The 286,394-nt window shown below is 41.9% G+C and overlaps 1 protein-coding gene across 1 annotated transcript; it reads left to right on the top strand.

Annotated features, from left to right (window-relative positions):
- The first annotated feature begins 44,900 nt into the window (after positions 1-44,900).
- Positions 44,901-208,005, top strand: KCNH5 (potassium voltage-gated channel subfamily H member 5). Its single transcript, XM_050336758.1, has 11 exons — positions 44,901-45,035; positions 57,999-58,122; positions 64,878-64,984; positions 69,398-69,526; positions 84,110-84,225; positions 87,808-88,200; positions 103,256-103,685; positions 144,068-144,267; positions 155,634-155,886; positions 166,843-167,039; positions 194,158-208,005. Exons 1-11 carry the CDS (start codon positions 44,963-44,965, stop codon positions 195,103-195,105), a joined length of 2,970 nt encoding a protein of 989 aa, XP_050192715.1. The 5' UTR covers positions 44,901-44,962; the 3' UTR covers positions 195,106-208,005.
- Positions 208,006-286,394: the final 78,389 nt, after the last annotated feature.

Genomic DNA, 286,394 nt, shown 5'->3' with positions numbered 1-286,394 from the left:
TACACTTTTTTTTCCCCCAAGGGACTGAGACAACCCCTCTGCTATCCTGGTGTTGTATCTTGTACTTATCCAGTTGGCACTAACTTTTCTAAGTGAATTAACAAGCAAGTTTGTTTTCTAACAGTCTAGCAAAGTTTGAGGCAATCATTTTACAGAAGACCTGTTAACTTGCAAATAGCACATGGCAATTCTATAGGTTAAGCTGACCCTTCTGCACTACTGGGCGAGTTTCAGCTTCCTTAAGACCACTTCTGCACAACGGAGCTGCCTACAAGCCCCAAAGGGGAAGTCACAGGGGTATTGGTAATGGTTAGCAAAGGTCAGGAGGTCTAGTGATTTAGTCTGGATCCATGGCTTATTTTGCTCTTTCACTCATTAGGTTAGAATTGGTCAGATTTTCTCTCAAGTTCTGTCATTACCATCTCACAAATCCAATAAGAGCAGGCTGGTTATGAGCCACAGTTTGTGAAGACATGGCTGAAGTAAAAAAAAAGTGAAACCAACAGGTCTAAATGCTTGGTGAGAGCTTGTTTAAATGTGTGTGGTTCTTTGGCATCCAAGCCAGTTTTTTCCCCACTTGTTTTACAAGCTTCTAGCCAAGAGCACCATGGTACAAATAGATATGGGCAGGTGCTTAGCAGTCTGGAATGAAGATGTAACCTCAGGCACTTTCTAGCACAGTTTCTCACGAAAAGAGCTCTGCTCTGGAGGAAGTGCCTCTGACCTTTTGTTAATTAACAAATTAACTGGCAGCAGATCTATTCTAAAACTGCAGAGTGTCTCCAACTCCCACAAGCTGAGTGGATGCATCAGCTTCATCTTCATCTTCATCAGCCCAGGTCAGACAAGGTGGTGCCTGGAACTGTTTCCTTGGGGATTAGCAAGTTCAAGGCTGGTGCAAGAAATTTTGGTGAGAAGATTTGTAGGAGATGAAGGACTCACAAATTTAATTAGCTCAGCGCTTAGCAATATCTTGGCCAATTAATTCTATTCTATATTTCTCTGCAGGCTTGCAGGAGAAAAAAAGGGTCATGATGCTTTACTGTGCTCTCCCTGCTGTCTTTCCCTGACCAACCTGCCACTCCCATGTTTCTCCAGTGCCTCCTACAACACAATGGTCTTCCTTGTGCAGTCTTATGAATTTAAAACTTGACAGTCAGAGGAATTTTCTCCCTTGACTGGTTTCCTCACCAGACCTGACTGATTTTTAGGGGGTCTTAGTCTTCCTGAGGTCTTGTCCTCCTAAATCCTCTCCTGCATCCCCTCCTGGCCTAAAACAAGCATATCTGTCTCTGCATTCTCATCCATAAGTAGCAGCTCCACAAGGTGGTGGATTTTGAAGGTGACAACACTACTGTGAAGCTTTTCTCTCCATGTCTTGCTGTTAGAAATAGACACATTCCACTCTCCTTCCACCTACCAGTGTTGATGAGGGAATGAGGTTTCTGGCACTACTACTGAACTGTAAATTGATTTCAGGCAAGTCTTCTCACATTTTCCTTATCCTTTGTCTAATCTGTTTAGATTTTGAGGTTTTTAGGGCAGGGATTGAACTGGTATTGGACTGAACATAGCAGGACCATACTAAGCTTAACTATCACTGTGCTGTTTAAAACCAGGTTTCCCTGCCACCAGATTCAGGACTATGCTGTGGTAAGAACCAGACTTTTGCAGTTAAAAAAAAATTTGGGACTGTCACCAAGTCACCATATTCTCAGGGGAGAATCCCTAGTGCTAGATAGATCTGACTTAGCATGGGTCCTCCTTGCTCTAGGATTGCCTATATGGCCCTCCACATTGTGCTAAGAATAATTGAAATGAGGGCATTTTATCCTTATTGCCTCCACCCTCTCTTCCCCTTCCTTGCTGGCAGCCCCATTCATCAGCCTCCCACCCCAGTGAAGGTCTCGTTGGTTCCTCAAGTGAGTTTGATATATTGAAAAGCAGAAGTAGCAAATTAAGGAGAAAAAAATATTAATTTATCTGTGACAGCAGGAGGGGTGGAAGTGCTCTGTGTGAAGCCTTTTTAGAGGCAGCTTGCTGAAGGGCAGGTGCTGAGGGTCAGCTTTGAGGCTCACTGAGTGAGAGCAAGCCTCTCTACAGCCATCACACACCATCAGTCAGCTGCCACCATCACCACCACCATGGTGGTCCATGTCAGCAGGGGGGTTCCCTGCTTCAAGCTTCTGCCATGGATAAAATTAGTATCTTTATGTTTCCCTTTGGAAAGAAGAGCTAATAAAATAAATGACTTTTGGGAGAGGAGATCAAGCAAAGGATGTTTCATGTCCTGTCCATCAGAGTACCCTCTTGATTTCCAAAGGGAGCCACTATAAAATGAAATACTGCACATGGTCTATTTGTGTGTTTGTGAACAGGGAGGACTGTTTTCAACTAGGGGAGACGGTGCTCACTTGTCACCTTAGAGTTAATTCTGCATCACTGACTGAAGATAGTCCTGTGTGTGTTACCCATCCTCACAGCCGGTGGTACTTGCCCAGAGTCTGCATTTCCAGGTGTTTCTGTTCACAGGTATTCATATTTGGACTTTGAGGATGAGTTTTCCTTGGAGGTGCAAAAGTTCCCTCTCTCTTTCTCTTTTTCTCTTTCTCTTTCTTTCTCTTCTCTTTCTCTCCCTAGACTAGAGCTGATGTATGACAAAAGTTGTTTACCTCTCTCTATCACAGTGGGAAGAAGTGGACTTAGGTAAGTGTTCAGCCTGGGATTAGCATAGCAGAAAAAAACATCACTTCAGGCAGTTTCTTTCTCCCTAGCTACGATGTTTTCCATAGAGACCTTTTTTAAAATTACATTTATTTTAGGTTGAGCAGTACAGCAGGAGGCTAAACAAAGGGAAACCTCATCTATGCCTCTTCTGCATCTTGAAATGGCATTTGTCCCTGCAGATTGTGGACTGCTGGGAATGTAAAAGGTCTGCAATCAGGAAATCACGGGGTACCAACACTGTGACCAATTAGCAGCGTGTGTGCATGCACTCAGTGAAGTCACTAAAGGGACAAATCTATTTTCTTCACCTCTGAGCAATGCTTGGGACATAATATGCAATTTCTTTAAAAGCAGAGAAACTTCCCCAAGTTAGATGGGTCCAAATGTTTCCAATGGGGGAAAAGGTTCGTGTCTAAAAACATGCCAGCTGGAATCTTCAGGTTTTCAGCTTCCCCCTTTCCAGGCCAGATTGCCAAGCTGGCTTTATCGTTGAAATGAACACGTCTGATTCATAAAACATTCATGCAGAGTTCTTACTCTCTTGGAAAGAAGGGACCAGGCTGCTTCCAAGAAGGGAATGTGCTTTTTTGCTTCATGTGATCTTTCTGCCTCCACTAAGAAAGAAGCAGAAGGCTGGTGCTGCCTCCACATTCCAGGAGCAGGCAGATGGGAGGGGGACCAAGGTGGCAAGCGAAGGAATGTCACAGTTTTTCTGCTGTGTCTCTTTGCTCAGCCGATTCCCAGCAAAGCCTTGTGGCAAAGCGCTGCCACTGAGGCCCGGGAGCACCGTTTCCAAACCTGCTGCTCAGATTGGCACAAGCAGAGTGGATCATTGAAGTAAACCCCTTATCTCATGTGTAAAAACAGGAATGAGGAATGCTTCCTTTTCTTCTGTCTATTTATGCTGCTGATGTGCGGGGCAGGGACCAGCTTTGGGTGTGGGTCTGTGACGCAGCTGAAACAACTCACTTGCTGACTGTCAGCAAGAAAGTGCTTGGTCTAACCTCACAGCAAGCTTGTTAAAGGAGAAAATGCATAGGAAATTCTTCTGCTGTTTTTTTAACCCCTTCATGTTTTTGTGCTGGCTGACCTCCCCCAGCTCTCTGTAGGGACAGCTTGGCTTCCCACAAGTGACAAGAGCAAGGTTACTTTGCCCCTTTCGTAGAAATTGGAGGTTTCATTTGCATTGCGAAATCACCCTCTTGATTTAAAGGTGTCTGGGTGTGGTGGCAAAACACGTGAGGAATGTGAGCACCCTACCTAGGCTGCTGAAATGTTTGCCCAAAGTTGCATGAGGCTTAAGGTTAGAGCCTCAGGTCAATGCCTTGGGACCTACAAGTACTTGAGCATACAATGGAAGGGGGAGAGAGGTGGAAAATAGTCAGAATCTTAAAGTTTGGTGTCTGCTGTCTACTTGCAGGTAAGTTTTGCAGCCACAGACAATGAAAGGGACTTGCTGGCAGCTCACCAGTGGGAGAAAGGAGTCAGAGCAGGTGTCTAGATGGGCTGATAATCCAGCTCTGTGGCTGAAAATCTTTCTGCTCTAATGAACTGTATGGCAAGATTTTCCTGTGGTAAAAAGCCATCAGACACATACAGAGTACCCTGGGCTGTCAGGAGTGGATGAGAGCTCCATGGAGTGCCTGCAGTGATTCTCTGAAGCAAAGGGGACAAGCAGGTGACAAAACCTTCAGCAGATCCCTATGGCTCAGTCCCTGCCTCCTCTGTGGATGCTCATGTTACCAATCTAGCCACACTAGCATGGCCCTGAGCTACGTGTCAAGGGTTTACAGGTTGCACCTGCCTCCAGGGCCACAGCCTGTGCTCGCCAAGCTTGTGCTCTGCAAATGTGTTCCTGTGCTCTCTGCAGCCCACACCCCAATGCTTTCCATGAGATCTACACAGGCCTTGTGGTGCTGAGCAGAGCTTTTGCTGCAGGTAATGCAGCTGTTGATGTACCTGTGCTAATGCATCTGGTTTGTGTAAGGCATGAGCTGCAGTCACAGCCTTGCAGACACACCATGATAGGCGTTCATGGTGCACTCAGGCTGATTTGGAAACTCTTCACCCATCTGTGCCTCCTCTCTCTCATTACTGCCTGGCTCATTCCTTCTCTGAGAGGACACTGACATCTCTCAGGAGGAAGCTCTGCTTATTTAGCAGTGGCCTTTTGTGAAATTTAGGTATAATGTGTCATGGGGGATCTATTGCTGCTAAAGGCTGTGGTGTGGTGCTGTGCTCTGCACTGTGCTGCTATGGACTGATGCAGCCCCATGAAGCTTTTAAGGGTCAGGGCTCCCTTTAGCTGCTCCCCAGTCTCCCACAGTGGCACATTTACGTAAAATTAGTCATTTGCCACCATCTCCGAGCTGTCTGGGTTTGCTTCCAGTGTCTGCCATTAAAAGGTAGGAATCCCTGTGGGTTATTTTCCTTAGTTCAGAAGCACTTGAGACCATGCTGTCTTCATGACAGTGTATTTTGCACTGGTGACACCTCAAGAGATTTAGCGGGCAAAACTGACTCCCAAGATTTTCCAGTTTTGCTCAACAAAACAAATATGATGTAGATAACAATTATAGTGAATACTATGGGGATCCATTCTCAGAGAACTATTATTCGCTGAGCTTAACTCCAACATAATTTTTTTTCTCTCTTCAGGACATTTATGGTAATAGTCAGATACAGGTTGCTGTTGTTACAGGAAGTGTCTAGGAAGTGGTCAGGGTGATCCAATCTCTCTGATTTGCACTCTGCAGGCATCAGACCTCATTATTTGGGTTGCACTGGGATGGCCTCTCTGTTTTCTGATATGCAGAGAGCACATCACTTCTCCTCCTCGTCTGTGGTTGTGGATTTTGGGTAAAGACGTGTGTCCTCTCTCCAGAGGGGATCAGTAGAGTGTGGAGATGAACAGATATCTCAAAAAAAAGTGGGTTTGTTTCACAAAACATTAGAGGAACTAGCTTGAAGACAACAAGCAGCTGATGAGCTTCTGTACTTTACATTTCACACTTCTTTGATGGGCTTTGCTCATCTGTGATAGGAGCAGAACAGCTCCCAGTTTACCTGCAGGTGATCTGGAAACATGGACTGATCTCAGTAGGCATCATCCAGTAGAGCATTATCTTGGAAAAGCTTTTCCCAAAGCCCTGGGCCCACTATGCTCATCTGAGCCCTGTGACCATATGTTGTCCTGGCTTTTGCCATGGGTGCCAGCTGTGAAGCTTTCCTTGTGTCAAAGACTGTCGTCTTCTTTTTCCACCTGAGCATCCAAGCAGCCTGAGAGCTGCAGGAATCGCCCTGTAATCATACCCTCCAGAGCAATTCCTCTCCTTCTTGTCCTTCCATTTCAGTCCCTCCTGTCCTTTCTGCAGGTCTGTCAGCCATATTTCAGCCCCATCTGAGAAGAAAAAGTGCTGGAGTCCTGGAAGATGCTGTGTCTTTCCCTCTCTCATGGGTGACAGCCCTCTCCTTTGCTTGCAAATGAACATCAGGAATAAGATGTTTCATTTCAGCCTGTCACTGTTACATAGTTTGAAATCCTCCAGTGATTTTAGTCCTTCCTGTAGCTCATCTTCAAGCTTCATGCACTTTCAAAATGGTCATTGAGACCACTTTTGCTACGTTAGTTACTGGATAAATAATACAAATGAATAATAATCTCCAGTTAAAGCCATTCACTAAACATCTGAAGAGTGGCATGGTGCTTACTTATATTTATTCTCTTTCTTAGGTGTCTTAAGAACTGTTAATTTTTTTTACCATGTTGGAAGTAGAGCTCAGAGTGCCACCATTTCAATACCTCTTTCTATTTCACCCAGACCACCATGAGTCACATTTTGATTATTGGTGGGGAAAAGAAAAAAAAAGAAAGAAAAAAAAGAGAAATAAAAATAAACTTACTTTATAGATTTTCCCAGAGAAGGAGCTGCCAAACTCTTCAGAAATCTGTCCTCATGAGATTTCCCAACTTTTTTTGACCAGGTCCTGTTAACAGTCCTTTTCCAAATTTGTGCTGAGGTAAGGAGGACAGGAAAACAGTCCACTGGGAAATCATACGAGAGTGGGTTCATGTGACAGATCGTTCTGCGACTTGTCATGCTGTGAATAGCAGAGCAACAGCCTTTCAGCACTCAACCATGTCACTGCCTGCCTTGCTTTTGATGGAACTGGGGTGAGTGCGTGCTTGTGGAAACAAGGAAAAAGTTAACTAGCTCTTTTTATCTCCGCAAAAGGTCTGGTCTGCCTTCTTATTCAGTGTTTGCATAATATCCTGGTTTAATTGCCATCCTGTTACTGTGGCCCCTGCTCCAATTGCTCTGTGCTGGCAGGGAGGATTTGTACCCAGCACTGCTTTGAAGACAGCAGTGGAAACAGTCCTGTTACACTCAGCATTGTGCAGAGGTCCAGGGAAACTCCACAACTCCAGCGTCCTGCAGTCTAAAGGTGCAAGTGACAGTGGGGGAAGCAGGAGGGAAAGGACTGTCCAGCTGCTGTGTGAGGTACTAGTGTTGCCAGAAATAGAAGCCCATGCCCCTGACTCATAACCACTCGTTATCTCCTCCTAAGATAAATGCCTTCCAGTCACGTGCTGTTCCTAAAGCAGCTTGCTCCCAAAGCAAGACCAAGGCCAGACTATCTGGTTATAGGATTTTTCTGTCATAGGACCTGCCACTCTGCAGTATTTGGGAAGGTCTCAGTGTAAGGTGCTAAAACTGGAAGACACAGACCTGTTGGAGTGAGTTCAGAGGAGTCCACGAAGATGATTAAAGGGATGGAGCACCTCTGCTACAAGGAAAGGCTGAGAGAGCTGGGGCTGTTCAATCTGGAAGAGAAGGCTCTGCAGTGACCACAGTGCTGCCTTTGAGTATTGAAAGGGGATACCAGAAAGCTGGAGAAGGACTTTTTATACTGGCAGATAGTGATAGGACAAGGGGTAACTGGTTTAAACTGAAAGAGTGCAGGTTTAGATTAGACATTAGGAAGAAATTCTTGACTGTGAGGGGTGGTGAGGCCCTGGCCAAGGTTGTTCAGAGACGTTGTAGCTTCCCCATCCCTGAAAATGTTCAAGGCCAGATTGGATGGGGCTTTAAACAATTTGGTCTAGCAGAAGGTGCAACCCCATGGCAGGGGGTTGGAACTAGATGATCTTAAAGGTCCCTCCTAACCCAAACCATTCTGTGATTCTAATGTCACTATAGAAACTGTCTTCAGGTAACACTTGAGCAGGGCTGACAACCTGCAGGGCTCAGGCTGCGACTCCTCTGCATCTCTCTGTTAGAACATTTTTGCCTGGAAATGTTCTTTGGACAAGTACATTCCCTCTCCTTATCTATCTGTATCAAAGGCTGTAAAGCCACAAGCAGTGAAAACCTGATGGCACAAGGGCCTTTCCTTAGTTCACCTCTTTCATCCTCCTTCAGTTGCCTTTCCCTGTTGAGACCATCCCTGTTGACTGGGCTTGAATTTGTGTTTGAATTTTTTGCATCCCACGGCTTGCACCAGCTGCTGCCATTCTGCCCCGAGAGGTAAAATCCAAGTGTGGACACTTCCTGTTGCTAAAATTCTTTGGCTGGCAAGTCCCTTGATTCCCAGCCAAAGCAAATCAGTTTGGCAACCAAATGCTGGCAAATTTCAGGGTTTGAGAAGACTGGACTCAACATGGGCTTGAAACAGAAGAGGATATGACAATATAGCTGTGAGATCTTCTCAGGTGCACAACTTCATCCCACCTTTTCTTCCTTCCAGAGTGTAGAAGCCACATTTACATCTGAGCAGGGCAGGTCTGATGGGGCAAGCAGTTTCCCATAACCACGGGGTTACTTCTCACAACAGGCAGCTGCTCGCAGCTGCTGTTTCTTGCTGTGGATACACACAGCCTTTGCTGTTAGGGTGCAGGGGGAAAACTTGAGCTTTCAAACCCTAACAAGCTATTTGCTTCGCCTTCTCTGTCTCTTCACACTGCTGACCTCCGTGTCCAGCCGTGAAGGCATTTTCTGGTTTAAGACTAGTGTTGAGCAGAGTGCCAGCAGGTGAAATCTCAGCCTCTCCTGCCGCTCTGTAATTAGCAGCCCCAAATATGGAGCAGTGTCTGACCCTTTGACATTTTTTCCTAAGGCTTTTATTAATTTGACACTAGTTTTCTTAGCAACTCACCAGGGAGCTGTAACAAACACTCAGCTGTACCTGACAGAAAATGGGGGGTTTATCTGCTCAAAAGGTTATCCCGAACGTCAGAGGCCAACTGCGGTTTGAATCCTGGGGAACGCTCCAGCTGTTTGATGGAAAAAACATGGAGAATTAAAGTGGGAACAGTACAATTTAAAAGCAGGGTTCGTGTCACCTTGAGCTACTGAGCTCTGTTATCGTGCTCTATCAAAACTCCTAGTCTCTGTGGAGCAGGCAGGTAGGGGACTTTTAACACCCCAGTGTCACTGTTCCTGAGGGCACTCTGCCTTGTCACCTCTCAAGTAACTAAAAATAAAGGGTTGTCGGAAAAGTTTTTCATCTTCTGAAGTGGGGTTTTCAGTTATGTCTACTAAAAACCGATTCTCAGTGCTCTTGTGATCCCTCTGCTCCTGCTCTGTCCTTTTCTGGTGGGAGCCCACTGTTGCATATTAATTCTTGGACACCTCAGATTGTCTCCTGTTTTGGGCCAGACACTTTGATAATGGTCACAATATGTGCAAATTTTGGGTATTGAGTTTTTTGGGTGGACTTAAACTTTTGGTTTCATGTGTTGTTTTGTCTCAAGGTCCTTGACCCCGATGCAAGTTGGTGGCAGATTCGCTGAAAATCTCAGCAAAGCTTCCATAAAATGACCTGTGGTTGAGACAATTCTTTCCTCCCTTACTCCCCATGGCAACAGAATATATGATGATTTGTGCCTGTTAACTGCAGGTGGGCTTACAAGGGTCTTCCTGATGCTCATTCTGGTGAGCAGGTAAATAGGCCCATGCTGCTGTCCTTCCCCAGTTGCTTCTTTTTGCAGTGAGGTGAAACTTGATGGACTGCACCTTGCTTTCATTTGCAAAGCAAAATCATTCCTAGATGTAGGCAATTTTGGGATGAAGGCAAGGACAAAGAACTTCCAGACATCATAAAGCAGCAATCTGTGTCCAAATCATACCCTGATGCAGTTTCACAGCTGCCAGCAGAGAGGGGTAGCCAGCCATGTAGACAACAGCTGCATTGCCAAGGAACAAAATTACAGAACCAGATGTTCCTCTTGGAAGTACATTACACTGAACTTGGTAGATGAGTGCAGTAGCTGCCAAGTGCTTCTCTTATTTGGTCATAGGTAATGATCCCTCTATCAGGGAACGTGGAGGAAAAAGACCACACAGAATATCCTCATCAAAATGTTGCACTTGAAACATTAACTTCTCTTGGACCAGGAGGATTTGAGAGCTCCATGGCAACCTTCACATCTCTTTTGAAAGATAATGTTGTTTACTACCAGGCATGAAGTGAGAAACTTACAGTTACTGAAGCCAAATGCTTTCAAGGTATTTGCTACTGAAAGGTGACTAAGATATAATTTTTATAGCAACCACAGTTGTTTGTGGGCGCTGTTGTAGTTCTCAGCTCAGACTGCAAGTGAGAAGGAGAACTTCTGGTTCTGTCTCTAAAGCAAATACCAGGAGGTCGGGTTTCTGAGGACGTATTTGTGCTGCAGCCATGCTTGGAATGCAGACCCAATCTAGCTTTAAAGTAGCCAGCTGGGTGTGAGTAGAGACTGGCCACGGCAGTGCTGAGCACCTTCAGCCACTATATCTATCTTCACTGGAAAATTTTGAAGCCTGATGTTGCCTGTATTTCTGTCTGGAGCTAACACTGTGAGTGTCCTTGGTGATCTGCAATGGCAGCGTGTAGGCATATAGGCTCAAATTCATGACAGCTAGTCAGATGCAGCTCATAAAAGTGGCTGACTTGGGGAATCTGGTTGCCAATGGAGAAGGATTAATAACTCTTTAGGGAGATCCACCCCTCTACATACCCCAGACACCTCTGTAAGTATTAATCTAGTGAGAGCTTAGATGACTGAATTTTTGGAAATAGGTAATATTGGCATCTCTGAGATAACTGGAGAGATAATTGATGTCTTGTATCTCTTCATTCTTCTTTCTTAAACTCTCTGAATTTGATCCTTTTCTCCTGAGACTCACAAGCAAACCCAGTTCTTTGTTTAAGTACCTTCTATTTAATAACCAAAGAAACTCAAAATAACCCAAATCCCTCTGCCAAATAAATCTGTCAGTAAGGAACTTACCCATAGAAATTACTTTGGCCCAACATTTCCTGTATATAATACTAAACTTCTGCACCATCAACAAATTTAAGTGCCAACATCTCTGGGATTGCAACAGAGCCCAGAAAAGCTACAGACCATAAATGAAACCTGCAAGGTCATACTGAGGGATTTCTTTGCCTCCAATCACATCTAGTTTATGGCCCCTCCACTCATCTGCAGCTCAGGGAGGGAAATGGTCAGGTTAAACACTGAGGGTTTGGAGTAACAGCACATCATGCTGCTTTACATATTTTCCAGAGATTTAGGGACAATAAGTTTCTCTCCCCACCTAGTGGTCATTAAGAGACTTTTAACAGAGCAGCAGCCTAAACAAGGGTGCTCAGCAGCCCTCTGCCAGCGATGCTTTTTCCAATTTTCCTATGCCAGCAAGGGAGGAGGTGGTTGCTCCTTTTGCTGTAGGTTCTCTAGCTCAGATGAAAGCTGAGAGGAGGATTCCTGGAGGATTACCTTTGTTTCCAGTACTCGCTTACACAAAACATTACAAGGATAAGAAACTGAACTGATGGTAAGAAATGACTGAACCAATGACTTGGCAGAGGCCACTAGTTTATCCTTCCTCTGTTATCCTCCTTCCGTGGGCTTTGTGGTAAGTGAGAGCAAGTGTGAAATATGACAGGCAACAGAAACATCTTCACTGCTAGATAGCATGTTTGGCCTAGCTGTGGTTATGTCTTTCTGCAAACAGCGTGGCATTGGGTGAGGGAAGAGGAAGGTGAACTTAAAAGGAATGTGGATGCTAAGCAAAGCTGATACCAACTTACCTAAATTTGAATAAGGGAGCCAGGAGAGTAAGTAGTGAAAGAAAACAAAGTTGTTCGAATTCTTCCCATTCCAGTAACCTAAGGTGTTATCAGTAACATGGAAAAATATATATGAAAAAATAATCTGGTCATAATATTAACATAAGACAGTCCACTACCTTCCCAGAGACTTCTCATCACACAGTCTATAGGACTGCTAATAGGGGAGTGGTCCTTTTGGGAAAAGCAGTGCTTTTTTTCTGCAACCCTCTTTTAAAGCAGGTCATGAAACACAGCACAGAGAGCAGCCCCAGTGGTACCTTGTGCTGACTCTGGGTTACCCAGGGATATCTCCCTGCCTCAGAGCTAAATGAACCCTTGCCATGTTTTTCAGCGCTTCATTGTAGTTTTGTTAATCTGCAACTCTGAAATGAGGGTAGTGATATTTTTCTTGCTGTGAATAAAACTTTGAAAATGAAAATTGAAAAGCGTAATTAAAGACCTCAACTATATAAAAAGTGCTGGCAGTGGCTTATTTTTTGCAGAACAGCTCAAGTGTCCTTCCCTCCAGCCAGACACGAGCCAGGGAGACCCAGTGGCTGTACTCCTGTCCCTCATGCAGAGGCAGGGGTGAGGGAGGGGTCCCAGCTCATGCTGCTATTGTTTCCCCCAAACAGATAAAGTTCCCAAAGGATTTTTGTAGAAAATCCCTGGAACTTAGGGCTGCACTGAGTTCTTTGCCCCTTATCTCTGAATGCAGACCGAGGTGCTGCTCCACCATCTCACCCTGACATACCTACTTCAGACCTCGCTGCTGAGCCTTCCCCTCCTGCAAACTAGTAAAGACTTTTGATTGAGATTTGAACTTCTCTAAGCTCTGTCAGACTGGGACAAGCTTCCCTGGAGACGAGGCAGACGTTTCCCCTTAGACTTCCCGCAAATTGCCTCAGCTATCAGACTGACTTTAATAAATACCTAAAATAGGAGGAGAATCTGAAAGCTCATGGGCACCGTGGGAAGGGATCAAATTGTCCTGTGGCTCAGGTGAGAAGGAGAAAAAAAAAGTCTGGCAGAGGTTTTCTACATGTGACACCATCTTTCTGGAAGATATGGTGGGATCAGTTGGGATGGAAGAAGTGCAAGTTAAATTTCTTGTAATCTCAAACCTAGTTATTATTTTCTCCACTTGGCTCTACAGAGACCTTTCATGCTGTGCCTTACAGGGGTGTAATAAGGCAGATGGAGAGAAATGTGCATCTTCCCTCTAGCTCTCTTATCAATACCTCTGTTCAAGAGTAAATAACAAGGAAATGGAGCTCGCTTGTCAATGTTCCCAGCTGCCGTGGCTTTCTTTGTATACACAGTCAGGTATTTATTGCTAACTGTTTTGAAATATATAACAGCATGGGACGGGGCTGTGGACACATAGTCCACAGGTATTACTGACAGACAGTGTTAGATATTTTGGCTTTTTATTTAAATTTTTTTTTTTATTTTCAGTAGATGTTTTGTTTTTAGAGGGTGCCAGAGGAGCTCTCAAAGCAGTCAAAGGCCGACAAAGTCACTAATTAATCTCAAATTAGGTCGAGTTGGCAGCTAACCCTAATTTACACCTTGAACACATCTAAAAGGTTTGTTTCTAGGGATATGTAGCTGCTGATGCCTCACTGGCCTGGCACAGCTCTATGAGTGTGGAAGGGGAGTGCATCCCCTTCCCACCAGCATCATGTCTCCCAGCCCCTGCCTGGTCACACCTGGTTTTGGTTTGTCTGTGGGCATGTCCTGCCCTCCTCGGTGTGTATGACCCTCTTAACTGAGGCCACCTGCATGTTCCTGGAGTTTTACATTGCCTCATTAACAGGATGAATGGAAATATTGAATACAACTGAGCAGGACTGACCACTGCAGGAGCCCAGTGGCAAGATGTGTGTCAGTCTGAGGACAACTGGTTGTGACAAGTTTTTGCAGGCTCCTGGAAAACACACTATCCTTGTTTCTCATCACTGAAATCAAGACATCCAAAGTCTACCACCTCCCACCTTCCCAGTCATCCTGTCAAAGAGGGAAATGAGTTTAGGATGGGTACAGTGTGTTCTTGACGCATCCACTCCAGCTTTTTTTAATCGGTTTATTGTTCTCCTGGTGTTTATAAACAGACTGTTTAATAATTTGCGCTATTCTCTTTCCAGACTGACGGTTTTATGGTTCCCCAGATCCTCATTTTCCACTTTTACAAGTGAGAGGTACTCTGTTTACCCTCCTGGTATGCAGCACAAGTAATTTCATGCGAAGAAGCAGAAAACTGATATTGTAACAACTATTCTGAGTCACCCTGAGGATTGATCAGGAACAAGGGCAGGGATAGGACCTGAACGTTCAGGGTGATAACAAGGTGGCAGGGAGGGGTCTGTGCCAACAGTGGGGTCCCACCTTTGCAGAGGGTGGGTGGCAGAAGCAGTGGCTCAGTCAGAAGAGAAAAGCATCTGTCAGACAAGAATTCCACATGCCGGAGTATCCCTGTAATCCCAACGTTTGGGTATTTGGCTCCTGGAGTTTTGATATTTTGAAAGTGGAGTGTTGACTTGGTGAATCTTGCTGACTGCTGTCCATCTCCTTGTGTGGAAAAGCCAAACTTGCCTTCTCCAGAATGCACTTGTGGCCTGAAAGAACTGAAAGGCCAAAGTAAGACATGTAGCTTCTGTCATAGCCACATTAATCCCTGGTGTTCCAAAAAAAATGAAAGAACCTTGTAGTTTAATAAAAAGTGAATTAACTTCCCAAACAGTTTATTTTTAAAAAAGTTTATTTTTCTCTGGTACTGCATGATTGACCTATTTGAGTGGATTAGGTACTGGGACATGATGCTTATATAAACTTTCTTAATAAGCTATTCTAGGCACAAACATCCCCTTATGGAAACTATTGTGTACTTGCTGCTGATTAACTATGTCCTTTTTGTTGTTCAGAACATAACACAAAGCAAAAGAACAGAGCATCCAGAAGACACCTGTATCAGTAATTACTTTATAATTTTCCCTTTGCTTGTCTTTGCATATAAGAAAAAAAAATGTTTCAGCATGACTGTACCACTGGATTTGTGTTTATAGTTTCTGTTTCTCACAGCTTAGAAAATGAAAGTTTAGGGAAATCACATTGTTCTGGCGGTAATGAACTTTAGTTTCTAACACCTTTGATGTGTAAAATAACATGAAATATACTTTTACTTAACATTAAGCTGGAGTTGTGATGATATTGAAGTGGTTCCTGATGTTCTCTCTTTACTGTGTAGGATTGTGGCTCAAACTTAGCCCCTTGCTATGAAATGTGAGTTCTGTGCACGGCCATACAGCTTGATACACTAAAGGAAACAAAGGGATGACTGAATTCTGGAAGATGAGGGCGTATTTTAGCATTTGCAGGATCAATTCCTTAATGTGACATTATCCTTTTAGGGTAAAAACATCAGGATTGTAAACTACAGTACACATTGCAGAGTGTTGGGCTACTGCCTCCACAGTGTAGAAAGCCATTGAAAAGGTGTTGCTATTTCTAGTTACCAGTTTTAACTGTGCAGAGGAAGCAACCACAGATGAGATCTTCTTCCATCTCGTAGTAGAACCTGGATTGCCTTTTTTCTCACTGCAGCAAAGAGAAAGGAGCTGCCTGCTTTTGTACCTATTCTATGAAGAATATAACGTTATTACGTGCTGTCCCATGCTGCGGCACATTTTTGCATGACAGGCACACTACTTTTTTGGCAGAGCCCCTGGAGAGGCTGTGCGTGGTGTGTGTCTTGTCATGTCCTTAGTGCTGCTTGCAAATCTCCTGTCCTGTGTCATGCATGGAAGAGTATTTGCATCCCCACCTGGTTTAAAGTGGTCTAAGAGAGTTGAGGTTGCACTGAAGTTTCTCTCTTTTCCTAATTTTTCCTAATATTGAACCTGAACCTCCCATGGCACAACTTGAGGCCGTTTCCTTTTGTCCAGTTGCTTGTTACTTGGTAGAAGGGACTGACTCCCACCTGGCTACAACCTCCTTTCAGGGAGTTGCAGAGAGTGATAAGGTCCTCCCGAGCCTCTTTTTCTCCAGGATAAACACCCCCAGCTCCTCAGCTGCTCCTTACAGGGTTTGTGTTCCAGAGCCTTTCCCCAGCTCTGTCGCCCTTCTCTGGACATGCTTCAGCACCTCAATGTCTCACTTGTGGTGGGGGGTCCAAAACTGAACTCAGGATTTGAGGTGTGGCCTCACCAGTGCCCAGCACAGGGGGCAGTCACTGCCCTGGTCCTGCTGGCCACACTATTGCTGATACAGGCCAGAATGCCAGTGCCCTTCTTGGCCACCTGTGCACAAACTGGCTCATGATAAAGATTGCCAAATCAAGTCCCTCTACCATTTTCTTTCCTTCACACCACAAGTTTTAAGTAAACTTTGCTGATGGTTTCTTGTCCCAGTGCCTTTCTGCAGTGCTTTGACACGTGACAGACAAAAGCATTTTAAAGTGATTATTTTTTTCTTAATACTAAAGCAGCTGCATTATGTTCCCAAGTCAAATATCCTCATTATTTAAAACAGATCTCTTCTTCATTCCTTCAGTATTTTGTCAGAAGAAATTAAGTCAGCAGAAAAAGTGGTCACAAAGCCCAATTGCCAAATATTTCCATTACAGAGAGCTCTCAGTCAAGTGTCTGCAGACATAATGAACAGGAACTGCAGCCAAGTTCACAGTGTATTGGAGACAATTTAATGGGAAGCTCACAGGAGAGACTGCAGCTTACTTATGTAGGCATAACCCTTTTCTCCCTAAAGAAGTGCTTAAAAAGTGGAAGGTTTGATGGTAGGGCCACTAGAAACATTGAGAAAGGAAAGCCCTTTGGAAAAACCTGTCAGTATGCTGATGTGCAATAAATGGTTGGGGTCAGCTGCAATATATACACTCACCATGGTTTTTGGGGAAATGAGAGAAGGGTTGCTCAGGAAAATTAATCCTGTGCTTTCAGTGGAAGCAGGATTACTGGCTTCAGTACCCTTATATCCTGTTGTTCCCTGGTAGTGGAGAAGCTGCGTAGGTCCCTGTGGTTGGGAAGGACTGTGATCATGGCTGATCATCTTTAGCTTTTAAAAAAACACAGCTGTGAAGACACCTCACAAGACATACACAATCACTTTTTTCTTCCTTTTGTGGCTGATAAAATGGCCCTGACTAAGGAAACAATGTCTTGCATCCTAAGAATATATCTAAATAGAAATGAGGTAAAAGTGGGCAGTAACAGCAGTGCTGCCACTGGCATCACTGAGTTTTCAGGAATACCTTGGAGGTGTTGAACAGCCTTTGGTGCAGAGACTCCTCTGTTTTGGTGATAACCTCACTAACTTAATGGTGCAACACCTCTAAAACAACTCAGGAAAGCATCTGTCCCTAATAATATGAAACATCAAATAAATAAATAGCAGAAATCAGCCATGGAGTGTTACTTGAAGATGATGAATTGACACTCACCACTCAGAAAGAGCAGAGACTGAGTAAATTACTCTTCATGAAAAAAACTCTTCATGGTCGGTTTGGCCTTTCCCATGGAGTTATCTTCCTAAATAAAACCTAGTTAAGGTTAAGGTTGGTGTTCGAGCAGTCAGGCTGGCAGGTTGCTGGCCCTCTGAAGATGACTCTGAAGGTACATCTGGTACAGAATTGACAATCTGAGGAAACAGAGGAACATTCCTCTTTGGATGTGGAAATGCACAGCTCCACAATAACCCACAAAGGGCATGAAAGCTGAAGCCTTCTCTTTGCCAGGAGATGGAAATCCCTTAGATACCTCCTGAAGGCAGGCAGCAAGCTGTTTGCTAGGATTAGGGTTTTGCTTAATTTCTGCTCCCTTGGAAAGAGTTGGTGTCACTGCAAAGACCAAGAGGGAGTGCTGGATAGGAAAAAAAAAAAATAAAGGGAAATTCTGGGATATATTAAAAAGTTAAAGGGTGGTGTTTGAAACAGAATGTATTTAAAAAGGGGAAACAGGAAATGTTTCTAAGGAAATAAATGAGTATTGACTGAAGATTGGAGGGGGAGGACTAAACTGACCCAGGGTGTCATTTCATTGGCTTCTTTTTATGTTGCTTCTGGGATGAGTTTGGCTCAAATTCTGTAAATGTCAGAAACAGGTCAAAACGTAATTGTTGATGTTATTTGCACTTAGCCTTGCTCGTGGTGGTTGCTGTTCACTGCTAAGGCTCCTGAGAGGATTAGTAATACAACTAATGAAGACTAATAATGCAGGTAAATTAGTTTGCATCTGATGTAGTGGACTATTTTTAAAACTGTAATGATGTAACTGGGAAATCTGCACTCATTTTAAAGTTCCAGATGGTTTTTGAGTGAAGTCTGATTTTCTGAAAAAAATGCCTCAGATGCATCATCTTCAAAACATCTGTATTTAAATCATGTCTGTCTTGTCCTGTATGATGAGCAAGGTATGTAGTTTCCTCTACTCTTCCAGGAAATGTGATTTATGGTTTTATACTGTGCAGCAGGACTAGCAAAATGGAAACTGAATTAAGTCAAGAAGAAGCAAGTTTGGGTGCTGTGCAGGCATGGGGTCCAGATTTGGTTAATTACTTCACCCAGAAGGAATGACCACTTTAGCTGTGAAATCACTGTCCTGCATGTGATTTGGCAAGCCTTCTAACAACCAGTTCATACCCATAAACTGAACTCTTGACACTGCCTGTCCACCCATGACAGTACAGTGGGATATTTTTTTACCTCTCAGTCCCTGTTTTCCACATGCACATTTTGTTCTTGGCTGGTGTTTGGGATCTTGGTAAGATTCAGGCTGAACTTCCTTTCAGATTACTGAGTTTGGATAGATAGTTCCCCTGGGAACTGGGGGGCAGCCGAGCAGAAAAGATGAGGCTGCAGAGCAACACCCCCTCGTCTTCCTTTCTTCATACCCAGTCAGGGATTTGATCTGGGGATAGGTAATACTCCCACAATGCTTTTTAAGAATAAGGTTTTTTTCCCAGCACTTCTCATATACAGATTTGCATATGATTTTCTGTAAAAGTGCATTTAAACGCTCTGATGTTAGTCTTATCCTCTTTCCGCCATTTGTGACCCCTTAAAAATTAATCTGCAGGCCTTGGGCAGCAAACTGAAATCCTCCAGCTGGAGTGTATCCCATACCACATTGCTTGGAGCAGCCAACATAGTGTCTGCAAGTTTGGCACGTCCTTCCCTTCTCTGAGCACCTTGCAGCAGTACAGCAAATAAACCAGCTCTCCTGTCTCCTTAGAACATGCTCTTGGCCTCCCCTCGAGTAGGAGAATTGTGGGCAGAGAAGTGTTTTGTTTAGGTTGGAGTTTTTTTGAGCATATGCATGTGAGGTCTTCATGGAAAACTCCTCTCCAACAGCCAACAGCATGTGTGTGTGATACACAACCAGGAAAGGACTTGGAACAGATTTCCTGCAGCTCTTGTTCATGGACCCCAAACACCCTAGTACTGAAAGAAGGTTTTGGTGGGAACTCTGCTTTGCAAAATTCCTGGTTGCCTTTTTGCCTTCCTGACTTTAATTTACAGGAAAGCTCATTAGAATCATAGAATCATAGAATTAACTGGGTTGGAAGAGACCTCTGAGATCATCAAGTCCAACCCTTGATCCAACCCCACTGTGATTACTAGATCATGGCACTCAGTGCCACATCCAGCCTCATCTTAAAAACCTCCAGGGACGGTGAATCCACCACCTCCCTGGGCAGGCCATTCCAATGCCTGATCACTCTCTCTGTAAAGAACTTTCTAATATCCAACCTAAACCTCCCCTGACAGAGCTTAAGCTGTGCCCTCTTGTCCTGCTGCTGATTGCCTGGGAGAAGAGACCGACACCCACCTGGATACAACCTCCTCTCAGGTAGTTGTAGAGAGTTATGAAGTCACCCCTGAGCCTCCTCTTCTCCAGACTAAACAACCCCATCTCCCTCAGCCTTTCCTCATAGGACTTATGCTCAAGTCCCTTCACCAGCCTGGTTGCTCTTCTCTGGACCTGCTCCAGCACCTCAATGTCTTTCCTGAACTGAGGGGCCCAGAGCTGAACACAATACTCAAGGTGTGGCCTCACCAGCGCTGAGTACAGGGGAAGGATCACTTCCCTGCTCCTGCTGGCCACACTGTTCCTGATGCAGGCCAGGATGCCATTGGCCTTCTTGGCCACCTGGGCACACTGCTGGCTCATGTTCAGCTTCCTGTCAATCCAAACTCCCAGTTCCCTTTCCACCTGGCTGCTCTCCAGCCACTCTCTGCCCAGCCTGTAGCGCTGCAGGGGTTGTTGTGACCAAAGTGCAGGACCCGGCACTTGGCCTTGTTGAACTTCATCCCGTTGGAATCAGCCCAACTCTCCAGCCTATCCAGGTCCCTCTGCAGAGCCCTCCTGCCTTCCAGCAGGTCGACACTCCCTCCCAACGTGGTGTCATCTGCAAATTTGCTGATGATGGACTCAATCCCTTCATCTAAATCATTGATAAAGATGTTAAACAGGACTGGGCCCAGCACTGATCCCTGGGGGACACCACTGGTGACCGGCCACCACCTGGATGCAGCCCCGTTCACCAGCACTCTCTGGGCCTGGCTCTCCAGCCAGCTCTTAACTCAGCACAGAGTACCCCTGTCCAAGCTGTGGCTTGTCAGGTTGTGCCCCTTTGTAGCACTAGCAAGTTGTGTTGATTAATATGAGTTAACCTGTGTGTTAGTTTTAATTTAATTTCCATCCCCGCACTGAAAATTAGAACAAATTGTTACAAGGAAACTACTAAACTCCTATGGTGCCACAGAACTGCAGCCAGCAGGTCACACAGCTTTTAAAGCCAAAGTTGTGATGGTCAGAAGGTAAAACTTCAGGTGGAATAACAGGAAAAAATTCCCAGTGGTGTCTTGTACCAGGCCTTTGATTAATCCATGTAAGGAGTGTCTAAAGTCCAGTAAAAGGGGTAATTTGATGAGCGAGAGGAACCTTGGCAAGCAGGCACCAGGGACCAGCTGGGTACGTGGAGGTGTAACGTGGCTTCTGCCCCCTTCTAATGTGTCTGATTTTGTTCATGAACAATAACTACTGAACATCTTAATCTATGCTTAATTCTGGTTATTGTTAAATGTTTTCTTCTCTGTTGTTTCTCCAGGGAAATGTTAAATTATTCTTTCTTTCCTTTTTTTTTTTTTTTTTTCCTCCCATCTGTCTACTGGTGTTTATCTCTTCCTGGAAGAAATCCAAGTCTAGTAATTAAGACTCTAGGAACAGTCAGAGGTTTGATCAGTAGATAAAACGTAATTATAACAGATCTATGAATCTCTCTGCAGTAAATATTTTAGCACCTTAGGCCAAATCCCCATTAACATAAACAGAGTTATTGGAGATCACACTGTCTTACACCTACTGGGGATCTGTGTAAAACTACACTGACAGCTCCATTGTGGTTGTGTGGGAAAACTTAAAAAAAAAAAAAAAAAAATTACCTAAGAAAGATGATGAGGTGTGATACTCTGCCCAGCAGGCAGTTTGGATGAAATGTGTGGTTTTTCTCTCACATCCTGTGATACATACTTGCTTATCTTTTTTCCCTTGGTGTTTTCAAATATTCCAAAATAGAATTATGTCTGTACGGGTAAAATTTCTTTGGTCGCAGTGGTAAGTAGTTGTATTACATATATTAATTAGACAAGTGGTGTAATTTATTCCCTAATTTGAGTGCTTAGGTGAGGGTGTGTGACAAAAACATTTCACAGACAAAAAAAACACAAAAAACACAAGAAGACCATTCTGGAGAACAGTACCAAATTGCCTGAAAATTCCCCAAATCCCACCATTTCAGGGCTTGCACAGAGCCAAGGCCTTCTCTACCTTTCATATGGCCACTCTGAGGAGGAGACTGGGAGTGCTTGGGAAGCTGGGAGGAAACACAGATGACCCAAATTGACCAAAGGGATATTCCAAATCATATGACATCATACTCAGTATATAAAGTGGGAGGAAGAAGGAGAAAGCAGAGGGATATTTGGAGTGATGGTGTTTGTCTTACCAAATGAGTGGTATGTGTGATGGAGCCCTGCTCTCCTGCAGATGCTGAGCACCTGCCTCCCCTTGGGAAGCAGTGAATTAATTCCTTGTTTTACTTTGCTTGTGTGCTCAGCTTTTGCTTTCCCTGTTAAGCTGCCTTTATCTTAACCCACAAGTTTTCCAGCTTTTACCCTTCTGATTTTCTCCCTGATCCTGACGGTGGGGCAGTGAGCGAGTGGCTGTGTGGGGCTTGGTTGCTGTCTGGGGTGAAACTAGGACAGCATGAAAAGGGAAGGACCTTTGGGTGGAACAACAATCCTAGAAAATTTTCAAAGGAAACTGTATGGATGAACCACAACACAGTTTGAGAAGCCTTCCCCACCCCAGGCTATGTTGAGAGTCATTTTAGCTAGTCAAGACTTAATTCCTAAGGGATTTAAAGATTTTAGTGCAAAAGAAATAGTGGGGTCTGGTGTGGAAGTTAAGCCTTGTTACCACCCCCACAAATTAAGGGTGGTGACCCCTTTATGCTGTGTGGTAACCACTGCTGTCAGGTAGAGGGGCTGAAGTGTTTTCACCTGTGAGATCTTCACTGAAGGCAGGGAGCTGAGCAATCAGCTTTCTGCCTGGTCACAGATGGCCTATGTAGGGCTCAGGATCATGCTCAGAATTAGTAATGGAATCTTATATAAAAATGAACATTTAACCCATTGGGGAACATACTTGCTTCATTCCTTATTGAAGCAGTTGTTTGCAGAAATGGCCTGATGAATATTTTGGAGGGTACTTGTCATCTGATTGCATCTCACTATGCAGTGGTGTTTCAGAAACTAAAGGGCATCAAAAGACAGACAAAAGAGAGGAAAGATGAAAATCAAAAAGAAAGTGAATTTTAAGGCCATGGAAGCCTGATGGCAATTCCTACTCACCAAAATCAAGGGGCACAGGTCCTGTAGGAGAGGTTGGGCAGCAAGGGCAACAGCAGTTAGATGGGAACAGACAGCTTATTGCATAATAAAAGAAAGTAATCCTTCACTGTGTCTTCCTTCAGAAGACACAAATAACATTTGTGTCTTATTATAGAACAAATAACTTGGCTCACTAACACAACAGAGAGTTTAAAGAAAGCATTGTAAAAGAGCGTAACATTATTATAATATGAAGAAAAATAGTCTCATTAAAATGTTAGTTACTTACTCAATCCTTTAAAAAACAGAGGTTTCAGGGAGATGAGAATAATAGTTAGAGTCTATAACTCTTCTTGTATTAAGATATAACATTATGTAACCTAAAGTATAATGTAATATAGTAGTATAATAATATAATAAAATTAAAAAGGCTTCTGTTCTTCAAAACCAGGGTCCAAGGCTCATCTGGCCTTTCTGGGTGGCCTCTTTCCTTATGTGGAGTTGATATGAAAACTCTTACCTCAAGCTTATGTCTGCACTGAGTGTGTGATCAAAGAGCAAACCGCAGCGATCTTTAAAGCCATCACAAAGCCGCGTGTCTGCAGAAGACGTATTTCATTATGGTTCGAAGATGCCAAAAGCATCTTTTCCCTTCAAGGTTTGCCAATTCATTTGAAACAAGACGTAAAGGATGCATCTGTGCAAAAGGCTTGGAGTTACACAGCTGCAAGGGGGGGAGGGAAGAGTTGTTTATCTCTTCAGAAGATACTTGCTCGCACAAGTAAACACTGCACAGACTGGAGAGGATGTGCCCCACACCACCCAGCGATGTCTGTCTATGTCTGGCTGTGAGTGCTCAGAGAGGAGAAACTGTGGTTGGCTCTGACCAAAAGCAATAATGAGAAAAGCTCGTGGCACCACCAGCACATCTATAAAATGGAGTGATGTTCCCGTAGAAATATGCTACTGTGGTTAAATACAGACCAAGAGAAAATACACCCCATGCAGATATCTTGATCATACGGTTTCTGGCAGGGGAAAACAATTAGAAGGAGGGGTACTCAGGCACAAATTTACTTTCTTTGGGCCAAGTAGCATTTGTGAAGTAAGAAATGTAGATCCCAGCCATGCCGGATGCTCAGCTGCCCTTAGCAATTTCATTGCATTTCAGTGTCAGAGGGCTGCCCCAGGGGCAGTCAGTAGTTTTGGGTTACCTGGGTTCCAGGGAACCACACCAAAGTAGTTTATTTTGGGAAAATGTGTTTTGCAAACAGTGAAGAAAGATCAAAACCCATGAAGTGACATTATATCTCTGACAACTTTAATTTCTATGGGATATTTTCATCCTCTGAAGCAGAACTTGGTAGTGATGATTGAAATGGGAAGATTTTTTTGTTGTCGTTGAAACTAAAAAAAGAACAAACTGTCTGCAAATAGAATTTTCAGTTGGGGTGGTATTTTTTTGATGGTTTTCTTTTTTCCCCCCCATTAAGTTTAAGGATGCTTATTGGAAACTATCAGTAGGAGCTATAGAAAGTGGTCTTGTAATTTACAACTTGTTATTTATATTGTAAAAATTAGTTCTTTGAGCAATGCTTATTGTGTAGCAGAGTTCATTTAGGTATTGTTTTCCTGAAATCCAGGTTCATAGAATGATTTTGGATAAGAAGGCACCTTAAAGATCATCTCGCTTCAAACCCCCTGCTGCATTGAGGGACATCTACTAGACCAGGTTGCTCAAAGCCCCATCAACTTGGCCTTGGACACTTCATGGGATGTGGCAGCCACAGCTGCTCTGGGCACCCTGTTCCAGTGAATCACCACCCTCACAATCAAGAATTTCTTTCTCGTATCTAATCTAAGCCTGCCCTCAGATTGCCCCAACCCATGTGCAGGACCTGGCACTTGTTGAACTTTGTGGCACTTGTTGAACTTTGTGGCACTTGTTGAACTTTGTGAGGTTTGTTATACTTTTTATGTGAGATTTTTTTTTTCCCTTGGAATCAGTCACGATAACAACTGCTGCCCTCAGATTTGCTATTACAACAAACAAAACTTTTGGTTCAGATATTTGTCTCAGGGCTCAAAGAACAACTAGACAAGCTCATGGAGGAAGAACCTGCTTGTTCATATTAAATGCAAAGGAAACACCTCTGGCTTAGAAACTCCTGAGGTGCAAAATATCACAGTCTGTGAGAGTAACCTCTGACTGTACCTTCATATGATTGCCAGGTTCTTGTATTCCTTCCCCTAGACCTGTTATCAGTCAGGGTTGGAAACAGGACAATGGGTCTTTCATCTGCAGTAGTATCTCAGGTTTTTGTCCTCATGTTTTTATTCCGTGTCATAAAAACGCAAAATCTTTGCTACTTCTAACATGTTTCTCAGCAGTAACTCACCTGATTTTTGGAGCTACTTTGGCTCCACATCATGGCAGGAAATAAACCAGCTTGTTGACAGGGTAATCTATGTGGCAAAGTTTACATGTGAAACACAAAAGAAATAGGGTGTATTGAAAAAGAAAGGGGATGCAGTTGGGTACAGCCCCCAGGTAACTCTGGAAACTGTCATGTTTTAGGAGTAACCACTAAAAATTAAAAAGACATGTGATTAAGCCTCATGAAAATCCCTTAAAAAGTTTAATACCAGTTCCCAAATTTCATTAAATAACAAGCAGAGAAGTAAACTATTTGTGGTTGCTTCTGGTCATATGAGCTCATTTGTGGCTTGACTTTCTCTTGATGAAATTCTTTGTGAGAGCTGCTCTCAGAGGCAGAAAAAACAATGAGTTAGTTTCATATATCTGATTTAATAAGATGGACCAAATTACTATTTTTCACTGCTTCCAGAGAATCAGAAACATCCCTGTATCTTTTCTCTTCAGTTTCTGGTGACTGGCATCCACAGTGTTTGGACCAGGTGAGTGTGAAAGAAGCACACGGTAGCAGCAGCCCAGTGGAAAGTTTAAATAAGTGTTTCAGACTGCTACAGCACTTGCAGAGGGTCATCTGGCTATAGAAATCTTGGAGAACTTTATATTAGAAATAATGAGTAGACCCCCAAGAGGTTGTGACCAGCTGAGGAGACATGAATAGTTCTTTGGCTGCTTGGTACAGTCACTGACAGGACAAACTGATAGTAGCTCCACTGGCAGTGCTTTGATGCGGTTCAGTTTGGCTAAAGAAGCACCCAGCTGTGTGTTAGGGAAGAAGAGGCCTCTCTGCAGATGACTAAATAATCTGGTTTAGCTGTATTAAGAGGCTCTTGCCCTTACCTGGTGCTATTTGCATTAGCTCTGGTCACACCAATGAACCTGGAGTGCTGTATTTCCACAGTCTTGTGTTAGCCTGCCTGGAAAGTATCCCAGGTGTCAAAAATAAACCTTTCCATCATTCTCTTTTGGGTTTTCTTTTTTTTCCCCGAAATTTTATAGTCAAGACTTCAAGTTTGATAAGTGCAAAATCAAAACACCTTTCAAAAAAGGAAACTACAAATTAAAAAGACATGTTGCCTTAACAAATGTCTTCAGTTAATTTGAACAGGACAGCTGCTTGAGGAATCCCAGAAGGACGTAACATAAGGCTATGCCTATTTTTCACCAGCAGTCTCCAATCAAGTTTACCAATTATTTTATTATTTGTTAAGGTCTTCTGTGTTTTTTTATAGAGATCTGCTCAGCAGGAAGCAGTGCTCAGCCTCTGCCTCCAATGGCCTGGGCAGAACTGAGTGCTGTCTTTGACACGCTGGTCCCTCAGAGCCTGGGAAAACATTAAGAAATATGAGATGTCCTGCAGGAATGTGGAAGACATCATGAGTCTTGGAGCTTGGTGGATTTCCAGCAAAATTTACTTACGCTCCAGATTCATATTAGTTCCTTAAAATCTGCCATTTGAGATGCTCTTAGTGAAGAAAACCGGAGGAAATTGAAAATCAGCATAGACCAGAGTCACCCTTGCACACAGTGTCTGAGTTACTTGGGGCCTCCTACCTGGAGAGAACAGCCTTTGATATCCCTGTGAACCTGGCAAAAATGTCTCCACAATGCGAAGCAGCTTGAAGAGCTCAGAACAGTAAGGAAGATGTGTTAACAAGGGAATAAGGAGTAATAGAGAAAGTCGAGGGGTCTGATGCGTAATCAGAGCTGGGCAGCAGTTTAAGAAACCTCACAAAGTAAAAACCAGAGCTGCTCAAATGACTTCTACCAAGAGCTGCTGGATAGATATAAAGACTGAAAGTGGTTGGGTCATTTCACTTCCAAAGGGATATCAGGTTTTATGCGAGTGCTGTGGAGAGAGAGAGTGGGATTTGCAGCACCAGAGGAAAACAAGGAGTAATGCTCTGGTCCTGTGTATGACATGGATGCAGGACAGGGAAGGGGATGGAGAGGAATTAGATCACATGGGGAGATGGACATGGGGGAAAGGCTATAAGATGAAAGAAGGTAGGGGTTATTGCCATGGACTGGCTTCAGAACATAAGGGTGACCCAGAGCTGCAGGATTCGAGAAATAAATTTGTGGGTGAAGTAAGAGAAAACATGGAAGATTTGAATAAAAAGAATTTGAGCTAATACTTTCTACACTGATTCTCTGTTTGGACTGAAAAATGTGGGATTAGTAGATCTTATTCATTAAAAGCAGAATTGTGTTATTTAGTTTTCAATTAGTAGGTGGATTTCAGCCTCCTAAGCAAAAGCAGTGGAGTAACTGGAGACAGACCTGCTCATGCTGCACTTTAAGTTGCTTTAATCTCTTTTAAGGGTGTTCCTTACTGACACAGCTCCTTGCTCCTCTGTCTGATTATGCCAGCTCACAAATCAACACAGCGTATTCGCATCTCTGAAATACATAATGCTTTGCCTAAAATCTTCTTATAACTGCTGATGGGTAAAGATCATCTTCAGATCCTGATCACTGTTAGTCATTATACACAACATGAAAGAGGGGAATGTGCTTTTTTTCCCTTGGAAAAACATAATATTGTTGAATAAGTTTGGTGGTTCATGCAATTGCAGTGCTGTTTCCTGATTCCGTTGTGTTTATCTGTTCTGAATCTGTTCCACCATTGGAAGAGACAAGTGGGGGAGTTAAGTCCAAGCAGAAGTATTTAAGAGGCAAGAGATGGGCAGTCTAGGTCATGAAAAGGAGGAAAACAGGAGAGTGAGATGAGTAGGAGCATGAGGTGGAGGGAGAGAGAAAAAGCTTCAAGAGGAGGGAAAGGCAAACGTACTTGGTGTGAGCTGGGAGGATGTGGGGGCCACTGGAGCTTGGCAGAGAGAGCACTGGTCTCAGGTGGGGCAGGACCCATCGCTGAGCCTGAAACTCAGGGCTCAGGGAGACCACAGAGCCTGTGATGTGAAACATCATGTGCATTCACTGTTCTCTGCTCAGCTCATGGGGCTGGAGTTGGGTGTCACCTAGAAGGCAGCTGAAATCATGGAAACACTTCAGTGTCAGGAACTGATGTAACCAGGACAGAAAAATGGTTTGGGAGAGGCAGATAGTTCTGCTTTACAGCATAGATCACTCTGATTATATTATGTTTTCTGGTTTTGTTGGCAAAAATCTGTCAGCATGAGACAACAAATGGCTTTTAACTTATTGTTTTCTCTAAGGAAAGCATTATTTTTTAAAGATCTCCCCATTAAATCTGCATATTCTTGGAGCCTGAAGAAAACAATCTGAAGGAGCAGGGCGGAATAGAACAGCTGAAGATCTATTTGCTAAGTCCTGCAATGGAGAATATATATTTTAATGTGAAACAGTGATGACAAGGGAAGCTTTAGACAGCTTCAAAGCAAAAGCATCCAGGCAGGCAGTCCTGCAGGACTTCAAAACCTTGCGTGGAGACAAAGCTTTTTGTACATCAGAGCTTGAAATTCAAATCAAGCAGAGAGCCAGCCAAGCCAACTTCGAGCATTTTGCATTTCACTCGATATTCTTAAAGGCTGCAAGAGTTTCATCATCATCTGCTTGCATCACATGCCATTTGCAGTGCTCTTTTGCAGCTTCTCCCTTGCGTTTTTCCTTCCAGTTTCACTGAGCAGTTACACAGATTCGTGGTGTTCCGCATCTGTTTTTTAAGGCTTTTGTTCAATTGGATTCTCCTTCCCTCCCTCTGGCCTCAAAGGCAGATTTACAGGAATCTTTTAGAGATATGACATTGCATTATTTTAAAAGCTTTGCTCTGCTTATCTTCATGGCCTTAGAGGTCACAAAGGACTACATATGAGGATAAGCATCAGGTTCCCCAGCATGGAATAAAGTCAGACTGGATTACACAAAACACTTTAACAGATAAATCCAGATACTCTTCTCAGTGTCTCCCCTCTCTCCTATTACTGCTGAGATTTCTTGAATTTATTTTTAAAAAGACAGGAGGGGAGAGTGCCAGAAAGAGCAAAAATACATCCAAACCTCTATTGAAGAACCTGAAATAACATTTTAATTCCATCCAAATAATGCTGGTTCAAGAGTGGGTCAGTAGAGACATTTTTATGTCAAAAGATGCAAAGAAATTTTGTTGACTAATTAATGATAGGGTTTATATTTCATTAATGAATATCCAAAAAGTAATCTAATATAAGATGCTTTCAAGTTAAGAGCAGAGAGGAAACGATGTTTGTTTTAGTTGAAGAAACAACTGGATATTGAAAAATTGTTTAAGTAATGAGGCTGTGATTGATTTGATTCAAAGAAATGCTCAAAGCTTGATTCTCCACTGCCCATGTCTTACAGCATAAGTTCAGCTATTCCATTTTTCTCCATGTGCTGTTGCAATTAAGGAATGTTTTTTACAGTTCTGGCTCAGCTGTGCCAGAGATGGGGAACTGGGAGATTTTGGGTATGAAACTTGGCTTTGGCCAAACCCAGCAGAGAACTAAGGTGACTGGAGGGGTGGAACTCCAAGGCTTTACTCCCAGGCGTTGGCCCACAGGCTGCAATATCAAAACCTGCATCAGCTGCCTCTCCAGTCTTGGTAGGATGAGACCCAGGTGATTGAATTAGCAACCACCCCACCCTCCTCCTGGGACAAATAACAAAAGTTGTATAAATGGGGCTTGGTTTTACCAGTGACACTTGCTACTCTGCAGGGCACTGAAGGGCTGGGTGGCACTTGGGGGGTTCATTGTCTCCCAGCCAGGGTGCCCAAGGGTCTCAGCACCTCAGGGATCTGCAGTGGGTGGGTGCCACTTACAGCCTGGCAGGGGGTGAACTGAGTGGCTCGAGAAAAGCTGTGCCTAGCGTGGGTGTGAGGAGTAGCTCTGCCAGCCAGGTGCAGAGGGTTAAGGCAAGCAGCAAGAAATAGCTCTGCTGCCCTTTAAAGCAGCACAGCCTAAAGGTACAAGATTTGGTTTTGCACAGCGTGGCTGAGGGAGAGGAGGTTAATTTGGCCACCAGTTACAAACTGGCTCTTTATGTTCCCCTATGTTTCTGTGTTGTGTCTTTTATTAAATAGTTCAGTGTGTCCCTCTCAGTCTCAACCCTGATGTTCCTGGCATGTTTTTAACCTGAGACAATCCCCCAAGAAGAGGCAACTACTCTGGGAGCTAAGGTAAGGGAAGGAAACAAAATTGAGTGGTAACGTCTTCAAACTGAAAGAAGGCAGATTTAGACTAGATATCAGGAAGAAATTCTTGACTGTGAGGGTAGTGAGGCCCTGGCACAGGTTGCCCAGAGAAGCTGTGGATGCCTCATCCCTTAAAATGTTCAAGGCCGGGCTGGACGGGACTTTAAACAACCTGGTCTAGGGGAAGGTGGCCCTGACCAGGGCAGGGGGTTGGAACTAAATGGTTTTTAATGGCCCTTTCAACCCAAATCGTTCAGCGATTCTATAACACTGACAGTCACTTAGGCTCTGGGCAATTTCTCCACCTGTAGGGTGGAGACCAGATGTGTCTCCAGGAGAAGGCTGGCATTTGTGGATACCCAATTCCGGGCTCATTTTCTCTGATGAACCCAGAGTCTGTAGTATCACAGACTCAAAGAAGAGGGGATTGCACAGGAATCCTCACAAATGTAACAACTTTAATGGTGGCATTTGCAGTAAAATGTGAGAGGACGGTAATTCCTGCTGTGTGTCTCCGATTCTGATGCTATTCTCAGGTCAAGACAAGAGAATGGTCTCTGCATTTTGCTCTGCTGAAGAGGTCTGAGCTATTTGTTACTGCCATGATCTTAAAAGTCTTTTCCAGCCCAAATGGCTCAGTGATTCCATACTGAGTGGTGTCTTTCTGAGGGACAAGATGCTCATCTAGCCATGGAGGGCCCAGCACCCTCCTCTGGGGATGTGTCTGCCAGCTGGGAGGGACAGGTGTTGTTCAGCTGTGGGTGGCTGGCAGTGATCCTTGCTGAAAGGCAAAGGTACAGAGGTGGGTACAAGCACCAACAGCCTCCTGACACTCACAGAAGTGATTCTCACCTCTGAAGCTACTGACTGTTACTACCACTAAGACCACAGGTAGCACGAGTCTCTCAGCATCTTCTGCTGTGCAGAGCCGGGTGAATCACTGTGCGCAACCTTCACTCAACAGAAAAAAATGCCATCGGTCAAAGAAATTTTGGTTAAACCCCCTTCATTTTAGGTATTTTTGTTTATGTGTTCTTGGGGCTTTTTTTAAATAAAGGGCAATTCAAACTGACTACAGAAAACACACCCAGCTGAAGATGCTGTTACTTTTCAGTTTGGAGGCCTCCTCAGAAATTACTGAAATGTGTTACGGAAAAGCTAAACAACCCAAGTGGTTGTTTTTAACACCTGACCCACATTTAGCACTTTGCTTATTCTAACAGGTAACACAGAGGCCCTAGGTTATATGACTGCTGGTTGTTTAGTTTGGAGAATAGGAGATGGGGGGTGAACCTCATTGTTCTCTACAACTGCCTGAGGTTGTGGTGAGATGGGGGTTGGTCTCTTCCCCCGGGTAACAAGTGATAGGATGAGAGGTAATGGCCTCAAGCTGTGCTGGGGAGATTTAGATTGGATAATAGCAAAAATTTCTTCTCTGAAGGTGTGTAAGCACTGGAACAGGCTGCCCAGGGAAGTGATGGAGTTACCAGTCCTAGAGGTTTTTAAAAGACTTGTAGGTGTAGCACGTAGGTACATGGTTTAGTGATGGGGTGGACATTGCTGGGTTAATACCTGGACTCAATAATCTTAGAGGTCTTTTTCAGCCTTAATAATTCTGTGATTGCCATGTGCAGTGACTGAGCCTGCAGGACTGGATATTGCAGATCTCTCTTGTTCTATGGGCTGGCTTTGTAGGCGCAGAAGCATCAGTTCTTCCAGAATGTGGCTGTGTGTCTGTAAGGGAGGTGAGAAATTAATTCAGGTGAATCTGGAGCATTATCTCTGTGCCTGTATAAAATCTTAAACATTCCGTGGGATGCTTTAGTCAGCAGTAGGAGATGAGGAATCCCTGTGTGCACAGGCGAGGGTTTAAGCTGTATATAACCAACAGGGGGCATTAGGTTTATGCTTATTAAATGTGTATTTCTATTCCTAGCAGAGAAAAATCTCTGAATAGTTTGATTGAAAACAGCAGGATGTGAATCTTGTACCCTAAAAAAGATGCAGAATTCTGTTTTTATTTTTTTTTCCTGAGAAGATTTAATAACTGTGTGAGTCTGCCTGGTTTTCTTTCGTTCTAGCTCACATCTATTTTGAAATGAAGATAAGTGAGATTGATGTAATTAACTATCAGATGATTTTTTTGCATGATCTGTAGCTCAGAAAACACTTGAAAAATATAAGTGTTTCTGGTGCAAATTGGTTTGTATTGATAATTTCCACTTTTCTAACCAGAAATTAATGTAAGGCTGCAGTTACATCTTTCTGATGGAAATGAGATTCAGCAGTACAGTCAACTGTTGCCCTTCATTATGGAAGAATCCTTGCCCTGAGTTATTTGATTACTGAATGCAAAGGACTTCGGTGAGGAGCTACAGTGCAAGCACAAATTGTGATCTTTGAAAATGAAAGTAATATTTATTATAGAGATAATTATTATGGCTACAACCACTCATATTCCTGTCTGTGGAACTATTCATACACACATTCTTTTCATATTCATATTTTGTATTCATGGCATTGACTGTAGAAACAACTTCTTTCTCTTAACGCAGGAAGTTGGAAAACCATAACCTGCTCTGCACTCCTGTCACATCCAAGCAGCTGGAGAACTGTTTGAGGTGATCTCTACAATCTATAGCTAACTGGAGCTCCATATGGAAATAAATTAAGGGAGTAGATGTTAAATAATTAGGCAATAGAGCTGAGGAGAACTGCTTTCATAAAGCAATGTCAAAACAAATTGTTGGCTAAAATGTACAGATGCTCTAATTTTCAAGTTGATTTAATTACCTGCCTTATGTTAAAATGGGTTTTACATAACCTAATAACTTTAATTTCTTCCAAAGTAAAGCCACAGTCATGATGTTGAAATAAACTAAACAAATGAGCAAGCTCTAGCAGTTGCAGGGGTTTTGCCTGGGATGCTGTGAGCAATTCTTGGCCCCTCACAGTCAGAGAAGAGAAATTCTGATGGGTCAGTAGCACATAGTATCTCCCTTCCCCTGAGCCCTCTTCATATCCCAGTCATTAAAAAAAAAAAAAAGGCAAGAGGAGCTTGGTTCACTTTTACCCAGCCAGAATGAAGGTGAAGGAGTAACAACTGCAAACAGACAGTCCTGTGGCAGGGTGCTGCAGAGAGGAGAGTTTACAAAGTAAAGCACAAAGTTTGCCTGAGAAAAATGGATATCACTTTGCAAACCAGCAGGTGACAAGGGAAGGCGTAGTTTTTGTCAGGTCTCTTTAGATGGTCCCTGAGGGAAGGTGGGTTGGTGCTTCCCAAGCATTTATTTAGATGGTAAGCGCCTTCAACCAGTGTCTTCCCCAGGGTGCCTAACCCCAAACAACTCTTTTGGAAGCGGGAAATGCCTGGTGGTGGCATTTCCCAAATGCCTGGGTTGCTCTGTTGTATAACTGACCATCAGAGCAGTGGTTGCACTGCTCTCCCAGCACTCTGTGCTGTGGCAGGACATGGCTCCATTTGGGTTCCCTGCCTGTGAGTGCGGGGCGTTTCACAGCCTCGTTGGCTGGAGGAAATCATGAGGATGCTGCAAATGCTTGTGTGTCCCATTTGCTGCTGCCTGGTGTTCCTGATCTCTGCCTGGGCCCAGGTGGTGTGTTGGATGTTAAGAGACACCTCTGCATTATTAAACAGGCTGTGGGAGCCATCCCAGAGCAGGGGCTCACAGAATGTTGCAGTAAGTGCCATATCCATATGAGATGGACAGCCCAGACTGCCTTCAATGCACACTAAGAAGAAGCTTAGCTTTAATTGCTTCTATCAGTGTAGGTTTGCCTGCATGAGTAAATGGAACCCTTAAAGACATCAGAGTTTAAGTTACTAAAAGGTAATTGCTGCAATAGCTTCCTCTTAAAATCTTCTCCTATTTCTGCATATGTATGACTATCTTCTTAATGCTAACAGTAATTTTTCCCCACTACAGTCTAAATGCTCAGAGGTGAACCTCCCACCCAAGTCTTAAACACAGAAGCAGCTTCTAATTTGAAAAATAGAGTCATTATTTGGAGAGAGAATTGGATCCAATTAACCAATAGAGAGAACACTCACATATCCATCTCTTTCCTCATCTTTCTTCCCCCTCCCTGATATCTGGTTGTGGTTTTTTTTGTGTGTGTGTGGTTTTTTTGTTTGTTTGTTTTTTTGGGGTTTTTGTTTGGTTTTGTTTGTTTTGTTGTTTTGTTTTGGTTTTTTTTGTTGTGTGTTTTTTTTTTCTTTTCTTTTTTTTTTTGGGTTTTTTTTTTTTATGTATGTACTGGGCAACTTACCAGCTGTGGAATAACTTTTCTTTTTGCCCTTTCAGGATACCTTTCCTGTAGATTGCACTGCACCTCTCCTGCAGACTGGTACTTGCATCAATGAGTGGATGGTGCTAGACTGCAACTTGTCTGTAAAATTTCAAAGCCTGAAAGCTTGTTGTGCGTGTACTCTAAGGCCTTTTAAAGGTGTTGGTCAGGTTTTCCAAAGCATGGATCATGGAGAGCTCATATGTGGGTCTGACTTGAGCCCAGGGGACACATAACAAAATTAAATCCCACTCTGATGCTTCCTCATGCAAAGATGGCCTTGGGCTGCTCTGGCCCAAGCTTAGGAGTAGTTTCCTGTTCTATGTGTATGTGTTGGTCTTGATGCCTCATTTTGTGCCAGCCCCAGAAGCAGTTGTGATATCTGTGGTGCAGGTCTTTTGTTGCTCTTGTGCACTTTTCTAGAGCAGTAAGAAGGTCTTGAGGAATGGTTAGAGCATGACGGTGTTTGCAGCTGCAGTTTCAGCCCCTGAGTGGTGACAGCTCTGGTCTCCTGAGTCTTGGGAAGTGTGTCCTGGTCCAGGAGGTGATGTGGGTTTATGTGGCTGAGTTTTGATAGTGGGGGTGGCTATAGGGTGGCTTCTGTTAGAAGCTGCTAGAAGCTTCCACTGTCCCATGAAGCCAATGATAGCCAGCTCCAGGAGGGACTTCCTGCTGCTGGCCAAGGCTGAGCCAACGAGGTGCACCTCTGTGTTAACGTAATTAAGAACAGAAGGTGTTGCGCAGAAGAAATTCCAGCCTGGGAAGAGAGGAGTGAGAACATGGGATAACAACGCAGACTCCAAGGTCAGTGCAGCAGGAGGGGCCCAAGGCCCCCCCTTTTCTCCCCCTCCAACAGGGGAAGGACTGAGAGCCGAGGCCCCTGCTGCCTGTGAAAGACCCTTGGGGTGCAGAGACCCCCCCTGCAGCCCATGAAGGAGCCCACGCTGGAGCAGGTGGATGCATGAGGAGGCTGTGTCCCTGTGGGAGGCCCAAGATGGAATGAGGTCCTGCAGGAGATCTGTGGCCCGTGGAGAGAGAAACCCACGCTGGAGCAAGTTTTTCCTGATTAGGACTCGCGGCCCTGTGGGGACCCACGTTGGTGCAGCTTATCCGTGAAGGACTGCACCCCATGGAGGAGAGACCCACGGGACAGCAGATTGGGAAGAGCTGTTGCCCGAGGGATGGACTCAAACAACATCTGACTGCAACCCCCCTTCCCTGTCCCCCTGCACTGCTGGGGAGGAAGGACGGAGAGATGAGAAGGAAGGAGGGATGGGGGGGAAGGTGTTTTTAAGACTGTTTTATTTCTCACTCTTTAAGTTTTATCCTGTTAGCAATAAATTTAAGTTCTATCCCCACGTTTAGTCTGTTTTGACCATCAGTGAGTGACTTCTCCTGGCCCTTATCTCTACTCATGAATTCCTCAGCTGTTTTTTCCTCTCCTCTGTGGAGTTGCGGAGGGAGGGTGGTGTGGTGGCTTTTAGTGGGTGTTTGAAATCTGGCCAGGGTCAACCCGCTACAAGGAGGGACCCTGTAGTTCCTTCAGCTTCATTGACTTGACTCTGAGGGATAACACATCTTAAGACTTCTTCCATAGTCCAGAAGTGCTGCAGGCAGTACAAGGTCTTTAGGCTTCAGACTGGTCACCCACTATAAGCAGGCAGTGTGTTTCTTACGTTTTTTTACCTGGCATGTTTAAGTGAAGGAACCAGATCACCTAGAAAAATAGTTTTGAAAGTTGCTTGGTCAATGCCCTGCCACATCCTTCCTTCTCATGAAGCAGAATTTAATGTCCTTCAATGCTTAACTCGGTCTGAACTGCATTTTAAATAGGATCTCATCTGTTGAACCACCCTGTGTTAGTGAAAAGTTGTGTTACTCTGTAGATCCAATAGAACAGCAAATTAGGGACACCTTTTCCATGCTAATCAATTAGTCATGTAAGATGTTACTGCTTTCCAAAGAAGTGCTGGAGTAGCATCTGTGTTACTTGTTATGAAAGGTCTGTGTGTCAGCAGATTCTGCCTCCATGTTATGTTTTCTGCAGAGCCAGCAGCAAATCCTAATAAAACTTAATGCAAGAAAACATTGCCAGTGAGGTGATAGGTTGAGATTAACTGCACTAAAAAAAGACAATTCCATGCTAAGTTTTTTTGACTTCTCTGAAGATTTGATATCATAAACATACCAATTTAAGGACTTCTTTTGGCTCCTGTGAAAATCAATATGAAAACTCACACAGAATTAATCAAAAGAAGAAAAAGTGTCCAGCCAGCCACCACTCACCCTAAACCTGGACAGCTAAACTGGGCATAGGCCATCTTCCCAGTGGGCTCAGTGGAAAACTGCACTGGGGAAAAATATTTAGCTGAATTAGATGTTTACTGGGGAATCTATGTTGTTATCCTGTACAACTTTTGCCTTTGTAGTTAGGAAAAAGAACTCATAACTAATTTTTTTTTTCCCCTTTTGCAGCTAGACATAACTTGAAGGATAATAAATATGGAAGGGGCAATGTTCTGCTGCCTTACAGAATGGCATGAATAATCAGTTCCTCTGCCATGTGATGCACCCATAGGTAATTGGTTTTGCTGTACCATACACTGAAATTAAGGTTTCCATGTCAAACTGATCTCTGTGAAGTGAAAGAATAGGAGAGCAAGGGTTGGTGTAGATGTGCATGTGGTATTGTCCTTCTCTCTACCTGAAAAAGAGTTTGGGGCAGGTGCAGGAAGAATCAGACTGGCAATAAGAGGATCTAAGTCTGATTGTAGACTCTACCCTGATTTTTTTGCCAGCCCAAATGATCTGTCTCAGTTTGCTGTCCTCAGCACAATACTTTTTTTGCCTTTTCAGCTCAAGCTGAGCAATGCAGGTACATGTACATATAGGTATGGTATCTTTGTTGCTGAAACTTTCTGGCTTTCCAGTAATACAAGTTCTAATGATGTGTTTAAACTCAAAATTTAGCCCCCTGCTGAGTTCTAATGACAATTTCTTTAAAAAAACAAATTGCAGTTGAGCTAAGCTGTGATGCAAGTAATTTCCTTCTCAAAGATGATTTTTATAAACAAGTGTATATAAATAGGTTTGAAATTGAAAGAAAATCCACCAAAACCCCACAATAACTTGTTTTAAACTGCATCACTGTTATTATAGCATTTTACCCAAGACATATGAAGACACTTAACTTAGACTGCCTACATTAGAAGCAAATGTTGTGTTTAATGCCTTTTTTCTGTTGTTTGGGTTTTGAAGTACATAATTTCCAGGACAATTTAATGTCATCCACTTATGTAGAGTCCTCAACTGCCAAAAAGTCTTGAGATTTTCTAATGTACTTGAGGCAAAATCCTCAGGCTCTCACAGATACTCCTGTAACACAAAATGTGGAGAACACAGTGGACTTCTAGTTCCGGAGAAAGTTTTTCCTCTAGCTCCTGCTGATTTCAGAAGAATCTCCAGAATCAGCATGATGCTTACATGGAGAAGGGTCCAGAAGAGATGTCAGATGTGGGAATAAGCTGTAACACCTTGGGTAAGGAAAATGAAGTGTGTCACTGTCCTATCTGGCACAGCCTTTGCTACAGACATTGCTGATGAATGGATGGTCTGCCCTCCCCTCCTATCTGCTTCCCACTCGTGTCTGCTATCACATGTGGAAGGAAAAAATATTCAGCCAAAAAAAGAGCCAAGATCAGAACTAGAGCTCCTTGGGTCATAGGGTTAGAGATTCTCAGCTTTCACATTTTTAACAAAGAAAAGTTTCTCCACTTGGGAGTCCCCAAAAAAAGCCTGGCAACATGGTCAGATCACAGCCTACAGAGCAATTCATGTCTTTGAGTCTGCAGGAAGCCTGAAAAATGGCTCTGATGCAGAAAATGGCTCCATTCTCCAGCAGGATGCTTGCTTTCCTCCCATCCCCCTCATGTGGCCATGGCTTGAAAAGATGACTGGGGATTATTTGCCGCTATTCATTTCACACCAGCCCAGCTCCTCACTGCTGGGATTGGGACCTGTCAGGATGTGAAGGGGGATACCATGCTATCTGGGGCCTGTTACAGATTTTCTCAGAGCACATGTGCAAGGATGGTATTGGAGTAAAAATCTAGAATTAGTCAAAAAGGCCAAGAGAAATAGGTGTTTTTAGCTGGACACTAAATACAAAATGCTTCTTTTAAGATAGACCAGTCGGTTGTTTCCTGTTCTGAATCTTTTCTGTGATGATTCAGCTATTGGCAAAAATTAGCCAAAGAGTACAATGTTGAAGCATGGGAATACTCAGTAATCCCATTTGATTGATATTTCAGACATTTCTGGATAGAAATATTTTCCCCCTTTAAAAATGGAAAAAGGGAAGAAGAGAAGGACATGAGTCTGTTTTTGTTGTTTTTCTGTAATTAATCCAGTGATTTATTTCTTCAAAGTCTGCCAATAAATTATTGGTTTCTATCAACTTATTTCCCAGGAAGAAACCCTGGAAGAGGAAGTTGCCATGGACTTAGTAGAACCCCCAGTGATTACCCTGATTAACCTCAGTGCTGCTATTTGCTGTCCTTATGATGGAAAGATGTTTATTCCCCTTTTCCACATACCCTTTTGACCTAGTAGACACTAACCATTTACATTTACACCACATTTACATCCCTGTATGTGACTGTGCCCTATCTACCCTTGTCGTAAACTGTGCTTCTTTGGCACTTGTAGGCTGCCATCCTGTGATATTGATCATACAGGTTAAATCAGAGGACTCTCCTCCTCTCCTTTCCAAGTGGGAGTTTGAGATTCCCACTTCTTCTCTCTCAGAAGTCTCTCAAAAACCACGAAAACTCTCACTCCTATCCCTATGTGTTTATCTACCCATAAATGTGCTGCAGCATGTGTCATGTTTTCCTTTCAGGGTTAGAATTATGAACTCTGTGCCCTTGAAAAGAAGGAATTTCCCTTCTTCCAGGGAGAAAGTCCACAGGATTCTTGGTTTGGACCTTGCAGCACCTGTCTGGTGCTGTGATAATGGACTTTGAAAGTTTTGATGCTGTCAAATTCAAGGTGTTATCTTAGGTCATTTCAGAAGCTTTAATGGCTTCTTGTGACTGCACAGCTGGACTCACGATAAGTGAAGCACAGTCTTTGCAGGTGAAGGAATATGAAAAACAACATTAATAAAATGATAGTGTTTTAACAGCCTTTTTTCCCAAGTGTCTGATTCTGGCTTGAGAAAAGTCTGTGGAAAATAAAATTGGGTTTTTAAGCACTCCAAAGGGAGGCAATGCCTATGTGATGGTTGAGTTGCTCCTGCCCTTATGTCTACACATTGCAGCACAGTCTTTAGTTACATTCCCCACACTATTTCATATATGTGTATATATAACCCCCCACACTGTCTTCCAATTTCTGTGCAACTTTGGCCTGTAATATCTTTGGAGTGCTCGCTTGAGAAAATGAAAGGCATGGACCAATAAGGCAAGGACTATAAAAAGTGTCATGGTAAAAGCAAGCAAGAGCTGGAATTGTTAAATCTCCAGTTAAACAGGGCTCTTCCATGAAGCTGTGCAAGTCATTCAAACCTAGTGCCTACCACCTCCCCATTCTTATATTTTTTTATAAGCTTGTGGGGAATGCACAGATTGTGATCTGGAGACATGCTTTGCCCTCACAGCTATAACTGAAGTCACCAGATACTGAAAATATAATCTTCTACTGTACTGGGACTCCTCCATTAAAGGATCCTGGATGTCTCAAGTTGGACACTATGATTTACCAGACAATTTTGACCTTAATCTCCCTGTGCCCCAGTTTCCTGTCTGATCCCGGTATGACGAGGTAAAATGTAGAAGATGCTCAATGGTGCCTACAAAGCACCAGCAGATTAGGGATGAGCGCCACGAAAAAAATTAATTGTGCCATAGTTGAGCAGAGGTTGGCTGGTGTCCCGGGAATGTGGCACAGGGCCATGCTGAATGAGAAGTATAAAAAGGAAAGGCTTAGCTGAGCCATCCTGAGTGCATCCTAGGTGCATGATACACAGGGAGCCTTAATTCTTCCTGATTCCTGTGTGCTTGACTCAGCGATCCAACCCTCTCCGAATGCTGTTGCCTCCCATAGGTTCTGCATCCCTTTGCTTTGGACTGCCAGAGATTAATGGACAGGAGATCCATAACCTCCAGGTCTAGTTGTCCAGGCTTAACCTGCCCAACACAACAGAGAATAAAGAATTCTCATTGGTGCCAAATCAGAATCCAGCAAGTACTTTGGCTCTGAGGTTTCATCAATACTTTCCATCAATTTTTATACCAAAAGCAACAACTTTTGTCAAGTTTTTATTGATTTCCTGTCTGCCAAAGTGCTTTTTCAAATTTGTAATGGGGTAAGAAACAAACTGCCCAAAATAGGAAAGAAACTGTAATTTATTCCCTCCCCCCACCTTTTTTCTTTTCCTCCTAAGTATGTTTTTTTCAGACATTATCAGGTGCTGCTATGGGCAGAGGTATTTCCTTCTTTCTGAAGGCTACTGTCTGAACGAAATGCAGCAATGCTGTCACATATATAAGCAGATCTGATGCCATCCCCTGAGCAACTCTGAAACTCAGATTCCACTTTTATGGTGAGCAGGATGGTGGGCTCAGAGATGCTAGCTTGCTTCCTGAAGGTTCCTGATGGTTCTTGGGCAGCGTTTTTGGAGCCAGTAAAAGAATTGACCTTACAGTCCTCCCTGCTGAAGAGAAGAAAGTTGCAGTACGACCTCTCCTGTTTTTGTGCTCCAGCACACAACAAGTGTACTTTACTCATGGAGACAGATTTATTAAGGTTCTCATGCCTCACAGTTACCAGAAAATCTCTTGTGTCACATTCTTCAGTGCAGATTCTCTGGACTTTAGGGAGCAAAGTGTACCTGCTTTTCCCACAGTTAACTTGCTTCAAACATCTCTCTCTGGCATCTGTTTCCCACTTGAGCCCTTGTTTCAGCAATATACAGTGTAAGTCATGAGACATGACACATTGGAAATCAAACACTGCTAATTTGGAGTTCAAATACCAATTTCTACAAATCCTTTGTTTACAACCAAAGCTTGTGGTCATCTTGATTATGATTTTTAGAATGGGAGGTCTTCTGTGTGCACCTGGGTTAGAAAACAGCTCTGAGCCTTGCCAGGAGTATCCCATCCCTCAGTTATGCTTGCAGTAATTTTAAACCTATGTGGGTGAGTCTCACTGGGAGCCCAGGGTGGTCCCAAGGAACCTGACTCATCTTATTACACACAACACTGAAAGCAAATGAAATGTGAGTCTGTTCAGCAGCTCCAATGTTCTAATGACTCAGGCCATTGGGGTGGATCAGTGCCTGACCTGTTTATGCTGGTCTATGCTTCCCTTCTCTTCTAGAAGTCCCCTGAGTGATGATTCTTCAATTAATACATTCATGGAAGATACACTTAAAGCTCTGTGCCATGCATAAGAACCAGTTCTGAAATGTTTAATAGTCCCTGAAGTAAAATAACCCTCTCCTGTAGGTTTAGATTCAGAGGGTCAGCTCTTCAGCATATGTAGCTGCACTTTATAGTGTGCACTGTCTCCACTTGCTGTGGGAGTCGATCCTTGCCTAGTGCTGCCTGGGTATTGAGCACTGTGCCTTTTGTAGAAATACCAGCAAGGAGGTAAATCACCCTGAGCAGGTGTTTCAAATTTCAGAAGAAAAGAAATAGTGAAGCAGACGAGGAAGGACTCGTGATTACTTTTACTCCACTACAGCAATGTGTTCTTTCCCTTTCTGCCTTTTTCCTTTTAGGAAAGGAATGCTAGTTTCTTCCCTTCAGGAAATAAAGCCTGCAAGCCAGGAAGAAAGAAGAACTAGGAGTCTTCTGATCTTCCCATCAGGAATTGTTACATTTAGCTTAGACTCTTTTTCTAAAAATGTTTTAACGACTAATTAATTCCTTAAAATTGAAAATGTGTTGACTTACCTATTCTGGGATAACAAGTAAAAAAAGCTTTTTGTATCACAGTGGATTTTCTGTCACATTTAAGAACAGCTGGTTGAGACTGTGGTATTTTTAATGTGAAATGAAACTGCTTAGATGCCTTTTCCCTACTTAACACTGACCTCAAACCTTTCTGACATTTCCTGCATGGTGACTTGATATTTTTCCAAGCACAGTTTGAAGACTCCCAAAAGAAGACAAGTTCCCAGTTTGCTTTCTTTGTCAGACTCTTCTTTTCAAGGTTATCTTTAGCCTCATCCAGCATTCCAGGAAAAGAAAGACATGTCCTCTGGAGTTTTTTTGCAACCTTGATATAGAGGCAAGAATTCCACCCCATGTCCTGCCCTTTCTATATGACGTCTGTGATATTTAAAGATATGATTTTGGAGCTTGTCCCTCTTCATAACCTATTGTTTAATTAGTGGCATTGGAAATACAGCAACAGAACTTACTAGTGAGATATTAAGCTGATGAGATGAAGCAGGGAGGATGAAGTGACTCTTAGGCATGACTGCCACATCAGAACAGAGATGTTTAGTGGGAAAAGGTAAACAGAAAGGGGTTTGATGAGTTAGTGAAAAGGGGGCAGGGGATAAGTAAACAAATTTATGTTTCAAAACAACGTTGGGAAATGAGTAGAAAAACTCAAACTGTTTTCAGATTGGGTGGGATTGAGGGAATTGGGGAGCAGAAGTCCTGGCAACACTGTCCGGACTGATTTGTCTGTGCACAGATGTTTTAGATGGCTACTGCTCACTTGCAAAAATGAAGGTGTTACCCTCCATCCTTCAATTACCAGGAGCAAAATTTCCCTGTACCTGGGGCAGTGCTCAGCAGGAGCTTCTTTTAAACCACATCACTCCAAGGAGAGCCCTGAAGATTTCAGACCTGGGGGAAAACCAATAAATGTTTGACAAATTGGGTCTCTTTCGCCTCTCGTCCTAGTTTTCTATCACCATTCCCAAGCTGATTGTAATGGAGCTGCTCCTGATTTGCATTTGTTTAAATGAAATCAGAACCAGACCTTTTCCAGGGACAGCAGTACTGGCAGCTGGGAAAGAGCTGGTCCTGAAAATGTTCCCAGTGTGGTAGAGATTTTAAACTTTAAGCAGAGGAGTTCAGGTGACCTCAGTGTGACATGTTGAACCATGACTCAAGCACGGGAAGGAGCAGGTGCTGAAAACAGGATGAAAAAATAAATAAATTGATTTTTCCACAGTGGAATGATGTCCTCTGGGAGAAACACGGCTGCTTGTGCCAACCAGGGCAGGAATGCGCAGCACACCGGGGTGTGCTTTGCAGAGCACTGTCCTACTCTGGACAGACACTGATTTTTCCATCTCTTGGTTCCTTCTTACGATCCTTTCCTGTCTGCAGCAGCATGCAAAATTAGCAGAGGCAGAAGCAATAGGTGGAGAAATTAATTCCAGGATTTTACTGTCCATAGCTTTAAAAAATACTGTCCGAGTCATGAAAAGGCTGGAGGGAGGAAGGCGGCTGGGTCAGGAGCAGGGCAGAGCTTACACGGAAACTCGAGTGCGGTGTCTCAAGGCATCGACTCACCTGATTCTCTGGGGCTCCGGCACAGCCGAGCCGGGTCCCTGAATAAAACGACAGAAAGGACGTCTCCAGCCCCAAATCTGCCTCCTGTTGCCCCTAACGTAGAGAGGGAGGAATCCTAAAAAAAAAAAAAAAAAAAAAAGAAAAGAAAGGTTGAAAGGCTGATGTCTTCAGGCAAGGCTGATGGAATGGGTGGCATTTTACACGTTACCTCGCACTTCGCGGTTATCATTTGAGGGCAAAGCGCAGCCGCCCTTCCTCTGTGCAACACAGGCATGTTCCCAAGAGTTTTCCCCAAAGACGGGAACGCTGGTTTAAAAAAAAAAAAAAAAAATCAAACCTATGGGTGCAAAAACAGGGGTCTTGGTGTTTCGCTTAGTTTCGCTCAGGGGGCACAGGGCAGAACTTCGCAGGGGGATCCCCGGAGAAGGGATGGGGAGGGGCGGGGGATGCTCGGCGGGGCGCGGTGCCTCCGCCGACTCCCCGCGGGCTCCGCGGGTCCCCGCGCCCCTCCGCGCCGCTCCACCCCCTCCTCCCATCCCTTCCCATCCCTTCCCCGATCCCTCCTGTCCCCTCGTCCCCGGCCGGCGCAGGCGCAGGGCGGGCGGCAGCGGCGGCAGGAGCGCGGAGCGCGGCGCGGCCCCACAGTCCGCGCTGCAGCCGCCGCGGGGGCGCCACTACCATGAGCGGCCGCGGCCGCCCCTGCGCGACTCCTCACGGGCACCGGGCGCTCCCGCCGCCGCCGGCCCCCGCCGCCGCCGCCGCCGCCGCTGCCGCCGCTGCCGCCGCGCACCCCCGGCCCCCGAGCCCGGCGCTGCAGGATGCCGGGGGGCAAGAGAGGGCTGGTGGCACCGCAGAACACCTTCCTGGAGAACATCGTCCGGCGCTCCAGCGGTGAGAGACCCCACTCCACCCGTCCGTGCGGGCGTGCATGCATCCATCCGTCCGTCCGACCGTTCGTCCGTCCGTCCGTCCGTCTCTCCGTCCATCCAACCCTTCGTCCCTCCCTGCCGCGCCTAGGAGTCCGTGCCAAAGCGGTGCCTTCAAGGAACGGGCTCCGCCGTGCCCCGCCGGGCTCCGCCGGAGCATCCCCCGGCGGTCCTTCCCTCGGCGGTCCATCCCCCGGCGGTCCTTCCCCTGTCCCCTCCCGCACTTAGATCGCTGTCGCTACTATCAATTTAAATCCTTCTTTTCCCCCTTCCTTCTTTTTGTGAGACGCCTCTGACAATCAGTTGTCTTAATTTACGTTTCTAATATCTTCTTTTCTAATATTCTTCTTTTTTGTTTAATTACCCCTCCTTCTTGTTCTTTAGTTTTGTAATGATCAGACTCGCAACCGTTTCCATTCAGGGGTTCAAAGTTTTTGCGATTCTGTGACACTTTAAAGTCTGTGGCAAAGGTACTGGGAAAGCCGTGAGGGAGTGACTGTGATTTGGGTGATGCTAATCCTGTGGCTGAGAAAATATGGAAAGAACAGTCTGCAGTTGCTTATCTGTGGTCCCTCTGTTAGGTGACTGTTTAGAGGGCTAGTTCAGGACTGCGTGGCGTCGAGTTATCCTTGGTGCCGGAGTTAATTTCACCCTTTCTTGCAGTGCGAAGCAATGAGTGAGAAGACTGCACAGCTCCAGCAAAGTTACAATGTGTTTGCAGCTCACCGTCTCTTTGGGTGTGCTGATGTAGATGCTGCTTTAGGCAAACCCTGCGCTAGCTACGTTCATTTTTTTATCTGTAATTTTTGCATTGGCACGTAACCACGTAAATATAGGAGTATTTGCAGAAATGTAAGAGACCTTGACTTTGCATTTGCTAAAACATAACTACTTGGTCAGCCCAAATTTAGAGCGACCCTGCCATGGGGAAGCACAGCTGTGCCAGCCTGCATCTGGGGACAGGAGTGGGAAAGGTGACCAGAGCAGAGCACTGAGAAGGGTTGCCACATTTAGTATTAATCAAGACACTAATGGGATGTGAAATCATGATGAAAAGTGTTCCCTTCCACCTTGCTATTGCATGGTTCCTGGTGTGCCTCACATTCATACTGACGTGGTCTGGTGTGCGGCTTGGAGTTGATTTTGGTGGCAGGTAGTGAATTAGTGATTCATGGACTTCCACAGCAGCAGGATGAGGACTTAGAATTTGTTACAAAATGTTGTATGTTAGAATGTATTAAGCCATAAGCTGTTTTTTGGGGGGCTTCTTCCCTCTCATGTTGCCTGTGTCAGTTCTGTGGTCGGCAGCTGACTCCCTCTGAAGCTCTGTGGCTGCACAATCACTAAGAGCTGCCCTCCTGCAATAGTGTATTTATTTCCCAGAATATTAAATGCAAGCTTAATTAATAGGGGTTTATATAGCACTTTCCCTCTGACAATTTCAAAGCGCTGGGTGGAATTTAATTACACTTCACAGCTCCTTGTGGAAGAGGACACACAGAGGCATTCCCAACCTGTTCTTCAAATTGTGGCGTAAATGGGGGCTCAGGGCATCACAGCTGATTTCCCAAGGTCATGTGGCAAGGCAGTGGCAGAGCTGGGAACATGGTTTGGGAATGCCATGCTTTTGTATCGTGCTCTAATTAAATCACATGTCCTCCCTGGTGAAAGCTCAGTAAAGCTTTGAGATGTCAAAAATTGGAAAAGCTCGCAAGGGTTTTGAACATTATACTTTAAAAGCATGTATTCTCCTCCAGTTTTTAACCTGGTATAATTTCAGAGCATGTATCATGCTGATCTGGTCATTCATGCTGCTTTTTCTCTGGCACTGGTGATGCCTAAGCATGATGCTACAGCGGCAAATCTGCCCCGTTGGACAGCAAAGAGGAAAGTAGATTGGGAATGTGTTTTTAACTCATCTAAGTTGTCAGTGTTGTGACCTGAAGCATGATTTAGCTCTTATTTTTGTCATCCAGGACATAGCCTTATTTATCCTTTATAGAAATAGTAATTTTCATTGGATTTGGCTCTGTTTAATCCAAACTTGATAGTATACAGTAGGGCAAATCTGGTTCAAGTGTCTTCTGCCAGTGCTCAGTAGAAGACAAGGATTTGGTCTGCTGAATATCTTCTGGGTTTGTTTTTATACTTCGATTTACCAGTTTCCAAGAGATTTTTCACTGGCAGTTTGAGGAATGGGATGAAGGAAAGACTCATGATTGTTTTTTAAAATACATCTTCAGCAGCCTAAAGAAAAGCCCTTCCGTCAACTTTCCTGGTTAAAGAACGTTATCCTTTGAGATTTTGTCACATTTATGCAATCCCATTGCACTTCTTGATCATAAATCTTTTCCTATCAACCAGGAGAAGGTCTGTAAATAGAAGTAATAACTTCTCTTAGGCTACAGGTACTGCTGGAAAAATCAGGCAGGTGTTTCAGGAGATAGGCTCTTCTTCAGGTGAAATGGAAGCAATGGCTTCAAAATGAAATGTAGGTGGAGACAAATTACTCAGAGTTGCCAGAGATGGATCCGAATAACAAAATTTATAGAAAATATTGTAATAATTTTAATATGTGGAAAGTCAGAACTGGGAACGGGCATAGTGGGAACACGGTGTGCAGGCTTACTGTGGTGGCCAGCCTGGTGTTAAAAGCAGTAATATATTGAATTTTCAGCATTATTTAGGCATTTTCTGTTCAGGAATGCTGTGAACCTTTCCTTTCAACCCCAGCTTTGGCTACAAATGATGTTAAAACTGTGGATAAGTGCTCACAAGAAGTGTGTAGTCAGGAGGAAAACACCAAAGAGCTGAGTAGAAAGGAGCAGGGTGGCCGTGAAATGGGGTGGCTGTGGAATGGGGTGGCCATGGAATGGGGTGGCCATAGCTCTTTGCCCTCTGTACTGGAGAGTGGGACATCTGGGCTGCTCTGCCAGGTGTTCCTCTCCCAGCCAGTGTGTTTGGGAAGGATGGAGCAGCTGTCAAAAGTGATGGAGAGGTCCCATGGTGTCCTTTTGCCCGGGGAACCTCTCTTTTGGAGATGAATTTACACCTTGGAGCTTCTGAGGTGTTTCAGGTCAGCATTATACTTTGGTGTTTGGACAGCAGCAGGTTACAGGTGCTTCCCAAAGCCTTTGGTGGTGGATGGCAGCCTCTGAACTGCTTTGCAGGTTTTTTTCCTGTACCACAGCCGAGTTCCACTTGAGGAGAGATGAAGTCTGTGGAGAGCAGTGGGGTCTGTCATTAGAGCGGCTACTGCGGTTGGTAAAAGGGACAAGCCCTCAGAAAACACAGACCTGTCTTCAGGGTGATCTCAGTGCACTCTCCGCAATCATCTTTTTTTTTTTTTTCTTTTAAAGCACAGTGAAAATCGAGGCTTATCTGAGGCTCACAAAGATTGATACGATCTCGCTACAGCCTTGGCTGCGCCCTGGATCTTAAGAGCACCAGGTGTTTTGCTGAGCTGAAAGAAGAAGTGTTTTGTGAGAGCACTGGGTTAAATCACATTAAGGTGGCTGCCTTTTACTGCCATTAGTATTTGGGACTTTTAATAAGGACCATCCTTCGGGCAATGTTCTCTCCTTAGATGTTCTCGGCAGTCTGTGCCTGTTATTACTGATATTATTGTTTGCTTCTTCAGTGCATTCAGAGCTCCTGCTCGTACTGACCTCGGCTCAGTATCGCAGAAGCGCAGCAGGTACAGAATTGGGCGAGTCTCTAGATCAGGGCTGGGCTTTGTGGACCTGTCCCATGGGCAGAATCATCTGGTGAGTTGAGCCACACACACAGGGGCAGAGAAACCTGTCTTGCCTGTCCATCTTCACCCTTCACATAATCTAGCAGCAGAAAGATTAAGCGTGTGTTAATATCATAATTCGCTTTTAGGGTAGAGGATGAGTTTGTGAGAAAAGGAACTCCGGGACTTTGTAGCAATCTGCAGTAAAGGCTGTTAACAGTTTGGAAGAGGGGCTGAATTTAGTGGAAGAGTTTATATAATCTTATCTATTTGACAAGAGTCCTCATTACTGGATATTGGTTCTGTTACAATAACTCTTGGAAACTTCCTCAGGAAAGTGGGTCTTTTGCAAGTGTGTTTCGACACAGCTGAAATCTTATCTCTGCAAGGCTTACGTGGGAATTTCAGCAGGAGCTTTAATGAAACTAGCATGTAATTCCTGGTTTTTTTCAGCTTTATGCCATGTTCCTACAAAGCAGTTCCTTTACACAGACCTTTATGCCATGCTGGGTCCCTGTGACTCAGGTGAGCATTCCCAGGTGACTCTGTTGTCAAGGCAGGTTACCCAGGAAGGGGCAGGGAAACAAGAGTCACATCTGTAGTGCTAAGACACCTTTTAATTTTTATTACACTGGTACTATGAATAAAATAAGTGTCTATTTTCTCTTCTGTCCTTCTTACTAGCTTATGTAGTGTACCTGTCTTACAGGCAGGGTGATGAAATGTTGTTGCCATGGGAGGCAATACATGTGGGCTTCTCTCCCCTAAATTAAAACGAACTACATTTCTATCTGACACTAATTAAATTAAACATGCTACAGAGAGAAAGTACTTGAAAGCAAGTTACTTCAGGTTTACTGGATGTCTGTCATTTGGGATCCTCCAAAAAAACCACAGAGCTCAGTGGTTCCCTAAATCCCTACATAAAAGTCATGATACACTGTGGGGTGAAAGTTTCCATCCTCCAGTTCAGCTCAGAAGTAACTGAAGGGATGACCAAGGAGCTTATGTCATGAGGGCTTCCTTTGGCATTGGAAGGCACAGGGCTTGTTTTGCAATTCCCGTGACTGCAGGGTGCCTGCTGATACGTAAATCAATGCAAAGTGGATTTTTACATTGAGAAGCATTACTAGATGACATTTGTGAGGAGTTTTCAACTGCAAGTGCCCTGCTTTCCTTACTTTTCAAGTGGGCTTGCTGAGCGCAGAAAGATCAAGCGTATCTGACTGCTGCTGAAATCGGGGGGGCTTTGCATGGTCTAAATTTTTTATTTTTTATATAAAAAAAGATGGTTGTGGCAGCTCTGTGCCACTGTATTAATTTAGAAACCCAAAGAATGCTCTGTCCCTGCTTAAAGGAAAAGATGGATTTCCTTGGGATCTGATCAGCTGCATTGTGGTCTAATTTCTAATTGTGGGTCTAGTCTCTTTATTTAATTTCTTTAACTTCTTTTCTTTCTTGTATTTCTTATATTTCTTCTCTTTCCTATAGTTCGTTCTGTGCCTGTGACTGGTGGGATGGGGCGGTGGGAGAGGTGTCCTTTTCTTTTGGGGAAAGCTTGAGCGCTGCTGAGCGTTGCCACAAGAGGTCACTGCAAGAGTTGCTGCCTTCGCAGGTTAATGTTTCAACCTGAGAGAGAAGGAAAAAAATAAAATTATTGATTTTTTTTTTTTTGGAGTAAACAGGGTTTTTTATTGCTGTTGGAGGGAGTATACAGTCAAAAAATAATGTCAGGAAGTGAAGCGAACTGTGGAAATACATTTAATTAGCCTGTTGTAAAACAGTGCTGTTTGGTGGTTAACTGGGATTTTAAGTTATTCTCTTGGAAAGCTAAAGGAAATAGGATTTTCTGATCTGATAAAATTAAATGAAAGGATGATACTTGTTTAAGCAGCACACTCAGTGACAGGCTATTTGTAAATGCCAAGCCCTGGGTATCCCAAATGGCCAGGGCCTGATTCCACACCTGGCAGGGGTTCTGGCTGGGAGCAGCCCCTGAGGAGACTCGCCTGAAGCATCACCTCAGTGCTGGACAGGGATCTGTCCTGTTGATAGCTTTGCTTCAGCCACTGGCACAGAGGGGAGAGCAGGGGAGAGGCAGATGAATCTCTGCTGAAGCAGTTTTTTTTTGAGATGCAGCCAGGCTCTGTGGAACTGCAGCCAGGACTGGCTGTGGGCTGAGTGTTTGCAAGAGGAGCCCCTGTGTCTGAACAGCTCCCGTTACCACAATTTTCTCCTCTGGGAGCGTGGAGCCAGCACTCTTGTTTGTATAATGCTAGAAATCTGGCTTTTGGTTGCTCCCTGAGGGTGCCTGTGTGCCTTGAGTGAGAGCTACAGCGTGCTCCAGTTTAAATTTAGTCTCGGTACATCTATGTTGTGTTCTGCATAATTTTAATAGAGAACAGATTCAGCAGTGGCATTTAGATGATAACCGGGATAGGTGAGGATTAGTTTAATTCTAGGATAAATGGATGTGTGTGGGAGAAACTGGGATCAGAATTAGATGAAATGAAAATTTTCAGGCAACTTATGGGGATGCTGTCTCATCCTTATTGCCTCAGAGCTTTTCCTGGGGTCAGTGATGTTGTGCCACAGTACAGGCAGGGGCTGTTTGGGGGGCTTTCTCATTCAGAATGATTACAGTTAATTTTTTAAGTTTTTCAGGAGGTAAATTTCAGGCAGCCCCTAATCTTTCTTCTCAAGCTCGCTTGCTGAATTGCTGAAAGCTGCTGTGTTCTCAGCTAAGTGACTTACACATGGATTTAATATTTCAACCAATGCTGGACTATTTGTCTTCTGTTTCACTTGAGGAACACTTATTTGGGGCAGGAAATAGATCATTTCAACATAGTCAGTATGGTGGCACCTTGCTCTGGGTTTAGCCCTCTTTGCATTTTCATAATATGAGTGTTAAATAAAGACAACACTAGCACAGAAAGGTGACGTAAAGAGTTAGTCCTCTGAGAGATTTTTTTTTTCAGGCAAGCAACGCTTAATGTGCTGGATAAATTGGATGACACTGATGTTTTGCATGCTTTAAAGACACTGGGGAAATAATAGCTTTGTTAGAAAACAGCACTGTGGTTTCAGAGTAAGGAGTACAAAGTGCTGGTGGAGGTTGCTGCTTCAAGAACAGAGGTTGGTCTGCAGCCGACCCCAGAGCTGGAGGGATGTTGGCGCCCATTGAGGCAAATCTCAGAGGGCTGCACCCTCCAAAAGGGATTAGGATTTTTGCTCTTTTCCTTTGGGATGCAGTACATCTGGAGCATGTGGCTGGAGCCACCACAAACAGCACCAGCAGAAACACGCGTTGTCAGGGCCAAGATTAGCTCAGGAAAGCCAAAAGAAAATTAAAAAGGAGAACTTTTTTAGGACACTCCTCCCTAGCACACACACGTAGGGGATCACCACTAGTTTTCCAGGTTGCTCTAAACAAGTCTGCTGCAATATGCTGACCTTGTGTAGTTATAAGGAGAATCAGCTGACAGCAGTTTAAGTAGTTGCGGGCTTTTATAAGACAACATTAGCAAAAAAAGGCAAATTCCAGATGTTTCACAGACCCTGTCAGATCTAGTCTGCATTTGCTCTGCAGTGGAAGGGTGATAGTTCTGAAGGACAGCTCTGTGTAAATTTGCTGGAGTTAGGAGTTTGTTCCTAGATGGAAATACTGCTTCTTTTTGTTATTATAATCATTATTATTATTTTTGTTCTTCTACTACTTCATTTTTTAGAACATCTTTTCAGTTGTGATTTTTCTGAAAAGATCAGTTGCCTATTTGCTCGAGACGAGATGGAATTCTGAAATGGTGATTTAAACAATTTTGGTTACAAGTGGTACCCAAGCATTCTTGAGAAAAGATGATTAGAGACAGCATTTCTCACTTGGCTAAGCATATCTCCTGGAATGATTTAGCTGTTCTTGCTTGCCTGTCATTACATAACATGAATTTTACACTGCTTTGGGCATTTTGTTAGTTAAAAAATTTGCTTGCACACTGTGGTCTTTTTATTTTGTTTTAATAACAAAACAAGGCTCAGTGCTGTGTTGGGTGTTAGCTACTGCAAGATAGAGTAAGATTAAAGGCTTGCTGCTCTACAGCATTGGCTGCCTGCATGCAAAAGAGCCTTTATACAAAATAGAAGTGTGGCAACAGCAAATGCAGTGCCTTTAAAAATTGTTTTCCTCAATTGTGTTTAACAACCTGAAATTTTGCTAACTGTATGCCTCTAATACCCTGATTCTTTGCCATCAGTATTAAACCTTGTCAATAGGAGAATTATAATAGCTAATAAAAAGCCTGCTGCCTTCCTAAGAGGAATCTAGCAACTCTGAGACAGATGAGTCTGCTGGCAGAGCCCTGCTTCCCTGCTCTTACAGGCAGACACTGGTGTTTAGAGATGTCTAGTCAAAGAGCTTATACAACCTACAGATTTGTGATTTGGGCTCTCTGCAGTATATCAGAAAGGGGGATGGGTGAATAAAATGATTGATGGAGGCAAGGACATCAAGACAAGCTTAGAAATAATAGAAATTGACTTTTTATCTCTAAGGAAATGAGAAGTGGAAATGCATTATCAGTGCATTGGAGAAATCCAAGCAAGGATGAATACATTACCAGAGATTTCAGATTAATCATCATGCAAGTTTTGAAGTTGGCTGCATGTTAATGTTTTCAGAGTATGTGATACTACCCCATGGTCAGCTGAATCCCAGTTATGTAGAGTTTTCTGTGCTGGATCTGACCATTGCCTGTGAGATTTACAGTCCTGCTTTCAGCAGTGGCCAATGTCCAGCTGACCAGTGGGGAAGTTCCCAGTCTCTGTAGTAAAATACTGGTGAGATTGGGAGCCACTGTACATGGAAAAAGAAGATTTTCCTTTCTGGGCCGTAGCACAGATACTGCGCTAGTTACTAGTGCCTTATGGCAGAATGCAAGCTGTATTTATGCATTACCATCTGTAACTCTGGCTATCCTTGGCAGTCCCTCCTATGATACTGTTCTTTCAGTGAAGTTGTGGTTTACTTAAATTCATTTGTTCCACTATATAGGGTGTAATGGATGAATTTGGTGTTGCCCAGTTATTAGTAGCTCAACTCTGTTAAGCAATACTTGTTATTGGGAATACCTCCTATATAACATATTCTTTCAGAAAACTTGCTTGCAGAAGCTCTTGTGTATTGAATCCAACAGGAATAATGCTGTGGAGATGCCAGTGCTGGTGTCCTTGCTATGCTTATCACTCTGCCATTTGCAGACCTTTTTCTGGTTCCTTTTCTTCTGAAGGAGGCACAAAACACCAGTTTTATCTGTTGAAGACTTGAGCAGGCAAGGAGAGCTTGACTCTACCTCTGATTTTGGCTGCCGTGTGGCAACTGGAGGTGGAGAGGAAATTAGGCTTTTCCTTCCCTTGTCTCTTACACCCTGTTCAAGCAGCCAGCTGGAAATGGAACACAGTGGAATTTGTCAAAAAAGATTAATGGAAATTGTAACCAAAGACACAAATGTGATGGACCTTACTTAGCAAGGAAACCATGTTTGTCTGAGTTGTAGAGAAACAAGTCAGGCATGCAAGTTGATTTAGTCCAGGACTGGCTGTGGATCCATCTCAGGGGAGGTAACTGCAGGACTGGAATTTCAATGAGTAGTTAGTGGTGGTGATGTGATTTTAAGAAATTATGACCAAAAAAGGTTCTCTCAAAGTGTCTTGTAATCCAGTACACAGTTTGGATATTTGCAGCTGGGTATGGACTGGAAAATGTAGAGTTAAATCTGTCTGGAGTTTTGGTCTGGAGAAACTGTGGAAATAGGAAAGAATTAATTGTGTCTTGGTTGGAGAAAATAACATGACTCCTGATAAAATATAGGGTAGATTAAATATAGGGAGTCCTGTGGATGCTGAGACTTGGGTACAAAATAAAACACAAGGGTCATATGCTGACCCTTCTTTGAATTTTATCAAGCTGCTCAGTGAGCAGCAACATTAATGGAACGTGGATTCCTGTGGCTTTGTGCCCACAGTTAAATTTACTGGTCTTTAACAAGAGGTAAACATTGATTCAAGATTTTCCTTCAGTTGGAATAGGACACACATACATATTGATAGTGGATCTGGCAGTGCTGGGCTTGCAGTTGGACTTCATCATCTTACAGGTCTTTTCCAGCCTAAATAATTCCATGATTCATATTCACATGTGGAGCATGGATGAATAAGCCTTACTTGCTTAGGAAAAAAGGATAAAAAGAAGTCAGTTAAGTAAAGGAAAATCTGTTGGGACAAAAGAAAACATAGTCTAATATCTGGTCAGTTTTATAGTATATATATCAGATACTATGTATCTGATCTAACATTACAAATACTACCAATGTCAACAAAGATAACTTCTAGTGTCTTTTTTTTTCTTCTAATTTTGATGTGATTTAAAAAACCCCACTCATCTGTCAATAGTTTGGCCTAATGTTTTGTTCCCTCCCGAGTTTCTTTTGGATTTATCAGTTTGGTGAATGCCCTATCAAATATTTTGAGACCCTCGGATGCGAAGAAGTGTAAAATCTATAAAAGACAACCATTAAATGCTGTTTATCAGCTGCTGGCTGCAACACGAATCTTCTGCTGTGTGCTCTGTGTCCTGAAACAGTTACGTGGTGGGAGTACACAATGGAGTTTATGTCTGGGGATGGGGAGGCTTTGGAATAGGGTTATCTGCTTTTGGACTGTGGTCCTCTGGGGAGCTCAGAGATGCGTGGAGGCAGAGCATCCGTGAGTGCATCTGGCATTGCAGCCTCTCCTCACCAGGTTGTGCCCTTTGTGTCGAGATATGTGAGCAGAATTTTGGCAAAAGACAATTCTATGAAGACAGTCTTTCCAAATTTAACCAGAGGGCTTCCTGATGGGATGGGAAATTAAGAATTGCTTATGCTCCCATCCTCTCCAGCTGCTGGGATGTGATGGTGGTGGGGTGGCAGCCACGGGGAGAGCCTGTTAAGTTTAGAGGGCTGGTGGTGTCTCCACTCTTCCAAACTGGAGAAGAGGCAGGGTGTTGGGGAAACATGAATACAGTGGGATGAGCTACAGTGAACCCTTTGGTTCCCAGGGGTTTAGGATGTCCCCTGTGTTACTGTCTGTGCCATGGTGAGGAAAGCTGAGCTGAGTCCCCAGGCAGAGGGGCTGTGGGAAGCCAGGGTGAGTTTATGGAATGCTCAGGCTTTTCTCTGTGTCTCCTGCTGCTTATAGCGAGGGCACCTCCCTTTGGGTAGGAAAACAAATTTTAAAAGTTGACATTTAGGCTCAAGAATATTTGTGATGGATTCAAATAAGTGCTTTGGGCTTAAAAGTGTTAGATTTCACAAAATCTATACTGCTATTTCTCCCATTGGTTGGCTTTTAAATATTTTTAAATCTGCTTTTCTATACATAATCCAATAATCTCCAGATTATTTTTTTCTAAGTTCATGCTTATAAAGGAAAAAGAAAAACTTTTTTTTTTTAGTGCATGTTCCTAATTCAATAGAATAATGTTTGCATAATGTACATTCTGGTAGTGTGTAGCTCATGCAAACCCAGTGTTATTTTATGTGAAAATGAATCTGTGGACCTTAGTATTATGTCTGCAGTTGTCATAACCATTCATGGCTATTATGAGGAAAATTTGTAAAAATATCCTGAATTTTTTTCCCCCCACAAGAGCTGCTGAAAGGAACATTTCCTATAATTTCTATGCAGCAATGATTGTTAATAGTCATATTTTAATAGCTTTTTAGCACCATTGTTAGTTAGTCAACTTTTTAGCACCAGTTAGTTCCACAACTACAGTCAAAATAAAACTGGAAACTAACAGTAAAAAGAAAGAAAACACTGAAAATTACTGCAGAAAAAAATTTTAGAACCTCTATGAAGGGAGAATATTGTTTCTGAAACAAAATTAGGAATGTTTGCGGTGTCAATGAACATAAAATCCCACAACATTGTGTTTAAGTAAAATGGGTATTTCCTTCTCTGGAAATGCCTTACTAAAATGAGGGAGGGAAGAATAAAACTATTTTAGGGCTAGCTCATAATGTGTTGGTGCCAGTCCATGCATATAAACTGTAGGCACTGACTGAAAGAACAGATGACTGAAGCGATGTTTAAACCTTAGTTCAGCCTCCTAGAAATACTCCCTGCCCATATTTTGTATTTGCAGCAATGGATGCCTGTTACTAGGATGTGCCAAACCCACATATTTGCATTTTTAGTAGACTGAAATTCATAGAATTATAGAACCGTTTGGGTTAGAAGGGACCTTAAAGGCCATCTCGTTCTAACCTCCTCTGCCACTGGCAGGAACACCTTCCACTAGACCAGGTTGCTCAAAGTCCCATCCATCCTGGCTTAGAACACTTTCAGGGATGGGGCATCCACAGCTTCCCTGGGCAATATCCCTAGATATTCTTCTCAATATCTAATCTAAATCTGCCCTTCTGTCATTTTGAACCCATTACCCCTTGTTCTATTGCTACACACCCTCATAAAAATTCCCTCTCCATCTCTCTTGTAGGCCCTTTGATAGACCTGTTTGATATTATTTGAATGTGTAAGTTCCTTTGACACTCAACAGTTCCCATATCATGCTAAATTTCCATACGAGTTCGTTAATATCCACACTCCCAGCCGTGATGTGGCACGTGGTGTACTATGAGATGTGACGGGTGCAACTTGCCCTTTCCCAGCGGCTCCTGACACTCTCTGTCCCTCATCCCAGTAATGCTGCCTGTGCTCTGCAAAACCAGCTTGGACCTGTCAGGAGGAAAAAGTTACTTATCTCAAGCAAGAAAGTTGCCATCAACTTTAGGCTCACACACAGTTTAGCATTTAAAATTCAGTTTGCAAGTTAATTTAGGGTTGATTCCAAGATACATATGAAATAAAAATTGAACATGGTAGCTTGCCCAGGTGTTTTGAATAAATGAATCCTTTCTAAATTGTTAAAACATTGGTGCTTACGTCAGTATTTTGGGGAGTAAGAAGCTGCTTAAATTGCTAGGAGTTATCCTATTCCATCACGATTTCTTTTCTGATGCCTGCTTTGATTTCAGTTACCTCTGAAACGTCATGATAGAAGTAACCACCATGAGCGACTGCTGTCTAACACATGGAGGATTTAATTGTACTTTGCCACTGACAACAGCCCTGTCTCTCTTTTTCTCTTTTCAGAATCCAGTTTTTTGTTGGGAAACGCCCAGATTGTGGACTGGCCCGTAGTTTATAGTAATGACGGTTTTTGTAAACTCTCTGGATACCATCGAGCTGACGTCATGCAGAAGAGTAGCACTTGCAGGTATGCCCACTGTCTGTCTGTTGGCACTTGATGCACCTGTAATTTTATAATCTGCTGGGAAGAACAGGGAGGTGTTGGAAAAAGGATTGATGGAAGAAAGGCGTTGTCCTGCGGAAACTGAAGTATTAGAACAGGCCTCAAAGAATGAAACCAGCAACTTACCCAGAACATGGCAAAGCACTTCGAAGTTTATCCTGGCTAGTATTGGTAAAAATATGCTCTAACTAATGATGCAATAAAGAGTGGGTTTTTAGGTTAACTAATATACTTCAAAGACCTTTCTTTGCTAGGTTGTTCTGAATTCTGCTGTTACCATGCCACGAGGCAGTGGACTGTTCTGTAGCCCTTGTTGGCCCTTGTTATTAAGCACACACAGAGCGCAGTAATGCACAAAGTGCATCTTTGTTCCCAAGAGGGTGATTAAGCTGCCGATATATTTACTCTAAGCATTGCAGCTTTATGTGTTTTTCCTTTTGTTGGTGGTCTTTCAGGAGCGAGCAGCTGTGATTTGTGGTTAGACATGCATCTGCGCCTGGTCTGCTGCATCCTTTAAAAGGAGATGCTTTGGGGAAGGACTGAATCCCTGATGCGTGTGTGTGTGTGTGCACGTGTGCGTGAGCAAGGCAAATGAGGAATGGCTGAGATTCAAGTTTGTGTAGGTTTTCCCTTTCTGCCTTCAGGGACTGACCAACTCCAGGCACTGGGAGGAGGGGACTGTATGTCTGGAAGTGTTCAAGGCCAGGTTGGACGGGATCTTGAGCAACCTGGTCTAGTGGAAGGTGTCCCTGCCCATGGCAGAGGGCCGGAACTAGGTCATCTGTAAGGTTCCCTCCAACCCAAACCATTCTGTGATTCTGTGATTCTATGATCTACAGTCCTAATTTCTGGGAGATGGGTGCTGCCATACACTGATGATTGGCTGGTGCTGGTGGGAGTGGGGTGAGCAGTGAGCCTGTCCCCGGATGGCAGTCATTGCTTACTCCAGAAAGCAACACATGCTGATGTGTAGTCAGTGCTCTCATGTGCAGGGAAGAGGAGGAAGCCTTGGGGATGTAGGGTTGCTCTGTGCAGCCAAGTGTCCTCTGATGGGAAATAGACAGGAGATGGGCATGTGCTGCTGAAATGAAATATTCATTCACACAGTAGCAACTGAGTCGATATACTCAGTGGGGCTGAAGGAACAGCCTTATCACAGCTGTTGGATATTCATACATGCTTTCCCCTTTGCTCTCTGCCATCCTGTATATTGAAATAAATTTGCTGGGAGCCAGCACTTTCATAGCTGGAGCCCATTAAAATAATTACAAATATAGAATGTAATTTTAGGAAAATGTTGAGTAAGTGAAGGTTTAGCAATACCTCTCTGGTAATGATTCCCCTGTGCCTGTGGGTGCTTATCGTGACTGTGATAGTCTCCTATTGTCATTTGTAAGGATCCTGTTCTGACCTAATTCAAATAGGTCATACAGGTGAATTTTGCAGATGCAAATCAAGGAGGAGTTATTGTGGAAAATGGAATTGGTAGCAAAGACTTTTTTCCTTAATTTTCATTCTGTACATCTACCTCTGGATTTTGGGGAGCCCTCTCTACACTTCAAAGCATGACCAATACTGTTGTGTCTGTCTCTTGGAGAGGTTGGATGGGGCTTGGAGCAACCTGGTCTAGGTGAAGACCCCATGGCAGTGGGTTGTAACTGGATGATTTGTAAGGTCCCTTCCAACACAAACCATTCTGTGATTCTACAAGTAACATATGCAGATTTTTCCTGCTTCTTAGGAGACATCCTACTCTTCAGATTAACAGAGAGCTGGACAGATTTTCAGCGTGGTCTGACACACAACATGTAGCCTTCCAGAGCAGTGTCTTTGGAGCTGCTCTCTAATGAGAGATACTGAAAGCAAAATGGTCTTGAAAGCCAATGGTGTCTGGTTAGGCTTACTCAGTAGAATGTTTTTGGAGGGTTTTTCATATCTGGAGCTATTATTTGTAGTATTTTCTGAGTCAGCCTCACAGTCCATTTTTGCTGTGTTATGCCCAGATTATACATTTAACATAAAAATTGCTTTATGTGTAATGTTTGCTTTACTGCCCTAAAGGCAAGTGCTCCGGGATAAGGGTGCTGTGGTGCCACACCTTTATTGCAGGTTTTGGAAGGGTCTGCTTTTACAGCTTTTTAGTGTCAAAAATCCAACTAAATTAAAAACATGGATAAAATTTATGTATATCTACCCCCAATTCCAGTCACTGTTATTAGTGATCATAAGTGTGATAAAGGACAATTTGTAATTTTTGCAATGTTTGGTGAGTTTGCCCCTGCCTGTAAGTGCTTCCAAATCATCTTTTACCTGTGCTTTTCTCATGGCAGTCCAGCAAGTATTTGCTGTATCCTCCTTCTCACCCCATACCCCACACTGGGACTGTTCATATGTCATGTAGATGTGGCATTTATGGACATAGTTTCGTGGTGGACTTGGCAGTGTTGGGTTAACAGTTGGATTCAATGATCTTAAAGGTCTTAAAGGTCTTTCCCAACCTAAATAATTCTGTGATTCTGTGATCATTGTATTCAGTCTCAGGTAGTCTTGGCTGCTACAGATCACAGGGAGGGGGTGAAAAACTGAAGGCACTGGAGGTGTGAGTGATTTTTGTTCCAGTTCAGCCATGAGTTAGTCGTATGACAGGCTGGTAATCCCTTCGATTTTGCACTTCTCTCATCTTTGTAATCAGCAACAATGGGCCCATTGGCAGGAAAATCATTTAGAAACCCCTCAGTACAAATACCAGTCTCACTAGTTTCACAGGCACTGTAAAAAAAGGCACAGTGTACACAGAAGTCAGGCTACGTGATATTGGGTGATGGGAGTTGATAAGTGTTCTTTCTGAGTGCACATGGCACCTAAAATTGCATGGGTAGCTTGGCTGATATATAGAAAAATTGGTGTGAGTGAGTGCTAAAATGCATAGAATTTTTAGGTGGAACAACTCGTGTGCTTGTGAATCATTGCTGTGCCAAATGAAAATGAGCTGACAGTCCAGGAGGAACAGGGCATCTGTGACATTTAACCTCTATTTAACAAAAAAAAAAACCTGCCTGGAGGTGCATCAGTAAGTCAGCCAGCATCCAGGAAAACTATTGGTTTCATGCCCAGTTGTCCCCAGACATGACCATGTATGTCTTCATGAATACATTGAAAGAATAAACAGTTATAAACCACTAAAATCCAGTTTAATGTTGCAAGTAATATCAATGTTTTCTAAATATTGTTGCTTATCAGTTAAGCTGTGTGTTCTCATCCAGCCTTTGGAAGAGCAGGCATTTGACACTTGACATTCACTCTAGGCTTTGCTTTGCTTACCCTTCCTTGCACCCAAGATTTTTATAGGTACTGTTTCCACTGAAACACTTGGTCAGCATCTCTGCTCTCCCTTGTTTTGATTTACTGCCATCACAAGTGGGATTAAAAAGAGTCTGCAAGGGAAATCCTGGCTCCAGTGGAACTAGTGGCAAAATTCCCACTGTGTTCAAAGAAATGGGATTTTGCATGGTGGGTAGAGTGTGCTGGACTTGAAAAAATCTAGATTTGATACTGGGATGATACCACTGTGACCTGATTTTTGTGTGTGTGAGAAGGCCTCCTTACAATGCCAAAGGTGTTGCAAAGATACCCCACTGAGTGTGCAGTGGGACCCAGGGAGCTGCACTGTTTCCTCTCAGAAATGATGTGTGCTCTTCACCTTGCAAGAGTTTTGAAACTGTTGAGGGGTATTTTCTGTTCCTCCTGGGTAGATGTTTGTCTGTTCAAACTGATGACTTGAATGCTGTAAATTGGGTAGGGATGCCTTCTGTGCTTCACCTGTCCTGGATAATTCCTCTCAAACAACTGTTGCTGCCCTGGTAGCAACACTGCAAACCTGCAGACCCGGACCTGCTCTGATGCCCGTGCTCTGGGTCCTGACAAAGGACAGAGGAGCACAATGTGAAGCTTCAGATGAGGCTTCTCCGTTCAAGGGATGCTTTCAGAGGGAGGTGGGAGCCCAAGCATCTTAAATGACAACTGTTCTGTTTTAAAGATGTGGAAAATATCTAAGACTGTGCCTTTCTCTGAGTATTTCAGTAAGTCTTGCTTCTCTTTGATAAGCCTGTTTTCTACGTAGTAAGATTCCCAGTAGCAGAGTGGGTTTGATATTTATGTCTTGTACAGTTTGCACTCAAGGCACTTGACAAGCACTAAATAACAGAAAAAAACATGAGGCAGAAAAAGACAGAGTGATTGACTGGAGAAGTAGGAGTCCCTCCATGTGTACAAAATAGGACAGACTAAATTAAATTAAACCTGTGATAAGCAGAGATCTTATATAACTCAAACAGTGAAAAGCTCTGAGATTCCTTTGGTGCTGTTAAAAATTGCCTTCTGAAAAATGTTTTTATTGTTCCACAAGCCTTTAAAATGTCTCTTTATATGTGAGTATAATATATGATTTGGGTATTACAGGTTTACTGCAACCATAAGCTGCCTTTAATGTAAAACATAAAGTTGATTGATCATGTTCAGCAGCAGTAACTGGTATCGTCCACCTCTCAACATCAAGTAGGATTTGTCATTTTAACACTAATTAATGATGACTTTCTGTATTATAAGTCATGTAAAATCAAGCACTTCAACAAATTCTTGCTATTTTTTCCTCCAGGACTATGAGAAACATTGTTTTTAAGCCTCAAGAACACAAAAAAAAGATGCATCAGTGCATTAAAAAAGGCATAGATTAAAAAAGAAATATCAAACTCTTTTCGTTGTCATCCCATGTATAGATGTATAAAAGATTATTGACTAAAATTGGGAAATAAAGGCAGGTCATTTGAAAAAGAGCAGTAAGCTGTGTTTTGCATCTCCTTGAGACAGCTGAGCATGTTAATGATAATCAGTACATTAATGAAGTCTTGTCACTGGGTTAAACCATTTCCTGAAGTCAGGCACTGTAGTGGCATCTCCACTGCAGTGCTGTCCCAAAGGTAATAGTTATGCCACACCATTTATAGAATTATAGAGCCATTTAGGTGGGAAAAAACCTCTAAGGTCATCGACTCAACTGTTAGCCCAACACCGTCATCTTCACCACTAAACCATGCTCCCAAGTGCCACATACACCTGTCTTTTGAACACTTCCAGGGATGGTTATTCCATCACATCCCTGGGCAGCCTGTTCCAATGCCTGACCACCCTTTCAGTGAGGAAATCTTTCCTAATAACCAATCTAATCAATAGCTGTCCCCGTGTTTCCAGTGAAAAGGCACCTGTAGTAAAATCCAGATGTTGTAGTCACACCCATGCCCTGTGTCTGCCTCCATCACCCCTGTCAGGCAGCACCTTGTCCTGGGAGCTGCCTCACTGTCTCCCTCGGTTTGCTGTGCAAAGAAAAGACTCGTGGTCTGGCCTGTCATTCAGTACTTTAATGCTTGCTGAACCAGTAACCACTATGCTGTTTTATTGTTTCTTTCAGAGCAGTGGACATAAAATAAATGTTTATTGAACCTTTGGAGGTCTGTTGATCAATAGGAGAAGCTGCATTGAAACCACAGAGGCACTGATAGCTTTTCTCTTTCATATTCTCAGGATTGTCTCTTGTAGGCTTCAGCTGAAGCTCAAACTGTTTGTGAACAAAGGGAATGGGGAAAAATAAAAAAAGGCTGATCAATTAAAAGTATATTCATCCAAGTGTCTGAAAGCTTTTATCCCATGTTCCATTTTACTTCAGTTCTGTAATTGGGAATTTGCACAGAGCCGCCTTCTCTTATTTTTTAATCCAGGAAAGAATGACAATAAAAGCCTGGCTGTTTCCTTACAAAGGCTTTCAAAAGTTAGGTCAAGGGGTTGGGTTTGCTTACACCAGCTGGAAGTCTGACCTGGAAAAGAATGTGAAGATGAGATGGTCAAGTGGCAAGAAATAGCAGAGTTAAAATTACATTTTTGTATTATCAGCCTGGAGAGGGATGAGTCTCTGAAAGCTTTTTAATATTTTCCACTGAACTGTTGAAGAAATGCAGTATGCAGTAAGGGAAATGAGGATAAATTTAGTTGTTTGGTAGTAGTGCAGGCATAGCTACACATATACAGTTGTATGAGACAACTCATACACTTGCTACCTGGGCTGAATTTTCGAACATTACAGTCATTGCTCCTCATTGTTTAAATCCTACCTCTATTTATAATTGATGTTTAGTAAAAGAATTCTGATTATCTTATTGTCCCAGATGCATCTTGAGAAGATTAGATGTGTAGCCATCAGTTCAGCCAACAGCCTTTACCTGTAATAGCTTACATTCCTCCTCCAGAAGATTTTTCAAGAGGATTGAACAAAATTTGGGAGGTTTTAGAGGTTTTGTTCCATTTTCTCTGTTTTGACAGCAATCCTGCTGTGGCCTGCAGCTGTGGAGATAATGGTTTCATAAGCTGTCAGCTATTTTTCTGTAAGGATATATAACCATATATCCTTAAAGATACACTCAGAAAAAGCACTTAATGAAGCATTAAGGTGGATTTATTTGCAGTCATTTACAGTAAGAAGGTGGTCATGGTTACTCATTATTGTAGGTGTCCTTGTGACACTCTAAATATTTAAATGAAGTGTAAATCATAATTAAACCTCGGTAAATGACAATTCACAGCATCTCCAGTGCTTAGGCTGTTTAAGGTGACTGTAACAAAGTTGTTTCTTGTCTAGAAAAAAAAAAAGAGAAACCTTATTTCTTTTTCAGTTTTATGTATGGTGAACTAACGGACAAGAAGACCATTGAAAAAGTCAGACAGACTTTCGACAACTATGAGTCAAACTGCTTTGAAATTCTCCTCTACAAGAAAAACAGTATGTATATATTTGTGTATGGTGTTGGGAGTGACAATGCATATTTAAAGTATATAATAGACTAGAATAAATTTTCATTTTGACATATGGGTAAGTTTGGGGCATGATTTAGAGAAGAAACAGGTATTTTGGTTGCCACATCTCAAGGGGAGAGCTCTCTTTTCAGGAAAAGCATTCAGATTGCCAGGAATAGTAGTTGTTCAGTGCTGTCTCAAGCCTGACTCCTTCTTTCCAAAATATATTTAGTTTTGAAGATTGTTTCCCTGAAGGGAAACTCACTGGGTTGAGTGAAAAGAAATCCTGAATGAGATTCCCCCACATCCCTCAGAAAACTCCCCCATGTCTCCACAAGTGAGAACCCAGACCCTGTTTGCTGCGAATGGATGCTCCCAGCAGTGTCAGGATGCCTCTGTGGTGTGTGAACCAACACATAGGAGCTCTGGTGAGAGTACTAAATTTGGCACATAGCCCAGGGATTAGTTAGAAAACCAGGGAATTCTGTAATTTAATTAGATGTAGAAGCTAGGTCCCTTCCTCTTGGTGGCATTGGGTTTGCAGGAAGTTGCCAGAACCAGAGAGGACTTTCTTCATTTTGTCTTATCCATGAGCCACTCCAGTCACATTTTCTGTCCTGCCACACGTGTGGGCTGTACTGCTTCTGGCTTATCAACTTCATAGCACATACTGAGCAAAACCCACGCTGTTGTGTGGTCTCACGCTGGACTTGTGCAGCGTGGACATCTTTCCTGAGCTGATGGTTGCAATTCCTGCTGTTGTCAATAAAAATGAACAGCCTCCTCCACTAGCACAGGCCACCTTCCCAAGATAGAAGGCTAGATCTCTCAGATGAAACATGCCCCAGAAAAGCAGGTTCCTCTACCCTGAGCAGAAAGAGTCTAGTTGGTTGGGTTGGTGGCTGTGTCAAGAACAAGCCAGGAGCAATCCAAGAACAATCCTGATGGAGATGTTTTCTTCAGTTTGGCTTTCATTGCCCTGTACAGGGTGCAGTTACTTTGGGGCTGGGGAGCTTCCTCCCTGGTTCACCTGCCTGGAGCCCAATACCTGAGGCTGTGCCCCCCACCCCCCAGGTGGGCTTTGGTGCTGTCAGGGAGCACCTTGCCCAGCTCACACTGAAGCATTTTATTGCATGCTGCGTGTGAGGATAGGGAATGGTGTGCCTCAGGAAAGAGCTAACTGTGCCTGACTGCCCCATTTCACTGCAGACTCACATAAGCCTTTCATGACATTGAGCAGAGCATCCTGGATACCTCCTCTTATGCTTTACCTCTGTTTTCCCTTTTTAGAGTAAGTCTTCCTCTATGTGTACTTAAGCAGCAGGAAATGTTGTTAGAATTCTCCAATTCTGCCTGCTGCAAGGCATTTTAGCCAACACCTTAATTAAAAAGAGAAGCAAGAGCAGCTCTGAAGTCCAGCTGTTCCTGCAGGTGTCCAGAAGAGCCCTCCAAATGACCTCTTTTTGGTTCCTAAGCATCTGGGTGTGTCTGTTCTACAGATTTTCTGCTTCTCTGCCCGTTTCCTGTGCAGCTCACCTGGATGCCCCCTCACAACAGGGGAATTTCCTGGGACAGACTCGTGTTGGGTATCTTTGCTTGTGGTGCTGCCCAGCACTGCCATGCCTTGTGTTTGTGTGATTTCCAAAGGAGATCCCAGAGATCCTGTGCTCTCCCCAACTCTGGCTTCTCTCATTAAGAGAGTCCTGCTCTAGAATGGGCCATTCCTAAAGTAAATTCCTTTCTATTTTATTTAAATATAAAAAGAGAAAAGCCTTCTCTTGGTTACTGTCCTGTAACAAGCCAGAGGCTTTTTGCTTTGGGTTGTGAATTGTCTGCTGGAGCTTGATGATGCTTCAGAGATTTATTGACCTGCAGTTGCCATAATAAAGTCTTCACCTTTGCCCAGATCTCCAACCCTACACTTTCCATAAGTTATGCAGGATTACAGAAGGACTTTGTGGAAAAGTACTCAATATTTCTTTTCAGGCTTGAGTCAGTTCCCATCCATAACATCTGTTGTCAGCTTTCTTCTCCATCACCCGAAGCCCAGAACTTCAACCTCTCACTAATGCTAATAGACTTACCTTTTGGCTCTGGTTCAGCAGCTGGTGTGCTCAGGGTTTGCTTCCATTTGTCATAATAGGAGCCTTGCAGAAGAAGGTTCTTCAAGAAACCGCCTGCTTATCCTCCAGGATGAATATTGGAGCAGATAAAAAAGAATAGTTATCTGTTGGTATGAATGTACTTCTGCAGAGTGTAGACAGGTACTCTGTGTACGGGCTTGTGTTTATCACCCACATGGAGCTTGCAGTGCTTTCAGAGCACCCTCCCACCCACACTTTCAAACCATAGGTCCAGAGGGGCTGTGTATTTTTGATAATGTGGCACAACCTTTTTTTTTTTTTCCTTATCTGTTCCTTTATGCTTTTGGCAGAGGGAGATTTTGAGGTTTTCAGGATGCTTTCCCATCCTGCTCTCCTTTGTCGCAGTGATGATCTTTAAGAGCTGATGTTCTTTGGCAGCATCCGTACGACTGCTGACTTCACACACTCCCTTGGTGTTTTAACCCAGCCTGCAGGTTTCAGGTTCAGACCTGAAAGCTTGCTACAACTTTCTTCTGCTTTGCTGCATTCCCTCTTGTATAGGGAATATACCCTATATATCTCTACCCACACAACTACTCAGCAACCATGTTAAGCATGCTTATATATATGTATATGTATATGTATATGCACATCTCTCTCTCTCTCTAATCTGATATTCACATCTCTCTCTCTAATGTGTATGTGTATATATATATATATATATGTAATACTCAGGAAAACTCTTTGCCTGCTTTTTCTCATTTTGCTGCTTCTGCAGCAGTAGCCACCTCGCCTCTGTCTCTGATTTATGTCAACACTGTTGACAAGGTATTTTGCCTACTTGCTTTCAGAGCTTTTCAAAAGATGCCTATGGGTTTCCAGGTATGAGTGCAAGTACAGTATTTCTCCAGAGAGCTACAGCACTCTGTTTTAGTAGTTATAAAAAGCCTTTTATCTCAGGTTAGCAACTGGGAATTAGGGTAATCAAGTAATCAGCATAATGGCTTTGGAATTATAACAAAAAGCAGTCTCACATCTCTCCCACTTCTCCAGTTTACTGGTAGTGAGTTACTGGTTTAATCCCAGTTGAATTTCAATGAACCCTTGTGGATTTTAACCTTACCCACAGTAGTCCTAGCCCAAATGGTTTTCATTGCCCTCTGGGATCTATCCTGCAGTTCCTGGCACAGCTCCCGGACACTGGTGCATTAGAAGGGATTTGGGGGGGCCAGCAGTGCCTATGTGGGATAACAGTGGGCAAGCAGCTTGTCTCAATGTGTCAGTACTTAGGCAGCTCAGGAGAAAAGCCATTCTGTCAACTGGCTGAAAGCACATCAAATCCCAAAGATAATTAGCTGGCTGTGAAGGCATTTACAGTGCAGTGTGTGTAGGTGCGCGTTTGGGAGGGAGGGGACATGGAGCTTTGCTGGATGGCGAGCACCTGACATTTACATCCCTGCAGGTGAACAGGGTGTTTCTGAGAAAATTGCTCAAAGTGTTCTAGGATTTTACCCCTTATGGAGCAGACCTGAATGTACATAGGGGACTGCCATGTGCGTTTCAGCCTGGAAGACCAGTTTCAGCTCCTGAGCACCTGCAGGAGCCTTGTACAGACCGTGAGGATTTACCAAAAGCCATGCTAACCACTCCAACCCCGAGGGCTTTTTTTTTGGCTGTTTATTTGATGAGTGTTAGGATTTGAAAAATATTTGCGTTTCTTTCGAAAATTAAGTAGAGATAACTGTGTTGGAAGAGTGCTGCACTGGGCAGGGCAATGAGGAGGTGGAGGTACGACCTGAAATGCAAAAAAGAAATCAAGTCTTCTGATTTGTCTTGGTAGGACATTTAGAGTCCAACTCAGCTCCTCTTAAATATTGTAGTAACATAAAATTTGGAGCTCTTCACAGCGTAGTCCATCTGTTTTGTATGTGATAGCTCCATAATATGTGAAGAAGAAATCAAAGATACCATTCACCTGTTTTTTCTTGCCTTTTTACCTTGCAGACACTAAGTTGGTGAGGCATGCTGTAAAAAAGCAAGAGCAGAATAACATATTTTATTTTAGAATGGAGATTTATAAAGCCTGATATCTCTGTTTATCTTCTAGTTAGAATAATGCAACTGTTAAAATGGGAATATGTTGTTTTCCTTTGAGGAAGTAAAATTAAAAGCTCTGGAAGATGCAGAAATATTGAGATACGGTCCTTAACTACACGTGTATTGCAATAACATATAACTAATGAAGTGTTCTCTGTATGGGCTGGGGGAAGTTTGTGCTACACCACATTCCAATGTCACTTTTTTCTTTGCTTCAGGAACCCCAGTTTGGTTCTACATGCAAATTGCACCTATAAGAAATGAGCATGAAAAAGTGGTTTTGTTCTTGTGCACTTTTAAGGATATCACTTTATTCAAACAACCAATTGAAGATGATTCAACAAAAGGTAAATATGAAATACATTATTATTTTGTAAATTATAAAAGTGTATGCTTGATCTTTGACCTGTCACAGGGAGATGCCATATCTGTGATCTGTGTCTTGAACTGAGGAAATATTTTGTGACCTGTCAGAGTTTCAATGCCACTTTCCTAAATTATTGTTTAAAATGAAAAAGATAAATCACCATAAGTGGAAATTCCCTGCCAATGTTTTTCGGAGTCACAAACCTTCCTTTCTCTTTGTGATTTCATTACTTCATCACTGCAGCTGGCACTTACTAAAAATTGCATAGTTTTGAGTCATTTGAATGCTGTGTTGTTTTGGGAGATCTTTCTGTTACAGGACTGATGTCTTCTTTTCAGGAAAAAAATAATTTCAGCTCCTTTTGATGAGATATTTCCTCCCTTTCTTGCTCTTGAAGGTGAAATGCAAAGGAAACAGCTGGTTTGAGTCCTCTATTACTGTTCAGGAATGACAACTGCATGGCAGTGGGCATTGTGCTTGTTACTTGTCAGCTGCTGGGGATGACAAGCTGTTTGTTGAAATGCTCTCATCACCCAACAGCCCATGGCCACACCTGCAGCCTCACAGAAGGAGGGAACTAGTGGGAAAGGTGTGGAGGATCTGGCAGCATCCTCTGCTTTAGTTACAAGACATAAGTCCTGTGTCAGGTTTACATGTGTATTGCTTTGGGTAAAATAATGCACGCCTGCATAAAGAAGGACATTATGCACATCCTATCTTCTCTTGGAAGTTGCCTCCTGATGATTAATTCCTGCCTGTGTTTTTCTCTTCACGCTTGAAGAAGACTTGATATCTCACTCTGAGCTGTGTGTGCTCTAAGACGTCTTCTTGAGAATAAAGTTGGTGTCATTTGAATGCAAACAGCATTTAAACTAATTTCTTATTATCTAGATAGCACTTATTATATGTGTTTGGATAACTGAAAAGTCAATTTATAAAGGCAGACGTAAAACGAAAGGCCCCTCTTTGAGCTAACACCAAATATGACAATTTTTTTTTGTCTAGAGAGAGTATTATCCATTAAGTTGTAAGATCCTGATGAAGGAATACATTCTCAACTATTGTAAGCTTTATTGCCCCTACAATTTAGTTATCAATCTGCAAATGTTCTTTATTTTATTTTCAGCTCCATAACGTGGAATTTTTCTGCCTGGAAATAGTTTGAATTTTTTAAGATAAATGCCAGTTAATTGAAAGAACTTTAATAGTAGAGGTCTGAAGGCATGGGAGTGGCTCCTTGCTGCAGTATATATAATACATAGTGTGAGCTCATCAAGGAAAAAGCTAGTCTTTGCAACAGTCCTCTTGTAGGGTTTCCTATTTAATGCTTTCTGGGGAAAACAAGATGTTTCTCACTGAAACCAGCCCCCAAATCCCCGCTTTCCCTGGCTCTGCCCCACTTCCCCCAGTATGTAATTGCACTGAGGAGTGCTTCACTGCAGCAGGACAGAGAAAACATATTGAAGGTGGCTCTCAAATGCAGAAATGATGAATGTTGCCTCCTTTGGATTCTCAGCCCTGGGAGATTCATACTCTGCTGCCTTCCCTGGGGAGGCAGGGATGTGCTCCAGGGGCTGACCTCTTCCCCTCCCCATCTTGTGGCTGAGGAGGAGCAGAATCCCTGGGGCATCCAGTGTAGGAACTATGTATGTTCCTATGGGAAAGAGCAAAAGCAGTGGAATGCATGACTTGTGTACTGCTGTTCTACAGTGAAGGGCACAAGTGGTTAAAGTGCCAGGTATCAATGGTGAACATCACAAAATATTGTCTTCAGCAGCCAGAGAGGTCTGGCTGTATGCTTGAAGAGCCCATACTTTTGTCAAAGTCATACTCTAAAAAAATGAAAAGCCAAACAGAACATCACAGAGGCAGAACAGCCACTTCTCCTAAGTGCCTTTAGGGCATATGGCGGGAGCCTTAAGAATCTGCTCAGGGTGCATTGGTTAACATTGATTAGCTTGATCAGTACATCCAACAAACATCATAATTAAAAGCCACTGACCCGATTTTTCTTCTGCCTTTGCATAAATTAAAGCTTGTATTTTCTTGATATAAGAAAATCATATTCAAATATTTGCACCATTTTACTACGAGGGTGGGAAAACAGCACTATTGCATTACCCTTTGTGTCATCAACTGCGTGGATCTGCCGGATCCCACGGCACTGGGATCACAGTGTATTTGTGTCAGACATGTTGCTATGAGAGATACATAATTCATTGTCCCTGCAGATAACATTACAGTGTGCTTAGAAGCTGCCAGGCCACTTTCTTTTTGAGTTATGAGATTGGTAAACATATACGTTACAATTTAGTGGAGAATTTCTAAAGTTTTGTAAAAAAGCATTTCAGTAAAATACTGCTGCTGAGTGCTGGGATTTGTCATTGAAGGGGCTTTTTTTTTTTTTTTTCCTTTTCAAAAGAAGGATATTTCTTCAGAAATTCTTCCAGGACCATGCAATACATAATACATAAGTAACTATGGTGCAGATGAGTTACTGTGTATTACTTATGGGAGCAGTAAATTTGAGATAAAAAATTCAACAGAAATAAAATATTGATGCCATTATGCAATAATCTCTCTGTACCAATACATTCTGCACTGTTCAAAGGTGTGCTGCTTTGTTGTGAAGCTTCAGTATATCACACTCCTATGAGGTATTTAAATCATACCAGTGGATGTATCTACACTGCAGAGTGTCTGTGTGTCCTGACTCCTGGAAATATATATGGTTGGGTCTGCCAAATCTGCTTGCAGTGGTTGCAGTGTGGTTGCCATCTCATGTAGACCTTGCAAGGGAACAGCAGTTCGGGGGACAGGGAGTGATGCTGAGGATGCAAATTTCTCAGAAGTGTTGAGAAGCTTGTCAGATTTGTGAAAACAGGACAGACAAATGAAGCAGTTGTCTTACTACAAAGCAAACTGCAAGGCTGAAATGGGATTTTTTTCTTTTTTTTTTTTTTTGATATGGGCTTATAAACATTTTTGTTTAGAGGGTCTACAAAAAATGCAGTTGACATCACGGAGACAAGCCACGTGCGAGCAGAGGGAGTTAGAGAGGTCTGGGGCACTGAGACAGATGGTGTGTGTCTCTGCTTACCTGTGTGCTCACCATTTGCTGTGTTAATGCTGAAAGAAGGAGGAGGAGGAGGAGGAGGAGGAAGGGGCTTTGCTTGCCGGAGGGAGTAAAAGTAATGAAAAATTTTCCCAGGTCACCCAGGAGACTGCGAATTTGCCGCAGACCAGAAAGCTGTTGAAACTTACTGGACTGTAAGCAAGGCTGGAGAAAAGGGATATTTAAAACTACCTTCCTCTCATAAAACACAGTGACAGAGATCAAAACCCTTGTTTTCTGAGAGGGTACAAGCAGTTGACACTAAAGATTGGACTGACTTGTTTTCTTGTTACTCATGCTCCTGTCTGTTATTGCTGGGTGATGTGTGGGAGACCTGTGATGTATGGCCATGGAACAGTGACCAAAAAGTACTGTTTTATCCTTGTAAATGGAAAATTACTTTAAAAAGTGTCTAGCCAGTCAAAAGTGTCAAAAGCCCCCAGCAACACAGGAAGAAGCATCAAAGATGATAAAGGAAGGACAGATCAGCCAGCTGGCTGATGTGTTCACTCCTGGGTGAAGGTGCCACCGGCAGTTGTGCAGGACTGGAGGGCGGAGAGAACTCCCTCCATTGGCTTGGTTTATGGTTTATATGGTTCCAGCTTCTGAGTCAGTGGCTGGATGAGCTGTGGATGGTGCCAGGGTGGAAAGGAGGCGTAAGAATTAGTGATAGGGCAGATGACCACTCTCGGTGGTCACTGGAACAGTGGCTTATTTCCTGGTGAAGGAGCTGTGCTGTGTTTTTCTGGTCTCTCTTTCTTTCCTTCTCCTCTTTGGTACCATGAATACTTGTCTGATCTGGATTCAATACCAAGCAGGAGGTCCTACCTGTGGTGGCAGAGGGCCAGATCCCCAGGAGTCCTGGCTCAGTGCCTTACACAGAAGAGGTGGAAGGCCATTACAAGCATATGAAAGATCGTATTATGTATTTTCTTCAAGAGAATAAAGCCCAAAGAATTTTTTTTTATTAATGTTTTTACTGTTGTCAGGTCACAGTTGGATGCTTTTATCAGCTTGCTGAGATTTTATTCTGTCTTTACCCAATGGCCTTTTAAAAACATCTGAAGACTTTCAATTCTTCCAAAGATGCACAGTGGTTATAGTCTTATGTTTATTTGTCGGAAAAAAATGAAGCCATTTTTCTGGGCCCTAACTATTAGAAGGGTGGATGGGGCCACTTAAAATGTTAACACTGTTTGAAGCCAGGAGTGCTGTAGATTATATTGTACAGAAAGTTTAGGGATAGAAAAAAAACTTCTAGCTTTTTTTGGGCTATTAGTGGAGTTTCACCTAGTTGTGCATTGGTTTTATTCCCTTTGTTACCATCAGTGAAGAAAAAATGTGGCCTCTAGGCAAACTTGGATTTTTTTTTTTTGGTCTAGGATTCTCACTGGTTATTGTGAGTCTCTTTTGAGGGAAATACCAGGCTTGTCACCTCTGGAGTGATTGGGAAGTTCTGGAGAATACTGATGGGATGTTGAATTAGGATGCGAAGTTGTGTCATTGAGGCCCCTACAACTCAGGACCGTGTGCTGTTAACAGATGGGATCAGGAGATGTCACAGCAGGACCCTGAAGTTGCCTTTTTTCTTTTCATTTTTTTTATCTTTCTCACTCGATAGAGCCAGACTTTGATAATCAAGACTGTCTGGGACAATGCTATAATGCTTCCAGTGATATAACTCTTTATGGTTATATAACTCTATATAATGATACAACTCTATCTCGGAGTGTGACAGGGCTATAAAAAGTGTAGTAGTTGCAGAAATACGGACTTATGCTTGCTAATCCTTGCTAAGCCTATAATTCTGATCCTTTTTTAACTTTAATAAGTGCAAATTATTAAGCATATATAACTAGTTGCACATGGGAACTTTTTTCCTTGAGGGGGTATCAATCCTGATGATAATAGAAGAAGTAGGTGGAGGGATAAGAGCATGAAAATGAGGTTTCTACCTTTAGCTAAAGCACAGTGTACCCTGTTGAGTACATCACCTTGACAGTAATCCATCACAGTAATTTAGTAGGTCACAATTTGGATATCCTTAATGTGTTTTTATTGCACTTTTCCATGGCTGTAATGACAAGGCTCTCAGAGTACTATAGAGACCCACTTGTTCTCATGCTCTTTCCTTTTGCTCAGATCAGCAGTTTCACTCCCCAGTGTCTTCAGGGAGATCACCTGCATCTCTCCTTTCTCTCCTGGGTCTAGATTAGCATCCAGGGACGCCTGACCTATGAGAAAGGACTTTGAGGGGGCTGACAAGAGAAGTGGTCATTTCCCAGGTGGGGTTTCAGTGTCAAGGATAGACAACTCAGAGGAAAGATGCTGAGATATACTCTCTTGGTATTTGAAACCATTCATTTTGGATAGGCACAGGTTTCCAGTAACCAGGAAAACCTTCCAAGGTTGCTTTTTTCCTATTTCTGCAGGACAAGCATGCCTGTTATTGTCTTCAGTGACATGCTGGTGGCACTTTCTGCAGACAGTGCACAAATAGTCATGAAGAGATAGTTGTTTCCTCATTAGGAGGAAATTTTTAGGAGGGATGCTCCAAGGCATATTTTCTCCCCCCTGCCCCCCATCCTTTCTTACTTTGCTGCTGTTGGAGACCCACTGTGATGAAGAAGAGGGAGTTTCCATATCCAGGGCTGTTTAGTTTCCTTCACAGAAATCAAATACTTTTCTGAATCTGATATTGCCTTTGAAGCCCGTCATGTGCTCCATCAGTAACCCAAAATGCACATTAACTGTCTGAAAATTTCTTTAAGTTTAATGTGCAATGAAAAAGAAATCCCATTGAAATAAAACCTAACCCTGTGAGAGGCTGAGTTAAACTGGAAACTGATCTTTAAAGCAGTAGCTGTTTGTAGAGGGATACACTTCCTATGTAGAAAACTGAATACTCCTCAGCAATATGTAAAATAATGAGTATAAATGCAGTAGAGTTTAAAAGTCTAATCTGTATATCACACGGCATTACACTTCACTAAGTTGCTCTTCTGCTGAACCCGTGTACTTGTGTGTAACTAAACCATCCCCTCCAGACAAGCATCCAGTATTGATTTAGAATTCTAAAGAGGCTGAGGATCCATGACATTACTTAATATTTTTCTTGCTTTTCCGTTACACTTTAGGCTTTAAAGAATCACCATATTTAAATTAACCTGAATTTAGCTTCTTGCAGTGGCATCTTCTTATGCATTTTTTCCACTGTATTAAGAAAGTCCCATTAAGGCATTTACATGTATAATCAAGTCATCACTCCGCCTTCTTTTGATAAAGTAAATGAGTTCAGCTCCTTAAACCTCTGTCTAGACTGAATTTGGAGGTCTGGTGGTGGCAGATACATATGGATATTTTAGCTGCCCTTTAACCCAGCAGTGGGGATGAAGCTGTGCTGGCCTGGATTTCAGTCTCCCAGGTCCCCAGTCACTTTCTGCAGCCAGTACTGTGGCTGGGTGGGCTCCCAGCTAATTCCTCAGTATTGCCCATTGCTCAGCATCACCAAGCCTGATTCCTGCTGTTATATATACAAGGAAGAGGTAACCTTTTGCCAAAGGAAAGCACATGCTGAATTGCTCATCTACCAAGATCTTTGGATCCTTTTCAGAACTTTTCTTTGCTAGGGACCTTCCCCCCACCCACCCCCTGTGCTGGAGATGCAGTTTGCATTGATATTGCCTCACTATCTATTTTTAATTTAAAACATATTTTAGTGGGACATGCCCAGTTATCAAGCACATCGTCCTTTGTGATTGCCCTCACTGCTGTTTAGCATTCCTCTGATCTTCCTGTCCTCTGGCATTTTATCAGTCATTTTATAAGGACTTTCAGATCATAGAGAAAAGCACTGAATAGAAGCATACTTGGCCACTGGGGTCCAGAAGGCTCTCAGTAATAATTTTTTACTATTTTCCACTGCTCCATGTTTGATACTTGCCAAGTAGAGAGTTCTTCATCCATTTAACCTGTAATTTACTGACCAGTGTAGCCTCAGCGTCTTGTTGAGAGTGTCACACAGTGTCAATTCAGAGCAGATTACCCCAAACAAGAGGTTTTGGCCAGTCTGTCTCTCGGGTGATTCAAATGCAGCACCAGGAGGAGGTGATGTGATAGGATGAGCACTGTGATTGTGCTGATTTGGGAGCTGGTGGGTCCTTGGCTGCAGGTGGGAGCAAACCAAGAGCAGCCACTGAGATTGTCATCAGGTCAGTGGTCCACGTTGCTGCCCAGCCCAACCCCAGCAAGGCAGCTCTGGTGCAGGGAGCTGCCCAGGCTCGTGCCTCTCCAGTGCACATCATCTGCATTTGGCTTGCAGCTTGTTCTGTCAAGGTGTTTGGCTGTCTTCCTGAACCAAATTTATACTCTTATAAAATAATGAAATTAGCACTGGTGGGGCATTTTACATCTTTCCTTACTGACAGATCTTCACTACGTTCCTTTCCTTTTCTGTTTTATTAAACATATTGAAACTCAGATTGGTTTTTCTGTCGTTTTGCCTGGCACTGAGATCAAGCTGCATCACCTCTAATTACTTGGGTCATCCTGTTTGCCCTTTCTGCATATGGGTGCAGAAGCTTTCTGATTGTACTCTGTAAATTCTTTAAAAACTTCATTATTACTTTAATAAATCTAGCTGGTGAAAATTTTTCCCCATATTTCTTTAGCTTTTCCATGTCCATTCCCATAAACCATAATTTCTGATTCACCAATTTACTTGTTCCCTCTTTTTTCCATCCCTGTGTCTTCATTGTATGCTGCTTTTTCATTTCTAGACTACTGCCTTCCTTTTGATCCCTAGACTTTGGCTGGTGTATTCCTTTTTTTTGACCATTGAATGGCACCATTTTGCTATCTGACCAACTCCTCAAAGCTAGTTGACTGACATTTCTTTTTTTTTCCCTTCTTCCCAAAATTTGCACTTAAGGGAAGTAAGTCCTTAGTGGCCCTGTGTGTATAAAGCTTAGCTTTAATTGCAGAAAAGTGAAATCTAAGAAGTTGGGCACCATAAATTTGCAGCTGTGTGAGAATTAAATTTAAAAATATATTGTGAGAATTAAACTTAAAAATATATTGTATTCTACTATAATGTAGTCTAGAGGCATATAAATCTTAGTACTTCGTATCAGTAGATCTCAAAATGGCTTGCAAAGTAGGTCATTAGCATTATCTTCACTTTAAGGAGAAGAAAACTGAAGCTCAGGGAGGTAAAGTGATATGCCCAAGATTACCCATTAGTTCTTCATCCACGTTGAACTCCCCAACAGTTTCAGGATGGTAACTGGGAAGACAACATTGAGCAATAAAGGAGGTTGGATGTAAAAATTATCCCAAGAGTGCAGTTCGTTATCGGGCAGTGGAACGCACAGAATTTCTATCCAGGAAATTTATCCCAATATTTCGAATTACATTTGAATAGAATCTCAGTCCAGAAATACTTTTACTGCATCGTGGGAGTGATTGAGCTTTGTTTGACTGTTATGCTGTATATTCAAGAGTCCCATTTATCCCTCTCTCTCTCTGACAAACCAAACCCCGGATGATTAAGTTTTACAAAGAGACAATGAACTCTTTCAGCCATACTTTACCTGCAGTAAAGAGCAAACAGCCAGGTACTGTAATGATTTTACTGTCTGAGTGTCTACAAATAGTTGGGATTTGTACATGCTAACTATTTATGCCAAAGGATGATCCATGTTACCAAGGAATTCCCTACTATCTAACTCTGAGCAGTGTTAGCTTTTGTGAGTATGTCATAAATTGTATATTATTTAAGCATTCTGCATATTAACTGTTTCGTGCTTCACACTGAGAGGAGAACAACCTTTCCATGGGCTGGAGGTGTTTCCCACACCCCTGCAGGCAGGAATCAAGATGAGCACTGCTGTAATTGCACTCTGCAATTATTTTTCACACAGAATATAATTCTTAACCCGAGTGTTTTCACTGCAGTCTAAGGTATGGGATAGTTTCCTGTTATACTGATTTAAAAGTCATCATTATTTCTGATCCTTTTAGGACCAGACAAACCTTGACAAAAAGGTTAATTGCAATCCAGTAGAGCTACACTAATGCTTTATTAAGGGGAACTAGCCATGCCTGGGTTTTTCAGAGCAAGTGCACTATAAAGAACATTAACATCTCACCTTGAGATTTTAAACTCTTCATAAACTCTGTTGTAAGAATTTAGCTTTAAAATAACATAATATATTTTATGAACTAAATCTTTGGTTTCCAGTGTGGCTGTTAGCTGGGTAGTTAGATTTGTATTTGCAACTGTACACAAATCCTGTTAGAGAGACTGTGATTTTTCAATTCCTAATTAAATTATGGTGAGACTTTGAAGGGTTTTCTGACTAGCACACAGTTATATTTGAAAATATTTGCTGTTATCTGTGAAGGCAATGGGTGGGCCTATTGACTGCTGAGGTTTGCTCAGGGAAAGTGGCTTAAGCACTAGTGGACCAAAAGAGCCAAAGTCCTTTTTTGCTCATCAGCCCGTGCCTGGGCAGAAACTTTCCCAGTAGAAGGAACTGCCCAGATCTGACCCATCCTCTGGGCAGGAGTGTTCCTATGTGATGGGCACCAGGACCTGCTCCTTGATGCATGTGGGAGCACTTTCAGAAAACTCAGTTTTGGGTGAAGTCTAACCAATTCTCTGTTTTGTGACCTTGGGAGGAAACAGAGGGATTTAAAGGTTTGGTCTGTAGATAGCCTTTAGGAAAGAGTCTTAGAGGTATTTTCCAACCTAAATGATTCTGTGATTCTGCCCCACCCCTTCCACCATCTCTTCTGCTTGCAGAAGCCCGCCTTGCTGCAGTTTCTTTGGACAGCTTTTTTATGTTTGTATATTCACTGGTTCTTTTTATGCCCTGCCACACACTGCAAGGACTCGCTGATGGTGGAGGGACAATAGGATGAAGTTCTAACCTGGAAATACCGTTCTAACCTGCCCCTCAGGCACCATGTAATTTCTGTAGTGGTGTCTATATCTAGGGAGCGGCTGAATGAGTACCTAAGGCCCATGTGGGAAAGCTTTTCCTCCCCTAAGGAGGTGTTTGGGTGCTCTGTCTGCTTCACTTGACTATTACCTACCTCCCTTCTGTGCTCCTGCACTCCCCCAGGCATCCTGTCACAACATTAACAGCTTCAACTCATGTCACAGCATCCAAGATTTGAAAGAAATATCTATTTATTTTTTAAAATTGATTTAGTACTCCTGTTTTTTCTTCTGTTCAGAGAAACCTTTGGCTCAGCCATTGTATAAAGTATGCCACCAAGTCACCTCCAGCTCAGTTAGCCCCACAGTCAGAGTATTGTCAAATTGGCAGTCCTAATTAGAGCAAGAGACTTGGGAAATATCTTGTGGATGTAAAATAGTTAATTGTGTCTAAATTGCATGGAGGAAGAAGAAAGTTGCATGCTTGGCAGGGCAACCTAACAGCTGAGCCAAGGCAGAGAATAGCTTAGTCCATGGATATCAGCATGGCTGCCTTCTTCATGTCCTATTCTGTTAACTCTGTGGGCTTGTTAAATCTTCATCTTCAATTTATTAGGAATGCAGGAGTTTTGTTTTGAGTAATGGACAAGAACAGGGAAATATTTTGCTAGGCTCCTGTTTAAGAGACCATTGTGTTAGAGCAAAAGAATAAATGCAGATCATGAGGTTTTTTTTAAAGCAGGGGTACAGGTGCTTCTTGCTTTGTCCACAAAAGGGAAAGTAATTAAGGAGAACTAGAGGAAACAATCATTGTATGTGTATGCTATTCCAGAATTTTCCATTTGAGGTAGTTAACATCTTTGTCTGAAATACTGAGTTTCACTTCTTGTCAGGAGGAGCAGCTGCTGGCCTGATCTGGTGTGTGATCTGATGATGATGCTTTTTTTCCCAAGAATCTGAGCGCAATGGTGCAAGTTCAAGGTGTTATTTTTCAAGTGGGGCTGTGGAAGAAAGACGCAATTCCAGCCGAGCTGAGGAGAGCATCAGAAATGCTGCTTTTTCTCACGAGTAGGTTCCCCTCCCCCCCCTTCCTTACACCTGCTATTTGTGCAACTTCTTTACTCCTTCCAGACTGAAAATATCTGTGAGGACAGGCGGTCACTAATACAGGAGATAAAATTATCATTCTTTTCAAGTCTCTCTCTATAGAGGAAAAGAAAGGAGAGAATCGTTTGAAGAAACATCGGCAGCAGTAGGCAGCTATGCAAATTTTCCCTGGTCTGTTTAAATGTACACATTGGTTTTAAATATAATTCTGAACTTATCCAGTCTACAAGGTCAAGAAACAGAGAAATGTACCCTGTACAGATTATTTCAGACACGAGGCAGCCTGTATACATTTTCACCTTCCCACTCGTACCGCAGCATCTTGCTGCTGCTATGTTTTTTATTCTCTTGGATTGTAAATAGGAAACAAAAGAACTGGGCATTTATTTTTTTTCCACACTATTGCAGATGGATAGATATAGATTGGAGCAGGTAAAATAATGCTGGACTTTGTGCTGAATTAGAAAAAACGTCATGTCAGTGTATTCTGTGCTTCTAACGTACAGAATCGTGGACTTCACAGGGCTGAAAGAAGAGTGAGAATGTGAAGTCTCTAAATGAGACTGGAAGGGCTTTTGCAAAAGGTCTGCTCTGGCACAAAGCAAAGCTTTGGTCTTGATGGAGAAAGGACACGATGAAATGGTTTGTCCTATGAAAAGAAGAGGTCAGACCAGATGAGCAGAGTGGTAACCTTGAATGCTAAAATGTGTGGCTTCTTTCTTTCACCTGACATTGATGATCTCACCAAAGTGGTAAGGGAGGATTTGGAAAAGTCATAGTTTTTCCTTTCTTTTATTTTTACAGCAAAATGATTGCTGTTGTTTGGTTTGCATCTTACTGCTCCAGCTCTGCCTTCCCTATCTTCCCCACGCATTCTGTATTTGTGGTTAATGCAGGACAGATGCTAAAACGGTGACGAGGGATTTCTTACTGGTTTTGCTTTTATAAGAAGAGAGGCATTTTAAACCCCTTATTTTTGTGAGTGGTATCTCTCAGCCTGCAAAGCACCACGGGAAAGGATTTCTAGAGAGTACATGAAACCATCTCCTATCATTGCCAGCCCCTGACTCTTCTCTAAATCTGCATCAAGGATCACCTTCCTTGACCTGCTGGCAGTATTTTGTCTAATTCAGCCAAGGATACCTCTCCCTTTCTTTCCAGCACAAACATGTTCAATCTGGTTCCCCAGGACCTACAAGTCCTTTTCTATCAAACCAGTTTCCATGTGGGTGTCCCCCAGCATATATTGGTGCGTGAGTTTGTACCTCCTAAGGTACAAGGCTTTGCACTTTTCCTTGCTGAACATGATGAGGTTCCTGTCAAGAGCTGGAGTAGCTGACAACACTGAGATGTGACAGATCGGGACTGCATCCAGCCCTTTGTCTGTGGTGTTTTTGGCTTTGCTGAGCATTTTTCCATCACTCTCATATCCACTCTGTGAAGCAGGATGACAGACTGAGGCTTGGAGACTGGCCCAAATTTGTCCTCACAGACCACAGGGAAGTGTCTTTCCAGGGGAAGAGGACAGTGAGTGTGTGCATGTGTGTTTAAGTACCTACCCAGGGAAGTGGGTGAACACCTTCCCAGAGGAGAACTGCTCTTTTTCCCTGGTTTTTGCTGTGTGATTGCAGAGTGCCAAAAGAAATCACCTGGGTGCACCGTGGCCTCCAGCAATTACTAGAAATTGGGCAGAGTTCGGGCAGAGCTGTCACAATGCTGTTACCATGCTCACTTGCTCTTTGAAATTGCTGGTTAAGAAAGATAAAGAACAGTTATGACTTCTGTCTTAAAGCTTGTAGCAGTTTTAGAGACAATTAGCAAAAAGAGAAGCACAGGGATTTCTTCTAGAAATTAGTAGTTCATACTGAGATCACTGTAGTCTCCCTTGACCTTGTTTAATACAGACAGTGCATACTCCTAATTGAATATCCTTGTAAGCTGCAGAAGCGTGAGGCATATTTGAAGCTCACATTTAAAGTTTACATTTCAAAAGTTAATAAAATGCTTCTATTTTTTACCTTTTCCCAGTGAATTTTTTATGTGCATTTTTGAGGTCATGTATAAATAGCCAGACACAAATGTTTGTGCTGTGCTGGTGGCGTACCATGGTATTTTGGACTGTTCTGATTCCTAAATGATGAACAATGGATTTACATTTGCGTGAATGTGGTATCTGTGTGGTAAATGACAAAGTCAAATCTTACATTATTTTTCTTCCTGAGGTTTTATTGTCTTCTCTGTTCCTTGCTCTGCATTTTATCTTCCCCAGGCTTCCCCTAACTTTCTAAGTCTCTGACTCCTATCAGACAGCAGGCATTTAAAACTAAACCTAGCTAAGACAGAAATGTTGTGTTTCCTTTCTCAGATATTAATATTTCCCCAATTTTCAGCTACTCAGCATTCATGCTAAATAAAAGTAAAATCTTCTCCTGAAGCCATTTCCTGTCTATAACTTGTTTGGTATTTTATCCACACTTCTCTATTAAAAAAAATGACATTACACCTTGCTAAACTGAATGTTGATCGTCTCCTTCAGTGTCCTTGGGGAGATGTTTCCTTCCTGCACATACCTGGATTTTCAGTTTTCCTGCTTAACACTGAGGTGCTACACTGCTTAAACCCCAGGCATTTTCTTTGCTACCACCCATCTACTCCATCCATTGGCACGTTCACGCCAGTTGTCACGTTGGGGTGTTTTTCCAGCAGGACTGATGTGATGAAACATTCCTGGGTTGGTGTTGCTGTCAGTAACAAACTCTGCTCACTGCTGAATGCTGCAGAAAAAGGTTCCCCTGGGACAGCCCAGTGTGTGGGTCTCAACCTGCAATTAAAGCAGCTGTTTATCATCAGTGTAATAGCTAGATGTATTTCTTAATGCCATTTAAAATCAAGTTCCTAATATGCCTTTAAAGGCTTAATGATTCCTTTTGTTTTAGTCTGAAGCAGAAACAGTGAAGACTTAAGGGTCACACTTTTGGGGGCTGCTCCAGTGGTCCTGAGTCAGTAGGAGCCTTTCCATAGCTGGAGAGGATTTTCCTCCAGCAGGATTTGCAGACCTGGGAGGCATTTGCTTTAAGTTCAGTGGCTGAGTTAGATTTCAGCAGCAGAGTTAAGTCCCCAGAAGACTGAAAGCACGATGTGATCCCTCTAATATAATGTCTCTAGCAGGCAGAGTAAAGCATGCAGTGATTTCGCTCACATTCACCCGTGTTTGCCTGGAAGGAGCAGTATTTCTACCTCTTTGTCAAGGTCTCTAAGCCCAGAGCCTGGAGCTGCTCCGTGCAGCAATGTAGAGAAACTGTTCAAGTCTGAGACTTCGTATCAGCGGACGCGAAGGAGATTTACTAGCGCTGAGTGAGTTCCGAGTACTTGTGACGTGGTTTCCTTCTCTCCCGCAGGCTGGACCAAGTTTGCTCGGCTGACACGGGCCCTGACGAACAGCCGGAGTGTGCTGCAGCAGCTGACCCCCATGAACAAGGCTGAGGTGGTGCACAAGCACTCCCGCTTAGCTGAAGTAAGTGGGATGGACACCAGCCTGCTCCCTTCCTAAAGCAGGAAGAGACTGGGGGGGAAAAAAACCCATCCTGATTCCCATTGATAAATACCGTTTTCAGAGGAAAATATTTCCCGACTCTGATTTTTTCAGCCTCTCCTCTGCTCATCCTAAAGCACCACTACGTGCCAAGGCCAAGTTTCTGGGACAGGTCACAGAAACATTCTCCATAGGTCGCTATTACTTACATGATCCTGTTTCTGTGCATGCAATCCTCCATTTTCTGGTTGTTCCTCAACTTTGAGTGCACAGTGTGCTGTTCCTCCATGTGGAACCAGGCTTGATGTCCTTGAGTCCTGTGGATGGTTGCTTAGTCTCCCAGGGAAATGGGATTGTTAGAGAAACCTCTCTGGAAGCATCCCTGTCTGGGTCCCTGGGGTTGTACAGGCACATGGACTGTGTACCTACCCCAGTCTCGACTTTCTTGCGAAGTCATTCCTGCAGTATTTTGCTCATCGTTTTTGTCATCAGAACTGATGAATGAACCTCTTTGGCAGGTTGCAAACATCTCCTTAACAGTGCAGATGGTGCAACAAGTGAATACCTTCAGGTTAACTGATGAAACAGAGGTACTGCCTTCATCTTCATGTCCATTGGTAATGAAAAATAAATGGGTCAAAAATATATGGTCAAAATATATGGGCTACTGAAAATGACAGCCCTAGTCAACTTGTGCCAGACAGTTTGTCCTTTGTTCGATGCTTAGAACTGGTTGCTGCTTTAAATATTTTTGTGGGTTTTTTTTTCATTGCCTTTCTAGTTTTATTGAACTTTGATAATACCAACTCAAATGTGAAGAGGAGCATTATCTCTGTAGCTCACCCCTTGCAGAGCACACTGCTCCCCTTTATCAGGCTTAACAGTTATCAGCCATTTACATTAGCTATACACAGGAATAATTCAGAGAGTCTGTGGTGAATGCAGCTGACTAACAAGATATTGTGTATTCTTTAGTGATTTAAAATTAAAAATTCATGCAGCATGAAAGAAATAATCATTATAGTTCAGTGGTCTCCACAGCCACTTGCCACCCACTCACCGTGTCAAACTCAGCATGATATTATGTTAAGAATAATAATTATGCTTTTACAGTATCATGGGAACTCCTAAGCACTCCACCATCAGAGGCACAGGGAACTATCAAGCATATGTTAATCGCATTCGGCTTGAGCCCTAAGTAGCTTATTATTCCAGCTATAGTGAGGATGTTTCCATCTCCTGCCCCAGTGAACAAGGCAGGGAACAAATAGATCTGGAGAAACCAAGGAGAGAAGTCCCAGGTCTGATTTATCATCAAAGTGTTGAACACTGATGGGTCCAAAGAGATAACTGAAGATAACGAAAAGATTATGAGGCAAAGCCAAAATGGCGTGTTTTGTGTAGGGGAAAATTTTGGCTTTGAAAGAACTTTCGTGGATTTTCACGAAGGCTGCTTTGAAAAAAAATGGCTGTATTGATCATTGCTTTATTTCCAGGGGAAAACCCACGGATCCACCAGTGAGTTCAGTGTGCCACAGTGGCCAGCTTTGCCTGTTGGGGTGGTTATAGGAGTGTAGAAGTGCTGTCAGTGAGTCTGTCCCAGTCCCTGGGGAGGGGACACCCAGAGGCTGATATTTTTATGGGTCTCACCAGGGGTTTGGCATCTGTGAGGATCTCTGACAAGTGCCAATGGGACTACACTGTTTGCTGTGTGTTGCCCTTCAGCTGGAGGTCAACACACGGCTTTGTGCTACAGTGGGGCTGGTGTTGGCAGTGGGAGCAGCCATGGGCTCCTGGGGGTCTCTTCTGCACTCCCACTGCTGCCTGAGTAGAGGTTCTTGTGCTTTTCTGGCCATGAGGTAAATTTATGCAATTGAACTGACTCTGCAGAAAACAAATGGCTAACTAATGTACCAAGTTAGTTTTTCGTTGTATCAACTTAACTGGCTTTCCTCGCAGATCGTGATTGCTAAATATGACCTTAGGGAGGGTGGGAATAGGTAGGCAGAAGCACGTTTGCATCTCTTCAGGGTACAGCCTGACTTGGCCCAGATGAGACAAGTTGGGAGGCCACATCCCCTGGCAAAGAATGAGAGAGGCTGCTGTTGTTGCCCCTTGGTGATTTCTGAAGAACAGATTTTCAGCAGAGCCAGACTTTTACTGTCTGTTTTCAGTAACAGCTTTCTCTTAAAAAACATCTAAAAAACAAGACTGCAAAGAATTAATGGAGAATCTGCATCTGTGGTACTTGAGTTCATATTCTTAGCAGTTGTACAGTTTATTCAGAGCCATTTACTCCTCTTCATCAAGGAAGCATCCAGCCTTTTATCAGTTTCACACGTATAAGACTGCTGTTTGCAATCCAGCTCTCCCTGGAAATACAGTACATCAGCTTGAATGTGGGACAGGTGTAGGGCTAAAAGGGGTTTTAAAGTTGCCATAATTATTTATTTTATCCTATAGAGACTTGAGATCCCCAAATGTAAAAGGTGTTATTAGTTCCAAAATACACGTGGATCTTTCAGTTGTCAGAGCAATATATATTGCCACGTGTGCATTCCTTTGTGCTTTTGTTTCTTGTGTTGGACTGAGATAAGAGGTAATTAGATCAACTGGGAGGAATGTCTTAAGTGAATTTGGCTTGGTTCCTTTGCAGTGTTTCCAGTTCCACATTTTCCAACAGTGAGCATACAGGAGATTATAGTCCTGTGCAAAAAATAAGAATTAATTACAGGAAATAAAAGAGAACCCTCTAGTGATATTGAGCTTGTAAGAGCAGCAACTTTTTGAAGAAAATAAGAAGGAAGCATAATATTGCCACCAGGGTGTTAGGGCAGGAGCTGTGCACACAAAATGCTTCATTTTAGGAGGTCAGCCAGCAAGGCTGGAATCTGGTTCACCTTTGATAGGGTGTTGCTCTGGCTCAACAGTGGTTTAAAAAAGAGGTCAGGCACAAAGAATTAGTCTTGTAATGCTTCCAGATATGAATGCTCATGTTTAGATTAAATGTTAGGAAGAAATCTTTTACTCTGAGGGTGGTGGGGCAGTCAAACTGGTTGCCCAGAGAAGTTGTAGATGCCCCACACCTGGAAGTGTTCAAGGCCAGGTTGAATGGGCCTTGGAGCAACTTGGTCTGGTCGTAGATTCCCTGTCCATTGCAGGAGGGTTGGAGATAGATGATCTTTAAGGTCCCTTCCAGCCTGAACTGTTCTATGATTCTATCTTCATAACGTGCAGAGCACAGCTGGTATGGCAGTACCCATAACCTGTCTGTGGAACCTCTCCTCCCTTGCTGTTGGCATGGTTTCCCCTCAGTCCACCTGCAGAGACCTCCACCTCCCTTTTTGCAGGAGTATCCTTAGATGCCGTGCTGCTGCTATTCATTGAGTGATAGCTGCCTCCACACATTCTAAATAAATCAGACAATTTAAAAACTGTGGGTTGACTCGCAGTGTCCAACGAACACAGTCCCGTCTTTGTTCTGCTCCTCACAGAAATCCGTAAGACCCCTTATTGGATCATATTTGTTGAGAACAGTAGCATTTGCTTCTCTGTCTTTTACAGGTTCTCCAGCTGGGATCTGATATTCTTCCTCAGTACAAGCAAGAAGCTCCAAAGACTCCACCACACATTATACTACACTATTGTGCTTTTAAGACCACTTGGGACTGGGTCATCTTAATTCTAACCTTCTACACAGCAATTATGGTTCCATATAACGTGTCCTTCAAGACAAAACAGAACAACATTGCCTGGCTCGTGCTGGACAGTGTCGTGGATGTTATTTTTCTGGTTGACATTGTTTTGAACTTTCACACGACCTTTGTTGGCCCCGGTGGAGAGGTTATATCTGATCCCAAACTCATACGGATGAACTACCTGAAAACGTGGTTTGTGATTGATCTTCTGTCCTGTTTACCATATGACATCATCAATGCCTTTGAGAATGTGGATGAGGTAAGTAATTTTAGTCTGTCTCAAAAGGATTGTTTTAATTAGGGATTAATTTAGAAGCATGTTCCCAGGCAGCTGGCAGCAAAAAGAGGCAACTCATGCTCTGTGCAAATAAGCAGGGATGGCCTTAAGCTGCTGGGCTTTACCTACAAGACATTCCTGTGTTGGAGAAGAGGTGTCTTATGATTTCAGTACCATGTGTGGGTGTTTATTTCAATGCTATGGGGTTTAGAATTGCTTGCTTCTCATCCAAAAGCATTGGTACAAGTCCATGTCAAAATGGGCTGGACCAGTCGGGATTGTGCCCTGTCAGAGCCTTCCTTTTCAGCTCGTACCCAGCAGTCCTACTCCATTGCAGGGCTTGATGTAAACAATTACAATTCTGTATCTGCTCTGGCTGAAGCTGGTGGCAAATTTGCCATTGACTTATACAAAACCAGAATGGCTCTGAATGAGCATTTTTTAAATTCTGCCCTTGAACAAGGCTGTAATTATTTTTTTAAAATCTGATTTCACTTTAAATGTCTGATTTGGAGGGAGATGCATTTCTGGTTTGGTTTTTATTGTTTTTTCTTTTTTTAAACGGTTCTTCAGCTACTGCTGGAATTTTAGAAACTGTTTGAGGAGAGAAAACATAAATATCTTAAATGGATGCTGAATTAAAGCTTTTTAACTGCTAAATGTGTTAACATTTATGAAATCGAGCTTGCAGCCTGAGCTAATAGAGAATACAATAACTACGACAAATAATGCATGCACGACTCAGTGTAGAGAAATTCATTATTAAAATGCAACTATAATGGCATTAGGACTTGTTTTAATTTTTCTCTAGAGCCTTTTATCTTTAGGGCCACAAACAGATGAAAAAGCCACTGATATTTTTTAACATCGTAACAGTTTTTTCTCAGAACAACGTTTAGTGTTTTGTTTGTTTGTTTGTTTTTGTAATTCTCAAATTCAGCAGTTATATATCCTCACTATATGAAATCTACATTCTTATTTTTTAATGCAGAATTTGCTGTAAATTTTGTAGAGCTCCTTTAAAATTCCATTCCTGTCTCTGTGCTGAGTACCATCTTTTGACATTGTTCCATTTTATTTATAGCAAATATGACAGAAGTGATAATACTTGCAGCTTAAATTCAACATCATATGAGGGCTGCCCATCTGAAAGCAGGTTGTACAGTCAGGCTGGGTAAGAAGGTGGTATTATAAAGGTTGTAAAGATAATACAGATTTATTAGATAACCAATTTGAGACTCAGAGGAACTTTATTTTTATAAAAACACAGTGTTATCTCCAGTTTTTTGTTCTTTAATTTGTAAAACAAACAGAAAATTTCTATGCCCAAGCAATACAGATTTAAATGGTGAGCTTAACCTCTTCCTCTAACATATAGGTGGGAAAGAAACCATCTGCAGTATTTGTGACAGGGAAGAGAATCACTGGCATAGTGCATTATAACTGAGATACACTTGAAGTGGCAAACTTTAACCAAAACGTAATAACAATAGCAAGATATCATGGTCTCCAGTGATCCTAGAGCTGCTGTTATCTGCCTTCAAACAAATGAGATATTAACTACTTTTTGATAAGAGAACCAAGAGTAACATTTGTGTGTCATGAAACAGTGTGTTACGGCTTTGCAGCCTCCAGCAGACACTGGCTTTTAACTGCTTATGTCCTTGATTTCAAACCCCACCAACTCCAGTTTTCCCTAGTGCCTGAAAAGAATTGATTTTGAAACAGGTACGTAAACAGCCAGTCTTTCATCCTTGGGTCAAAATTTCCCCTTTTCCCTGTCTTCCAAAGGAGTTTTTTTATTTTTATTTTTTGGTGATAGGTTTTAATTTGTGACATTTAAGACTTTTGAGCTGGTTGGTGTGCTCTGGGTGTTTGTAGTTATTAATGCTCTATATCTTAATTTGGTTTTTAACATTTATTTTAACTGGTACTTATTGTCTGGGATTTAAATTTCTGGCCTCCCCAGCAGCAGTGTGTTCATACACTGTTCATAGGTCAAGAATAAGGAAATTGATAATCTTAATTTGGAAGAGATGCTCTGATTAAAAAGGAGAGTTTCTCATTAGAAGCTGGGCATACCCTTCTTAAAGCAAGCAGAAGAAAGAGTTCTTTTAGCTCTTGGTTTTGGTAGGTTTTAGCTCTCTATCTTGGCCCTGGGTGTTAGGTAAGGACATCTATAGCATTCAAATCGGTGATTGTGGCATTTCAGATAAAGTTACAGAAAATCAGAGTTTAGCAGTAAAGAACTTGGGGTCAGGTCCTGGCGCTCTGAGTTTTTGTTGTGGTGTTGAGGGATGGACCCAAATCAGAGACAATAGCCCTAAAAGCCAGCTGAGTGGAAGGAGACTTTCCAAATTTCCCTAATTTATCCCATCTCCATCCTTCATTTTTCCATATAAAGCATCAAATGTTGGGTTTTTTTGAGTTGTTAAGGGACTAGATGAAAAGGGGGGAATACCATTACAGGGGATTTCTTTTCCTCCCTATGGGCAGACCTCTTGTAAGGAAGGATACAGCCAAGGAAGTTTGGGTTTGTATCTCTCCGTTGTAGATGCAGACTGCTCTGTGTCATACAGGTGCTTGAAGTGGATTAAGATGCCTTGAGCACCAGAGTGCTATTCATAATGCCAAAATTAAGGAGAAAAAACCCAAAGATTAAAAAAACCCTGGAATTTGAAAAAAGGAAATGTATGCTTTTTTACTGAGGGTTGTAATTCTTCGAATGCAGCCAGTCTGGGCCAGAATAAGAACAATGTCATTTCCATCATGGTGTTGTTTCCATCAAGGACAACGTTAGGCCAAGGCTGGATTCTTGTGAAATTCCCACCTGAGGCAAACATGACTGCAAATCAAACTTATTTTGTTGTTCAGTGGATGTCAGAGCCTTGGCAGGAGGATTTGATGGAAAGGATTGTGGCACACAAATTGAGAAGTGGCAGGTATTAAGATGATTTGAGGCAGAATTAGAGGTGTAGGTTTCCAGGCCTGGAGTTACAAAGCTGGGCTATTGGAGTGTGCTCAGTGGGTTTGGGATGTGTGACAAGGAGGGGGAAAGGCAAGATAATGAGATATACCTTGCACAGCAGAGAGTGATATCTAAGTTGATGTGATGGACGAGGAATTAAGTGGCTAAGTGGTATTGAAAGGGTAGGAGAACAAGGTAAAATAGACTGGAGAAAAATGAGCTACGAGAGTGAAAATGGAATCCTTAGTGGGATACTTACTTTATTTAGGAGAATTGGTGGGATGATAGTCCTAGAAATCAGAAAAATGCATGACATCTCTTCTAATTGAGAAGCATTACCTGTACTGAAATACATTCTGGCTAAAACAAAGCCATACAGAAAACCTTTCATATATAGAAGTGTGAGAGGGGACACTATAATACATAGTGAGGAGTCCAGCCAATTTTCAAGGTATGAACCAGAATGGAGACTGTGTGCTCAAAATCTCTGAAACTAGGTTGGTTTTTATTTATTTTTAAGTAAAAGAGTTCTCTGAAACTTCATATTTAATCCAGAAGTGACTGTCTGTCTGTTTTTTACTTAAAAAAAAAAAAAAAAAAGGAAAAAAGACACAAGATTTTGGAGTAATGGGTTTTGGTAATGGTGTTTGGATCCAAAGATTTCAGTCCCATGTCAGTCTGGGCTGCCAAAAGCCATTTTTTTCATATAAGTCCCAATTACCAGAATCACATTTTGCTGAAATTGCCAGAAAATGAGTTTACAGTGTGCCTGTGGACGCTGATCAGATATGGTCAAATCATGCTACAACTCCCTTTGGGACCAAATACATCAGTTTGCATCAGGAAAACAGGATGTTGTGCAGGTGTTTGGCTCTTGTCCTCACATGGAGCCATGCAATTGGGAGAGTTCCTGGAGCTGGAAGGACCTCAGGTACCCACACTCAGGTACAGACACGCTGGTACAGTGCTGCTGAGCACTGCTTTTGAGCTTCTGTACATAAATATATTAAGTAAATATTCTCCACCATAGGTGGATGGACAAGCTTTTGGCCAAATGGAAAATGCTTTCACAAATGAAGTATTAAATTCAGCTGAAAAAGCCTCTTTTACTACTTGGAAACACATAATTTTGTTTTGTGTTTTTGTTTTTGTCTGGTTTTTTTTCCCCCTGAATTTTTACTGAGATTTATGAATTTCTGAGTTTGTCATGAAACAAAACCTAAAAGCTTGTTCTCATCTCTACCAGAAATGTGGTCATAAAATAGCATGTCACATGCTGTGAAGAATGGATGTCAGGGTGGTACATACAGATAACCAAATAGATGGTTTTCAAATGAGTTGTATAAAATATCATCCTTTCTGCAAAAATTACTTTTTGTGAGCCAACGGCTGGAAGTGGAAGTTAGAGAAATTTAAATGACCTAAAACCAAAGTTCTCTGCCTGTTGTTTAATAATTTAAGATTGCATGACCCAGTAGCCTTTAAAATTTAGTCATCTTTGCAAGGCATATTAAGGCATAGGGTTCTTTTGGTTGTAATTTTCTTTTAATTATTATAATCGATCTATTTCAGCAGTGGCAGAAACTTCTTTGTATCTCTGCAATTAATAGCAACCAAAATAGCAATGTCTGTAAATTGAAAGCAAATAAAAGCTGATACAGCTACTGTAGCCATACTCACATCTGCAGTGCTTTACTGCAAACATTCCCTTTTCAGGAGGTATTTGAAGGAGGGTTTAAGGGCCCCAGAGTGAGTGGCATATGCAAGGTGAAGATAAATTGATGTGTTTCAATAATGTGGCTTTGGCTCTGAAATACAGTCCCTGGCTTGCTACCTTTTTGAAATCTAGGTGGCTGACATGGACAAAATAATTCCCAGAACTAAATCCCAGCTGGAGCCAAGCATTAAACTATGGTGAAAACTCTTAGCAATGTAACAACAGAGGCACTGAGCCTAGGACCTGGCATTTTCCCCTTTGTTATGCTGTCAGAAGACAATTAAATATGAAGGATACTGTCATTCTGTTGTAGTGTGCAAGGAACCACAATATAATAATAAAGTGGCATGGCTATGGTATCCAAATATAAACATATCCACTGTAGGCATAAATTATATAGATGGTCAACCATATTCAATCCTGTCACTTATTTCCCCCTATTACTCCTAACTTGCAGAATTGAACCACTTTTCTTTTTTTTTTCTTTTTTTTCTTTTTTTTTTTCTTCTTTTGTTCAAGCTAAGGTTCTATTAAAGTTCTGCCACTGTTTAATTAATTAATCAACTGTTAATTTTTTTTTTTACTTAATTATCCAGCTATTTTAATGCTCTACAAGGTGTGGGGTATTTCTGCAGGTTCCCCTGTGGAGACACAAGAATGTCTTCATGATGTGAAGGGCAACTTCTGAAAGGAAGGACCTGAGCTGGAGTCGATGTAGGGGGTGGTGGGAGGGCACGCAGGGCTGTCCCATGAGATGGGTGTTACCTGGTAGCCTCGTGCTGCATCACTCTCACGTGGATTATGGCAAACTGAGCTGCAATTTTATGTCCCAGTGGTCTTTCCCCCCCCACACCCTTTTTTTTTTTTTTTTTTTTTTTTTTTTTTTTTTTATCATGGTGTATATGTTACTGAGAAGCAGATGTTGGGTACAAGGCATTTAAGTTAAATCTTTAGTCAGAGCTGTATTAACTGGTAGAGTCCAATAGGGCCAGTTGTGTGTGGAGTACTTTCAAGGGAAGCTTTGAGTCCTGTGTGATCTCTTTACCCACAGAGGAGGAGAAGGCTTACAAAGGAGAGGAGTAATCTGGTCAGATACCCACTGAAATAATGCTGATGGGAGTAGCACAAATCCACGTTACCAACTGCTAAATGCAGCCTTCAGTGGGAGCAAGAGAGTCACAGGCTTAGGGACAGGCAACTGCAAAATGGAGCCAAGGTGCAGCCTCGGAGACACCAACTGCATGGCTAATGTCAGAATTAGCAGAGTTTTACTAGAGAGACAGCCTTGTAACTTGATGTGAGTGTTTATTTTGTTCAGCTCTGTGTTGGTGTTACATCTGTCCCTTGATGTCCAGGGTACGTGCAGCTCCAGAAGTACTTGCAGAGACTTTGTAGCTCAGGTTACTCTCTCCAGGTATTTCTTCTCTTTTTATTCCTGTATTGGTATAGGAAATTGTTAGGTTGTTGCTGGCATTAAATGATCAGATAAGTTCAGTATCCTGCTCAGGAGCTGTCCCAACCGATGTGACACACCTTCCTCTTCCTCCCGTTTCACCTTCCCTAAGTAAGTGAAAATTATCAGATTTTATTATATCGTCTCTTTTTCCCTGCTGGGGCACACTCATGTACTAACAAATAGTGCAAGATGACTTAACTTCAAATGAGAAGAAAATATTTTGAAATCACCCTTCCTCTTATAACCTCAGTTATTTACTGTTTGAAATGTATTGCATTGTGTAGCTGTGCCATAAAGAGTTCACTAGAAGTTTATTTATAATGCTACAGCTTATTGACATTTTTATTAGAGGGGAAAAGAAAAGGAAATCTCCTCAGTCCTCATGGACAAAAATAAATAAATCTCAAGCAATAAATTTAGAGATACTTCCAGAGAATGCACGAGAAAACCTACTTGTTTTTATTTTGATGTAAGGACTCAATTTTGTGCTCAGTGCAGTCACTACTCCCATTCCTTCCAGTGGTGCAGGGGCAAGTATTAAGTGGGCTCTGCTTATATCTGGACCCAGGATCTAGAGAGCTTGTGCAGAAGAAGCAAAGCCCTTTACTTCCATGTGTTTTTACATAATTGAACATAACCCTAAATTCTCTTCTTAAAGTGGTGATAAAATCAGAAATGTTGCTTTTTTATTTTGCTCGTTCCCACATTTTGATTTGTAACCATGCAACTTTGTTATATTAATTGTTTACCAAAAAAAGAAAGGTTTCTGATACATACTGAAAGATTTATTTTAACATTAACTCCAGTAAAGCAGCATTAAGGAGCTAACCAGGGATTTTAGACCTAAGCTCAATTAAAGTAGCTAAGCTCAAAAATTTCTTTTGGGAATGATTTGCTGGTTACATTTCAAACAGCCTGTGCATCCTCCTGGATACTCCTCCTGCACTGCACAGAATAGGAATTTCTAGTTATGTCCCTGCAGGCTCACCTGCTTATGTTGGCAAGGCTCACCGTCTCAGTAATTCCCAAAATCTGTAGGCACTTTGTTTTCTTTTACATTGTATGCCATCAGTGGTGGCATACACTGTAAATCTTCACTGTTTGGTGAAGATTGCCCCAGGTTTACACAAATCCTGCCTTTTCCACTGCTTCAATAGCAAATGCTGAGCTGTAGCTTGACTGCACAGAATCAGCTGAATGATTTGTTTGTGTGATTTTCTCTGTGTGTGTGTGTGTGTAATTACTTCTGCTGAGAGAGAGGTAATGAAAATTTCGCCCATTCATCTTTAAATAAAGTATTTCAAAATGCACTACACATGGGATTCACCTGATGAAACACAGGGCCAGACATAGTCTACAAGGAGATTCAGGCACGTTTGGGGCATGGCTCCTTGTATTCCAGGATGCATTTCCAAAGTTGGTCTGAGGAGTCACCCTGCTCTAAAACATCCATTTCTCACCCTTGGCTGTAATGACACTACTGTGACTAGCTCAGATCCAGACCCCTCCACAGCTTAGTTTAGGCTGAGGTGAGATGCATCCTCGCCTTGAGACTGTATTTGCCTCACTTGAGTTTTTCAAAAGACAAAAACAAAAGCAGAGAAAAATAATAGGTGTAAAACTCACAGGGTCCTTTCGAGTCTCTGAGTCATCAGCCTTAGTGAGCAAGCTCACTGTGTCATGAATCCCATAAATTGGTCAAAATCTGCCTTTCCTCATGTTGTCTAACAAATCTCTCTTAATTTGCAGTTTATGCATTTGTCCCTGTGCCAGCATCCTTGGCTAACTATTTTTCCCTCCCTCATGTTTGTCTCCTCAATGTGCTTAGAAAGAGTAGTCATTGCCCCTCCCCTGCATAAACATGCCTATTTTCCTTTCCTTAATCTGAGCAAGCTGATCTTGTCTAGACACCTCATTTATGAAATTTTATGATTTTTATGTTTTCTTGGCCATTCCAGCTGCCTCTCTCTGCAGGAAGTTAAGTTCAAATACATCTCTTTAGGGCAGAGCTGTGCATATTACTCCAGGAGGAGAATTCATCTTTGCTTTGTAATTGGGGTTTGGCTTTTCCTCTTGATGGTGGAAACACTCAACTGATCTGTCCTGGAGCTGTATTAACCTCTTCTGTGAGTGCAGCTCACTGATTGCTCTTAGTCACTGTGGGATTAACCCATATACCCAAATATTCTTTTTCTCAGTAATCTTCGTTTAAAGATCTTTGTAGCTGTAGAATTTTTTGTTAATTTGCCCTGTAATAGGTGCCTTGAGACTCTATGTTGTTAGGCTTTATCACACTTTCCTTTATTCCCACGTGGTTATTCTTTGTACTGAGTGTGTTCCAAAGGTCAGCAGCAGATTTTGTGACCATATACTATTTATGTTTTTTTTTCACTAAGGAACTGGCAAAATCACTGAGAGTCACCACTTGTAATCCCTGCTAGACTTACTTTTTATGGTTTCCATTTGGCCTTCCTTTCCACAAGTTCCTCAGTCATCTTAGAATTCCAGTTGTGGTCTCTCTTTTCTCTGTGTTTCCTAATATTTTCACTCCTTGTGTTACTGAAATACTGCATTTCTTTTAGTTAGAAAATGGACTGTGTTATCAGAGAAAGCTGTCAGGAAAATGTGGATATATCCCAGCTAGCCTAAGCTTAACAAACCTGTTGCTTCTCTGATTGCATTTTGATTTATCTCAAAGTTTCTAATTACTCTTTCCCTTAACATTTGTTCAGGTAATGTATCTGTTTATTTCTTTCTTGATGCATTAGCTTTTCTAGCAAACATCAACATCATCTCTGGAAACTAATGCAAAGGATTAATTTAATTTTTAGTGCAAGCCTGGATTATTTTTACTTCACTGCAGCTTGAAAAATTTTTTCTTATTTTTATTTTTTTTATTTTTATTTTTATTTTTTGAGTGTGAAGAATCTTTGGGTATTTTTTTTAATGCTCTTTACAATGAAAAGTTCAATCTGACATGTGGCAATTCACAGTTTATTGTTATTCCTTTTAGTTTCTAAGGTGTAGTTTTCTGTTGATCAATTTTTTATTTCTCATATATTGTCGTTTCTCTGCTTCTGTTTCCTTCCTCTGTGTGATTATTTACACATTTATAACTGATGCCCAGCTTTACAAGTTTTTCCCCTTCTGTGAGGTATGTTCTCTGGATCTTTTGTACCTTTTGGTGTAAGGACATTCCAGGTGTCCTCTGCTGCCAGGTGTCTGGCTCTTCTATCTCTCATGGTCCAGTTGTCTTCACTTATTACTGTCTATAGTTCAATAGACTATCTTTTATAATTTATCAGCTCTCACCCTTTTGAGAGTAAGAACCCCAGTCCAGTTTACTTTGTGATTGTTAATTTTTTTTTTTTAATGAATGGATTCAATTCCTTCTTCAAGCCAATGCAGACTTCTGCAAAATGCAGTTAGAACTAAAGATAGTGTGGCATCACTTGATGTGAAGTAATTGGCTACTGAATGAAGAAATAAGCATGCTATTGCATCTGCAGAAAATCTCAGCCTGTTATTATTAAATAGCATTTATTCTCCACCCTCATCTGGAGGAAGATAAGTCTCACATTGTGAGGCAGTGCTCTGTAATATCTGTCTCTGTCATAACAAAATACAGGTTTGATTGCTGCCCAGATCCAGACTCTCCTGCTTTCTAAGGATGGGTTTAATTTCTCCTCAGAGAAGCTGTGTAAGCGATAGCCTTCAGCTTCTTTGTATTCACTGGGAGGGGAGAGAGAGAGGCAGCTCCCTGAGGTGATTCATCCCATCCCCAGCTGTCTGAGATGGATTGGGTGAATCACTCCTCTGACATGCCCCACTCTTCACTCACCAGGGAGGAAGTCTGAGCTATTCATATAGACAGGATGGTTTGCCATCAGGTTGCACTATTATGTGATCTGAATCCCACTCCAGGAGGATGGGTGGTTAGAGCTCAGCTGTGGTGTGGCCGTGGCATGTGCAGGTGTGCTCAGGCTCAGCTTACACAGAGCCATTTTGCTCTTGCTCAGCCTGGGTGCAAACTCCTCAGCGGATTTGATCCCTTTAATGGCTGGTTTTGCTGGATGGAGGTTGCTGTAATTGCTTGTGCCCAGCACCTCTAAGCACATTAGCTTAAATTCAGCTTAAGGTCTGTATATGCTGCAATCAGCCTTTGACTGCAGTGGCAACACACCCTACATTTCATAGAAAGGTTCCAAGATCTGGTTCTTTGCCACTCCATAAATTCTTAAAAGCCACAATAGGCTGAACATCAAAACATAGTGAATTTTTTTTTATTATTTTCTCTGACCTTTTCTGAGACAGTGTTTTCTGTTGAATGATGCACTACCTATCCCCATTTTCAAAGCTCAGAGGATTTCAGTTTTAGAACATGTTTACAATGCGTATTTCATTTTTTCTGTTGTTGCTGCTGCATATGTACCCACAGCTAACAACAAATAAATAAAAAATCGTGGAGTGAAATCTAATTGAAAAAGTGCCTAGAGTTAAAAACACATTGTTTCATAGTAGAAAGAAAAAGTTATGCATGATTTACCATTTCAGCTTACTGGGATTTAATTTTGAGGTTTAAGCAGATTTTTGTATATTTAGATGGTTGAAACTAATGGCTGGTTTTGTTTTTATTTTCCTTTTTAAAAACATTTATACAATAATTTCCTACTGCAGAAAAGACTTACTAGATTAGGAATTAACCAGCTGATGAAATCTTTTTCTAGATCTTACAAATACATAGCTCTGCTATTCTGCTCCTTTAGTGTAGAATAGACTCCATCCTCTCTTCCCTGGTTTCAGAGACATCTCTGGCAGAATCATTCTGGACTCAAATGATTTCCTGCCCTTGTTAACCTCCATTTTCCTCTGGTGACAATGTTCCCTTCACCCTCTTGCATGTTTGGCTCTTGACCCCTGTATAACACGACTTTGACTGCTTCATCTTTCCTATTGCCTGGCTTATCAGGGATTCATTAAGTGCAGGAAGAACTTTGCTCCCTGTTTTTGCTGGAGGTGCAGAGGTCTGTTCCCACGGTGTGTATTGCAACTGCAGGAAAAATCTCTCTCAGTCTTGTGGTCAGAAAAGTTTAGCTGGATGTAGACACTTCTTTTATCCTGGAAGACTGAAGTTTGACAATGTGGTAACATCTAGGGGGTGAAATGGCAAGATTGAGGTAATTTTAAAAGAAAGAGTGGTCCCTCTGAGTGTCAGACAGAGTCCTGTCTTCAGTTGTACCTCCACTCTCAAACTGGATTTCATTTCTTATTGTATCAAGAGAATTTGAGAACACGGACTCTGCAAGGTGCTTGCGTCAAGAAACTTGGGCTTTGTTTAATCATGGATGTCTAATTTAATTCCAGGGTTGAACATCCATTCCTCAAAAGTATCTTTCTGGATAAATTTGACATTGTCTACATCCTCTCTATGGCTTCAGCTGTCTCCTAAATGGAAATGGTGGTACAAAAATGGCTGTTTCAGAGCTACTGCTTGTGTCCTCTCCCAGTCCAAAGGCCTTAGATGTCCCTGGGAAAGTCTCCTGTGACTGACATTTGTAAGACTTAAATTGATGATATGTGTCAGACAGGAATTTGGTTCCAAACTTGACACGTTAAGTGCAATTTTGGAGTAGGTGGTTTTTCAGTTGGAAGATTTCTGTAGCTGAGATGATGAATGATGAGCAGGCTGAATGTCCTCATCTGATTAGGACGTGATAAAATACATTAGTCAAAACCTCAAGGGGCTGGATTGAATGTTTCATAACATAATGAGATATTCTCAAGTTAGAGAACACAGATGTTACAGACAGTTGGCTCAGTTGACTAAATACGGTTATGGAGTCACAAATGCTCCTCCCAGAAGGTTTGGATCTTCAGTACCAAAAATGTGTTTTATTTACACAATGCTAGAGCCAAGCAGGATTACATGCTCCACTCAAAATTCCTAATCACCTTTCTATTCCTTGAGTGCTGAGGGTACTGCTGTTAGAGCAGATGCTCATCCTGAAGTAGAAGGGTTTCCCAAGTATTCATCATGGAGCACAGAAACAGTTCAAAGAAAAATGAAATTAAAGGCAGCTGGCAATCAGTTGAGTTGAGAAAACTGAGTTTCTTAATAGCTCAAACTTAATTCAAGGCAGTTAGTCTTTCAGGTAATTTCCACCAAGGAGATTGTTGCTGAATCTCAGGCAGAGCTTTGCATGTTAACCACTGTGCATTTATTGTCAGCAATTTTTTTAAATATGAAGGTATGAACTTGATCCAACCCAGTCCTCAGTGCAATATATCACATGCTCATTTAGTATGTGCTTAATTGCTCTCTCCTAGGTAGTGCTTTATGGAAGAGGCTTTTAAAGCTTCCGATATTATCTTTACATTTTGCAAGATTAGATGTGGAATGTGAATGCTCAATAAATACATCTCTGATTTCTTGGCCTTAAAGTAAGGGGTCAGACTGAACTGGCTTTAAAATTTAATGTGAAACTTACTTATAGGTGCTACTCTTTGGAAATATTAAAGTACTATTTCAGCTAGAATGAAATATTTCTCTTTGTTTTGTACATAAGAGATGGAATTGTTGTCTGTGTGTATGAAAAAAAAAAAGACAGCACAACTCTCTCCCAGACTTTGAAATAAATGCTGTAATTTTATATTAGTTGTACAACTGCTAAGCTGTCCTCTCTGTTCAAGGGTTGATTCTCCCTTTGGGTTTGTGCAGTAGAAAGTGCCATGTAAGCTGTGTCACTGGGAGGAACTTAAACTACTGCGTGCAAAAATGGGGACTCCTAAGTTTGAATTCCAGGTCTTTAACTCCTTCCCTAGCCTTAGATCTTGGTAATGAACGGTGAATCTTTAAGTAAAAAGGAAATAATGGAAATAATGCATCTCTGCTTGACCAATGCAGCAGGATTTGGTCCTACAAAAAACCACCCTGCTGTTTTCTCCCTCTGGTTTCACAGCAAGTTGTAAAATCAGGTTTAATTCACTGAACCACATTGCAGGATAATTTAAGGAAATACACTATTAAACTGTAGGTTTTTTTGTTTTGTTTTGGTTTTGTTTTTTTGTTTGTTTGTTTTAGTATGCATGTTGTTTCTGTGGGGTGGGACCTTCATTCAGTAGTCCATTGTCCCCAGTCCATTGTGCCATGAACATTGTAAGGGACTTCCCAGTTTATTGGAGAAGTTGGCTGCTCAGAGTGCCTCACAGTCATATATCCTAAAGCAAAGAAGTAGATATATATTTAGATGGAAATAAGAATAATAAACTAGATCTCAGTCTTATGTAAATGCAAAATACAGAAATCAAAATGGGAAAATTCCACTTCCCTTTGTGGCATTAGTCATCATGAGAGCTTGAATGCAAATATAGATCTTCAATTTACTAAGGATTTGGGGATCTGAAACACATTCCAACAGGATTTGAAAAGCATACAAGAACTGTGCCAAACAGATTACATCTAGAAATATCAGATGTGTGTTACCCTTCAAATGTTAGTTGGGAAAAGGGAAAGAAGGTGCAAAAGAAGAAGAGAGGTGCAAAAGAGATGAATGTTTTTCTGGTATGGAAAACTCCAGAAACTCCAGTCTTTTACTGTTTGATAATATAATTAGCTAGTGTTTTGACTAGACTGATTTGATAATGATGCATAGAAAAGGGCAATTTAATCTTGGCACAGTAACTAGGAATGTTTGCCTCATTGCTTTCTATGTCTTAATTTCTACTTTAAATTAGATGTCTTCAGCTTCTGAATGTTTTATATTAGAAATCTTCCTTTACAAACCTTCTATTTTGAGCCATTAATTAATTTAATGCACAAGTTAGATATATCATGGGATTGCAATAGATCAGGAACATATTTTTGTTCTCTCTCTGCATCTCTAAACTCTATTAAGATACAGCACAAACCGTTTGTGCATTGAGCAGGACATGCACATTTCTTATTCCCCCTCAGATGTTTCTATTAACTTTTTGATGGCCCTTGCGCTCTTATTCCCTAAATATTTGTACTTCCATTTATTTGTACTTCATGTATCTTGTGTGAAAAACCCCCAAACCACTGCACAAACACTTGCTTTAGAAAAACATGCCTGCTGACTGGAAAGAAATTAACCCTTTATGCTAAGGCTTGTGATCTGCATTACCTTCGCTCAGAAGGGTGATGGGACCAGAGCTGTTAATTCCGTGTTCAGTCAGTGAGCCTTCTTATAAATAACAAAATAGCCACACTTATGTTACCTGGGGTGCAGGTTAATAAAGAGTGGAGACTGTTGGACTAGAGGAAGCTACTCAGCTCCTGGTTGGTGGATGAGAGTGGCAATGGGCAGATTTCTCTGAGTTACCCATTATGATTACTTTCTGATGTTTCTCTTGAGCACCTGTTGATGTTGAGGGTTACTGAGGTAGGTGGACCACCATTTTGACCAGAATAAATAATCCTCTGCTTGGATTTAATAGAATATTCTTCTCTGAGAAACTCTGAGGAGACTTCACTTGAATGGAATCTGTCCATAGTTCTGTCTGTGACTGCTCTTCCACCTCATTTGATCTCCTTGAGGTCAAAGCAGAGTCTCCCGTTTACTTCAAACTGCGAAGTATTGAATTGCTCCTTTTTGTAATAAACTTGCCATTTCCCACTTTGGATTCTACAGAACTCTTAATTTGGAAGACTGAGTTTGAACAAAGTAATTTATCCACCTAATGAGTGCCAAACTTGATTCAGACTGATGAGGATAAAAGCACTGGAAGGGGAGAAGGGTTTGATCTTGTATTCTGTTATCTGAGGCCTGAAAAACTATACAGAAAGACTGAAAGCAGATGCAGGAATTGCTGTACAGCCTTCTGTGCTAACCAGCAGGATATATGAGATTAAATAACGATTTTTGTTCTTTTCTAGGGAATCAGTAGCCTCTTCAGTTCCTTAAAAGTGGTGCGTCTTCTACGGCTCGGTCGGGTTGCCAGGAAGTTGGACCATTATCTGGAATATGGTGCTGCTGTGCTGGTGCTGTTGGTGTGTGTGTTTGGACTGGTGGCCCACTGGCTCGCCTGCATATGGTACAGCATCGGGGACTACGAGGTGATAGATGAACTCACCAACACAATCAAAACAGACAGTTGGCTCTACCAGCTGGCCCTGAGCATTGGGACACCATATCGATACAACACCACTGGCTCAGGGCAGTGGGAAGGAGGACCCAGCAAAGACTCCTTGTACATATCCTCTCTCTACTTTACCATGACAAGCCTTACAACGATAGGATTTGGAAACATAGCACCGACCACTGATGGGGAGAAGATCTTTTCCGTGGCCATGATGATGGTTGGCTGTAAGTAGGACTCAGTTTTACTGTGTTTAACCCAAGGGGGGTTCTGTGGCTGGCGTGAGGGTTGCATAGCACACTTGGTGTAAGCTTTCTCGACATCCTAAAAAAATCTGGAGGCCCCGTAAATAATCACAAAGTGAACTTGGAATTACGGAAAGCAGGAATTGAAATGGTGTCGTTGCTGTAGCTTTTCAGTTCTTTGCAAAATTAAGTGTTCTGGATACATAAGTGTGCCCTATGACAAGTTTATATTGAATTCAGGGCCTCACTTTTTGCTTTAAGGATGGCTTTTGTCACATTTGAAAGGTCTTGGCTAGAATTTGGTTAAAAGTACAAAGTGTATTCAAATTCAGGGAGTCTGACTAATCTGAGTTTTGCTTATAAACTCGCACAAGCTTGGAAACATTTCATGTGGTTTCATCCAATTCTTGAAACAGTTAGTGATTCCATAAACTGATTGTGTACTTTATTGCAATGGTTTGAGTTACAAGTCCTAATTTTATCTTCTGAATGTCACCAGCAAAGCTAGAAGTGAAGGAAATGAAAGGACACTATATTGCACCTTTTCTCTGCTTCCTGCTGTTTCACAGCTCCACTGAAATACTCTAAAACCAATAGTGGTAAGGCACATTTCCCATTTCATGTGCTGCCAAGGTTAGACCACTGAGCAGCTCTACAGGTTAACAGAAATCTTCCAAATATAGTGAAGACAACTTAAAATGTTAATACCATTTGGGAGAATTATTTCTCTGTTAAATAACTCTTGGTATTTCTCTGTTGCTTTCTATTTTCTGAGCTCCATACAAACACTAAGCAATTATGTATGAAGAGAGCAAACAAAACCTTTTGATAATAAGATCTGCATAATCTCTCTGATAATTATCTCAGCTAATACTTTGAGCTCATCTCAGAGAAATACTGAACTATAAAAAGGAAGCTTTCTTGCTAGAGTCTTTCTAGGTCCTTAGAAGATTAAAGCCATTTGTTTGGAGATTTTGACGTGCTTTTTAAAGAGAGGTTGCAGTTTTAGGACTCTTGCATTGTGGTGCAATGAAATTTCTGCTGAACATCATCTCTACATGATGGGTTGATGTGTTCCAAAACATTTCCAAGTTCATAAAAAGCAAATCCCCAAGGTAGAGCATCAATGAGCTATTGTCATCTAAACCCTGTAGGTGCTGGTGTGCCATTTGTTGAAACTGCTTTGTGGTATTTACACAATCTGGAGACTTAGAGAATAAAGTGGGTATAGAGGATTTTATATATATTGTGATATTTATGTCCCTTGGGTTTTTTTTTTCTTTTTTTGTGGGGACTTCTGTTGCCCTGCAGAGGAGAGTCCCACAGAAGGAACTCAGTGGTAAATGACTTAGGGTGGGGTGAGACCCACAGAAACATAATCAATGCTACTACTACTACCATTTATAATGATAACAACAACAACAAAAATACATACATGGCCTCAGTAAGCGAAAATTAAGTGGGGATTGTAACCTGCTTTGTATTTGTTCTAGGTGGATTGTGTTCTTGCTTTTTCATCTCTGAAACATGTTAAAGATGCAGTATCAAAGCTGGTGTTTACAACAGCCTATGTATGTGCCACTGGCAGTTCTTAAAAGTGCTGCCTACAAAATTATTGTGTACATGTCAAATTTGTAAGTGGTAACTGAGAGCTTAGTAGGTGGAAAACCTTGGGTGCGTTTATAGGCTTTTAGACAAAGTCAAAAGTAGAATCTAAAATTTAAGAAACATGGCAGAAGGACAATTGAGTTACTTATTGCATAAAAATAGTACCATCAATATGAATGTGTCTTCTCTTGTGAGTCAGGTGAAGAGCATTGTGGACTGCAGGAAGAGTACAGACTTTTTACTTTATTTACCAGTGTGAAAATGCTCAATTATCATCAAATGGTCGAATCTTTTGCAATGACATCAATGCAGATTTGAAGATTCCCAATTCATGCACATTAGTGAGATGACTGCTCCTGAAATCCAGATAATAATCCAGAACAGTTCCTTGACTGGTTGAATACTGGTTAGAAAATATTCCAGCTCCCAAACATGCATTGGTCATGGGCTTTATACTTTCAATGTTCCTGCAAAGAGTTCAGACCAGCAGGACTAGCTCCTGAAAGCCTGACACTCTGAGCTCCAAAATGAAACAGGAATGCACAGCAAATAGTCTGTCGGAAAGGCAATTTCTCAGGCAATCAAGGTGGCCGGTGAGCCTGGGAGAAGGATTTGGCCCCATGAAAAGGTGTGACTAAGAACTGAAAATTATTTGAGTAGTTTTCAAACCAAGATGTTTTAGTTTCTCTTTTGAAACTGTGTTTGGAGATAAACATTCAGCAAAATTCAATTACAGTTCAATCAATAAAAATCGCTGCTTCCCAAACAGACTCCTGTTATAAGCAGAGAGAGGCTGTGAAATACCTTTGGTAGTTCTCCCGAAGAAGTTTGCTAGTACCAGTAGCTGATATTGGCAGTGCCTTTTCTAACAGACTCTGCCAAATAAATGTCTTAAACTTAGCACTGGAATCAGAGATAGTAATTCATCACAATCCCAGCTGCCTACTCATGCAAACTGCAGATAGGAAAGGAAATCTTCGCTGCCTTGTCAGCGAGAAGCGGCTTGTTCTGAAAGCCCCAAGTTTCCTATTCACACTGGCAAAGTTATCAGAACCTGGGAGGAGTATTTGGAAAGATTTGCAAATCCTTCTGGTGGGCAGGATTGCAAAGTGGTGTACTTGTTAAAAATAGCCGGGTTCAGATTCTGTAGGTGCTGATAAAGCATCGCTCGGAGCAGGGCAGTGGCGAGGGAAGCCCTGATGAATGGGGATGCTTTTCAGTTTGATTGGCAGTTTGTCATTTGGTTGTTCACTGAGGACAGATTGAGTGGGATATTTAGACTGAAATGCATCACCTGTCTTGCAGGAAAGAGAGCTTTGAATAACTTAACCTCATCTTCCAGAGCTTACTTCAGATTTCTTTTTGCCTGACTTGTTTTATCTTGGTGTCCAATGCTGTTCAGCAATATTTTTTCTGCTTCTTGACACTTGAAAAGCTAAAAATAGCAAACATAAAGCATCCTATGACAAGGGAGCAAGGTTTTTACAAGGGTTATTGTTTAAATACCTATTGTGCATTTGCTGCCGAGAGTTGCTGAATATGCATTGAAAATCTGATTTTTGTGGCACCTTTTGTGTTGATCTAGGTCATTTCATCCCTTCTCTGTGCAGAGCAGAACAAATAGATAGGTCTGTCAGATCCTTTGAATGGACAAGGAATCATTTATCATTCAGGAAGGACCTTTCTTGTAAACCTTCCATTATCTTCTGTCAGCTCACAGCCTCCAAACAGAAACTCAGTTTCTGCTGCTACGTGTTGCTCTAGTTCAGTCCACAGGCAGGTTTTAGGCTTCTGCAGCCTAGCTGTAGATGCAGATGTAAAAATGACTGGGCTTGTGCCTTTCACAGGAAAAAAAACACAAAAAAACCCCAACAAAAATAATTAGTCAAGAAAGAAGACAGAATGAAACTTTTGGTCCATACACCATCATTACTGTCTTGCAATTCAGCACTGCCAGGACTTCAGTGAGCAGAAAGTCAGTAAAAGAAAAAAAGGCATTTTGGGAAAGGTGGCAGTATGTCAGGGTGAAACAGCTTGCAGAACTGAGGAGAGGTGGGGTTTACTGAAGGAGCAAGAGTTCGTGTACTCCCATAAGCCTCCTTCCTTCCTGTGCTTCCACTGGGAGAAAAGCTTCCCAGTGTCCTGGTTTAGGCTGGGATAGAGTTAATTTTCTTCCTGGTAGCTGGTGCAGTGCTGTGTGTTGGCTGTAGAATGAGGAAAATGTTGATAAAACACTGATGTTTTAGTTGTTGCTGAGCAGTGCTTACACTAAATCAAGGACTTTTCAGCTTCTCATGCTCTGCTGGGGAGGAGGCTGGGGGGCACATGAAGGGACACAGCTGGGACAGCTGACCCAGACTGGCCAAGGGGACATTACACACCATATGGCATCACTCGTTTCTTGTATTCTTTTATAATTAGTATTATTTTTTCTCCCCCTTCCTTTTCTGTCCTATTAAAATCTCTCTATCTCAGCCCATGAGTTTTATTTTTTCTTCTCATTCTTTCCCTCATCCCACTGGGGGAAGAGTTGTGGGGTTTTTAGCTGCCTGCTGGGTTAAAGCACAACACCCAGCTTGCAGCTCAGAGGGTCTCTGACACACTCCTGCATGCTTCTGGTGTAACCTGGAGGAATTGATTTGCCTCTGTCCACGTGTAAAAATGAAACTGCTCTGAATGGCACAGAGCAGATTGCAGAGTCAATAAAAAATACGGCACATTTTTATATGCCATAAATATGGCATTTGCATGAGTTGCTTTGTCCGGCTGAGTGAGCCCAGCCCAGTGCATACTTCATCCAAGCAACAACAGAAATCCAGTATATTCCACTGAAATGCTCTGATGATCCTTACTGCAAGGGAAGGTCAGAACATGATATCGAAGGGAAGAGGGTCAATGAAAACTGGATACTTTACTGCTTCTCAGGATGTATAAGACTCAGAAAAATCTCCTAGTTACCAATCAATCCCCAGAAGAGCTGAGAACAGATGCTTTGTTGTTCGTCCTTTGTAGTTCTTCTTTATCTACATACATTGTTACTTTGGCATCTATTTACTCCAGTTTTATGGGGAGGTTTTTGTGGGGGAGATGATATTTTTCAGTGACTGGTTTTAAATTATGGTGAAGACAGGCTTGGTAATTCAAATTGGTCTTCTGAATGAGCAGGAGAATTTATTGTAGTGATTGTACAGGATACCTTCTCTGGAAAATTGGAGCAATTTCTAGACACTTCTTTCAAAAAATCATTTTCTAGTTTAATGGCTTGAAATGCTGCCTTCTTGTTGACATCTTAAAATACCCAGGTTGATGATTTTAAGGTAGGAGAAGGAAACAGACATAACTGCTGTCACTTTGACCCAGAGTTCTGATTGTTAAAGGGAGAGATGACAAAGGGGAGTGTGGGTGGGTTCTTCTTGATGTCATGGAGTCACAGAATGATTTGGGTTGGAAGGGACCTTAGAGATCATCTAGTTCCAAACCCCCTGCCATGGACAGGAACACCTTCCACTAGAAGGTGTCTGATAGACACACAGATATCCTAGGCATGTCGACTAGACACATAAATATAGATATCCTGGATATCCTAGATATGTCTGCTCAACACATAGATGTCCTTCTCTGCTTTTAATTTTACTAAACAGAGAGAACGGGACATGCTCTTTCCTTTTTAAAATGGGTGAGATGCTCTTATCCGAGCCTCCTCTGGTCCTAAACCCTCCTCTATTTGGCAAACGATACTCGTGCCATCCCCCCTTGCTGCTGCTCACCTCTTTTTTTGGAGTTGTGACATGGAGTGCCAGGGATTGTCAGTCATCTCTCCATTGATCTGTCAAACCTAATTCATTATTTAGGCGGGTTCTTTCATTGGTCATGTAACATTCATCAGTTCCCTGCCAATATATGGTAGTTAGCCACTTGAGCGCTGTTTGTATGAATCATGGAGGTTTATCTAGTAAATTTGTTAGGCAGTGGCTGAGCCCACGCACTGACACAACAGTGTATAATTGTAGGAAAGCGCTTGTCTGGCAGACTCCCAGACAAGCAATCCCAAGAGTCCATAGGATTTAATTTTTGATCCTGAGGAAAATGTATGTGTAAGATAGCACCTTCTAGCAAAAATCACTGCCAGTAATGTAGATTAAATCATATTTCTCATAGCAACAGATAGTAATATGAGAAGGCTTTACATCTGTAGGAACTCATAGGCTGGAGTGTTTAGCGATGGTTGAAATCCAGCTCTGCCCTAAGGGAGTCCTACAAGAGTCAGTTCTGTGTAAGGGCAATTTTTTTTCCTGCAGAGATGTGGAATGTGGAAGACATGTGGCTCTGCATGACCTGTCCAGGAGCTGCAGAAGGGTTTGCTTGAGCTCTTCAGCAGTAGAGGGCTGCCAGTTTTTGCAATGCTCCTTACTGTTTTTTAACATGTGGGACAGTGGGGGGAATATGTCTCTTTCAACAACAGCATGGCCTCACTAGCGAGCTCCTAAATGCTTCTTAGAATCACAAAATCATAGAATGGTTTGGGTTGGAAGGGACCTTAAAGTTCATCTCATTCCAACCCCCCTGCCATAAGCAGGGACAAGTTCCACGAGACCAGGTTGCTCAGAGTCCCATCCAACCTGGCCTTGGAACCTTCCAGGGGTGGGGCATCCACAGCTTCTCTGGACAACCTGTTCAGCCCCACCCAGATGGAATCCTCAAGCTGCATTTAGTGGGTGGGTGCAGGATGCTTCTGCAGGCATCAGTGTGACATGGCTGGAGAGCTGGGTGACAGCCTGCAGCCCCTGCAGGGATTGCTTGCAGGTTATTGCTGGGTTGGGCTTAGCGTGACCCAGAGTGGTTTTAAACATTAAGACAAGTGTCAAAGATGTTCCCAGAAGGGCTGATTTGGGTGCATTTTTAGCTGTCTTGTTCTGGGCAGGTTGGCATTTGGCCTCATCACCGATATCCTGCTGGAGGTAATACCAGAAGTAACCTTCTGCAGCACCATTGTCTTTGAAGTGAGCATGTTTTCATAGTTCAGAGCTTGAAGAAGGGTTCTCAAAATGTCACGGGACACCTGAAGAATAGGGGTAAAGATTTATGTAACAACTAAGTCAGTGATGCCAGTTTAAGTGAGACTGGGGATAAATTTATTAGCTTAGTATCTCAGATAGGGCCATGAGAAAGGTGATAAATTCTTTAACATCCAAATCAGGAGAGAGTAACACTGTTCATTCATATTTACCCATAATTGCAAAAGGAAGAAAGTGATACAGAAAGTGGAAATTTCCCCTTTTGAGTGCCATTGAAAAAGCATTTTGACACTTTTGTACGACTGAACCATAGTCCACATGCTATTAGCTCTACAAAACATGGATATCAAGATCTTTCTGTGATTTCTTTTAATTGTAAGTAATCTTAGCTATGTCTCATAGATGGAGTAGGAGTATTTCCAATCAGGGTATTGGTGTCAGTCCAGCAGCTGAGCTTGGCAACCTTAATATTCTCTGAACAGCAGCATGAAAAAGAGAGTATAATCATATCAGTAGCCTACAGTAAAAAATGAATTACTCTTAGGGAGTAAAAAGTCCAGCATCACCCCCTTTTTAATGGAACTTCAGTGTAAGAGTGAGATCATGGGATCATCGTTTAAGTTGGAAAAGACCTCTAAGATCAAGTCCAACCATTAACCCAGCACTGCCAACTCCACCTCTAACTGTGTCACTGAGTGCCACATCTACACATCTTTTAAATCCCTCCAGGGATGGTGACTCCACCACTGCTCTGGGCAACCCATTCCAAATTTTTCCTAACACCCAATCTAAACCTCCCTTGGTGTTACTTGAGGCCATTTCCTCTCATCCTGCCACTTCTTACTTGGGAGAAGAGATCCACCCCACCTGGCTACAGGCTCCTTTCAGGTAGCTGTAGACAGCAATAAGGTCTCCCCTGAGTCTTCTTTCTCCAGGATAAACAACCCCAGCTCCCTCATCTGCTCTTCACCAAACTTGTTCCCCAGCTCCATTGTCATGGACATGTTCCAGCACGTGGTTGTATCCACCAGATTGGGTTGGATAGAACAAGGACACTTGGCAGAAACGCCACAGTGGGGCCATATGTGCCTTGTTTTACTTAAACTCTGTGGTGGCAGTAGCTCTTTAGATATTCAGGTTCTAGTTTAGAGCAAAACCGCATGTCTTTATATAAAAGAGCTTTAAAACTGTAAAACAGTCTCCTTGGGAAGCTTTATGGGATTTTTATTTTCAAGGTTATAGCTAGCATGTGTTTATGTAAGGTTTGCTTTTATTGTCATTGTCTTGATATGTTTAAATGAAATTATGGTGTCAAGAGAGATAGGACAGTGAGTGGGAGAGGTAACAATGAAGAAAGAAATGTTATTTCATGCTATTGAGCTATATTATTTAAAACAACTGAAAATTGATATTGAATAAATGATATGTAAATGGAGAAAATCAGCCTTTATGCTCACATATAGTGCAAGCAATCACCTGAGATTATCCCAGAGGGATTATCGCATTGTCCTGGATTACTCTGAACAACTGTATCTCTGAGGAAGGAAGAAGTTTTAATTAGTCCAACTAGATCAGCAAATATATCCAAGTAGCTAACAGTACAACACAGCAAAGCTTTATAGCATATTGTGCTAGAGGGATAAACAAATCTGAGATAAAAGATACCCCCCAAGGTATCACACCGCTTGGATGGAAGGGGCTCGGGAGATCGGTTGTGTTTTCCTGTACTGAAGTTTCGGAAAGCCAAGTGAGTGATCTGAGCCTGTGTCTGCACAGACATCCCTGGCCTATTTTGTGTACTCCTCACTGGACCCTTCTTTCAGTGGGTAAAAGAGGTATTTGCTGTTAAATCTCATTATTATTGGCCCAGTTTTGCTTGCAGGTAAAGTGTTATGGTTTATCATCGCGAGTGTGTGGAAAGTTAGGTTGGGCGGTTAAGCGAGGAGGCAAGTTGTTTTAGGCAGTGTCCCATTGTAAAAAATTGATCATACCAGTGAATCAGGCCTTAAAATACTATTTTATTCAGGTCCAGCAAGAGATTTCCTTGCTTAAATTTTGTTAGGTTGACTTTCAGACCTGAAAAACTGTGTGACATTGTCACACACCCAGAGAGGCTTTGGGTTTTTTTAAACATATGAAAAGCCCCAGTCTCTGGGAGGTTTCATTATTGCAGTACTGCTTGTGGTACTGTAACGTGTTTGGTGGTACTTAGAGATATCAGGTAACTCGATGAAAGATGACTGATACTGGATCTTGGTTTCTCCTTGCTTCATTTCCCTAGTTCTGAAGTAACAATGTCATGTTCCTCTTGAAAATTCTGAGAGCACTGAGGACTCATCCTGCACATCTCCCGTCCTCATTCATCTTTCCTGTAGCCTTTTCTGCAAGAACTTTGGTAGATTCAGGAAAAATTTTCCACTGGTGGAAGCATACTCTACATGGGAATGTGACTGCAGGTTCCTCTCTGAAGAGCTTTACCCCTTTCCCTTCAATGTGGAGGAAGGACAGGAGAGCATCCAAACTGGCATCTCTTCCCTGGGTGCCTGCTGTGTCTCCCTGCTGAGTCAAATCCAGTTGTGTTTCAGTAGGAATATTTTGGTCATAAATGATTAAAACTAGTTTCCTTCCACTGGCCAGCAGCCAGCATGGATTTGTCAAGATGAGTTCGTGGCAATCATGAGTTCACGATTTCTTTCTTTGACAAGATAACTGCCTAGAGAATAAGAGGAATTGAGTAGATATGATATATCTGAACTTTTTTAGAGGCTTCTGACACTTTTCTACATAGTGGTCTTGTAGCAAACGAGTGAAAGATGATCTCAACACAGTCATAACAAAGTTGGTGATAACTGATTGAACAACCTCTCTCAAAATATAATCAAGGGCTTCGCTGTCAAAGCTGGAGGGAATTGCCAGGGAAATTTTTGCCCTGCATGTGATTCCATTCAACGCTTTCATTAGCAGAGTTGAGTGACAGAGCAGAGAGAGAGAGAGAGCACGTCGGGAGAGTTATGGGGAGGGTTGCAAGTGGTTTAGATGACAGCATCAGAATCCATAATGATCCCAGTAAATTGGAAAGGCATCCCAAAATCAGCAAGGTGAATGTCAACAGAACAGAATGCAATGCACCACATGTAAAGAGGGCAAATCAAATGCAAAAGTGCAGTATTGGGAATAAATGGCTCTGCTGCTGAAAGGCTGGAGAGGATTTTGGAGGATAATAGATGGGGAAAGCAATAGGCAACTTCAGACTGAATGTAACAACGCCACAGTGGGCTAAAACCTGTAAATCTCACTCTGCAAAGTATCAGGAGCAGTGTCATAGGCGAGCGGAAGAGGGCATTTGTTCTGTCGGGACTAGGATTGGTTAGGCACGGTTTTTTTTTTACTTTATAAAGTTCCTTAAGGAAGCTGTAGACCAGCTGGAGAGACAGGAGATCAATAAAAACTTGTTACAAGGCAGGATCTCAGAGGAATAGTTGGAGGAACTGACTTTGACTTAAGCTGATGGAAGCTTAAGGGGTATGTGAAGATTGACCTCCATCATGGAAAAAGTGTGCTTGAAAGGGAAAAAAAAAATGTTGATCCTCTATTTTTTTCTGGAGAGCAATCAGGTCAGTTAGGAGGGAGTGAACTACTGATGTTGGAAATAGGGATCTCCAACATCAGTTCACCAAAACTTCTCCTCTGTGTGTGAATTCAGATCACGGGCAGAGCCACCACCAGATTAGGTGGACTCCACTTCATTGATGAGTATCTGTCAGTCTTGCTGCAGATATCCTTCTCCTCCCTCAGCATTGCAGTTGGACCTGGCAATCCCTTGAGATCCCTCCCACCCCTGAGTTTCTGTGATGCCGGAGAATAAGGTACAGCTGCAGATCCCTGTTGTGTGTTAAGCAAGGCAAAGCTAGCAAAGCTCTCTTTCTCTGGATGGTTGACCATTCTTAAATATTTAGTGATTTTTTTTGTGGTCCGTGATGTAGTGGCTGCAAAGTTTGAGCTATGTATTCACCCTAAATCACTTCCATATTTAAGCTGTAAAATGTTCATGCACTCACTGGGATACCCTCATCCTGGGGAAGTTCAGCTCCCTGGGGAAATGCTGTTGTCATCCAGATAATGTGAGGCTTTGAGAAATGAATAGTAGTGTCCAGTGCTAAAACAAAGCTATAATTTTATATTTTTTTTTTCCAGCAAGTACAGGGTCTGTGTGGTAGTGTTCAAATACTTTAACAAATTCAGAAGGCATTGTTTGGAGCAGATGATTCTTGATTCAGTTATTTATGCAAGAAGAACCTGTTCTCGTTGAGGGTCTGAATCAAGTCCATCTGTAAGAAACAGAGGGAAATTAATTTCAGTAGAGGAGTTTTGACTTTTTTTGGCTTTAAAAGTTTTTGTAACTGAAATATAATTCTGAGCTAAATATTCTTGCCTCAGTGTTTTCATCAGGACTTTTTCATTATGAAAATTAAGACTTACACTAGAGAAAGAAAAAATATTGATTTTATGTTGAAATTTTAATTCCACCCTTTTTTTTTTATGTTTATTTCTTTAAAATGTTCTTGTTTTAAATCCACATCTTTTGGTATAATGCACTGTAAGAATTGTAGATGGATGGGAGTAGAATTTTCCTTAAAGATTGAAAAATAGAAGAGAAAAGTGATATTTGGGGGCAATATTCTCACTTTCAGCAATTCTCTCTTTTTCCACGGGAAACTAAATAGGTAGATAAAAGGAAGAAGACCAGCAGACGAAAAAAGATATTTTTCAAAAGTAGAAGATTAATAAGCTTTTATCTTCCCTTGTCTACTTTTTTTGTTGCATAATAACATGAAGGATTTTCTAATAGAGAAGAATATTTAATTTCTTCTAAAGTGTGTAATGAAAATTAAAGCATATTTCAAAGCTCTATTGTGAAGCGTAATCAGAATTGAAATAGGATGAGGTTAATGGAAAAGGGTTTGTAAATATCTGCCACTGATTTCTGCATGGTGATGTGACAATTGTCTTTCAGGTATTTTTCAGTACCTCCCAGAATAATCTTCTCCATAACTTTACCAAGCACTGAAGTGAGACTGAGAGGCTTGTCATTTCCAGGGTCCTCCTTCTTGCCCTTCTTGAAAATTGGGACAACATTGGCCAGCTTCCATTCATCTGGGACTTCTCTGGATTCCCAAGAATGTTCAAAAATCATTGAGAGAGGTTTTGCAATGACATCAGCAGCTCTTTGAGGATTCTGGGATGAATCCCATCAGGCCCCAGAGATTTGTAGGCATCCAGTTGGAGCACAACCCTGCACAATTTCAGGGTTGACTGGGAGGTGATCATTCTTGCAGTGATGGTCCTCCTGCTCTGAGACCACTTTGGTCAGTTATCCACGTTGAAAACAGAGGCAAAGAAACCACCTCTGCCTTGTCTTTGTGAGGTGACCATCCTCACCCCGTAGTGGGTCAATGGTATTTCTATACTGCCTGCTGCCATTAATGTATTTGAAAAAACTCTTCTTATTGTCCCCCACATTTCTGGCAGCTTCAACTCCAGCTGAGCGTTGGCCACACAAATTCTCTCCCTATACAGTGGCAAGCAGCATCTCTGAATTCTTCCCCTGTCTCTTGACTTTGCTTCCATTGGACATACACCTTCCTTTTTTGCCTTATTTTCAAGAGAAGGTCCCTGCTCAGCCTAGCTGGCTTTCTGCCTTGCCTGCTTGACTTCCATCATCTGGAAGTGAAAATGATTGGTGTCACTGAGCACCTCGTCCCCTTCCTTGGGTAGGAGCAGGCAGGTGTTGCCCCCATGTTGAGGCTGCTCTGCTGTCTCCTCTGGGAAGTCGAGGGGTAGCACTGGCTGTTAAATGGGACGTTAGATGGCAGAATTAGAGAGATTTATCTGAAGCATTACTTTTGTTTTCAAAGTAATAAATCTTCATTGGCAGAACTTCCTTAACAGCTCTCAGGGATTGTAACAGATGCACATTACTTGTGTTGTTCTTGATGAGCTTTGGAGCAGGATTACAGTTTTACTTTGTAGATCCCAGAGCCCTCTTTGTCCATTTTTGAAAAAAAAAACCCAAACTTTTTCCTACCTTAAGATTGGGGTCCAACATTGCATCTGTTTTACATGTTCCACCAACTGCTAATGGAGCAATACGGGAAAGCACAAGCTTAGATCAAGACTCTGTTTTACCTGCTAAACCCCCGCCCCCAAAAACAGGAATACCAGAAAATATTAATGAATTAAATCCTAGAGTGCTTTGCTAAACAGGGGACTTAATGATAAATACTGGGGCTCTCCCACATCTAGCTGTCTTAGGAACAAGTGAGATTTAAGCTCCCCTGCATTACAGACAGAATTGCAGCGGGAAAATTATTCATATGGTTTAAACATGGGTGTGGTTTTATTTAAAATGCTTCTTATAAGCATTTAAACAAATGCCTCTAAATGTTTGCAATATTACACGGTGTGATTAGAGGCTTTGAAAGGAGTTTAATGGAAGCTGCATCAGAACTGAACACCCCCACAAACACTCAGAATAGGAGGGACAGGAAGCCGAGCTGAGCAGATTTGATCTAGCCTAATTAGTCAGGTTGTTGTTGTTTTATTTTACAGTCTATTATTGATACACAAACACTCTGTTGAAGAATTAGTAATCTAAAACATTGCAGTTCATTAGAGTTTTTAGTGGTGTTCTAATAGCCACGCTCCATCTGGATGATAATAAGAAATAATGGACCATAGAGAAGTTACGCATCCTCACCTTCTAATCCATTTTCAGCCAGCTGGGAAAGCAACAAAGAGGATGTTTGCTGAAATATATCACTTTGTGATTATAAATTCAAAGGGAACAGAGTCCTCTGTTCTTTATCTCTGCACCAGGCATTTATTGTTTTCTTTCTTTGTGTGCTGCGCTAATATTTCTAACCAAATTTATCCTGTGGATAAAGGCACATCATTGTGTCAATATGACACAGACATCTCTGCAGTGGCATGGCATCTTTAATGGTTTTTATGTTACTACAACAAGAATGTCAGAATTAATCAGACTTTCTCATAGTTTATTGTCTTTCAGGTTGTAATTGTAGCAGCAAAGCATCGTCACGTATAATGGAGGTTGTTAACTAATGTGTTTTCATGTGTACATGAAAAGGAGAAGGAGTCAGTTGTGGTCTCTTTTAATTGGCAGCATTTGACAGAGAAACAAGAGCTTTTGGGTAGAGATGTCTAAAGGTTGGGGCTTTCATGTAGGAATGTGAAACTTTTTAGTTTCATTTCCATATCTGACATCTGTTAGAATTGTGAACTTTGGCATTTGATAAATACTTTGGTTCTTTATTCCTCTCCAAACCTAGGCCTGATTTATTGGTTTAGATGTTAAATGCTTGGGGGCAGGAACTCCACATGTTTTTGTACAGTGCCTACCAAGCCATGCTCCAAGTTATAGGGAACTAAGATGAATAAATTAAAATATTCCATGAATCAGGAAAAAAAAGGGTCTGACTGGACTGAATTAGTCTGATTTACTGTAGTTGACTCCACATAACTGGTCTAATTCAAAGAGTGCAGGAGACATTTAATTTTTACCAGTCTACAGTTTAAAAGCTGAGTGAAGGCAGAGGTAAATGGGAGATGCTGGTCTAATAGCCTGCAGTGAGGACATTTCATGATAGCCAAGAGTTCATGCGGGTATGAGCCACAGCATTTGTGGGAATAAATCAGGTGAACCTTGCAGCTCATCCTAATTTAAAAAATAATAAAATACAGGCATTGTTTTGCTTCAGGGGATGCAGCCTACTAAATAGGACCAGAGGCAATTCTTTCTACCAGGAGCAGTGTGTTCCATGTTAAATAGTTCCAGGATTAATATAGCCAGGGTACATGGGAACAGTACAGATTTGTGCTGAAATTAGTCCCTGTTTCTTGCTTCTTAGAAGAATGTGATGAGCATATGTGGGCATAAATGCTTGACATATCCTGATCTTTTAAATTGATACAGCAACGTTTAAGGCAGAGCCAATATTATTTAGCAGAATGGCAAGATATATCTGGCTGACATGACAAAGCCTCAACAGGTATCTGCTATAAATATGCAAAAGGTTTTGGAAGTCCCGTTATAGACACTGGAAATGTGAGTTGTTTAATGTATTAGGCAACATATTCAAAACACTGAGGGAGCTTTGGGGAGTTTTATGTCTCATTCACTGTCAGAGAGATCATGGCTTTTACACCATGTACATATTTTCTGAAAACCTTTCCCATTGCAACCAACAAAGAACATTTTAAACTAGTTTAGGATCTGTTCCTTGCTCCCCTTTTACTCTCCAAAACAACACAGAAATATTAGTTATAAAAAGGAAGTGTGAGATAACAGCTACTAAACAGCCAAGGTTAAGATAAAATATCAAGGTCCCTGACCTCTGAGCAGTAGGTCTTGGAGTGCTAAGCCTTAAGAGTAAATTAACATTTGACACATTTTTTTCCCTAAGGAACAAGAAACCAATTTCAGGTCTCACTGTTTTTGGTTTTTAAATTGGTTTGCACTTTCTGCATGAGATTTCCTTGGTTTTTGTTCTTACAACTTGTATCTGTCTGAAATTTTGGATTAACCTTAAAAAAACCTAATGAAGTCAATTCTACTGTCAATGAACAAACATGGTATTTTTGAATGCTTTTAATATTGGAAGGATATTTTCAAAGTTTTATGTGTATTTTTTCCCAACGTGATCAATAATTGCATAGAATTTGATACTTCTGCCTATAGCTGTGGTTACTCTTACACATACTTCCAAAAATTAATGAAGAAGCCTGTATTTTTCATGTAGAGCTACAACAAATGGAAACCAGCCAAATAAATTTTTCCTCAGATTTCATAAGAACATTCACCTTGACGTTAGAAAATATCAGGCCAAAACAAATTAGTCTCAAGAAAGGAAGGAAGGAAGTTTAGAGTGGGAGGTGAAACTGTCTCTGCTGGGGAATGCAGTGTTCAGTCTGCAGATGATGCTTTAACTCCCTTTCTTGCTCCAAACTAAATATTCTTATTTTGTTAAAAAAACCCAACACTGAATATATATGAGTTTTGTGAGACACAATATTGCCTTACTCCCATTTCCTGCCCCAAATAAAATTTGGCAATCAAATTTATATTTGTAATATCCTCTTTCCTTCATTTTACAGTCGCTCCACATGCAAGACTCCTAAGTAAAAATATCAAGAAAATTAATATCAAAGTCAGAAGATTTGGTTGGAAAAGTGTCATCAAAATGAGGATGGATTTGATTTTTGACAAATCCATTTCTTAGCCTTTGATCCTATTAGTTCATTTTAGAACCCAGTGTTAAACAACAGACTTTACTGAATTCCATTTGGGCGGTCTGGCTGTCTCATAGATCAGATTGAGATGTTTTGACAACTACCCCATTGATATCCTCAGAGACTCTGTCCTCATGTGCTGTTTTTCCTGAAGTCGTTCCTGTGAAGATGGTAATTAATTATTTTTCCTGATCTTTCTCCCCAAATTGCTGACGTGGCACAACTTTTGACCTGGCATGAAGGGAGGTAGTTTTGTACTGCTGTACCTGGAACCAGGCCATCTGTGTCATTCCAGGGCAAAGTCCTGACATAGTTTTTCTCCTTTTTTCACAAGCAACCAGACTGTTACCTGTATGGGTTTGACAGTGGGGGGAGACCTACAGGATCAACAAACGCAGTTATGCAACATGATAATAATTTCACTTTTTGTGACAAGGTAGAACATGGAGCGTGATATCTTGGAGGCTGATTTACAGGGCATCTTTTCATTAACTCAAGGAAATATTCAGCCCCCATCTCCCTTTCCCTCTGCCTTACCCTCTTCCTCTCCCTCTCCTCTCCCCAGTTGACTTTAGTCAGGGTGTATCTGTGATGCTGAGATATGAAAGTGAGTATCTGTCAACTCAGAGTTATTTTTCTTGTCTGATAGTAGCATCTATACGTATAGGCAGAAAGTAAAGCCTTTGTTGTGCGTCATAGTAGAATATGGAATTGCAAGAAAAAATATCTTTTTTGTGTTTCTTTATGAAATTATCCATGTCATCACATAACAGAGTGGGAATAGCATGGGAAATAATTGCTGCTAATTAAACATTCCTGATTTAAAACCATTCCTGTAATCTAATTAGACTAAGTATGTAGCTGAGTATTGTATGGGTTAGTTAATAAAAATATTTTTAAGCAGAGATCATGGTGACGTTAGAAAAGATTGAAATTAGTTATGGTCAGGAAATTTTCTTCCTCTTTTCCAACCCTGAATATATAAATGAACTGGGATGGGAGAGCTGGCAGTGAGGTTTATTCTCTCTGTTCCTTCATGTTAGTCGAGGAGAGATTTTCTGCTGTTGTCTGAAACATTTATCACAGCAACAGGCGTAAGTATTTTCTTTCCTTTGGGAGGTGAGTGCTCTGTGTTCTTTATGCAGGATAAATAAGCTTTTTCACAGAATTATGTTGTCAAAGTCTTTAAGTACAGAATATTGGAGACATTTAGAAATATATTAAAAAAGCACTTTGGGCCCATTTCATAGCAGCCATTCTGTTTGCCTTGGGTTTAATCTTGCCCATTTTTCACTGGAAAATTTGATGCACACTTTTACCACAAAAAGGGACAGACTCCCACCTTTTTATAGTCAGTACCTACAGAGCTGTCCATTAATCAAGCACTTAATAGAGAGTGCAGCAAACTTATTTCAAAAAGCAAGGAGTCCCATCTCTAAGGATTAAGGAAATATAAGTACCAAATAGCTGTGCTAAATTCTCTGGGGAAAAGGATTCCTTCCAGTGACTGCATTGTCAGAGCTCCTTTCTGTGTGTTTTGTGTGGATCCCTGAGATTTCACCTCTGCACAGGAGGAGCAAAACTTTAGGCAGAGGTGGTCCGAGGGAAAATTGGCAGACAAGTGTGTTTTTCCCCTGCCAGACCTTATAGAGGAAGAAGGGCACAGACTTTGGAGTGTCAGTAGTGACCTGGTTTCATGTTAAATCCTGGGGTGAAACTGGAATGGTTTTTCTGTGCAAGGGGCTTTTTTTGCAGTGGAAATGTCTTCATGGAAAGGACAGTACACTTTTATTTTAGGTCTGTTGAAATTTCTATAAGTGAAAGACTCAATATAGTCTGATTGGGATGTTTTATCTGGATCTTACTCTGTCAGTTCCATGAGGTGGAATAAAAAGGAAAAGAGAGTTAGAACATCTTCTACTTGTAGCATGCAGGAGGGGAATTTCGAGGCACTTTCTCCTGCTTCTCAAGAAGTTTATTTATTGACTTCATGATTCTAATTCCATCACAGATTTTATTACTTGACCTCGTGGTTTTAATCCCTTTGCTGATTCTACTCCCGAAGTCCAGGTTGAGGGGGGTTTTCTGTAAGCACATCTTTGAATCTGGCACAGTGCCTTTTTAGCTTGTTTCTGATTGAAGGCTGACATGGTGGGAAGAGAATTAGAAAATGATTTTATGCACATACCCAAATGTATTCCAAGGGAGAACAAACTTTTTCTGATCCCAGAAGGGGAGGAAATGTAGGCAAGCGTTGGCAGGTTACCTCACCTGGGATATCAATGGCTTAGATGAACATTGAACTACTCCTATGATGCTTCTTGTAAACTTGATTATCATATTATTGCAATAATGTCCTCTGGTAGGATTTGAGTTAAGGAAGGTTTGTGAGTTGGATGTTAAGGCTCAGAGAGTAAGAGGAAGGTTTGGGTTTGAGGGTACTTTGCCTGTATTTGAACCCAGCGAGGACTATAGATTTACTGACCAGCACACAGCAGAGACCGAGGATGGAGAGATGAAAGCCTTTGCATCCTATCATTTCTCTCCTTTTAAGCTGTTCAGTTTCCCACAGTGCATCAATTTTTAAACTGAAACTTTAATCTACAACATTTCAGCCCCTTTCATGAAGGTTTTTATTTTTTCTTTAACTTTTCTCCTTTTTTGCCAGTTTTGTAAAACCATCTGCTGTTTACTTTTGGTCACTTTGAGTGCTCACTCCCTTCTTTATTCTTGTTCTCTTCTGTCTGTCACTCCATGGAAATAATCATGTTATTTGGAAAGTTCATTTGAAAGTTGCTTGGTTTTGTCTGTGGTGAGTCCTGTGGCTGCCAACCACAGTAAGGCATGGAGGTACCGTGACAACCTTGTGCAATGGGCATTAAGGCTTGATTTACCAAGGGCAGAGTGAGTGCAGGCAGCTGGGAATGGTCCTGACTCCCAGCATCCACATCAGCAGTTTTGTGGGGATGTGCTGTTGTGCAGCTGTGGCCTAGAGCTGGTTTTCAGGATAGCTTTGAGCTCAGGGCACCGTTGTAACTTGTTTTCTGGGCTCTGTAGTCATCTGGTTTGTGTTTCACCTTCTGTATAGTATGTAGGGGGTAAAGGGTAGTCTGATTGAACTTGGGATTTGAAGCTCAACTGCTCTTAAGCAATTATTCCTGCAAACAGCAGGAAGGCATTTTTCAAATGCTGATTTATTTTTTTACTCTCACTTTGCTGGAAAACTCACAGATTACTGCTTTACAGATTTTTTGTTTGCTTATCCCAGCTTTTGATCAGCTATAGAGCTACATAGTAAAAATGCTGACAAGATGTTCATCAGGAGTATTGAACAGAAAAGAGGAGGAAATGCATTGTCAAAATTGTTCCTGAACACCTTCTCCTTCCTTTGCATCCCAATAACTCTGTTTCCTAGAGCTAACTCGCCTGACTTGCAGTAAAATTCATCAGTGCAAATTATCATCACCATTATTATTTAAATAACACTGTTTAATTAAAAAGAAGATTTTATCTGCTATTCTTTCACCTCTCCCTTTTTTTTTTCCCTTCCCCCTTTTAAAAAATTAAATGCCAGCTCTGTATCCACTCAACAGCCTCTGCAGTTTAAATATTAAATACCTAACCATACATTGACTTTCCAAGATGATAGATTGGAACAGCTGTAATGCAAAAAAATCTTTGGAAAAGCTACCCAAAACCAGGGATGTCAGTGCTCCCTACAATTTAGTATCTGTCTTAGTTAGATTCTTTTGTAAATGAAAAAGCAGTGGTGCTGAGAACGATAAGAGGCCTAAAGTTAGAGGTGTAATCTGCTGGTAAAGCTGTCCATGTGTTTCTGATGTTCCTGCAAGTGCCATGAATGCCAGGAGGAAGCCCCAGCCTCATCCATGCTCAGCAAACACTGATGGCTCAGCTGGGTCACAACCAAGGCTTGTCAAAGTTGCACCATGGGGATGGTGAACTCATTTGGCAGATTTGAAACTGCCAGGTGGGGAGAGCTTGAGCAGGAAAGTAGCATAATGTGTGCTGGAAGGTTGGTTATGGAGAAACTGAGGTCAGAGGGGCTTTGTGTGCATTCAAAAGCTGAAAGAGGGGAGAAAGAGGGAGAAAAATGACTGAGGGACACTTGTGCTGTTTGTTTGCCCCAGTGCTGAAACTGTGGCTGTCCTGGGTTAAGGACAGCTGTGTGACCTGGCTTGTGAGAGGAGAGCTGAGCTGTATTTCTTGGTAAGAAAAGGATATATACATGTCTTTCGTAAGACACCTATGAGATGTAAATATACAGCACTGTACATAGTGCAGAGACCTTCTCCATGCATGCACAGACTGGCTCTTTAACCATGTCCTTGACCACAGTGTGAAGCTGAGGGATATCTGACCTCTTCCCTACGATGGTGTGATAGAAATTGGAAAGGTTCTGTAGTATAGGAATATACAGTGAAAGGAAGAGAGAGCTTTGATATGATGACAAAACAATAAATGCTGCATAACCTGATGTCAAAGTAGCTTAGGTAATTTCTTAAATAAGAAGATAAATTGAAATGGACTTTATTTGTAGTGTGATGGAAGCAATAGCTTAGGTATACTGGATATCTTTTAATTACAGTTTTCCAGGGTGGTTCTCAGCCCAGAGTTTTCTTTACGCTTTATCTTGTGACAGATGCTTTATAGGCATTCCAGTCACTCAAGCTGCTATATTTAATGCATGTATTACTGCTAACACAGAAGGTGTTAATACCCAAAATGATGTTTCCTTTGAAAAAGCCAGCAGCATTTATTCTCGCTCTTTATCTTTAATGTGATTGTCAAGATTTTGCTATGTTGGAGAGGGAAATTATGACATTCAAGCCACCTCAGAGTAGTAATTCCATTAGAGCACTTTCCAGTTCCTTAGCTATGGCCTTGCCTTCTTTAATTAGCAGAGAAATTTAATAAAGATGTATTAGTGAAAGGAAGCTAATACGTGGAGTGTTATCTGAAGATAAAAATAAATACCTGCTTTACTGTTACAAGGGTTAGTAAACATTATCCAGCTGAACTGGTTCCACAGGATCTTCTCCAAGGATTTGTTTTGAATGGTGAGCACCAAAGGTTACAAAAATGTCCCACCGCAACAAATCTAAGCACTGGCTGAAGCTACAAACCTTATAAATTTTGCAAGTGCCTTTTTACCTGCTTCCTGAATGGGAACATGGGCAGAACAACATGGAAGTGGCCAAATGAGTGTGGCAATACCTGGTGAATTTATTTTTGAACACGGTGGATATCTGAATGTTGAAAATCCCATGAACAGAAGCTTATAAGGCAGGGTGGCCACCACCACAAATGCAGTTGGAGTCAGTAGTTACCCTTTGAAAGAAGCCAAGGGGGTTCCCTGTGGCAGTCATCAGAATATTTCCCTAGAACCTGAGCAATCATCCTTGGTCTGAGGGACTTCTGTCCTCATCTTTCACCTTCTGGATGTCCCAGGTCACCTTTCCATCTTATCCCTCTTACTACACCTTGCCCTGGGCTTCTGCCTGTTTCTTTCCCAGATGTTCTCTCCCAGATGAACTCATTGATTTGTGAGCAAGCCTGGCCACTCTTCTTAACTCTTTCCCACATCCTCCTAATTTCAGCAATCTCCAGTGATTAGAGGTCCCTCTGTCTGGTCCCTCCCATATCTTTGCCAGCTCTCTGGTGTCTGCAGAAAAGCAGCACTGAAGGTGACCCAGGAATATTTAGATTACAAAGAGAAGCAGCTGATGATTCTGAGCAATTCCAGGGCTGGTCCATATTGCAACACAGTGATGGAGGCATCAGAATTTGCTTAACCTTTTCTGCTTGTGCTTCTTCCTTGGATCTATTCTGTGATGTCCAGAGACCCTAGCAGTGATTCCGTTTTCACTTTGCAAGGCACTCATCCAAGTGAAATTCTGAATCCTGAGTGTTTATGCTGAAATACTCTGGCGTGAGAGCAAAGCTGTGTGTACAGACCAGTTTTGCCTGCAGTACCCTGCCTGCCTTCTTTTTGTCAAAAAATTTCTATGACTAAGAGCATTTAATACAATTACATAATCACATTAGCAGAAAAAGTAAATTTTTAAATGGAATGCTTCTTCCAAAATTGGTATTTTAAAATAGAGTTGCTTCTTGAAAAAAATCAAGTTATCTACAAGGTATTTTTTGTGCAAATGCTTCCTATTTTGAAGGGGTATTTTTCGGCTTTTGCAAAAAATGTTGAGCAGGTTAATGAGCAATTGGAAAACATCTGAAAATGCTATAGCCATTTTGTACTCCTTATAAAGAAGGGAGAAAATAAAGAGAATGTTTTCTATTTAGAAAAGGTATACGTTTTTTGCATAAGTAATGGCCTTTTTTTTTTTTCAAATGCCTTTCACTGAATGTTTACTGCTATTTGTGCTAAAAGCAGCAACTATAGTACCTTTCTTGAGAAGACAAGCTGAAAACAGGCAGCTTAAAATAACCACAGTCAGGTGGTTGTTGGGAATACGGGCAGAGAGGAGAAGGTTGCACCTGTGTTTACCATCCCGGTGCAGCTGACTTCTTAAAATCCTTGATCACCCAGATTGTCATTTCTTCCCTCAGCCAAAAATAGTGTTTGGCTAACAAAGCAAATCACTGCTTAAAATCTTTTTTACCTTTCTGTTTCATTCCCTCTTCTGCTGGTGCTAAAATCAATACACGTCTCCCAAATATGTCTCTGGAGTTGCTTGGGGCAAAGGCATCAGTCTACAGGTTTGCTGTCAGAGTCGTGTTAATTCAGCACCTCCAATAATGCAGATAATGTGAAGCAGTGGATTAAAAAAATAAAAAGTGAAACTTTCTGGATTCTCAAAATAGGTGGCAGCTTTTCTGTATTGATTTTGGATGGATCATGAAAAGTTCATGCAACAAAAGTAGAAGGATTCTAAAACCGTTATTACCAAAAATTGGAAAAATTATTTCCAATGAAACTCAGTCCTCATTCCTCATCTTTTCTCTTCCCTTCCCTACCCTTTCTTTTCCTTTTCCTTCCCAAGGGGCTTTTAAAAAGAAGTTCTGTCAGCTCATAGGAAGGACTGTTGCAATCCTTGGAGTTTGATTCTGCTGACTCCAGGTTTATGTAACTTATGTCTCCAGAACATCTATTGTCACTTCTCTCTAAATATAAGATATTACACCTCATATAGACTCTTTTTATCTTTTTGTCATTTAAATATGATACCTATAAATTTAGAACCTGTTAAAGATTATTTTTGGTTAAGAAAAGAAAGTGCTGGGTAATGTTCTTTATGTTCTTTTTTCTGACCAACTGCTGGTTACAAAGACCTGATGAACAGCCTACAGAGCCTCTAGTTCATCAGTGACAGCACAGTATTAAGTCATCTTTGAGATCCATGCAGAGGACAAAGTCACTGCTGCTCTGTGGACAGATGTGCTGCCCTTGTCATGATTTTAACAAAGAGAAATTTTAATGATCCGGTTTCTATTTGTAATAAAATAGGCGAAACATAGTGAGAAATAGACTTGGTTCTGTGTATAGACTGTGCTATATATTTTTAGTAGTTGGTACTGAGAAGCACTATCTTTTATTTTGCTCTGAAGGAAAATGAAAAATATCATGTGGATAGTCTTGGTAAATGTGCTCAATACCCTTTCCCAGATGTCATCTTAGCCTGTGCGAGGACCATAAGATCAAAAAGAAAAGAGTTTTCTTTTTCCAGTAATTAAGAAAAATCAAGATATGAGATGAGCAGTTCCTTTCAAATTGCTCATAACAATTTAGTACTAGATTGTACCACAATGGTAACTTGCCTCAAAATCCTCGTGAGTTTAAATACAAAGATATTCAATGTGGCCCTTGTAAATCTGAATGTCCTGAATGCAAATACCATTGGAGCATTGCAGAAATCCCTTACTGTCAAGCAAATTGGCAGATTATTAAAGTGAGTTAAAATCTTTGAGGGAGAATATTATTTCAATAGAAGAAGCTAATTTGTCAAAGAAAGAAGCATTTAACTGATCTTGCCAAAACATCTTTTAAAAACTTGTCAGCACTCTCTGTCCCCTTCCTTTCATTATGTCTGATAAATATGAGACAAACTGACCTATAAAATTTATCATTAAGCATCCTTAGCTCTGAGTTTTTATTGTTTAGTGTTACCTAGTGGAATATAAAACAGTGCAAAACCGATTTAATTTTAATTCCTATCACCATAACTCATCCTCTCCTTGCCCAAAACTTTTTAAATCTAAAGATGATTCTTTCTTTCCAGTTTGGACTCAAAGTTTCCTGAGAAAAAGAAAGTCTGAGCTATATCAATCTCTACTTTTTTTTTTTTTTTTTAAAAGGGTAAAGGAGACAAATTTTTATATATCTGTCTCAAGGTGACTCTTTGTGGTTTCCTGCAGCCTGTTGTCTTTAATGTACATGCACTTGATACCTGTTAATTAGGAGACCATAAGGGATGTACTTTGTCACGTGGGCTGCACTCTGACTCTGGGTGGAATTCATTTCTTTGGGTTTGTCACATTATGGAGCAATCAATGACTCTGTGTCTGCTCAAGGCAAGAGAACATTTGTGGGGTGGGCACAGATTTGTTTAAATTGTCTTTGGGTCCTTTGCAGGGTCGAAAGGATCATTTCTCATCCTCTGCTCAGTCCCTCTCATTGTATGTTCTTTGAAGTAGTTATTGTTGGCTGATTGCTTGTAGGGGATGAACCTGGAAATGGACTGTGCATTCATTTCATGTTAATGAGATGGGAGACGGGCGAGCTCTTAGTAATTATAATCAGTAAATTGTAGGTTTTGACAATTTTAATTTGCTGTTGTTTTGGTTACAGCACTCGGAAATGTCTTTCATAAGTGAAAATAAATATATTAGCCGAATAAATCAGTCCTTGAATCTGCCATGAATCTGTCCAAAATAATAATTTTAAAAAATGAAATTTCATAAATAGCCTTATGTCTCTGAAGTGTGAAAGGGAGATAACATCAAGGACTTCAGACACAATTCTGTTATTTGACTTGTTACTTAAGATTTCATTAGCTTCTTGTCCTAGCCTTGTGGATGAATCATCATCAACAACAATAAAAGCAGGTTTTGCTCGGCAAGTTTGTTAATAATGTATAAATGAAAATAAATGGATCTTTTCTTACCATAAAAAGCTTGTCTATTCCCAATCTATATCAGTTCTGCAGTACTGAGTGCACAGTTTTGAAGAGCAGAACTGCAGATCTCGTTGTGTGTAAATAAAAATAATGGATATAGCTCACATTCTGCTTTGCTAACAACTTTCACAAGGACAAGTGCAGTATGAGGGTGGGCCATGCTGTGTATTTCAGGCTGCCTCAGGTACAAATTGTGGTTCTCTAAATCGAGTCCGTGTGATAAGAGCTGTTTGGCAGCTGGACTAAAGGTGCTCTCAGTGTTTGCTGTGTAATAAACCTGGATGGATGGCCAGGCTCAAAGAGTGGTGGGGAATGGAGCTACATCCAGCTGGTGGCCAGCCATGAGTGGTGTGTCCCAGGGCTCAGCAGTGGGGAAGGGTCTGGAGCAAAAGTCTTACAAGGAGCAGCTGAGGGAGCTGGGGTCGTTTAGTCTGGAGAAGAGAAGGCTCAGGGGTGACCTCATCACTCTCCACAACTCCCTGAGAGGAGGTTGTAGCCAGGTGGGGATCGGTCTCTTCTCCCAGGCAATCAGCAGTAGGACAAAAGAAAATGGCCTCAGGTTGCACCAGGGGAGGTGTAAGTTGGATATTAGGAACAACTTCTTCACAGAAACGATTGTCAAGCATTGGAATGGGCTGCCCAGGGCAGTGGTGGAGTCGCCATCCCTGGAGGGATTTTAAAGGATGTTTAGATGTGGCACTTGGGGACTTGGCGGGCTTGGCAGTGCTTGGCAGGTTTAATGGTTGGACTCATTGATCTCAAAGGTCTTCTACCACCTAAATGATTCTGTGATTGTGTAAAGCTGTGCAATCTCAGACAGCAGCAGCAGCAAACTTTACAAAAAAAAATTTAGCCCTATCATTCCAGTGAAACCTACCTGCAAGGATTAGATCATTGATTATTTTTTATGGATGTGTGTGAAGCCAGGGAGTTGGTGAAAGCAAGATGTTCTGTATGAATTCTTCAGAAAGATCCAGGAATGGAGAAATATAGAGTAATTTCTTAGAGTGTCATGGCAACCAGCTCTACTCAGAGGAGGTATCTTATCAATTAGGTTAAATAATTAGGAACAACATTGAGTAAAATGAAGAAAAACAGCTTAGAGTCATGTCAGGTGGGAGGCAGCTAAACTACTAAACAAAATAAAAAATGTGCTCTATCACTTCTGGAAGACTTCAGCAGAGGCTGAAAGGAGACAGGAGAAGAGAAAAAAAGGAGGGAAGTAATGAGATAGGGAAAAAAATTGTAGTGGAAACTTATTCAGATAAAATGGAAAGTATTTGGGAAAATCCTTAGTTTTGTTGAAAATTTATTCTTATTCTAAATTTCATATTTTGAAAAAAAGAATTAACATACAGAAGATTTTTTTTTACATCCCAACTAATATGCCCTTGTTTTCAAGATAACCAAACAGTCAGTCCTCTCTTGCTCATTCTCTTACAATGCTTTTCAGATTTTTTTGCACTACAAGGAAACTGAAGAAAAATACTTCCCTCGGTTTTCTGCTGGAGAGGTTTTAAAAAATAAGAGAAAACCTTTTTTTGGTTTTTAAAAACTTCACTGTAGTGATGGAAAAGTAGGCATAGTAAAAAAAAATTTACTTCTACTTTTACTTTAGAAGATTTTCTACAGCTAAAGGTTCTAAAATTCAGGTTAAGGCACTGGGGTTTTTTGTTTGTTTGGTTGGTTGGTTGTTTTGGTTGGTTGGTTGGTTTTTTTGCTAAAGTTTTTCCTATTTCACTAAGTTAATAGCAGCTAAATAACAAAATTGGGAATAATAATTTTAAAAAACAGTATGTCTCAATTTTATAAAATATTTCATTTGAATTTTCTAATAAAAAATAGAACAGGGACAATTGACATAAATTATTAAGTATGGAACAAAATTGAATAATTTACCTTTCTTTGTAAAATGTATATATTAATGTGAATTATGAATGACTGTGAGTTGGTGATGATGATTATTATTATTATTCCTTATTCTTACTATGAATAGGCATGAAGAAAATTAAAATTGTGTCCCAAAGGTCTTTTGCCCTGCCTTTGGGAAATTTCTCCTACAGCTTCTCAAAGGAAAAGATACTCATACCTGTTTATTACCAACCCTAAAACTCACTAACATCAGCAGCTACTTTCTGTTGACCTCAGTGAATTACAGATCACGACCTCTGGGACAAATGACTCCAGATTAATATCATTAAGAACTAAAGCAGGTTAGCTTGCAAATTTGGTTCAAAGTGTTTTTATTTAGGTTAGGTAAATGTGTTTTAATGTTATGCTTAGTAATATGTACTTGCAGGAATAAGCACTTGCATAAAATGAGAAATATGTGAAAGATTCTTCCAAACCATCAGTAGAGAAGATGAAGAGTCTCTGCTCCATAGATAATAAATGTATGCCTAAAAAGATTAAAGGAAATATTTGCAATTTGATCAAACAACTGTGGGGAATAAAATGAACTCCTTTGGGATTGGGTTTGCAAAAACTGAATAAAAAATTTAAAGAAAAGAGCTTTGCAAAGTCAACTACAACTAATAGTTCAGTATAAAATTAATGTACCATACTGCAGAGGCTTGGGGAGAAGCAGGCTGGAAGGCCTGAAGAGATGTGCTCATAAATGGATTGTTGAATATAATTTTCACTGGATTTTAAGACTTCCTCCTGCAAGGCTAACAATAGTTTTTTACTCACAGAAGTAGTCTGTGAATGATACCTGCAGGTACTAGTAGCACTCGCTGGCTCAGATCATTAATGCAGAGGGACTAAAAAATGTGAATGTACTGTCAAACTCCCCATTCCAGGTGCAGTGCCTATTCTGTGTGTAATTTCAGATGTCATTGTCCCTAACAAAGGACATTAATGGTATACATGCCCAGCTATTAGTGACTTGCAACAGCTGAGAAGCAACTGAGGATGCTTCATATACTGGCAAAATAAGCGGGAAGAGAGACCCTGCAGCCATTCCCTCAGCTGCCAGAATATGAACAAAGACATCGAAGGCATCAGGGTCACTTAAATTAACCTCTTACTTTTGTAGCTGATATTGCTGGTACTTTAATGACACATGTGATGGTGACACTGGGGCTGCCAGGCTGGAGAGTTCAATGTGTATTTTAGACATTCATGCTTTCTCTTGCTGCTAAAGAGTTAATGTTCAAGAGACATCCCATTACTGTTATAACTGTTGGGTCACATCTAGATAATTTTATTCTGTCAAATCTCTCGTTTATTTTCACTGGACTTTTAGGGTTGGCTTAGTCACTCTTGGATAACATCCAAGAACAGCTTTGTCCTACTCTGGGAAATAGTCAGTCCCACTTGTAATAGAAAGATGATAAAATCTCCCCAATTATCGGGACCTAAGCTGTGATACTAGCATAAACCTAAAAAATTTAAAAGCAATTTAATTTTACACAGGCTTTTTTTTTTTTTTTTTTTTTTTTTACCTCATAGTTGTTTCTAAGTGCAGCTTAGGAGAAAACTTTGCTTAGGAGAAGCTTAGGAAACAAAACCCCTTGGGCTACAGCTCATCTTTCTGATGAATCCTGAAATTAGGGTTTCTGGCTCGATGTAGCAGTCCCACCACAAAGGTGGTTGTGAAAAGGAATGATGAAATTCAGTGTCAGTACATGCAAATGAATACACGTAGGCAAAAATTAGCTATCTATACCCATACAATAATGGTTTCTAAATTCGCAGTTACCCCTGAGACTGGAAAAGTATCTTTATTTCCTGACATCTGACTGTTACTGCTGATAGTTCCTTGAAAATATCAGTATAATATTCAGTGCCAGCAAATAAAAGGCAAATAGGATTCCTGGGCAGGTAATTGAAATTAATGTTGTTGCACCACACTGCACTGTTCTACAACAAGATGTTGTAAGATTAAAAAGGGTGTCTAAAAGGTGACAAGAATGAGGCATGGAATGATGACTGAGAAAACGCAGTGGGGGATGGCTTAGAAACATCAAGAGTGGTGCAAAGGAGGCGGAGAGGAGCAATTACTCACTTTCTGGAAAGGGGAGCTGGGGGCTGCCAATGTAAAGGCTTGGGCAGCCAGGCTTGCAGCATAGATCAACAGAATACTTTGTCACATACTGTTTTGGTGAGGAAAGAAAAACAGAAGTGTGTTTGTGGAAAGGTATTAGATATCCTTGGTGGAGATGGTGGCTCATATGTACCATGGTGTGCATGCAGCGGGCAGTTTAGAAATTCCCTGGGCTCTGGGTTCATGGAAATCTGAAAGGACTGTCCCAGGGCAGGGATGCACTGTGCACTGTGTAAGGATACTTATCCTAAGTATCTGGAAGGGGCTGCTGTCAGAGGATGGATTTTGGCTGGATGGGCAATTAGTGTGATGCTGCGTGTCACACTTATCACTGTACACACCTCTGTGGCCATATGCATCCTGGGCATCTTCCAGATGGTGTCTGGAGCTTTACAGCAAGAACACCATCGTCCCAAAGAGAGTAACTTGACTGCAGCGTCCAAGAGCTGAATAAGTGGCTTGTAGTGAAACAGGACATTTAAAAATGCTACGAAACAGCCACCAAAAAAAAAAAAAAAAAAAAAAAAAACCCACCCCAAAAAAAGCCTAGGGAAAGTGATAAAATACACTCAATTATTCTCCTCAGATACTCTCCAGACGTCAATGTAATTTCATTGACTTCAGTGAAATTAGTGTTAATGTAGGAATGGAAATGCAGCAAATCTAATTCCAGCATCTCCTTCCTGGAATAGTGAGCAAGAAAACAGAGAGGTAATCAGATAGAAACAAGTGCTGATCAGAAGGAGCTGGACAGGGAGGAGGAGAGCTCCAGGAGCTGCTGCCAGGAAATAAAGATACCTTTCCAGTCTCACATAGTCATGGAGAGTTCAGCAATACATGCACTGAGGCCAGAATGAAAAGCCAAGGGTTTTTTGTTTGTTTTAGTTTGACAGTGTATGCAATCTTCTGTTGTTATCTTAAATATTCTCAAACCCCTTGTGCCAGGACAACATCAATGGCTAGTAATGTTTCCAGGAATGTGCTTTATTTTTGGTATTATGGAAAAGGGAATGGTGGAGACTTGTGGGACTGGTGGAAAGAGGTGGAGGTAATGTGTGTGATATAGTATTTAGACATCTCATTTCATCAGAAAACAGACCTGTTTGTAGCATTCGGAGTGCTGATGTCCAGTTCCATATTTAAATATAATAATGTAGCTGTCTGGCTTTGCGATCCTTTTACAGACAGACATATTTTTGGGGTGTTTCCTGCCATTTTGCCATGCCATTGCTGTTTATCAAAATAGTTTGTGGCACTTGCAGAGGTGAACACAGAGAGTGTCTTCCTAGGACCACAGATGTCCCCTGAAGTGCCATAAAAACTACCCAAATATGCTGAAATTCAAATCAGCAGTGTGTAGGAAACAAAACCCTCTCCTAAGCACATTTTCACATGGGTATCTTCCCCAAAGACTCTTCTCCACTGGTAAGAAGTGGCTTCACGGTGGCAGGGAATGACTGGAAAGCCACAGACATGTAACAAACGCGGTCACACCAGCGTGTCAGGCTGGGAGGTGAGTGTGGTTTTAATACATAAAAGGCTAATTGGTAATGCTGAATGCCAAACTGAGAGGCCAGATTTTTTCCCCCCTTCCAGAAGGATGCAGTACAGGGTAGGACACATGATTTCATAGAGTATAAAAGTGGGAAATGTGCTTGTTTTCACAGTTAGGTTTCACTTGGCTATTGACTGTTTTACAAGACAACCACCGAGGATGCTCTGAAGGAGCTGTCAGGCTCAGTGACAGCTCAGCATCTGCCACAGCTAAATCAATACTGCGATGAAGGACAGGTTCCCAGAGTGGATAATCAAAGCAGAGTAAAGCTAATTCACCTTGAAAGTCTGAAAATGTTAGTGTGAAATTTTTTGGACAAACCCAGCATTATTCCAGCAAGAGACGAGAGGTGCTGAGGTCCAACCCTGAGCTCTGCCCAAGTGTGGCCATTAGTGGGGGTGAGGGGCAGGCTTCACACCAGTCATGTGCACAAATGTACTGATAAAATGGAAATCTGGTGGTAATAAATTGGGCAAAAAGGGGTTTGGGTTGGCTCTTATTGCTGGCAGTGTGGTAGAAACTCATGGCTTGGTTTTGTGGCAAATATTTCATTATAATATAGATTTGAGTGCATCTGTGAAGATAATGAATGTTCCACGTTTTCTTAGGCTGTTAAGACTTTTTTTTTTTTTGCATAAAAATGTGATTTTCTTCCATTTTTCAGGTTTCTAATGCTTAAAATCAAAAGACTGGAGGAAAAAATGTTTTGCTATGGATTATTTTAGTTTTATAAGACCTGGAGGTGAATTTTTTCAACTTTTTGTGGAACTCTTTCTTTTCTTCCCCCTTGATTTTAGTACAAACATGTCAGGGAAGGGAAATTTAACTGGAGATAGTCTGTCAGCATCACATGGAAAATTTTGGATACAAAAGTTTCCTAAGCTCTGTCTAGAGATGCTGAATTTGCAGGATGGAGATTTAGAGGGAAAGTGCTTCTGTAGATGACTTAGATGAGTAAGAAACATTATCTTTCAGTGAAGCAGTTTTGTGGTCATTTTATGAAGCAGAATTATTCTGAAAATAATAGGATGAAAACATCATCTCCAAATTCAAGTCTTTTAATATTAACAGTTAAGTACTTTATTTTGTTCCTAAAAGTACCCTGTAGTTACTCACAAAAATCTATCCTTACGCAGAGTTCGGGCTCAGTTCTACTGAATAAAAGCAACATTGCTTTACCTGTTCTCTGTGTCATTAATATTTTAAGACAGATACAAACATGCACTGTTATGCTAAAAGGTGTGTTTACCACATCTCTCAGGGCTATGCATGGCTTGTGTTTTGCAGCTGAAATCATTTGCTCCATTGTCCCAAATCCATTCTTATAATTGGTGCCGAGATAAAACTGAACGATTATTAAATGAATGAGCAAAGTTAGATTTGAAAGAAGTAGAAAGAATGAGCAAATTTGAAGACTGAAAGGAAAATTAGCAGCAGAAAGTCTAAGAGCATTGATTTGTATGTTCACCTTTTACAGTGACATACAGGTGTATCTGTGTGTATGTACACGTGTATTTATATATATATATATGCATATTTGTGAGTATATAAACCACACCAACATAGATTTATACAGCACAAACTTTTGCACAGGCATACACAGAAAAAAAAGAACCTAGGGGAGCAGGGGCTAGAAACATCTTTTAGTACAGTGCAGTAGTTTTGAGGGTGTGTTTACAAATTTCCCATTATATTTTAACAAGACAGGCAATTTAGGTGGTGTTCCTCAGTGTGCAAGTGATGTTCTGGCATCCTGCCTCCAGCAATATTTCTGTCTTGGGTTCATCTTAATGTGACAAGAACTCAGTGTCCCACTAAAAATATTCCTTTAAAAGTATTAAAGGCAAAAAATAAAATCCAGCAACAAGCTGTCAGGTCGCTTCACGCAGTGATACTGGCAGCTGCCACCTTTGCTCAGAGAACTTTCTTTCTGGGGATGATCCCTTTGGTTCCTGTACTTTGTTCAGTAGTGCTGGAGACCCTTTGTGTCCTGTGCTTGTTATTGTTGGCAGTTTTGACACAGTGAGGCACAGTGAGGAAGGCACATGGGATGGTTTTGATCCCAGCTCTCAGCTCTGGGCAGTGATAAGAGTAAGGACAAAACTCTGGGAATATTTCTTTGGTGGAGAAAGGAAAGATGTAGGTGGATGACTGTTTGACAGACACAATTCAGCTTTTTCCGAAGTACTGGAGGGATTTGCATGGAAATGAGGCAATGTTAAAGATAATATTCAAAATGGAGAAAATGATAAGGAACGATGGAACAAAGTGTGCTAAAATGAAGAAGATGATAAGGAACAATGGAACACAGTGTGCTAGAGGCACGGCTGGCATTCATGGTGAACATAATTCTCATGAATTTTGGTCAACTACTGCCTCTCTGCTTTTCCTCTTCACCCACTGTAATTCCTTTAGGGAAGTGGTTGTGTTTTAATTGACAGGACTTTGTGCAGTGTGTGAAATGCTGGATGTGCCATTTGGCAAGGGGGTGATGGGTTTTTGAAGAAACAGGAGTTATGAAGGATTAGTATAAGAAACGAGGTTGCTCATTTCACTAGTTAATTCTTATCTTTGTTTGTGTCATACTGTTTTTATACAAGGAAACTTAAATATTCCACCCTAAGCTGTCACCACCAAAATCTGTGACCACCAAGACCCAACTTCCACTGAGTATGAAACATGTAAAAGAAGCCCTAACCAGCCTCTTACTTCAGAGCTCTTAGGGAAAAAGCTTCCAGAATTAGGAACTCTACACTGCAAGACACGGATTTTTCAGGCAAAGTGATGTTTTTCCCACTCAGTTAACACAGGCTACTGCTATTGGTCTTGCTGCTTGTTGTGGTTTAATTGCCACCATTTTTCAGGCTGTGCCTTCCCATATGATTCTTAACACCCTTGACTAATGTGATGAGGAAGAAGCAGACCCTAGCAGTCCCAAGACATGTAAAGCTTTCCAGTAAAAAGAAAAACTAGGAAATTCAATCCAAATTCCAACAAGAACCCCCTGACCCTGTGCAGGGCTGTATTTCTGATGGTTAGCACTGTTTTGCAGGAAAAGGAACAAAGTAATCTAATAATGTGAAGTGGGTGTGGAAGGGGATGTCGAGGACAGCGTGTGTGAACTTTCATTTGAAGCTGCTTAGCATCAGACCCAGGAGCCCTTGGCACCTCATCCTCAGGTGGTTGAAATAAGTAATTTTGTTGAATAAACTTAACCAACTTCAGCTTTTGTCCATCACTGCTACAGGACTAGAAGCCAAACAGACGGATAGCTATGGGCAATGGTAGCCTTGATTTAAGACCATGTTTTAAAATAGCATTTCAACCAGTGTTGGATTGCAACTCTGTGCAAAAATACAGCTAGGCAGCTCATCACATCTGCACGGTGGCAAGGTATTGGAGCTTGAAAGTAAGTATTTTCCATTAGCTGAGTGCGCTCATGAAAAAGAAAAGCTCCCAGTTTCACCATTTAAAAATTAGTGACTGTACAAGTGCAGTTGAAAGCCCTAATTTTAATGAGAATTTATGCATAAGGTATGCCAAATGTCTAACTGCCTCCAAAGCAGCTGTTCCACTCTTCTGTGTGGTGTCCCCTATAAAGGGAAGAACAGTGACTGTGTGTTCCTACAGTTTACTACTGATAATCATCTGATTTGCATAATTATTTAGTTCTTGTCAAACAAATATCACTGTTAATAGGGATTTTACAGACCTATCTTTTATTATCATTATCCTCTTAATTTAGAGTTTGCATTTCTATAGAATCAGGAAGGTGTTGGGTCAGGAAGATGGGTGTCAGCTGTATCCATGGAGGAACTGTGCATCTCATATTGCTGCAGTGTGGGATGTAGGAATTCATGGGTAGTGTCCCCCTCCCTGTGGAGGCAATACAGGACACACATCTGGATGCAGACACTGTATGTCAAGCATATAGGCCAGGATGGTGATGGAATCAGATTGGACATGATGGGAATTTGCCCAGATAATTGTATGCAACTTCTCCCCTGATTTCAGCAGTCAGATGGTTTTGTTGAGAAGTTCAGAGCTGAAGTTCATTGCTGAATTCAGACCTTCACCCATTAGCTTCTCCTCTGCAAAGTGGGTGTAACAATGCATTGTTGGGGCATATGGAAGGATAAATATATTGGATGGTGTGGCATGGGATAATAGTATGGCTACAGGAGTAATTGGAGGAAAGTTTCTTCTTATGCTTTGAATGCTTTTGGAAGTAAAATTTGAAAGCTGCTGTGCTCTGGTGTTGGTATATCCTCCCTGTAAATGAGGAGTAATTGTATTTTAGGACACTGGTGTAAAACTGGTGTTGGTATTGCTGGGATGGAGGAGGGTATTTTAACAGCAAAATATTTATTGGGGACAAGGATTCAGGATCAAGGTTGGCCTTTTGAAGACCTGTAAAATCGTGGGTTTGTGTTGATGCATTCACCAGCACAGCTGGTGCACAGGAGAGCCACTGCGGGGTGGAGGTGGGGAGGCTGGGGCTGGCATCAAAGCAGTGCCATAAAACAGTGATGAGGGAGGGGGCTTAGAGGAATTGTTTTGTTCCAAGTAATACACTCTGTTGAAAACTGTTACTGGATTTGAAGGAAGCTGGTTCTGTTGAGAAAGTGGCAGCTCGTCGCTGCTGCATCTTCTCGGTGAGGCTGCTCAGCTCGGGAGATGGGCACTGCTCTGTGCTGCCAAAACTGTGACTGCAGAATGTTTTGCAGTCTGATCGGATGTGTTAAGGTGAGGTGGAAAGAAATAACAGAGAACTGCTCAGCTTTTAAAATAATAAATCAGGTGTCTGGATACTGGGCTTCTTTCTTGTTATATTTAGTAAATGTATATTGGAGCTTGCAGTGAATTGCTCCTGGATGACAGAGCTTTAATAATATTAATCTAAAAGTCTTACGGGAATAACTAAGTCCAGAAATTAATCGAAGAAGAACTTGTGGCTAGCTTTAACATGCACAAATGAAAATATCTGTTTTTCCAGGATCAAATCCTCATAGAATCATTTATATTGGAAAAGACCTCTAAGATGATTAAGTCCAACTATTAACCCAACACTGCCAAACCCACCAGTAAACCATGTCTCCAAGTGCCACATCTATATGTCTCCTAAATCCTTTCAGGGATGGTGAATCTCCCACTGTCCTGGGCAGCCTGTTACAGGGCTTGACAACCCCTTCATTGAAAACTTTTTTTCCTGATGTCCAATTTAAACCTCCCCTGGCACAACTGGAGGCCATTTCCACTTGTCCTGTCGCTTGATACTTGTGAGAAGAGACCGATACCCCCTCACTAATCTTCTACTTTACAATGGAAGTTTAGAGGAACATTGTATATGCTTGGATTAAGTAGTAGTCTAGCATAGAACAAGCCATAAGGAAAATTAAATCTCTCAATCAAGCCTTCAGTTCCTTAAGGCAGATGTTCCTATCTGGACATATTTAGCATACGGTCAGGATAATAGGAGATTTGAGGTGCTTTGGGATGATTTAGGTAACTCTGAGTCATTTTTTTTTCAGAAAGTTCTGTATTTTTAAATAGCCTAAAGATTTATGTAACACTATTGCTAAATCATTCAGAAATGTTTTATGTAAGTCTAAATATAGTAACATACATTTTATATGTAAAACTATATAGTACTTATGTCCTTGCATGTAATTTTGGAGAGAATTTCCACACTGAAGAGTAAAAATAGAACTAAAATAACAGTTGAACCATTTATCTCACCTTTAGGACCGAGAAAAAAATATTTCAGCATCATTACATCAAATTGATCTCTATAAAATCTAGTGAAGACTGCTTCAGATTTACATACATAGAACAATTAAGTAAATGAGCATTGCATGACTGTAGGAACATAACAGGAAATGTTCAGAGAAATGCAGGTCGTTAAAGAGGAGGTAAATAAATGCAATTTGACCTAAGTAGTCGTTTCATGAAATTGGGTAATTTCACCTTCAACATCATCTCTCCTGTTTATTGTAAACTGAGAGACTGCAATAAAACTATTAAAGTGTATGCATACCTTTAGAGATTTCTTTAGAGATTGTTTAAATACTTTCACTGTCAAGAGAGGCACAGTATTTTGTTTTCTTTCAGAACCTTTTGCAAATGATCTTTGCTGCCAGTTCCGCCTGCCAAAAACAATTAAAATACAGCGAAAGTGAAATGCCTTTGGTAGCACTTCTCTGCCTTTGTTGTTTTAAGGTGAGGTGCAAGACTTACACTTGTCACTTCAATGTTAAAGAGGGATCCTCTGAGAAATCTTCATTTGCTAATTACTGGAAATAAGGGTCATTGATGGACCTTTGAAGGTAACAGCAGGATTAAATGCTCATGTATCCGTCCATAGGGAATCCAACGTGCTCCCTGAGCAGAGACAACTCTGCCAACTAAGGAGCTGATCCAGCTCACCTTCCTGTTCTATCCCATCTCTGTCATATTTGCAGCTAATGCAATTATCCCAGCCTAAAGCTGACTGGGAAAGAACAAAAGCAGGTAACTTGTATTTTTAAGGCAGACTAACCTCTTCTCACTAGACCCTCCCAAGCAGAGGACCTTTTTGCTGTAGAGAAGTGTTAAATTGGTGGAAAAAAAATGCAATATAAATTTTTTTATATATTTGTTATTTCCTTATCAGCACCAACTTTTTTTGTTGCATACCAAGACCTGCAAAACAATAAATGCTAGTTTTCTATAAATTACCTCCTTTTCTTGTTATCATATAGAGAACAGGGATGGGGAGCAGATTTACAAACAGAGGTGGATTTTCCATGCCAAATTATGAGAAATCTGCTCTCCCAAAAAACCTGCAAACCAGCCTCAGCAGCTACCACTGTGGGCATAGAGAAGCACCAGGAGTGAGGAGAGTCTTTGAGGCACAGCTTCAAAGCTGTGGAGATCTAAGTAGGTTCCCTTTAAACGTTTTCCAGAGGCCCCACATGCAGTAACCTCTGAGAGAAGTGGAGGATTTGGATGAACTCAACAATGTGTCTTTGCCATGTCCAATAGAAGGCAAAGGAAGGCTTTGGTTTCCAACAGAGGGATAATTCTGGGTTTGTTGGTGCAGACTGGTGGGTTCTGGCTTGGTGAGGTACTGCTGGGTGATGCTTAGAGGGATTTGCAGGCTTGATCCAGTGTTTTATCCTTATTTTCTTGAAGAAACATACATTTTTTTAAGTACAACTTTCCAGGACCCTGAATTAGGAGACATAGAACTGAAATTTCTCTTCTGGCTGTATATTTTCTACAAATCTTCTCTGCCAAGAGGAGGTAATAAGCGCCAGTTGCTTCAGACAAGCTGTTTTCACCCCAGCATTCTAAGGTGTTTCCAACCTGGCAGGTGTCAGAGTTCAATCTCTTTTTCCCAGCCTTACATGGCACTGTTATCATATTTTCAATCAGCCTGTTTCCTCTGTGTAGGTTTTCATGGCCAGTTTGGGTTGCAGGCATTACATATGTATATGCAGTCTTGCTGTCATTGCAGGCTTGCAAAAATTCTACTCATGCAGAAAGACAGCATTTTGGGGGCAATTAGGGCTTCTCTATAGATTTATAGTCCTAGGCATTTGCAGAAGCATCTAACACCAGAGACAAGGCGAGATATTGCGCCCTCACATACCTGATGAGATGAGTGCATGATAAATCAGCAGCTGTTCTTCAGAGGGATGAGGGATATTGCACTTAGGAGAAGTGACACTTCATCAAGTTTGTCTTACTGCAAAAGTCCAAAAGAACAGAGAAAGCTGAAGAAAGAAAAAGTCAGGTGGCATTCATCCACATAGGCTTTTTTATAATCCATATGCTTGTACTCTGAGTGAGTGTTGATATGTATGTGAATGGGTATAGAGGTAGAGAAAACCTTTCAGGAGTTCACAGATACTTTGCAGCAATCAGTAAAGCAAGGAAAAAAGCTACCCTTACAACAAGCTTTATTTCTAAACATCACATAGAGTATTAATCTGCTGTATTTTCTAAAGATGAAACCTCTTGTTCATTTTTGCTATACATTGCGTGACCTGGTTTCATATGATCTTGTATTTGCGATGAACTTCGGCATCTAATTTTTACCTGGACGTATAAAAAGCACTGTGTGAAGGGGAAGTAATATTTTTCTATTAGACAGCTTTTAGGAAAGCACCATGTTTTTCAAAAATGCCACCTCTCGAATGGGGGTGATGAACAACAGTAAATTAGTGTGAAACAAAGTGAGTTTTCTGGAATAAAGTAGAATTGGGCTGGGTAGAGGGAAGACATTTTGCACTGAGTGATAAGAGGCATTTTTTCCTTTCACAGTGGGTTATTTCTTGCAATTTGTAGGCTGCAGTTGTTTTTCAAAAAACAGCAATCTGGAAATGCGTAGCTGAATTTTGCTATACAGTATGTCTGAGCGAAGATTATTAAAAATGACATGCACATTTCTGTGTATTTGATAATGTCAAGAGTAGAAGTAGTTCAGCACATTAGTGTTAAGAGATATCGAAAATTTTTATTTTTTTCCTGCAAAATATCTGTATTGTCTAATGTAAGAATGTAATTTTGGGCTTGCTTGCAAGGATAATTACATTGGGACTCAATAAGGCACCTAAAACTTGCTGGACTTTAAGAGCACCTTTCAATCCACCATTATTCAAGACAGCACTAGTAAAGGTGTGCATTAAAGTTTTGGCTTAAATGCTTTGCCAAATTTAGGCTTTAGAATTTAACTGCCCTCCACCAATTAGTGCTCACTCTATCACATTTGTAATAGTACACTGAAGTTGGTGACTTTTCAGTTGGAAAGGCTTCCTTTAAACGTGTGATCTTCTCAAATATGGGCTGTGATTTTTTGGTGCTGCACAACTCAGCTGACTGAGATTTACAGAAACACTGCCATGTTTGGAAAGGGAAGAATCAAACCAGAAGAGAAGGTAACTCCAGGAGGGGGTTTCAGGTAGTACATCCTAGTCTACCAGATCCTCCTCCTGCCCTAGCCATATCTCTTTAGCAGTGGGACTTTCTGTTGTTCACTGGTGCAATTTTTCTCTCTTTGGAATCATAAGTGACTGGCATCTGGAGTTGGCATCACGCAGCCAAGTCATCTGCTGGGACTGGCTGGGATATTAGACTGTGAAATGCCACTCTGAATCCTTCTTGTGAACTTCTCGGCCATTGACATGGGACCCATTTGTGTCATTATCTCCTTGCCAGGCTTCACGGGTTCCTTTCTTCTCCGTTTCATTCTGTCCTTGGGAATGAGGCCATTCTCTACTCACAGCACGTGGTAGCTGAGCCAATCTTACAGGAGATCAACATGATTCCTTGGATATTGCCCTCAAAGTTTACTGGCAGGCTGCAGCTACCTTTGAAAATTAGTTTGGATTAGTACAGGGTATAGAGTTAAAATGCACTTTTTTAAAATAACTCCATGTGTGGACATTATCTGTATGATGTGACTGTATTTGTAAATTAATGCACACTGGGAGGCTGTATGGGTAAATTCATTAAATAACTGTACATGTATATGTGTAAGAATGTGTGCATAAATAGAAATTTTCAGCTTATATATTTGCAGTAATTTGTAACCAAACATAAAATTCTCGGACATTATACTTTAGTTATGATCAGCATTGGCTAGAGCATACATATTAATTTTCAATTACTTTCTTTTTTTTTTTTCCCAGCTCTTCTTTATGCAACTATTTTTGGAAACGTCACCACCATTTTCCAGCAAATGTATGCCAACACCAACCGATACCATGAGATGCTGAACAATGTGAGGGATTTCCTCAAATTATATCAAGTCCCAAAAGGCCTTAGTGAAAGAGTCATGGATTATATTGTCTCAACTTGGTCCATGTCTAAAGGAATTGACACAGAAAAGGTATGAGTACCTGAGGTAACAATTTACATAGCAAGAGTCTATGTCCATTGTGTGCTTTCTTAGAAAGAGAACTATATAACAGCATATGACTTACTAACAAATCCTTAACTGCATGCTACTACTTTGTGTTTGGAAGAAACGCTGGTTGTTTTAAAAATTGACTTTTTTGAAAATATGCCTTTATTTTTCGTTATGGTAAATGTTTGCTGCTTTCCGGTCTTAGTTTGTCTAAATATTAAATAATTTCAATGTACTTAACTATTGAAATCAGTGGGAAATTAGTCTTCAAATTGGTCTGAGAACATAATTTTGTGTCTAAACTACATTGTTATTATCCTGAGAAGTATTGACATCTGTGCATTGCAATTAAATGAGTTTGATTGGCTTGGACCTTTTGCTGATGCCCAGGACATTGACATATCCATCAGCATAATTAGTATAGGATTTAATGGCAGTAGAGATTGATCTTCTTGAGCTAAAGTCTCTGGACTAGCACTTTAGGCCTTTCGTAGGGAGATGCAGAGAATGTGATACTGTTGCCATCTATGCAGGGTAGAAGTCCTACAGGACTTCAGCCCTCAGAAAGGACTGGTCATTTAAATTTCTTCAAAAGGAGAAGGTCGTCTTCTGAGAGTGATTTATCGTGTGCCAGGACAGACCTCATGACTTGTTCTCAAGGCCTCTCTTTTTGCATGATATGTGCAGTGAATCTGTCTGGCCTTGAATATTTCAGAGATCTGAAGTCAGATGGGAGGGGTTCCACCCGCAGTGCCTTGAATGTAGGCAAGATATAACAGCTTTAGGTCTAGATTTTTGGTCCGTGGAGATCAGCAATGCTCCTGTTCCTTCTGTGGACCTGATACAAATCAGCTTAAATTAGGCTTTCAAGCTCCAGTAACCATGATTTCCCTCCTAAGAACTAAAAAGTTTCCAAGGGAGGGTAAGGAAGCATCATGCCAGCTTAATATCTTGAAATATCTAGTGCTTACACAGCTTTGAAGTTCTTTCCTCAGTTGAAGGGCAATATGGGCAATATGGGTTGGTGGTGCAGATTGTTCAGGCAGGCCAAGATGAAGTGTCTACACTGAAAAATTAAGTCTTACATCATGCTGATGCTGCAGCATTTCTTTTATTAATCACCTGCTGTGAAATGCAGTTTAGCATCACAAATACAACTACTTTAAGTAACAAAGATTTATATTTGTTTGATTCTTGTGCTTCAGTATTCCATATTCTTTAATATGTTAACTTCTTACACACTAATACCTTAACTTCCCAGTCCCGATTCATACAGTGTTAAGAGTGAGCTTTCATATTGCAAACTACTGTAAATGCATTCAGTCCTATTGTGTAAATGTCAAACCTCATGAAAATTCAAGTTTCATTTGCATTTATCTCCTTGCAGTTAAGCCAGAGTCCTGTGTTACTCCACTACAGTTTCATTAGATTTTAATGATGCTTTGCAGTTAATTAGGAGAACCTATGCTTTAATTACTGGAATTTCCTTCTATAGTTTCCGCATGTACGGTTTTATAGATGATAAAAATGCAGTTAGAGCCCTAATCTGTGATTCATGGTAAGCAGTGTTCTCTGGTCTGTAAGATGGAGTGCCTGCTTAGCTAAATAATTAATATGCCTGTAAAATCTGTGACTCAGGATTTTAACAATTTTTCCTTGGTGAAGACTTGCCTACACATAGGCCTGGATAAAAACCTATTTAAAACAGTGGGAGGATTTCAGGAACCTCTGCATCTGGTCATCAGTGGCTGCAGCTAACCGAGCTTCCCAGAAAAGCCCACGTTACAGAAGAGCAGAGACAAGATAAAAGTAAGAACTTGAGCACTGGTTTGAACATTTTGGTGGCTTGTGTCCCTCACAGCCTGCAAGTCTGCAAAAGCATCAGCACCAGTGGCCTGCAGTGCCTGCACAGAGCATCACAGGCTCTGTAAGGAGAGAAGGGATCAGGCAGGTTGCTTTCTGCTGCAGGAGAAAGCTTTAGCTTTAGCAAAAGGTTTGGAAAGCTGTGACATAGCCAGTCTTCCTACATTTATCTCCACTCAGGAAGGTGTTATGATGTGCTTCACCAAAACAAATGAGGAAATGTAAAGTCCCAGCTGAAAAATCATAGAAACAGTGGAACAGTCCCAGAGATTAGTCATCTAGGGTGGATTGTTTTTCTTGCCTTAGTTCCTTCATTACCCCTTCAAGCCCTGCCATAAGACCCTCTGCATTTAAATTGAATCTGTCTGTACCAAACCTAGAGCAGGCAAGTGGCTCTGAAAACACTACAGGGACCTTCAAGGTACCCAGTGTCAATTCAGATTTAGTTATTCAGATTTTTTACTGTAGATAATTAGCAGGGCTAATGGGACTGCACTGCTAATGGGACTGTAGCTGAGTTGCTAAATCCAGATAGTGCTCCAGCATAGGTTGGAAGAGGGGATTACCGTCCCAGGTCTTGAATTGGTTCTCTGCACTGCTTTGTCTGACAGCATGGACCTGACCTTAGGTGTTTCTACCAGTTTGGTTTTCAAGGCTGCAGCAGTGACATTCTGACCAGTCTGTTGTCTGGATATATTTGCCTCACATGATTTCCCATTCTCCCTAATTTTTATGAACTTTTCATTAAGCTTCTTATTGCCTTGCAAAACATGTGTGCTCATGACACATGATAATTAGTGAGGAATTTCAACTTTTCATTTTCCATCAGACAGCTCAGACAGTTTCCATCATCCAAGGGTGTTTTTCAACCTAACATACACTATTTCATCCTAAATTGTTCAAAATATATCTACATTGTCACTTTGGGATGTGTTTTGCAACATCATTTGCCACAAATTTATAATACATTTCATTCATTCAGTCAGGATGTTGAAATGGCTTTGTTTTGAAACCCAAATTCAAAGAACAAGAAGGAAGAATGAGATTTCTTACACGAGTGTTACAGTAGGTTCCTATGGTGTTGAACCATCCTAGTAATGACAGAGTAAAAGTAAACACACGGGCATGTGTTTCTTTGATAACTAAAGATTTTAAATACATATGCTTGAAATTAAATTGTAGGTTAATAACTTGACTGGAATTACTACCACTTCACATGTGTTGATTTGTTGCCTTAAATCTCAAATATTTATTCTTGAAGGACACATTCAGTGTGTAGTCCCAAAGAAGCTCTTGGCTAAAACTGATGAGTCCTAATGTGGGAACTCAAGGCAAAGTGGAAGTTAGCATGGAGGAGGTAAAATGAAAATCTAGCCCTTGCTGCTTGTCTAGCAAGATGTCCATAACAGAACTTTGCCTTAAAGCCCCAGTCTGTTCTCCTTGTATGTGGGAGAGGACTTGGTTTCGCACACTGAAGTGACGGTGCTTTAAGCTCCGAATTTTGGATTTCCCGATCTCCCTGGGAATAGCTTATCTTCAAATCCTGCCTTCAAACCCCAGCACCTCAGCCTCTCTCTGAGTGTTCACAAACAAGGAATTAACAATGACACTAAAAGCATTAGCATATTTATTATTATTACTTAAGGGGAAGCAAGTGGCCTCTGATCCATAATCTTAAATCACTAAAACATGAGAGCCTTCCTCTTGACAGCTGGGATGATATATGTAATACATGCACATGGACTCATCTCCTGGTGTAACAGTGGCTCAAACAAGATGGAATTTATTTTATTTTTTTTTTTATGTTTAAAGATAAAGATTTCAGGGTTATCCATCTAACAATGAGCAGGGCTAAAAACATGACAAACCTGAGAAGCTTTTAAACTCTAAACAGTATCTCTCGTCCATCAGAACCTGTTTGTTTTGGGGTTCTTTTGTGAGAGGTAAAAAAGAGGCTCTGTGTATGACCATTTATAATGTAATAATTTGATATATGAAACACATTGAATTACAATCTCTTAGTTTTTGTTAAAATCTCCAGGCAGCAAATGAGAAATTTATAGATATTAGCTCTTCTGTAAGAAATGGGTCATTATCCATAAAAGCAGAACAACCATTAACTAACATGCAGGTGTTTCAAGGTCTCATCTAATTATAACACTCCAAAATGTCAGTAAAACCCAAAGATTTTCTCTTCTTGACCTCTGTGCTCTTGAATGGCTTAGAATTTGCTCAGAAAGCAATTAAATAAATGTCTATCATGTTTTGACTGTAGTTTCCTTCAATAAAGCCATAGGTTGAAAGAGAAAAAAGGCATCTTATTTAGTTTCAACCTGAACATCAATTGCAATTGGGATAATTAGAGCCGATTTCACATTGCACTGTCTGAAATGGAAATCATGAGAAAATAACACAGTATTAAGACTATTCACTGCTGGCCCCCTAAGCTTTCATACAGGAGAAACAGGTTTATGGTAAATAGGTTGTAGCTTCATTAAATGTTAATTTACACAAGGACAGTGCAGTTTATTTCAGTTTGCTGTTAATAAGATCTTCAAGACCTGTAGAAATAATTAGAGATACCCTAGACAAGAAGAGGAATCAGGCTGCCATAGAGGAATCAGGCTACCATTCCTACCATGTCCCATCACAGAGAGGTGTCTGTAAGTGCTGGCTGGATTTCCTCATGGAAGACCAGGGTAGAAGGCTTCCGAGCCTCGTGGCCAAAGATAACTTCTACAAAATTAGCTGTAACAGCTGCATACAATTCCCTGCTACAAAGGGAAGGTAAAAATCTTTTGGACAAGTACCTTTGTTTCGTTGTAGAGGCGAGGTTGTTGGTCGTTCCTTGCAGATCGGGACGAGGTGAACAAGAAGTTGTCCCTCACCTCCCAGAGCTCAGCTAGGACCAGGTACAGTGTGAATCCATGGTTCTTTGGAGAGCAGGATGCAGGAGAGACGGTCAAGGTCTCCCTGTCCTTCACACAGGTCCGTGAGGTGGCCTGTGCACCAGTGGGGCTTTCTGTTTCCCCTTTATGGGTAGCATGGATTATTTACCTCCTGTATGCACTCTGCAGAGCCAGGAAAGGCTATCTACAATTGTCTCTGACTCTTGGATGTATATCTTGGATGTACTATCTTGGGACTGATACAGAATGATGCTTGAGAAAATGCCAGGGATATGGAACAGCTCACAAGCTTTTTTCCCGGGGAAATAAGTACTTGAGTGGATGGGTTGGGCACTTCCTGAGCAGTGCCACCAAAGGGGTGGAGTAGACAAAGGGCTGTTTATTCCAGAGACCACATCTTGGCGAAGATATTCTCCAGATCTCTTTTCATTCTTCATTTCCTTGAATGTCTTTACATAATGATGGATGTCTGAAAATAAAGCCAGCTCCTGAAGAAGCTCAAAATAAAATAATCCACTGATTGATTTCCTTCTTCCAAGGGTGACCTTTGTGCCAGAAGCTGTTGCTCCAAAGCCTATTGTGACTTGAGAAACCCTTTGATGTATGCTGTATTCTTTCTGATGTTTCCTTTTCTTCTTTTATCTATAAAGTTGATTTTCAATGATACATTTTCCTGTGGTCTGCTATCCTTTGCCCCATTAGAAGGCCCTGCAATAACTTTGCTTGGTGCAGATATTACAGCAAAACCAAACCAGTAAAACCTCTAAAAGTACAACCCCTAGGCAACCTGGGATCTACTACCTTGGGTCATCAGTGGATGTGACTAGTGTCACACTTTTCAGTGCATTAGACAAGCCAATAGCCCCTTTGCTGGTGAACTACTTGATTCCTTGAAAGACATAGTGATGCTCTCATCTTCCTCTGATTTTCAAACCCTTAGCTATATTCTATCTGTGTTGACAAAATGGAATTTCATGGACTCTACAGCCAATTTCTTGGGGTTTTCTCTTATGTCTCTAATAATGTCTCTTATTCATGTTACTCAGGTACAGAAACCACTTAGTTTTGTCACTACACCACCAAATCTTTTTTTAATCACTGTTTCAGCTCATGTATTATTAATAAGAAAACAAGCCAAACTCAACTTAGACATGATTTTCAAATCGCGATTTCTGAGCATTTCAGATCTAAATGACCTTGGATTCTATTGCAATTAAAACAGAGCACACCGTTGCTGCTGAAATTCAGTTCTTAGTGCCAAGATATTCAGTGATGTATTAAAGATTACCCTAAAGCATGCAGGGTTAATTACTGCTCAGCTCCATATATCACCTCCAAGTTACTTACAAAATTACCTGATTATTACAGGAAAATGCTCTGTGATTTGCCAATCCTCTGTTTTGTTACCTTTGACTCTTTGGCCTCCATCCAGTGCCGAATGTAACACTTTTGGCCAGGCCTGAAAAGGACTCAACATTCAAATGAGCCAAATCTTTCTAAAAATCTGAGTAACTTGGTCAGGTGCCTAGTGAGTATTGTGGGTTTTTTTGGAAAGAACTGACCTTTATTGTGACTGCTGAATATGTCTGAAAACCCAGAGTGGCCTTTCTCTACAAAATAGAAAGAGCTGTCTGTGGCCTCAAATGGGTAAGAAGTTGGAGGAATTTATTATATGTATTTTCAAAGCTGACATTCTTAGTATCTCTGATGTTTGTTACAGTTATTCATTTAGGAAACAGTCCTTGTTTCCTAAAACACCACAAAGACTGTCTAAGCTTTTTGCTTGAGTATCAGCCAATATGGTCCCTACCTACAACCCCCAGAAAGTGAGGATCCTGCGTGCTGAAAGAAGATTGACAATAGATAATGTCCGTGATTCACTGGCCTCTGCCCTTTTTGTTAACAAGGCTTAACAGATACTGTAATATCTGCTAAGCCATCCTGTAGTGTTTTCCAGCTGGGGAAGATTTTTTAGCACGTACTTAAACCTGTAAACCCATCCTAAAAGATATTGTTTGGACATGCTCTTAATCTGTACAGTTTTTGTTTTCATTCATTTGCTTTTCTTTGACCTTTTTTATAATCTCTTCTCCCTGTAGAGTTCTTTGAGCTTTTCTAGGGACTTATCTTAAACTGCCTGACCATGCTGAGGAAATAGATGAGGGAGTTAAAAAATCAGATGGAACCTCCTCCTTGGGAATTTAATTCCCACCCCTTTACAGATCTCAAATTGAGAAGATGATAGTGAGACCTTTTTTGCCAGTTCCTTCTGGGTCTTCCAGAGCTGGTTGCTGCCTTTCCCAGTCTCTAGCAGCACCCACAAGCTGTTCACTCACCATCAGCATTTTGCATGTACCATGGGGTGCTCTAGAGATGATCGTGGTGTTGAGTCTCTTCACTGGGTGTCATGTTGGGGTCTGTGTGAACTGGGAATCACAGTTTATACAGACAGCAAAGATTTTCCTCTGGGTAGATTTCAGACTCCTCTGATTTTGCACTGATACATAGCAGGCTCTGTTCTTTCATGCTGCTTGGATGCATATGGGAAAGATGACTGCAAAGTCTGTGCTACAGATTTATTACAGAGCAACTTCTGTAGCAGCACAAGCATCTGGTCCCGGCAGACTTCCCGCTCCAAGTCGTGAGCTCCAAACCCATCCGTTACTAAAGCATTGCTGTCAGCGACCTTAATATCCTGCCTGCCTTATAAACTACAGGTTTCACTGAGAAAGGTCTTCAAACCTCTAAGGAAATTTCCTCTTAAGAAATTTGTCTTGGTGGTTTTTGCTGAGCTGCTGAAGGAACACACTGGGTAGAACAAACGTCCCGGCTGAACTTTGATTCTGTTAACGTGATGTGTTTGAGGCATTTGCTTTACAGTGAAAAAAATGACTAAGCATTATAGGATATCCTCTCCCTTAAACTAAATTTCTTTCTGACGCCCATGTGTGTGCATTTTGACACCATATGGACTCAGGGACAATCATGTTGTTACTAGTTTGTATCTTTCTAGTTGCGTTCTTAAAAATGCTGAGATCTCAGTAAGAGCATTTCACAGTCCAAGTCTTGTCAATAAGGGATCATTTTCAGATGAATATTTATCTGAATTCGAAGTGCTCGTTTTCTGATCTTAGGGTCTTTGGACTATTTATCCTTAGCTTCCAAATGCCTCTGTGTGATCCTATATCACATTATGTGTTCTCTTTGGAAGCATGAAAATTACTACTTACTGTGTCACCAACAGCCCCTTTGTCAGGTACAAGGAGTAGAGAAGTTGGTGGCATCTGTGAGACTCCTTCTGAATTCATGGCACTGGTACTTGTAAACACAAGAAGAAGTACTACTGAGACAGGTTGGAGCCTCATGGAGCCCTTGGAGCATACAGTAAACAAGTAGATAAATGTTGCAATTCTCTACCTTTGGTCTCTTTCTTTCCCTACATGTATTTACATTTATCTCTGGTAGTCAACAATACCTTGCCATGTCTTTTAATATTAAATATTTATTTTAGTTTTCATTTGTTTCACTCTCTGTCCTCAATATCTATGTAGCAGGCAAGACAACTCAAATTGAGAATATTTTTTCCTGGCTAACTCTTAGATCATTACTCATTTAATGCTGTACTAGTTGATAAGTGATATCTTCATATATCTATATACAATGATATGTCATTAGGAGAATCACTTTATCATGACATCAGAAATATTTCTGAATTATGCTTTTTGAGGTGGGCTTTTTCTGTGCAATGGGGTTTTTCTGTCTCTTCATACTGTGTGTGACAATAGATATGTTTTGTCTTGTGTCTATAAAAAGAGCAATTCTTCGAGTGGTCACTTTTAATACTCTGTATATAAGTCTGCATCTGTGAGGAAATAGTATGCTGCTTTGCAGCCAACTGGCTTTTATTCTTGAGGGACTCAATTACTTTGCATTCCAAAAGACAAAGGGGCCTGGAACATCTCAGAATCTTACAGGACCAACTTCTGCAATAGTTTAACCAATTTTCCCTGCAGTTTGGAAGCTTGAAAGATAAAATTCAGTAATCAGCCATGTATGAACACAGACATTTTTCTTCAGAGCAGTGTTTGAGAACTCCTAGCTCATGACCTCGTTAAGTTAAAACCACTTACATTTCTGAAAGTTTTAAAGGGACATAAAAAACTTATAACCACGATTTAGGCTCAAGAGTAGATAAAAATGTTAAAAATCATCAATCACGGTACAAAAGAAAGCAGAATTTTTCATTAAGTTACTATTGTGATGAAGAAAGATGGCACATTTCTGTTTTATTATAATAAAGACAAACTTTTGTTCAATCTAGAAGTAGGGCTGAGATGAAACAATCACTTTCCAAAGTAATCTTTGTTTTTTACTGAAAAACTAAGGTGGGTCCATATTTCTAATGGTAAATGGAATGACTCAGGAAAATAGAAGTTTGTGAAATTGACATCTGTCCCTAATAAAATTATGGAAATGTGTTACAGGATATGGTCAGCAGTGACTCAGACAAGACATTATTACTAATGCAAATGATGGTTTATGGAGAATATGTCTTGTCAAATGTGTTTATTATTAATTTTTATGATAAGACACACTTATGCAGGGTGTTTTAATGTGTTCTGTACAACATTTTGTTACAGAAAAATATCATTAACCCAAATTGACTTACTCTGTGTTAAATCATAAATAATAATAAATAAAAAAAATTATCTTGTAGCTGTGGGAAGATGGTTATAAGTGAGAAAACCTCTTGCAGGGGAAGTTTCCAAAGAAATACTGTGCTTCATGCTGTTAGGCACAAAAAGCATCATCTATCTCTCTTGGTTTTTTAGGATGAGACTGAGAAATGACTGGGTCATTTTCTATAAACATCTGCATGTGGAAGAGATTCCTGATGATTGCAGGTCTTTTATCTGAACAAGATGATAAGATTCTCTGGCTGTTGGCTAAAAATTAAAAAAAAAAATCAGTTCAGAAACAACACATGTTTTGAAAGAAAGAGGAGCTATCCCCTGGAACAACTACCCTATTTCATTTGAAAACATTCAATCAAGGCCTTCTAGGCTATAATTTTACCAGGTATTCTGGGATTGATGTGAAAATTGTTAATGCAAGAGGTTAGTGCAGATGGTTGCAGTAGCCCCTTCTCACCTCAGACTGTTACAGTACAGAATAACTTGTATTACACCTTTTGGCATTCATTATGTCTTTGACCGCAAAGGAACTTTGGTATATTTAAATAAGGAAAGAACTAAATATTATTATTAAAATACAAGCTGTTTATTCTTTTCACACACTGTGTTTTAGGACCTTTAGTAATGCTTTGCAATAGTATGTTTTATACCTCTTCTTCATTGAATAGAAATTAAAATCGTGGTTTTACTTCATTATTAACATGACCATTTGCCTCAAAGCTCAGCCAGGGTTACCAGAGTCTCTCTCTGCTAATACTCAGTGGTCAATTCATTGACCCAATGTCCCTGTCTCCCTCACTATCTGCAGAGCAAGCTGCCAGATTAATTCCCTACAGCGAGAAATTAATCAGTACTATCGATCTGCAGTCTTCTTTATGTGAGACTTCCAGAGTGCTCTTAGTCTCATGCTCTTTTCTATGATTTGTCCTAGAAAAACATTGAAAGGTTCTATATGTTTCTCAGTGCAATTAGCTGCCAGGCATTTGAGGGTTGTGAGAATGTTTAGGAGGCTGTGCAAATATTAAACAGACAGTTTACAAACATTTACAAAATTAAACAGACAGTTTACAAACCTAACAAGATGCACAGGTTTTCACTTTCTTCCTTCAGGTATATTTGTGTTGCTGTTTCAGTAGGGAAAGCTGTTTAAGGTAAGAAACAAGTTGAAGGTCTTATTTAATTGGTCTGCTATGGAGATGTCTTCATGTTCACAGGACAGTTTTTCACTCACCTTTACTTTACATTTCATAAGGTTTCATTATACTTCCTTTTTCTTCTAATCTCCCTGGATTTTCTAGTCTGTAAGCCCTCCTGGGCAGGTTATTTCTTATGTGTCTCACTGAAACTGAACCCAGGCTGTGTCTGGATATGTGTCGGTAAGTGGTCACCCACATCAAGACTTTTGAGACCTGGATTTTCTGGGTGTGAACAAAATGTGATGTTTTCTGTTGTGAATGGTCTGTCTCTGCATGTCTTCAAGCTCCTTCAGCTCTGTGCTTCTGCAAGGATGGAGCATGGAAGCAGGAGGATAGTCTGGGCACCAAGTCTGGAGGGATAACCACAAACAGAACACAGTAGTGCCACCTGCAATTCTGGAAAACAAGTGTGAAAGCTGTTAGGAATGAGCACAGTGTAACAGAATAGTCCCATCTTCCACATCACACCGTCAACTGCAATGAAAGCAGTAGATGGATAGAAAAAGATTACCCCAAATCAGGGTAAAACTCCCTCCAGAAGCTTTATGACATGATGGGATGAACGGACTTCAAGATCCACTCCCCAGGCGGATCTTCAGATCCATCCATTGGGTTAATTCATAAAGCAGTGGCCTGGTGTCCTGGGTCCCAGCTGACTGTTTTCCCCCTGTCTTTCCTTTGCTCAGGTTCTCTCAATTTGCCCAAAGGACATGAGGGCAGATATTTGCGTGCACCTGAACCGGAAGGTTTTCAACGAGCACCCTGCCTTCCGGCTGGCCAGCGACGGCTGCCTGCGGGCCCTGGCCGTGGAGTTCCAGACCATCCACTGCGCCCCAGGGGACCTCATCTATCACGCCGGGGAGAGCGTTGATGCTCTTTGCTTTGTGGTCTCAGGATCCTTGGAAGTCATCCAGGACGACGAGGTGGTGGCTATTTTAGGTACAGTGATCTCTGTTGAAACGCTTCTGGTTTGTGTGTATTTTCCTTTTGCTTAGTTTCGGGTATTAACTAGTCTTGCTTAACATCAGCTGGGACTACGGGAGGCTGGTAGAGTTGTCATAAGATGGAGATACTGCATCTCCAGAGATCCTACTCTAGAAGCAAATCCTTCATCTTTTATGCCATTGGGAATGCTTTCTGCCCAGTATGGCTCACTGGTCACATTTGCAGTGTCTCTGAGCAGAAGAGAATGGCATCTGTGTGCTTGACATCTTTTAAATAGCCTGTTGGAGGAAATGCACATTGCTTTATATTAGTCTCTCAGGAGGATTTCCACATTAACCTTCACGCTGGGATTTTCATTCTAGCCCACAATAACACCTACAACAGTCTCTATAAAGAAGCAAAAATTGTCACTCGTAGTGAACTGGCTGTACAGAAAATAAATAGTCTGATCTGACCTTGCGAAGAGATGGGGTCACACCATGTATCAAGTCACAGTCATGATAAGTCTGAGTGATGGGGGAGCTCCAGGTTAACCACCCTGTCACCCCACTGTGCTGTCTGGTTTGCCAGCAGCAGGTAGGAAAGAGACTAATGTAGATTCCTTGCTAGTTTGTATGGGATTGGGATGGTTTAGCAGATGGTGGCACTGAGTGGTCAGCAGGGGTGTTGAGGCAGCAATCCTTCTCAGAGGCATGTAGAGGAAAACCATCCAGAGCCTGTCTTCCCTGTTGAAAATTGACCTATTTATTGTTGCACTCATATCCTGTTGAATATTTGCCATCTCTTAAACTGGATCTGTGACTCCCTGTGGCCAAATCCAGTGGGTTCCTGGTCTGAGGAGGTCTCCAACAGCCCACTGAAGCTCCGTACTACTTCTTCCCTGTAAATGTGGCTTCAGAGGGCTCTGTAAGTCTCTCTTATATCTCCTAGAGAAATGATCACTTGGAGATAAAAGCTTACACCTGAGAGTTGCATTGGTATGTGGAAAGAGGGCAGAGAGTGAGAGAGTCATGAGTCAGACTTCAGCTGCTTCTCAATTGGCAGCAAGAGTAAGGAGAGGAGGAACGAGGACAAGAATGTAGCTGAAAGAGACTCCTGATATCTCCATAAAAGCCTGTGTGTGTGTGTGTGTGGGACTGGGGTAGGATTGGGCAGTGTGCAGGTGTGTGGGTGAGGCTGCATGGGGATGGCTGCCCCAGGGCATCACTCGGATCCTTCCAGCTGGAGATTATGAACTTGGGAAAACGCACATCCATACTCTTTTGAAATACCTGCTGCACCTTTCTGTATTCTAATACGCACTTAGGTTTTGAAAAAAGAGAGATTTAATGTAAGAATGAATCTGCTTCCATATTTAGATGTGAAATCCTTATGATGAAAGCTCCTAAATCAACAAATATTCCTGGTATTTCAGCTCACTGGGCCATTTCAATTTTATTATTGATCTCAGTGATGATATATTTGCTTACAGTTATTTAAAAACAAAAGCTTCAAGAGTAAGTAGCAGCTTTTAAATAAATAAATAAATTGTTTTTATGGTGAAAGCAATAAATATGTAATTTACTGAACTAGGAGCCATCACTAAATAGATTGCATGCAAAACTTCATCGCATTTATTAATGAATATTGTACGTTTGGAATGACAGTAAGAACTTTTTGTTTCTACCTTTTAGAAGTAATAAATCTGGTATCCATGTTAATCCCCATTTGGCTAGAGAGACTTTTAACATTATCTAGTTAAAGTGAATTACCTTTGATTACCAAAATTGCCTTTGATTCTCTCCGCTGAGGTGCGATCCCGTGACTCAGGGCTGTGTTCATCGTGTACTACAGGGATTGGCAGAATGTGCAAATGTAACTTAAAGCAAGATAAACTGCTACCTCTAGTCGTAGAACACGCTGAAGAGTCTTTTTATGCCCTGACAGATTATTTAGCAGAATAGTGAACTGAGTAATTGTGGGATGTTTTATCCTAAAAATTCACTTGTGGAAGAAAATCTCTCCCAGATGTAGTTGCAAAGGCATTTATAGTGGCAGCTGTGGCAGCTGAAATAGCGACTGTGGATCAGACAGTGAAGAACATAATTTTTATTGATCTGTTCTGCTTTGAGAAGTTCAAGCACAAGGAACATGAATCTGCCTAAGGGGGAGAGCAGGTTTAAAAACCTCTGCCTCATGTGAAAACCTCGGTACCTGCTTCGAATGCTCCAAGCATCTACCATCGCACTGGTTTTCCTAGGGAAAGTCAACTTGCAGGACTGTACTAACAGTCTGTCCATCCTTTCCATCCCCCAGAAGTAACCTAGAGTGAAAATGTGATAAGTATCCTTTGGAAACTTGTCCTCATTAATTTCCTCTATGAGAGCAGGAACATGCAGGACATGCTGTCTGCCAGCCTGTCCTCCTTGCAGAGGAAATAATAGTGTTGTGTCATTTAATATAGGAGTGTGTTACTTGCCTTGCTTAAAGAAAGAGAGAGAGAAGTCTCTTTTTTTAACCATGTTCACCTGCAGATGGATGGCTTGGTGTATTTTTAAATGTGGAATATCCTAGAAAAGTGAATCAGGTAGGGACATCAAAACGGGTTAAGAACCATCATCTTCCATCTCTTACATTCATGCTTCAGTCCAAAATGCTGGGCTTCATCCTCCCTCAGGTCCCAGCATGAATCACTCCATGATGTTGCTGCTTTTCCCCTTCTTGATCTTCCCTTCTCATGTTCCCTTCCCTCGCAGCCACGGTGAGTTGGCACATCCGCCGTCTCCCTGCCTGCTGAAACAGTGTCCTCAGGAGACTCAGCGTGCCAACCAGGTGCTTTCCTCAGACTCCACCATGGAGACAACCATCCTTTAATTCAGCACCATTTTCCTGACTCAGTGGCCCCACCTTTGGTGTTTCTCGAGCTTGAAAGCAGATGAAGCCTAGTGATTGACAAGGCGACTTGCAGCACTGTGACATTTTGTTCTCCCCTGGTTTGGTTTTGTTATCATTTGTGGATAATTAAATGCCCAGACACTGCAGTAATCAGCACTACAGAAACATGTACAGTAAGAGAATGGCTCCAATTGTAGATCAGCAGTTTATAGGATTCATAAATGGAGATACCCCAGTGCCCCATTACGTTTCCCTCATTAGTTGCCTCCATTTCTCCAGGCCAGTCTCCCACCTTTTGCAGGTGCTGGCTGCTGCTGTAGCAGAGGTTGCACCTGTGCAGAGCTGGTGTGATGGGGTGCTGATATACACTGGAGGAAAGAAGGCACAGTCATTTTAACGTAACTCATCTGCAGTCTCCAGCATAATAGGGAAGGGCAAACAGTCTTGTCTCTAATTATCAAAACTTTCCCAGCAAGCGAGGTGACCCTGAGGAGGCACATCAGTGATTTTCCACCATCTCAGGCAGGAGTAAACAATTTAACTGCCACTGCTCTGCACAGGGAGGTGTTTTCAGCGAAGAATCTCAGGAAGGACCAGGGGTTTGGAGTCCCCAGGCTAGTGTAAAGAGGCATCAGCAACCAGAGGGCACCTAATAATTGTCCCTGCTGCAATTAACCTGAATTTGCACCTGACGAGGAGTTTCACATAAATGGCAATGCCAACCAAGTGGCTCTGGAGACTGCTTTCCGGCTCCTGCTATTTGCACAGCTGTGTAAGTTGCACAGTAACTTAAACTGGGCATATTGATTAACAAGGTTTGGAGAAGTAGGTTTTTTCAGCAGAAAAATAATGACCCACCGCATTCAGATGTTGATTGTAGGAATTGATCAAAAATATTGCTCAAGCTGCATAGCGATAAAAATTGGCATCGACCACTGAACTCCTGGTGGGGGCTGTTGCTGAGTGAACTCAATTTTGATAGTCGAGCCAGGATGAATATCAGTTTAATAGTTCATGTTTCAGCCACACTTAGGGTCCTGATCCCGTGTGTATTCAATTAAGTAATTTGCCTTAATATGTTGCATGCTAATTTTCAGCATGTTCTTCATATAATCCCAGAGCAACCTGTTGTTTATTGGATTTATTGTTATTAGGTAAGCCAGAACTTATTAAAGGTCTGCTTCATAAATTATTTCCAGATGTTTGATCTGGGAAGGGCACATGATGCAGTATCAGAGGAATACAGAAAAGCAAGTGTCTTCTTGAGTTTAGGATGACAGCTGAAAGTAGGGATGAGTCTTTTTCTGTTCTTGATCCTACATGCTTTTGGAAGTTAAAAGATTAAATCTCCTGCCAAATCAGATGGAGTAAAGTTCTTTAGAGGCAAAGCAAGTAGCAGCTCCCATTTAGGTGAGCAGGAGACCCAGGTGCTCCATAGCTCTCATCCATTTGTAATTTGATGCTTGGGATCCATGCACCAGCACTTTGATTTTCCATGCCTACACAGCCAGGCATGTGGTTTGTGCAGGACAGGACTGACCGTATGTGATGCACTTTATGACATGCAAAACTGTCAGTCCAATTCCATCTCATAGTATTAGTGGCTAATTCTGTCATTTTAATTAGTTTAGTTGCAGTTTGGTTTTCTTCTCAAGCGGAATGAAGGTGACAGAATTTGCCCCTGTGTCAAATTAATTCTGGATATTTTATACTGAACTTTTTTTTGTTTTTCATGTAAAGTCAACCAAGGCAGACTAATTGTGAACATTTCCCCAGGTTAGTAACATGCACCTGGTAGCAATTTACAGAACAGCCTGTGTCCTATTTCATCTATAGAAAAGTCCCCTGTGTTCCAATGAGTTAAAGCTCTAAATCAACTAAGAGGAAAATGATTCATAAAGTAAGGGGTTGTGTTTTTTTTTCAGCTAGCAGAGCTGAAATAATTAATGTGATTCAGGCTGTCTTAAAGTGCTGAATCTCAAGATATTTTGCAAAATACTTGAAGAGTTACTGGTCTGAGAATGAGTGTGACGTGCTGCTCTGCACTGTGCAGTTCTTCTTAACTGCCTTGAAATCAGGCAAATCTTGCAGGTCTGGGTTGACATCCGCAGTACCATGTGTAAGATTTAGTCCTGCTGATACTTGTTCAAAAGTGTTATTAGTTTTTACTGACAGACTTGAGTTTTTCACATTATTTTGTAAATTTAGTATATTTTTGTCTCTATCTGCATGATAGTTAATTATGATAAGAAACATCAATCTTAATTTAGTGCCAGCTGGTGTGTTATAGATGTGATCCACAGCCTCCAGAGTCAGAAAGATTCCTTTCACTGAATTGAAATGTTTTTGAATTAGACCTGCACGCTTCACTGCCAAACCCAGGAACTCGGAAGTCTTGGCAGCACAAGAAAAGGAAAATTATTTAAAAATCATGAGATATACTTCTTTTAAATCAGACTAACAGTTTGAGGCAATCTTATTTGCCTTATGAATTTCGAAGGTGGTGGGAATGCTCACGCTTTCAGGTTTATTTCGTCAGTCAGGGAGGATAGAAACTTATTTCTGTATAAAATCAAAATGGAAATAACCTGTCTCCAGGAGCTGGGACTTCTAGAAAGATATGAAGCACTAGGATCCTTGCACTGAAAATGATATAGATGAGGGAAGAATATCTTTATGGACCTTGTGCTCTGCTTGCAGCACTCCTGAATGCTGGAAGAAAGGTGTTTCTTTTGTGCTTCCAGGTGCAGATGTGGAAGGTTGCACTGTGTTAAATGATGCAAAATACCTTTGCCGGCATGGACTTGGATCTTTGGCACAGCCTCTTGTTAGTGTTTCTTTACTGGCTATTTTGGCAGTCCTTCAGATGCTAGAAATGCTTCTTTTCTCACAGCATTCTGCCCTTCCACGTGTTCACGTGCAGTCCTGGAGCTGGATTTTCGCACTGCTCAGGGACCAGCTCTGATCTGATCTCCAAGGGAGTTGTGGCCCTTCTGGATGCCCCAGGAAAAGACCGAAATTGAGGATAAAACATTCACAGGGGCAAGGAGACCTCTCTCACAGTGTAGTATCATCTCTGCACATCATGGCTGTGCTTACAGGAAGCAGTGGTGTCCCAGATGGCAAGTGCACCTGATGAATTTGCAACACTGAATCACCCCCATCTTCTCCAGATCCCCTCTTTAGACAGAACCAACTGTATCAGCTGAGTCCAGAAATCCAGGCAGCCCAGTAGCCTGTCTCCAAAAAGGGTCAATAGCAGATGTGCAGGAAAAAGTAGGAATGTGAAGTAAGGGAACAGTGGTGCTTCCCCAGAATATTCTCCAACCCTCCATTGAATTATATTTCAATTTTATTTCACCCAGAGGGAAATCTTTAGTGTTTAATAGCCACAGATGGGTTTTATTCCATGAATACATCCCACAATTTTTTATATCCCAGTTTTTTAAACCAGTGCATCCAACTCCGTTGTCCCATGGTAAGGAGCTGCAGAGTTTGCCTAATCCCTGAACCATCATAGAGCTGTGTGCTCCTCTGGGTAACAGGAGCTGATTCCCTCCCTGCTCACGGGATGTCTACATCAGTTTGAGGCACATCTGTTCTGCAGCCAAAGGTTCCACTGCAGATAGATAGACAAAGGTGTATTTGTGGGAATATTGATATCAGCATATGTAATTATGGCTGCATGAACATGGTATTTGGTCACTGACCTCCACTTGTGTGCATGCTGTCATCACTTCATAGTTATTGGAAGTTGAACTGATTAGATGAACACTTTCTCTACATGGTACAGTTTTACTGACTGTGAAACAACTTCAGCCTTTGGTTTTTGTAAGCAACATAAGATTTCAGTGTATTGTGATGGAAAGCAGCATTATTTATCATGTCCAGCTTTTGCTAAGTGTGACTGATGGGACTTTGGAGATGTGGGAAAGGTCAGCTGGTCTATTAGCTAAGGCTGCACAGAAAAACACCTCATCACCTTAAAAAAAGTTTTAGTCCCGTGTACGTGTTTTTACCCAGTTCTATTTCCCACCAAGAATTTATTCTTTAACTGGCTGCCTAAACTTTATTCCAAGGGACCCATCAAGCTCTTACTAGGATATTTATTAGCTCAGTTTCTTTTCCCATCTGAAGGAGGATAAATTTTGTCTTTATATATATTTATATATATATATGTTTGTGGGTTCTGAGACACTGTTTAACAAGAGTCTTTCCTCTCCAAGTACTTTTCATTCCGTCTGCAGTCTCCTGGGGAGTTTCATAAGGCCTGTATGAATTTTTCTGCCTGAAAGGTCCAGGCACGAGCTGCTGTCTGACAAATTGGCAAGTGCCAATTGGTGCAAGTGGAGAGTGTCTACCCCACCCCCCAGTCTATTTGGAAGAGTTATTAAAATATAGAAGATAGTGCATAGAAATATTATGACTTATTATATAGTTAAATACCATATGATTGTCTCTAAACGTATGTATGCAAATATGAATGAATATATATATGTATATTTTATGTACAGGCATGCATACATAGTACACTGTATTTAGAATGATGGCAGTGTAGCTATTTCAGCAAAAATAATGCCTGTCACCAACACCCTGCACATGTCCTCCTGTTTTCCATGGTTCTTTCAGTCCCCAGATCCAAGATTTTATGATCTTAGGGGTCTTTTCCAACCCAAATGATTCTGTAATTCTATAGATGTGACACTTAGGGACATGGTTTAATGGTGGATTTGACGGTGCTGGGTCAATGGTTGGGTTTGATGATCTTAGAGGTCTTTTACAACCCAAAGGATTCTTTGATTCTGTGATTCTATCCTTACACCCGTGTTTTTGCCAGCTTTAATCCAGCAGTGTCCAAATACTGACTCTCTTCCTCCCTTTCCTCATACCAAGTGGAAAATATATGCAAGCAGTTCCCACTCTGATTTAGGGCATTCCTTTTTTCAACGGTGCTTTGGGCACTGTGAGAGCAGGGGCAGGAGGATTTCCCAGAGCTTTGCTTTCAGTCAGAAGGTGTATTGGGACTGCTCAGGACTAAGGACCATACAGGTTTGGGAGTTAACATACTGAGGCCTCAATAAATCTCCAGAGAGGGTCTTTGGGAATTATACAGGCTGCATCAGCCCCAGTGCTTCTGTATTCCCAGCCCTGCCCCAGAGGGGCTTTCCCTGGGGTCTGCACATTCCCTGCAAGTGAACAATAAATATATGTGCCTTTGAGTAGCTGGTGTGTCACACCTACCAGTTAAATTTTCTGTCGCAACTCTGAAAGTTTTATTTTTATTTAGTTGCAGTGTGTAAAATTAGCCTTAGAATCATAGAATGGTTTGAGACATGTTCCACTAGTCCAGGTTGCTCAAAGCCCCATCCAGCTTGGCCTTGAAAACTTCCAGGGGTTGGGTATCCACAACTTCTCTGGGCATCCTGCTCCAGTGCCACACCACCCACTGAGTAAAGAATTTCTTCCTAACATCTAATCTTGTCCTGAGTGAATAATTACCACTCTCTATGCAGTGAACTACATTTAATAGGGATGAAGTAGAGTACATTAATCTCTGTATTTATGTAAAAAGACACGTTGTTTTGGAGGATCTGGTAGGTTTTGTTTTCATTCAGTACATTCCTTAGCGCATTTATAACCAGCAAATAAGGCTTGGACTTGTGTGGGGAAATGTCAAATTCAAGAACCCTTAAAAGCTTCCAAGATTTTATACTTTCTAAAGAGTATAAACATCAGTGTAAGAGGAGTTTGGAGTTTCACCATTCAAATCCAGTGGGCGATGGCTCATGGAAGAGTCAGTAAGTTCAGTTCATCATGTCCCACCCGTTCTGAGGGAGCCAGTGCAGTCCCTGCCCCACAGAGCTGAGAAGAAGACAATGAGATCTTCTCAAGTTTATGAATAATGGTTTCATTAATCCGTGGTTTGGTTACAGATTCTGTAACTGCACCATCGTGCAGAGTTCTGGACTGAGCATCCATTGCTTTTAACCTCTTGACTTAAATTAACTATGTATTACCTTAACTTTGAAAAGAAAACAAGTGGCTCACTCACATTTCAGAGGAAAAACCACAATAGCCCCTATTGTAGAATTCTGTCTTTTAAACTGCACTCTGCAGCCACCAAAAGCAGGACTCAGTTCTGTCCCGTGTCCACCTCAGAGAGCAAATCCATTAAGCAATTTTGTGCATTTCAGAAATGGTCTGTTTTCTATAAATTATGTAACTGTGCTGAGTATGTCTGTAAATTGGGTTTTGAACTGTGGGTATAGACAAGGGTAATTAACTGAAAAAGGTAAATTCAAAACAGTGCATCGGATAAATTATAATGTTACTAGAAAATGCTCTGTATTAAGGAAAACATTTTAAAGCAACTTGTTTTATAAATTATACCAGCTGTGTTAGGTATTGTAGTTAATTTTAATTACATCAAAATATGTGGAATTAAAAGCAGTGCAATGAGATGCCTTTATAATCTTTCTAAGGGATGATTCTTCTGTAGAGACTTTTGCTAGAAAATGAAAACAGGGAAATAAAGAAGGACTGGAACAATTTATTTCACTCTGCCTGACAACTGTTAGATAGGTTTTACTGGATACAATACCTAAAGCAGAAATGGAAATAGAGAAATAGAGCCTCTGACCCCCAGAAGTAATAATGTTGGATAAATTAGCACTCTGGTTCCCACAATAGAGTTGAGTGAAATGTTACAAGTTTTTAAAAGATGAAATATTTAAATGTGTTACCTTTTTATCCCAAAACTGTAACATCACTAACCTTCACCAAGGGCCTGCTTGAGGTACCTGGAATCAATAGCCACTGATTTTAGTTTCCTTTTAATAACTGCTAAAATAAAGAGCAGGGATGTCTTTGGGGTCTGAAACAGAAAATACCCTTTGTACCATGGTTTCTGCTTCAGAATTTGAGATGTCAGCCACAAACCACACACCATGGCCCTTGCCCAGCCCCTCGCCACATAGCAAGAGGCAGTTTTTGAATGCTTCTGTTGCTGCCACTTCCTCTTCTTGGAACAACCACAGAGTCCAAACCTGGCCAATCTGCACCCATGCTGGTGTTTTTGTTGGGTCAGAAGTGTGATTTTGAATCCAATGTCCTCATCCTCCCGACTTGTCCAGCTTCAGTGTCTAGCACAGGTGTGTGGGTGTATGGATTCCTTGCAGAGGAAAGGACACCAAGGTGTGTTAGAGCACATCTCATGCACTTCCAACCTTTGGAGCTCCTCTGTCCGTGGGACTGGACTGCAACTAGTCCCAAGTCCTCAAAATGTGTAAGTCAGCTGTTCTGCTACACTGCCTGCCAATGCAGAAGTGGCCTTTAGGTGTCATTTTCCCAGCTGGTTGAAGGTATTTATATGTGTGGACGTCTAAAGTGTCAAGCCCTTTCTTACTCAGCAAACATTGGAATACAGACTTAATCCTAAACTTCTTAAATGGATGAGTTTGGGTTTAGAACTAGACTTCTGGATGTGTTTAAGATTTAGAGCTGGCTATTAAAGTTTAAAAGCATCAGTGAGGTTTTTGATGGGTTTTTCAGAAGGAGTGTTGCCACTTACACTGAATTAAAAATGTTTAAACATCCTTTATAATGTGGTCCTTAGGCCCAGGAAGCTGGCTTCTGTACCCCACTGGGAAGCCATGAAGATGTAGGAACCTGGATGTCAGAGGGTTTTTGGAAGAGTGGGACTGCTTAAATCACTGGGGAATAGACACCTGAACTGTTCAATCACCTAAACATTAGTTAAGTGCTCATTATATTTGCGAGCCTTTGAAAAATCCATTACTTGCATCTTCTGCTACAAGGGGGCCTTTACAATCTGGTTCTTATGCTCTGTGACACTTCACAGGGCAATCTATAAATACCTGAGAAACCTGGTGCTACCGTTAAGGATACTCAAGTACCTCAGATACTTCTAAAACTTTCACCCTTATTAGTTTTCACAGTTGGGGGCTTAGTTTAGATTAATTGGAAGTGCAAGGCTGTTTGGGAAGAAATCATTTATGCGCTGAAGAGCACTGCCTAAGCTCTACCCTATAACAAATTTGTCCTGCTGTTTTTCAGGTAAAGGTGATGTGTTTGGTGATATCTTCTGGAAGGAAACCAGCCTGGCCCACGCGTGTGCCAACGTACGGGCTCTGACGTACTGCGACCTGCATATTATCAAACGAGAAGCCTTGCTTAAAGTGTTGGACTTTTACACCGCTTTTGCAAACTCCTTCTCGAGGAATCTCACGCTCACCTGCAATCTGAGGAAGCGGGTAAGGCAACAGCTCCTGTGTTCCCCTTTCTCTCACTGTCTGCACGCTCTTGCAGACTGTTTGCAGTGTTTAACAACCCCTGATTCACTCTTGATGTTTTAAGGTCATTGCCAGATTGACTGGCCTTTCAATAACTGCTGTCACTGCTTGTAATGATGGCTCAATAAAAGTTACCCATAGATTTGCAGCTCTGAAAGAGCAGCCCTAGCAGGATGATACATGAATTACATTTCTTTGCCTTTTCTTTGTAGTTGTTGGGTTTCATTTTGTTGGGGTTTTTTTGTTTGTTTTGTTTTGGTTTGGTTTTTTTCCCACTGGATAAATTTATAGAGTTATGTTTTATGGAATCCCAGAATCCAGATTCTGGATTTCTTAAGATGAGGAATTAGTCTTTCATCTGCTAAGATACAGTTCAGAGGACAGTCTGATGGATCTGTATGGAATATAAGAGAAATTAATGGATGTAAATAAATAAAACACACTCGTCAAAAGTACTGTATTAATACCTGCTTCTTGCAGTCACATAGTCCAGAATTTTAATATGGCAAGGTTAATAAAGCTTGGTAGTGATTTTACATTCACAGCTCACTTCTTAAACCCTCCTGCTTGTTTTATAATCAATCAGTAATGCTCACTATCCATTAGTTCTTTCAAAGAACACTCCATCTGAAAATTAATTAGCTATAAGGACAAATCTTGAAAACAGGTTAAGGAAGGGATTCTTTAATTCGCATTGCGGCTGCAAAATTTCATCTTTATGATTTTTTTATGGTTGATGAGGGTTATATAAATTTCATTTGCATAGCGAAATCTCATAACAATGATTTATAGATTACTGAGTATTAACTGTGATCCTCTAGCTGCTGAAGCACATTTTTCTGCAGCTGTACCTTGGGCATCTCACCTGATAACGTTCTAAGGCTACCTGAGTTTTTCACAAGACAATTTCAGCCTCTGCAGTAACAGGAGTTCAACACAACCAGATTTTTGCTTTTTAAAGTCTAGTTTCTCTCTAGCCACTGGAGCATCATACGAATGCTGCTTTCAGAGGAGGTTTAATTTCTAGTGCATTCCTTGTGCTCATTAATATCCCAAATATGGCACAAAATACCCATGGCAAAAAGCAGATGGAATGGGATTACAGTCCCCCTCTGTCTGTGCTGGAGCCTGAAAGAGCTGAGTTATAATCAGGTTTGGTTCCAACTTGTCAGCTTACCTCTGACTTTAAGGTTGTTAACTCCACTTCAGACCTGAAGGAGGGCTCTGGGGCTTGAAAGCTGGCTCTAGCTTATCACTTCTCTGTTGATAAGAAGCGCTCCAAGCCTTGACTTTAGCAAACCCCCCTTGCCATCTCACGTGCCACCAACTACAGCCCTGCCATGACAATTCTGCTCAGGCGTTGCTGATGGTGATTTCATGGGACAAGATAATGCCACATACATTGTACCAAAGTGTATTCTTTCCTTCTTAAAACCGTGAACCTGCCACTTTCAGTTCGCTTCCTGAGCAAAAGATGGACATGTCTTCTCCTGACAGGGCAGTGTGCTGGAATTCAACTCTGTAGTCCATGGATGCATATAGGGAATGAATTTTCTTCTCTCTCACACACCTTTTTTTAGAAAAATTGGTTTCCCTGAAGGGCCTTGGCACAGGGAGTCACCCAGGTGGGAAAATTCACGGAACTCAAGTTCTCAGTACAGATACCTGCTCCCTAGCTCAGTGGTAGGTATGTGGACTTGCCATGGGGACACTGACTCAAAGCAAGAAGGAAGAACATTCCTAAGGAAATGTTAGATTTTGCAGAAGCAAGGGAAATGTTTTCTGGGAGCATGTGTGGGCATTATGTGAGAACGAATGAAGAGTCAAAGAAAGGTTGCACCAGTGGGGTACATGAAGAGTGGAATTCATTTAGTTAAAAGTCGGGTGATAATTTCCAGAGTAGTCATCAATCACCTTCATAGCCCATGGAATGGTTCTTCTAGAAGGCAATCATCTTGCCCCTCTTCAGTGCCCAGTCTGGGATGGGAAAAACATTTCCTTTTCGATTTTGAGAGAATCCATGATCGCTAACTTTTGAATACTTAGGGACATCAGATGAACTCCACTTGTCTTTTACGACTTTTAGTCAATAACTGCTTGTTTGGAGGAGTCTTACTTCTGGCACTGCAGTAAGATGTGCTGATCCAGAGTCCGCCTTTTGTTCCTAGGCACAAAACATCCTGCTACGTTCAGCACCAGGGACACAATCTAAGTCCTGTTACATAAAGTTGTTCAGGGGATTGTTTCAAACCCCCTATCTGCTGAAAGAATAGATGATTCCCTGTTGGGCACAGAAGCATTTTGACGGTGAGCTCATCTCTGAGGAAAAGCAGTGCCATCCAGGACAGTTCCATCAGGAGAGCAGAAAGCAGTTGTTCAGGCGCTGAGACGGGGCTTGACAGCTGCGCTGTACTGCAGCAGTTTGCGCTGCCGTCACGCGATCTAAATGGAAAGAAAATCATTGTCTCCTTTAATTGATTTCAATAGAAATATATACTTAGCACTTTTTCTACATAGTCATCGCTCACAAGGTTTGACATCTAATTATAACGTAAATAGACTCCTTTGTGGTTCTGTGCGCAAGGAAGTGGCTGTCCTCACTGTCAGAAGTGTAGAGGCAGAAGTGTTATTTTGTCAGGTCTGCTCTTTGAAACACACATATGTGGATCTGAGTGCACACACACGTGTTTGTGCTGCCCTGTCCCTCAGCCAGCACTTTGATGTAGTCCGTAGACTGCAAAACCTTTAGACATTCAAAAGGCTAATAAATTAATAATAGTACCGAGCACAAAAGGTTATTTCCACATGACAGGGAAGCGAAAGTCTTGTTGAAGTGGGAAAATAATGTTTTCTCACTCCCAAGTAATATTTAGAGCCTGGCATGTTGAATGACCTCCTTAAGGCATCTGCTCAGCTAAAGTATTGCAGCATATCATGTTCCGTGCTCTGAAATCTTTACGGCACATCTAACATCACTAATGCACACTCCGAGGCAGAACCAGGACTTTGAACTTCTTTTTTTTTTTTATTATTATTTTTTTTTTCTTTTTCTGCCACACAAGGAAAATAATTATTCTGGAAAGATATCCTTTAAAATCACAATGAGATCACAAGCTGCCTCTGAGTACTGAAAGTTATAAAACAGTGTTTGGGATGAGTCTTCAAAGAGTTAATTGCTGCCTTCTGATGCTGGAAGAGCATATTAATAATGTCTAATTCATTAAGTGCCTTTCAAGATTTCACGCAGCTGGAGGGAGGCCTCTGAAAGCTTGAGCCATGGAGCTTGGCCTGAGGAGGAGAGTCAAGACTGATCTATAAAAGGCTCTGTAGCATCACAGTCTTATGGGAAAGGAGCACCAAGATTCACAGATGCTTGTGGTCGAAAGGAACAACAAAAGTCAGAGGGTCTGCAAAAGCTTGCAAAGTTTTATTTAGTAAATTACACACTTGGCACGGAAATTGGTATAAGTTAGTCCCTGATCTCCTACTATAAGCACGTGGCAGTGGGTTTTGGATAAAGGGGTGGGGTGAAAGGGAAGAGAGAGAGATGAATTAATGAGGGACAAAAAGATGGGAGGGAGGGAGGGAGGGAGGGAGGAAGGAAGGATATCAGTTGTGGCTCCAGCGTTGATCCAGCTGGGTCACGAGGTGCACACGTGCCCAGGCCTCTTGGGGGTACCTGTTCATAGATAGGTTTTCCCCACCTGGAGATAAGTTTCTCATTTTCTATGCAAATTAGTTATCATGTGCAGTCTGTTCTCACAGACCTTTCTGGAAATGGGTTGCAGGGCTCTGGGGGCTTTGGGAGGTGTTGATCCCTGCTGCAGTCCATGCCTGCTTTTCAGCCTCATTCCTGCACTTGCACTGGACTGTGTCATGCTGATCTCCAGGAGACAGAATGAGGATGTTTGTCCTGGAAAAGTGCTACCCTACCTTCATATGGCCCCCTGCTCCAGCCACATCCTGTTCTTTTTCAGTGTGTCATTACCAACAATCTTTGGTTGGCTCCACAGCTATCCAAAAATTGGTGTTTGAGACATACACATCTTCCCTTACCTTCTAGCCTTCTACAGGCTCAGACCCATATAAATAAATAAATATCCATTTTATTGATGGTCAAAATTCAGGAAGGAAGGCCTATATCAAGCTCCCAAATGCACTCCCACAGAAAAGAAGTGTTCAGCTGAAATATTTTTAATTTTTTTTGTTTTGTTTTGTTTGTTTGTTTGTTTTTGTGGGTTTTTTTGTTTTGTTTTGTTGGTTTGTTTTGTTTTTTTTTAACTTTTCTCATCATTACTTCCATTTGCACCAGATAATGTACCACCTCCACTAAACTGCAAGGAAAAATCCAACTGAAATTTTGTCCCTCCTGAAATCACAGCTAAAATTCTCCTGTGCTTCAGCACAGCAAAGATTTCCCACACAGCTTTTAAGGCACACAGTCACATCTTGCTGTTTTCCACCATGGGCAAAATGAGCTGTGTTAAAGGAATGAGTCAGGAGCAGCCTGGGAAGAGGACAGTTGTTCGTATCTGACCTCTGGTGCATTTACTCCTGGAAGGTGTGCTGGAGAATGAGCCAAGGAGATGTGAGGAGAAATGAGTGCCTTTAAGGCAGCAAAATCCCATTTGGAGAGGCTCAGCTTTTTTCCCTGTGATGCTCTTAAAGCCAGGGACAACACTGAGAGCAACTGATGTTATCTAATTCCTCCAGCACACTGAATCTATGAGGCTTTTTAGCAGGTTAGGCCACCAGACTGTGTTAACACGCATATCCTATTTTCCTTTTTATTTCAGATTAGAATAGTTTCTTTTCAAATTGCCTTCCTGTTCCTGCTTGAGATTTTAATGCATTGCATGTGGTTTCTTGACTGAATCACTCGTCATTTCTGTGTCACATAGTTTTTAGAAAAGCTTTACTTTAATTTGAATTCTGCATTCACGTCTCCTAAAAGTGAAGGTTGTACCAAGGTCCAGTCAAGATCCCTGTTTTCATTTTGAAGACCCTCCCAATGGTGTTCTGTATTAGTGACTGTTCTGATGCAGAAGCAATGTGAGAGGCAAAAAGTATCGCTTGGTGTATCAGCCCTTGCTCCGGAAGGTCACACGAGTTCTGATGAACCTGAGGACTTTCACAGGTTTTGAGCTTTGAATTAAGCCATTCACAATTACACAGCTTACTTCAGAGCTGTTTGCACTTCACCAGTTGGTGCTCACACTCAGTCCCGATCAGTCATGGAAAGGGATCAGAGCATCGTCCTTGGGCAGCTCTAATTACCCCCAGAAAACTGGGGGGTAACTGGAGCAGGATGTGCTGAGCACCTCCTCTGCCCTGTGATCCATCTTCACTGGCAGATTCATCATCCATTTTAACCTTTTTTCTATCTGTTATTAGGTCCTATAGTCATAGTTTATTGTTAGTGATTGTTTAGCATGATTAGACAGCAAATAAGTTATACCCTACACAATCAATTTGGTTTTATTTTGTTCTCAGCAGATGCTGCAGCCACCATTATGCTTGAAAAACTTTGGACAATTTTTTTTTTATTTTTATTGTTTAGCTTTATTGCATTCACATCTATCTCCAGATATGTTAATATTCAATTGCAATATTTCCTAAAGGACTGTTTCACTGGTTTATATCTAATACAACCTCTGATGATGTCTAGACTTGTATATTGAATGTACTTGGGTCAGAAGAGCCCAGTTCAAGCCTTCAAATGATCGGTGTGACCATGTCCAAATTGCTGATTAGTGGTCCTGAGCCCAGCACAGTCCATGCCCCACCTTTTGCCATTGGGAGACCCACAGATTCTTCCCAGTGAGGATTACAGATCTGAGGCTAGAGTTTTTTCTGCAGCTTCTTCCCTCCCATCTGCTGCTCCCCTGAGCAATTCTTTGTGTCTCTGCTACTCTTCAGGGATTTGAGTTTAAGGCATTCAAAGCAAGGAAGTCAGTCCTTGGAGGACTCTGCAGGACTTTGCTAGGTAGAAGAGCAGCATAAAAATTCAGAGGGAAACCTGCAGCAGCATTAACTTCACCCCTTGGTGCCTCCCTGCCAGATGGCATGGGGCAGCTGTCTGAACAGAGCCAGTGCTGGGAGGGCTGTCTGTGGGTTTGCTTTCTTGCTTTGGTAGCTGTGAGCCTGACTCTTTCTTGTGTGCCTCCCTCCCTTCCCCCTCCTTTTGCCACTTCATCATCTCTGGTACAGTGGTCTCTTCTGGGCACTCTTCAGGTCATACTGACTGTGGGAAATAAGGGGTAGAGGAGCAATTGCACAACTGAATCCATTCTCTGGAGGCACAGAGGGAGCATGGTGGGGTTTTTTTTCTCCTTTGACAAGCACGGTGGGCTTCCTTGGTTGTGACCCTGCTCCTGGATAAGCGCAGAAGTTGTTGATAAGCCTGAAATCTCTTGAATGCATCCAGAGAAGGGCAACAAAGCTGGTGAAAGGGCTGGAAGGAGTGTCCTGTGAGGAGCAGCTGAGGACTTTGGGCTTGCCTAGTTAGGAGAAAAGGAGGCTGAGGGGTGACCTCATTACTCTCTACAGCTGCCTGAGAGAGGTGCTGACCTCTTCTCCCTGGGATCCATGGACAAGGCATGTGGGAATGGTTCAAAGCTGCTCCAGGAAGGGTTTACACTGCACATTAGGAAGCATTTCTTTGCTGAGAGGATGGTCAAACACTGCAACAAACTTCTTAGAGAGATGGTCGATGTCCCCACCCTGTAAGTGTTTAAGAGGCATTTGGATATTACCCTTAACAACATGCTGTAACTCGTGGTCAGCCCAGAAGTAGTCAGGCAGTTGAATTAGATGATGATTGTAGATCTCTTTCTCCTGTCCCGTCCTGTCCTGTCCTGTCCTCTCCTCAAGGACTTGAGTATCTTACTGAGTGTTTCAATACTTACCTAAAAACCAGGGCACTGTTTATCCCAGGGTCTTTGGGTAGTATGTTTTCATGGCACAGCCTGGATTAACACATTCTGCCTTTAGACTGCAGGCAGATGCAGAGATCAGCCAATGCACCATTATCTTTAATAGTGTTTCAGAGCCACATTAATCCCACAGGGTACCAGCAGGCCACTATTCTATTCTGAATATAATCTCTGAGTTAAATACCTTTCTCAGACATCCTGACCGTGCTTCTGAGGGAGCAAGAGACAAATCACCAGCTCTGTTAAAAGCAGGGCTGAGCCCAATTCTGATAATTCTTTGGCATTACAGAGGTAGACTTAATTTTTTCCTGGATGTGTAACTTCCCTGTCTAAACCTAAATCAAAAGGACACTGTATGTTGTTTGTCTGCTGTTTTCTCTTGAGAAATGCAATTTAGCATGCTTCCCATTCAAGGATCTTAGAACAGCATGGTATGGCTGCAGAAAAAAATAGTGTGTGCTGGTGTGATGCTTTCTGCATGGAGGGACTCAACATCTCTTACAAAAGGCACTCTGCTGATCTACCCCAGTGAAAGGTATGAGCACCTCTTCTTTGGGCAAGCAGTGCAATCTCGGTGATTTATTTGTGTGTGGAAGGATCATTAAACAGGAATGTCAGGGATGGGCAGCATCCATAGGAAAACAAAAATGTGAACTGGCTGTGCTAGAGTGAAGATCCAGATGGATGATGATTTGCTAATGTGCTTTTTGCGAATTGATACCATTTTCTTATTTAGAAAGCTGTCATAATTAAAAGATTCTCCTTAGTTGACTCAGAAAGCCTTCTGCAGGCTGCCTGCTAAGATCACTTCAGGCCAGCGTTGATTGCACAGGACATGACTGATGATAAAAAAAATAAATCAAAGGTTTGCTGTTTTTAATCTTGTAAATATTAAAAAATAAACAGTTTGTGTTCACCTCCCCTCATTGGTTAAAATTGATGCTTTTAGTCTCTTCCTGCAAAGGAAGAGGAGGGAATGTACATGGTGCAATGGGAAGCAACATTGCCATTTCATTTTTGGTTTCCAATTAAGAATGCTTTTACCATCAGGCAGGCAGGATTTGCATGGAAAGTGGGGAAAGAGGTCTGTTGTGTTATCTCACACCTCTCCGAGGAATTAGCCCTGAGCAATGGATTTCTTCTTGCTGAGCCCAGTTACTGTGTAGTTCTACTTTTTCAATGCTATAACTGCAAAAAAAAGGGGGAAATGTTAAAAAACTGAAATGATTAATTCCACCATTGCTTCCTGGAGCTGGACATCAGACATTTTGGTAACACAGCACATGACTTGCAGGTACAAAAATGAGTCTTTATTAAACCTTATGACTGCAAGACTTGGAATGCTGGTTGCATTGCGTCCAAAATTGTGGCTGGGAAAAGAGAACTTCTGCCTGTTCATTGGGATCATATCAGTGGATTCCCATAGGCTTCACAGGGTGCAGGCAGAGCTTTAGCATTCACCCAAGTGGGAGTTTCCTGGCTCTGCCCAAAATGGGGATCCATTTTGACTCATCCACAAATGACCAGTAATAACTTCAGAACAATTCTGCAGTGGAGATAGCACTGATTTTATTTATTCTTCCCTTACCCTCTCTGAGCAGGTTTTTGCCTTGACTTGCACAGAAAAGCTCCTCAAATAAATAAATGAATAGCTTCTCACATGCTAAATAAAATGCCCTGCATAAGGCCTTTCTTTTCTGTGCAAGTATAAATCCATTAATCTATTATTTTTTCAGCACACACTTCACAGATGCAATAATATCCAAATGTGCTGGTTCAGCATGTGATAATCATTGCAGCCCTGCAAATCCTATATTTACCTTACTTTGAGTGGTATTCTGGGTCTGCTTTCTACAGTGCATGCAGGAAAGGATTAAACTGTAAACAAAGTGCAAGAGAAACTTTATGAGGAAGTTTGCATGAATCCCACTAGTTTTAGTTAAAAATAAAACCGAGCCTGTCATTTCCAACTTAATGATGGCTGATTGATGTGCCTTTTTTAATTGTCTGCCAGTGGCAGTGATTAGCAAGTTGCCTTGGTTTAGGTCCCATGCAAAGAAAGTCTGGAGGAGCAATTTTGAGATCTTATTAAATACATACCAGAGGTGGGCATAGCTGTCAGGAGGGACAGGGAGATTCTGAGAAGGACCTGAAATAAGCTGAGTTCCCTATTATTGCATTTTTGAGCAACTTGCTGACAGGCAAAAATACTCTGTGTGTTTAGGAAGGAATATATATTAGTAATTCATGTTTTTTCCTCATATTTTTACTTCTCAGTTTTCACAGCCCTTGCCCTTAATTTGTGTCCCTTCCTAAAGATAACAAAACCATAATATAGTTTTCAGATGTAAGTTACTTTTAAAAAGAGGAGCATAGTGTGAGCATTTATAAAAGCCTCTGATTCTCTTAACTTCATTAATTAAACTGTGAGGGATCTTCTAAACTTTGGGACCTCCCCTCTGGCTTTTAGGTGAATTTCAGATTTTTCATTAGTACTTCACAAAGGTGACTCAGCTGCCAAAAAGGTTCTGTATAATGTTTCCTGTCTTAAGTATTTCCATCAGTCACTGGACCTCCAGAGCAGGGGCATTTAACCTCTCTGTGCTCTGTGAGTACACATCCCTTTGGAAGCAGTTCACTGTCCTCTGGTTTTTATTATGAACAACACTGCTGTTACCACAGGAACAGCTTTGGCTTTTTCTGAGAGCCTAAAACACTTTGCACTCCCTTAAAAATATGAAAATGGGGACCTAAGCTACCAGCAGATGACAGCAGCAAAGAGTAGCCATTCCAAATCAGGATATTTCTAACCGGTCAGATGAAACGTAGCATTTTTATTGTGATTAGCTTTGCTTTTCCAATCCCCCTCAGTGCACAGGCTTCCAGTTTTCCTTTGCTGTGTTCCTGACCTTATCAGAGCATCCCTGCATCTCAGCAACTAATTTCTATGTCTAACCTCACTGTTTTCAGCTAATTCTGCCTTCCTTGACTCAATGCCATTGTAGTGAGTTTCCATCTCCATCGTGTGTCTAGGGCAAATCCATTTTTAAATGTAACAGTTTTGTTGGTCAGAGCAGTTCAATTATGAATGACCATCCTTCTCCCAGGCTGTATTAGCCCTCCTGCCAGAGAAGGCCACAGTAGAAATGTAAATGGATGAACTGAATCATGCATGTTTTTCATGTGTTATTAATTGTCCCTGTTCCCATTTATTAAAGGACTCAGACAACAACCTCAAGATGTTCTACAAAAGTATATGAATAGTAGTTTACAAGCTCAGTGCAGCCATGCATTAAATATACCAAACAAATGCCTGACTGAGCTGCATGAACCACCAGCTGTAACTTAAAGCATTTTTCAGAAATTTTGAACAAAGGCACTGTTTGCCCTGTGGCCCACTGGGGGTGTGTCCCAGGAAGAGCTTCCTCATGGACCAGGAGGGCTCAAATTCAGTACAACGTGTCAGATAGCTGCTAATAGAGTAGGTAAGGAATCTGCTGGGACAGAGACTGAATTTGCAAAATCCCCAACAGCCTTCTTTAGCCTTGCTAGCCTTCCTGGGGGCAGATGCTCTTGTTCCATGGATCAGCCCTGCCCCATGAGTGGACCATAAAATTATAGAATTACAAAATGGTTTGGGTCGATTTGACTTTAAGGATCATTCCAACAACCCTGCCATGGGCAGGGACACCTTCCACTAGACCAGGTTGCTCAAAGCCCCATCCAGTGAGACCTTGAACACTTCCAGGAATGGAATTACAGCAGCTTCTCTGCACAACTTGTTCCAGTGCCTCACCACCCCCACAGGAAAGGATTTCTTCCTTATACCTAATCTAAATCTACTCTCTTTAATTTTCAAGCCATTTCCCCCTTGTCCTGTCACTCCATGCCCTTGTCAGAAGTCCTCCTAGAAGCATCTGGAAAAGGCCTTCCTGGGAGAAGGGGACTGAAGAACTGCTGTCATGTGTGGAAGGCTTAGGGTTAGCTGGATTTTTCAGACACCAGAGAAAAAAAATCAAACCAGAGAAAAACAGAGAGATGATTTAACCAAAGTCTCTGAGGTCAGAAAGACCTCTGGGAAGCATTAGAGATGGAAAACAACAGAGCCAGAGGTAGAGATCTGTACTTCTCTGTGGTGTCTTTCTGCATCCTTGCAGCAGTGTTTATCCTGTACCAGCTGGTGTTTTGTTAATTGTGTGTGCACAGGGAGTGCATACAAACAGTGTGTAAACAGGGTGCAGCATGGTCAAAAATGGGGAGATACAGAATCATCAATGTTATTAATAGCAAAGACCAGTTATTTGAGCAGGTACAGGGTTTTCTTACTAGCCCCAGACAGGAAGGGGGGATTGACTCCAGTTTTACATGGGGAGGTTGTTTCTGATCACTTTTAAAGCCAGATTTGCCGGAGTATGCAATACTGAGGATTACAAACTAATTTGCTTGGGTCTGGAATAATGAGATAAGCTAAGGCTGCAAAAACAGCAGGCTCAGCCCCTAAGGAGCATCCCGTGTCAGTGCCTAAATACACGGATAGGAACATAAAACAGTGCTGATGAGCTTTACAGAGATCCACATCTAGAAAAGAGGTGTTGGCTGTGATACAGATAAGAGGGAAGATCATCAAGAAGCACATGATAAAAATGGAAGGAACTTTCCCCAAGAATAAGTTAAATGTGGTGACCCAGTAGAATGATACCCACAACTAGGATATAGTCAGGTTGTTAAAATCCTTCCCAGCAGAGCCTTAGCATATTGCCACGAAAGCCCAGGGATTGATTTAATGCAGTCAGCGTGTAAGTAGGAAGGAAATGGCTCTTCACCAGACCATCTGTTTATGCCATCCCTGTAACCCCACTAGTTAACTCTTTTATGCTGTCTTTTCCTCTTGTGGTTCAGAAATAAGTACAGTGCTCTGCAGAGTCATCACTTCCTGAGTTCCTCAGTCACATCTTCTTGAGGTTAGAAAAAAAACCAGGCACCAATGGTCCCTTTGGGGAGAGGGAGAGCACTTCTCCCCCCAGGGTGTTTGTCATGTGGGTAGTCCAGTGGTTCTGTCCGCAGGCGGCTCTGGTGCAACTGTCATTAGCAACTCCATTTCTGCTCAAGTAACCTTCAGGGAACAGCACGCTGGAGTTTCACGTGGCTGATGCAGTATTTCCATGCTGTTGTAGAAAGCTGACTGGCTGGTGGATAGCTCTCCTCCAGGCTTTTCTGGCTGCGGGTGATTTCTCTTGGCTTTCTGCCCCAGAAAGGAAAAGATCTTCACTGGTGTAGGTTCAGGTATGAGGAGACATTGGCAACATCACTGAAATGGGGTCTTTCCTCTCTAAAAATTAATTTGATTTGATTATGCTGTAACTAGAAGGCCCCTGCTCTGCTGACAATTACAGATGGCTCTGAAAAATGGTCATTTCTTCAGTCTCTTGAGCTAAAACACCCTTGGTGGCAGCTCTACCGAGCCCCCTTTGGCTAAAGGGAGATGTTTCAGGTGCAAGTAGCACATCCTCTTCATGGTATATTTCTTTTTGGCTGGATACTCTTCAATGTTTGCATGCGTATATCTTGGGCCTTTTTTTCTCCTCAAGGGCTTCCTCCCCACTGAAGCATTGGTTGTGACCATAATAAAGGCAATCACAGTGTGTTCCAACAGCCAGCACTCCTTACTCACACACTGCCAACTGAGAGCTCCCAACTGGGAAAAGCTTAGCTCTTGCTGGGTGAGATGTTTCACTTGAAGAATCCCAGGGATGCTCATCAAGGTTATTTCACAGAGTTTTCTGCACTTAAATGGAGTAGATATTAAAAGTTTAAATAACCTTTTGGTCTTCTCTTCCTGTTAAATTTGGATTTCCCAATGGTTTAACTGACTTATTTCACATCTATTTCACAGTTTGCTGACCCTGTCTTCCTAGAGGTGTTAATTTTTTCCAAGTCTTGATTTCAAATTAAAAGATTTGTTAGGTCACCCTACCAGTGGATTTTGTGCTGTTTCTGAGTTGAGAAGCAGAAACATGAATTGCTGAACTGCTCCAGCTCTTTTTCCCTGGAAGCATCCCTGTGGTTTCGTTTGCAGGGCATCCCATGGGGAAGGTAGGCACAGGGATATGTTTAGTGGTCATTTAACCTTGGGTTTTATCCAAAGGATCTGTAGACAGGGACTGAGCACTGGCAGCAGTGTCCTGGCTTTGATCCAGACAGGTTTAGTCTTCTCTGATACAGCAATAGGCTGTATTTATGGGTCAAGAAGGAAAAGAAATAACTCTGAGGTGATTCTGGCATGGCTGGCTGACTGAACACAGAACGGTGATGCAGGGTGAGCTTTGGGCTTGAAAACAATGGAGACAAAGCAGCTCTGAATGCAGCCTAATTAGAGAATCACAGGATGGATCAGGTTAGAAGGGAGCACTGTGGGTTATCTGGTCCAACCTCCCTGCTTGAGCAGGGTCATCCCAGAGCACATTGCATGGGATCATGTCCAGATAGTTCTGGAATATCTCCAGTAAGGGAAACTCCACATCCTCTCTAGACAATCTGTTCCAGTGCAGAGTCACCCGTACAGTAAAGAAATTCTTCCTCGTAATCAGGTGGAATTCCCTGTGCATCATTTTTGCCTGTTGCCTCTTGTCCTATTTCTTGGCAGCACTGAGAAGAGCCTAGTCCATCGTCTTGGATCCTGCCTTTCTGCAGGGAGACACTGCTGTGCTACAACAGGAGCCCTGATGCCCTTCCCTGTGGTGTGGCATAGGCAGGCCCTCACTTTCTGCCCCACGAACATTTAAATGATCAGGTTCTTGACTAAGATCTAGAAGCAAAGAGAGAATAAGCAAATGACTGCCCAGCCCCCAGTCTAAATCTGCTCCACTCAGGAATACTGCCATGTTTTTTGAGTTAGCCTGAATCTGGAGTCAGTGACTCCCCACTAAATTAGTCTCTCTTATTAAACCTGGTTCAGGTGAGGGGTGTCTGACAGTAACTGCACAGCATGTAACATGGATCAACTTTGTTTAGTAACACGGATACAAGGTGATGCCTTGGCTCTTCGAGGTACAGAGGTTGCCTGTCATCCCTTTCATTTGGGTCTTTTGTTCGTATATTCTGCCCTTTGAAACTATTTCTTCATTTCTGACATTTCTGACTCATCACTTCCAAACAAAGCTGGTGGTGTTCTACATCACATGACAATGGAAGTGCATTGTTTTAATTGAAGCTCCTGTTATAAAAGGTTTTCAATAAATTAACAAAACCTTGAAAGTGATGAAGTGAACAGAGTAGCTGATAGCACATTCCACATAAACCCAAACTTTCTGAAAGCCGTTCTCAATGTCAGAAGCAAGGCTGATAGCAAGGGGTGTTATCTTTTGTTGGGCCAGTGGATATAGCTGAAAAAAAATCAACAAGCTTTCAGCTGCAAAACGTTTTTTCAGGTCTGAAGACTTCAGATTAAATTTCAGGCACTTTATATTCTGGTACAGTAATATTTAAGTTAAAAAAGAAAGCCATAATGAATCCAATTAATTTCAATTTCCACTTAAAGCAGAGAGGAGAGAGTAGTACATTTGGGGAACAATTTGCAATTCTTTTGCTGATGTATTACTTTGTAAATGGAGAGACTCTCTTAGGCTTTTATTGAGATGGTTTAATCTTCAGGCAGAAACCCATAAGAGGCAAAAATACTGAGAACAGAATACAAATTCTGCAAATCCTCTGTGCCCGTGTTCTGTGTGGCTTTGTGCTGGGGACATGCAGGAACACTGTGTCTGTCACAAGCAGGGCTGGCCAAAAGCCAAACCTGAAGATTTTTGTCATTTTTCATTGGGAATAAAAGCAAGACCTTCTGAAAATTGTCACTAAATGTACAGAGATAGTGCTGCCTCCCCTTCCCACACCTATTAGAACACAAACCTGAACAGCAGTAAAGTTGTCCTGGTCTGGATTTAGTTTCAGCAATTAACTGCAATGACAGTTGAGCCCTTCCAGTTATTTCAAATCCAGTGCCAGACAGGACAGTAGTGAAAAGAAAGTTAATTATTATATTAATAAATTTCTTTTACTTCTAATAAATATATTTATATGTTTAATCTTTTTGCAGTATGGATCTTCCTACTATAGGAAACTTTGGTTCCATCCCCCTCACTTATCCACTAAGCAGCTCAGTGACCCTGGGCAAATGTTGTGTGACCTCTCTGTGCCCTGGTGTTGGCATCTGGCACAAGTGGCACCTACGTAAATCCAACTTCCTCCAATACTGGAAAGGGAGAGTGGTGTATCAGTGCTGCATGTTATTATTGATGATTGATTTTCCACTCCAAGTTAAATCAGGCTGAAGAGCAGCCTGTAAAGTCTTTTGGCACTTTTCACCATCCCAGAGAGCACTGTTTCTGCAGCCTGCCCCCAGCTCAAACCACTCTGCTGTCATCTGGAGGCTTTGAACTGTCTTTCCCTATCCGTGCTCAGAAGCACATCCCTCTTAGGAGATCCTAGGCAAAGTGAAGGCTGTTTTCTTTGTGGAGTTCCTTTTTTTTTTTAATCATCTGTAGTAAAACGCAATGACAGTAACTCATCTGCAGCTCAGCAAAGCCTGGATCAATTGGCAGTGCTGCTGACTGACATTTCATTAGGCCAGTGCCAATAGCAGATATTGATCCAATGGCTGATACAAGTTTGCAAGGGCCCAGCCTGACTGATTTAGTTGGAAACTGTCCGGTTGGAGGGGCATTGTCTCACAGTGAGCCCAGCACTCTGCAGCTGGGCTAGGAGGCAATGGGAAGCTCCCTTCAACTCTTGAGCCCTGGGGTACCTGATGTGCTGGCAGGATTGGTGGCAAGGTGGTCTTAGTGCACCATGTGGTGCTAGATGTCACCAGCTATTTACACCAGTGTGGTTGTCTGAAAGTCATGGAATGCTCTTGTTTTGGTGAGTGGAGGCTGTATTTGATGGGATTCTCCTCCACATCCAGTGAAAGATCTTGTGTCTGTTGAGCTTTGGTTTTTAGCCTTCTGCAGGGCTACCCTTTCCCAGGGGCTGGAAAGTCTCTCTAGCTACCTCAGCTTCCCTTCTTCCAGGATTTCCATGCTATACAAAGAAAAGAAACATCTGCAAGATGGAAGAAAAAGAAAAGTCCAGCAAGAGAAATCTGTTCTTCTCTCTGCCATAGTGCCAGGCTAAGAAGTAGGAGAAATATCTCCCCTGCCCTTTGTTCTCTCTAATAATTGCATCTGGAAGGAAGAAAAGAGAAAGGGAAAGGAGGCATGAATATGTGATACTCTCCATCTACAAGCAGTTTGCTCACCCACCAAATGGCTGACCCAGGTTAGACTTGTTTACATGGGAGAGCTATTATGGAGTGAAGGAAGGTGTGGGTTTAAATCCCAGAGTGAATAAACATAACCAGTGAGAGAGAACAGAGGTCCCCATGAGATGCTACTCAGTAATACTGCAACAGCTATCCCCAAGTTGCTCTCTGCTCAGTTTCCCCACTTTTACCCACCTCTGTGTTATATATGAAAAACAAATTAGACTCTGATTCAACATATTATTTCAGCTCCCTGGTCCAATTTAGTCTTTTTATTGAGTTCAGTGCAGGCTTTAGGGTCCTGAGAAGGAATTAGGAGGCTAAAGCTGGGTTTTATTGCCTCCAGTTGTGACAAGAGCCCCACAGAAAGGACTGTGTCTTTGGATCATGATCACAGTTTGCTCTCTTCAGAGACCACACAGATCAATACTCCCTTTTGCAATGGACCGACCCTAAACAAGGCCGAGCAGCAACAGATCCGGGTTGAGAAACACCATAAATTCATAAATAAAATGGCCTTTATAATTTATTAATTTAAATAATTTTGTATGTGGAAGGTGCGTTTTTCTGACTTTGATAGTATTGGAGAACTAATTCTGAATCTGGCTGTCTTGGAACATTGTAAAGCATCTGCTGTTTGGTTAAAGCAAAGAAAACAGAAAACAGCTAAGAAAAGAAGTGATAGGTTCCAATTCCAGAGTCTCATTTAAAAACCATGTCAAAACTCCATACTTCCAAATGTACATAGTGCCCTTCTTCAGTATCCCTTTCCAAGTGAAAACAAGAGAGCCCAGCAGACATCAGGTAAAACAGCTAAGGCTGTGGCCACAGAAGATCTGTGTGTTGTTTTCCCCTGGGTTACAAAGAGAAGGAGGCATCTCTAAGAACCAAATGTATGGGCAGGAGTTGCTCAGGTCTGCGTGACTGGAAGAAAAGAAGAGCTCGTGATTCAGGAGACTGAACTGCTCTCAGCTAATGCTCTTATGGTTGGTATAAATCTGTATGATTGTGCAAAGAGAGGAAGAGGCTTTGGCGTTTCTTTTGGAAATCTCACTCCTTAGCTCAGAACATACTTCGTTAAACATGTAATCACACCATTTGAAGAATTGATGTCCATCACTCAAACTGAGTGATCTGACTGATCCTTCCTTGCAAAGTGGGTGTCAGTGCTACCCTTAATCAAGGCCTGATGTCTCAAGGGATGAGGACGGGACTTTGTGTAGCATTGTACATCCATTGTAGACTGCACTAAATGTCTTAGGGCAGCAGTGCCTTGCGCTCTTGTTCTTGTGTTGAAACCCTGAGAACACCTATTTGTATTTTTTTAATGAGCTATCTCAGTCTTGGCAAGAGGCCAAAACAGATCTCTCTTTGCTATCAGCCATGGATCCTAGTCTCTGGGTTGTGAATAGCTGGCAATGATACAGGGATTTGCAGTTAACTGGAGAAATGAGAGCAGTGTTATTATCCTCTTACACTGGGTGAGGTGGGGACACAAAGAGACAGTGTGATTTGTATAGGACTTCCCACTTGGCCGAAGGTCAGGTCAGCAGGGTAATCCATCCCCTTGAATCCCAGCCTGGTGCTATGTGTGTTTAGCCATGATGCTCCAGGGATAGGACAAATGAGACTTGGATCTCTACCTGCTTCTCCTCTCTTTCTTCTTTAATCTAGGCATGTTTTAAATGAAAACACGTATGATTTCAGATCCATACCAAGTACGAAGTGGATGGGTCAAACTCTGAACTGCTTTCTCCTTAATATTCATGACTGTTCTCGAATGCAGATCAGCCTAATTGGCTGCCAGTGTGCACAGATGTCTCTCTGCAAGAGTACTCAGGTGCTGTGTGAATTGATTGCAAACATGAAATGGTACCAGATTAAAATTTGACCTACAGTAACCAATTTCTAAACCACAGGGAAGGCAGTAGCAAGGTGATGGAATTTCTGGGCTCTGGGAAGTCAGATATTGGCTGGTTTTGGGTTTTTCTGAAGGGTCTCTCTCTCTTTATTTGTCCCAATTTTCCTTTGAATGAGCGATCTGGGGGACAAAGATCTTTATGAAGTAATGATGAAAGGACTAATCCCTTCCTTGCACATAAAATATCATTAAATTTCCCTTAAAAGGGCTTTTTCAACATCGTGGAAACAATTTTCATTTCCTTGAAGCAACACGACTTTGTTACTTGGATTGGAAATCTTCACATCTTTTACAAGTTGCTTAGGAAGAATCGGTGTGAAAACAGCTTCTCCAAAGCAAAATTAAAATGTGCTTGGTACCAAGCTTTTGCTTTAGCATGCTACCGTGTCTGTGAAGTCAGGATCAATGGAAATTTGCAGAAAGGCTATTATTTACTATTTCTTTTCAAGCAGCCAGCAGACTAACCTACAGAAATCTTCTTTTCCTCCAAAATCCAGCATGAAAGACTGTTTAGTGAAACATCCCTATCCTGGAGATTAACTAATTGCTCAGCAGTCAGTCATTTTCAGTGCACAGCCAAGGACAGCAATTCCTTTCTTACATGCAGATCGAGCAACGGTTTAGCACAAAACAGTTCCTGGGACAGGAGGATTAAGGAGAATTTACTGGAGAGCAATTAAAAGAGTTGTTAGAGCAGTTTGTTTTTGAGGCTGAATTTCACGTCAAAGTAAAGCTATCTGAGGAGCATACAGAGCAGAAGAACAATAAAGCCATCATCTGAGGCCATCTACACTGCATCCTTGGAGTGCAGATTAATAAAGTGAGCTAAGCATATATGGAGATTTACAGAAGTAAACTAGGTGAAGCAGCCTAAATGCAGTTTGAATTTGGAAATATGTGCCCTGGCTTCAGCCTCTGTTGGCTTTCACTTTTTGTGGCTCCAGCTCCCTTCCACTTCTGTCATGTTTCTTGTTGCTGTCATATTCTGTAGAGGCTTTCTGACCACGCCTCTCAGCTGCAGAGACTCCTGCCAGTGCAGGGCACCATGGTGGGAGGCTGCTCTCATACATGAGCCATACTGGAAAGCTGTTAATAGAAATTTAGTCACAGCCAGTGCTTCTTGCTGGCTCTTTGCTGGTGTCTTCTGCTCTTGCTGGCCTGTTCTTCTAACCCTAGCTGTCTGCTCCTACATCTTTTCCCTGCCCTGACCTAGGAGTAGGTATTGCTCCAAACTCTCCTTTGGGGTTAAGAGCTGGAATTGCATCTTGTGTGCAATGCTGCCATTGCCCTCTCTGTTTTGGAAGGGCAGTAAACCTGCAAAATGGGTTTTCAAGGAAGGAAACCAGTCCAGACACAAAGAGTTCATCCACAATGCATGGCAGCATCGTCTTGCATCCATCCCAGAGGAAGGTTTCCATTAACAGTGGTTGTTCAGGTCTGTGGCTCTGTGTGAGTCTCACAGGCTGGACTTTCAGCTGTAGGGCAAATACAGATGGACCATGGATATTTCATCAGGCTGAACTGCAAACCCCAGGTCTCAGGGCTGCAGTTTCTGCCTAGCTGCAAACAGAAAGACTTGTGTAGAATCATTTCCTATTCATCCATTTCTGTCCAGTCTTTCATAGTTTAAGTTTTTAAAATCACATTTTAATTCATGTAAATAAAAAGGAAGGTTTGTTAACATCATGGAAGTTTTAGCAAAAAAAAATTTAAAAAAAATCTGAGAAATAAGGTTTAAAAACATTTTTACATCAAGTATTAATAGTGAATCATGTTCTCTGGGACCTGCCTAGATTTCAAAAACACTCTGGGTTTTCAGCAAGCCTGTTTACCAAGGGTTACTCATGAGAAGTTTGGCTTGACTGGCCTAGTTTTCAGAATATCAAAAAAGAGGGGTCTGAGTTATGCCCTGTTTTGACAACTGAAGGCTCCTGGAGAGGACTAGTCCTCAAGGACTGAAGCATCCTAGACTCCCCTAGTGGTGGGAGTGATCTGAGCAGCATCTGTCCTGGGTGAGATTTGCAGTGCAGAAGAGTGGTTGTACAGGAACAGACACAGGCATCTCAGATGGTCTCCAATTTCCGAGGAGCTGCGGGGAGACCAGTTCTGTTTCCCTGCTGGAAGGTTTTCCTGGGAAGTGTGGTGAGAACAAGGGGGAGGGGGTGGCTTTCCCTTCCCTGCTGGTGCTTCGTTTGATTGTTTCGTGCAGGTAAAATGTCTGGTTTGTTCACAGCCTCTCACTGGAAGCCACCAGTCTGGCATGTTCTCCTGAGCAGTCATGGCATGTCCTCCCTCTGCAGCTTTTAAAATAATAATGTTTGTCTGGAAGGACTGCCTGGTCTCTGAGGATGTGGGAAAGGCATCCCAGCTGGGAATTGGCAATAGCCCAGCATGCTGGGGGTGGGGGGATAAAAATAGCATCAGATGAAGGGTATATCACACACACACATATACAGAGAAAAACTCTGCAGATGTTTTTTACGGGATCTGCACCAAACCCTGACATTTGCACTGCCAGAGGTGGGGATTTGAATCCTTCCTACCCACCATCCGTGGGGGATGTCTGCGTGCAGGCGACAGGCACAAAGCTCCCTGTGTAGACGTAGGAGACAAACAGGCATCTCAGGGTACAGCTTGTCTGACCTGTTTTAACATCTAGCTGCAGGTGAAATGACTCACAACTTCCAAGTGCTTTTTTATTCTCCCTCCACTGTGCAGGGCTCCTGGAGGGTGAGTTCAGATGCAGACACAGGCTTTGTAGGTAAGCCCTGTTCTGAGTGTCTGTGCTCTGGAAATTGGGTGTATTTTGTGGTTTGTTCTCAGGAGCAGGAAAAAAGCACACTCATCTGAGCACCACATGTGTTGGGGTATCGTGTGTCTAAATCCTGGATCAGACACAAATTCACCTCCCACATTAGCGTGACAAAAATGTAAATTACTTTTCTACAGACCACTCCAAAAGTATAAAAATTAATAGTATTTTTTGCAAATGTCTTTATAAACATTTATGTTGTACAGCCCTGTAGCATTATTTCTGAAGAAAATGAGATGTATGTGACTGCAGCATTGGATATTGGTTATACCATTCAAAACTTTAAAATCCATTTGTGAGCTTCAGCTAAGCTTGTGTGAAGGACTCGCCTTGAATCATTTCAGGCCAAGGGGGCAATGGAAGGCAGCTCTCCTATTACCCCCCCCAAAAAAGGCCTATAAAAGGGTGCCCAGACCAACACATCTTGTAAAAACACTGACCTTTTTTTATGAGAATTAGACATTCCTGGAGGAGTTGGACCAGTCCAAATCCTTCTGGTAGGATCTGAAAGCTGATGAGGCAGCTGCTTGGTGGGTCTCAGCCAACTGCAAACAAACCAGGAGCTGCCAGCTCTGCAGTGTGGTCCAAGGAAGGGTGCATTTCCCTAAGACACTGCCTCCATCACTGGAGCTGGCTTGGAAAGTTCCACCTCGCTTTGTCTGCTCATTCCACTTGCTCCATCTGCAGTGTTTTCCAGTACAGCTGTGGATCTGTGCTGTCAGATGGGTCACTGGCATTGTCCAGGTTAAAAAGAGCCCTGCGTTTCTTCAAATTGGCTAACCTGGTTCAGGCTTGATCTTGGTTCCAACCTTAATTATTCAGTGATTCTGTGATTCTATTTCGCTGATCGCCGGTGCCTTCTCAGATGTTTCTGTATTAAATAGGAACAAAAATACAGGGATCTGGATGGGACTTCTATAAGACATTAATGCAGACAAGATAGTTATCTCTGGAACAAACTTTTGAGAGGTTACTGGCATCAACATCAGCCTGGCCTGTTCCTTTAATGAATGTGACCTGTGGGTCACTGAATGGATGTGGCTGTGAGGACTGAAGTGCTGTGTTTGCTCTCTGTTCCAGTTTTTGGCACTGCAGAGATGAGCTGAGTCAAACCCATTCTCCCAGGACAGGGGGAGTCTCTCACTCCTGGACTCCAGCATCCCTTGCCCATCAGCTGTATTTGTAGGATGCCACAGCTTGGGCACTCAGAGTATATTAGTCACTGTGGAAATCTTTGCACTGATGGATTTGTATGGCTTTCCCTTTCTCTCAGTCCGTGCACACCTGCTGCCTCCATCACCATGACAACTGTGTGCCCTTTTGCTACATCATTCTCCATGTCTTTGGATTTCTGTGGTGAGGAGCAGGCACATACTGAACGCCACTAGCAACGGCATGGGGTGTTCAGGGACAGGACAGGATCATCTCTGGTCAAATACTTCCTACTTTTTAGGACCTTACTGTAATTCTTCAAGACTTTTACCAGTTCTTTAATCCATTCACGTACCCTCACTGGAGTCACTTATTAAGGGATCTTTGTGTATGGAGCAAGGTCAAGGAGGAATGATTTTAGCCGTGCTGGTACAAAAAAAAGACAGCAGACAAGGGATGAATTTCAAAGTATCTGGAAAGGCCAAAGCTTTACTGATTTATTCAGCTGTAGATGGAAGAACCTGTGGGTGTCTCAGTCTGGAGCTGACTCCCTGACTTCTCACTGCTGCTGTCCTCATCTGCACTTGGCTTTGGGTCCAGTTATACAAGCTGGCACCTCACAGGAGCTGCTCCGGCAGAAACATTTCCATTGCCAGTACCTGTGGTAAGGTCTGACTTTGGAAAGGACTGAGTTCACAGCCACAACAAGTTACCTCTTGGTGTGGGGGGGAGGGAAAGGAGATTGGGGTTCAGATCAAATGGAGAATCTCAAGTTGCTGTTGTCTACTCTGTGCCTGCCTTGTAGATAACCCAAATATTTCAGTCCCCATGGCTGCCTTACAGTTTACTGCTGCTTAATCTTTGCCAGGTCAGTAATTAACGTCACCTCTGTTGCCCCTCCTTCCCAAAATAAATACATTAAAGGCAGGACAAACATCCCATGGGACAGGAACTGTGTTACATGGAACAGTCTTTCACAATCCCATCCATAAAGAATGAAGTCCTACACTTAATCTCTGTCACATTAATGGATTTAGAACTTGGTGTGAGACAGGAGTACAGCTCTTTACTCCCTGAGGTGTGCTGTAAACACAGTTAATTCAGTTTCTTCTGATTAACTTGTTTGAAATTTGTGTCTGTTCCTGGGACATACATTTGGATGGATCTATGTGTAACCTCTCTGAAAAGGGTCAGGGACAAATTTAAGGTTTCAAAATAAGCCTCTCCCAATTTGCTGAGGAATGTCAGATTGCATGAGATGTTTTTCTGTTCTAATTTATGAAGAAAAATATCTGGTAATAGCCATTGGACATTATTAGAATTGTCTCCATGTAAATGTAAACACGTTTTAACTATTCTGGCTTAGTTTAAACATCTGTGGAAGTGATTAAATCCAACCACATGAAAAAACTCCTAATATGGAAAAAAATTGGTAATGAAAAATAACTATTGCTCTTTTAGTGCTAGAATTCACATCTCTTTTTTTTCTTTCCTCAGTTTTTGTCTGTCTATGAAAATCTTTCTTTTCTTTTATTTGTACATATTATACTGATATCAAGTACTTCTGACCAAAACTAGATCCTTGCTAGGTGTACAGCTTCCTTGGTTGTGGATAGATGTCCTGAAGAGGGGAAAGTCTCCATGGGGTAAAATGATTTTCTCATGAGGGCAGAGTAGTTCAGTGGGTGAATGAGGACCAAGACCCCAGTCTCCATCCAAAGGACCATCATCTCACAGTGTCAGCTGCAATATGAGGGCCTGTCTGGTTAGAAAAAGAAAACAGCAAATAGCCACGAATACGTATAGACTACATGAGAAGGTCAAGGGGAGAGTAAGCCCAGGGCTGTGCATCAGTATTTACTCCACTGGAAATAGGGCTCCACCAAGGTAGATCAGTCCTGAATTCTTGACTCTCAGAACCCCTGTATTTTTGAGTCCATGGGTATTTTCTGAGGTAATTCAGATTGCAGCAGGCTTGCTCCTTCAAAGAAGCTGCCCATAGTAATTCCAAGGTGTAGCACTTCCTGTCCCAAGAGGAGAAAGGGGAAATAATTTATTTAAGAGCTCTGCCAGGCTCCGGCCTGTGTCCTGCAAGAAGCTGAAGGAACATCTCCTGGGGAGGTGACAGCAGGACTTTGGGTGTATGACTACTGCACTGCATGAACACAAAGTCGGGGTAAAGCCCACAGCTGTGTTTAGTGGGCCCTTGGTCTCACTCGGTTTGCAGTGATGGTGTTCATCACGTTGGCTGCCGGTCGTTGCAGCAGAACTCACAACCCAAACGTTTGGTTTTCTCCAAAGCATTAGCTCTGTGCTGAGTCATGTCAGCACTCAGGCTCCGACCTCCATGGCACAGGGCTCAACTCCTCCAAGTGGTCATCTGGCCAAGAGGTTCTGGGGCAAAAAAAACCCTGGAGGCATTTCCTGGCTTTCATAAGGACCCACTTCAGGAGTATGAGGTACAGGTGGTGTGAAATTAGTGCAGTCTTGGTTTTTCATATGCAGAAGGCACAGCAGCAGTCATGGGTAATTATATTCTGTGCAGGGAGATAACCTCTGGCTGGGGAAGTTTTGAACTGAGACTAGAGAAGGGAGAAAAGAAAGACTGGTATGGGGGAAAAAAGGGAGGCGAGGATAGTTTATAGTGAAGTGCAAGCTTTTGGAGAGGAATCAAAAACTAGTGCTGTGGTCTTTGTTGTTGTCATTCTGGTCTTCATAAACATTCAGCAGGACAGAAGTTGTCAAAGTTACCTCGTGCCTTTCCCAGTGGCACATCCAGTGCTTTCACTGGACAGGGGAGCTCTGCCAGCCCCTGCCCTGCTGGGCTGCAGGCAGCTGCCTGCCTTCCAGCATCCCTGGCTGCCTCCAGCCACCAACTGCCAGGCACAGACTGGCTGCGGGAGAGGAGGGTGCTCAAGCTGTGACATAGGCTTGTGGCCAAAAAGCAGGGGAATCATAGAAACATAGAATGGTTGGGGTTGGATGGGACCTTAAAGACCGTTTGGTTCCAACCCTCTAGGTGGGCAGGGCCATCTTCCACTACAACAGGTTGCTCAGAGCTCCATCCAGCCTGGCCTTGAACTCTTGCAGGGATGAGGCATCCATAGCTTCACTGGGAAACATGTTCCAGGGCCTCACCACCCTCAAAGTATATAATTTCTTCCTAATATCCAAACTAAACTTCCTCTCTTTCATTTCAAAGCCATTCCCCCTTGTCCTGTCACTACATGCCCTTGTAAAACATTGGGTACAGGATGTTTTCCCCATTGCAGGTTTTTTTCAGGGACCCAGCCCCTCTGGCCTGACACAGCACAAGGCAGAGCAGTACAGCCAAAGAGGGACACCAGTGGAGGAACCAACCTTCTCCCCTGAGACAGAACCTGGGGATACATCCTTGCAGCTGGTTGCTTTCACTATTGCATCTTCTGCCAGAGGTGCTGCGCTGCCCTTCAGGGAAAGAGAAGCACAAACATCACACACAACCCACCTTCCAAATCTGCATTTAGAGAGCGTGGCTTCAATTAAATATAATTACTCAATTTTGATTCAAGGGCAACTTCTCTTGCATTTATTTGCTGTCCCTAGTGGCTTATCTTAGAGAAAGAGAGAGAAGCTCCATGAGGGGCAGCCACTAAGGAAGGGGAGCATCCAGAAAAGGTGAGGTGTTCTTGCATCTAGGTCAGAGGAGTCAGATGAGAGTAGCTTCTATGTTTCTCCTTTGGTTTTGTTTATATTTTTTAACTAGCCTCTAACGAAGCTTTGAAGTCCAGCTCATCCCAGATTCATGCAAGGAAGGATCTGTAGCCATCGAGGCATTTCTCTGCTGACTTCTGAAGATGAGAGACTTGAAAGTAAATAGATACTGAAATATGGATACTCAAATGGATCTTTCAAAACCTACAGCTGACTGTCACAGGTTTTGTTTGTGTATTACAGAAGGCTTTTTTTTTTTTCTTACCACAGAAGTAAGAACTCAATCCATATTTACTTTTAATCACATACTACTTTTCACTTTTGAATTGTCAACCAGAGAACCAGATTTTCCCTAGCCTCAGTCCCACATTCAGGAAAACTGGATGAACCTAAATAAAAAATCATACGAGTAACACGCAGAAAAATCAGCAGAAAGGCTTTTACTCTGTGCATCCTTCCCCAGCTGGAGGCTCAAATTCCTTTTTTTTGTAGAAGCCTGAGACATGCTGCAGGGTGAAATAACTGCAGCATTAGATGGCATGGCATTATGAAATGGTGGATATTGCTGGGGTTTATGCTGCTTCTCCATGGTGGTCCCAGGACAGTTACACGTATTAGACATACAAACTCACCAGGAAACGCTTGTGTGGTGTGTGAAGCCACACAAATAGCCCATGGGGAACCTAATTACACCCTCCAGCCACTCCTGCAAAGCTAACAATAAGCAAAGCTAAAATGTATTGAGCACATTTGGATTATCCAGTCTCTGGAAGGGTATGTACACTGAATTCATCTTACAACTATGTAGTCTCCACTGAATTACTGTTTCCTTTTGATTGTACTAAAGATAGTGACAGAGCACGTATGAGTGTGAGTAATGGGTAGGTAGGGATCACAGTATTTGGGTTCTTGCTTGCTTTCTTTCTTTTCTTTATTCAGTTTCTTTCCTTCTGTTGCTGTCAGGGTATTTTTAGTTCTTCAAGACTCTATCTTCTACATCAAAAAAAGATTAAATCCACTTTTAGTCTATACTTTTAAGAAAATATGTGTATATATGTACCCTCTATGTGCTGTGGCATGTATCTGAGGTTACTGTGTCTTGATCAGCTACGTTTGAATTCACTACTAAAAATTAAGATAGAAAGGAAGATCAAAATTAAGAATTAAGATAGAAATGGCTCTTGTCAATACTGTTTCCCCATCTCACAATAGTATTTACCACATGAGATGTCCTATGGATACTGACTCTGTTGTGGATTTAACCCCCATAGATCATCTTCCGTAAGATCAGCGATGTCAAGAAGGAAGAAGAGGAGCGCCTGCGCCAGAAGAACGAGGTGACACTGAGCATCCCTGTGGACCACCCTGTGCGGAAACTCTTCCAGAAATTCAAACAGCAAAAGGAGATGCGCAATCAAGGCTCAACCCACATCGACCCGGAAAGGAACCAGCTTCAGGTGGAAAGCCGGAGCGTGCAGAACGGGGCCTCCATCACGGGCACCAGCGTGGTCACCGTGTCCCAGATCACCCCCATCCAGACCACCCTGGCCTACATGAAAACCAGCGAGTCCTCGAAGCAGAACAACCGGGAGGCGATGGAGCTCAAGCCAAATGGAAACGGGGACCAAAAATGTCTCAAAGTGAACAGTCCCATGCGGATGAAAAACGGGAACGGGAAAGGGTGGCTTCGACTGAAGAACACGATGGGGGCCCATGAGGAGAAGAAGGAGGACTGGAACAACGTCACAAAGGCCGAGTCCATGGGGTTGCTGTCCGACGACCCCAAGTCCAATGACTCAGAGAACGGTGTAAATAAAAACCCGCTGAGGAAAACAGACTCTTGTGACAGTGGAATAACAAAAAGTGACCTTCGCTTGGATAAAGCTGGTGAGACTCGCAGCCCCCTGGAGCACAGCCCCATTCAGGCGGATGCCAGGTGTCCTTTCTACCCCATTCCTGAGCAGGCCTTACAAACCACGCTGCAGGAAGTCAAGCACGAACTCAAAGAAGATATCCAGCTGCTAAGCAGTAGGATGACTGCCCTTGAGAAGCAGGTGGCAGAAATTTTAAAATTATTGTCCGAAAAGAACGTATCTCAGATCTCTTCCCCCAAGTCTCATTTATCACCCCAGCTACCCCCCCAGATATCCTGTCAGGATATTTTTAGTGTTTCAAGGCCTGCATCACCCGAATCAGAAAAAGATGAAATCCACTTCTAGCATATACCTATGTGTATATATGTATACAGTATATATGCAGAGGTGTATATATACCTTTATACATATATATATATGTGTGTGTGTATACGGTAAATATATATACATATATATTTTCACTTGCATCCAATATGACTTGAACACACCAAGGATTTTGATATGTAAATATTGCATGTCCAGCTGGATTCTGGCCTGCCAAAGAAAGCAATTATTAACATAGATATTGCTTGTATAATATGCAGTTGACTGCATGCACACTTTACATTTATTTATAATCTCTATTATGTAATAAAAGAATGACTTTTGTTTAACAAAGGCAATGTACTATTTAAAGAATCAGGGTCTAACCTGCCAATATTGCCATGACAGTTTTGATCTCAGGCTGGGTGAATTGAGCTTTTATTTCCTCACTGTCTTTTCTGCCGAGTTAAACAGTAGATTAATATGACGTGAAGGACACGTTCAGATTCCTGTTAGTATTGTTTCCTGGTATCATTTCATGACAATATACTGTATATTTGGTGATGAATTCCCCTACTCCTCCTATAGGGAGGGCTCAGCTCAGTGGGCAGGGAAGGGCACCGTGCCTGGTGCTGGGGTGGATCACTGGAATTTATTTGTGTGGGTATTGTGCATGCACAGCCTTTTATTTCAAATATCCTCCTGCTCTTTTAACATCTTAAGTAAGAAATAATAATAATAATAATAATAGTGATTTATGTAACAAAATGAAACTAACAGAAACTCAGTTGCACTCTCTGAGTGTTTGGGGGTAACTTCTTTCGTGAAAGCCTCCTTTTACTGATGCCATTTTTACTGAACAGTTAGAGTAACATTATGTAAATTCTCTTTGCAGCGCTCAGTGATGGTGTCCGGTTCTGTCAGTATCTTCATTAGCATGTCCCATTTTTGTAGGGTTGAGGTTGCTCTCCCACTGTCCCCCCCATTGCCCTTGGCAGAAAGACTTTGCACAATGTCTGAGCAAGGGAGAGAACAATCGTAGTTCAGCTTCTTGTGAACAGGTTTGAAAGCCTGAAGTTAAAAGGCTGAAGTTAAACCCCTTCCACTCTCTTTTCTGAGGTCATTTATCAGTCTGCAACTGCATTTACAAAGAGAGAAAATAACCAGTCAGGGTGAAAATTCCCTTTAGTCTAAGGCACCTGGATGATGACGTGTGGGTGGGAGAGTGGTGGGTGTGTAGGGGAGATGGAGTCCTCCCTAGGGTGCTGCCTGCTGCTCTTACCATGGACTCATGGAAGGTTTCAGTGCAGGAGGGGGGGACACTTCAAGAGCAGGCTTGCAGTGCTTGCCCAGCCAGTCACCACACTTACTGAGTCCCCTAGGTCTGTGTCAGAGGCTCTGACCCACCTCTGAGCTGACTCCCATCTTCCAGTCTTGGATCACACTGAGATCCCATTTCCACCTCCTAGGCTGGAGCATTACTCTCCATGCGGTGTTGCTGGCTGAGCAGGGCTGCAGCAGGGCAGGCTTTGCACTGGATCCTGTTTGATCTCTGGTTCTGAGCTGAGATTTTGGGCTCTGCTTGTATCTGCACCTGAGTGTGGTGGGGTTCTTTGCCTCTCCATTTGCACTGGTTTGAATCCAGGTATATGCGATGCATGGCAGAAATTGCCTTTGCAGCTTCAGAATTGTTGCCTGGTACAGCTTGAGGTCAGCTCAGCAGAGCACAATGGCTCCTTCAGAGAAGGATTCTCCCTGTCTCTGATTTAAATGACCTCTTGCATCAAGATCCCGTGTTTTCAAAAGTGCCTTGAGTAAAACATGTATGTACCACAAGGCATCACTATGAATCAGGTGTATCAAATATATGTCTATAATTAGTGGGCATCCTTACCACAAACTAATATGAGATCCATCACTTAACATTAGAAAACTAAACTAGACTAAACTAAATCACTTCTGAAAAACTAACAAAAACCCCCAAAACCCAAACAAACCATCAATAGTGGCAATTGGAAACCTGCATCTTAGGGTGAACGTATTTTCAGCTATGAGACTGAAACCCCTAAACCTCAAAAAGCTCATAAGAAAAGCCAAAGAAGTCATTGCTTCTATTGTGTCAACTTATGGAGGCTCTTTGGGTGATGATAGTCTTTCTTATTTGCTGTTCTTTTCTGTTCTCCTGTTTCTGTCCCTTCCTTCGGGAAATTATAGATACAAAAAAAAAAAAGAAAAAGAAAACAAGAGAGAAGTATAAAATGCCACATGCCACGGAAAGGGACAGCTCTTCCCAAAGCCTGGTGGTCAGACCACCTGCTCATTATAGTTTTCCACAGCTGTGGTGGCTGCTGTCAAAATTTTCGGTGGTATTTTGCAGCTGCTGTTCTGACACAAGTGCAGTTCCATAACTCTGCAGCCACACTTTGGACTGCAAGAACAATCTGCACCTGCAGAACAGCAGGACCTTCCGTGTCCTACTATAAATCCCACCCTGGGAGTCTGAAAGAATTGGGGGGGTGTGGGGGGTGTTTACAGGCTTAGGGAGTTACGTAGTTGCTGCAGGCTGCTGGAGTCTGCACAGACCTTGTGGGTACAGTTTAAGTGCCAAGCTTTGAAGTGTTGAATGTTCTTGCCTGACTTGGTTTGCTGGTTAGGACAGACACAGGGTGACTGCCCAGGGCTGCCTAGTGAATAGCTGAGGCACACAGGCTATCTGGGGGCCAGGGTTTGGTAAAGTTCCTTGAATGCATGAATCTGCCATGAAGTGATGCTGCAAAAGAGCCAGCAGGATAATGGGGGGTGACTTTTTTAGAAAGCTTTAGCCTTAATGGCATTCCTCTGCCTTTGTGACAGACTTCTTTTCTTTCTCTGTAACTGATACTAATTCTAGGTAGAACTGCATGGCATGCACAGGGATCTCTGTTTAGGATTATCTTGCAAGTCAGGTGTAACTTTGTGCCACTTTACAATGAGAGAATGTGTTAACAGGATTAATCTGACCTTGAAAATTATTTGGGCGGGCCCAGAATGTCTATTACAGTTCAAGTGCAACTTGAGTGGTTAAAATGTGTAGTGGCTAAATAGTGTAAAATACCAAGTTCATGAAACAAATATGGTGTTTCCAGGTCTATTCCCACTGCTGCTTTGACTCTGATATTCCGATATTATCCATAGCAAGTTCAGTGGAACCAGCTTGTACCTTGTAGGAGGCAGTAGCACGATGGGTTTCCTGCAGACACAGTCAATGCAGCCTGTGGGTGAGTGGACTGTCCCAGGCTCTGTGTGCTGGGGAGGGGTGGGGGCATCCGGGGGCCCAGTTTGTGGGTTTGCTCTGAAAATTTGACTTGTACAGTTCTGAAGGACTTTGCCTCCTGAATTCGTGACGGGAACATTACGTGTTGTTTCATGGAGTCGTTCCCGGTTCGCCGTTCCCGTCCCCTCGCGGTTGTGCATGATGCGATGAGTGCGCTGCCGACTGGGGCATCCCCTTTCTCTTAGAGAAGCATGAGTCATACATACTCTTGTAGTTCAGGCTTGATTGAAAGCAACCACCTGTAGTCATTAAGTGCAATAAGGACACAAAGGTGTCACTTCCACCCAGGCCAGTGCTCAAGCAGCTACACGCGGCGCGGAGGGAGCTCTCGGCTGCATGCTCTCCTTTCCTTTAGGAGCTCTATTCCTGTACAGATGTTCCTGCCAGATGCTGGTCACAGCATCCTTACCACTTACCTTGTGCTTTGTGTGTTCAAAGCGTTTTACCTGCACACGAGTGGATTTTATCTTTCTGGACTTTGGAATAGAAATAAAATGTGTACAAAAAAAAAAAAAAAAGCAAACACTTTCCAAAGCAAATAACTGGAGTACTTTTAATAGCATATTTTTTTGTGTGTGTGTAACATTGCATATACAAGATAGAACAGCACTTCAGGATAATAACTGAAAAAAAAAATTTGTGTTGTAGTGAAGATTCGGTTCTTCTGAATCTGTATTTGTAAATCCTTTTTTCCCATTTTTCTGTCTTTGCCAGGGGACAGGGGTTAGAGCAGAGCTGACTCTGGAAGTGACAAACTTAAGCTTTGCCCATTTTTCTTTTCCCTGTTCTGCAGAAGTAAAACAACTACAGGGACTCGATGCTGCTGGCACCAAGGTTTGGGTTTATTGCTAGACTCAACTTCAGTCTTCATTTACCACCTCATGGAAAGTAACCCTATTGCACAGGTGTGAACTGAAGCTTGAGTCTGATAATCATATTGGACCTTAATGTGTATTTTGGATCCCAGGACAATTTTAGAGAACTGGAAGCTGCAGAAATAACAATTTCCTATTTGCAAGCTGAGAGCAGTTGCTCTGGAAGTAACTGAGACAGTTCTACAGACGTCATCGTTTGCATGGGTCAGAAAACAGATGTTGTGCTCATGAAATAGCTTGGAGGCCTTCTGGGGGAAAAGATGTCCTTAACTGGGATGGGAAAACAAAAAAAGCCAAATGTTTAATGTGAAATTTGGGAGTGAGGACATTGAGGGATATACTATAAGGCATTGACACTTTTTTACTTAAAAATTGAGCATTTAGAAAACCCAAGCCTATCTTTCTGGATGTCAGAATTGGACAGATTGTTTCTTAAAATAAATATTTTTTTCCAAAGTGAGGTGGTGTTAAAGTGATGCGTGTTTGTTAAAAGAAGTGTTCAAATACAATTTTCTTCAAAAGAGGCTTTGAATGGGTTTTGTTAATGTTGTTTTTAATAGGCTGCACCTAAAAGCTCTTTTTCAGTTCCTTTTTTTTTTCTTTTGTACCAGAAACCCCTGTGTTAACACATATCTTCAGGTCTGTAGGATCTATAATGCTTTAACAAACTCGTTAGAGAGGGTTTGGAAAGTGGGATTCCTTTGGAGAAACCCATCTCTCCATGGCAGCCCAGGCAGTGATGCTCCCCTGTCCTGAGTTGCAGTGAGAGCTGTGAGCACTGAACAGCAGTAGTTTGCATTTTTCTTGTCACTTCTCATCTGCCCTGATACCCTTCAGGGAACTTAAGGAAGGAAATAGAAAAGTTAATGCGGTCATTTTTCCTGGATGGCCCCAGCCCTTCACATATATCTGTGTGGTGCTTTCCCATGGAACCCACAGGAAGAAGTTTGATCCATCTAGATTTCCACATCTGGGAATATTTTTTATAACTTTCCCTTTGGGTTTTTTTTGGTACAAATGGATAACACCGTATCTGCATGTATTTATTTGGTTTAATACATTATAGTGCGTTTCCAAATGAAACACATTCTTAAAGCAAGGTGCTGAATGGAGCTAAAATAAAGAAGTCCACATTATTTCTGGCAGAAAAGTGGTGAATGTTCTCACTGACATAAAGAATACTGTGCAAAGATCTGCTCTGGGATATCTAACAAATGACAAACAAACTAAAATCATCCTTACTGAGGGTACATTTAGTCAGACACAAAATTGACCTTGTAGTTCACAGTGGGACAAGAAGGCATATATTGATTTTGAATACTACAGTGGTAGAAGCATTCAAAAAGGGCTTGACCAGGCCATGCTGAATAAATTGTATTTATAGGTTAGGTTATGTTATGTTATGTTATGTTATGTTATGTTATGTTATGTTATGTTATGTTATGTTATGTTAATCAGCTTCCTGATGCATGGCAGGTGGAAACAGGAATCTGGGGCAATATCATCACAAACCTTTTTATCTTTTTTTTCTATGAAGCAGATAAGTGCATTTCTTCACTATTTTCTGGAGATGTAAGCTTGCTTGGCCCACAGTCTGAGACTATGGGTGTGAATCAACTCTGTATCTGGCTGTCTGCCATGAACACATCAATTAGCCTTAATTAAAAGCCCTATAAAAAGGATTTTGTATTAGGTTGGGCTCAGACCTCCCCCCTCCAGTGACATGACTGTATTTTGTCTGATTCAGAGCTGATTCAGTTAAGACTGAGCAATGGCAGAGTATATTTCTGCCTGCCTGCAGAGGACGTATAGACACACCATATGGATATATACCTGACCATTTGGAATGGGGAATCAGATCTGGTTCATTTAAGACAGGTGTTTCAGACAGGTGGGATAAATCCTGCTCTGGAGGTACCAGTCTCTCATCATTTACTGTAGAGTAATGACTTCAGATTAGACATTTGATTTGTAGGCTGCTAGAGGGTAAATGGAGTGAATCCAACCCATGATTCAATCTCCCAGCCTGATCTTGTTTGTATAAAAAGGTGTCTCTTTAAAAGAGTCAGCTTACCATCTTTCCAGCACTGAAGCACTTTCACATAGATGTGACTGACAGTACAGGGAACACTGAAATGTCTCATCATGCAGCCAAAGTGTTCACCTCCTGAATTGTTAATTAGAGTTTCGTAAAGACACTAGGATGCTCAATTCTTGGCTTGCGGTGATCAGATTTTTAAGTTTTTACCCCAATACCATGACAGCATAGTCCAGGGACCCTCATTGTCACAGGTGTATAGTGGTTGAGGTGCTCTTCATCATGGTGTGCAATGCCAAGGCACAGTTGGGCATCACCAGTCAATTTTTGTACAGTGAAAGACTGTCATCTATTTGGGATCTTTGGCTGTTCTGGGGTGTTTAGGGTGATGATAGGAGTTTTGTTGCTGAGTTGTGTCATGTAGTGGAAAGATGACAAGGCTTGGAAACATCCAGTGAAGGGAAGAGTTTTAGTGGAGAGCAGCTTTCAAGGCAGAGAGAGGTGAGTGCCCAGGACGCAGCAGAGCCCTGGCTCTGTGCTGTGCAGGGGCAGGAGGGTGGGGAGAGGGAGGAGAAGGATGTAAAGAATGGTGTTAAAAAATAGTGACAATATTCCACTGAAGGTCTGTATTGACTTGTCTCTGCATAGTGACTGTTTGCATCTCCAAAATTTATTTATTTGGAATTTGGCAGACTCCTCTTTCCTTCAGGTGGTGTATAAGGATGAGGCTGGCAGACCTTTCTGGGGTGACAGCTGTGGAACAGGGAAGAGCCATTAGAGGACACTCAAATACATATCCTTAGGGGAATATGTGGGCTTCAGGAGAGCCAAAGACCTGTTGGAAAAGGGCATGTAGTATCCAAACTGTGTATCATCGGTGTATGGACTCTGCCTTTGAAGCAGAGCCTGCTATAAGCAGGGAGGGTTAGACCAAGTGATTTCCCAAAGGTCCCTTCCAAGCTATGGTGTTCAACCATGCAGTGATTCTGTAGATTTTAATAGCACAAACAGGAGGTAAACTTGGAAAGTTCTTAGTTACATTCCATTATTTTCTAGTTTTTAGTTTAAATACCACACTGAGGAATGTGGTGCCAATTTTCAAGATAATTACTGTTTCTAACAGCCAATACTCATCAAGCAGACACCAGAGAAATTTGGCATATTCTAAAACTATGGCATATAAATAAATCAAGCCTTTTACCAGGCATCAGCTAAAATCCACTCTTGATGCCAAACACTGAGAATAATGTCTCGGTGACTATGCAGTTTCTGGAAGCAGTGGGCTAATATGGATGCATCAACAACACCCACACCCTCTTCCAGCCTCATCCCCAGTCCAGTGAAAGCTGATTACAGTGTCTGAAAATGCCATCAAAAAATCAATGGCATTTGAGCTGGTTTTCAGTGTTGCCCTGGCAAATGTGCACATCCAAGGCTGTAGGAAAGGTGTGAAGGGCAGTGACAAGTAGGTATCTCATTAGTGCCTGGATATGGAAGTGATTCTCATCCCTCTGGGTTCAGCCTGCTCCTCTCATTGTCTGTCTGGACACCATTGCTGAAAAGGCCTGGGTGTTTTCAAAGGAGCTGGGCACATCTGTGGAGCCCATGCACATCCCTAGAGTCTGCCCAAGCCCCATTCCCAGGCTTATTCCCTGCTTTTCTAGGCACATTCAAAGGTGGTACTTTTAGATTTAACTGACACTATTAGATTTAACTGACAAGCTATTTTTCCAGACTCAGCAATCTCCTCAATATCTATGATGGCTCACAGGGTTACTCACAAAATCCTTTCCAATCTTAGCAGCAAGTCTCCAAATTAAACAGGAATAACAGGACAAGCCTTCTGCCATTCTCAGGGCATTCTCTTATTAAACAAACATTCATTTCTATTTTGTTTTATTTCTGGCCCTTTTGTACAGTCTTGAACAGCACAGTGTTGCATAAGATAGCAGGGATTGGAGTGCTTTTTGGTTTTTAATGAGCCAATTGGAGGAGAACTCAAGTGAGACACCAGCTTCACACTCAGTCCAGCATCTGCCATGTGTGTGACCATTTCCTCTGGTTTCCTCCTCCAGTTACATCTTTGGTGAACTTCACCAGCAGCAATTTGAACCGATGCCACGTAGTGAGAGTAAAAGTTCTCTTCATTTCCTCGGGCAGACCCTAGGGCTCTCCTCAGCATCTCCATGTGTGCTATGCCAGGACACGCAGGCACTTTCCTGTCCTGGACTTGGTTTCAGAAGAATTTCCTGAGATGTTGCACCTCTTTTCTCTCTCAACACATCATTTGTCTAGGGGAAAAAAAAAAAAACCCACCAGCATTTTCTGGCTGATCACTTGGGAATCGACTTGCATCCAAGGCTGCTGCCAGGACCATTAGTGGGAGGTCACAGTTCAGTTTGTAAATTGGGTGTCTTATCTGAGCTCTCATGGTAAAAGGCATTTTTTTTTCTAAAGGAAAACAAAATTTCTGCTCTGCTTCTAATTAGTCCTCTGTTGTCCCTGCAGGATTAATTACTGCCTTCTTCACTCGAATCATCAAATGCTGTTTGGCAACAGCTTCTTTTTTTTTTTTTTTTTAATGATTTTAGGTATAATTAGGATCTCTGGCATTACAAACAAGCTCAATCAGGTTGTACTTTAAAATGACATAGCTGAAATGTCACCTAAACTAGTAGTTTAAGCTCGGCTTTTGAATGCCAACACCACCATTGCACTTGGCGAGTGTTCAGAGCTCATCATTTTGGGGTCATCAGTAGGTCAGTGTAAGCATCCTTCTCCTGAAATCAATGACAGAAGGGATTTTATTCTGCAGGTCTTCCCACAGTGGGGCTTTTAGAAAATAATCATCGGTGCAAAGATACAGTGGCACCTCCCAACTCTTCTTACTGCCTGTTGGTGCTCTGTAGATTCACAGCCACATCTCTTTTTTACTTAAAGGAAGGGCTGAGGGCCACCAACTGCCTAATTCTATAAAGTGGTAAATTCAATTTATCGAGTGGGAGAGGCAGTAGCTAGCAATAAGGCAGGATTTGGGTTCTAAAAATCTGCCTGGTGGGAATTGGGCAAGCCACCAGAAAGACAATAAAGGATTTATCTGACAATGCATGCCAAAGGAATGCTAAATATGTAAGCAGGAGAATTTACTGATACCAGACAAAAAGCTCATTGGCGTTAAAGTGCAAAGCAGGTCTGTAAATGTACCTTTCAGCTGTCCTGGTAAAATCCCTGTACTCAGACAAGGGGAGCAGTGGCTTGTTTCTACAGAGAGGAGAACTGGCTAATCAGCTTTCCCAGAACATTGAACACAAAACATGTTTCCTCAAATGCAATAGTTAGCACTGTTTTACTAGCATGGGCAACATTTCATAACAAACCTCAGTGTCAGCCTCCCCCTGCCACTAGTTTCACAGTGATTCAGAGATGCTCCTAAAGCTGGTACTGCAGTATTTCTCTTAGGACAGGTTTGTTCCCTTCCTTGCTTGTCACTGATTGTCAATTATTTGCCCTTAACCAGATTTGTGGCCCTGTAAGGGACATGGGACACCCCGATATGCCTGCAGCTTGTGGGGCTGCAGTGGAGATAAAGGTTCACCATATTTTGTGTGGAAAACATGCCAGCCGTAAAAATACTCTTGCTAACTGTTTAAAGCTCCAATGCCTTATCAGCACAGTTTATGTAACCAAATCCCATTAGTACTACAAACCATTCTCACATGAATTAGGACACGATATGCTTCATAAACCTTACATACCTATTGACTGTAGTTATGCATAGTGCACTTGGCTGGGCTTTTATGTGCAGGTGTAGCTGCATATCTTGGTTTAATTTCTATGTGTTTTGAAAGCTTTGTAATATGAAACAGAGTATTTTCCACAATGAAAGACAGTGTTTCCCTTCCTTTGTTTGTTTGTTTATCTCCTCTCTCTTTTTCCTTCCTTCCTTCTTTTCTTGACTTCTTGTTTACTTGCCTAGCTCACTAGGCTAGCAACTGGTAGAAATGATTGATTAAGTGATGTTGCATCATCAATGAGATAATGATCTGTTTTGCTATTTGTGTTCAGAAGAAATAATATGCTAATAAGAATTGTAGTTAGAGCTGATTTTTTAATGTCCTGCTTAAATACCAGCCAGTGACTGAGTGGTTCAGTAAAGTGGTCTCAGCAGATCTTCTAAATTGTGTTCTCTATTTTGGAGGTAAATATTTTCGGGCTTTGAACATCTTGTGTAAATATTCTTATTAAGGTCACTGGAAAGGTTTCCATTAATTTCTCTAACTCAAACCCAGTTCTCACAGAGGGACCAGGACAGTGAGTTCCAGCGTGGGCTGAGCTTTCTTAAAACTGAGAACTCTGGGTGCTAGAATTTTAATGTCAGGCCCTTGTCTAATGCAAATGGGTCCAAGATTTCATGCCCTACTAAATGCTGCATGATGATTGCAGGCAGAAATGTAGAGGATGTGTTTGAAGATGGGGACAGCAAGGTGAATTGCCATAAAAATCAGCTGAACCCATCAGAGAAAAGCACTTTTTAATTAACACATATTTGGATCCAAAAGACACATTCTTGGTGTCTGAACTGTCAGTAATTTCCATCCAAAGTAACTGCTCAAAATTCACGACTGTCTAGAATATCCTTGCACAAGTCAGATATGTACATAAGCTGTGCAGACTCTCTCTGGGGAGAAGCACAGTTAAAAATAAAGTTATTATTGCTACCACTGAGAGAGACGATGACAAAGACAGGGGGTTGAGCACCAGGCACCGTGAGACTGAATCCTGCCGTGCAGCCCTCCATCTGAGCATTGCTGATTCAGTTGTGGGCAGAGGAGCTCAGGTTTTGAGTCCTGTTTGTGTTTCCTCGTCTCTGTCCACACCTGGAGCAGAGCAGAGCACCACACAGGGAAGGGCCAGCTTCTGCAGGACTATATGAAGTGTAGCCCCTACCCCAGACCAGGCTTCAAAAAGTGAAATCCTGGCTCTATGAGGGCCAGTTTTGGCATGGGTTTTAGGATTCCTCCCCTGCCTCCCCCATCCCTTTCATATGCTTATGAGTTCCCACTTATATTGAAGCAACTAGTCACCCTAAGCTCCTAAATGAAGAAAAATATGTGAGGAATATATACTGGGAGGAAAGAGTGATGAGGGATGGGCATGATCCTGCCTGTGTCTGTGCAACCCCAGCTCTGCAGTGGTGTCTGTTGAAGCATCCTTGTAAAAGAATGCTCACAGTATTCTCACAATTAGTGGCAGGGGGAGATTTTTCTGAAAGAATTGTCATCACAGAGGACCTTTTTACTGTCAAAACATGGTACTATTTTTCTAGCTTTTTTTTCTTAGGCTTCCCCCCCTCACAGCAAATAACAACCGAAAAGTAAACTGAGCAGGAGCTGCTGCACAAGGCTGCAGAGATGCCAAACCTAAAAAACCAGCCTGCCCTTGTGGGATACCCACAGGTCTGTGCTGAGCACCCATCCTTGGCATAACCTGCCTGCTCTTTCTTTTTCTTTGCTGAAATGCAGCTGCATGGCCAATGTGCATTTTGTTTCCTTTCCTTGTATCTCCAGACCAATGCTCTGCTCCCTGCCCCACACTTGTGCTGAGGCGTCTCTCTGCACCCCTGAGCACCTAACAGGGATCATGCCAATGCTCATCCCTGCTTTGTGGGAATCTTTCCAATAACATTAGCACCACTTTCAAAGCATAATGGGCTTGAAAGCCTCCTTTTTTACCCTGAGGTCCTTACTTTTGAGTTCAAATTTCAAGGTGTCCCACTAGCTGAAAAAGCACCGGGTGATAGAATGGTGTTTGTGCAACCCTCATGGAGAATTTGGGCAAAACAACTGGTTATAAAAGCTCATGTTGGAAAACCTGATCTACAGAGTTAACTGCAGCTTTTGAATGTACGTGATTCGCAGACACTGGACTGTGAGGAGGAAAAATATTTTGAGAAAATTTTTTTTGCAAGGAAGAAACTGGGGGAAAGGGTTATTGCTCAGATAATGTTTCTTTTGTTACTACTTGCTGCTCTTTGTACACTAGCCAATGCAAATGACATTCATGTTCCTGACAATATTTTTGAACAGCCCAGCTATCTTTTTTGCTCTTGTTAATATACTGAGGATTTGGGGGGATTTTAAATGCCTCTGCCTTTCAGGATTATTTCTACAAAAGCAATTGAGAACTGTATATTTTGACAGCGGGAAGCTTATAAAAACCTAGAGAAAAAAAAAATAATAAAGCATTTGAAACTGAACAGCTATCGAAGGAATGCACCTCTGCTACCATATCTGATCACATCGAGGAAGGACCATCTTTCTACTGAAAATCACACATCAGTTTGTACAGAGGGGATGCTCCCTTGACCACTCGCGTGACTGCCCAGGAGGAATGCGTGGGGACGCTTTCGTTAATCGTGACTCTCCTGTCACTTTTGGACGTTGCCATGTGTGGTCGGTTGAAATCGGTTTTATCTGTAGCAGGCTTCTTGTTGCACTTTTTTCTGTTTGCTAAAATTCAACAACAAGGAAAAACGTGGGTCACTTTAAAGCATTGGCAGACAACTGTTTCTAACCCAAAGGATTATGGGTTTTAGCACAATGAACTGTACTTCTTCAGGGAGGATCAATGTCGATTTTTTTGTTCCACACGTCTTTATTTACATGTGGCTATATTTTCATTGATACAGAATAAAAAGTGCATTTTATTGACCTTGAGTGTTTGTGTTGTTACTTCTCTTGAGCTCTGGCACCATGACAGTGATAGCTTTTGTTTTCCCGGCCAAAGCAGACCACAATTTGTTGAGATTAATGAGCAAAATAAAATCTTATTTTTAGGTGGCTTGGGGATGGGGTAGAAACATAAATCTATTGTTAGAATAGAGCTTCTCTACAGGACAATAGGAACAATGCTTGGCCTCTCTCCTTGCTAGCCTGAAGAAAATGAGAAATAAATCAAGCTGAGTGGTCACAGGTATCTCGTCCATAAAACTTCTGTAGTATCTAATTCCCTCTCCCAAGCAAATTGAGGTGAAGAGGGAATACTTTATCTAAGTGGGTAATAAGTATTAGCTTATAACCTTATTTGCTGCAAATGTGTAACCTTGCTTCGAAAAAATTACACTTCAGATGCAAAATGAGGATTGGGACTGTGGAGTAGAGGCAGAAGTGTTTCACTTGATAATTTAAATAATTTCTAAGACATGTGCTCCCTTTACTTCTTACATCATTAGCTTTGTCGCAAGTGACATTCCCTAAAGAATTTCCTGTGCCAAGGTATAAGTGCCTTATTTTGGCATAAATACACACAACATTGCTGACATGTTCTTGAAACCAGAGTTGCTCTTATGGTCCTTCAGTGCAGAAACCGAAGCACGTGGAAATCAGTGAAGATTTTTTCTATTCCCTTGCAACGGTCCCTTCCAACTCAGAATATTCCGTGATTCAAGATTCTGTCATTTAAGCAGCTTTGACCAAATCCTGCAGGCTTTGTCCCAGCCAGGGATGGTGTCCAGGTGTAGAGGAGTAATTATAGCTATGAGAGACAGAGTGGCACTAATTCAGTTTGAGGGTAAAGCATCCAAATCTAGTTGTCCACAGATAAGTCTTGCCATCTGCAGGGACAGGTTTTCTGTGGAGAAAAACATTTGTGGTGAAAAACATTCATTGCTGAGCATTTATTTTTTTGACTCACTGAGTGCCTACTCTCAGCATCCTTGGCTGCAGTGAGAAGACCCTGGGCTCAGCACAGGAGGGAGAAGTGCCCAAAGCCTTCATGGCAAGCACTGGTAGAACAGGCCATAATTTCCATCACTGAGAAACCAGTGGCAGAGACTGCTCCTGCTGCTCGTCTTTTGTAATTGGGGTTGGCCTTTGCCAGATTGGAAGCTGGCAGCATCAACACAGCAGCTTTTTCCAAGTGGGAGTTTGGGACCATGTCAAGGCTGTGCCTCCTAGCCCTGAGAAAGGGAGCTGTTGGGATGGAGGATGAAGCGGGAGTGGATTTATTTGCAGGAGCTAATTTGTTACTGGCTGACAGCATTGGTTTCTGTTGTAGTGCAGCTGTGCCTGAGCAAGCTGGCAACTACTATCATTATCCACAGGACTGGTCCTCACCAGACCTCAACCTCCTTCCACCCCCTGCACATAGGGTTTGGATTTTACCCTGCAAGTGGTAAGAATGCTGAGCAAGATGCAGGATCAGTCCCTGAGATTGCTGAGGCCCTGAGGGAGATATTTGCTTTGCAGATTGCTTTACCTGTGCATATTACCTCTACCTAAACAAGCCCTGGAAGCCAGGGAAGCTAGTTAATAAATGCACATCTCATTCCCTTTATGAGAACATCATCCAATGCACTGGGCTGAAGATTTATTCTCCAGGGCTGATGCTACTACTGATTCAGGATCCAGCTACTAACAATGGCAGGGCAGGAGCAGAGAGCAGGGACTGAGACAGAGACTTGGTTCAGTTTCCTTCCTCAAATCAATGCACCCTTTACAGCCACCTCTCTTACAAAAGCTTTTTCCTAATTGTCCTAACAGTGATGTTAGGCTGGCCAGGCTGGATGGGGCGTGGAGTAACCTGGTCTAGTGGAAGATATCCCTGCCCATAGCAGGGGAGTGAAACTAGATGATCTTTAGGGTCCTTTCCAACCCAAACCATTCTATGATTCTGTGTTATTTGATGGAGAATTAGGCTACAGTGGCCATCTTACACATCCAATTAAGGGAAGTAATGAAGATGGAGTAAGCAAGTTCTTTACTGCTGTAAATTCTCTGATGGTGAACTTGGCTGCATAGAAATAAAACAGCTGCTCAAATTAGGGCACCAACTGAGCCAGGCATTGAACTCTTGTAGTGCACAACTCAGAAAATGCATAAAGAGATATATACCACTGGTTTCAGCCATTTTTGAGGCCACTTTGAGCACCTCCTTCTCCTGGTGAATAATCTCCATCTAGCCAGGTTTGTCTGAATATAGTTTCTTGTCCAGTTGGTTGCACCTAAGAAAATTCATAAATCCTTACCTTCAGACATGAGCAGGCTGGTTCTGCAAGCCTAAGAGTGGGATGTTTGAGGCATTTGGGCAGGGTGGGACTCATATTTGAAGAGGGTATCATACACAGCAAATGTGACTCTGCAAACACTTTAGTGGCAGCACAGTTCAGTGTTTTTGGACTGCCAGCACCAGCAGCTGCCCAGCAGTCCCTGCCACAGCTTTTTGGAGATGCTCTTCTGCCCTTGGTTAGACAGAAATACACATCCTGATTGGAAGTAGAGATTTGGTTTGCAAGCCATTCCCAGTTTACAGAGACCATATGAAAGGTTTGTTTCTCATATGCCCAGCACAACTTTTAAATGTTCTTTTAAAATACACTCTCACTGAGTGGGTTAAAAAGTCTAGGGCAAATAAAATATTGTAGCAAAGGGTCTGAATCTGCATCTCTGTGTCCGTATCTTGTCCTGTTGGCATGAAGGAGGGCACAGCTTCATCAGCTGGGAAGTGCCCCTGAAGCATCAAGGTGACTTTCCCAAAATGTGCTGTCCCAGAGAGGATTCCTTCGCAAGTGCTGCTGCTAGGATTAGTGCTGTTCACCACCTCCTTTAAGGGACAGGAGGAAGGTCTTCAGAGCTTGCTTGTGCTGCTCAGAAATGGGGATAAATGCGGAGGAACAGCTCTCAGCCAGCAGGGCAGGGCACAGGTGCAGGGCATGAGGCCAGCTAAGTGCTGCTGACATGGGATGGTGCCGGCTGTGAAGAGCCCTCAAGGACAGGGGCTGGCAGCACCTCACCAGGCACTCTGAAAACACTGCTGGAGCAGAGCCGAAGTGTGCCCTGTCAGGAACTGCCACTGATTGGCAGGAAGATGGACCGACCAATTTGATAGACCTCTTCTATCTCTCTCCTCTGTAATTCTGTGACATTTTCTCCAGGAAAGTAACGTACTTCCAAATTAATCTGATTGCAGTGAAGCAGACTGTCATCAGCCCCTAGAGAGAACAGAGTGGTGTGATCCATCTCAGCTGAGAACAGGTGAGACCACTGCCCCAATAGCATGGGGAAGTGACCCACTGACAGGGTGCCGGGCCTATCTACTAATAATTAGCAGAGAAATAAGAAAAGACAGGGTAAGCAGATAGACTGAATCCATTTATTTCCTTCTAGTAAATAAAGAACAGGAAAAAAGAAAGTAGTTGAGAAATACATAGACAGACAGACATGATGGATTAGTCAGTCTTTCCACCTACTTACAGGATTATAAATCTGTGATATAGACATTACTCAAAGAAAAGCACATTGCTGTGTGAGATCTAAGACTGCAGAGCAGCCTCTGTTCAGCATGGGAGGAGAATTTGGGCATATTTATCTGTTTTTCATACATATATGTGTGTTGTAACATTCAAAGACCTCAGCTCCACTCTGCCACAACTTGGCAGTCCCCTGGAGGTAGGAAGTACCCGTGGGAACAGCTGCAGGGAGCTGGATGGATGCAGCTCTGCTGCCTGCCCGTGCTTCTTATTTTTATTCCAGCCATTAGGAATGTCCAGAGCCTGATGCAGGCCTGGGTAGTGCAGACATGGGAAAGCGTGTCTCTCACTCAACAGGCAACAAGGAAAAAGTCAAATCTGTGGTCATGCAGCACAAGAACAAGCAGAAGTATACATACAAGGATACAAAAAACATACAGAACATGCAAGGATCAAAAACATTGACAAAATTTTGTGTTTGTTCGGATGGACAGAAAGAAGGCAAGAGGATTGGAGAAGCATAATTCTGTTCCCAGTGTTACCCCTCTTCTCCAGTTTCTTATATTCTTCCATTCAGATGCAATTCTGTTGGGAATGTAGAAAATATTCATTAGAAATAATTCTCCACAGAAACAGAGCAGTGAAGAATGACATTCCTGGTTTCATGGGTGGCAGAAAGTCAAAGGGTCTGAATATAGCCATAGACTTTCAGAAGTAGCTCAGCCCGTTTTTATTTTCCAAACTTTCTCACAAGGGTCTTGCTTCATGCTTGGGACACCAAACTCCCTTCTCCAGCAGCAGTTTTTAAATAGGAAAAGCCCTGGATCAATGCATGTAAGGAGACCATTTGAAACCCATATGTGGTTCACCATCTGATAACAAAAAGTGTATTTATCTAAAATGCCCTCATCATCCTTATCTGCTTTACTTTGTGCAACAGTGCCAGGAGCAGCAGAAATTTCTTCCAGTCCACAGATCACCCACCCTAAAGATTAAAAAATCAGGCTTTCATAGCATAATTTTAAAATTGTTTATGCATTCAGCTTTTCTTGGTGAAAAATGAAATGTGCTGAACAATGGTTTCTAAGACTTATGTAGATTTTGTATCCCCGTAGGATACAAGGCCTGGCCCCAAACAGCCTTATTTCTAATAAACCCACAGATTCAAAGGGTTGGGAAACTACATCCTGGGAGCCCATGATGGTGTAAGATCTTCCCAAAAGACTCAGTTTTCCTTTTGTAGGGTGATGTTTATTTCCCTTTCCCATTTCCAATTTCCCATTTCCTTTTTTCTTTCCCTTTCTTCTTTTTTAAATTTAATTTTTTTTATTTTAATCTCTCTTTTCCTCTTGACCTTTGCTTTATCTTTTTGAGCTCCATCAAGAAGTGCAGACTTTTGTTTTGGCCAGTTCTGCTGCATGCAGGATGGCTTTTTATTCTGGTCAGATGACTTTCTAACTCTATCAGGGAAAGAAAAAAATAATGGAAGGAATCCAAGATATCAATTGTGACAGCAACTGTATGCTGGTCGTCTAGCACGCTCTATATTTCTAGATAAGCTTGTTTGAAACAAAGACAACTAAAGAAAACAAACAAACAAACAGAAACCCCCCAACCTGTTAGAACTCGACAGAACTAACCCCTCGCCATATGATATTTGCTAATGAACTGCACGCAGTGAAAAACGTGTGAGAATCCTTTCTGTGGCTTTTTGGGGAGGGTGACAAATTAATTCAAGTAATGTAATAAGCAAGTCTGAAAATGGGTTGTGGTGGGTGGTTGCTTCCCCCCCTCCTCCCTTCCCCCCCCGCTAAATCTTGCCATAAATGTTTCCCTCAGCAGATGCAGACGCACATAATTTCTTTCGGGATTTTATAACCATGACAACCAGTTTTAAAGGAACGTTTTCAGTTTCCACAGTTTAAATTAGAAGTGTATCCAAAAAGAGGGTTGTAAAATGAGCAGAAATAAGCTACTATTTCCACATCTTCCTCAGAACAATGGGGTGTTACATTTTTGCTTTTCTTTTTGCATACAAATATGATAAAATGTAAAATAAAGCTTCTGTGCCAACTTTTGCTTAAAAAAAAATAATTTCTAAAAGAAGATTTTATTCCCTTGCTAAAAAGCCTTCATTTTAAAGATAGTGAAATTAAATCTTTCTCATTTAACTCGTGTTAGATTTAATGATACTGTAATTTATAATGCGTAAAGCATGTTGACATTTAATGCATATGATTTCTTTGAAGTTACATCCTTTTAGTGGAGATGAATTTTGATGAGTTTTACCAAAGGGGTTGAAAGAGTTTAGGTAAGCTAAAAATAACTCAAGAGCAAGTTTAATCTGGGTTAGACACTGTTCCTTTTATTTTACATTGAAATCTCATTAACAGCAAGGTGCAGAGAACCTTTCAGGGCTTTCAAATACTTTAAAAATCGATGCCAAGCTCTGGACTGTAGTCACAGAGAGGCCAGTAGTAAACATGCTGCCAGTGCCAGTGTCCTGATGACCTGCTGAGCTGAGGTTTCACCCCATTTCTTCCATTTCTTCCTCAGGCTATGTCCAGCTCCAGCCAGGGCTCATCAGCCCTGACCTTCACATGCTCACCTGGGGCCCAGCACTGCTCATTAACAATGATACTGCTCCAAAGGAGCAGGGCAATAGAAAAAAGATACGTGCAACATCACTAGAAACAGAGAGGAAAATGATCCTGTCTCAGAATTCCCTTTTTCCTTGCCTAGAAGAAACTAGAATAATCCTTCCTACTACCTCTAAATAGAAGGCTGGGAGCTTGCTTGGATGCAAGCAAAGCTCTGAGCAGTGCCAGGCAGCGAAAAGATGTTCCCTCCCTGCTGTCAGAGCTCCAAGAAATGTAGTATTCATTTGGGGTTCCTCTGTTCAGCCCTCGGTGCCTGACCTACAGCTGTTGATATCTCAGTTGATCACCCAGACCTGGTTTCCAGGCAGCAGAAAAAGACAGAAAAGTGTGTGTGTATGCCCACATGCTTGTGTGTGTGCATGCATGCAACAGGATGCCTAAGCAGACCTTTCTTTTTCCTCCAAGTTAAACTCTCAGATAGGTGATATGAACAGCGCTTTATAAACATCTCTTCCTCTCTTGATTTAAATTAGGAACGTAGAACCTCACAGAGAGGCAGGTGCATGCCTTTGCATGGATTAATCCCACCTGCTCTGTGAGGCTCTGATCTGGCAAAACATCCCACTGTAGCCAGCAGATAGCTGTGAGCTGATGGTCCCTGGGCCTGCAGAGTGCAGCAGTGCTGTCAGCCTCTGGTTACAGCAGCCTGCACTCATGGTTCCTCTTGGTTCAGTTCCATGCTTTGGCTACAAAAACATTTATTACTAGGATTATTAATTTTAAACTCTAGTGGCCACACCTGTGTTTAAACAGTGCCAGCAGGGCTTTTTCAGCACTGATGTTTCGTGTGTCTTTCCCTCCACACCTTTCACATGATTAGCCCCTGGTTTGTCTTTTCCAGCTCCGTATTTCTAACCCACCTTGAAGCAGTCTGCATAATGTCTCTATGGAGTTACTTTTGTTTGCCATGTTGCCAAAACACTGTGTCAACCTGGCTGGCTGGTGCAACCTTCCTCTTCTCCCTGTGCAGGGTGAAACCCTCCTATAAAGCCCTAGAAAATCACTGGGTTCATTTACCATCTGGCACAAATGAAAACTTGCTTCCCAAAGAGGCAACGCACAACATTCGCCTGATCCTTTCTGCATAAAATCACCATTACTTGGACATTATTAAGAGATGCAGGTTGTTCCGTGTGACAAAGAGCAAATTCTTCACCCGTGTGACTGGGGATCCACCTGGGGATGCACCAAACGAAGATGAGCTTGTTGGGTTGTTTACTACAAAACCGCTCAACATTTGTGTAATTCCCCTAAGGGATGACTAAGGTGACTTGGTAATTCCTCCCCTCCAGTGGGGCTCTCCTGAGAAAGCAATTTTAGCCCACACTGTAGTCCAGTTTTCCAGTCTGAGGTTCACCATCACCAGAGGGGCTTCTTCTTCATGCCCAGTTGTACACCACTGCTGGTACTGCTAATTGATGGTCCCCTCCAGCTGCCTTCTCAGCTGGACACAGCTCCTGGGCAGCACATTGCCTTTTCTGAAGTAAAACTTCAGTGGCCTCTGTGCTCTGGTCCCCTGTGAACACTCAGATCTGTGTCTTGCTCCCTCTGACCTGCAGTTGTATGTCCAGTTGTGTGTTTGGTGTCAAGCCAAAACACACTGCTAGGACAGGACTACAATAAGCACTTATTTCCATTATCTAATCACATCCTTCCACACTGAACAATAAAATCCCAAATAAATGAAGCAAAATGTTGGGAATTTTTGCCAGCTGTAACCAGGAACTGATCCTCAGGAGAGCAGCACACCAGGACCAAACATGTAAGAAACAGGTATACAGAGGAGAGATGGGGTTTAATCAAGCACAAAGACCTGCTTAGGCTGAGGGTTACAGAAAGTAATAATTTTCTATTATTAGTACTATTTTTATCTTAAATTTCATGACACCTGGCAGCTGTAAAAGCATTAGACCCTTCAGCCACATGAACACACCAGAGCCATCACTTACATGGCTTAGTGGTAAATGAATGTATCACCAACCACTGAGAATAACATGAAAACTTGCAGAGGAGGCTGTGCTCCCAAACCACTGCACGCTCCACGTTGATATCAGCAAGATCTCTGGGGGAAAACAGGCTCACAGTTTCTGGCTGTGCAGTGCTCACCGTGCTGGTTACCAAGGAGTGACGCTAAACGTGGCGCTCTGAAAGCACCTTGCATCTCCTTCCTGTTTACACACAAATTTAATCTGACTTTGATATGGATGTGCATGTGAGAGACTCTGCATGAATAAATTTCATAGCAATACAGATTTCTTTCTCGGAGTCCAGCTGAATTTTTGATGCACTGCTGAGCCCTTATTGCTCTCCAGCACTGCAGTACCCTCTCAGTTGCTGCTGGAGCTGTGCTCTGGGTAAAGTATCAGAGCTTGGCAAAAGCCAGGAGAAGCAGCCTCTTTATAAGCAGAACTAAGGGCAACAAAGGTAAACAGACCCATTTCCCTTCCCTTTTAATAGCACGTCAGTGACGAAATGTCTCTAATTAGCACTCACAGTTGGCCATTGCTGCATTGCTGGGAAATGTTCAGTGGCCTGCAGGTATTTTGCCACCCTCCCCCTTCATCAGTGATTACTTTCAATCACAAATGCTTCTGCTCCTGACTGCTGTTACCTGAGCTGAAGAGCCAAGCTGTTACAGTCTGGTCTTCGGATGGGGTCAGAGAATTTTTGTTATGTGAGTGAACAAAAAAGTGGGCAGAACACAGAGAGGATCTTTCACAGACACGTCTAACCTTTGTGATACTAGGACTTAAAAATAGGTTTGGGACAATTTAAAATTCCTTCCCACTGCTGCCTAGATCTGATCTAATAAGAAAATGATGGGTGTGATTTTGAGCAAGAGTGAATGAATATGACATTTACCATTTAGAACAGAGTCCTTCATCTCTAAGATCTAGCAGCAACATGCTTTCCATTCCAATCACAATCTACACACAGCCCTATGTATAAAAATGTATGTTATACACATGCTCACAAATGTTCCCATGTGCATGCAAATAAACCTATTGAAAAGATGGACTGAGGTGAGAAGGAAAATAGGAGAAGAAGATGGCAAGTTTTCACCCACTGGATAAAAAGCTGTGTTTAGTATGACCTCTGGAGATGGTAGTGTAAAGCAGTGCTGTTCCCACCGCCTCTGTTTCTCCCCTAGCTAGGGCAGGTCCTTCCTTTTTGGCCTCTGCAAAATAAATTAAGCTTAAGGAAATGCTTACCAGCATCAGTGATGCAGGACTCCTCCAGGGCTTTGTTTAGCTTGTGAGGAAGGGCCTTTTCTACCAAGAGCAAGTCCGTGCTGTGAAGGGCAAACGGGCAAATACAGCAAAGCCCACCGCGGTGTGAGGGTCTGCAATCCCATGGGAGGGAAAGCACAGCTTATCACAGAGCTATGCCCTGGCTGAAGGAAGGAAAGGGTGTTTTTGTCCCCCTTTTTGACTGACAAAAAGAGCACAAATGCTTTCACTAAGCAATATTGCACAACTGAATATCACTTGACTCTATGAATGGCTCTACTCAGAAAGACAAGAACTGTTAAAAGAATAAAAACAGAAAATTCTACAGGTTTTCTTTAGGGATCATCCTCTCAAATCAGCTATAAGACACCTAGTAAACATGTGAGGCTTGATAGGGCTGAGTAGTATATTAGACCCTCTTCCCAGGGCTCCTATCTTAATTTTATCACAGCTCTCAGGAAATTAAATATGTTTCATACCATTCCTTCATTTGTGATGTACCTGACCTTGGTCTAGATTTAGTTTTTTTCCAGTTGGCTCAAATTGGGCAGTCATAATCCCTCCTTTCTGCTGTTGCTGAATCCGAAATATCTGAATTAATGAAGTCTCTTGTTTCTCTATCACATGATCTAAGCTGCCAAAATATTTACTTTCTCCCCGAGTGATGTACAAAAGAATGAAAATGTAAATCATCTACGTGCTCCTTCAAGCTCTACTTTACATATAAACTACTAACCTTGCTGCCTTCTACTTTCCAAGCTGTACACTGCAGTACACAAAGAATGCTCAAATTCTGTCAAATTTAACCACAAGTATAAAGATAATCCTGGGCATGATGGGCTTTAGACCCACTTAAACTGCAAAAATCAGCTTAACCAAACTATCTGCTTATACTGTATCTTTGGACTAAGTCCCTCAAATATATAGCTTTCAGCTCACAGGATAAACCAAAAGATATATTAGGAACTCGAATGAAACCATAAAGATTAGGGATAGCTAAGACTTTAAAGTTCCTCTAATATTCATTTGAAAGTGGAATCTTTCCCTAATGGGAAAGGAGAGCTGAAAACCTAATAAAAATAGTTGTACTTTATGCCTCATCTAATGAACGATCCTGTAACAAATGTTAATAGTTAAAAAAGGTAAAAACCATTAAAGTGCTGTTGCTCAGGCCCTGCTGTCATAACTCCATATCTTTAGTGCAGCAAAAGCCAACTTAGTAACAGAAGATCTGGCCCGCTGTGATTGTAAAGAAGCAGATAAGCATCTCATCAGTATTATGCAAGAGGCTTTCCTTCACATTATCTCCACACTCTTACTTCCTTCCTAGTCTGTAGGAAATACTCCATAGTTTGGGATAAAATAGTTTAGGTGCAACTAAAGAATTTATTGGGATCAGCTAAAGGAGGTGGCTTGGATTAACACAAAATACACAGAAAAGGAATCTTGTCTCTCGATTCTTCTCTTCAGTCTGGAGGCATCTTGAGAAATGTGACTAGGACAAAAGAAACCTCCTGGAGTTCAACAACGAGGCATGCACACTTCTGCTGCTGGAATTAACCCCATTCCCTTCTGCAGGCTGGGATCTGCCTCAATGAGCAGCAGCCCTGCTGAAGAGCAGCAGGGGGTTGTGGTGAACAGGTTCAAAATCAGCTGAGAGTGCACCCTAAGATGGTGAGGGAGCTGGACTTGTTTAATAGAGCAGAGAGCAGGTCAGGAGGCTTGAAGTGTAGTTCAGCAACTTGAAGGGTAATTACGAAGATTACAAAGGCAGATCAAGTGGAAGCAGATAATATAAAAGGGGAAACACCCTTAAATCACCATTTTGGAGATTCAGGAGAAATATTTTCATGCCATATGCCAGAGCTACAATGCCAGAGCAAGCTGCATAGGGAGGTGCTCTAAGGTTCATCCTTGGTGACCTCCAAGACACAGCTAGACACAATCAGGCCTGACCAATAAATCAGACTACAGACCTCCAGGGTCCTTTCCAACCAAATCCTCTGTATGGGATTCCTGCAACAGATGTGCCATGCTAACCCACCTTCCTCCGTTTGTAAAACCTTCATTCTCCCAGATAAATGGAGCTTTTATGGTATGTCACAGAGCTCTGACTGAGCACAGGTGTCTTCGAGCCTCTAAGGAAAACTTTTGATCAGAAATCTGTTTTCTTTGTGACAATCTGTGTTACAGATTTGTTTTGCTCTTCTTATCCTCAGGGTACTGGAAAGCAGTGAAATAAAAGATTGCATATACCAACACAATAAAAAAAAAATAACTAAGCATAGGGTAACTTCTGTTTTCAGCTACTGAAACTTCATCTCATTTGAAAGAGGAGTTCTAGCTACAGAGCCAAAAATAATTTACCAAGTAGGGCTACCAACAGACCTTTGCTTGCACGAATCTGAATGGAGGATGGGACACAGGCTCAGCTGGTGCAAGTTCAGCATCTAACAGTCAGTGGGAATATTGTGATTTACACCAGCTGAGATATGACTTTCTGTTTCTATTTTAATAAATCAGCTGAGAGAATAAATTTCTCCTTACTTGCCTGGCATGGTTCTATTGAGATGTTTAACCACACTAACACAATAACTATGCTTTTAGTGCAAACCACAAATGAAACATCCTCTGTGCAACATAAAGCACATCTTCCAGCTCAGACTGATTTTAGAGGTGCTAATTATATTAGTGTTGCAGGAACTACAGTAATTCACTCCTAAAATCCATTTAATTTCTTTTTAATTACTCATATTTACCAATTCCTCTAGATTTGGAAAAGGCTCAAAATTGCAGTTAGCAAAGAAGGCTTGAAGTGGAATGATTAAGAACATCTGGCATATACATAATTATAACAGGCAATTTATTCCGCCTTTACCATTTCACTATAGCCGTGGTAATGAGGTAGAGCTGGATTCTAACACTTTTCTGAACATTTAGAAGTACCTTACTACACAGACAGTTTCACTGAAATGACTGGCAATAACTAAAGTGTATAACACCAAAACCTTGGGAGAAACAGTGGTAGATTCTTTCCCTTACTAAGTGGAGCTGCCAGCCCCAGATGTGTGAACAGCTTTGCCCATGAATGAATTCAGGCAAGTTCGAGTTTATCTGAAAAAACTACCTGAATGTCACTAATATAGCAAACACAGTGAGCAGCTTGTTGTGGCATAAGAAAAGTACGAATCAATACTAAAATCGTGTTGATTCTGCCAAGATTTTGCCGTTGGAAGAAAACAGAAAAAAAAATTAAAAAAAATAAACAGACTATGTCACACCATACTATTTCAAGGATTTTTGAAGTTAAACATTTAATTCTTGCTTTGAAATGTTGTAAGTTCTGGGAATATAGAGGAGAAATTAAGTAAAGGATTTTACTTTCAAATCAAGTTCTATTTAATTTTCCTTTGTGGCCAACTTAAAAGATTTAGGTTCCTTGAAATTTGTGCAAGGCCAAATTTCCAAAGCAACTCAAAGAAGAGCCATGAACTTCACACATAAATTGCTGCCTCAATATGGCTTTCCTTATGCAAAACAGTGAGATTGGCTGAACAGTGTGACTCTTTCTGGGCAAGGGTCTATTAATTTTATTCCCTAACCATCATTTTTTTAGATCTCTTTATTCTTTGCAACCATTGACCAAGCACAATTCAGACCCATCTCCTGATTGGAGTCCACCAGCCACCCAACTTTATTTTTAAGGATGGCACAATACACTTCATATGCTGCCTATGTACTGCAAGTAAGCAAAACAATATGTAAGAAATATTTTCCAGTGGTAAGCAATATTCACCATTTCCTTGTGACATTTGTTCAAGTTCTTAGCCCAGGACTTTTGTTCTGCTGTCTCCTGTTGTTATCATTCACTTGTTATGGACTCCTTGCTGCCATGTGGAACTGATTTCCTATTTTCATTTAGGGAATCTGTCAATTCTGCTACAAAATTGACCCTTGGTTATTTTTTATTGTGGTTTTTGAGTGTCTTTTGCTTCATCTTCCTGTTTGTCCCTTTGTGCAGTTTCAAAGTACCTTACTTTGGTCTATATTACTCTTGTGAATGCAAGTGACATTTTATTGAGGATTCAGCTTATCTTCTGTATTCTCTGTCTGCCAAATATTGAACCAAGTTATTTTGGAGACTACTGTTCAAATCCAGGCACTGAAAATGCATATGCTTCCTCCAGACAGACTTTATAGGATGCAGTCCAAACTTGATTTGAGTTGGCCCAGCAGCTTCCTCTACACAATAACATTAGCATTCCCCTGCACAAACTGAGTCTTGGAAAATTCATTGAAGACTTTTTTATTCTGAAAAAAGAAAAAAAATCCCCAAACCCACACCATTTTTATATGAGAGATGCATGTTCCTATCTCAAATTCAGATTTCTTTCCATATATATCTTGCCTGGGCATACTTTCAAATTTCTGCAAGGGAATTTAGTTCATGCTCTTTCAAAGGCTGAATGTAAAGATTCTTTTTTATTCTAGTGGTTGTTGCTTTCATTTGAAATGCTTTTTTGACATATTTGCGTGTTTCTCTCCGTATGCAAATTTTTCATCTATGGCCAAGTCACGATCCAATTCCTCCTCAGAAAGTCAAAGTTGCTCCTTGTATTTTGGCTATGGAAACCCTGAATTAAATCTGTTTAACTGAGATGATATGTTTAAGTCTAGCCTGCACAGCTCTAGTGACTGGTAATTTTTCTGGTTAACACAAAAATGCACAGATATAAACAGCACCTTAAATTTCCCTTCCTGAAAGCCACCTTTCGGTCACCAGTTCTCAATCCATCGAGACAACCAAGATAATTTTCCAGACACGTCTGATTAAGGTGCTCAAGCACAGAACTATATTAGTTATTGTTACCACTGGGGTTTGGCTTTCGTGAAAACAATATTTAGTTGGATACTTCTGTCTACACTGTCAGTCCACTTGGCAGTAGTTTTACATGAAGACAAGTCTCAACAGATCTATCAGTTCACCATATTTTTTTGGAACTACAGTGTTGCTGTGAATAGCATAAGATGAAAGACAAGAAAAGAAAAAAAATAAAAAGGTAAGGAGGAAAAAATAACTGAACTAAGCAGCAAAGATGGAAACTCACAAATAACTGGTTCAAAGATTTTTTTTTCTATTAAGTACTTGTTTTCCTGGGTCTCAGATAGGCCATTTCTTACCTTCTGTAAGTACAAACGTGCCATTTCTGTTCACTCTAGCTACACTGAAGACAGAATGAACGCTTTAGCCCTGAACAATGGCAATTTCCATCCTTTCATCAGATTTACATACAACCTTTATGATGGTATAAATCAGTGCTGGCATCAAACATCACTGAGGTGTGCTGGGTAGAATTAATTTTCTCCACAGTGGCTTGTGTGGGGCTCTGCTTTGGATTTGTGCTGAACACAGGGTTGATAATACAGAGATGTTTTTGTTACTGCTGAGCAGGACTTGCACAGAGCCAAGGCCTTTTCTGCCTTTCATATGGCCATGCTGGGGAAGGGGCTGGGGGTGCTTGGGAATTTGGGAGCTGACCCAAATTGACCAAAGAGATATTCCAGACCATATGACACCATGCTCAGTGTATAAAGCAGGAGGAGGAAAGAAGAAGAGAGGGACATGTGGAATGATGGTGTTTGTCTTCCTGAGTAACCACTACGTGTGATGGGGCCCTGCTCTCCTGGAGATGGTTGAACACCTGCCTGCCCATGGGAAGCAGAGAATTAATTCCTTATATTGCTTTGCTTGTCTGTGTGGCTTCTGCTTCCCCTGTTAAGCTGTCTTTATCTCAAACCATGAGTTTTCCAGCTTTTACCCTTCCAATTCTCTGCCTGATCCCAGTGATGGGAGTGTGAGTGAGTGGCTGTGTGGGCCTTGGTTGCTGGCTGAAGTTAAACCATAACACCAGCTTCTGCTGTTTAGTGAAGGGGAACAACACCTACTGAAAGCAAGATGGTCACTGAGCCATCTCAGTGCAGGTGCATGCTGCATGCAAGACCTGGTAAATAAAACCTTTCCTTTAAGAGAAACTGTTCTTAGTTGCTTGTAGCTTTCCCATACTGTCATTAAAATTTTTCACTCTGAGAATTTGTATAAGGAGAGGTTGCTTGGGCTTTTTTTTGGTTTTGATTATTGCGAGGTTTTTTTTCCTTCTAATTTCCTTTTAGGTTAAAAAAAAATTGGAGACCATAACTTCGAACTTTGAAACAAGAATAAAAGAGAACAGGAAACATATTGTCCTTTGCTGTCTTCAAATAATATTGGCAAGCGTTTTTGTTTAGTTTTGGTTTGCTTTGCTTAGTTTCAATAGAAACCATGTGCACACTGGAATTTAGTGCAGGTGAACTCTTCGGGGTCACAGCTCTGCCTTTTCCTGCTGCTGTGAAAATCCCCCAAATTATAAGGCTCTGTTTAGTGGATTTTTTCTTAATGAATTTGACTGCTGATGCTTTTGAGGGTGGAAGTTTTCATCTCAGAAGATTGCACATCTCTGACATGTGTGATCCCTCTTGCACACAACCAGAGTGGAGCACTGGCCCTGTGGGGGTAGCAGGTGCTGCAGCCTGCAGTGGTGAATGTGGAGCCGGGCTTTCTGTTCCACTACTGCTGAATCTCACTGTGTAGCAGTCAACTGAGTAAACATAAAGGACAAGATGAAGGGGATGAAAAACACCCAAAACATGAGGCAGGGGCAGAGACTGGGGCAAAGAAAGGGGTAGATGAATGACACAATATTAAGAAAGAGAACAAAAAAACAGATTGGAGGTGCAGAGCTGAAGAGCTCAGGCTTATAGACAGAAGAACAGAAGGATCTAGCTGAGATTTCCTGGGGAAAACAATGAGGCTTTGGAAACTCCCATTAGAATTCTCTGAGTGTCTTCAGAGAATGTGACCCCCAAAATGGTCACATTACTTCAGTGATAAACCTAGTTAGTGAGGAACAATATACTGGGGCCCCATAGCAGCAGTAAACCCAGCTTGAAACTACTCTTTTTTCAGCAAGGAGGCAAGAATGGTGTCCATTCAGGTATTGGACAAGTCAGCAGGATTAGATGGTGATCAGTCACTTACAGGCCATATCACCAAAAGTCTGCAAAAATGCACTTTGCACAAGCTCTTTAAAGGTGGCAGTTAACTTTTGAGTGTATAGCCCTTCACTTGATGAAGTTCCTGGAAAATTATAGTTTGCTCTGTAACAAGTGATCGTTTAAGGTAAGAGTTTTTGAAGCGCTTGAGGGCAGTTGTTTCCCACAGACTCTAAGTGAGCCAAATACCAAGATGTGCTAAAAATCTCACCCTTGTTTTACATAAGTTTTCCTAAGGGAAGAAAGGCTGCTTAAGATATAGAAAATCAGCAGTCTCAATGAGACTATACAGAGGTAGGAAACAAAACAGAAAAAAAAAAAAAAAGAAGAAAACCTCATACTTTCTTTCCCTAAGAAATGCAATGTATAATTACTTTGGGACCCTTGGTGTTTTAAATCCATCTCACACTGCACTTGAACTTGTTCCACTTAAGAATTAGCTGATAATACAATTTTCTTTCTGTATTTTTCGTCTCAGTTGATGAATAGACACAAGAAAGTCTTTATCAGTAAATAATAAGGCAATTATTTTTTAACAATTTCAATTTCTCAGTTGAAATAAATAATGGAACAATTATTTTTTCCTTAAGTTCTTTACAGAAAATCAGCATACCCTGTCTCTGAAACGTGATATGTGTAGCTCACAGGCTTTTACTTCTAGCCATGACAAAAAGACCTTCCTTCCCTCTTTGCCATTGCCGCCTTTTGCAGAGATAGTAAATGCTTTAACTTCAGTAACTGATAACCTCATGCCAAGGTGAGATGAATGACTGTTCATCTGAACTGTGGATAGCACAGCTTTTGTTTAAACCTCAAATTCTTCCTAATTAAAATACCTCCTACTTTTTTCCTTTGTACTGGAGGGGTGCTGCCTGCAAGCACCCAATCTGCAAGTGGCCAGGCTGGCAAAAGAGTACACGGACACGGTGCAGCACAGCACGTTTCAAACGCACCATCAGTCGTGTTAAACGTGCCATTTTTGGAGGGATGGGGTATGCAAACATACTATTAAACTCAGCTGAATTGATGCTGCTGGTTTCAACAGTAAACCCAAAGAAGCTCTTCAAGTTATTGATTCCTGCAATGCATTGTATGCATTTACGTAAATCTAATTAAAACACTGTGCATAACCCAATTACGAGCTATCCCCTTACAGCAAGTTTTATATTTATCTAAGCCGAGCTGTGCCAGCTGTGAGACATAACCCTGGATCTGCATATAGCTATTGTGTAACAGCTGAAGTGGTCAGAGAAACACACTGAGGATTTTGTCTTTTTCCCAGTGGATCACGTACTTGTGGATCAGGACCACTTTTTGCTTTATCAGGTTACTGAGTTGTGCTTCACTGACATATTTCTGCCATCAGATTGCTCAGGACAAGGTAAAAACTTCAAGAAGATAAAGTTGCAAAATTAAATAAAGTTGCAAAATTAAAAACCAAGCAGCTGAGAGGCTGAGGGACAACACCAAATACTCACTCTGTATTCTACTAAGAAGAGGGGAGGAAGGTCTGAAGAGGTAATACAACCACTCTGAACTGCTCTTCAGGGAAATCAATCTCCCTCCACTGGGAATGTAACAGCATTGGCAACGCAGGGGACTGTCCTTCAAATGCAAGGGTCTAGAGAAGTTCCCCAGAGGAGTTGTGGATGCCCCATTCCTGGAAGTGTTCAAAACCAGGTAGGACGGGGCTTTGAGCACCTTGGTCTGGTGTAAGGTGTCCCTGCCCGTGGCAAGAGTTTGCAACAAGATGATCTTTAAGATCCCCCCAACCCAGGCCATTCTGTGACTCTGAGTCTATCGTTAGGTGCTCTGAATAACATTATTCCAACCTTTAGGTTCAATAAAGCATCAGTATTTATATATTAATTGTGATTGTACCAGTGTTCATCAGAATTCCCCTGACATCCCATAAATGCAGGTTCATCATATGAGCAGTGTCAGAAGATGCAGCAGGGACCAGCTCTTGCCATTTTCAACCAACACTACGCAACAAAATCTTCCTACAATAGTTCTACACCATGTTTGTGACAGTAATAGACTAATTTTTTCTAGCATTGGATGTATCATAAGATTCAGGGGAAGAAAATGGTGCACTCAACTTTTCTTTCCAGGAGTAGACCCAGCCCTGAACCTCCTTGTCCTCTTCAAGAGCACTTTAAGAAGTACCCTCATTCAAGGCTCAAATCCATGCTCTCCACAGTTTATGAGGAAGAGATAACACCAAAGGACCCTTCCTAAGCCTAAGGAGGACAAATCTGCTTGAACCATACAAGAGAAGAAGTAGTGAAGAAGGAAAGCCCAGTAAGGCATATGCAGAGGCAGAGAAAGGAGAAGGGAAAAGGAGAAGAGAGGGAGATAGAGCACTAGTGAGGGTGGTACAGAGCCAAAGGGACTGTGAGCAGAGCACAACTGGTCCAGGACAGAGTGTCAGTGGGAAGAAAGCACATTAGTCTTCCTCCAGTGAGTTACTCGCTGTTTCATCCCTCCAAGGCAGGAATAGATGCTGTTGGGTGGAAAGCCCAGGCAAATTCTCACCTATGACTCTCAGTAAATTACTTTTCCTTTCCTTTCTCTGTTTCCTTGATGTCAGAGGCTCCTAGAGACACCTCAGCCGGTCAGTAGCTTAGTACCTGTCCCTACTCAATTAGAACTTTCCCAAGCAACACTTTAGCTCCCAGCACAGTGCCTGCAGAGGCAAAGCTGCTGCTGCAGAGCAGCACGACAAGTACCAGCCTCTCCTCGTGCGACCTTTAAGCGTAGGCTTAGTACAGTGCTGCAAGCATTCCCTGGGGCAAATGAGATTGACGTGGCAGCTCAGCACATGTACTACCCAACTCCAGGATTTCAAACTACATGCTCCTTCCTTCCAGTTTGTGAGCTTGAGCAGGCAATAAAAGCTCCTCTCCATGCTAATGAAATGCCCAAGTCCTAATGGATTAGTAGTTTTCATATCAGATTATATATGCATTTTTGCTGATAAAGGCAGAGAAGTCACTCCTATTAGGCTTTCAGATTCTGTTGGCAAAAATATATCTCAATAGAACACAGTGCCCATGGGATGCAAACAGGACAGAAAAGGCACTAACACACGATGATGGACTGCTCAAAAAATGTACTTTCCTCCAACTGTCCAGAGCACAGTCAGGCAATGTGCAGAAATCTATTGCTGATGTAGAGAAACCCTGTAGGCACTTTCCTAGAAGACCATGCACTGCCACATTTCCTGGAGCTGTTCTGCAGCCATGGTCTGACATGGGGCCCCTGGAGCCAGGGAACATTTTTCCACTAACTTCGAAGAGTTCAGGCACTTCTGATACCAAAAGCTACTCCACGTATTTCTTTGTGAATCTTCTGAAAGAACATTGATCCCAAACTCAACCAGTAACTTTCCACCCTAAAGAACTGCAAGAAGCATTCTGGGATAAAACACCAACAACCAACCAGGCAATTCATCCAGAAAGCTGCTTAGGCCATGTCTGTGCTGTTAAAGCAAACAGCCTCAGACACCAAGACCAAGTGGAACCAGCTGGCTCACAACTATGCTGTTTAAAGCTCACCTTTTCTGTCCTGAATTTGTCTGGAAATGAGTTGGAAAGGTCATCAACAGAGCTGAAGAGTGAATTACCAGCTAAGCAATGTCAACAACAGAAGTCCAGCCCTTAAGCTGGTTCTCTGCCTTTCATTTAGCAGCACAGATGTTCCCTAGAAGCCTGGCAAGGGGTAAAACATTGCTGTGTGGTTGGGCTACTCTGAAAACACAGAGCTATTTAATGTACAGGACAAAATTGACTCAACCAGACTGTATTTTGTACACATGGCTGATTATTTTTTTATTATTATTATTCTTTACCATTTGGAAACTTTTCCATTTGTTATTTTGGACCTTAATATACTGATGCCATTTTCCATTTCTATCAGTGCTGCCGCTTGTTCCCTCACTTCCATTTCTGACTGAGTCTAAGGTAACTTCTAGAAAGGAAGGGAAAGAGACAGATGAATTATGACATTTGAAGTCAGAGAAAAAAATTCTGAAAGGAAAATGTAATTAAGAAATAAATTGAAAAATGGAAGCACCTGCGATACCAGGAATGACTATTTTTGGGGGAGAAGTCATCACAGGCAGCTTAATTCCATTTCATTCTGTTGCTTTGGGATTTGGACTGTTTGTTCATTTATTTGGATAAATGGTAAGTCTATTCTACTTGTACTGTTAGATGTAATGAGTATTATTTTGCATTTAATTAAAATACTGACACATTCCCAGCGATAGAAAAGTTTCCATTATTTTTCAGAAAGAGCTAGGTTATTTGATTTATAGGACATACTTATTAACTGCTCAGCAAATACCTGGAATAGAAATAGTTTTACCTGTTGGGAAAAGCACTACTGCTCCTGTAAAAACATAGGTTTCAAAGAGATTGAAATGTCTAGAAGAAATTCAAGGTGGGAACGGAAAATTCACAGAAGGGTGACTGTAAAAATGGTAAAGTGACATTTTGAGTTTCATTTGTATCAGTCATTTTGATCAATGACTGATACAAATGTAATTGTACATGGAACTGTGAGTACACCGGGACAGGAAGCACTGCTGAACCTATATAAAGTTTATATTCAGTAGCTGAAGTGGAATGAGTTGCAATAAAAATACTGTTATGTGAAAAATGACATTAAGGGACTGAGCCAAAGCTTCCCACAGTCTGAATTCACATGGTATAAAAGAGAACCTTTTCTTAAGTGAATTTGCTGCTTCTCCAGTAGTGTTTAAATTTGCTTCATTGCTATGGAAGGGGATGAGCAGAGCAGGAGACAAATCCAAAACTAACTCAAAGTCCAAAATTACAAGACAGAAAAGTTCTGCTCAACAGCAACCCTATGCTATCCCTCCCTTCCAGCTACCTCCTGGCATTTCTTCTTCTGTCCTCCTGATATTTCTTTTTCTGACCAACAACAAAGCTACTCTTCCCAATACCAGGCTTCTCATTCCTACCAAAGACTGGGTAAGCATCTAGAAATCAGGGAAGGGGACAGTAGCTTTCTCTGGAAATGCCTACTCTTTTCATAGATACACCTAACAAACTTAGAGAATGAGGTCTATCTTTTATGGTTATTTTTTTAAAAATAAAGTAACTCCATTTTTCAGAGCTTTTGGCACCTGGAACAAGACAGGAACTGGAGAGCTGCCATAGCTATCTCAGTGCTACAGAGGTCCCTTCAGAAGGGGACCCTTCAGAAAGAAACAGGTCCCTTCATCCCTTGATGGTCTCAGTCGTTACTATATGATGGAACCATTCAGGAGGTACCTTGATATGATGGGAACAGATTTTATCCTGGGATACTACCTGAGCATTAGAGCTTGTCTCTAGCCCCTCACACCTGCAGGTCCCACTCATAGGACCTGGGAGCAAGGTTCCATAAAAGATCTTGTCTAATAACACAGAAGTGCATTTCTTGGACGGGTCTGGAACCATTACAGCAGAGCATTAAACCCTGCCAACTACTTTTTCCAAAAGTTGCAGGAAAAAACATGTCACTGCTGAACAAATCAGGACTATGAATACAAAAGTGCTATAAACAATCTCAATTCACAATTTCTTAGCAGCACTTTCACTTCTGTGCCGTCACATATTTAGGAATACAACCTTAGCAGCTGAAGAAAGGTTGAAGCTGCCTAATCCCACCAGAGCTCACAAGGGAAACCAGGGAAATGGATGAGATGACATTAATCTAGCTACTGGGTTTATTAAATCTAAAGGACTTGTTAAAAGCAGAGATGAAAATTTTAAAATTGCTGCAATTAATTGTCACCAGAACTCTGAGACTTTGAGACAGCAATGACCTGCATAAAGAATATCTGAGATGAATTTATAGCATTTATTTTGTCTTAAGCTTCCACGAAAAACATGCACAGAGTCTTATTAGTAATACATCAGACTTGGTAGAAATCTAGATCAGTCTAGACAGCAAGGTTTCAAGTACTGGTGTCTCTGCCTCCAGAGCTGGGCAGTTTATTATGGAAGTTTTTCACACAGCAGCTCTGGGAATTACAGCAGCTGAAAGTTTTGTGAAAGTGTTTTTACACTAGAGAATTATATTTTAGCAGACTGAAACCACATTGCGAGCATAAGGACGTGAGGGGAAAAAAAATCAAATGACAAACCAACACAGAGAAATGTTTTCTAAACAAATATTTCAATATTGTTGCAACCAAACAGAATCATGGGCTTACACAATGGATGAGGCTGGAAGGGATCCCTGGAGACCGTGTAGTCCCACACACCCAAGGGAAGAAGGTCTCAGAGGGGGTCTCCTAAAGCAGGTTGCTGAGGGCTGCTCATCTACCAGGCCTGTTGTTTCACCCATTCCCCTAGAACATGACCCACCTGCATTTTACAAAAGTTCTCAGGTGCTTCTGAAGTTAACAATGATGGCCCAGACTGTGGATCTGCTAAGATTAGAATATGAAGTTTATTCCAACAAGCTCTGTTTCAATGTATTTAGGAACATATTGGCTGATGCCAGCAGTCTGAGGAAGTAGAGAAAACCTGAGTTATTTTATTAATTTGTTTCCCAAATGTTTGACTCAGTGGAGTCATGGGGACAGGGTAGTCTTTGATGGCCTGCACAAGGTATATGCACAGGGTGGACACATTTGTGAATGTTCATTTTTAGGACAGCAGCATGGATCAGTACTGAGCTCTTACTACAGTTCTGTGCATCTCAGTCTTTGGGGGTCTGCAGAGCAGTCCAAGGCCACTGCTCTGAAGGGAAGACATCAATGATTTCTTCACATGACCAGTTGATGTCACTTGACACCATTCTAATAAACTTGCTGAAGTCCACTTCTAGACAATAAATAAAGATTCTGAGAATGAGGTGTCTGAAAATGGGAACATAAGATTCTAAATAAAGTACTATAAAAGGTCATATTTATTTGTTATAGGTTTGTCTACTGTTCTTGTAAAGCAGTGTTAACAACTGCTAAATTCCTTACACATACACAGTCTTTCTTGCCTAGAGAATCACAAAATCAGAGAATCAATTAGCTTGGAAAAGACTTCCATGATCACCAAGTCCAACCTTGGACTAATCACCACCTTGTCAAGTAGACCAGAGCATTAAGTGCCACATCCAGTCATTTCTTGGACACCACCAGGTTTGCTGACTCCACCATCTGCCTGGGCAGCCCATTCCAGTGCTTAAAAACACATGAAGGAATTTTTCCTGATGTGCAGCTTGAACCTCCCCTGATGCAGCTTGAAGCCACTTCCTCTCATCCTGTCACTAGTGGCCTGGGAGAAGAGTTGCTTTTTGGATGCCTAGATATGAAGAGACATCAAAGAGACACAGATGTTTCTGGATGACCCTTGCAAAAATAAGATTCCATTAGCAATCCAGTGTCACTAGTCCCTTTGGAAATTTTGGCCAAGCCTTAGATTTTTCTCTCCCCCTGCAGCATCATTCCTCACTGAAATAGAAAATTTCACGTTTCCCACATGTGTGAAATACCAGCTCTGAACACTAAGGCAAGATTCCACATTTCCTAATCTATCCATTCCAAAGTAAAGTGAGTTATTGTTCCCTGACAGCGTTTTTCATACATCAGCGTGACCTGAATCCTAATAGATTCACATGATCAGGGCCTTGCAGTCTCCCCTCTCCCACTTTCCATTTATGTACTGCAGGGACACTGATTTATTTGTGACAGAAACCTTTATACTGAGACTTATATATATTGGTTTTATCCCCTGGTATTCACCAGCCAGGTGGTCTTGCATGGAAATAGATCTCTGTGTAAAATAAATGTTAACCCAGGATGTTTTCAATCCCAGAGCTTATTGAAATATTTGAGCCTGAAGATATTTTCCTTGTGGTTTCACTGAAAGTGAAATGCTTCTCTGGATACTGTTTTCAAACTATTATTAGATTTAAAGAAAAGTAAATGACTTATTGAGGTTGTCCCATTTTTGTTTTGAAAATGTCACAAGAGATTTGTTCTTACTTTAATCAAAGCAAAATGAATAAGCCATATTGAGCTATATTTATAAAATATTTTATATTGGTTTTGATGTCTTTTTGGCATTTGAGTGGTTCCAAATTTGAACAGTTTGGAACCTCCATTATCCAAAATTTTTAAGAACAGTATAGATTCTGCTTCTTGCTTGCCATTCAGCATTTGTATTTATCACAGAAAGAAAACAGTCAGCCAAGTGATATAAATGTTGGACACTTGTTCTCATTTATGAAGTGTTTTACTTGGAGACCACACAGTTTCACCCAGGTAAGAAGCTCTTCCTTGGCAGGGTAGTCTAAATGGATACAAACAGTCCAGTTGCACTCCTCATTCAGTACAATCAGCTGAAGACAGCAGAAATCACTCCTTATGCTTGAGGAGTGTCTAAAATCCCTACACGTACCTCATTTAGGATTTGTTGTGCCTTATCAGCTATCACTCTTCCTGCCCTGCCCCTCCATTCTTGGCTAGAACTGGAAGGAGCTGTGGAAGATTTACAAGACAATTTACAAGGGTGTAGTGTCAGGACAAGGGGGAATGGCTTCAAGCTGAAAGAGAATAGGTTTAGATTATATATTAGGAAGAAATTCTTTACTGTTGAGGGTGGTGAGGCACTGGAACAGCCTGCCTAGAGAAGTTGTGGCTGCCCCATCCCAGTAAGTATCTAAGGCCAGGTTGGATGGGGCTTTGAGCTCCCTGATCTAGTGGAAGGTGTTCCTGCCCACGTCAGGGTGATGAGAACTGGATGATCTTTAAGGTCCTTTCAAACCCAAACCATTCTAAGATTCTATGATTCCATGACTCCTTCAAGAAATGTGTCAGAGATGTAGAACTTTTCCATAAACCTTCAAGGATGATGAAGTGATGCATTTAACGCCAACAACTGTTCATAAAAAATCTACTTCTACTCAGTAGCTGAGGTCCTGCTTTCTTTACTGCATGTCAGGCCATAAACCCCGAAAGCTGGGTGTCTGTATACACACCATAAAGTTTTCTTCAGAGCTCTTTGGTAATGCACTGGAAGGAGCCACAACTTGGAGGCACCATCCACAAATATGTGTTGTTGCATTACTGAGTTCTGTCTGGGACAAGGGGAGGAGTGTCAGTAGGAGGGCCAAGCTTGCAGGTTTCTGCATCCTGCACCAAGCAATCCAAACTAAATAGGGAATCTGTCTTTAAATTTGGGCTAGCTTTGACTCCTTCAAGAAGACAAAGAGCGTAAAAATGTCTACTTAGCAGACAAACACCTTTTGGGCATTTTAAACTCCTTTATTTTCCACAGGAACTGAAAGCTGGAATATTTTTAAAGATCAAGATGTAAGTAGGCTTGAGATAGGCAGGCAAAGTATCCTCCATCCTCTTATCTCTGGAATGTGATATCTTGAATACTGCAGTTTTTCTATTTGGGGGCATTTCTAGATTTGTCTGCCTATACCACTGCTTAGACCCATTTCCAAAGTTCTGGACCCCAAAGAAATGAAATAATAAGAATATAATAATTAACTCTCTTCCTTAGGGATGTAACTTTAGAGACAGACTGCTTTCCAGCACTATCCTCTCTGGCTTGCTAGTGTTTGCAGCTCTCTAGTGCTTTATAATCTTAGTTTCCACAAACACGGTGCAGATATTGGTGATTTATTCCTGTAATTATTGTGCTCTTGAAGCACCAAATGGAGTGTACTCTTCTGTGCTAAACATTGCAAGTTAGATCCCACTGGTCAGGAAGGAGAAAAGTTACACCATTGAAGTCTATCTAAAGCACATTTCATCCCTTGCTTGGCAGTCCATCAAACAGGATGGTCTACAAGACAAAGATGAGAGGAGGAAGCACATACAATCCATCTTCTTTCAGTGTAAGCAGTGCCTGCAAGTTATTTATATAGCATTTTAAATTGTGTCCCTTGGTCCACTGCTTAAAAATAAGTGCTGACAACAATATGTAGGCACAGGAAATTTTGCTATTTCATTGCAAATAGGAATGAAACCTTTAAGTATTTTAAGAAATCATGAAAATAATTGGTAAAGCCACTTTCTCTTTGTTGCAGTCAGACAATTGGTTTCCAATGCACCCAGAGTTGTGATAATGGCGAAAACTGACATAAGGTAAAAGCTTAGGAAACGACTGCAACCTACCAAAACAAAACATTGTGCAGAAACAGAAATGATGGAACCATCTGTTCTCATAGAAACATGTGCTTGTAATTTTTTTGTTAAAAGTATACACGAAAATGTATTTATTTGCTTAATTTGGGACTCCTGACTAACAGTGGGTTAGGTGACAACCCCCTGTAATCCTAATAAACAATGAAAAGCAAAAGTCACCCAGGCAACATATCTCTGGAGCCAGTGTTCTTCAGAGACAGAGCATGCCAGTCTTCTCTTTTCTCTTATCAGTTTAGCAACCTGAAGGGAAGTGGGTTTGCACTTTCCTGACAGGTTTTCCATGACCCTAGGTGAAAATGAAAGCACAAAAGGAGAAATTGGTTTCCTGGACCTCAGCTTAGTGAAGCGATTCTGCACAGATTCAAAGTGATTCTGTAACAGAAGCATGTGTAAGGTTCTCTTGACACCTGCCCTTGAGATATTTGTATGTTAAGATCCCCTCTCAGTCTTCTCTTCTCCAGGCTGAACAGGCTCAGCTCTCATAGCCTTTCTCATATGAGAGGTGCTGCAGTCCCATAGCCATCTTTGCAGTCCTCCTCCACCAGACCTGCTGCAGGAGCTCCATGTCTTTCTTGTACTGAGAAGACCAGAACTGGACACAGCACTCCAGCTGAGGCCTCACCAAGGCTGAATAGAGGGGCAGGATCACCTCCCTCACCCTGCTGGCCACACACTTCCTAGCGCACCCCAGGATTCCAATGGTCTCCTCTGTCCACAGGGGGACACTGCTGGCTCATGCACAGCTTGCTGTCTGCCAGGACCACCAGGTCCTTCTCTGCAGAGCTGCTTTCCAGCAGGTCAGCCCCCAGACTGTACTGGTGCATGGGGTCATTCCTGCCCAGGTACAGGCCCCTGCACCTGCCTTGGCTGAACTTCTTTAGGTTCCTCTCTGCCCAGCTCTCCAGCCTGTCTGGGTGTCACTGAATGGCAGCACAGCCTGCTGGTGCATCAGTCACTACTCCCAGCTTTGGATGATCAGCAAACTTGCTGAGAGTATACTCTGTTCCCTCATCCAGGCCACGGGACATGGCTATACGTTAGGTGTAGCACACTCACATTTGCATCTGAAGGTGGGTACATCCCTCTGCCCTTTGCTGCACCTGGACATAAATCCAAACGTCACTACTTTAGCTCAGTTATTCTGTGTATTGGATCACCAGCTGCCCATAATTATTCCCCTCATTATCAATGATTACAGTGCATTTGCCTTCCCATTTTCTTTTCTTCATCTATGTTTCCACTTGCATTAACTCAAAAAACTCTTGGGTCTAAATCTGGTCTCAGAGAGCTGTAATTCAGGCAGCACTGTAAATCAGGCATCTTTGCTGGTGTAACAGCCACGTAAATGAGATTGGAAGAGACTTGCAATTTCATTCAGTTGAAAGAAAGCTCTCTGCTTTTTCAGCAAGTTAACTTAGCCTTCCTCCTGAGAGATGACCACACTCAAATATGAATCCACAAGGTAGTGGAGTGAGGCTGAGCAACATGCAGCAGGCTCTGAATGCAAAACAGCCACAGGCAGCATCTCCCAGCAAGCCAAAAGCCTGAGTATCTGTACTAGCAATAGTTAATGTTCTATTGAACACCTCTGAACTGTGATGAAGCCAGCCTCGAGAAGAGGCTTTGGGTAAAATCACAAATTAAAATGAAAAATTGTGGCATAGGTTCACAGCTGTGTTTCACGTCCATGCTCATTTCAAAAGAGGCAGACTTGAAGGCGGTTGTGGAAAGCAATTTATTTGCGAGATGTACTCTGGCTTTCCACCCAGAGGCATCAGGAAGGCACGCAGGTAGTTCATTAGGGTTGAGGATATATGGCAACTTAGTTGTAAACATTTACCTTCTAACTTCTCAGATCAAATTCTTGCCAAAACTTCATATCAACACATATAGTCAATTAGTAGAGACAGAGAGCAGGAAATGCCATCCAGAGTTCTCCGTGCATTGATCAAACTCAACCGAGTGTCGCTCCGTGCAATTTCCCCTCTCCAAGCAAAACTCCATTAGAATTTCAGAACTGGATGTGCCCAAGAGCCACATTAATTACCCTGTGATGGCACAGCACAGCCTTCCAGTGTGCTGCAAGCTAATGCCTCACAGCTGTAACTCAGGCTGCACAGGGAGCTACTCGAAGGATTCTTGGCTGTCTCTCCAGTGACATGGGAGTGCAAAAAGTAAAACTAAAATATAAGCTAAAGTGAGAGTCAGGATCCCGAGCATAATAAAAACAGGTTCCCTCTAACTGCCTCTCATCCCTGTAGCTGAGGATGTGACCTGCACAATATTCATCATATTGCACATGTGATAAAATAATGTATTATATTTGTGACAGAATGATGACACAGATGGTGCTGTGATGTTCTGTGCACCTCACAATGCAGTGGGGGTTCTGTGATCCTTTTCCTTCCCTGAAATGGCTCTCATCATGCCTCCGCATGAGCCCAGAATTCTTCCATCCTCAATGAGATGCTGCTCCCCACGAAGGGTGCTGGGCTGAGGTACGCCGTTTCTAAACTCTCTTTGTAATCAAGAATTTTGGGCCATAAATCTCTGCACTCTGGGAGAAACACAGGCTGGAAACAATATCCAGAAACCATCCCTGAAAGGAGGTAGCTTTCAGGAGGAGCAGTTCGCAAATGGTGTTTCCCTTTTCAGTTGTCAGAATCAGATTTCTGTGTTGATTATGTGCTTGACACAACGATAGATCTCAGTAATTAATATCTTGTGTCAAGCTCATCTTACAGTGTTGAAAGAAGTAATTTGAGAGTGTCACTGTGATCCATTTGAACTACTGAACTTCGTATCATTTTCTGCAGGATGACTGTATTTACAGGGCAGAAAGCACTGAAAGCCTCCTATTTGTTTTCCTCGGAAGTTTCTGGGGGCACACATCTGCACAGATTCAATTTACAAAGGATGTTTGAAAGCCAGGATATCACTCTAAAGTAAAGCACTATGAACACAACAGACCTGTTATTTTTTTAAAAGGAATACATATTCTTCCTGGTCCCTCTGGACAATTCTCTTTGTACCCACTTTGCTCCTCACCTTTGGCAGTGTTCCTCTTCTTGGACTCCAAATACCGCTCAGATTTCCCTGATCTTTTTTAATGCCCACAATACTAAATGTGGTCCCTAAAAAGCATGTGACTGAGAATGTCTTCAGCCCTTTCATGAGATGCAAGATCTGCAGTGCAAGAACAGAAAAGGCAGCAAGAAACCATGCAAAAGTCTGTTCCTGTCCTTTCACAAAACATCTGAGCCAAGTAAGTCTCATGCTCAGGAGAATATGGCTGGTTCCCATATTAGGAATTCAAGTAGTCTTAAAAGGCAGAAAGCAAATGTAAAACCCTGCAGTGAATCAAAAGAGGGAAGAGTGAGGGCAGTGGGCACTACAGACTAAAATGTCTGGCATCGTGCCCTTCAGAAGTCATAGAAAATGGGGATGAAAGCAATGGGACAGAAGAGATGTTTAATAAACTAAGGACATCACTGGTTTCCTGACTCCTTGCTCTCTGTTGTTTGGCAAAGCTCAGCAGGATGAGGTCAGTCCATAATATCCCCATTTTCAGCTAGACAAAAAGGGAATTTTCTTACTTTACCACGACTTTCTAAGGAGTTTTTGGCTGCAGCTGCCTCTCTTCGGCTGCAATAGTTTCCTTATTATATTTTCTTAGAACTTGATACATCAGTTTCTGAATAGACTGTCTTTTTGCCACATGATGTGTCCATCTCCAAATATGCAGAAACAGAGTGAGACTTCCAGAGAACCTCTTCCCAGACCCAACTTGATCCTGACAGGGATGGAGATGGATGGGGAGCCCTCTTCTTTTGTCTTCTTGATCAGAATCTCCAGGTGACATCTAGGCAGCCTAAATTCTGCTCAAGTCCCAGAAATGTTGCAGCCTGTCTGCTCTTCAGCAGTGGTTAATCCTTGAATCTCTACCATGTCCTCTGAGGTGGCCAGAAGGTTCCCTGTGGGTCCACAAGAAAGGACAACACTTCCTTGACTAAAGAATTGTGTTTCGGCCTCCAAAACCTCAACATTTTATGCTTGGTGAAAGATACACTCAGTAGGGCAGTTGCCTCAACCAGCAGTCAGATGACTTTTCCTGAAATAACCTCACCTGCAGATCTTTGCCTTGAAGGGGTTTCAGTCCATCTCACCTGCCTGTGTAAGTGCACCAGAGCCACCTGGCTACTATGGGATGGCGTTGCTGGGTGGGTGAGGATGGAGAGTCATTTACTGCCTTTCCTGAGGCATGGAGTAGCCAGGAGCACAGGAATACAGGGCAGGGGAAGAGCAACTCAGGTGCCTGTGCGTGGTCTGGAGCTGATCAAGAAGGATTTTCTCCTGGCTTCACTTCACCCAGGCTATGAGGGCCTCACGTTGGATGCTGGAAGCTGAACTACAGCTGTGGTTGGTGCAAGGACAAACTTCACCACTGATCAGGAGGGATGAGCCCATTGAACCAGCTGAGGGCAAAACACTTGCATGAACCTGACATTTAGTTTTCAGAAAGTATTTTAATGTGTATTTTATATTTCTTCAATTTACTTCTTACTAATGATTTGCTTCATGCCCCCAGAATTGAGGCAGGAATCAGACAGGCAGAAACTAATGCAATGAAATTGGTTTAATGTTCTCCACAGCATTGGAATAAAATTTAAACAGAGTGCTAAAAGAACTACAGATAGTACATTTATGTTGAAGTGGAAGAAAGAAATTTCTTCACTTATCAGAAATGTCCTAAAATAAGCACAGTAATATCAAAGCCAGTTAGGGAGACAGTGATGTAACTCAAAGACAAAATAAGCAGTCTTCTGTGATGTGGTTTATGAACAGTTTATCATCACACTTTGGGTCCAACAAGAATATAGTCCAGTGAGTTACTGATTTCAACTTACCTTTAGATCTCTATAACTGACTCATAATGATAGAGCTACGGCCTGACAGTGGTGATAAAATCAACTATTTCTAATTATTCAAACTGAACAAAGGGTTTTCTAACAAAGACAGCAAATACATTAAACTGAATTAATTTTCTTTTGTGGATTCCCAGCATTACTAAAATCAGTGGATTAGTAGACCAAAAAAAAAAAGACAAAACCAAACAGCTTGTGTGTTGAAGAGATAGCATAAATAAATAACCAGAGATAAACGTGAAGATAAATTATATTCCTTTTAAATCCCACTGGGGTTTTTTTCAGCTCAACTATTCCTAGTGTGCTCCATGATCCATGCAGGACTGGGGATCTTCTGGGGAGCTGACAACATGAAGGTGTGGATAAGGTTTGGTTGCCTAATACCCCCAGCATTGCAGGAAGAGAGGACATTAAGAAAAACAGAGGGGATGTCCACTGCTGGAGGAAGGAAAGGAGCATGGATATTGTGCATCCTTTGCCTAGTGCACTGAATTAACACAAACCCCATGTTTACTCTAAAAGATCATTGCTGCCGTAGAGAAATTTGAGAACTCTGTTTCAGAAAAGAGAAACCAGGGTGAGCGTGCTGAAAATGCACAAATATATCAAATACGAAATATATGGATACTTGAGGAAGGCTTTATCAAGGAATAAGCAGACAAGTGCACACATAGGATTTCCCCGACCTTTCCTTCTACAAATCAAGAAGATATACAGCAGAGATGACAAGCCTGAGCCTGGTTTCCAGTGAGCTTCAGGCCCAAACTAGCCCATGGATTTGTTTGATTTCTGATTACAGACTCACATTCCTGACTCTTAGGAATGAGGCTTCTCAGGGAGACATTTAAGAGCAGGACACAGCAGACAGACATTTCTCACTCCGGGATCACAGACAGGGAAACATCATCAGTGAAATGGAATTGCATCAAAGTCAAATCACCTTTTCCTATTGCAAAGATCCTTTGAGGATTGAGACTCTTTGATGTGACTGGTGGAAAATCCAACAGACAGGTGGTCCCAAACTATCATCCAGTGATTTGAACACCAGTCCATCAAGTCCCTGCTTTTCACCACAATTTTTCTCATTAATGACCCTGAGTACGAACAAGTGTCATATTGACCCAAGTGTTTCCATTAATCCCACCATGTCTCACTTGTCCTGAACTTAATGGGACCCAAGGGAGGGCGATGGGCTGCATGACCACCAAGCAACCTTTGGCTTCCTAGTTGGAATGACCACATAGTTTGGGACAAAGCCTGAACTGAACTCCCAGGCTCTATAGCATGTCACCCTCAGGATCCTGCAAGTTAGAGGTGTTCTGCAGTTACAGCACACAAAGCAATTCCTGCTCCAATGACACAATGCCATCTCTCATAACATTCATTTTCCAAGTAAGGGCTAAGGCAGAAGATTTCTGGGCCCATGGCTGATTTTTCCCAGCAGAGGGAAATGAAAGAGTGTCTTCTATTGCATGATGAGCAATGTCATATGATGGACACGTGGACTCCAATTGAGTTTGTGAAATGGGAACAAATCCATTCACAAGTTTCCTAATGGGGAGAAATTCCTCACATCATGCTAAATGAAGAAAGTAAACAATTATGTTTATTTAGAACCTTCAGCATCTCCCCTTGCTCAGAGGATCCTCAACTTCTCTGTCCCATTTCATTTAGTTAATCTGTTCAACTTTTCCATTCCTTCCTTTTTAGGCAAGACTGTTTCCTTTTGTGCACATACACTCCTGGTTTGAAACCAAATAATAGCAGCTCAACTTGCTGGAAGATGGTGCATTCATTCTTTTGAGTTTCCTAGCTTCAGAGCCACCACAGAAAAAACAAAGTTGAAGAATGAATAATTTTAGTTACATCAGCAAAGTGAAGGGCTGATACATTCCCTACCGAGCGACAAATTAAAATAAGCCTGAAGCAACAAGCAATTTCTGACTTTTCCATGTGTTTTTTTATTTCCATGTCTCTGGTGGCTACCTACAAGGAGTAGTATGTCAAAAGCTTCCCTTATCTCTGAATTTCAAGTCTGAATTATATTATTAGTGTCAGCAGAAGCTCCACCATGCTTATTTAGCTCATGCAGCATGGATGCTGCCTGCCAGGCTCCCTGGGATGCCTGCCTGAACCTGGACAGGACAGCCTTCCTCACCAGGAATCCTGTGGGAACTGGGGAGGTCTTGGTCAGCATGAAGGGAGCCAATCTCAGTCATGTTGAGTGTGTCTGAAAATGAAAACATAGCTGCTGCAGTCCCTTCTGAGGATACACTACCAGATCTCACCTCCTGTATCTCCTGATCCCTCATTAGACTTGTTCCCATCAGAGTCCATGGCATTTCCGAAAGAAATTGGTGCATCAAATTTTCCCTGGTCACTCAAGCTAAACAAAGGGAATAATTAACTCAGACAGTCTTCCAGAAATGAAAAACAGTCAGGAAGGATGGGAAGGCATACAGACTACACCATGGCATTTCCCCACTCTCATGACATCTGTGCCACTAATGCCAACAGGACATGCAGTTACCTCTTCCCAAACTGCAGGGCCATTACAGCAGTGAATTTGTTCATACAGCTCTACCCGCAAGAAAGCCTGTGAGTAAATCCTGCTGCTTGCTTTGGAGGAGAAACTGTTCACAGTGTTCATCCTGCTGCTCTCCAGAGTCAGACCCGAACATCTGTAGCGCTCAGCTAGCTGCAATCAAAGCCACACACTATTCTTTACCACTTCGCTCCTCCATCACAGCTCCAGTTAGGCTTGTTCTCCACTCCTGTGAGTCAAAAAAAGGGGACAGAGAGCACAAGTTCAACTCAGGAAATGTTCCTCAGATAAGTTCTGCTTTGTAAGCCTGCTTGACTTTGTTCGCTGCTATCTGAACTGCCTGAAAAGAAATCAAAAGCAGCCTTTCCTAGCAACAGGGTGTTAGAAAAGGATCAGACTTACAATACCTGCAGTACCTAAAAATGGAGTATTGTACTGACTACAGTCAGTCAGTTAAACCTAAAATTCCTAAAATGAGAGCCTATAACTCTAGGTTTTAAAGGAATGATTTTCCATTTGAAGATTTTTAGACTTTAACATCTAATTCTTTAGCCCAGTTGGCTGAGGGTGCAGCTTGTCTTATGAAGAAAGCTGTGCTGCTCCCCAGCCTCTCATTCTGGGGGCTGACACCTTGATTTTACTGACACCTCACCTTGTCCTGCTTTCCTGTGTACAGTGACTCTGTTGTAAATGCCACACAGCAAGTATGGCATTTTTATTTCTTCAAGGAAAAGATTAGCAATGGTTAAACTGTTTTAAGCTATGGCCAAAGTCTCCCAAAACAACTGCATCATATCTTTTAGCAAGTTTGGGGAAATTTAACAGCTTCCTTTTTTATTATTAATATTTCTAAAAATTTACTGTGTTCAGCCTTCACCAGGATTGCTGAAGCTACAAATGCTTCTTGGCATCTGTAGACAGTAATATCCCTCATTGTCTGATGGCAATGTACTTTTCAAGCCTAATATTCATAAATCTTCTAAATGCCCCAGAGATAACCAAGTACTACTGTGTACCACTGTGATAACCTAAGGCACAGAGAGGGTAAGAAACTTTTCATGCATTACCAGCTGAATCAGAGTGGGGTATTGAACCTCCAAGGCCTGATCCCTCATTTTTCTTCCAACCACTCACCAAGCAGTTTGGTAATTGCAGCAAGATATTCAAACTTTAGCTCCTGATTCTCTCTGTTCCCTTCAGCAAAATCATTAACTTTTAAGATTTAGACCATTGCTTATGTAAATGAAAAAGACATTTAAAAATCTTAGCATGGAGTACTTGGATTTTCATTAAGGAAAATCCACCTCTCATGGAAAGAGAGATGGGACCAATTCCTTCCCTTCCAGGGATCCACCTTGCAAGCAAATGTCTGATCCAGCAACCACCCTCCTGCCTTGCAGGCACTTTTGGATACTCAGCCTAATGCCAAGTGTAAATTATGACACCAGTGAGACAGGGGGAGGAGGTGAGATTTCACAGCAAGGTATAAGGAGAGAAGGAGAGCAAGAAGGAAAGGCAGTGGAGTAGGAGCACCACCGAAAGGCTGGATCTCCTCACATGAAAGTGGTTTGAAAGTCCCTGGTGCAGCATCTTCTTGCCTGTCCCTTTCAAGCCCTCTTGCACAGATGAGGAGGGCAGGTATTTTATATTGCCCTGGCTCTCTGCCAAGGTGTTGGGCACACGGTCAGCCTGGATACTGATGAATTCGGCCAGAGGCCTCCAAATTGAATTCACACCTTTTCCAAAGCAATTTCTATAAGGTGACACCAGTGGATGTATTTTTCATTTTAAAACAAGAAGGCTATTTTAACAGGGATTAATCCTGGACTGGAAGGAAAAAAAATCCTAGGAATAAGCTCTGGATATTGAATTTTTCAGCTCTTTTAATCAATGTGTGTAAAGGTCACCATCCACTGCATCTCCTTGTGCCATGCCCTAGTGCTTCAGCCACTCTCACATGTGGGGCTATCCAACACATGCCCCAGAAAGCAGAGGACACATGGACTGTCTCCTCAGCTGAAGAGTCCTCCAGAGTCCTATCCAGGATTCCCTAGGCTGTCGATGAGAGGACAAGCCTGTTTAGTGAGGAGCTACTTTACCTTGCTAAGTAAAGTAAAAAAACTGCACAACCCTCCCAATGGGGAGGTGGCAGTAAAGAGGGTCCTAAACACCTTTAACCTCTGTTTGCAGCCTCCCTGAGTCCAATTGTTGCTCTGATAACAGTGGTCCTCAGCCTGTGAGCTCCAGTCTCTGACACGGGAAGAGCTAAGACCACACAAAAGGGATGATCTGTCCCCTCTTTAGCTCCATTCTAACAGGCAAAGCTGGCAGGAAAAAAATGTTATTCTTCACAGGGCTCAGCAGTAGGCCCTACTGCAGTGAAATGTTGAGGAAGTTCCTCTGAGAAATCACCTGTGAGGCTGTGGAGAGGTTTGAGTTACCCATCATGGATCACGGAAAGAGCTAAAATATTGGAAACACAGGATCTGCCAAGTTCCTTAGTTCTAAATGATGCCCTTTGATCGTTTCTTGCCCCATATACCCCAAAAAAAGATGGAAAGACTGGAAGAAAGTGAGGATTATTGGTATCTATCCCAAAATCCAAGGACCAGCTCATACAACACCTACCAAACTATCTGTAAATTTGGAAGCTGCGCAGATGCACCCCTGGGTCTGCCTGAAGCCTTCTGACAGAAGCTGCTAAAGGAGCAGGTGCTTTGTACAGACTTTATTTCCAAGGAGGTGAAAAGATGACAGCGGTGAGAAAACGAAGCTGCTCTCTGTGGAGTGGTTGCTGGAGGAGTGGGAGAACCTGTCTCACATAAAAGCCCTGTTGCAGTTTTGTTGCTCTGGTGTGAAAGCAAAATTTTATGTCCAGGGGACTCATGGTGCAGTGCTGTTTTTTCATATTTAACCTTGCTCTTTTGTTTATAAGAGGCAGAGAAGTGATTCTTGCAGTGCAGCTAAAGGGAGACCTCCTCTCCAGTAAGTCTGGCTGACCAGACTTTCACAGCATCTGGTGGCTGAGGCTGTCAATATATGTTTAAAAGCCTATGCTGAGATCAAAACCAACTCTAAGTAGATACCTGAAGGCTCCCATTCCATCTGAGGGCATTTTTTGCAGAAGTTCTGGCTGAACCTCACCAATATGCTACTAATTATTTTTAGAAAGAATAGGTCCAGCAGAGAAATTGCCTGGATTTGCATTTAAAAAAAAAAAAAAAAAGGAAAGAAAAAAAAAGCAAAAAAAAAAAAGCCCCTCTAGTTCATACCAATTCCTGTTGGAGAAAGAAAGCACAAAACAGCCTAAAAAAGACACACAATCCTGGTCAGGCAGCGGAACAACTACCTAATTACAGATGCACTGAGGTTGTTAAGGTCTTGGCAACATTAAAAGCAATTAAGAAAATTACCTGATTGTCTTAGAGAGCAAAAAGCAGTCAGAAAAAGCAGCAGTGATTTGCAGAGTCATTGTGGGAATACTGACCAGAATGTCTCTGCCTTAAACCCCTCCTAAGACAGCACCTCATGCTCTACTTTCATCATCATAGATTGTCCCTGAGAATAAAGCATTTTGTCTGATCTGTTAATATACCCAAGCAGGTTTGTAAGGAGAGACAGTGACCAGTGACTTCTTTTTTTAGCCACATGATACAAGTCTCAGACTTCAGGGCCACTGCTGCATGGCAATGGTTGTTAAGAATTTCACGTCTGTGCCTTATCTTGCTGCAGAATTTTGTTTCTGGTTGGTTGCTTTTTTTCTGCTTTATCTGTACTTCGAAGAGCAGACAAATTTCAACGTGAGAAAGAGGCTGCTTTTCTGGGACTCATAATGATGTGCTGCTCTTTGAAGTATGCAGGGCTTGCACTCAAACACCAGGTCTGGGGCTAGGAGGGAATCTTCCCTCCAGGTAAGACTGGCAGGAATTTTGAGGCTTTTCTGGCTCACCTCCTTCATGTGCCTTTTCTCTCTTACATAATCTCAAGGAAAATCTGTTTATTGGGTTCTCTGGTATCAAGTGAGTTTAAAGACATTGGTGATTCCCTCAATTTCTGTTATCTTTCTGTCATACACTTAATGCATTTGCTTATGTACTACAGGTCTAAATGGGACATATTTTACAGTGCTTCTTTTTTTTGGGTGGACTTTTTTTTCGAATACTGCTTGGTGTCTTGCTCTTGCAAAGGACTGAATTCAGTGCCCTGGGTTCCCTCTTCCAAGACCATGTTTTTGTATTTCACAGACCTTTCATTAAATGCAAAACCCCCAACAATTCACATCAATGAGACGAAACATTACCAGGCTGCTGGGATTGTACTGAAGATATACATGAACCTGTTAATTCTAGTGTATCAAGTGAACCTACCTGAAAACTGGACTCTATGCTTCACAAAAATGTAATATCTAAGCTTTCCTGCAATCATTCTATTCTGACAGTGTCATGAACCCAATTCTCAAGGGCTTGAAAAAGGAGGAGGGACAAACTTTTGCTAAAAATGTCCAGATATTGGTTGCTTCAGGCTATGCTAGCAACATTAGCTTTTCCTTAGCACAAGAGCACTTTCAAGCAGCATTTTAACCATGTGGTTTGAACCATGGCCAGTATTTTAGGAGCCACAGTGTTTTATGAGGATTTTATTTGCCACTCATCCTGATTACCACCTCCTACCTTGCAGATTCTCTGGAGCAATGGCTAATGTTACAGTGCCAGTTTATATAACTGACTTCACAGGCAATTGCGTTTCAGCCTCTGAAAATAACAACAATTGCATGGGAAAACAACTTATTTGGTTTTCCCTTAAAGACATAGCAGGGAGTGTGCTGACCTTCTAGTCTGATCGTTTTTATTTGCCTCTGTGTCCCATATGTGTGATACGGCACCTACAAGGTCATTGTGTGGGTCTAGTGACACTCCAGTACACATATATTCACAGAATCATCAAGGTTGGAAGAGACCTCCAAGATCAGCTAGTCCAACTTCCAGCCCAGCCCCACCATAATCATCCCTAAACCATATCCCCAAGTGCCACATCCAGGCTCCTCTAAACATTTCCAAAAACAGTGACTCCACCGCTTCCCTGGGAACTTATTCTAATTCCTAACCACTCTTTCAGTGAAAAAGTCTTCGCTAATATCTAAGCCAAACCTCCCATGGTGCAACTAAAGGCTATTTTTTCTCGTCCTTTCACTTGAAGCATGGCAGAAGAGACTGACCCCCATCTGGCTCCAATCTCCTTTCAGGCAGTTGTGAAGAGTGATAAGGTCACCCCTGAGCCTCCTTTTCTCCAGGCTGCTCCTCATGAGACAGGTTTTCTAGACCCTTTACCAGCTTCACAGCGCTTCTTTGGATACTCTCCAGCTCCTCAGTGTCCTTTTTGAAGTGAGGACATTTTGAACAGTTCCTTGGGGTAACAACCATCTTGTAAAAATATTTTCTACTATGCTTTCACCAGTGCCTATGAGAATGAATAATGATCCACAATTGGAAGCTTCCTAGAAACCTTATTCAATAATATTATAATATGATGGAACAAACATGAACTAATACGTTTATTTTCGTTGGAAAAGAGCCTAAGATCATGAAGTCCAACCATTAACCCAGCACTGCCAAGCCCACCGCTAAACCATGTCCCCAGGTGCCCCATCTATATGCCTTTTAAACCCCTCTGGTGATGGTGACTTACATCCTTGTATGCCCCCTTCCTTCAAGGAAGACTTCACCTGAGCATGGGAGTGTGAAGTTGTGGCTGGGAAATACCCTTGGCCACATCCCTTTTGTATGTGGGGTCTGAAAGTGGGGCCTGTTCACACCTGCCTTCTGCTTGGTGCAGTTAAGAATCATAGAATAGGATTGTGTTGGAAGGGACCTTAAAGACTGCTGTTCTCACCAGCAGCTGTGTCTAGCTGAGATCTCCCTGCTTCCCCAGCCTCTGCCTTTCTGAACCACAGTACCAAGCGCTGTGGAAAGGACAAACCAAATAATACAACCGAGAATAGTCACAACAGTGTGTGTCACTGCAGGCTGTGCCAGGGCTGCTCTGTGAGCAGGCAGTCCAGTTTGACCAGAGTCCATTAGTTGTTCCTTTAAAAAATGACACAAAACTTGGACCCAAACCCAACTGAAAAGCTGCAAAGCACTCCAGATATCATTACAACCGTCTGGTCCTGTGATCTGCAAGGAGCTTGTTTTCCTCACACTGGGTGACACACATCACATGTTTTCAAGGATTACTAGTCACAAAGACAGAGTGAGCAAGAAATACAATACTCGAGCTCCGGTCTTTGGAAATATCCTGTAGCGAGGCACTGCTTGGCCTTCTGCTTCCTTTAGATATGGGCTACCACCCTGATGGATTGAAGTGCTTGTGCTCGGAGCAAGTACACTGACAATGACGCATCCATTTGGTCCTTGGGGTCACCATTGACTGCACTGCCCCAGTCAAGTTCATTCAATGCAACATTTGTCTTGCTTACACCTGCCAGTGCTGCAGGGCTGTAAGCGAAGAACAGCCTTGGCAGCCTGTTAATCAAAGGACAGGAGAAAAGAAATTAGGAAACTCCAGCAGCCCTCACCAGCAGGCTCCTACCTCTGAGCAGGCTGCACGTTGGGGTGAGCTTGTTGTTCACTCCAGTGAAAAAAAACTTTCTACTTTTCCACAAGCATAAAATCAGTGATGGCTTCAGCACCACGTGGTTTACTCTAGCAAACCCCTAGTTTTCCTCCTTGTATCCCAGTGCTATACGATGAACTCCCAGGATCTCAAGATCTTAAAGCTGAGTGACTCAAGCACCACAATGTACATCCAGGAGTTTAAGCCTCTGTGTAGACCACTACCAAAACTTTCTTAAACCGAGCCCACTTTAAATAAGCATCAATTTCTCTGGATTGCACAGTTAATAATCTGAATGAACACCCACTACACACACATCATTGTTTTGTGCATATGACAACTACCTCAATATAAATGTTTTATCACGACAAGTAGCCTAGGTCCAAGCAAACCAAGGACCTTGCCATGACTAATATTCAGATTCCTCTGACAGGACATAAAAATTTTGCCAGTTAGAAAGGATCTTATTAAACAAGGGTGTTCTACTGTGTCATGCAGTTTCTGAACAAATTCTATTCTTACAATAGAAGCATAGATACTATTTTCCAACAAAACCACTTTTCCACCATTTCACACGTCTATGATTTTGAAGAACAGATGCTGAAGGAGAATAGCATTTGTTAGCTGTCCACAGAGATAGCCTGAGTGGGCAGTCTACTCCAGCTATTTTCTTTTCATCAGAATATGAACTAATGCCTGTCTAACAACCTAACAACTAGACCAAAGCTCCTAGTTTCCTATTTTTTTGTTCAAAAGATAACATATACCAATTGCAAATATGCAGATTTTTATTACATTTCTAAATCTGCACCAACACACAGCTACACATTTCAGAGTAAAACTCTGTATTTCAAACACTACAGACTCAGGCAATGATGCAGCATTGCTGGATAGCTCTCAATCTTGATTAAAACAGTATAAAATGGAGGCAAATTCTTTCATACAGTCAATTAACCCAGATTGAAACTAAAACAACTGAGAGCCCAGGAGCCATGAAACATCTTTATAATGCTAGTTTAATTATGATCAGCTTTGTTGTTTTAAAAGACTCATTGTGTAACTCCATATAAAGCAACATGTAAATTTATTCTGGTATTATTTCACAGTGTTTTCATTTGCAATCTCCTAATATATGAATATTGAAAGAAAGCCTCAGTTCCTAATGGTTAGAGGCAGAAAGAGAAGATCTGCTCTCTGGTTTCAGATCTGCTGTTGACCAGCTGAATAATAGAGGTCATGCCTCTCCCTTATGTTTACCTGCTGCACCAGAACAGCCACCCTCCTCTGTTCAGCATTGTGGAACCACCTACCTGTATTATCATAGAATGGCCTGGGGTGGAAGGGACCTTAAAGATCATTTTATTCCAACTCCCGTTCCCTGGGCTGGCACACCTTACACTCTACCAGGTTGCTCCAAGCCCCATCCAACTTGGTCTTGAGCATTTCCAGGGGTGGGGCTTCCACAGCTTCTCTGGGCAGCCTGTTACAGTGTCTCACCACTCTCACAGTGAAGATTTTTTTCCTAATATCTAACCTAAACCTACTCTCACTCAGTTTGAAGCCATTCCCCCTTGTCCTGACCCTACATGCTCTTGTAACAAGTCTCTCTCCACCTTTCTTGTAGGTTGCCTTCAATTGCATTATTAAAGGTAAACAACAGGAATTAAAGAAGACTTGGCTGAAGAGGTTGGATACGAGATGAACTTCTCCTGAGGTGTCTAATGATCTATCATTAGAATGCCTGCCATACCTCCACCTTGCCAGCCTCTCCCAAAGTCAGTACTTGCCGTCAAATGACAAGCTTTCTTTTCACTCTTTTTCTAATTTCCTGAACTGTCTTTTCACTTCCAGCACTTTCCATTTCTGATCACAGTGTTTAATTCAGTCAGTAAAGTCATTGAGTCATTTCATTATTCACTTCCGTCCGCATTAACGTAGATGATGCATCAAACTTCCCTGATAACGCCCCCCGCCTCAACTTGCCTCTCAAAAAATGAGAAGTTCCTGCTGAAAACTCACTCCAGCGTTTCTGGTTTGACACATTTAGGTGATTTTAACTACTGGCTTGTGTAACAAAAGCAAATAAATTCCTTTGACATAAGCAGGGTTAGAAGCCACACAGGCATTTCTGAGGCATGGTCTGGCAGGGAGTTTGCATAACATTGTTATAAAAGCACAGATACTTGATGGCTGTGGAGCTTATGTTATGATATCCCTGTAGGGTGTATAAAACGTGGGTGCATGACATCCTGGGCAAGTGACTCCCACCGGAGGAGTGAGTGTCTACTTTTGAAAACATTACTTTCTATTTCAGTTTGAAGGCAGCGTTGCTGGTTTTCGTTGTTGTTGCTATAGCTGACTGATCCTATACTCTGGTGATATATTGCTCTCCCTCGCCTGCCTCCCCCAATCACTGTACGTCTGTCAAAAATGTTAGAACTGGTTGGCACAGTTGCATCATGAGTGGGAACAAGCCAGGTCTTTTGGAAATCCTATGAATTTTCATAGCGTGAAGCAGTTAGCTACAGCACCTGGATGAAATTTTAGTGCTCTTCAAGGCATTGAAAAAAATCAGTCAGCACTTAGCAGGTCTGAATTATTGAGGCTGGAGGTAAAAAAAAATACAACCACCCAATAAGAAAAAAGAAGTCAGTCACAGAGGACAATTGTGAATTCTGAGAAAGTAATTGGAACATTTAATAGACTTTTTAAAAGCCCTGAAAGAAGTCATGAAGTCCTCAGACACTGAATTAAGATATCCACAATAAGCTCTTCTGAAATGGAGCCTGTGAGGTTTCAGAAGTTGAATAAATGGCAGACTTCGTACTCAGTGCCAAGACTTCAATTCCAAGTTTTAGTTGCTTCACTTCAATATTGTCTAAACTTACTTTCCCCCCCCCCCCGTGTATTGGGATTTAGAAACGATGCTGTGCTGGCAGGAACTGTTATTAGGTGTTGAAAAATTCAATCATGCAGAAGGGAGTGGGGTTGGGGGAAATGTATGCCAGGTTATTTATTATCTCTCTATAGGTGCCCTGCATTTTGTCAAGGCAGCATCCTAAGGAAAATTTCCCTGAAGTTATAAAGACAAGAGTGGAAAATCTCGTTAAAAGTCTGGAAATTCTGATAGCAGCTCTGCATTCAGTCTAGTTTTATTCAGCTCCATATCTTCAATATATATGCCAATCTAATTAAGAGCTGGTGAACAGCTATTAATAGACATGTATCTTGGATGCTAATATTATGGGCTTTATGCCCCTGCCTAGCAAAGCTGATATGTTAGAAGTAATAGGAGTATTAGTGTTAGAGAGCTGTCACCCTTGCAAAGGCGGGTGAATAACTCCATGTGGGAGAGGATCTTCCTCTCCAAGAGCCCCTGTAAGCATTAACTGTGCCCCTCTGCCTACCTGATGCAAAGGCTTATCATTTATAGCTCCCAAGTGGTTCAAAAAGGATTGACTGGTCTCCAGAAAGCACAGATGAGAAGGAGTTTAACCAGAAAGAGAAGCACTTTGTGAAACAGCGTCTAATAGCTATCACCTCCTCCACCCCTACGCACGACCCTGTCTAGCTATTACAGCCCTTTCAGCTCAGTTCTCTGAGAAACAAATAAAGTCACAGCCTCCACGAGAAAAAGCCAAACAGAGACCAGGCGCATTGCAGAGCAGGGCTGGAGGCATCCTGGGCAAAGGCAGACTCTAGGGGACTGCCAAAAATGGTGAGTTTAGCAGACATGGCTCCCAGTTCAGTCAGGATGGAGAGGGAATGTCTTCTCAGGTCTGGTACCACAGCCTGGTGCTGCAGCATCTGAAGTCCACATCTTTTATGTTAGAAGGAGGAAGAGAAGGCAGATGGTCATCACGCAGCTTTAATGGGTTTTCCTGTCATCATAGCCTTGACTTTCATTCTCGTACTTAGACAGACACCTTCGAGGGAGGAAGGGAACTCATTGAGACTTAATTATTAGGTCAACTGAACAGAAAATGAGATGGGACACAGACCAAACCCTCTGTGATTCCTTACTCCATGTTGGTTATCTAAATGTAAGACATCTAAGTCTGCATTTCTGTCCATGGACATCGATTTATATTTTGCTGTTTTTACTCAAAGTATCACAGGTAACAATGGAATAACAAGAAGTAAAAAAGGCTACTTGATCAAGTTTTACAACAATAAGTGGGTTTTTTGGACAAATTTGGGAAATACTGCAGGAAGGTATCAAATTCCATCAGTACATTCACCGGAAATTTAATTTCCCTGTGATAGATTCAATCACCTTGTTTCAATAGAATAATTTTAGCTGCCATTGTGACAAGCAGAAATAAGAGCAAAATGTTCCAAATTACCATTACGAAGCATTTCAAGCAAGCTTTTCAATGTCTCTGGAACAAAAGAAATTCCCAAACTTCACTTAGTATTTAATTTTGACTTCTAGTGCTGGTTTGAAAATAAAATTGTAAGTTTCCTGCAGAATAAATATTTCATTTTCTGACTAGTTACCTTCAGTAAAGATATTTCAAGTGTAATTCAGAGTGGTACAATGGGCCTATTTTCACACACTGCCATGGGGCACTATTCCAGTTTTCTTTTGGTCTACCAAAACCCTCATCCTCTTCTTGCAGGGTGAGCACCAAGGAAGATTTCATGGACAACAGCAGTGAGCTACACACAGTACATCAGCATGAAAAACTAGCCAGGAGGGGTGTTGATCACTTTAAAATGTTACAAAGCCAAGTTGAGGCAAATCTAATAAACCAAGGGAAAGTAAAACTATTTCAGGGGGTACTAGAAGGGAAGAAAGGAGAGGAAATAGGTTTAAGAGAACGCATTTACCCATTGCAGGATTGACAGTGGGTCTCACACAAAATTTGCAGAGATAGAAGGGCTTACAAATGTTTGGTCCATGTGTTTGATAAATAACTCAGACTCATACCTTCCACTACTTTATTTTTTAAAGTTATTTGAATCTGAGAAAGAGTGGAGGAAGGTACCCCTAAGGAATTTTAGTTTGTGTGCATTTTCTTTACCCATAGACCTGGCATGCACTTCTTTCCAAAGCAGACTCTGCTTTTCCAGGAAAGTTAATTCCTTATAAAGAGGCACTTTGCAAAAGGTTTTTTTTATGTTGAGAACAGATCAGATAGGTATTTCTGTGTTTCCTTCTGGCCTGCACAAGCTCACCTCCCCCACCTGGACAGGGCAAACAATGGAGAAGAAGCACCCTGGAGGAATGACCATGCTCAAGGACTTGCACAGTTTGAAGACATTTAAATGTTCTCTTTTTTTTTTCTTACTGATACATTTCACATCTTAAAATAGTGCTTCCTCAGCCGAGGGATACCATGGAGGGTTACAGAAATGAGCATTACGTTCTACCAAAACCTTGAGCAAATTCACCCCAGAGAAAGAAGAGAAGGCAGCATGCACATGCAGAGGCTGAGATGCACATCTCTGCACTGGGGCAGCACCAAGACATGTTGTTCCACCTCAATCAGCTGGCACCATGAGAAAACCAGCCTGGATTCAAATGGGTTGAAACACAAATGGCTCCTCTCGGTGTCACTCACAGTCCTGGGCAGGAAGAGATGTACAAAAGGAATGCCTAGGCTGCTCCTCTGCTTTCTCTGCTAGTCCACGATACAAAGGCCAAAAAATGCTGTTGGATCACTTCTGCCAACTCCAGAGAGACCCCATGATCTGGCCCCTTAAGGGGCCTGCAAGCCATGAAGTCAAAATGCTAAACTGGGGGAACCAGACAGGGTTGTTGGCAGCCAAGAGGCTGCTAATGGGACCTTTACCAGCACACACACTCTCCTGTCCCCATCCTGCCTCCAAATCAAACCACCCTTTCCATGCAGCATGGATCCAGGTCCTTCAGCCCAGTCTTATGGAGATCCTTTCACTAGGAGCAAGATCTATGGGGTTGTTTAAAGTATCACCTCTTTCCTGTGCTTTCCATCTCCTCCCTGAGTTACAACTGAGTTAAAAGAGGTAGGAAAAGAAGGGGATGTAAACTTAAAGGGTCTGAAAGAGGCCACAAGTATGAACCTGGGGATGACAGAAAGCAACAAACAGCCAAATGCCTTTATGAAGAGACTGCAGAGATGGCTGCACTGCACCGAGTGCTGCTTTCAGAGGAGGGGCACATTGCCAGGATGTGACTGGGGCAGATGCATCTGAGCAGTTCTGAGTCCTGTCTGTGCCTTTCCTGGTGTGAAAGACACACTCCTTCTGCAGGCTGTGCAATAGGGGTGGATTTCATTTGCTTTTTCATAGGCATCTGTCCTGAGTATCAGCCAGAATGCAGAGATCTGACATTGACAAGCCCGCCATCGGTAGGATTTTATTTCCCAGCCTCTCTTTAATTGCAGTGTTAACGTGTCGAGTACCACAACATTGCTTTCCCATGACCTTTGCTGTTAACCAGAGACTTCAGGGCAAGCTGGATTGCTTCTCACCCTCAGCAGCAGCTGTGGGGAGCAGTCGATTGCATTAGGCAATCTGCAACCAGAGGGACTGACTCAAAAGCACTAACTGAAGTGTGAAATTTGCCTTCCTCTCTCCTCCTAATCAGCCCTTCACGTTTAAAACCCCTGTATCTACTTTGATGCCACCATGAAGGAGGAACTGGCTGCATGAATACAAATGATGGTTTATTCATTAATTATGAATATTCATTTGGTGGGCTAGCTAGTGCTAGTCTGCTCCTGTTTGGGGGGTCTCAGCAGCACGACAAAAGGCTCTTTAAAAAGCAGCATCATTTTTAGGGGACAAAGTATCTAGGAGAACTGAACAGTTGTCCAAAAGGCCAGAACATGTAATACACATCCAGAACCTGCTGGGAGATTTTCTTGCAGGGCATATGTGTATCATCCATGTCCATTAGGTCAAGCTCTGCTCTTTTAGTGTTCCCAGCCGATGCTTCTTGTCTTAAGCACGTAAGGAAACATGAAGTTTGTGTTGCTTCAGGCCATGCAACAGTGCTGAATCTTTTGTGTGGTCACATCACAGCTCTGCTGGCTTTCCCATGCATTCCTGTTCTGAAGATTGGTGGTCCAGCTCACAAAACAAAGATATCATTCCAAAGAAAATTTAAATGTTTCCACCTAGTGGAAATTTTGACATAGTCAAAAATCCTTTTGAAAAGATAGAAATTATTTTATCCAATATAATTAATATGACCTTTTATCTCATGCTTTACCAGAAAAAAACCCCAAACATTGGAAATATTAACAATGCACATTAATAAAAATACAGAAAGAGACACAGAGAAATTGATGGCTTCTCACCTTCCAAAGGGTTTCAAACCTTCCAAAACCACTTTCTCTTGACAGATGAACGTGGCTATCCTCCTCACACATTCCTCAAGGAGAGGTTACCAGAGCCAAAGGTAGCTTGTGTGTGCTACACCACTCCTTGTCATCTCGCTGCAACCTTGGTCTTCACGTACAGCACTGGAGAAAATAGTTACACTTCCCACATTTATAAGGAAATACTCTGAGTTCAGATCACTTCACATACAAACTGCCTGGTGTTGCCTATGCCGCTTTAACAGGGCAATACAGGCAGAAAGGCAGGGCTCTGTGACAGCAGCAGTGTGGTGAACTGGTGGTGATACTGGAGAAGGACACTCACCCACAACCCTCCAAGCCTATGCTTTTGGGGCCAGTGTCCCCAGATTGTCCCTGCACTGGGGCAGGAGATGACTGGGAGCACAGGGAAGTGATGACTTGGGTTGCCTGGTGCCAATTTCTTTCTCAGGTTCTGGACCAGCATTCAAAGGAGAAATACAACCAAGCCAAGCCAAACTCTCTTGGCAGAAGCACAGTGATCAGTCTTTTGTCAACAACAAGTTGCAACATTTTCAAAATATTTCCCTGGGAGACTTTTCATATACTGTAAGCAGCGCTGCCTGTTGGAGATCTGGGGGTGATTTTGGGGCAGGATAGGTTTCTTTTAAAAATGCAAGAGGCAGGTAAAGAACGACCATGATTGTGTAAACATGCAATTCATCTTTTAGTTACGCTGGGATACATACAGCAAAACACCTTTACAACACTTTGTCTGAAGTTTATCCATGTCTTTTTAGGCAGAAGTTCAAATCCTGTCACAGTCCATTCAGCACTTGAGAATTCTCAAATACAGAAGAAGTGTTTAACCAGCCTTGATCCTTCAGGTGAGAGCTAAATCCTGCTTGTACTGCATGGTCATTCAGGAGCACACAGAACATCATGTCCTCTGGACTTTGCAGTACCTCAAAGGCTTCAAGCAAGTTGGAGAGGGACTTTTGACAAGGGCATGGAGTGATGGAATGAGGACAAATGGGCTCAAACTGAAAAAGGGTAGGTTTAGATTAGATATTAGGAAGAAATGCTTTACTGTGAGGGAGGTGAGGCACTAGCACAAGCTGCCCAGAAAAGCTGTGAATGCCCCATCCCTTGGCCAGGAAGTGCTCAAGGCCAAGCTGGATGGAGCTCTGAGCAACCTGGTCTAAAGGAGGGTGTCCCTGCCCATGGCAGGAACTGGGTGATCTTCAAGGCTTCTTCCAACCCAAACCATTCTATGATTCTGTGATAATTCTCCTTTTACCTACAGCTATACTGTATATGTCACTCCTAAAAATGGTGGCACTGCATTGGTGTAGAATGTTTATAACCAGGAAGATGGCTCTGGATCCTTCAGCATAAAAGAGGAATCTGAGGCTTCTGCCTTCATTACTCTCTGAACCAGCTTGTGTCACATAGCAAACAAGGTAATCCTCAAATGTTTCTATCTCAGGGCCACGCAAGTTTGTGCAACAAGATCAGTAAAACATACCCAACTAGTCTGAAAACTTTGGCTCAGTGAGAGGCAGATGAACTATCCCAGCTCAGTCTTTGACAGAAAGCAGGCTCTTCTATAACCTGCCCTGAGTGTTATGATAATCAACAGCACATCTCAGCTGTGAGTCTGTGACTGGGAGCTGTTTGGGATGGGAACAGCAGAGGATGCTTCACGCCAAGGGATCAACACATCTATCTGGGGCAGTCGCAACACAACCTACCAGTCCTATGTCTGGCTCATATCCACGCTACTCATCCCTTGCTCTCATAAGAGCTGAGCTCCATCTGCAAGCTTAAAAATGGAAAAAAAAAAATAAGGAAACTTTTTTTCTCCCTCCATCAAATTCTGTCTAAGCAGACAGCTTTTAAAAGGCTCAGCATTTTTTGAGTTGCAGGTTCCCTTTAGATTTCTCACAGAGTGGTTGCCCACAGTCATCAGATCTGCTTGAAAACACTTGCCTTCACCAGTAGGAAATTAGATGCACAATTGCATTTCCACAGGGTTTTGGAATGGTCTCTGTGGCTCACAAAAGAGAACGTGGAAGAGGCAGGTTTATGCCACAAATGCAGACGATAAATGGTAACACTCAGTGGGAGGATTTATTTATTTAGCAAAGACTCAGAATGAAAAAGAAAGACTTGAAAGGAAAGGTCAAATGTGATTCTTACTTTGTCCACTACATGGAACTTCTTTTCCTAATCCTTCAGCCATTTGAATATGACCGCCCCTGGAGGCTGCCGGGATCAGAGAGATGAAAGGGCAATTCTTCATGTAAGCACCAGCCCTCCACTTTAAAGGCTCCCTGTGTACTCTTTCAACTTTCAACTGCCCCCAATTATATGTTTTTAGCATTTGAAAATGTTCTAGGACAGCAGGGGCCTATCTCACCCGTGTATCGTTCACGTCTTTACCCTCTGCCTGCCCTCTCCCTCTTTAAAACCTCGCTTTTCTACAAAAATTAACATAATAGTCACGTGTCCCAAAGGGGGAAAGGTGGGAAGACAGAGGAGGTGCAGCCCTCTGTTACATGCTGCCTACATCACAGCCTGATCTGTGGCAGGTTTGTGTTCTGAGGTACTGTGATTACCCCACTTCTGCTCCAGGAGGAATCAAGCTGGGTGCACACCTGTGTCAGGGCTGTGCAAACCACTTGGCCCTCACCATTCAGGGTCTTCTTGCTGCAGCCAAGCCATAAGCTGCTGCCAGGCTTGATGATTTGAGCTCCAGGTGGAGCTGGAAGAGCTGGAGAGAGGAGAGGGCAAAGGCCACACAACCCTCAAGCAACTGTGTCTGTGGTGACTGGAGATGGGGCAGTGAAGGATGGAAGGATGAAAGAATCATAGCAGACCATGCAGGGTAGGTTGGTTGGTTCTTTTCAGGGTGGGAACACATGAGGCCATGTTCTTTCTGTACAAAATGTATGGGTAGCTGGTGCAGGCACCCTTACTTCTAAACTACTCTGAAGAAGGTGATGCTGTGAGGTCCACACCATCTATCAAAGAGACCCAGTGCTTAAATTGAGAGAAGAATCCCCACAAGGGGATTCCTGGAGCTACAACAAACTGGGGCAAAAAGCATAGCTTTCAACTCCTTCTATTGCATTTTGCACTCATAAAAAAATCAGCTGAAGATTCATCTTGTCCCACAACTATCCTCCTCACTATTTGAGGATGAAGCTCATAAGCCAAGCCTACCATAACAGCCAGCTAGCACCTTCTGATGAAAGCTAGATAGTCCACAAAAGACCCAGGGAGTGAGCTCCTGTACCTTGGGTTGCCCAGTATTGGAGCCTGTGTAGGAAACCATAAGGTAATAAAGATACACCACTTAAAAATTCATATCTGCATAATGAGTCCTGCAACTGCTTTTGCTTTACCGAGAATGAGTCAGGCCCCATAACCAGGGAAAGGATTCAGAGCAATAAGGCAGCACAGTTTCCTCCAGGTTGTTCACACAGACATTAACACTGCAGAGAGAGTTTGCAAATCGCTGGGTCCCGCTGCAGAGCAGCCAGCACAGCACAGAGTGTTGCACAGGCTGCCATCTTGGTCATCCTTATTAAAAAATAAATCATGTGCAGGAAGGGGAAGAGCATCTTTGTGCTGCTCTGTAGGGGCTCCTCATTAAGCACTCTGCTACTTTTAATGACCCTCAAATCTGACCTTTTAATGCCTGGCAGGGGTGCAGGGCTTTGATTTTATCAAGGACACATGAAAAACAGATTCAGATGATTAAGTTAATCAATAAAACCTTTTGATTCTCCTTTCTTTGTAGAAAACTGGATGGCTTAAGGCACCAAGAAGAGAGGAAACTGTCCTAATGTATCCTCATTGCCTCATCACAGATCTTACACTCACAGAACTGTCACAACCAGTGATTACCAAATACCCATCTTTACCTGTGGATGGAACCTGGAAAGGACTAATGGGAACATTTTGAAGTGGGAAGGAGAAATTTTAGTGCCTATACCATTCCCTTGGCCTTTGTTTCTCCACTGCTTTCTGGGAGAACTTGTGCTGGTCCATCCTGACTTGCTACATGCTAGAAACCCTGAAAAAGTAGAAAGATGTAATCCTTACTGCTTTGAATGCTCACCCTTCTTCCACCTGAACAAAATGCCAAATATAAGCTTCCTCTGGACATGAGGCAAGGGAGAGGAAGGGAATAGCTCATCTACTCTTTTATCCCCCTTTCCCTGTGAGAGTCCTCAGCTAAGCCTTCATGGGCTGCAGCTGTAGGATGCTCTTAGAGAATCTTCCCACTCAGCAGGGCTCATTGAGGGACATGGGAAGAGAAGGAGAAATGTGTAGGGCGTTTCTGTTAGCAGGAGAGCAGCAGTAAAGCCAGAGGGAGTGCTCTGTGAGTGCAAATTCATAGCAGGGAAAATATCTTAACTCCCATTGCCCCACAGCCTTTCCTCTCTGGTGGCACAGCCTTGCCAGGTGATGTAAAATATATATTGAGATTGCAAGGTCAGGAGAAAATTCTTTTATTATGCAGTCTGACTTTCTGTGTAACATATGCCTGAGAACTTCTTGGGATTTTTCCCCATTTTGAGTCCAGTTCTGTTTCGAAAATTACCTAATCTCATTTTAAGAGATGCCAGTAACAAACAGCTGACAAAAACACTCCACATTTTCCCCAGGGATTACCTACCACTGCCATGAAACACAGTGTAGTTCTAGCTTAGTTTTGGCTTCTCTGGAATTCCCAGTGCTGCCTGTATGCAAGGCTATGGAAAGGAAAAGCAGGTTTAGCAAAGATGCACATATCGTGATAGCCTTTTAGAACAACCACAGCATGAGGAAAAACTCTTTCACTGGGATTGTAACCCATTTTTCTCAAAGATTCCACGAGTACCAGCCCTTCATAAGGTGTTCACCAAGAAGTTAGATCCAAGTGGCATTTTCTGTTCTCTATTTAGGTTTGTCACTGTAGCAAAGATTCCTTTTAAAGACCTTATTCACTGGGGTTATAGCAGACATATGGACTTCAAGTACCCTGACCTGCACATTAAAACTATCACCTCAGCCTGTGTTCAATAAGGGCTAACAGTGCTTGGATTTCAGTGAAGTGCCCAAGTTTATTGCATTTTTCGAAAACTACTTCTAGGCATTTTGCTTGTGTTTTTCTTTTTAACTTGAAAGCAACTTGTTTTACATAAGAATATTAAAAATACAGCTTTGTGATACTCTTCTCTCACCTTCCAACCCATGTTAGCAGCTCAGGTTGCAGTGAACCCAAAGTGTCACTTTTGGACTGTCTCAGAAGATGGAGTAGATGCAATTACTTACATTCTTTAAAAAGTGATTGATCTAATGCTGTCACAGGAGAAGTCACACTGGATTCTGATGGCACAGACGCTGCTGAAGTGAACCTAAAGTGTCAGTCTGTGACTAAGATACATAACGAAAGGCAGAATAAATTTTTTTTGAGCTTAGGTCAAAGATCCCTGATGCCTCATGGAAAATTCTGAAACATGCTTGGAGATGATTTTGCTGACATATAATTTTCTATATTTTTCTGTCTATTTTAAGCACAATCCTGTGCTCTCTTTGTCATCGATAGCCTACATACTTATGCAATATCCTGGGTTATGCATCCTGATTCTTGGATGAACAGATGATCTTTCAAAGATATGGATCTCACCTGCTTCCACTGAGTCTGTAACCAGCTTTGTGATCTTCTGCTAGACATGTAGTTAGGAGACCTGTCAGGAATTTCTGGGGGGAGGGAAATAAATTTATTATTATTCTTCATCAGAAACTGCTGGCTGACTGAAACCAAACCCTCTCAGGGTTTGGATTCTGATGGTAAGCTTATTTAGGCAACATTTATTAACATCAGTCCAGAATCAATGATTCAAATGAGACACAAAATTTTGCCCAAACCAAACACAAAAGGGGCTATTAACAAAATTATTCTTCCTTAATATGAGTTTGCCAATTACAGATGCATAAAGTATCAGTAAAGATTCTGAAACTAAATCCTCTGTAATCTAGGGAAAAGTCCTTACATTAAAGCACTTGGCTCGTTGTGACAGTCTGCCTCTTTTCCACAATTCTCCTGTTGGAGCTGTTCCCTTCTGTATTGTACATAAAAAGCAGTGGGTAAAGCAGAAATTCTGCAGACTCAGATTTAGGACACTCAATCCCCAAGAACAGGGAAGAGTTTATACGTCAGCAAAACAGCAGACCTGTAAAGAGAAACCAGCAGTCATGCTGAAGTGGCCATTTGTCACTCAGAAAATGGACAAAATTATCTGAGGAATAAATCTAGAGAGAGAAATACCTTCTGGAGCTGGAAGCACACTTGGACTGAATCTCATCTCATGGACATGGCTTTATCCTGAGTATCTTGTGTCCTTTCCCCTTTGATCAGACGTTTCACAGTTACCATCTGCAATTGCAGATCAAAAGCTTCTGATTTCCTAAGACTGGAGTTTCCCCACAAGATACACATCAGTCCTGTCTGGGGATGAAAACCATCATGGAATAAAGATCGTAGACTAAGCAGGGCAGCATAGCCCTAGCCTTCAGACCCTGGTCCTGGGTTATAAATACTAAACTAAAAGAAAACATGACAATCAAAAGAAATTTCAAGGTTTTCCCAACAAAGATGCCACAGTAATACCTGTGTATAGGACAAATGTGGCTGTGGGACCTCACATGGCAGCAGGACCAGCACAAGAGCAGAGGGACAATTGACAGGAAGACCACAGTGACATGGGCTGCCTCTCAGCTTCCAAAGCCTACACGTATGACTGGTGGATGACTACCTACTGTGCATTGTCCCCATCTTCCCTTATATCCACACCTCATGAGGGATCCCATTCCCACTAGGCTCCTCCATCCCCAAGAGAGGCTTATCCATGAGGCAGCAATAAAATAAATGCAATCCTGAACATTTTTTTCAGAATGGATTCATCATTAAAGCCAGACTAATAGAAAAGAAAGTGTACAAAACTGGGAGGAGAAATTATCTGGGACCAAGTTCCCAGCAGCTCTGGGCTGAGGGAAGAGAATGACCTCTGTGGATTTATACCAGTGCCAGCAATCAGCTGCGTACCAAATGATAAGGGTAGAGAAGCACTTGCAGAAATATGCAGAGACAAAGAATACACAGATGTCTACAGTTCGAAAAAGGAATGAGAATTGTTCACAGAGCAGTAATTTGGATCCCCAGTGGATCATGTTTGTTATGAAGCTAGAGGCAACAAGGAGTTGTGAGGTGGTTTATCAGCTAATAAAATCACTGACGATAAAACCACTAAACTGCATTTATGAGAGATATATTAACACTGTGTTTGGCAGAATAAGTGGCAGAAAGACTCGAAACAAGGTGGCACAGCAAGTCTAATCAAGTCAATCTGTGCACAGCAACGACACGAGGAGACAGCAAATGACTTCCTTAGCAATTCATTTGTGTAATTGGCCAAGAAAATATGGAAAATATTGAAAAAGAAGCTGGTGCAAGAAAATTAACCGAGAGGAACAAAATATAAAGACAGGAGTTCCTAAAAGGTCCTTGCATTTATAAAGGCGTGTCATAGACTCTGCTATGTCTTCTCCAGATATGGAATGATAAAATCACTGAGGGAAAATCCATACTTCTAAAAGGATGTTGAGGAACTGCATTATCTTAAAGATATATCTTGAAGGAAAAGAGAAGAAACCCAAACTAACCGGTAATTTACCAACAGTATGATCTCATATGTGAAGCTATCTTTTCATAAGAAAAGTTTTCAACACAAAGTCATCTATTTAAATTGAATTTCTCTCAAAAACACACAGACTGAAATATTTGAGTCATGTTAAAACATTGCAGTCTGACATTGCTCCAACAGGTTACCTGAATTTTTCAGTACAGTTTAATAGAAGATGTTCTCTGACCCAATTAGTGTGAATATCCCAACCCATTATTTTTCATGGAATAGAACTTCTGATTTCCATTTGTACTGTTTTCTTTGTCAGAGGGAAACTTAAGCTGCGATTCAAATGAAGGAAAGAGACAGGAACAGGGGAAACAGGATCGATGCAAAAGACACTTGAAAGCAGCAAATGCAGCAATCCTTGGAGACTCAAATCTACAAAGTCCAAATATAGAATGGTGAAAACAGCTAAGCACAGGAGCAGAATGGTTTACTATAATATAGTATACCGTCATCTGACCTTTGTAATTGAAGATCAGATGTTTTAATAAAATGTATACTCAATTTCAATCATGAAGTACCTGGCTTCAAGGAAAATAAGCTTCTCTGTGTGGGAGACCAAACTGGGTAATTACAACAGCTTGAACTCAATGAAATGTGGTAGCAGGATATGTATGTTGTCAGGATATACATGCTACTTTTAGTGGCAACATCTCTTTGCTGGGCCTTTTTTCCATACTGGAGAGACTTTTATCTGGGTGAAGCAGTGATTGAAGCTCTGACTGTGGGTGGAATATTGCTCCTGGGTTAACAAATTAGTGGGTATAAAAACTTTTGGAAGGTTTCCTTTTAACCAGACTCATCTGCAATGATCAGTACTGAATAGCAGCTTTCAAATCCCGCTAAAGTGATTTTGCAGCTGGTGCCTTTTCTCTCTCACCATGCAGATGTGCCAGGTGTGTGTGATCTCAGCTCAGAGGGCACTGTGAAGGGCAGGTTAGAAGTACCACTTATTTGATTCAAACTGTTTCCCCTTGTTTATAAAAAGCATTTTGGGGGGAGGGTTATTACACTGTAAAAAAGCTGGAGAAACAAGCAGACTTCTAGGAGTGACAGAGGCCCTGGGAAACCCTTGCGGCAGGGCTCTTAAGTACTTCTGGTACTATAATCCAATCCTGGATTATCATAATAAAAAAGGTTTTGTCCTGGTATTTCTACCACTGTGAAATGGAGAGTGTGCTGTCCTCAAGACTGACAAGAAATGTGTTTCCACACTGAGTTTGCCAGGGCCGTGCTCTATAACCATGTGTGATACCTGGCTGTGCTCAGAAAGTGGCTAAATATTTTGCTTGCTAAAAAATGGTGGACAAAAAAATAAGGGGACACGAGGTGCAACCGCTATCACCACCCAAATTTAAATTAGCAAGCAGATACCATAGAATTTCTGATATAATCTCAGATCCCATTCTTATCCCCAGAAGCTTTTCAGCTGTGATCACAGTAACAATCTTACAGGGCACGTCTTAATTTGGTGTCAGCAATTCCCATAAGCTAGGCCAGGAGTTTATAACAATTAACTCCAGTGGAAAGATACTTGCAGGTACCAATATCCCATTCCTTGATGCAATCCTGCCTGTGCTGTCAGGAGGACACAGCTCTGCCCTCGATCACAGTGAACTGCTTGGAGTCACCACATAGCAGAGTTTATGATGAAGCTCCAGTCATGGGAATGAAATACAGCAGAGACTCCACTACAGAGAACTTAATAATCTCTCAAAAAGAACAATCACCCTGGTTTCTGTGTCTCTGAGTGACATGCTTGTGCAGAAATTTCCTCCTACCCCTTTTCTTCTGTTTGCTGGCGTAGTTCAAACACTTCTGAGATTTTGCACCTGCCTTGTGCCACACCCCCATGCAACTTAAAACTTCAGCCCTCAGATAGAAATCTGAGATTGATTTGATTGCTGGATACCCTGAAGAATCCAGGACATACCTATTAGGCGTTTTAATAAAAATACATAATATATTTTGAGAAAAGTGTCCAAGGAATGGGTTTTTCCAAATTTTTGAGGCAGCCACTGTTTGCTGAACACTTGGTCTCCAAATATTTGCTGTCAGTGCACAAATATCACAAGATCATAGAAAGGTTTGGGCTGGAAGGGACCTTTAATGACTGTCTTGTTCCAACCTCCATGCCATGGCCAGGAACACATTCCACTAGACCAGGTTGCTCAGGAGTCCCCACAGTCCAGCCCTCATGCACCACATGGCTGAACCACACATACAAATCATCACCATCACATTTGCAGTGAAGACATCTGGGTTGTTAAAGCATCCCTGATCTACACAGGGCTCACAAAAGCCTTCTAACACAACGCCCCAGGTCAAGAGCTTCTCAGGGAACTCCTTGACTCCTTTTTTCTTGCTGCTTCTTGGAACACTGATTAATTCACTTTGTTCTCAACCTCACACTGGGGGCCTGGACTGAGCACTTCCACACCTGGTGTGGCCCTGACAGACACTCCATGGCTGGACAGGCAGATTTGCAAAGGCTGTATTAGCACTTCAACTCACTTCTGTCAACTACCCCCAAATTTCAGGGCAATCAGCTCCTTTGCTGCACAGCCAAAAGCCTCTCCCAGATCTCAGGCGGCATTTAGGAAGAAAGGAATGTCCAAATGACATTTTACAAACTACTGACTTGAAAGAACAGGACTCTCATGCTGCTGGTCAGCGACACAGGAAAAGCATTGGATTTATCAACAAATACACAGGCAATGAGTGCTTCAGGACAGAGGCATCCATCAGGATTCTGTCTCTTGGGGTTGGGATGGCTTTTTGCTTGACTGGCATCTTCATGCTGGACTGCATGTTACCAGACAAGATTAAAATAATAAATATGATTAACTAACAGCATCAATACCACTCACATATCTACATTACTGTAAAGGTTAATGGCTTTAAGAATAACCTTAAGATAGTGGAGCAAAAAGTTGTAGTATTCCTTAGCTATCTGAGGGAAAGGTGAAAAGAAATTGTCTTAAAGTGCCTGCCAGGTCTGCTGCTGACGTCAAGCCACCTTTTTCCAGATGAAGAATTGTAAGATTAAGCTCCTAATAGTTAGCAAATCTATTTTAAAAATTTTTCATAAAAGAGTTTAAGGCTCCAGTTTATTCAGGAATAGTTTGAGGCCTGGTCTCCTGCTCAGGGGCTTGTTTAGATGACAAAGATTACAAAGGGAAGCTGCAAATTCTTCACCTCATAGAGTTCCTAAAACATCAATAAATCTCTATTTCTGAGAGATCTGTTTTAGCTGAAACAGAGGCTGGGTTGCAATGCATAAAGCAGGAATTACTGGAAGGAATACTGTGGCCTGTGTTAGGCAGGAGTTTAGAATGGAGTGCTATAAACAGCATCTTGTGGATTTAAATTACGGCTTTCTGGTGCAGAGAAGTGCAAAACTCATCTCCCTGAGTATGTGAGAACTCTGAAGGGATGCAGACCCTAGGGAAGACACACAGGATTTCACCCTTTACCCTGGTCTCTGGTGTTCTGCTGGATCCACAGCTCCAGCCCACACCCAAGGAAGCATTAAATCCACAGCCCCAGCCCACACCCAGGGAAGCATTAAATAAACTTCCTCTACAGTGCTGTTTTCACACCCCATCCTGGGTATCACTCCCATTTGGGGCTCTGTGCAACAGAGAAAGTCCTGGAGAAAAGAGAAACGTTGGTGTTTCTTTCCATTGCAACCTCCCTCGAGGGTAAACTTGGTTATAATTAATCACCAAGAAAGAACAAGCAAGTATAGCCATCAGTGTAAGGGAATTCATCCTTCCCCTCTATTCAGTCCTTGTGAGACTGTACCTGGAAGGTTGTACCTGCCTGGGACTACAAGACCTCCTGAGATCCCTTTTAATCCAAATTATTCAATAATTGCCAAGTTACTACTCTAACTAACTCCATGTATTGCCCAATTCATCACACACAGGTAACAGTGGTCTGCCCCAGTTTCACAACGTATTTCATTATGGAAGGGGGTACCAGGCAGGAGAGAGTGGAACATGCTCTAGAACTGACATTAGGATCATGCTTAGTCACTAGCAATGCACAGAGAAGATCAAGAGGGTAAAAACAGCAATTCAGCCTAATGTGAAAATAGAAAATACTGATATTATGAAAAATTTTAAGGCCTTCTGTTACTGGACTGATATAGAGAGGGGTATTTTAATGACATTCCAATTATGGTGGGCTGAAAAATCAAAACAAAACTATTTTCAATAACTTTTTCATATAGGGCAAAATATGCTGCTCTGTGATATTTTGATTTTAACACGGGCAAGCAAGAGTAGCAACTAATAAAGACAACTGCAAATAAATACAGAAGCAAAGAGGTCTCACGCCTTTTGCAAGTCCAGAAAACATCCCAAGCTAAAAGTTTATCATAGAGGATACAGAAGCTGGAGAAATCTTTCCATTCCAGGACAAAACTCACTCCTCCTTAGAAACAAGGAGGGGCACTGTGGGTACAGTTACAATTCAGTTTAGGTGTTGCCTTGAACAGATGATACTGCATGAAGCTTGACTTTGTCTGAGATATTTTTAAATCAGATGCTAGACAGAAGTATTTAAGAATAGTCACAAAGCAAATGTCCATGAGACCTGATCTGAGACAGAAAATGAGACAGTGAGGTTCTTTCTTGCACTTTTGAGCCTGGTAGTTTGTTCTGTGATGGAGAAAGGGTGATAAAACCGGGATGTTAAGTGGAATACAACGTGTCGGAGCCACAGTCCATGCAGATGCTGAGCACTTAGCTGTCTCTTGGCAGATTTAAGTAGGTTTGACTTAAAACAGACATTTATGAAGATATTTGCTGGGGACAGAGCTGTCAGTTCACTGTCTGGACTGTGTCTGATCTCTCCATGTGGTATGAAGGAGTCTGAGTGCCCGCTGAGGTTTTTCCCTCACATAAATCTCATGGTGCCTGAAAGATGTTGCCTGCAAGGGTGTCTTGGGCCACCAGCTGGCCCCAGGAGAGGGCCTGCAGCTTGCCTTGCAACATGGACATGGTCTGCTCAGTGACAATCACTGCTCAGAATATCCACAGGAAGAGGGCAAGACCTGGGAACATGACTGGGAAAAGGAGGCACATGAAAACCTGAGAAATAATACAGCCTGTGCAAGATGCTTCTCTCAGATGGAGCAGTTTTATGTAGCTAACAGAGATGGGCCTTAGCATTAAATGCCTGGCCTGGATAATGTTTTCACATTGGATGGGAAAAAGCACCTTTTCTAATCTGCTCAAAACCCACACCACCTTTCAGTCTACATTTCCTTTCACTTAACCCTGTTCACTCTTACTAACTCCTTTTTTTTTTTTTCTTTTTTTCTTCTATTCAAACATTAGGAATATTTTTAAATGGTAGAAATTACAATCTCAAACAGACTCTTTCTTTCTTAATTCTGGTGTTCCTTCTTCAAAAGCAGCTCAGCTAAAACTTCCTTACTTCAGGTAATCCAGGCAGAAATACAGAGACAAAACCTCAGAGGAAATTCAAGTTAAAAAAAGGAAATTACATACCAGGAAAATCAATTTCAAAAAATCTTTCACAGGCAAAGCTTCTTCTACGGAAACTGCTAGCAAAATTACTTCATTTTATTTATCCCAAGTGGAGGTTTCTCCTGTGGGGTGTTTGAGTTAGACAGGAGGTGGCTGCAGAAAAGGGTAGAACTGGGAGGTGCTGTTCCCTCTAAAGCACAAGCACTTTAAAAAAAGCTATAACAAGTACTGGGCAGGGGATTTTTGAAAATTTTATCTATTCTGACCTGTGAAAATTTTGGGAATGCCCAAATGATCCCATCATACCCTGAGAGAAAATTAGGTCTTAATGTTTTTTGCTTTTGGCACAGAGAATAGACTGTGACTAATTGCACGAGGGGTGCTCAGCTGGACTCTGGCAAGCTGAGGGACAGGCACTGCTCTGCCAGGAAGATGTGATCCTGGCTCTTCTGTCATCTAATTGTTCTGAGGGTTGAGATGAGGATCCTTCCCTCTTGGAGGAGATGTTCCATTTTTTGATCAAACTTTGGGCAGAAGAAAGAGGCAGGCTGATCCTCTGGGCTCATTAGGGCATCCACCTGCAAAGCAGTACCTGTGTGCTCCAGTGCCTGGTAAGTGTTTCATGGCCAGTTAGGCAGCAGAAAAGCTCACCTTTCTTTCTGTGAGGTGAGCTAACACAGCTGGTCACAGCGCTGTGCCTCAGATGCTGAGCCAAGTTAATTCTGGTTTCATTTGTCCAGGGGCAGGGGAAACGAGGCAGCTACAGTAAGACCTGTTACTTTTATAGGTAGAGTATGTTCTTTAAAAGGATCATGTTCTGCATAGTCCCTAAATATAGGGCAAGCCACGTTATTCACATTACATCTTCTAGCAAAAAACTGTGCTGTATGTTGGAGCCAATACAGTTGCTGCTGCTTGTTTTCAGTGAGGCTAAGAACACTCTAAAAATAGAAACCAGTCAAAGAACCAAAACTCAACAGCAGCCTGCGTCATTCCTGTGTATTTTCAAACTATAGCAATATGAGATGATAAATAAAAAAGAGAGAGAAAACCTGCAGGCCATAAAAAACAGAGAAAAGGCATAAGTTTCTTAGGGAAAAAATCCTTCTCAAATGTCGCAATTTTAAATAAAAAATAACAGAACAATAAGGTTAGCATTTTATTCATTCCAGGACACAGAGAAATACCCCAAGTGTGTAAAGAAAAAATGTCGTGGCCAACAAAATATTTTCTATAAAGAAGTACAGAGAATTGTTTAAAGCCTTTTACCATCTTAAGCTTGGGGACCAAAGATCCCCCACCCCAAAACCAGCATCAAAACCACAGTTTCTTTGAAGCTCTTGTCCATGTTTTAGAAGGCTGTTCAATCAGGTTTAAGGTGGTGATGTTCCTATATATTTTCTCATAAGCAATTTCAGTACTGGACAATCCTTATTATCAATCACACTCTGTTTCCAGGAGGAATTTGTCTGAATTTCCTGTTCCACTTCCTTGACCACATTCTGTCTTCACTAATTTGAAGACCATTCCCCAGTGTCAGAGACCATCCATCTACAGCACTGGAAAGCTATCTCACCTTCAGGCTCAGTCTCTCCAGTCCACAACCCCATGCCTGGAGACATTTCTGTATCTCTTTTCCAAGTTTTCCAATCTCTATTTTCAGGATGGCTACCAGAACTGAACATGCTGTTGAAGTGATGCCACCTCTCTTCACTCCCTAATTGACTGTACCAGGTCTGTGATACCCAAGGGTCCCACCTGTTCTTGTGCCTCACCTGTGCCTCCACAGCCACCTCTCTGGAGTACCTGACCCCACACACCCAGCTGCCTGTTCCTGCCCTAAGGCCATTCTGTCCCGCCTCTACTTCCCAAAAGTGTCCATCCCTCTTGGCAGACACACACTGAGCTGGTCTGAGAAACCGATGAGATGGGATAAAGACTGTGGAAGGTGAGACTCCAGCTTTTGGCAGCAATGTGGGCTTCAATCAGATTATAAAATCGTGTTTTCAGAGCATATCAGTGCCTTGCCACAAAACTGCATCTCTGCCTGAACAGAGGCAGAGACAAAACACCCAGAGGTACTCAGTGCTACACAGGCCACTTAAATCTGCTGAGGAAGATGGCATTTGGGCAAGGGGAATGTGCTGGGTGGTGAGCAGAGCAGGCAGAGCTTCCTCCCTAAATAAGGTCCCCAGTGACCTTGTGTGGGCAACACTGATGACCAATTCACTAGAGAGCTGCTGAGAGGGTCCTTGGATGGGGCTGAAGGGGGTCATGGGCTACATGGACTATCCAAGTACTGATTTCCAGATTGGCCTCCTTCTTCCTCAGTGGTAAAATAATGAATCTTTTGTCTGCATGTGGTCAATGATCCTTGCACTCTCCGAGAGCGGGTGTGAATGTCTGCTCCTCTTCCACTCTTGCTGTTTGTCACCCATCAGGCAGTCACAGCAGGGTTGCTGCCCCAGTCAGCACAAAGTGATTATTTTTCTCCCCTTTTATGCTAACCTAACTGCTTGAAATAACAAGCACTTATTAATTCACCTAATATTTATTTAGCAATGAGGGGGCAATCTGGGAGTTGTTTTCCTTGCAGTCACGACTGTCTCACTGGTCACTCTCCATGGTGCCATGAGCAGCATCTCTATTGCCTTCATCCCTGGATGGAAATGGGTAGCCTTGCAGCACAGGGGCAGATATTTCCTGTTCTTTAGCTTTATGAATGCTAAATTTAAATGCCATTGAAACTACGTCATGGTGGCTAAAGCTTTCTAAACAAAGATAGAAACACAGAAGAAGCTGCTGCTGGATGATAGTGTTTACTTATTCACCTTTTTAATAGCATTATGCACTTAACTCTTCAGAAAAGAGTTTTAGGAGAGAAAGACCCTAATCACAGGTCCAGATTTTTTATTCCTAATTTTCTTCTGCTTTTTACATATATGTTACAAATGTGACGTCTTTTTGGGTTAAAGCTAAGGAGGACAGATTTGTGCCCCTTCAGGAAATTTAAAGATGAAATACAATGCTTGGTGAGGTTTATCAAGTCATGTAAATTAAAATTTCATCTCAATTCCCACTGCTAATGCTAGGCTGCAACACGATAACAAAAAAATCTTTTGTGGCTAAAAATAGATTAATGAAAATTCCATTGTCCAGGCTGAAACAAATGCAAAAGCAGAACTAATGGTAAAAATCACTGGAAATTGGTAACATATTATAAAGGCTTCCTGAGGGAATTAGATAAAAGCAAAAATATCAAGAGCTTTCATGCAAGTCTTTCCCTGAGAACTTCAGTGATTCTAGAGAAAGTGGGAAGCCAGCCTGGCTGATCATTGTTTCAGCACTGGGGAAACAACAGTGGTGTCTGCCTGACTAAACTCTCACTTTCAGGATTTTGCCTGTCTCAGCTATAGCATCAAACACAGTACAGGAAGGATTTTTTTTTTTTACCTGAATTGCTAAAGAACAGAAGTCTTGATGATTTTCAGTGTCACCCAAGACACCAAGCTGCTTTTGAAAGTCAGAAAGTCCTTCCTATGGTTTTTACGATGGGATTTTCAGCCCTATAGACTCTTTGATAGCAACTCAATATCTCAGAAGAAAGCAGCTCATTCAGTTTGCCACTAATCACAGAATCATAGAATGGTTTGTGTTGAAAGGGACCTTAAAGATCATCAGGTTCCAACTCCCTGTCACTAGAACGGGTTGCCCAGGGCCCCATCCAACCTGGCCTCTGTTATGCTTTATTTGGAATTAGTGGGGTTTTCAAATGTTGGCACAGTTTCAACCATCAAAAGTTAAGCTCACATTTCTCATTAATAACTCTATGGGCATGAAATTAAAGTAAAGCAGAATGAAAACTCAAAGAACAGCTGTCCCTGTCCCAGATGCCACAACACCAAGGAATGCAGCATGAGGGCACCTCTCAGCATTCACTGGCACGCTTTCAGGGTACAGATAAGTATCTATGAATGTGATAACATTGATGTATATTACATGATGAGAAGTAATAGCAGTCTTTTCCTTGATTTCTTAAGCTGCCTTACCTGGGGTTATGTCTTCCAAAATATATAACACCAACCACAGAGAAACCTTGAAGAGTTTCTAAAAGTACTTCTTCAGAACCCTATGCAGGACCAGCACTACCCTGTTGACAGAGCTTCCATACTGAGGTACTGAAAAGGTAAGGAAATTGAGAACTGTTTCTTAATCATGCCTTCTCCAGCACCACTATGACAAATGCAACCGAGAAACCACATCACTGTGGGACAGAGGAGTGCAAAATATATTAAACAAACAAGAGATGGAAGGAGAGAAATCATGAGCAGATCACTGAAAGCCCAGTGTGCCAGAGGGAGGCACTGGATTAAGTGGAGTTTGTATCTATGAGTTCAAAGACAGAGATAGTCCCACTTTGTTCCCTGAACTAGAAAGGGATGTGTCTAACTGCAAATGAGAAATCTTACATGAAGACACTTTATTGAAGGTGTATTATGATCCTGATTATAAATTCCCCAAGCTCTCCTGGGGCCAATTTACAAAGGTTTATATGCCAGCCTAATGCTGGGAGATGAGAACGTGACAGTCTTTAATACACAAAGAAAACCTGACCAGAGCACTGTGATCAGGGGACTTCAAGAGTACCAAAGACAAAAAACCTATTGAGTTTGGAGCCAGCAGATCTTACAGAGATGTCTCAAGAAAAGTCACATTTAAGGCTACCTTATACACTGCAGAAGTCACTTCGTCACTGAAGTTGAACAGTTCTGTTCTGTTTGAACAGAAACTGAGGGAATGAAAAATGTCTTGTGTTTTCCTTATTTTTTTTCCCACCTAAAAAGAGGTAGTCTACTTTTCTTAAAAAATTTCAACATGCTAGGAAAAATGGAAAACCAAAGCACTTGTATTCTGAAAAGGTCTTAGATTTCAGCCAAAAAAATGACATGTGACTGGCATGATGTTGAAATGTCATTTGTACTCTACATCTCTCTGGTCTGGATTTCCCATGGGAATCATGGAGACAGGATTCAGGAGTCTCAGTGTGGTGCTTTGGTGGGGGATGGTCAGCAAGCTTCATGAGAGAAGTGATGCACAAGGCATTGAACTAGATCTCCCACATTTTGCTTCAGCAGCATTTCCAACCAGACGAGGAGGAGGAAGTGAAGGTGTGTTTGCTTTATTTATTTTTTTTTTTCCCAGCAGGAAGAAATAAATAGCCTAAAAATTGTCACTTTCTGGTTTTACTGGTTGAAAAGTCAAAAATTTCCATAGGGAAGCCCTACACCTCGTCTCTGCTCCCCATCTGCATTTGGCTGACCAGGTTCCCTGGGTACTGGCAAGCTGGGGCAGTGTTTCTTTAGGGAGAAAGAGGAGACCATAGTCTGTCATATCTCAGGGAACTGGGTTAGAGACAAGAGACAGATGACAAGGGTGGTTGGGCACGGTGTTGGCAGGGTGTCAAGGGGAGCTGAGAGGGGGTGGGAACCATCTGCCTGGAGAAGAAAGTTGCTGAGATGGAGGTAAAGGGGGTGGCAGAAAGAGAACAAGTTTGTGCTGCGTTTCAGAAATACTTCTGGTTCAAGTTTGAGAGTGGAGTAAATGTGAACACATTTGTAATCAATGTGTGGGGAAGTTATTAATGATGCTCAATATGAGCTTATTTTCATTGAAGAAAAGGTGAGTGAACTCACTCTGGGGAAGTTAACATTTGCCTTGCCTCTTAAGGCTATGGCAATATTGAATCAACCTGCAGGGAGGTGAATTTGAGCTACAAAAAAGTTTCAAGTGGGTGACTCATGTTCCTTCTAGGTATACATGCCAGAGGGTCTAATCATAGGAATCTGAATGGCAAGCAAAGATTCCTTCCCATGTTAAAGTTATCCTTTCCCTGCATGCATCATTCATCCCCACATAAGCAGTTTCAGAGAGAAAAGCATCAGGTGTGCCTGTGTCTATAACCCTGGATGGGAAAGACTGGTAGAAATCCACTCTTTGCAGCTTTTCTGGCCTTAAGGAATCATGGGCATGCTAATGAAAATAGATGTGCATTCCCAGTTCGTATCAGCCTAGGTAAATGCTAAGGAAGATCTCCAGCCAGGCAGCACTCAGAGAATACCAGCTATAACATAAACCTTGAGGAAAGCAGAGATTTTTCCATGTAGGAACAAGATCAGGGTGAAGATGAAAGCAAAAGAATTCATCAGGAAAGTGGCACTTTCTGTGGTTGTTCAAAATGTAAAAGGCATACTAGTGTTCTCATATGAAATTGAGAAATCAGTGTCAGGCAAAACAATAAACCATCCCAGAGCTGCAGGACACTCAGCAATATCAAAACCAACAAGTTTTAGTCAGCAAGTTAGTGGTGGTGTGAGATGACCCCAAATGAACCAAAGGTCTCACCTGGGTTTGTGCAAGTCTTTCCTACCTAGTGGGAAAAAAAACCACAACAAAAAACCCCACAACAAAACAAACAAAAAAAACCCTACCAAACTCAAAAATACCAAGTTTTAGTAGAACTTGAAGCAGAATACTTCACTTCTTATAGAAAGGATAATTGAAAATCACCAGGAAAGCTAGGAATGCAGAAGACAAATAAAAAGGGGCTTATCAGCTTTCCTCCCTCTACATCTTGGCAGAGCTAGTTCCAGCCTTCAGGATTTGCTTTGGAGTTTCCCAGGCACAAAAAGTCTGTGAATCCCTTCCAGGGAAGGTTTTTGTCTCCATCCTGTCTGAGATCTATCTCATGTCCACACTCTTCTCAGACTCTCTGCTGTAACACTCATGCTGTCTTTCTCCCCATATCATCTGCACCCTGTAAATGTGCCTCCTTGACAGGGCTCCACTGAGCCCCAGGCACAAAGCAATCTGCCTCCCTCCAGAGCCACCAGTCAAGAAAAAGATTTAGAGGGACATAACATACAGATCGAAACCAGTCTCATCAGACATCATCCTTTGGCTTGCTTGAGAACACAACTGCCTGTAAATTAACAATTCTGGGGCTCCTTTCTTTCCACACTCAAACTTCCAGGCCAAAATATATGTTCATGAGCCAGTAAATACTTACAGACACACCTACTCTCCAGACACTCAAGTTTCTAAGATTGGATCTGTCCTGGAAGTTGTGCCACTCATCTTTGTGGATAAAGAACATTGATAAAGACAGGTCTTTGGGGAAATGTAGCCATAGAAATACAGATTTGCTTATTTATCCTCCCTGGATAAATGGATGGGGAGGATGGGAATGGTTGAGGTTCAACACTCTGAGTCTGCCTGGTTGACAGCCAAGCTCCTCACATATCAGGTCTCTGACACAGGCAGGTACAGACCTGGAGAGCTGTTTCCTGCCAGCCCAGTCAGAGTCCTAAATACTGGTAGTGGAGTCTCAGTCCCTCTTTCCCTTTTTGCCTCTCTAAAGAAAGCATCATTACAAACATGGAAAACTGCAGTTGTGAATGCATTGTTTCATCAAAATGCTCAAAATCAGCTGTATTTGTGACCTCAAAATCACCATAACATTCAAGTATATGTTGAAAACCTATTGAGGTCAAACTAACTGGTGCAACCTACTCTGTTACTTTAAGTATTTGTATTAAGTAAAATTAGACTAAAGGTGGCAAGCTTGCATATATGGCAGCTCATTTCTCCTGTTTCTGAAATCCATGAAACTGCTCCCCATTCAGAACTCAGGATTCATTCTTTTAAGCAGATCTGACTGTATCACATCCAGCTCGAGAGAAAGACCAAGGCAGAGAGATACAGGTGGCAGATATGCAACTTCTCCACGGTAGTAATTTTCGTATGGTGCCAGTCCAAAGATACAGGGTTTTTTTATCAAACACACTAAAATGAATAACAAACAGTTGGATAACCTCAATTTTAAAAGAATACACCTGGTTCTACTTTTATCACAATCTGAAAATACTGAAGGGGAAAAATAACTGGAAATCTCATCAAATTCTCAAACTCCGAACAAATCTAAGATAAAATCCATGAAAAATTATCTTTGCTCTGATGAGCACTCACAGTGATTCCAGGACACCTGCCGGATAAACCCGTCTTGGTCAGGAGGTCTATGGAAAAGAGGAGATAATTGCTGTCACAAAGGCCAATACAAAATTTCATCTGGGGATGAATCCAAGTACCCAGTGCAGAATCAACCCCCCTGCAGTCAGGCTGAGTGGAAAGTGAGATTGTCCATATCTGATGTCCTGAAAATGCTTTGGCATGCTGCAGCAGAGTGACCTACTTTAACCACCACCAGCAAAGCCACTGAAGATTAAGTGATGCCCAAGGATCCCAGCTGCACCCAGGGCTCATCCACAAAGCCACCCCATCTCCTCATTTGGGCTGTTAATTGTTTGATACAGAAGGCTCCAACATGAGTTTCAGGGGGCAGAAGGGCACATCTCTGAGTGACATGAGTGCTCCAGAAATGGGAATGCGTTCAGGCAAATCATTTGATCAATACTTGCAGACATGAACACTTCCTCTATGGGAAGGGGGAAGCAATTAAAAAAAAAGAAAAATTAAATTTGTGAGGTAACTTGTTCTCAGTGATTAATTCAGCTAGTTATAATCAATTCCATTATTTAGTCTTCCCATGATCTACTAATCTGAACTACTTTTCTCTACCTCCCAAGAAACCCTGGGCTAAAAAGCAGAGGAATGATTAGTTTTTTAGCATGAGACAGTCTGACCTTGTACTCCATTAAGCAGAGTGTTTCCATAGTTTCCATGTAATTTGTCATGGATGAGTTCACCTATGTACCAAACAAACTCTTTATATTACCAGACTTGCACAGAAAATAAAATCTGAATTGCTGCTCTTAATGAAAATATAAAACCTAAAGAGAAACTTAAAAGAACAAACTTTCATGTTGTCTGTAGATGACCAAAACTCCAGTATTTTTAGCCTGTGTCTGTGAACTTTCAGGGCTCTTCATCAAATGAACAGACACTGTGACAACCTGAGAATTTCTGAGGATGTGAATATAGCAGAAACACCTTAAGGACAAAGCCTGGATCCACTGTAATCAACAGGATTTGGGCCATTGATTTCAAAGGATCATAAGGCTATATAGCAACTTGTTAGAATTTAATTTCAGAGCTTTAATTAAAGGCTTAGTACCAGAGGTCCCATTGCTCCCTGCAGACATTAAAGGTTGTCGCTCATCTGAGGATTTACAACCCTGTTTTCAGTTCTCTTTCTGCTGCAGCGAAGGCAAAGGCTGTGCTGATAATGCCAGGAGAGCACACATGGAAACAGCTCAGAAAGGCCCAGCATCCCACGCATCCCATCACACCCAGACTTGTCAGACAGCTGGAGCAAACCAGCAGAGGAACAGAGCAAAAGAAAAGGGAGCAGCAGCATGGGCTGGCTCAGGTGAGGAGATGGGTGCAATCAGAGCACTCTCTGCCGTGGGCTTTGCTTTGGTAATGGGGCTGACTGACCTGATCAGCCGTGGCACATTGCACTTGCCAGCATCAGCTGGCAGCGATCCAGAGGCGTAGCAGGAGGATTAGAGTGGCTTTGGGATGGGAGTTTTATTTTTTCCCCGCAGCTAAGTGCAAATCAGAGAGGCTGGGGGAAGGGATAAAACGTTAACTCAAAAACTTATAACTCAAAAACTTTGCACTCTCTCGGCTGCTAGAAAGGATTAATAATTTCCTGAAAAGTTTTTTCTTTCTAAATCAGCCAAGGGACTTAGATGTGAAAAAATAAAAAAGAGAACTGTTTTGATTTAAAGCAAGCCAGCTTGTTTGAGATGCCAGAGTCCACACTTAGAGAGGAATGTTGGGGTTTTCTTCCCTAAATTTGTGAAGGAGAATAATTTGTGGTGAAAGACAATGAGCATCAGCAGAAATAAAGTTTTTGTGCAGAACACATACCCAGATGTGTTCTTCCCTCATCTCTCTGTATAAAACACATGAGGCTTGCTCGAGCACTCTCTCAGAAAGTACCCAGGAGCACTGAGCATATGTGGACTCCCAAATCTGGGAGTTTCAAAGAAAAGACTGGATCTTTTTTAATAGACATAACAGGATTTTTTTAATAGAGATTGTGCCACCCTTTCTTAATGTACAGGCAGCTGATTTAAAAGATAAAAGTGCATTGCAGCCATTCAAACTCACCTCCAAACCATATGAAAATGCCAGTGGAACTAGCAGAGCTGCCAGAAAAGGAAGTTTTTCTACATAAAGGCAATACCTTGGGCAATATAAAATGACTTAGTTCAGTCGATTCCAAAAGGGGCAGCATGGGTTTAATCAGACAAGGAATGGTACAGGGAATAATGATGCAGGACACCCAGGCAAGTGCTGAGTTGGAATTGCCCAACCAGAGAATCAACACCATTGTGAAAAATAAACAAAGATTTAATATTGCTATGATTAGGAAACTTTCTGCTATCCTTGAGAAATCAATGGTTCCTGAACTAATTTATAGGCAAAAACCAGTGCAACATAGATGTTTATTGGTACTCCTGAAAAACACAACAGATAGCAAAACTATCTGTGAAACACTAACTGTACAAAGTGGCATTAATATGTGAAGGAAATTTCCTCACCTGCCAATGGTAAAACTTTGTCACTGGTTTTGATGTGATGAAGTTACACTGGTGAAATATATCTGCACTGTGAGCGTGTGTGTGTGCATTCTTCTGTAACTTCATTGTGGGTTTAGGGACTGAGAACCACGGGGGGGAAATGATTGATATCAGTGACGATAACTCAATTCTACATCAGCATCAGGTCTTCAATCTTCTGGCACTCCTAAAACAAAACAAACAAAAAAGCCTGAATAATGTTCTACTGATGTTCTGTAGAGCTTCTCCTTTCTGATGTTATGTATTATTGCTGCAGCTTCTTCCAAAATTGTAAAGATTTTTATTGTTTACAAAGTGAATTATGCTTTCATATCTTTTGCCTTACTGTTTTCCCAATTGCCTAGCAACAAGTCTCCACAAAGGAAAAAAAAAAAATCAGAGCACTCTTTCTTTTTATGTTGTACATCAGCGTCACCACTGGTACAACAGTGACCTCAGACAGATGAACACCCAGGACACATTTGGTCCATTATGATAATCCTGATGTTCTGTAAAGAGTCTATACACATTAATATTGAAATATTGCCTTTCTGAATCTGTAACTGCTCTAGTCCCGAGGCTACAGCTTTATAAACACCATCTTCCACATTCAATATTTTTGAAATTGCTACTCATTTCCAGTTTTTCCTCTTTAAGATAAATCAGCCCAATTCCAGAACTTGAGCTAAGTCAGACTTTTGCTGGGTTGAAAAATCCTGAGTTACTGATCCAGCAAGTCAATACACACAACACTGGGAACACCCCTCTGTAGCTGTAACCAATATATATAGTATCTGCAAATCAGCATTGTTGTTGTAATTTTGACTCAGACACAGAGAGGTTCATCATGCAAAGAAGTATTTGTTTGCATCTTGACAGCTGAATCTCTTTTCTTCTTCTTCATCATACAACAAGTCCTATGTCCGAAACTGACTATTTATATATTTAACTGATTGTTATATGCTAAATGAGAGACCAATAGGTATAAAACTCTTCTATTTAGGCATTCTGTCCTCCTAAAAGTATCTGAATGGGGAAAGACAGACTGTGTGATGATGAGGTACAAGTGGTAAGCAGAGTAAGGAGAGAAAATATCCGAAATAATGTGAAAATAAATTATATCTTCTCAAAACAATTCAAAGGGCCAAACTGGAACATCAAGGAGGTGCCAGCCCTACATTGCCAAGGGAAAAGCACTGCATTATCTAATATTATTTTCTACCTTTAATTTTAATGTACATCAAGCTGCAGTCTTCAACAAATGCATTCCCAAATGGGAAGGTTAAATAGGTTTACAGACTCATATTGGTTTTAGAGTGCACCAAGTCAGATGACTGCTAAGGTAGGCTGGTGCAGCTCAATCAATCTTTAATATAATTTTGGAGATACATAATAAATACATAGTGTGTACACACAGGCCAGAACACCTCAGCACTCATTTAATGAATTTGCCAGCGGCTTGAACTTCTAACAGTAGCCTGCTATGATATTTTTGTTTGGTGGGGGCTTCTGCTGTTCAGGTGACAAACACCCTAAGTTTCTATGCAGAAACTCTCTGCTCATAATGTCCTGGCCCCTCAGTGTCTATGTGCAACATTGCTTTGGTACATCCCTCTGCACCAGGTAAAATTCTGAGTGGAGTTCCCCTCCTGTGGAGAAACAAAGATCTTTCATTGAAAACTTACATATTCGAGGCTAGAGAAGTCCTAGAAGGTTGTATCTGTCACTATGGACTCCATATTTCGTGTTCAAAAGGCCCTCTGATTAGGCATTTGGGAGATAGCTATCCCATCCCTGCTAAATTAACATAGCAGTGCCTTCCCAGTGTCTGACAGCATTTAAATGGATTTGGGGAATGAGCTGTTACTGGCTCCCTTTGTCTATTTCTACAGCTCACATTTTACATTTCCAGGTGCATTTAATTTTTTCATGCAAAGTAGAACTTGCCAAGAAAAAGGGAATGCCCAAATATGCTGGCAGAGTTTGGCCTCCTTTCAGGGAGGTCTGACTATCGTGTATGCAGGATGGATACTGGTGACCTAGAAATATACAGTTCTGTAAACCCAAGACAAGATTTTTCAGATCCCTGGAGTCTTTAATTCTAGAGAGCAGAACCCATGTTTCTCTACCTTGCAATCTGAGCCTGTGCCCTCTGAACTTATCTGAATGCATTTTGTGCTTTCAGAGCACAATGAATGCATTGCACCACAGTGTAAAAGGTAAGTGAGCAGTAATTGTGAAGGGTTATGGTAAAAACAAGATGCACAGCAAGTCTCCAGGACATAATTAATTGCCAATAATCACCATTGCTTCAGTGCAGGGTCTGAGATTTTCTCCTGACTTTATGAGAAGTATTATTCACGGGCTTCAGTTTTGCTAAGTGAAACATCTATCAAGACTCATGCTATTCCAAACAGTTCAACTCCAGGACACTTGAGAAAGGTTGGGCAGAGGAACAGTTCTGAGATATTCAGCAATTTGGTTGGACACCCATCCCTTTTAAAATGGAACAGAACACACATTGTTTCTGGGAGTCATCACTGGACTCCAAGTTCTCCCCTTGTTCATGCACTGAGCATCACTGACTGCCACCCTGAGAAAGAGCAGCCAATAATTGACCTGTCTCTGCTCAAGGCTCACTCATTCACAAGCAGGGAGAGGTGGCAGACAGAAGCTGTGCTCTATACTCCTGCAGCCAAGGACCATGCACACCTGGAAACAGATGTGGATAGTTCAGGGGAAGAGTCTTCAGTGTGGCAGCTCTGCTCTGTGTGTTAGAAAGGCTCCTCACAAGAACAGTGAAAGACCTTCATTTATGTCAAGACAGCCACACACTACTGGAAACTCTAGTTCAAGTCAGAGTTCAGCTGTGTGTGGGCTGCACAATCTCATAGAAATTACCTGGATCTGACAGGGATCTCACCTTCTTCAGCTGTAAATGGAAATAATCACTCCACTTCTCTACCTTGCAGAACTTAGCAAGGCTGAAGTCCAGTGGAGACTGCAAGGTGCTACCACTCTAACAAGGAGCACAGAAGGTGTTAGAAAGATGGATTTATTAATACGTTATACAGGAAGCAAAAGAATTTATAATATACTTAGTGCAGTTCACTGATGCCTATTCTACCCATTCTTGTGTCTGGAAAGGTGTCTATGTATTTATGGGAATTTATATGGCTCTCAAGATACCTTTCAGAAGTGCACCAGAGTAAGTCTGGGTGCAAACAGCTCTGCCCAATAGCAAAGGCATTTCTAACCTAAAACAGACATCCTTGTACACCTCACATGCAAGATAAAAGAGCATCCTATACAAACAGTTCCTGTTCTTTAACCTTTTCCCACATCTGCCAGTGCAGGTAAAGGCCAGAAGGACTTATTCAAGTAGCTTGCTGCAGTGTTGTAACAGTCTATCAGACTAAGACCTGGAAGAACCACCACCCCAGGCACAAACTGCACAGCAAAATTTAAGTAGCTATGTGAAAGCCAATATCCATATTTGCAAAGCAATCGCAGCTAGGGAAAGTATACCTGAAGGGTATGGGCAAGGCAATACAGGAAGATAAATTATTCCCGAAGGGAACGTTGCATTCCACACGTATTACCTTTACACAGAGTTGATTACTTTCAGCACCGAGCAAAAAGGCTGTCAAAGAATACTTCAGTGGCTGTTATTAGTACTGATTTACAAGAAATCTAGAGTAATTTTTTAAGTATTGCAGGTCGGGAGAAGACATTAAAGTGCAGCAGTTGGCACACAAAGATAGACTTAAAACCCATGTTGAGTTTCTCACTGCAAGTCCACTTGAATTGATTCACCTGATACACAACTTGAGTTTTGCTGCCTTCAACAATTCTGACCTTCTTTTGCTACTTCTCTAAGTACAATGAGTCTGTGTTGACTCCTTACAAACTGATCAACCATTTCATGTATACTAGGTTCAGGTCATGTCCATTTCTTCTTCAACACAAGGGGTCTTTACTTTCCTTGATGTTTCTTCAGCAAAATAAACAGAGTAAGGCTTCCCATCCTGAAAGGTCAAAAGACCCTGAGCAGAAGAACAAGCACAGAGAAAAATCTCATACCCAAAAATATTCCAGGCACCCTAGAATCACTCACTCATGTTGAAATGTGGAGTCCTTCAGGACATGCCAAGCTCTCCATGTGCAACACCCAAAGAGTGTGAGAGAGAGAAGGAATTTTTACATTCAACAGGAGGGTCAGTGGGAACTGAACAATTCTGGAGGCATATTGAGACAGCAGAACACAGAGTGCCTCCAGCAAGATCTCCTCATCCTTCAAGTCACTGAGCCACAGGGCATCTCTCTGGGCTGGAAGCAGATTGTACAGACTGCAGTAGACAGTGTACAGGTAGTAGTCTGTTCAGACAGTGTACAACTGTAGTAGATGACTACAGTGGCACTAACAAGTCATATGTTTTGCCTGGGCTTCCTAGACCATGCAGGACTCCCACTAATCCAGGTACTTTTCCTCTGTGCAGAGACTGTTTCTACCAGCCCTGAAGGTGAGGTGTGACTTAATTGCACACCTCGATGTATTTACAGGCTGTTGGTCACCCTGAGTGGGTCATCTAAAGTTGGTTTGAGAAAAACATCTACAGTCTCGCAGGAGGATTTTTATCATTATAGTTTTACCACCTCCTTTGGTCCATGACCAAAGGTCCTCATCCCTGGAGGTGTTCAAGGAACGACTGGATGTGTCAATTGGTGCCACGGTCTAGTTGACAAGGTGATGATCAGCCATAGGTTGGAGTCAGTGATCTCAGAGGTTTTTTCCAACCTAAATGATTCTGTGATGTCATCTTCAGAAACGTGCTGACTGTAGGGTTACTACACCTAGAACACTAAGTCAGGCAAGAGATACACCACCTGTGTCACTAGGGCTTTGTAGGGTAACCACAATTTCTCACACAAGGCTTTCGCCACTGCAGGGATCAAGCCTGACTCTACTCAGGTAGAAAAAACTGAGAACCTGAAGTAATAGATAAGTAACCTGAAGAGATGTCACTAGATTTTGTGGGACTGAAGAGAGGATGTACAAACCTATGAGAGATATTGAGAGTAGTCCCTGTCCTAGTAATACTTTGGATAGTTTGAATTTTAGCCCAAAGTGAGGGAAAAAGGAAGAAAATCCATAGTTTTTGTCCCGATTTCTTCTTGCTGACTACACACTACTTGCAAGTACTATGGCTGGGTGAGTCATTCAGAAGAAATTGGTAATTTGACATTGTTGACCCATTTCCATTTCACAAATCACTTCCACCATCATGTTTTTTGTTTTTGTTTTTGTTTTTTACAGTTACATTTCTGCAAGTCTTTATCAACTTCTGTCAGGGTGCTGACTGCTCATGAATTATTTATTGTTCAGTAGATACAGTGCACTGATTTGTCATCAAATCTAGAAGGTGATGTGGAGGTTCATGGGTCAGCTTCAAAATGAAAAGCAAGTAAAATTTCTTTTGCTAACATTTACTTAGGTAAGTTCAGATGAGACTCTCAGATACTTTGCTGATTTAATTAAAAATGTTTTTAACCAAAAGTTCTGTTCATCAGTAAATGTAGAAAAATAATTTAAAAAATTGTGGAAACCACAAGAGAAGGCTCTAGGACAACTTTCCTGAAATATGCTTTTCTATTTCACATGTGATTGGTGGTCTTCTCAAGCAGCATTTTTTACACATTCTCGGAAATAAAGATGCTATGCCGATAATTTTACATCTAACTTTATTATATTTGTAACCAAAATGCCTGAACTATTTGCCAACAACACTAAAAATATATACATCTCCCAAGACTTTATTCTTTATGACCTATAAAGGCTGCAGCCATCAATTTCCATACTTATTTGGTACATTACTTCTTTGCCATGTTGCTATCATAATCATAAAATGTGATTGATGTACCTTCATCCACTGTGTCTTTTAGACAGGTTTATTGGCTAAACTACAAATGCTCGAGCTCAAAGACTGTGTTCCTTTTACAGAGGAATATTTTATCAGCACATTTCAAAATGAAAAATCTATTACAATTCCATCTCTAATCTGAACAGGGCATTAGAGTCAGCCTTCAGAGAAAACTTCTACAGCTGTGTATTTACTAAAGTGTTGCACCTCAAACTTGTTTCATACTTATCCCTTCTGAGAGTCTATCGACTAAATATTTATTTATTTATTACAGCTCTGCCCAAAAGTCAGGAATAATCTTTCACAAACTGTTTTATTTATGTTGCTGTTGACAAGACAATAAATCATGTGCCCAGTTTTTATTGCATATGTAAATATAGCTCTATGAGATAATTTGCAGATTCAAAGCAGAACAGCAAATAATTATTATGATAAAATAATGTTGGGAAAGGAATTTATCAAAGCCAGTTTATTGCTCAAATTATCAGCAAGCAATTTGAATTTGGATGAAGCAAGAGGGTGGTTTGACTACTTATGCTAATAGTGATGACCTGAATTTATTGCCCTTCATGTAAATGG

This window comes from Myiozetetes cayanensis, unplaced genomic scaffold (assembly GCF_022539395.1).
Source record: "Myiozetetes cayanensis isolate MyiCay16 unplaced genomic scaffold, myiCay2020 scf6-25, whole genome shotgun sequence".
NCBI lineage: Eukaryota > Metazoa > Chordata > Aves > Passeriformes > Tyrannidae > Myiozetetes > Myiozetetes cayanensis.
Note: the sequence above shows the minus strand (reverse complement) of the source record. Positions and strands in the feature narration are given on the sequence as shown.

What these genes read in the sequence shown, in the direction of transcription:
- KCNH5 (XM_050336758.1), top strand. Translation starts at nt 44,963, where the DNA reads ATGCCGGGGGGCAAGAGAGGGCTGGTGGCACCGCAGAACACCTTCCTG. An exon ending in TCTCCTCTACAAGAAAAACA is followed by an intron (nt 64,985 to 69,397) that starts GTATGTATATAT and finishes TCTTTGCTTCAG; the next exon opens with GAACCCCAGTTTGGTTCTAC. An exon ending in AGCACTCCCGCTTAGCTGAA is followed by an intron (nt 84,226 to 87,807) that starts GTAAGTGGGATG and finishes TGTCTTTTACAG; the next exon opens with GTTCTCCAGCTGGGATCTGA.